Source organism: Hyperolius riggenbachi, chromosome 3 (genome assembly GCF_040937935.1).
Source record: "Hyperolius riggenbachi isolate aHypRig1 chromosome 3, aHypRig1.pri, whole genome shotgun sequence".
Lineage (NCBI taxonomy): Eukaryota > Metazoa > Chordata > Amphibia > Anura > Hyperoliidae > Hyperolius > Hyperolius riggenbachi.
Genome location: NC_090648.1, coordinates 383,107,315 through 383,395,672, shown reverse-complemented (window position 1 = coordinate 383,395,672; position 288,358 = coordinate 383,107,315). Strand labels below are relative to the sequence as shown.

General features: G+C 45.2%; 1 protein-coding gene across 2 annotated transcripts; it reads left to right on the top strand.

The window, feature by feature from the left end:
- Positions 1-57,578: 57,578 nt before the first annotated feature.
- PIK3C2G (phosphatidylinositol-4-phosphate 3-kinase catalytic subunit type 2 gamma) lies at positions 57,579-252,036 on the top strand. 2 transcript variants are annotated; one of them, XM_068277370.1, is made up of 31 exons: positions 57,579-58,056; positions 73,460-74,537; positions 78,882-78,964; positions 84,794-84,948; positions 87,799-88,138; positions 105,707-105,812; positions 109,605-109,675; positions 115,554-115,617; positions 121,048-121,173; positions 125,823-125,850; positions 129,891-130,080; positions 133,230-133,352; positions 137,118-137,249; positions 159,035-159,146; positions 159,432-159,562; positions 160,155-160,343; positions 170,487-170,580; positions 180,731-180,825; positions 182,080-182,260; positions 204,034-204,141; positions 204,266-204,358; positions 206,687-206,816; positions 207,071-207,186; positions 216,332-216,501; positions 221,861-222,017; positions 222,803-222,912; positions 223,246-223,417; positions 239,483-239,543; positions 241,461-241,537; positions 241,692-241,817; positions 249,079-252,036. In XM_068277370.1, exons 2-31 carry the CDS (start codon positions 73,500-73,502, stop codon positions 249,214-249,216), a joined length of 4,716 nt encoding a protein of 1,571 aa, XP_068133471.1. In that variant the 5' UTR covers positions 57,579-58,056; positions 73,460-73,499; the 3' UTR covers positions 249,217-252,036. The 2 variants fall into 2 exon arrangements, with proteins under 2 accessions (XP_068133471.1, XP_068133472.1); XM_068277371.1 differs by lacking the exon at positions 57,579-58,056 and adding an exon at positions 58,593-58,774.
- The last annotated feature ends 36,322 nt before the right edge of the window (positions 252,037-288,358 follow it).

Below are 288,358 nucleotides of genomic sequence, written 5' to 3'. Positions count from 1 at the left end.
CTAACGTACTCCTTGCAGTCAGTTGCCAATGAAGGCCACCAAGCACACCTAGCAACAAGGTCCTGTGTTCTAGTGGCCCCAGGATGTCCAGCATTTTTGTGGAAGTGGAACATCTGCAATATCTGGAGACGAAAAGGCAGTGGTACAAACATCACCCCTTCAGGCTTTCCTTCAGGGACATCCTGCTGGAAGGGACTTAAAGTCTCCATCCAGTCTTTCCAGGTCTCTGTGGCTGCCAATACTATTCTCTGTGGGATAATAGTCTCTGGGTCTGAGGGCTGTGCTGTCTCTGGCTCAAAGCATGATAACACTCTACTCCTAAAATTTTGGAAATCAGATCTGTGACCAGAAAATTTTTCAGGTACAGGCATACGTATGTCTGTGCTAGGAGGGGATCGCACTTCATCCACAGCCGTCTGGAGGGTTTGTACGGATTCAGACAGGGCGTCTATTAACATCTGGTGGCTACCCAGCACTTGGTTGATGTTATCCACCGAAGTGGTAAGTGTGCCCAGACGGCTGAGTGCGTCCATTTGTGTTTGGTCTGGCGTTCTGTAACGATCGGTGTAACACAGAGAGGATCTGATTATCGGTGATCTTCAGTATCACCGAAAATACAGATATATACCTGATCATTGATGATCTGCAGTATCACCGATAATCAGATATATTTCTAACCTCTGGACACCTGAGTAATATGATTGTTTGGTGCAACAGTAATACTTTGAGGAGAGCACCCGTATAGAGGGTGCCAGGCAGTATGAGATACTGCTCAGAGAACAGGTTCCTTCCAATGGTCTGATGCTCCCCAAGGGGCGGAGCCAGGCTGAGAGAGGGAAGGACCAGAGAGTGAGTGACACCAATGGTGAAGTGTCACTGACAGGTCTGTGAACTATCTCCAAACAAGGAAGATAGTTCTCGAGGTCGGACAGGCCAGGTTGGTAACAGACAGACAGATCGGATACAGAGACAGGAGACAGATTCGGAATCTTTAAGACAAGCAGGGTTCAGCAACTGAGTATCAGATATAGCGAAGTACCAAATCAGAGATCAAGAGAGTGGTCAGGAAAGCAGAAAGTCATAACAGATAATAACAATGCTTAGTCTTAGGTGTGAGCTCCGTGATCATCAACACCCTGGAACTAGTCTGATATATAACGGAATGATAATACAGTTCCCTAGTCTTGGGTGTGAGTTCCTTGATCATCAACACCCTGGCACTAGTCTGAAGTATAACAGAATGGTAATACAGTTCCCTAGTCTTGGGTGTGAGTTCCTTGATCATCAACACCCTGGAACTAGTCCGAAGTAATAACAGAATGGTAATACAGTTCCCTAGTCTTGGGTGTGAGTTCCTTGATCATCAACACCCTGGAACTAGTCTGAAGTAATAACAGAATGGTAATACAGTTCCCTAGTCTTGGGTGTGAGTTCCTTGATCATCAACACCCTGGAACTAGTCTGAAGTAATAACAGAATGGTAATACAGTTCCCTAGTCTTGGGTGTGAGTTCCTTGATCATCAACACCCTGGAACTAGCCTGAAGTAATAACACAGAAAATATCACAGATACTGACAAGGTCTGAGTGCTACCACGTAGTGATCGCAACGCCAGATACCAGAGAAATGACCAGCACCCAGTATATATACACAATAGCTCTCCGGCGCCTCCCCTAAGTGCTGGACCAATGAAACCTGATAGAATTGTCAGCTGATCGGCTGGATCAGCTGACACCCTTCTGACTGTCATAAAGGCTCTGCCTCTCAGCGCGCGTGCGCATCCTTCTGAACCTGTGTGGACTATCAGTCCCAGCCACACCAGACATGTGTTGTAATGTATCTGCTGGTTTGAACGCGGGGCCGGCCGCACCGCTGTCAGAGCATGCGGCGGTTTCCCCGCGTTCAGCCATACTGCTAGTGGTAGGCCCATGCGTGCAAACCGCCGCGTCGAACGCGGAATCAGCCGCCTTGTTCACTGGGCATGCGGCGGTCTCTCCGCGCTCCGTCAGGCTAGTGGATGCAGGCCCATGCGCGCAGGCTGCCATGTTGGACGCGGAATTAGCCGCCTTACTCTGAGTGCTCGCGGTGGCTTTTCCGCGTTTTCTCGCACTTGCCCTCTGGTATAACTCTAGATATAAATGTAATCTTTGTTCTCCTAAGCCCCAGAGGTTATCCTTTATTGGACACCCCAACTTCCCCCCAGCCTTTCAGGATAGCTCTTCTTTTGCCTGGTGAATCAGTAATGGTTACACATCATCTAATGGTTTCTGGCTGGGTAGTAAATTTGTTTCTTTTGAGATGCTCAGATTTACTAAAGATATTATTATTATTATTATTATTATTATTTAGTATTTATATAGCGCCGACATATTACGCAGCGCTGTACAATGTATATATATATATATATATATTTTGTCACTAACTGTCCCTCAAAGGAGCTCACAATCTATTCCCTACCATTGCCATATGTCTATATTATGTAGTGTAAGTACTGTAGTCTAGGGCCAATTTTTTAGGGGGAGCCAATTAACTTATCCGTATGTTTTTGGAATGTGGGAGGAAACCGGAGTGCCCGGAGGAAACCCACGCAGACACGGAGAGAACATACAAACTCTTTGCAGATAGTGCCCTGGCTGGGATACGATATACCAAGAACTCAATATTTTACCTATTCACAACTGAGACATTTTTTACCCATGCCTCTAGTTCTGAAGGATTTATGAAAATCTGTACCTTACTTCTACTCAGCTTATTGGGACTATTTCCCGAATTTACTTTCTACTAATCACTCATAATGCTGATTCTAAAACTAAATACATGCAAGACTGGGAAACAGATTTCCAAATTACAATGGATCCTTAAGAGTGGACTAAAATTTGGGAAAATTTACAAACAGCTACTAAAACACAAGCAATCAATGATACCGTTATGAAAGTTGCTACTAGATGGTACAGAACTCCACTTAAACTTCATAAAATGTTCCCCTCTATCTCTCTTGCTTCCGTGCCTGTCAGGTAGAAGGCTTTATGTTACATATATTCTGGAGCTGTCCTATTATTATAAAGGTATGGGATACATTTAAGATGGGTTTCCAATCTCCTTTGTACAAGGATATTAGCTTGACAGCATAACAAGCTTTACTTTTAGCCCCCAACCTGAAAATTCCACGTAAATGGAAAAAGAGTTTACCATGTTTTTATATGTTCTATATTATGGATGATTGCTAAAAACTGGAAAGACTCCTTTCAATAATGTCCTATCTAGAGTTGAGGATATACGTACCATGGATCTTATTCACCACTCTTTGCATAATACCTTTCCTAAATTCCATTCTGACTGGGATGACTGGTCTGTTGCTCGAATGTACAATGATATATAATAAATTATTCTTAACATTTTCCAATGCTGAAGACGTACCCATTTCTTTTGTTCTCTTCTTTTTTTATATACCTTGATTAGTATCTGAAGTCTATCTCTAACAATACTTATCAGTAATTCTCTGATTTATGTACAACTTAGATCTGTATAATTACAGTTTTCTGTACCTCTCCATGTATAATGGCTGTACTGTTATTGATTTTTCTTGCTATTTTAATAAAAACCCTTGTAAAAGAAAAACTGCAAGTCCAATGTAAAAAATTATTTTCACTTGTTCCCATGGAAACACAAAATCCATGTCGTTTGTATCGGCGGGCCGTTCGTAAGTCGGGCGCTCGTAAGTCCGGGACTACCTGTATATCTTTTTTTCACCACCAATTAAGCTTTCTTTGGGTGGTACATTATGCTAAGAATTACCGGTATTTTATTCTAAATGCATTTTAATGGGGAAAAAAATGGGAAAAAAAATCATTATTTCACAGTTATTTGCCATTACAGTTTTAAAATAAAACTTTCTACTGTGGATTAAACCCACACATTTTATTTGTCCCAGTTATGACAATGTTTAAAATAATTCTCTAGTACAATGTATGGAGCCAATATTTTATTTGGAAATAAAGGTGCATTTTTTCAGTTTTGTGTCCATCATTCCAAGCCCGTAATTTAAAAAACATTAATGTACCCTCTTGACATACAAATTAAAAAAATTCAGTCCCTAAGGTAACCATTTATGTATTTTTTTTAATTGTCATTTTATTTGTTTATTTAATGCAAAAGTTTTATTTGGGTAACTATGGGAGAGTGTGGAAGGCAGAGCCGGATTGAGACCACACAGGGCCTCAATACATTTAGGGCCCCCCACCTCAGCCACCCTGAAAAACAAGTGGCCATCATTTCTTTAAGAAATGAAGGTCAGTCAGTTCAATTGTTCTAATAACGGCATCTGCTCAGCCACTGATAACGAATCATACAAAGTTTTGAAGACAAAGATTACTAGACAGTCCCTATTCAGTGTGCAGCAGGCTCTTGTGTGCAGTGCCCTGTCCCCAGCGCCTCTGCCCCTCAAGTGCTGGGTGCTGTAGTGATGCTGAAGTAGTCTGCAGAGCCATTTATGCTCCATCAGAGATGGACAAAGTGAGTGTATTAAGATGAGGCTGGGAACACACTGGTCTGTCAGTTTTCTGTAGGCTTTTCACAAGAGCTAATGTAATTGATATAGAAAATACTTCACTTCTGTCTGTGTATATCTGCATGGGGAAAACACATTCAAGTGTGCACTAGCCAATTAAATAACGTTGGTTCTCAGTTTACCCTTGCATAAAGTAGGGGGGAGGGGGTAGGATGGAAGGTTTAGCGGGAGGGGCCCCATCCAAAGGGGGGCCCAGTGATTTCTAGTTACGCCTCTGCCTGAGGCCATTGTTGTAAGTACATATGTAAGACACTTATGACATATCAGCCCCATGGAACACCTAACAGATGAAACCAGGATACCTGCATAGAGGCGAAACTTACTTAACCACTTGAGGACCACTGTGGTAAACCCCCCGAAAGACCAGGCTGTTATTTTCATAATTGGCCACTGCAGCTTTAAGGTCAAGCTGCAGGGCCGCACAACACAGCACACGAGTGATCCCCCCCCCCTTTTCTCCCCACCAACAGAGCTCTCTGTTGGTGGGGTCTGATCGCCCCCCTTGTGTTTATTTTTTTTAATAAATATTTATGCTCATTTTTTTGTACTGTTTTTTACTAATTCTGTTTTTTTTTTTAAGAAATCCCCTCCCTCCCCCCAGCCGGCCAATCACGCAATAGGCTGTCATAGGCTTCTGCCTATGAGAGCCGATTGCTCTCTTGTCCCCCAGGGGGACAGCCGTGTCACACGGCTGTCCCCAGTACACCGCTGCTGCTGATCGCAGCACTGTACTATGTAAATAGACGGCGACCACGCCGTCTAACAGTCCCCTGAGCGGCAATAGCCACTCAGAGACTGAAGACGGTGGTGCTCCGCCCCCCCGAGAAGGCGATGCATGCGCACCCTGCTCGCAATCTCCTTCAGTAGCTGGCTCCAGGACCTGACGCCAATTGGCGTTAGGCGGTCCTGGGGCTGCTGCCGCAACCACGCCCGTTGGCGTGGAGCGGTCGTAGAGTAGTTAAAGTGGTATTAAACTCCGACATAATGTTCAATTTAAATGTGTTTTCTTACTTTTTATCACCCATACAGTTATCATATTTGCTTTTGTGCACAAGTATTATTATTCATTTAGAAATTACAAGTTCCTGAAGTACAGTTTATTTGCTCTGACAGCCATTGCATTTTATTCTTAACTGATGTATTTACATTGTACTGTACCCTGTAATGATGTCTGAGCTGCTGTCTGTGTTCTGGACACATTAGAAAAAGTTTCTGCACTGGCAGAGAATATTTACATTCTTCACTTGCTAAAATTAAGTAAACACAAGACAAAGTTATCACCAGTTTGGATGCAGCTCTCACTGCAGGAAGCTTTCTATTGAAAAAGTATGTTCTGTGTTCAACTGTTTGGATTATGTAAAAATTGTGGTAATATATTATATACTGTAAATAATCTATTAGAGCAGTGGTAGGGAACCTATGGCTCGGGAGCCAGATGTGGCTCTTTTGATGGCTGCATCTGGCTCACAGACAAATCAGTAGGGGTTGATTCACTAAGCTACACTGCTCAAGCAGAGCAGCTTAGTGTAGCAGCGCAAGTAAAAATTTCAAAGCAGGCACGCTACTGCTGTAGCATGCACTACTAACTTACTCGCACTCCCTAATTGTACAAGCTGTTAGTCTGTATTTCTCCAGTCTGGCTCTCGGGAAAATTGCTGATGTTGCTGAAATCCAAGAAAAGCTGAAGACGTATCTGACACTTCCGCTGCCCAGAGGATCAACTGTATACACATCACCATGGCAACAGGGATGTGAGCCCTCTGCTGCACATGCACACTGTCCCAGTTTGAAACCTACTGTATGGCTCTCAGGGAAATACATTTTAAAATATGTGGCGTTTATGGCTCTCTAAGCCAAAAAGGTTCCTGACCCCTGTTTTAGAGCAAGGAAGAAATGCTGGGTTTCATACCACTTGCATGCATAGTTTGAGCCTAAAACCAAAATAAATACCAGCAGATCTGGAAAGCCTGACATAAAACACATCAGCATCACATCAGCTGAGAACTAGCAAAGCATGTGGCATGAGAATGAAAATCATTTATAGCATAGGTAATGTGCAAACCTAATTTAATACAATAGGGAGGTACATCATATGTTACAGTGGACCCAAACACTTGCACAGAAGACAAGGAAAACACATACCTGTATAGTTGCTTAGAAATTTACTCTGTGTGTGTTTAGAGAGATGAGCCTATCTATCAGCCCTTATCAGCAAGTAATCTGCAAGTATAAATCAGGCCTGTCAGCTGTGCCCACAGTGTGCCATTGTGCTGTGCTAATATGTAAACACAAAGGGTTAACCCTTTATGTGTTCCTAAGAATCACCAGGAAGTAAACACTGCAGGATTTTGTAAGATTGATAAAAGTTGTAATGAAGAAATGTTTTTATTTAAAGCTTATTATGCTGTTGCTTATCTTTTAGAGTAGAGAGGAAGTTCTGAGTTTAGGTCAGTTTTAAATTCCAGACAAATAACTATATGAAACATACAATTCCTGGATGAGTGGACCTGCAAAGCAATTGAAAAATATAGTAATGGTGTAAACTGAACAGCAGATGGCAGCAAAGAACATCATAGGTCAATACAACTAGTACTTTCAGTGAGAACTGAGACGTACAGCAACTAAAGAAGCTGCTGGGTGTCAGGCAGTAAATTATGACAAGAGCCAAACCGTCCCCCTAAAGGTAGCCATACATCTAGCGATGTGCGGGCAGATTCGACCAAGAATCTGCAGGATATGCAGGACAGGTGTTTCTAAAATTATTAGATTAGCTGACAAGATTAGCTGCATGCTTGTTTCTGGTGTTATTCAGACACTACTGCAGCCAAATAGATCAGCAGGGCTGCCAGGCAACTGGTATTGTTTAAAAAAAGGAAATAAATATGGCAACCTCCATATTCTTCTCACTCCAGAAGTCCTTTAAGCACACGACGAAGGGCCAGGGTCTACTGAGAGAGGTCAGGAATAAGAAAAATCTCAGCATCCATAAATATGATAGAATCTTGATTCATGGGATGGGCAGGGCCTGGGTTCTTGGGGTCCAAAGCTCTATGAGCCGATCAATTTCTATCTCGTCAATCATCCTAGTCAGGATTAGATTGAGAGGACGAGTGATATTTTTAGCATTTTTGGCCTGTGATCAGGGGAGACCGAGAGCTGCACCTGTCTCTGCAGCCACAATACCAAGGGGTGGAGGAACCATTGTCAGTGGAGACTGTGGCATTAGCTCTCAGCTGCTTTGGAGTGTGCTCTGTATAGCATTCCCCCTCATGAAAATGGGGCAATGACCTGTCAGAGAGATCACCTGGGTCAGTGTGGGCCGGGGGTTACTTTTGGAGGAAGCCATCAGAGCACGTGAGACATGGGACTGTGGAGAAAGTGATGTCCTCTGTGGACCATGTAAATCATCTACTGACCGTTCTGGAGTGTCAGTCTGCCAAGTATGCTAGTTAGTAGTGACAACATATTGCACAAGAGAAATTAAATAATTATTTTTTTATTAAATCGGGTGCAGCAGTTACAAGCCTCTAAATTAAAGGATTAAATAGTTTTATACAAAAAAAATTGTATCACTTTGGCATCTCTGAGCAACTGTACATTTAACTTCATATTAACTGTTTTTAATCATTTTATCATGTCAGGCAGGTTCAGATATAATTGCTCTCGTACCTATATTCTATTCCCACAACCAAATGTATAGCACAAACAATTCTGTATATTTGTGGATGCACTATCTAAAGCAGGGGTCAGGGGTGTCAAACTCAAATACAAAGTGGGCTGAAATTGAGCATTGGGACCAAATCACAGGCCGACTTCAATGTCTAGTGGCCATCTCTTTCCCTTATAAGGTTCCCTGGTGTCTAATAGCCCCCACTACCTCCCCTATACAGTTCCCGGATCTTTAGTGGTCCTCCCTCCCCCATCTATACAGTTCTCTGATGTTTAGTGGTCCTCTCTCCCCTATACAGTTTCCTGGTGTCTAGTGGCCCCCTCTCCTATACAGTTCCCTGGTGTCTAGTGCTTTCATCCTCCCCATATGGCTTCCCTGGTGATCTAGGGCTTACCCTTCAATATAGTCTCTGTAGGGGTCTAGAGTGGGCCAAACATAATGCAAAGCGGGGAAACCACCTCAGGGCCATGGCTCCGACGGCCAAATTTGGCCCGCAGGACGGAGTTTAACATGAATGATCTAAAGCTTTTTCCTTTCTTGGCTCAGCCCAGCTCTCAAAACTTTTTGTGATTGGCTGGGAAAGTGGATCACTCCCTGTTCTCATGGGCCCTTAAACAATCAGGACAAACAGCTGACATATGATTCTTTTTGTGTTGTGTTACTTATGGCAACTGACAGAGCTATATTTACAGAAGTCAAAGAGAATCTCAACTACCAGCTTGTCTGGATTTTAAAATAAAGATTCCAAAGTGGTTGCACCCTACTGGTGAGCAGTCCGTTTTCTGCATTTTTTTTTGAGGGTTTGGTTTGCCTTGTTTCCCAGAGGATGCTGGTGGCTGAGCGGTGAGTGTCCTGGACTTACTTCCTGCTTGATTTGTTGCATTAAGTGGAATTTATGAACTGGGCTGATGCAAACAAGACAAAGGGTTTTTTTTCTCAATTTCACTTACTTAAAGCGGACCCAAACCAAAAAAATTTTTAATTCAAAATATTTAGTTGCACCACTCTGACACATACAAAGATAAATAAACACTCGTTCAAGCCTATGAACATTTCAGTGCCTGCTTTTCACCCTTCTTTTTTCATAACTATTAGCATAACTATTAGCAATTCCTCCTTTGCTGGACACCATCTACTCCACCAGTTTGCCGGATTCCTTCCCGGCAATATGAAAGGAAGGGAGGAGTTCCTCCAATAAATGTAAAATATGTTATATTTGTCATCATGCAGCTGAAAAAAGGTTGCTATTTATTATTATAATTTAGAAAATAGATTTTATTTCTGAAATCTTGTATTTTTAATTTGGGTCCACTTTAAAGTGTACCCGAGGTGACATGATGAGATAGATGAGATAGATGGTACAGTGCCAAACATACAAATAACTAGGCTGTGTTCTTTTTCTTCTTTTTCTGTCTGAAAGAGTTAAACTTTCAGATATACTAAAGACTGTTTCACTCCAGTCAGCACCTAGTTGGCTTTAACAGTCTTCACTGATAAGGAATTATAAAGCCATAAATCTCTTGCCTGTAAGAAAACAGCTTCTGAGTGTAGTGGATAGATATAAAAAGGCCAACAGTTCATAGAACTTGATTTAGAACTATGTCAGACTGTGAGGAAGACTGGATCAGTCATAATTAACAATACGGCATAAAACATACTTTTTTTTAGCTTTTAAACAGAAAATAGAAATGTGGAATTCTAAGTCATTTTTAGGAGTAGAAGAATAGATACAATTGTTTATCTAAACAGTTTATTTTCACTCCTTTAGGCCTCTTTCACGTTAGAAAATTTTATAACGCAGACTAACGCACAGCAGTACTAAGTCTGTGCGACATTCACAGTGCACACGTTACGTTTGTGTGTAACGTGAGGCATTATTAGAAAGTGCTGCATGCTGTGTGTTTAGCAATGAATCTGCTGCGTTAGTTGTGTTGCACATGCTCAGTAATGTATTTTTTTTCATATGTAACGCATGCGCCGTTTTTGTTCCATGACTGTGCGACGAAAACGGCGCACCAAATGCAGGGCTAAAGAATGCACTATAACGTCCAAGTTATAGTGCACAATGCGTTGTGCGACTTTAACATCGCATCAAACGCAACTTCCTGATGGGAAAGTAGCCTTAATCTGTTTTGTCTCATACTTGGGTTTATTTTTTTCTCATTTGCTAAGTGTATCTTTTTCTACCTTTAATTAGTGGTGTAAAATTAATTTATCCATATGTCCATGCTATGAAGTATAAAGAAGTAATTGAACTGTGCTTCTCTAATATGCCTGAAAATCTTGTGGTTGCAACTCTGCATCATTACATGAGAAGCATGAATATTTTGCTTCAAAAGAATTACAATTAAAGCTGTTCTGCTGATCTGGTGTGTTTCTGGTGAAAAACAAATGGTGGCAAATAACCAGGGAAGACCAGGGGTGGGGCATTTGCAACCCAACTAAATCAATGATTTAACATTCACCAAACTTCGATGCCAAACTGTCTCTGATGAAACAAGGGTGATCCTTGGGAAATCCATCAGGTGGCTGCTTGCATTTTAGCCCTTGGGCTAGAGAGGCCCCAAGGGGCCCTCAGTAGTAGATACTTTGTACGAACATCAGTTACAATGTCTTCAGTTGAATAATATTGCAATTCCACTTGCCCTTGTTCTTGTAAGATGCTTCACATCTATATGCTTGATTGCTTGATTCTCGGATTAACTTGTTCCGTCTAAATGCAATGCATCCTTGGTTAACCTTGGTGTATCCTATGATTATCCTATAATTTGCATATTTCAGCCGTGTTGCACTGGGAGACAAATTGGAGAGCACTCCAATCTGAATTATCACAAACACTTTCTGTCTTAAGAAAGCAAACTTTTGTTTTCCATAGCATTTTAGTAAGAGGGTTTTCTGGCCCATTGTAGCCTCTTACGCACTTCTAGGAGTTCTGGTTCACCATGAGCTTGCTGGGTACTCTGTAGCTCTAGGTGTTTCAAGTCTTACCCAATAGAGCCACATTAATCCATGCCATGCACTGATGAGTATCAATTAATCTGAAACAGTCTGTATGCATGTTGGATTATTGTGGCTCTGTAGTATTAACTAGCTGACACTGCATTGTATTCCAGTGGATCTGGAGGTCTGGCTAGCTTCCCAAACAACAATGGATAATTTGCATATTTCAGCAGTGATGCACTGGGAGACCTCTTGGAGCTCACTCCAACCTGAATTATTGCAAATACTTCTGTTTTAAGAAAGCAAACTTTTGTTTTCCATAGCAATTTAGTAAGTGCATTTTAGAAAGTGGGCTTTTAGGTCCATTGTAGCCCACTACACACTCCTAGGAGTTCTGGTTCACCATGAGCTTGCTGGGTACTCTGTAAGCGTGTTTGCTAACGTTTTGCTCTGGCGATTTTTGGCAATTAAAGCGAAAAGATCGCCATTAACACTTTTTTTTTCATGATCGCGATTTTTTCACGATCACGATTAGCGCTTCTATAGCACTAAACGCGATCGCTGGGAAATAGCCTTAAAATGGTGCAGGATACAAAACGTCCAAGTGAGAACGGGCCCATAGGGTATTATGGCACTAGCACATTAACCTCCTTAGCGGTATGCCCGACACTGTGTCGGGCATACCGCCGGCTGTCCCCAGGAGTCCCCCAGTATAATTTTAAGCGATCGCATACCTGTAATAGTTTCAGCTAGCACTAGGCTAGCTAGTAGTGGTGGCCGGCATCCCCCTGATTACTTCTGATCCCCCGATTGCAGCTAAATACATTACCCCCCCCTGGATCCAGCGATCGCGCAGCCTCCCTGCACATCTCCGGTCCTCTCTATGGGGAGGATCGGGTCTGCGCATGACGTCATGTTCGATCCTCCCCATAGAGAAGAGTGGAGCTGTCCGGGGAGGCTGCGCCGATCGCTGGATCCAGGCAGGGTAATGTATTTAGCGGCGATCGGGGGGATCATAAGTATTTAGGGGGATGCCGGCCACCACTGCTAGCTAGCCTAGTCCTACTGCTAGCTGAAGCTATTAAAGGTATGCGATCGCTTAAAATTATACTAGGGGACTCTCGTCTGCAAACCCTCCGGCGTGCATAACGCTCAGGAGGTTAAAAAGTGATATCGCTTGAGCGTTTTTCCGAAAAACGCTCAGATGTGAACGGGGCGTCAGCCTAATTAGTTCTTGAGTTTCTTGTGCTGCTGCTATATTTGCCTTATATGAAAGTCTGATAGGTGGTTTGCCTCTATTTTCTCTCATTGTACGCCTTGGTTCAGTCTCTGGACTTGTGTGTGCTTCTACATGTGTGATCTTTGATTCAGTGCTTACCTTAATTTTTAGATCTGTAGATGTGCTAGTTAACTGCTCAGAGCCATTGTTTGTTTATGTTCTGGGTTTGGGGGAAATCATCCATTTGTATCCCTTGTAGTTCTCTGCATACAGTCATGGCAGAAATTGTTGGCACCTCAGATTTTTTTCCAGAAAATCAAGTATTTCTTACAGAAAAGTATTGCATTAACACGTTTTGCATGTTTATTCCATTTGTGTGTAATGAAACAGAACAAAAAAAGGGAGGAAAAAAGCAAATGCCACACAAAACTCCAAAAATGGGCTGGACAAAATTTTTGCTTGGCAGTCTTTCAAAATTGTGGATAAATAAGATGGGGTCGGTAACAGGTGTGGGCAATTAAAAAAAGAATACTTTTCTGTGAGAAATCCTTGATTTTCTGGAAAAAAAATTCTGGGGTGCTAACAATTTCTGCCATGACTGTACCATTTCTGGCCTGCTGGGGTGCCTGTCGCTTTAAGTATTCCTTGCTAATGGTCGTTGTTATTATTATACCGACATCTTCCGCAGTGCTGTACAGCAGAGTTCCCCAACCCTGTCCTCAAGGCCCACCAACAGTGCATGTTTTGCAGAAATCCACAGAGGTACGTAATTAGCTCTACTGAGACACTAATTACCTCACCTGTGCATGTTTGTGGTTTTCTGCAAGACATGCACTGTTGGTGGGCCTTGAGGATAGTGTTGGGCGAACATCTAGATGTTCGGGTTCGGGCCGAACAGGCCGAACATGGCCGCGATGTTCGGGTGTTCGACCCGAACTCCGAACATAATGGAAGTCAATGGGGACCCGAACTTTTGTGCTTTGTAAAGCCTCCTTATATGCTACATACCCCAAATTTACAGGGTATGTGCACCTTGGGAGTGGGTACAAGAGGAAAAAAAAATTTAGCAAAAAGAGCTTATAGTTTTTGAGAAAATCGATTTTAAAGTTTCAAAGGGAAAACTGTCTTTTAAATGCGGGAAATGTCTGTTTTCTTTGCACAGGTAACATGCTTTTTGTCGGCATGCAGTCATAAATGTAATACATATAAGAGGTTCCAGGAAAAGGGACCGGTAATGCTAACCCAGCAGCAGCACACGTGATGGAACAGGAGGAGGGTGGCGCAGGAGGAGAAGGCCACGCTTTGAGACACAACAACCCAGGCCTTGCATGAGGACAAGAAGCGTGCGGATAGCATGCTTTGTACCACCATGCAGTCATAAATGTAATAAAGATAAGTGGTTCAATAAACAGGGACCACGCGGCAACGCTAACCCAGCAGCAGCACACGTGATGGAACAGGAGGAGGCGCAGGAGGAGAAGGCCACGCTTTGTGAGACACAACAACCCAGGCCTTGCATGAGGACAAAAAGCGTGCGGATAGCATGCTTTGTACCGCCATGTAGTCATAAATGTAATAAAGATAAGAGGTTCAATAAACAGGGACCACGCGGCAACGCTAACCCAGCAGCAGCAGCAGCAGCAGCACACGTGATGGAACAGGAGGAGGCGCAGGAGGAGAAGGCCACGCTTTGTGAGACACAACAACCCAGGCCTTGCATGAGGACAAAAAGCGTGCGGATAGCATGCTTTGTACCGCCATGTAGTCATAAATGTAATAAAGATAAGAGGTTCAATAAACAGTGACCACGCGGCAACGGTAACCCAGCAGCAGCAGCAGCACACGTGATGGAACAGGAGGAGGCGCAGGAGGAGAAGGCCACGCTTTGTGAGACACAACAACCCAGGCCTTGCATGAGGACAAAAAGCGTGCGGATATAGCAGCAATGCTTTTTGCCGCCATGCAGTCATAAATGTAATACAGATGAGAGGTTCAATAAACAGGGACCGGAAACGCTAAACCATCCCAGATGTTCATCGGTCATGTTACTTGGTTGGGGTCCAGGAGTGTTGCGTAGTCGTTTCCAATCCAGGATTGATTCATTTTAATTTGAGTCAGACGGTCTGCATTTTCTGTGGAGAGGCGGATACGCCGATCTGTGATGATGCCTCCGGCAGCACTGAAACAGCGTTCCGACATAACGCTGGCTGCCGGGCAAGCCAGCACCTCTATTGCGTACATTGCCAGTTCGTGCCAGGTGTCTAGCTTCATGCCCGGTTTCAGGTCCAGCGGTGCCAGCCACAAATCCGTCTGTTCCTTTATTCCCCTCCAAATTTCCTCCCCTGTGTGCTGCTTATCCCCAAGGCAGATCAGCTTCAGCAACGCTTGCTGACGCATGCCAACAGCTGTGCTGCACTGCTTCCACGATCCTACTGCTGCTGGTGCTGGGTTAGCATTTCCGGATGAGGTACAGCTTTGAGATGCGTTGGAGGAGAAGGAGTCAGAGAGGTAGGTGCTGCTGTTGTTATCCAGCTGTTTGCGGCGTGGGCAACACCCGCGCCGTAGCAGGTGAGGAATCGCTGCCAGGCTCCACAAGGTTCACCCAGTGCGCGGTAAGGGAGATGTATCGACCCTGGCCGAACGCACTCGTCCAGGTGTCAGTGGTGAGGTGAACCTTGCAGGCAACGGCATTCTTCAAGCTTCGGGTTATTTAGCTGACCACGTGCTCATGCAACTCAGGCACTGCAGAGCGCGCAAAGTGGTAGCGGCTGGGAACCACGTAACGTGGGATGGCCACTGACATCATGCCCTTGAAGCTGTTTGTCTCCACCACTCGATATGGCAGCATTTCGCAGGCCAGAAGCTTGGCTATGCTGGCTGGCTGTTACTGCCACGGCCCGGGGGTCATTTGCTGGCAATTTCCTCTTGTGCTCAAACATCTCAGAAACAGACAACTCAACCGTAGCGCTGCACACCGAAGGGCTGTTGGTTGTTGTGTTTGATGAACACTGGGAGACCTCAAGAGCACTAGTCCGGAAAGTGACAGTGTCAGCATCGTCTGATGTTTGTGAATGTTGTGAACCACGCAATGGCTGGGCTACTGCTGCTGCTGAGGCGGGTCTGGTGGTGAGTCTGGTGAACCCAAGGGAGGCAGTGTTGCTGGTGGTACCCTGTCCTGCCGCGTTTGCCCACAGAGTGGGATGTTTGGATAGAATGTGGCGGCTCATGCTGGTGGTGGAGAGGTTGTTAATACTTTTCCCCCTGCTCAGGCGGGTCTTGCACACCTTGCAAATCGCCATGGTAACATCCTCAGTGCAGTCTTCAAAGAAAGCCCAGACTTTAACTGGCTGAGGACTCGGACCTCGTGCGTGATGTGCTGGTGCTGCTTAACCCACTGCTGGACGCTTGAGAGGTCATCCAAGTAATTATCTGGTCCTGTTCTTTTGGATCTGTGAGGGTTGTTGTCCTGGACAACATGGGCAGTATTGAGTGGGTTTTCTTGGGTGCTCCCCTGTGGCCTGTACGTGAACCGTCAGGGGAAACACCTCTTCCCTTGCCCCTCCCTCTTTCACCGGATTTCTTCCTCATTTCACTTATCCTTAAAGTACACGCTGACTGGCAGCAGTACAGTGGCAGTACAGAAATGCTATACAGTGGTGGGTGAGCGGTGTACCACTATTGTCAGCAGTGACACAGAGCACAATGCTATACAGTGGCGGGTGAGCGGTGTACTACTGTTCCCAGCAGACACAGAGTGGAAGTAAACACAATGCTATATAGTGTGGCTGAGCCGTGTACACAGAGTGGCATTAAACACAATGCTATATAGTCTGCTATATAGTCACCCCGAACAGGGTGATGTTCTGCAGAACCCGAACAGTGGCAAACACTGTTCGCCCAACACTACTGGGAGGGAACGCAGATTTTAGTACCTAAACACACGATACAACATGTTTTCCGGGGTCGGACTCTGAGGCACATACAGATGGTCCCGATCATCATCCTCATCATACAACTCTTCTCCTGAGTCTGACCCACCCACCACCTCTGCCACCCCAACATCCCCAGACACAGACCCCTCATCGTCCTCAACATTAACTTGGGATGCTGGCCTGAGCCAGACCTCCTCCTCCACATCAGGCCCCATCATCTCCTCAATGGCAGCCCTCATTAATCGCTCTGGCGACGGACTGATGGACACAACGTTCTCCTCCGGGGAGGGCTGCTGCTGACCACTGGCTGCTGGGGTGGATGTTATAGCTTGCGTGGGGCGTTGGCTGTTGCTGTTGTTGGGAGTGCTGCTCACAGCGGAGGTCTCTGGGGAACTCATGTTGAGCTCATATAGTGGTTGACGGTGAGTGGAGTATTACTGATCCCAGCAATATACACACTGACTGGCAGAGTACGCAATGCTATATAGTGTGGCTGAGCGGTGTACACAGAGTGGCAGTAAACACAATGCTATATAGTCTGGCTGAGCGAGCGGTGTACTACTGTTCCCAGCAGAATCAGAGTGGCAGTAAACAATGGTATATAGTCTGGCTGAGCGGTGTACATAGAGTGTCAGTAAACAATGGTATATAGTCTGGCTGAGCGAGCGGTGTACTACTGTTCCCAGCAGAATCAGAGTGGCAGTAAACAATGGTATATAGTCTGGCTGAGCGGTGTACACAGAGTGTCAGTAAACAATGGTATATAGTCTGGCTGAGCGGTGTACACACAATGCTATATAGTCTGCTATATAGTGTCAGTAAACAATGGTATATAGTCTGGCTGAGCGGTGTACACAGAGTGTCAGTAAACAATGGTATATAGTCTGGCTGAGCGAGCGGTGTACTACTGTTCCCAGCAGAATCAGAGTGGCAGTAAACAATGGTATATAGTCTGGCTGAGCGGTGTACACAGAGTGTCAGTAAACAATGGTATATAGTCTGGCTGAGCGGTGTACACACAATGCTATATAGTCTGCTATATAGTGTCAGTAAACAATGGTATATAGTCTGGCTGAGCGAGCGGTGTACTACTGTTCCCAGCAGAATCAGAGTGGCAGTAAACAATGGTATATAGTCTGGCTGAGCGGTGTACACAGAGTGTCAGTAAACAATGGTATATAGTGTGGCTGAGTGGTGTACACAGAGTGTCAGTAAACAATGGTATATAGTCTGGCTGAGCGGTGTACACAGAGTGTCAGTAAACAATGGTATATAGTCTGGCTGAGCGAGCGGTGTACTACTGTTCCCAGCAGAATCAGAGTGGCAGTAAACAATGGTATATAGTCTGGCTGAGCGGTGTACACAGAGTGTCAGTAAACAATGGTATATAGTGTGGCTGAGTGGTGTACACAGAGTGTCAGTAAACAATGGTATATAGTCTGGCTGAGCGGTGTACACAGAGTGGCAGTAAACACAATGCTATATACTCTGGCTGAGCGAGCGGTGTACTACTGTTCCCAGCAGACACAGAACAGTAAACAGAATGCTATATAGTGTGGCTGAGCGAGCGGTGTACCACTATTCCCAGCAGACACAGAACAGTGAACAGAATGCTATATAGTGTGGCTGAGCGAGCGGTGTACCACTATTCCCAGCAGACACAGAACAGTAAACAGAATGCTATATAGTGTGGCTGAGCGAGCGGTGTACCACTATTCCAAGCAGACACAGAACAGTGAACAGAATGCTATATAGTGTGGCTGAGCGAGCGGTGTACCACTATTCCCAGCAGACACAGAGTGGCAGTAAACAGAATGCTATATAGTGTGGCTGAGCGAGGTACACAGAGTGGCAGTAAACAGAATGCTATATAGTGTGGCTGAGCGAGCGGTGTACCACTATTCCCAGCAGACACAGAACAGTGAACAGAATGCTATATAGTGTGGCTGAGCGAGCGGTGTACCACTATTCCCAGCAGACACAGAACAGTGAACAGAATGCTATATAGTGTGGATGAGCGAGCGGTGTACCACTATTCCCAGCAGACACAGAACAGTAAACAGAATGCTATATAGTGTGGCTGAGCGAGCGGTGTACCACTATTCCCAGCAGACACAGAACAGTGAACAGAATGCTATATAGTGTGGCTGAGCGAGCGGTGTACCACTATTCCCAGCAGACACAGAACAGTGAACAGAATGCTATATAGTGTGGCTGAGCGAGCGGTGTACTACTGTTCCCAGCAGACACAGAACAGTACACAGAATGCTATATAGTGTGGCTGAACGAGCGGTGTACTACTGTTCCCAGCAGACACAGAACAGTACACAGAATGCTATATAGTGTGGCTGAACGAGCGGTGTACCACTATTCCAAGCAGACACAGAACAGTGAACAGAATGCTATATAGTGTGGCTGAGCGAGCGGTGTACCACTATTCCCAGCAGACACAGAGTGGCAGTAAACAGAATGCTATATAGTGTGGCTGAGCGAGGTACACAGAGTGGCAGTAAACAGAATGCTATATAGTGTGGCTGTGCAAGCGGTGTACTACTATTCCCAGCAGACACAGAGTGGCAGTAAACAGAATGCTATATAGTGTGGCTGAGCGAGGTACACAGAGTGGCAGTAAACAGAATGCTGAGCGAGCGGTGTACTACTATTCCCAGCAGCGACACACAATGACTGGGGGGGACCCTGGCTAGCGTGGCTGGAGCGCGAACTACCCTGCCTGCCTACCCAAAGCTAAACCCACAGACAAATGGCGGAGATATGACGTGGTTCGGGTATTTATTTACCCGAACCACGTGACAGTTCGGCCAATCAGAGCGCGTTCGGGTCCGAACCACGTGACCCGTTCGGCCAATCACAGCGCTAGCCGAACGTTCGGGGAACGTTCGGCCATGCGCTCTTAGTTCGGCCATATGGCCGAACGGTTTGGCCGAGCACCGTCAGGTGTTCGGCCGAACTCGAACATCACCCGAACAGGGTGATGTTCTGCAGAACCCGAACAGTGGCGAACACTGTTCGCCCAACACTACTTGAGGACAGGGTTGGGAAACTCTGCTGTACAGAATATATTGTCTTGTCACCTAACTGTCCCTCAGAGGAGCTCACAATTTAATCCCTACTATAGTCATATGTCTATATTGTATAGTGTATGTCTAGGTTCAATTTAGGGGGAAGACAATTAACTTAGCTGTATATTTTTGGGATGTGAAAGGAAGCCAGAGTGCTGGGAGGAAACCCACACAAACAACATACAAACTCCGTGCACATAGTGCCAGGGTCGGACTGGGACACTAAGGGTCCACCAGGAAAGTTTCAGCCTGGGGCCCGCCCCCCCCCTTTCACACACTCACACACACACACACACACAACACACACACACACACACACACACACACACACACACACACACACGAGGCACAGGATCGTCCCCCACCATTTTGAGCTCACTCACGCATGTACTACAGAAATTTTACACTATATAAATACATCAGTTGCTAGGAGTCATTAGATTATGGTAGGGAATAGATTGTGAGCACTTCTGAGGACAGTCCATAGCAGGGAGACGGACACATGTGGAGTGCAGCATACACAAAATAAGTAACGGTGCTATTGACAGAGAGTGGATCTGACCAGATACTGTAAACTTTAGATAAATGAATCAAGTAGTTACATGCATCATGATAATTTATGAAGTAGTCAAATGCCGCTAAATAAAAATATTAAGTAGTCACACACCTCTAGATAAAATAATTAAGTAGCCAGGTGCCTTACAATGAACAAAATAAATAGCCGGGTCATCAAAAAAAAATAAAATTCAGTAGCCAAATGGGCCCTGTATACATAAATTAAGTAGCATGCCATCAGATAATTCATCAAGTAATCACATGCCATCAGATAATTCATCAAGCAGTCTCTTGCCATCAGATAATTCATTAGTCGTCGCATGCCATCAGATACTTCATCAAGTAGTCACATGCCATCAGATAATTCATCAAGCAGTCTCATGCCATTAGATAATTAATCAAGGGGGCGTGACCGGAAGCTGATGCAGTCACACGCATAAGCGAGGAGCTTCGGGGAGACGGCTGCTAAAAGCTGTATTTTAGGCTGCGTCTCCACCCTATGAGATGGTGAAAGAGAAGGATAAGCAAGCGAAACAATCTGGGCGGCAGAGAGACGAGTCTCCGGCTCCAGTCCAGCGTGGAATCCCGCAAATTTTCAAGTCCCAGAAAGCTACCCCGGGAATGGGAACAAGAAGCAAGATGGCGGCAGAGAGCGGGCCCCAACTCATGGCGTCGCTTGGCCAGGGATACGCTGCGCAGATGGGACAGAATGCATCCCAACCCACAGTGAAGGTACTAACACTGGCGGACCTCAATGCAGTTGCGGGGGACCTTAAAAATGTTTTTCAATCGGCTGTGGCCTCACTCAGAGGAGACATTCAAGGCCTTACGTCAAAGGTCGAAGCTATCTCCACCTCGGCTAAAATGCAGGCCAAGGAGATTCAATGTTTGAAAGAACGCAACATGAAGCAGGATCGCCAGATGCAGCATGTATTTCGCATTATAGAAGATCTGGACAACCGTGGGAGAAGGAAAAATCTGAGGGTTCGAGGAATGCCGGAAACGATTGCTCCGGCTCAGATCACAGAAGCACTCCAATCACTGTTTAATAATCTCTTGGAAAGAGACGCGGACACCACCATTAAATTTGTTCGTGCTCACAGAGCGCTCAAAGCGTGTAATGGGGATACTGATTTGCCAAGGGATATAATATGCTGTCTCAGCTCCTTTGCTTTAAAAGAGGACATTGCAAAAGCGGGCAAGAGAAAGGGAGAAGATCTTCTTTAACGACGCAGAAGTAATGATCTTCCAGGACCTGTCCCCTATCACCCTACGGCAAAGGAGGGCTCTTAAGCCCTTACTACAGCTACTAAGAGATAAAAGCATGATATATAAATGGCGGTTCCCTTTCGGGCTCAGTGTTACACATCAGGGATCCATGTACACCCTTAAAACCCCTGAAGAGCTGGAGGACTTCTGTGCGGACTTAGGCATATCAGTCCCTAAGCTGATACGGATACTTCAAAACCGCAAAGAGCCAGAGCCAGAAACAGCCAAGGACGCCGTAGAGGCAACAGCAAAACCCCACCCCAAAGGGATGAAGATACCCATAAATCCACCGAGGACTCTAGTGCAGACGCAATGTCCCAAGAAGAGGGCTGAGTATAGATATACGCTGAGATAAGAGCGGGCCCGTGCCGCTGTTTCTGCTATCTGTTAATGTTTGATTATTATTTGCTTTTTGCTACGTGTTATTATGCTGTTCTTAGTAGAGTGGCCACGCTTTGAGACATGGGACAATTAGATATTCCAACAGTGCTGGAGTTTCTATTCTACTCTATTTGAGATCATATACTATTGAACTATGCCGCTAACGCTTTCCCTTTAAAAATGCGTGCATTCTTTACTCTTCCTGTGGATAGGAACAACTGTAGAAGGGAGGTGATATGAGAGACAGTGACAGAATTGTTTTGTTTTAATATACATAGGTCTTATTTGTGGGAATTACTATATAGGTTTGGTCAGGGGGGGGGGGGGGAAGTAGGTCGGTGTTTTACAAACGGGCACCCCTTAAAGGTATCCTGGGAGGTCTGATCATGCCGATATTATTATCAAAACATAAAGTAAACGCAGGACATGTAAGTCTGTTTCCCTCCTCCTATATTGTGTGTTTAGGGAAAACTCAGCCCCCTTTAGATATATACTCCCCACAAGTATATACCACCTCCCCGATAAGGTCATACATATCTTTCTCTCCTTTTATCGCAGGAATAAATGATTAGCTTCAGAACCTGTCTCAAACTGTTTGCTTCAGCACCATCTCGTGGTGAAGACTATCAGCTTTGCTAGAATTTAGATAGCGCCAGTCTCCCCCATATTGTTACCTCGTATCCTATAAATACCGTCTTCTTCTCTATCACTTCAGGTTCTAAGGTAGACTACTCTCTTATCTTAGTTTTTCTAGGAGAAGAAGATTGTGTTGTTTTAATATTGGAAGTGATCTAGCTGTTTCGTGACTTCCTGTCAGAGCCTCCTACCCAAGACATCTCACATCCGCGTGAGTGTCACTCGTTACAGTGCATGCGTAGGAGACAACTTAATCTCCCACTCTGTTTGTTATATCCAGGACACACTCCCCCACCCCCTAACCCATACCCTGTCCTCAGATATTTTTGAGCTTTAAGGCACCCTGTATTATTGGAGTGACTCATATCCATTTACAACTATCCCCTTTCCCTCTCACAGAGTGAAAGTAACTGTAGAAATACATATAGAGGGCAATTATGGAGAACGTTACCTTCATGTCTTTGAATGCACAGGGCTTAAATTCACCATATAAAAGAAAGTGGATCTTTACTGAGGCAAACAGACTTAAGTGCGATATATTACTGATTCAAGAGTCTCACTTCCCTAGGGGCAATATACCCACATTCCAAGATAAGAAATTCCCGCCAGTTTACAATGCCACAGCCCCAACAGGGAAAATAAAAGGGGTCTCTATTCTTATCTCGAGGAAAGTTTCTTGGGTTCTCAAAGATAGCCAGATAGATGAGGAAGGCAGATTCATCTTCCTGAAAGGGATATTGAATAATGTACCGGTTACGATTGGAAATGTGTATGCGCCCAATTCGGGGCAGGCTACCTTTGTGGCGGCTATAACGGATCATCTGCTGACATTTGCACAGGGCACGTTAATCTTAGGGGGGTGGGATCTCAATGTTGTTTTAAACCCATCTCTGGACACGTCCGATGGTAGATCCTCCACACGATATAAAGTGCTGAATAAAATTAAGCATAATTTGGCATTACTTAGACTTATGGATACATGGAGGGCTAGCCACCCCACTGAACAAGATTTCACATTTTGGTCGGCAGTACATGACAAATCAACCAGAATTGACTATTTCTTCCTCACCCAACAAGACCTCCCTAAATTTATGTCAGCCAAAATAGACCTCCGCACAAGATCAGATCATGCGCCTATAACACTCACCCTGGCAATTGGGGAAAGACAAGGAAGGGACTTTATCTGGAGATTTCCAGCCCAAAGGGGTTCAACTTAAACTCAAAGAAGAGTTGGAGGCTTTTTTCACAACTAATAACACCCCAGATGTCAGCAGATCTTCCGTCTGGCTGGCACATAAATGTACCATTAGGGGAATCCTGCTTGGAGAACAAGCTAGGTTAAGAAAAGAAAAAAGGGCCAGAGTAGACACCCTCATGGAGGAATTGCGCCAATTAGAATTGCTTAGTAAAAATAATACCTCGCAAACTCAATTGGACAGACTGAAAGATACTCGGAATCAAATTAATAAGGCTTTAGACAGAAGATTCCAGTCGGAATTCATGCTTAGGACGGCTATCTTTTACAAATCAGGCAATAAACCTGGCAAATACTTGGCGAGGGCTTTGAGAGAGAAACAGATTGGGGGAGACATTAAAGCAATAAGGGATACAAATGGATCAGTGTTACAAAAAACTTCTGAAATTGCTCAGAGGTTTGTGGAATTTTACTATGAGCTATACTCTTTGAAAACTGACACTGAGACTGGGGAGAATACCTCCTCACGTATTCAGAAAATTCGGGAATTTCTCAATAAATCAGGTATGCCCAGAATCAGCCCACAAACGTTGGAGGAACGGGGGGAGGACTTTCATGAGGATGAAATTCTAGCTGCAATCAAATCAGTTAAACCAAATAAGAGTCCAGGCCCGGATGGCTTTTCAGGGGCATACTACAAGGCCTTTAAAAATATATTGGCTCCACAGATGAGTACATTTGAAAAAGTCGCGGTCAAATTTAGGAGCGATTTATCGGGAAAAGAAAAATATCGTAATTTAGAAATATCGATAATTTAACGGTATTTGTAATTGTTAGAACCTGCTTCTATATCACCTTGCTTCGACACCAGTAACTTCTTACAGTTACGTCTCCTAGACTGTGAGATCACTTGACTCTCCACACAGCAAGCAGCAGATAGACTTTCTCAGGCTTCTTCAATGTTTACGTTATTTATTCAAGTAACAGAAATACAGATAGATACAGTTTATCATCTCCTGGCAAAGCAGACTTCCATGTTGCGTTACAGCTGCGTGAGTACCTTCCTGCTGAAGGTACCCAGGTCTTCTTGTATCTACTCTATGTTACATCTAGACTACCTATGTACAGCAGACATTATATCAGATTACAGAAAGGAAGCACATACTTAGAGGTCCCAGTCAGCCTTGCGAGCTATTGCGAAAGTAAAGAGCAGAATGAGCTCCCACAGCTCCCTCCGCCTTTAATGCTGACTAGGAAAGAGTTAAATATGACATCATCTTCGCCACCCCCTAGATCAGACTATTGGTGGACCCCTTCGAGGTGTCATCATACACACCTACTTGATTAATAATCAATGAGGCTTCTGACCTATATGCAGGAATGTGGATATTTACATAACATGGCTTATGTTTATTGTTCTAGTGGCGGTACATGCGCAGGTCAGGGAGACCTGCGGCCTTGTACTAGAACAGTTTCTTGGTATGTTCTAGTTCTGCTGACAGAACTGCAGATTTTCTCTCTCAGAGAAAATCCCCTTAAAGGGCCGATCTGCACTCCAAGCCTTTTTGACTAACTCAGTCCAAATAACTGAGGCCTACTTAAATTATAACAGTAATGTAAAATCGATAATTCTGATTATTATTATTACAGGTATAAAACTGATGTGAGATGAAAACGAAAATATAATAACGTTAAATATCGTAATGTAATTCAACAACGCAGCTTAACCCATCCCTACTCTCACACAGAACCCTCCCGTGGTGGTGCCTAACCCTAACCACCCCCCTGGTGGTGCCTAACCCTAACCTCCCATGGTGGTGGCTAACCCTAAATGTACCTAACCCTACTCAGACACAGAACCCTTCCTGTACCTATCCCTAACCCAGGGGCGTAGCAATAGGGGGTGCAGCGGTTGCGACCGCATCGGGGCCCTTGGGCCAGAGGGGCCCCGTAGGGCCCTCCCTGAACTGCAGTATAAGCTCTCTATTGGTCCTGTGCTCATAATAATCACTTTTATAGATACTTTGAATAGTGGTAATCATTAACAAACAGTTCCCCATCCCTTTCTTGCACCTCTGACACTGTAGTTGCCATTGGCAAGTTTTGGCGCGCTGTATCAATTGTTATGTATAGAGTGCTTGGGGGGGCCCCATGTAAAACTTGCATCGGGGCCCAAAGCTCCTAAGCTACGCCACTGCCCTAACCCCTAGACCCCCCCTATTGGTGCCTAACCCTAACCACCCCCCTGATGGTGCCTGACCCTAAAACTCCTCTGGTGGTGCCTAACCACCGCCCTGATGGTGCCTAACCCTAAAACTCCACTGGTGGTGCCTAACCCTAACCACCCCCCTGGTGGTGTCTAACCCTAAATTATCGTAAATACTTCATATATTATCGTAAATAGAAATGTCAAATATCGGTATTACATCTGTACAGTGAATGTTATATTTTTGTAATTACAAAATTATATGTATTTGGACAGAATTTGCTTACATTCCATCATTAAACATGTTCATTTACAGTTATTACACCAAAAGACTTTTTAAGTTATCGTTATGACTGACATCGTTTTTCTTTATTTAGCGTTATGATATTTGTTCAGATATATTATCATAAACTTTAAATTACCGATATTACTGATTCCACAACACAATTAGGAAAATTACCGAGTTTACTTTATCGATTTACGTAAAATATCGATTTTAGGCACTTGCGCCCAAACATATGCAAAATTGAGTGTAAATTTACAAAAACGATAATTAACATTAGAAATATAGCCGCGCCAAAATCTATTAGCGCTATTTTTAGCTGATTCCCCACAGATTACCTCCATGTTTAATGAAGTATCTGTCGATCATCCATTGCAGAGGGAGGTGCAAACAGCCCACATAACAATTATACCCAAGAAAGGTAAAGACAATACAGTTTGCGCCAACTACAGACCCATTTCTTTGCTTAATGTGGACACCAAGCTTTTTAGCAAGGTGATAGCTAGTGTTGGGCGAACAGTGTTCGCCACTGTTCGGGTTCTGCAGAACATCACCCTGTTCGGGTGATGTTCGAGTTCGGCCGAACACCTGACGGTGCTCGGCCAAACCGTTCGGCCACATGGCCGAACTAAGAGCGCATGGCCGAACGTTCCCCGAACGTTCGGCTAGCGCTGTGATTGGCCGAACGGGTCACGTGGTTCGGGCCCGAACGCGCTCTGATTGGCCGAACGGTCACGTGGTTCGGGTAAATAAATACCCGAACCACGTCATATCTCCGCCATTTGTCTGTGGGTTTAGCTTTGGGTAGGCAGGCAGGGTAGTTCGCTCTCCAGCCACGCTAGCCAGGGTCCCCCCCAGTCATTGTGTGTCGCTGCTGGGAACAGTAGTACACCGCTCGCTCAGCCACACTATATATAGCATTGTTTACTGCCACTGTGTACCTCGCTCAGCCACGCTATATATATAGCATTGTGTTTTCTGACACTCTGTGTACACGGCTTAGCCTGACTAATATAGCATTGTGTGTACTGCCACTGTGCACCTCGCTCAGCCACGCTATATATAGCATTGTGTGTACTGCCACTGTGCACCTCGCTCAGCCACGCTATATATAGCATTGTGTGTACTGCCACTGTGCACCTCGCTTAGCCACGCTATATATATAGCATTGTGTTTTCTGACACTCTGTGTACACGGCTTAGCCTGACTAATATAGCATTGTGTGTACTGCCACTGTGCACCTCGCTCAGCCACGCTATATATAGCATTGTGTGTACTGCCACTGTGCACCTCGCTCAGCCACGCTATATATAGCATTGTGTGTACTGCCACTGTGCACCTCGCTCAGCCACGCTATATATAGCATTGTGTGTACTGCCACTGTGCACCTCGCTCAGCCACGCTATATATATAGCATTGTGTTTTCTGACACTCTGTGTACACGGCTTAGCCTGACTAATATAGCATTGTGTGTACTGCCACTGTGCACCTCGCTCAGCCACGCTATATATAGCATTGTGTGTACTGCCACTGTGCACCTCGCTCAGCCACGCTATATATAGCATTGTGTGTACTGCCACTGTGCACCTCGCTCAGCCACGCTATATATAGCATTGTGTGTACTGCCACTGTGCACCTCGCTCAGCCACGCTATATATATAGCATTGTGTTTTCTGACACTCTGTGTACACGGCTTAGCCTGACTAATATAGCATTGTGTGTACTGCCACTGTGCACCTCGCTCAGCCACGCTATATATAGCATTGTGTGTACTGCCACTGTGCACCTCGCTCAGCCACGCTATATATAGCATTGTGTGTACTGCCACTGTGCACCTCGCTCAGCCACGCTATATATATAGCATTGTGTCTACTGCCACTGTGCACCTCGCTCAGCCACGCTATATATATAGCATTGTGTTTTCTGACACTCTGTGTACACGGCTTAGCCTGACTAATATAGCATTGTGTGTACTGCCACTGTGCACCTCGCTCAGCCACGCTATATATAGCATTGTGTGTACTGCCACTGTGCACCTCGCTCAGCCACGCTGTATATAGCATTGTGTGTACTGCCACTGTGCACCTCGCTCAGCCACGCTATATATAGCATTGTGTTTTCTGACACTCTGTGTACACGGCTTAGCCTGACTAATATAGCATTGTGTGTACTGCCACTGTGCACCTCGCTCAGCCACGCTATATATAGCATTGTGTTTACTGCCACTCTGTGTACACCGCTCAGCCAGACTATATACCGTTGTTTACTGACACTCTGTGTACACCGCTCAGCCAGACTATATACCATTGTTTACTGACACTCTGTGTACACGGCTCAGCCTGACTATAAAGCATTGTGTGTACTGCCACTGTGCACCTCGCTCAGCCACGCTATATATAGCATTGTGTTTTCTGACACTCTGTGTACATGGCTTAGCCTGACTATATAGCATTGTGTGTACTGCCACTGTGCACCTCGCTCAGCCACGCTATATATAGCATTGTGTTTACTGCCACTCTGTGTACACCGCTCAGCCAGACTATATACCGTTGTTTACTGACACTCTGTGTACACCGCTCAGCCAGACTATATACCATTGTTTACTGACACTCTGTGTACACGGCTCAGCCTGACTATAAAGCATTGTGTGTACTGCCACTGTGCACCTCGCTCAGCCACGCTATATATAGCATTGTGTTTTCTGACACTCTGTGTACACGGCTTAGCCTGACTATATAGCATTGTGTGTACTGCCACTGTGCACCTCGCTCAGCCACGCTATATATAGCATTGTGCTTTCTGACACTCTGTGTACACGGCTTAGCCTGACTAATATAGCATTGTGTGTACTGCCACTGTGCACCTCGCTCAGCCACGCTATATATAGCATTGTGTTTTCTGACACTCTGTGTACACGGCTTAGCCAGACTATATAGCATTGTGTGTACTGCCACTCTGTGTACACCGCTCAGCCAGACTATATAGCATTGTGTTTACTTCCACTCTGTGTCTGCTGGGCCTGGGAACAGTAGTACACCGCTCACCCGCCACTGTATAGCATTGTGCTCTGTGTCGCTGCTGGGAATAGTGGTACTGTATAGCATTTTTGTGCTGCCACTGTACTGCTGCCAGTCAGCGTGTACTGTAAGGATAAGTGAAATGAGGAAGAAATCCGGTGAAAGAGGAAGGGGCAAGGGAAGAGGTGTTTCCCCTGACGGTTCACGTACAGGCCACAGGGGAGCACCCAAGAAAACCCACTCAATACCGCCCATGTTGTCCAGGACAACAACCCTCACAAATCCAAAAGAACAGGACCAGATAATTACTTGGATGACCTCTCAAGCGTCCAGCAGTGGGTTAAGCAGCACCAGCACATCACGCACGAGGTCCGAGTCCTCAGCCAGTTACAAGGAGCCAGTGGGCACAAAGCTGACACAACCGGCAGCGACACCACGCACACAACTGCCAGATAACCAGTCCTATGAATTACCTCAGGACACAATGGGGTATTCGCAGGAGCTATTCCCAGCCCAACAAACTTCCACCTATGAAAGGTCAATGGAGGAACAGCCAGAAATGTTGTGCCCGGATTCACAACCATTAACTGTGGGAAATGCACCGCGCACTGAAATACAAGGCGAGTCCGAGGAGGACTCGGAAACCCAAATCCCAGAGCAAGTTGGGCAGGAGGGGTTGCAATTGCAGGAGGTCGGCCGACAAGATCTGGAAGACGACGTTGGAGTGAGCTGCGCAGAGGTTGTTCTGGGGAGCTCTACTCCACGGCGGCGGCCCCCCACAATGACATATGACGAGTTTGAGGAGATGGAAGAGGAGGGTATGGACAATGTGGACAGAGACCCAGATTTTATTTGTGAACGAGAACATCGCCGTCGTAGCAGCAGCACAGATGAGTCTGTTGAAGAACCCACTGCTGCACGAGTTCGCCTTGTGCCACAAGGTAGGCGGCGCGCAATTTCAGGCACCACAAGCGTGGAAGTTAGAGTGAGAGGCAAAAGAGGAGGAAACAGAAATCGCCAGCAAGGAGGCAGGTGCTCCAAAGTCTGGGCTTTCTTTGAAGACTGCACTGAGGATGTTACCATGGCGATTTGCAAGGTGTGCAAGACTCGCCTGAGCAGGGGGAAAAGTATTAACAACCTCTCCACCACCAGCATGAGCCGCCACATGCTATCCAAACATCCCACTCTGTGGGCAAACGCGGCAGGACAGGGTACCAGCAACACTGCCTCCCTTGGGTTCACCAGACTCACCACCAGACCCGCCTCAGCAGCAGCAGTAGCCCAGCCATTGCGTGGTTCACAACATTCACAAACATCAGACGACGCTGACACTGTCACTTTCCGGAGTAGTGCTCTTGAGGTCTCCCAGTGTTCATCAAACACAACAACCAACAGCCCTTCCGTGTGCAGCGCTACGGTTCAGTTGTCTGTGTCGGAGATGTTTGAGCGCAAGAGGAAATTGCCAGCAAATGACCCCCGGGCCGTGGCAGTAACAGCCAGCATAGCCAAGCTTCTGGCCTGCGAAATGCTGCCATATCGAGTGGTGGAGACAAACAGCTTCAAGGGCATGATGTCAGTGGCCATCCCACGTTACGTGGTTCCCAGCCGCTACCACTTTGCGCGCTCTGCAGTGCCTGAGTTGCATGAGCACGTGGTCAGCAAAATAACCCGAAGCTTGAAGAATGCCGTTGCCTGCAAGGTTCACCTCACCACTGACACCTGGACGAGTGCGTTCGGCCAGGGTCGATACATCTCCCTTACCGCGCACTGGGTGAACCTTGTGGAGCCTGGCAGCGATTCCTCACCTGCTACGGCGCGGGTGTTGCCCACGCCGCAAACAGCTGCACCGCCGTCCCTCCCACTGGATAACAACAGCAGCACCTACCTCTCTGACTCCTTCTCCTCCAACGCATCTCAAAGCTGTACCTCTTTCGGAAACGCTAACCCAGCAGCAGTAGGATCGTGGAAGCAGTGCAGCACAGCTGTTGGCATGCGTCAGCAAGCGTTGCTGAAGCTGATCTGCCTTGGGGATAAGCAGCACACAGGGGAGGAAATTTGGAGGGGAATAAAGGAACAGACGGATTTGTGGCTGGCACCGCTGGACCTGAAACCGGGCATGGTTGTGTGTGATAATGGGAGTAATCTCATTCGCGCTTTAAGGTTGGCTAAGCTGACACACATCCCTTGCCTGGCGCACGTGATGAACCTAGTAGTTCAGCGGTTCCTGAGGACATACCCAGGCGTGGCCGATCTTCTGTTGAAGGTGCGTCGAGTGGCCAAACATTGTAGAAATTCCAGTACTGCTTCGGGGGCACTCGCCAAGATGCAGGAGCGCTTCAATCTCCCCCACCATCGCTTGCTGTGTGATGTCCCTACGCGCTGGAATTCTACGCTGCACATGCTAGCACGCTTTTGTGAGCAGAAGAGTGCAGTGGTCCAGTACATGACGGCGCAGTACCGAGGCGCATCCGGACAGCTGCCAAGCTTCTGTGGATCCGATTGGGCCAACATGTTGGACCTCTGCCAAGTCCTCCAAAATTTTGAGCAATCCACGTTGCTTGTGAGCAGTGACAACTCTTCAGTCAGCATTACCATACCACTGCTGTGTTTACTGAAGAGGTCGATGTTAAAAATCAAGGAAACAGCTGTCATGATGCAACTGGGGGAATCTGAAGGAGAAAACGATCAGCGTGATGGTACCAACATCAGGCCATCCGCCTCAGGGAACGCTGGCCCCAGCAGCTATGACGAAGAAGAGGAGGAGGAACAGCTGGAGTTGGAGCAGGAATTTCATGCCACCACTGACGAGGGCCAGAGCGGTGCACGTTGGACTTCCACAATTCAACGCGAATGGTCAGCAGAAGCAGACCAGGAGGAAGGTGACGACTATGATGCATCACAACAACTATCACAACGCTCACAAGAGGATGATGAGGATTCTGGTAGGACTCTGGCACACATGGCTCAATTCATGCTAGACTGCATTGAACGTGACCCACGCATTGTGCGCATTCTGGACAACACCAATTACTGGGTTTATACCCTTCTGGATCCACGGTACAAACACAATGTTCCAAAACTGCTTGAAGAAAGAGTCAGACAGGTCAAAATGGAAGAATACCAGCAGGCCCTTGTGGAGACTTTAGAGAGGAGATTGACATCCTCCCCCTCCTCTAGCCAGTTGTACGCAGACAGACTGACTTCCGCAAACCCAGGACGACCAGGAGGGCAGCAAACAACGCAAGCCGCAGCTAGTACCCAAAAGGGAACGGTATCGGCAGTGTCCTTGGAGTGGGAAAATTTTCTGACACCCATGCAGCAGCAGCCCACTGAACAGCAAGCGTGCAGATCCACCTCCAACACCGATCGCCTGGAGAAGATGGTCAAGGACTACATGTCAGATGACGTAGCTGTGTCGAACAATCCATCTGCACCCTTCAACTATTGGGTATCGAAGCTAGACACCTGGCACGAACTGGCAATGTACGCAATAGAGGTGCTGGCTTGCCCGGCAGCCAGCGTTATGTCGGAACGCTGTTTCAGTGCTGCCGGAGGCATCGTCACAGATCGGCGTATCCGCCTCTCTACAGAAAATGCAGACCGTCTGACTCAAATTAAAATGAATCAATCCTGGATTGGAAATGACTACGCAACACTCCAGGACCCCAACCAAGTAACATGACCAATGAACATCTGGGATGGTGTAGCGTTTCCGGTCCCTGTTTATTGAACCTCTCATCTGTATTACATTTATGACTGCATGGCGGCAAAAAGCATTGCTGCTATATCCGCACGCTTTTTGTCCTCATGCAAGGCCTGGGTTGTTGTGTCTCAAAAACCGTGGCCTTCTCCTCCTGCGCCTGCTCCTGTTCCATCACGTCTGCTGCTGCTGGGTTAGCGTTGCCGCGTGGTCCCTGTTTATTGAACCACTTATCTTTATTACATTTATGACTGCATGGCGGTACAAAGCATGCTATCCGCACGCTTCTTGCCCTCATGCAAGGCCTGGGTTGTTGTGTCTCACAAAGCGTGGCCTTCTCCTCCTGCGCCTCCTCCTGTTCCATCACGTCTGCTGCTGCTGGGTTAGCGTTGCCGCGTGGTCCCTGTTTATTGAACCACTTATCTTTATTACATTTATGACTGCATGGCGGTACAAAGCATGCTATCCGCACGCTTCTTGCCCTCATGCAAGGCCTGGGTTGTTGTGTCTCACAAAGCGTGGCCTTCTCCTCCTGCGCCTCCTCCTGTTCCATCACGTCTGCTGCTGCTGGGTTAGCGTTGCCGCGTGGTCCCTGTTTATTGAACCACTTATCTTTATTACATTTATGACTGCATGGCGGTACAAAGCATGCTATCCGCACGCTTCTTGCCCTCATGCAAGGCCTGGGTTGTTGTGTCTCACAAAGCGTGGCCTTCTCCTCCTGCGCCTCCTCCTGTTCCATCACGTCTGCTGCTGCTGGGTTAGCGTTGCCGCGTGGTCCCTGTTTATTGAACCACTTATCTTTATTACATTTATGACTGCATGGCGGTACAAAGCATGCTATCCGCACGCTTCTTGCCCTCATGCAAGGCCTGGGTTGTTGTGTCTCACAAAGCGTGGCCTTCTCCTCCTGCGCCTCCTCCTGTTCCATCACGTCTGCTGCTGCTGGGTTAGCGTTGCAGCGTGGTCCCTGTTTATTGAACCACTTATCTTTATTACATTTATGACTGCATGGCGGTACAAAGCATGCTATCCGCACGCTTCTTGCCCTCATGCAAGGCCTGGGTTGTTGTGTCTCACAAAGCGTGGCCTTCTCCTCCTGCGCCTCCTCCTGTTCCATCACGTCTGCTGCTGCTGGGTTAGCGTTGCCGCGTGGTCCCTGTTTATTGAACCACTTATCTTTATTACATTTATGACTGCATGGCGGTAAAAAGCATGCTATCCGCACGCTTTTTGTCCTCATGCAAGGCCTGGGTTGTTGTGTCTCACAAAGCGTGGCCTTCTCCTCCTGCGCCTCCTCCTGTTCCATCACGTCTGCTGCTGCTGCTGGGTTAGCGTTGCCGGTCCTTGTTTATGGAACCTCTTATCTTTATTACATTTATGACTGCATGGCGGTACAAAGCATGCTATCCGCACGCTTCTTGCCCTCATGCAAGGCCGGGGTTGTTGTGTCTCACAAAGCGTGGCCTTCTCCTCCTGCGCCTCCTCCTGTTCCATCACGTGTGCTGCTGCTGGGTTAGCGTTACCGGTCCCTTTTCCTGGAACCTCTTATATGTATTACATTTATGACTGCATGCCGACAAAAAACATGTTACCTGTGCAAAGAAAACAGACATTTCCCGCATTTAAAAGACAGTTTTCCCTTTGAAACTTTAAAATCGATTTTCTCAAAAACTATAAGCTCTTTTTGCTAATTTTTTTTTCCTCTTGTACCCACTCCCAAGGTGCACATACCCTGTAAATTTGGGGTATGTAGCATGTAAGGAGGCTTTACAAACCACAAAAGTTCGGGTCCCCATTGACTTCCATTATGTTCGGAGTTCGGGTCGAACACCCGAACATCGCGGCCATGTTCGGCCTGTTCGGCCCGAACCCGAACATCTAGATGTTCGCCCAACACTAGTGATAGCCAATAGATTGGTGCAGGTAATACCCTCGCTGATAGGAAGCGATCAGGCTGGATTTGTGCCTGGCAGAGAGGCCAGGGACAATACCACAAAAGCGATCACCATGATTGAATACATGACAAAGCGAAATGTCGAGGGCCTTCTCCTCTCGGTGGATGCGGAGAAGGCCTTCGACTGAGTAGCATGGGATTACATGGAGGAAGTGTTGTCTTATATCAATGTGGGACCAACTATGCTACATAAAATTCTGGCTCTGTATAATTGTCCGACAGCCCAGATTAAAATCAATGGGTGTCTCTCCCGATCCTTTTCCCTCTGCAATGGCACACGCCAAGGATGCCCACTGTCTCCTTTGGTTTTTATCCTGACCCTGGAACCTTTTATACGCACCATTAATTCACACAAGGGCATTCAGGGGATCCAGGTAGGCAATCTACAGGTAAAAATTGCAGCTTTTGCTTATGATATTTTACTATTTATCTCTAACCCCAAAAGCTCAATGAGGGCTATAATAGATACTTTTAACGAGTATGGATTTCTGTCCAATTTTAAAATGTATCTAACAAAATCCGAAATTCTTAATATTACGCTACCAGCATTGGTAGTTACAGAACTGAAGCAAACTCTACCATTCAATTCGAGTGATGGCGTAATTACCTACCTGGGGGTTAAACTCTCTAAGGATATTGGGATGCTTTTTGGCTTAAATTTCATACCAATACAAAGTACTATCTTCACTGACTTGAAACGCTGGGAAGGCTTGACAATGTCCTGGTTTGGGTGCATTGCAGTAATTAAGATGAATGTGCTGCCTCACATTTTGTATCTGTTCCAGGCAGTACCGGTCCACATCCCCAAACAATATCTCCGGGGCTTACAAAGCAAGATAGGGCAATTTATTTGGAACAACTCAGCTCCCTGAATAAATAAACTTATTCTCTCACTCCCAAAACAAAGAGGAGGTGCGGCTATTCCCGACCTTGAGAGATATCACATGGCATGCATACTTACTAGAATTGTGGACTGGTCGTGCCATGGAAAGGATAAATTGTGGACTAGCTTAGACGAGCAGATCCTAGGTCAACCTGTCAAATGCATTCCATGGATTCCTAATCCAGTTGCAAAACACACCATTCGGGAATTTAGTCTGATACAGAATGCGTTGCGGACATTTCAAAAGGCATGCAAACTCTTTAAAATCTCGTCCACAGTGAGCCCTCTCACCAGTTTGATTTTTAATAATGACTTTGGCCCAGGACTAAAAGGTCCCTTCTTCAAGCTAACTTCTCCCAATGCGGAATTTAAGGCATATCAATTCAGATCTGGGAATAGGTTGGTGAACTCGTATATGGGAGAGAGTATACCTCCGTGGCCCCGTAGACAGATTTGTTCATATCTTTCTAGTGCAAATCTTAAGGTAAACTTAGGCAGAGCCTTGACAGGGTTTGAGGAGATGTGTCAAAATGGCGAACCGGTGCCCCATACTGTTTCCTTAATGTACAAATGCATGGAAAATCTGAAACAGCATTACCTTTTACTGATAGCTGGGAAAAATCGATGGAGCATGAGGGCGAGGAAGTGGACTGGGAAGATATCTTTATACTCACCCATAAATGTTCAGTAAATTCCTCCATTCAAGAAGCAAACTACAAGATACTAACTAGATGGCATAAGACCCCAGAGTCTCTGCATAAAATATTCCCAGAATATCCGGCGAACTGCTGGAGGTGTAATAACACTCTTGCAACATATGATCATATCTGGTGGGATTGCCCTTGCATAGTCTCTTATTGGAAGATGGTCCATAAATGGTCCATAAAAATTTCCTCGTTCTCGGTTCCATTTAACAAGCTGGCCTTGCTTTTACATCACAATGACTTATCGGTCAAAACCTATAAAAATTCTTTGTTGATACATCTCCTCAATGCAGCCAAGGTGCTAATCCCGAGATACTGGAAAACAGCTAGGGTGCCATCCATGAAAGAATGGTTCCAGAAAGTGGACTATATTCACACTATGGAAGAACTCAGAGCGGTGAAACTAGACAGATCCCATACATTTTATATAACGTGGACTCAGTGGATAGATTTTAAAGATACTGAAGAATACAAAACTTTGATGTCTGGGAATTAAGCTGGGCTGGGGGATATGCTAGATAAGGGAGCTATCCCCAAGCAATTTTTTGAACAATTTTTCTTGAGCCCAGGTGATACTGAGATACCCTGGTGGGGAATGCAGACAAATTCATTTTGATTTACTAGGGTGATACCTGACCCTTAGGCTATAATAGGTGGGGAGAGGGCTGGGGGAGTTTTTCGGGGGAAGTGTGTTGTCTGAATACTGACTCTTGATAAAGAGAACTGATATTTTGCTTTTGGTAAGGATAACTTCTGGGGCAATGTGTAGAGTTGAGCCGAAATTTTAGTAATTTCGCATTACTAAAATTACGCATGCGAAATTTGCGATTACGATGCGAAATTACGGTAGCGTAATTGCCATTAAAATCGTAATTGATACCGTAAGCGTAATTTACAACGCGTAATTTCGCGTTTCGTTCATGCCGTAATTTCGCATTAAACGCTACCGTAATTTCGCATTAAACCGTAACGCTCCGTATAATATAAAAAAGCCGCCGACTTTAAGGGTTAATAGCAAAGCCCCCTTAAATGCTAAGAGCCTCAAATTTGGAGAATATATTAAGGAGATCATGAGGAATAAGAGGAAATTTTTTTTTTTCAAAAACACCTTATAGTTTTTGAGAAAATCGATGTTAAAGTTTCAAAGGAAAAATGTAAACATTTAAAAACCCGCCGACTTTAACGGTTAATAGCAAAGCCTGCTTAAAGTTTAGGAACACCAAATTCCCAGGGTATATTAAGGGGATCAGTGGGAATAAGAGGAAAATATTTTTTTTCAAAAAGACCTTATAGTTTTTGAGAAAATCGATTTTTAAGTTTCAAGGGCGAAAATGTCTTTTAAATGCGGAAAATGTCAGTTTTTTTTGCACAGGTAACAATAGTGTATTATTTTCATAGATTCCCCCAAGTGGGAAGAGTTTTACTTACTTCGTTCTGAGTGTGGGAAATATAAAAAAAAAACGACGTGGGGTCCCCCCTCCCAGACCTCTTTAACCCCTTGTCCCCCATGCAGGCTGGGATAGCCAGAATGCGGAGCACCGGCCGCGTGGGGCTCCGCACCCTGACTATACCAGCCCGCATGGTCCATGGATTGGGGGGTCTCGGAAGGGGAGGGGCAGCCAAGCTTTCCCCTCCCCCTCCGAGCCCTTGTCCAATCCAAGGACAAGGGGCTCTTCTCCACCTCCGATGGGCGGTGGAGGTGGAGGCCGCGATTTCCTGGGGGGGAGGTTCATGGTGGAATCTGGGAGTCCCCTTTAAAAAGGGGTCCCCCAGATGCCCACCCCCCCTCCCAGGAGAAATGAGTATAGAGGTACTTGTACCCCTTACCCATTTCCTTTAAGAGTTAAAGTAAATAAACACACAGACACTTAGAAAAAGTATTTTAATTGAACAAAAAACATAACCACGAAAAAAGTCCTTTAATATTCTTAATTAACCATTAATACTTACCTGTCCCTTTAAATAAATGATCCCTCGCAATATCCTCGGAAATGTTCTATCAGTTACTATGTAACAAAGTTATTACAATGTAACAACTTTGTTACATTGTAACTACGCCGCACCCGACGTCACTCACCGCCGCCGCCGCCGCCGCGTCTGTGCTGCAGGACCCGACAGAGCTCTGAGCTATAGCTCAGAGCTCTCTAAGCATCTTTGTATTTGGGCTCCAAGGAGCCCCATTGGTCCTTAGCAGACCAATGGGGTTCCTTCTGATTTAAAGGAACCCCATTGGTCTGCTAAGGACCAATGGGGCTCCTTGGAGCCCAAATACAAAGATGCTTAGAGAGCTCTGAGCTATAGCTCAGAGCTCTGTCGGGTCCTCTGTCGGGACGCGGCGGCGGTGAGTGACGTCGGGTGCGGCGTAGTTACAATGTAACAAAGTTGTTACATTGTAATAACTTTGTTACATTGTAACTGATAGAACATTTCCGAGGATATTGCAAGGGATCATTTATTTAAAGGGACAGGTAAGTATTAATGGTTAATTAAGAATATTAAAGGACTTTTTTCGTGGTTATGTTTTTTGTTCAATTAAAATACTTTTTCTAAGTGTTTGTGTGTTTATTTACTTTAACTCTTAAAGGAAATGGGTAAGGGGTACAAGTACCTCTATACTCATTTCTCCTGGGAGGGGGGGTGGGCATCTGGGGGACCCCTTTTTAAAGGGGACTCCCAGATTCCACCATGAACCTCCCCCCCCAGGAAATCGCGGCCTCCACCTCCACCGCCCATCGGAGGTGGAGAAGAGCCCCTTGTCCTTGGATTGGACAAGGGCTCGGAGGGGGAGGGGAAAGCTTGGCTGCCCCTCCCCTTCCGAGACCCCCCAATCCATGGACCATGCGGGCTGGTATAGTCAGGGTGCGGAGCCCCACGCGGCCGGTGCTCCGCATTCTGGCTATCCCAGCCTGCATGGGGGACAAGGGGTTAAAGAGGTCTGGGAGGGGGGACCCCACGTCGTTTTTTTTTTATATTTCCCACACTCAGAACGAAGTAAGTAAAACTCTTCCCACTTGGGGGAATCTATGAAAATAATACACTATTGTTACCTGTGCAAAAAAAACTGACATTTTCCGCATTTAAAAGACATTTTCGCCCTTGAAACTTAAAAATCGATTTTCTCAAAAACTATAAGGTCTTTTTGCAAAAAAATTTTTCCTCTTATTCCCACTGATCCCCTTAATATACCCTGGGAATTTGGTGTTCCTAAACTTTAAGCAGGCTTTGCTATTAACCGTTAAAGTCGGCGGGTTTTTAAATGTTTACATTTTTCCTTTGAAACTTTAACATCGATTTTCTCAAAAACTATAAGGTGTTTTTGAAAAAAAAAATTTTCCTCTTATTCCTCCTGATCTCCTTAATATATTCTCCAAATTTGAGGCTCTTAGCATTTAAGGGGGCTTTGCTATTAACCCTTAAAGTCGGCGGCTTTTTTACATTATACGGAGCGTTACGGTTTAATGCGAAATTACGGTAGCGTTTAATGCGAAATTACGGCATGATACGACTGTAATGCGAAAATTACGCGAAAATTATGCTTACGCGAAATTTCGCGAAATCCTTCTTCATTACGATTATGTACTTACGGCCATAATCGTAATTACACTAATTACGCGAAATTTCGCGAAATCGTAATTAGGTCATTACGCTCATCTCTAGCAATGTGCGCAAAAATGGTAACAAATATACTTTGTAATATAACAAGCTTTGAAATAACAGATTCTATAAGGTGAAATTTGGATACTTTGTTCTTTTTGCTAGAAGTTGCCTTCATATATAATGTTGTTTGTTTTAGTGGATTATGGAAACTTGAGTGTTCCCTTATCTTACAATTGTATTACTTGTAATGTTTCCTAATTTTCTGCAAATAAAATTATTTGAAAGAAAAAATATGCATCCGAGTGGATGTGTACATGCGGATATTTGGATGCGACCTCTATGCCGCATCAGCATAGGTTAGCGCTGATTGGCCGGCGGCCCTGGCCTCCCAACATCTGATGGGTGACGTCGGCGGCTATTCGCCGCTTACGTCTCCCAAATATCCACCTAGACACGCTGGGACGGCGCTTTGGCGCCGCCCCTGGCGTGACATCACTCATGTTCTCCATCAGGTCCGCCGAGTGCGGGCGGGTGGAGTGGGGGTGACGATGGGCGGACCAAGGAGGTCATGGAGCGTGTAGCCAGGAGAGGCTGAATAGACGGGAAGGTCCAGCTTGTGTGTCCTATCAGGGCAGCCGCATATAAGTTCCCCATCAGGTCCGACAGAGCAGGATCATTATGATTGGTGGTTAGTAATTTGAATTGATTGGCTGCTGTTAACCATGTCTGCTATAAATGTCAGTGTGTGTTTCATATGTTTGTAACTTCCAGCCAAGCTTGACAAAGAGGCGTGCAGCCTTGAAACGTTGCATTATTTACTGGAAATGCTTTGAGAAATAAAAGAGCAGAAGAATTGCAATAAAAAAAAAAAAAAAAAAAGATAATCAATCAAGTCGTCGCATGCCATCAGATAATTCATCAAGCAATCTCATGCCATCAGATAATTCATCAAGTAGTCACATGCTGCCCAATAAAAATAAAGTTGTAACAGTCAATCAGATAAAATAATTAAGTAGCCAGGTGCCTAACAATAAACAAATTACATAGACAGATGCCTCAAGATAAAACAATTTAGTAGCCAAGTCCACCCTAGATACATAAATTAAACAGCCATGTTTACCAAATAAAAGAATTAGATAGCTATGTGCCTATAGATATCAGTATTAGGTAGAAAAATGTGTCCCTAGATATTAGGTAGCCATAGCAGACCCCCAATTGCTGGCTGGGTGCAGGGTGCTTGCTGGGTGCTGGTTAGGGCAGTATGCAGGCTGGTGGCTGGGTGCAAGGACAGGGTGCAGGTTAGGGCAGTGTGCAGGATGGGTGCAGGGACAGGGTGCAGGTTAGGGCAGTGTGCAGGATGGGTGCAGGGACAGGGTGCAGGTTAGGGCAGTGTGCAGGATGGGTGCTGGTTAGGGCAGTGTGCAGGATGGGTGCAGGGAAAGGGTGCTGGTTAGGGCAGTATATGCAGGCTGGTGACTGGGTGCAGGGACAGGGTGCAGGTTAGGGCAGTGTGCAGGATGGGTGCAGTTTAGGGCAGTGTGTAGGATGGGTGCAGGGACAGGGTGCAGGTTAGGGCAGTGTGCAGGATGAATGCAGGGACAGGGTGCTGGTTAAGGCAGTGTGCAGGATGGGTGCAGGGACAGGGTGCTGGTTAGGGCCGTGTGCAGGCTGGTAGCTGGGTGCAGGGACAGGGTGCTGATTAGGGCAGTGTGCAGGCTGGTGGCAGGGACAGGGTGCTGGTTAGGGCACTGTGCAGGCTGGGGCAGGGTGCAGGGACAGGGTGCTGGTTAGGACAGTTCAGGCTGGGCAGGGTGCAGAGACAGGGTGCTGGTGGTTAGGGCAGTCCAGGCTAGTGGCTGGGGCAGGTTGCTGGTTAGGGCAGTTGTGGCCGGGGCAGGGTGCTGGTTGGGGCAGTTGTGGCAGGGACAGGGTGCTGATTAGGGCAGTTGTGGCTGTGGCAGGGTGCAGGGACAGGGTGCTGGTTAGGGCAGTTGTGGCTGGGGCAGGGTGCTGGGCCAAAGTGCAGGGGCAGGGTGCTGGTTAGTGCAGTTGTGGCTGGGGCAGGATGCTGGTTAGGGCAGTTGTGGCTGGGGCAGGGCGCAGAGACAGGGTGCAAGGTGCTGGTTAGGGCAGTTGTGGCTTGGACAGGGTACTGGGGCAAGGTGCAGGGACTGGGTGCTGGGGCAAGGTGCAGGGACAGGGTCAGGGTGCTGGGCAGGGTTCAGGGACAGGGTGCAGGGACAGGGTGCTGGGGCAGGGTTCAGTACAGGGACAGGATGCTGGGTCAGGGTGCAGTGCAGGGACATGGAGCTGGGGCAGGGTGCAGGGACAGGGTGCTGGGGTAGAGACAGTGACATGGTGCTGGGGCAGGGACAGGGTGCTGGGGCAGGGACAGGATGCAGGGGCAGGGTGCTGGGATAGGGTGCAGTACAGGGACAGGGTGCTGGGGCAGGGTGCAATGCAGGGACAGGGTGCTGGGGCAGGGACAGGGTGCTGGGGCATTGTGCAGGGATAGGGTGCTGGGGCAGGGTGCAGTGCAGGAGTGCAGGGACAGGATGCAGTGCAGGGACAGGGTGCAGTGCAGGGACAGGGTGCTGGGGCAGGGTGCAGTGCAGGGACAGGGTGGTGGGGCAGGGTGCAGTGCAGGGACAGGGTGCTGTGACAGGGGCAGTGTATGGACAGGGTGCTGGGGCAGGGTGCAGTGCAGGGACAGGGTGCTGTGGCAGGGTGCAGTGCAGGGACAGGGTGCTGCGGCAGGGTGCAGTGCAGGGACAGGGTGCTGGGGCAAGGTGCAGTACAGGGGCAGGGTGCAGTGCAGGGACAGGGTGCTGGGGCAGGGTGCAGTGCAGGGACAGGGTGCTGGGGCAAGGTGCAGGGACAGGGTGCTGGGGCAGAGTGCAGTGCCGGGACAGGGTGCTGGGGCAGGGTGCAGTGCAGGGACAGGGTGCTGGGGCAAGGTGCAGTGCAGGGACAGGGTGCTGGGGCAGGATGCAGTGCAGGGACAGGGTGCAGTGCAGGGACAGGGTGCTAGGGCAGGGACAGGGTGCTGGGGCAGGGTGCAGTGCAAGGACATGGTGCTGGGGCAGGGTGCTGGGGCAGAGTGCAGTGCCGGGAAAGGGTGCTGGGGCAGGGTGCAGTGACAGGGTGCTGGGGCAGGTGCAGTGCAGGGACAGGGTGCAGTTACAGACCTCAGATCTCGCAGCGACCAGTCCCTGACGCCTGTCCCGGAATCCCTTCTCATAGTGACAGACCTCAGATCGCAGCGATAGCAGAGTCACAAGTCCTGCACGCTATCCGCGCTCAATGTACTACAAATGCGGAAGTGACGTCAGAGGTCAATGACGTCACTTCCGCATTTGGAATATGTTCAGTGCGGATAGCGTGCGCGGCCTGTGACTTTGCTGTCACCACGATCTGAGGTCTGTCACTATAAGAAGGGATTTCAGCTGCATGGAAAGGGGGGTTCCCCCAGGTGAGGGAGGGGGGAGACTACCCTCCTCCCCGCTGCTCCTCCTTCCTGCGCTGTGCCTGTGACCCTCCGACAGTGCTCAGGGCCCCCAGGGTTGAGTAATTAAAGGGTCTACGGGCAAAAAACCTGAGCTCCCACCGGCTCAGTCCGAGCCTGCATAGTGCCCTGGCTGGCATTCAAACCAGGGACCCAGCCCTGCAAGGCAAGAGTGCTAACCATTATGCCACCATACTGCCCGTTATCATTTACTACAGATCTCACTGACTGACTGTTTAGTTTCTTGACAATCTTGTCTTTTGTTCCGCTTTCCATATTGACCAATCTTTTTTAAAGTATGCGACCTTCATGCATTGGAGACATGCATTATTTTCCTTTCTGTGTTCTTTTGTGCCTATAGCTTCCAGTGCAGTTTCAGCATTACTTTCCACAGTTGTCTGCTCTTTTCTGTGCCTGTACTCGTCTATGAGTATGTTTTTAATTCTAGTGTCAGTTCTGCTTCGGGTCTGGTTTCCAGAGAAATAATCAGTGCATTGTATGATTCTGGTAAGCTGCACAGCAATAAGGTTGACACGTGGCTGTCTTTTACATCCTCCCCGATTGCTCTGAGTTGTGCCACTACCTCTAGCATTGCATTTATATGCTCCTGCATTTTTGTCCCTGCACTTAGTCTCATTTGATACAGTTTTCTTAGTAGGAATAGCTTGCTGTTTAAACTGGATCTTTCATGCAGATTTTCATGCAGATTTTTCAATGCATTCCACATGCCTAGCTTTGTCCTGATTCCTTATGTGAATAATTTGGTCATCTTCGACTAGCAGGCTTATGGTTTCCCTGGCTTGTCTGTTTTTCTTATCCCATTTTTGATAGTTTTTATCTGGTCTATCTGTGATAATTGCATCCCACATATCATCTCTAGATGGCAGCATTTCCATTTTAAACTTCCATGATAAGGACATAACCTATTACTGCCCGAAACTTTTAAAGGGACTCCGAGCAGTGCAGAAACTATGGAAAGATGCATATCATTTTAAAGCTCTCTTTCTCCTCTTTCCAATGATATATAAACCACCGCCCTACGCCTTTAAGTTTTAAAATGATATCCATCTTTCCATAGTTACATTGTATTACACAGGGCGACTTTTTCTCAAAGTCAGCAGCTCCATTCAGCAGAAAAAGTCGCCCTGTGAAATACAATGTAACTATGGAAAGATGGATATCATTTTAAAGCTCGTTTTCTCCTCTTTCTGGCGACACCTAAATCGTCGCCCTACACCTTTTAGTTTTCTCTATTTTCGCGATCGAAGTCGTGGTTGCGGCAATTTTGATCGCGAAAATAGCGAAAACTAAAAGGCGTAGGGTGGTGTTTTATATATCATTGGAAAGAGGAGAAAGAGAGCTTTAAAATGATATGCATATTTCCATAGTTTCTGCACTGCTCGGAGTCCCTTTAACCCATAACATTAATGACAGAGTATATCTAAATACAAATACTGTGATGATATATGTGGTGGTGATGATGATATGTACAGTAATATGCAGAACATGGTGGCCGTTTTTGATTAGTATCTAAGGTAGCCTCCATCTTCTTTGTCTACCTCACATGTGTAGGGCTATGTCATAGTTGGTGCCTGGAAATAGTACATTTGCATCTGAAGGTGAACCCTTGTGAACAGTAGGTTTCAGGACATGCTAAATTGGTTTGCTAGCCTCCAGTAAGGAAATGGCTAATTTGGCCAATAGCCAGCCATGTCCTGCTATGAAATACTGTCTCATATGTGTACAGGATCTTCTCAAAAAATTAGCATATTGTGATAAAGTTCATTACTTTCTGTAATGTACTGATAAACATTAGACTTTCATATATTTTAGATTCATTACACACAACTGAAGTAGTTCAAGCCTTTTATTGTTTTTCTTATTGATGATTTTGGCATACAGCTCATGAAAACCCAAATTTCCTATCTCAAAAAAATAGCATATTTCATCCGACCAATAAAAGAAAAGTGTTTTTACAACAAAAAAAGTCAACCTTCAAATAATTATGTTTAGTTATGCACTCAATACTTGGTCGGGAATCCTTTTGCAGAAATGACTGCTTCAATGCGGCGTGGCATGGAGGCAATCACCCTGTGGCACTGCTCAGGAGTTATGGAGGCCCAAGATGCTTCGATAGCGGCCTTAAGCTCATCCAGAGTGTTGGGTCTTGCGTCTCTCAACTTCACAATATCCCACAGATTCTCTATGGGGTTCAGGTCAGGAGAGTTGGCAGGCCAATTGAGCACAGTAATACCATTGTCAGTAAACCATTTACCAGTGGTTTTGGCACTGTGAGCAGGTGCCAGGTCATGCTGATAAATGAAATTTTCATCTCCATAAAGCAAATGGAAGCATGAAGTGCTCCAAAATCTCCTGATAGCTAGCTGCATTGACCCTGCCCTTGATAAAACACGGTGGACCAACACTAGCAGCTGACATGGCACCCCAGACCATCACTTGACACTGCACTTCAGGCATTTGGCATTTTTCAGCACGACCTGGCACCTGCTCACAGTGCCAAAACCACTGGTAAATGGTTTACTGACCATGGTATTACTGTGCTCAATTGGCCTGCCAACTCTCCTGACCTGAACCCCATAGAGAATCTGTGGGATATTGTGAAGAGAAAGTTGAGAGACGCAAGACCCAACACTCTGGATAAGCTTAAGGCCGCTATCGAAGCATCCTGGGCCTCCATAACACCTGAGCAGCGCCACAGGCTGATTGCCTCCATGCCACGCCGCATTGAAGCAGTTTCTGCAAAAGGATTCCCGACCAAGTATTGAGTGCATAACTGAACATAATTATTTGAAGGTTGACTTTTTTTGTTTTAAAAACACTTTTCTTTTATTGGTCGGATGAAATATGCTAATTTTTTGAGATAGGAAATTTGGGTTTTCATGAGCTGTATGCCAAAATCATCAATAAGAAAAACAATAAAAGGCTTGAACTACTTCAGTTGTGTGTAATGAATCTAAAATATATGAAAGTCTAATGTTTATCAGTACATTATAGAAAATAATGAACTTTATCACAATATGCTAATTTTTTGAGAAGATCCTGTATTTTGCTTTGGAGCGATTGTCACCTGTAACTTGTAGTAGGGCAGTCTAGAGTGCCTATAACAAGGAAACGGGTAATTAGATTATTAGCCAGCCATTGTCCAGAATTCACGCCTGGACTGGCTGCAGTGTGCTTTGATGCAGATCAAACCAGGACGGGATCCAGGAATTTACATACATACATACATGGAATGTTAAAGAACTCTAGGCCAGCCAGGAAGTCCTTACTAGGAAGTCTTTTGATGTGTGTGTTAAAATACAATTTTACCTGTGAAAATTAGATCTATGGAAAGATGGGAAATGTCTGGAAATTTAATTAAAACGAGTTCCCCCCCCCCCTACCAAACGGGCTTGCAGCCTCAAGGCATATCTCCCATCATAAAAGGCAGGGGCAGATATCTAAAATCAGTCCGCTCCTGACGGTAGCTGAGCTAGGTGGACTCCTGATCCAATCAGAACTGTGTCCGTCCACAATACCAAGTTTAAGGTTCTTAAGGTATCTTGATTCCCGTTTAGTTTGGTAAGAAAATATCCTTGTGTGTATCTTTGTTTCTTGTACTTTGTAATTTTTACTTTGTTTTTGTAAATTTTTTGTATATATTGTCTTCGGCACTGTTCCACTTTTTTCTGGAATATTAAATATTTATTTAATAAGTTTGACTTCTGCTGTACTAGCCAAAACTCATAATCTGGAGAGATTGCAGTGTAATTTGCGTTACAAGTTCAGTGCCTGATTGTGCCTTGCTATTGTATAATTGTATTGTGTGTGTGTGTGTGTGTGTGTGTGGCATTCTCATGTTCAATCTCAAACACCTCAATACCAGTTGCCGTAACACCCTAACTACCAACGGAGATGACGCCGATAGCCGATTGATTGTCAAAACAACGAAGCGAAGGAAATCAGCTGACAAACTTTTGGATACTTACTTAGGTAACGTTCCATCTTTTCCACCTTCACTGGACTCGTCCCTCTTACCAGAAGCATCTGTGGTACATCCCTTGCCATGACGGAAGCATTTTGCACCAGCATGACTTCCCCCGCAGGATGAGCACTTGTGCTTGAACCGACACGAGCTGCCAAACTTACATGATCCCGCATTGAATTTCCAGAAAACGCCCGGTTTTCTGTTGGCCGGCTGTCCAGAAGTTCCTGAACTGCCGGTCGCACCTTGAAAGGGCTGAGTATTCCTGGTCCCGGGGATCATAAGACTCATCCACAGGTTGATGTCCTTATGATCCCATTGTACCGCAGGGCGGATTGCCTTACTCTGACGAAAGTGTTCATCGTATCAGAAGCCAGGATGTGCCACCATACACTCAAAAAGCCTCTCTGATACAATCCAAGTAACAAAAAAGCGCGGCACAGCATTCCGGCTGTTTTTCCCCCAAAACACTTGCGTAAATCGCAAATGCTTGCAGCCAATTTTAAAAAGGTCCTAGGGATCAAGCAGTACCTTCTATACTCTTCTTCCTCCTTCTTACTCTCATCTGGTTTGGCCCGATCCAAATTGAACTTCACTAATGGCAGCAATGAGAAAATTTCCACATACTCGCCTTTACATATCTTCTTGTGCACTTCTGGTTTGAGATGCGTCACTAGCGGCCCCATAAAACCCAGATATAACCTACCTTTTGCCGAATCTGCCATACGTACCATATCAACTTCCTTTTCGTGCGGGGGCCGCCCTGACCCCGGCTGAAGAAGTTGTCACAACACTATCACTAACCGCCCCCGCAGTGGTCGCTGGTGGCACCACAGCTGGTGCCGCTCCTGTACCTGCTGACCCAGTCCATGTGGTCACAGGCAACTCTGTTTGCGCCCCTGACTGCACCCTACCGGGGCCCTGCAACACATCCCTGATCCCTTGTAGCAGCGAATTCATCAGGGACAAAGCAGATGATGAACTATCCGTTGAAGCAGGCGGGAGCACTGACTGGGCCTGAACAATGGGGCCCACTGCCCCACTACCTCCCACCGTGTTAACCTGCTCCCCCCTCCTAACTGCACGATGACAAGAACAAGAATGACAATGAGAAATACAGTTGGTTATAGGCATTGTCTCATCTGGCTGCACCAGACATGAGCCCCAATCAGCCGATACTCCTGGACTCGCCGGCCGGTCCAAATCATCATCACTCTCTGACCTTCGGGAAGCAGCATCCGCAGGGGATGCGGACCTGCTGTCATCTCTGTATCTGGAACTCTCTCTGTCGTCATGCCCCCTCTTAGACTGCTGGCCTCTGGTCGATTGCTCCTTATGGGTGCTGCAGTGTCCTGAGTCACTGCCATTCCTGTACGTTGAAGAGTGGAGCGGTGGTGAAGAAGATGGATGCCTGCCTTGCCTGGCAGCCGTGTTCCTCTTACTGTTGCCAGTGCTGGTGGGGCCTGACTTGTGAGCCTGTTTCCCCATAGCCGCACCTTGCCCTGTGCTCCCTGTTCTGCGTCCTTTCTCAGCTGTGGCCTGCCTGGATGTGGTGGCAGCTGTCTCACTCTGCTGTGTAGATGCTGGGATTGCGTCTCTGTCCCCTTGCCCTTGTCTGCTCCATCCAGCCTCACTTGTGCCATGATGCTGGTCCCCACCCCTGGCAGGCTGCTTTCCTTTCTTGTTCCCCTGGCCTTTGCAGCCCCTTGCCACCATTTGGTTGCACTCCTGCTTGCCACGTGCCTACTTACCGCCTGCTGGGTTCCCTCTCTTAGCTGGGGGTGCAGGGGTGGCCTGGATCGGTCTTCTGCTCGGCCGCTGACCTCTAGGGGAAGATGCAGGGCTCAATTGCTCTGGCAGCTGAGAGATCCACCCGCTCGTCCGCCGTGCCGGCGCTACTCCCTGCCGGCTCTACTCCCCGCCATCTGCGCCATCCGTTGGGCCACCCATTGGGGTCCCCGCGCTGCCACCTCGCTCTGCACCAGATTCAGTAGACTCTCCGCGTCCTCCATCCCGGTAAAAATGCCGGTCAAAGCAGGCAAGGACGCAGGCTGTTCAAATTTCCCCAGTCCTTAGCCTCTCTGCTCCTGAACTCCTCCCCTTCCCCCTACTCCCTGGACCCATCTCTATACTGGCTAACTCTTCCCTATCCTCCTATCACCCACCAGAAAACACCCCTTTCCAAAAATTAACCCTATCTTGCCCAGGCAGAAGGCTAGCTCTATCATGGGTGGCCTTCCTGAGCTCCCTACGGCCGCCTTTCCAGGCCCTGCTTAACTGATAGTTCATGTTATTCAACTAAGTCACTGCTTGTCCAAGTTCTGGGCTGCTAGCCATGTCTGCTTCTGCTCTTCACTTGGTATCTGTAGCTCACAGAATCTTTGTGAGAGACCCTGTAGCCATTTGCTGAGCTTCACTGAATCACTGTTGGGTGTTTATTTAGGCTGTCCAGAGTTTTGGGATCTGTGTCTCTGGGCATCCGGTGACTGGGCCCATAACCTGATGGGTTAACAAGTTAGAACTCTTTACTGAAGAAAACATGTAGCTATAAATCATACACAACCATTAGATAATGCAGCTTACGTAGAACAGACAGGAACACAGAATGAATATAGAAAATCACAATACCATAGAGACATCACCACACATTGTAGACAATGACATGCTGTGGTTACTTTACTATACTGCTTAAGTAATAATGTTGTTAAATTTAACACCTTCTTTAGGTAGTTAGATGACAGGAGGATGACAACCTGGAAGTTCTGCAGACAAGAATTTCATTTGTGACAGCCAAGTGACTTCAGTCTGGATTTTCAAGAAAGGCTTGTTATGTGTCACAACAAAGCCTAAAAGCTGTATACTGACACAGATGGTTATCTTTGGTTATCTTTGCAAGCAGGAAGGATAATGGTCTGTGATAGCCAGGCAAAAATGCATTGTAAATATATGAATTAAGAAAGTGTTCTAAAGTCTCAAGAGAAATGTTCAATTTCTGTGTCCCTCTCAGGAGACATGAAGTTTCAGAACTGGGGACATCAGTGTTTACTCTGAGATGTAGAGAGGTTAGGGAAACTGTGCATAGTGCCAGAACATTCTTGTATGCTTGTGCAGCTTTTTCAGTCACATATCAATGTTACAGTCTAGATGCATTGCTGAAAAATGCACACAAGCGCGCAAGTGTGCTTAGGCCCTGGGCCCACTAGCGGCACTTTGCAGTTGTTAGTATACACCTCAGTGGGAGTGTCTGAAGACTCTGGGAGGAGGGCAGCTAATGAATACACAATGAGCAAGAGAATGGAGGGAGAAAAACAAGAGTAGGGGGGGTTATGATGTCAGCATTAGCTTGGCAAGATGGTCACTGCCTAGAATAGGATTTGCTGCTTTTCCTTTATAAATTTCACAGGAATCATTATGTAGATAGCACAATACATCTGTTATGTAAGTAGAAGTAGTATTTATCTACTTATATATGTGTTTTTTATTTCTAAGTAAGCATGGGTGTCGCTTGTTCTTTAACAGTGTCACCAACTCCTGATCAGTGAAATCTCTGCCAGGAAACATAAGTTGATAATGTCGTGTCATGTGCTCCTCTAGAAATAGATTCTGGATCACTGCAGAGGCCTTGCGTAATGTGACAACACAGACAGCTGCTTCCTATGTACACTAGTAAATTAGTGCCCCTTTGGCACATCACATGCTGGAGGATAATACAGTACATGGGAAAGTGTGAAGTATATGTCTATGTGTATAATGTGCGTGTGTGGCACATGAGTAAGTGCAATGCATGTGGGTGAGGCAGCACACTTGCCAGTCTTAGGAGCAGCATCGAAGAGGGATTGGAGGGTACGGATTATTCCTCATAAATTTTATTGGTGCAATTTCTCTCTTACATAGTTACATATTTACATAGTTATTTTGGTTGAAAAAAGACATACGTCCATCGAGTTCAACCAGAGAACAAAGTACAACACCAGCCTACAGCCTCACATATCCCTTACAGGCTTGATGACTGGGGACTTCGGTGTGAATTATGTATAGGACATAAAAGAGAATTCTCCTGACTTCTGCTAAAGACAGACCCCATCTGACTACTTTCACACTTTAGTGTTGCAGTCAGTGGCGGACATACGGCCGTGCAGGCCGTGCCGCCGCACGAGGGCCCCTGAAGTTCCGTTTTCTTCAGGGGCCCATGAAGTATTTTTTTTTTTATATTTTTTTATTATTATTTTATTCCCCCGGGGGGCCCCCCGACTCCTATCCTCCCTCCCTCCCTCACCTCGGGGGGCCCCCCTCCCGATATGCGCGACGGGAGAGCGAGCGGCAAATGCAGGAAGTCTTCAGGGCTCTCCAGGCATCCGCTAGAGGCCCAGCCGCTGAGTCTCCAATATGTCTCCAGTTGGAGACATATTGGAGACTCAGCGGCTGGGCCTCTAGCGGATGCCTGGAGAGCCCTGAAGACTTCCTGCATTTGCCGCTCGCTCTCCCGCCGCGCATATCGGGAGGGGGCCCCCCGAGGTGAGGAAGGGAGGGAGGAAGGATAGGAGTCGGGCCCCCCACCCGGATAGCTACCCACCCGGCTACCTAACCACCTACCCACCCGGCTACCTACCTACCCACCCGGCTTCCTACCTACCCACCCGACTACCTAACCACCCACCAGGCTTCCTACCTACCTACCCACCCGGCTACCTACCCACCCACCAGGATTCCTACCTAACCACCCACCCAACTACCTAACCACCCATCCGGCTACCTACCCACCCGGCTACCTACCCACCCACCAGGCTTCCTACCTAACCACCCACCCAACTACCTAACCACCCACCCGGCTACCTACCCACCTACCCACCCGGCTACCTACCTAACCACCCACCCGGGTACCTACCTAACCACCCACCCGGCTACCTACCTAACCACCCACCCGGCTACCTACCGGGCTAGTTACCAACCCACCCACCAGGCTACCTACCCACCCATCCGGCTACCCACCCACCCACCAGGCTACCTACCTACCTACCCACCCGGCTACCTACCTAACCACCCACCCGGCTACCTACCTAACCACCCACCCGGCTACCTACCGGGCTAGTTACCAACCCACCCACCAGGCTACCTACCTACCCACCCACCAGGCTACCTACCCACCCACCAGGCTTCCTACCTACCCACCCGGCTACCTACCTACCCACCCGGCTACCTACCCACCCACCAGGCTTCCTACCTACCCACCCGGCTACCTACCTAACCACCCACCCGGCTACCTACCTACCCACCCACCCGGCTACCCACCTACCAGGCTTCATACCTACCTACCCACCCGGCTACCTACCTAACCACCCACCCGGCTACCTACCGGGCTAGTTACCAACCCACCCACCAGGCTACCTACCCACCCACCCGGCTACCCACGCACCCACCAGGCTACCTACCTAACCACCCACCCGGCTACCTACCTAACCACCCACCCGGCTACCTACCTAACCACCCACCCGGCTACCTACCGGGCTAGTTACCAACCCACCCACCAGGCTACCTACCTAACCACCCACCCGGCTACCTACCGGGCTAGTTACCAACCCACCCACCAGGCTACCTACCTACCCACCCACCAGGCTATCTACCTACCCACCCACCGGGCTACCTACCTACCTATCGGGCTAGTTACCCACCCACCAGGCTACCTACCCACCCACCCACCAGGCTACCTACCCACCAGGCTACCTACCCACCCACCCACCAGGCTACCAACCCACCCACCCACTCACCCACCCACTAGGCTACCTATCCACCCAACCACCCATGGGAGCTGCGCGCCGGATGGAGGCTGGGACAGGAGGTCTGCTGCTGCAGGTGAGTAAATGTTTTTGTTTTATTTATATTAGGTGTATGTTCTGGGCAGGTCTGCCACATGATTGCATGTATTTTCTTCGCAAATCTGCCGACATGATTGCATGTATTTTCTGGGCATATCTGCCGACTTGTTTGCACGTATTTTCTGGGCATATCTGCCGACTTGATTGCATGTATTTTCTGGGCATATCTGCCGACTTGTTTGCACGTATTTTCTGGGCATATCTGCCGACATGATTGCACGTATTTTCTGGGCATATATGTGTATTTTCTTGAGAAAACCTGCACAATTATGTGAATTTTCTGGGGAAAGGGTCACCAAAACTTGGGCCCACTGTCTTTGCGTTGCACTTTTCAAGGGAACCTGAGGTGAGAATAATATTGAGGCTGCCATATTTCTCTCCTTTTAAGCAATACCAGTTGCCTGGCTGCCGTGCTGGTCCTCTGCCTCTTATTCTTTCAACCATAGACCCTGAACAAGCATGCAGCAGGTCAGGGGTTTCTGACAATATTGTCAGAACTGAGAAGATTAGCTGCATGCTTGTTGCTGGTGTAATTCAGTTTATTACTGCAGCCAAATAGATGAGCAGGGCCGCCAGGCAACTAGTATTGTTTAAAAGGAAATAAACCCTCACCCCGGGTTCGCTTTAAGTTACAGTTAGCTCCGCCCTCATCCGGTCATTGCCACGCCCATTTTTTTGCCGCGGCGTTACGCGCCCCAGGTTCTATCCACTATTTTTTGCCGCGCCGCGCTTAGCGCGCCGCAGGTTGTAGCCACGCCCATATTTTGCCGTGGCGCGCTACGCGCGCCGCAGGTCATAGGGGGCCCACAATTACAATTTTGCACAGGGGCCCACTGCTGGCTGTGTCCGCCACTGGTTGCAGTGCATTGGGTCTGACAATATAATCACATGTAATGTAATATAATATAATCGCTTTGCTAATGTGATGCAATTCTATTGTATGCAGTGCAGTACTGCATAAACGTGCACGTTAACAGTTGCAGTGCAGCATCATTTAGGTGTACTGTACGTTTTACACATGCGATGCAACTTTTCACCTCCATTGCGATCCAGTTTTTACACAGGAATTCAATGCAAGCTGCTAAGAAAGTAGCCTTAAGCTAGCCATACACCGTGTGATTTTCATGTCAGATTGAAGATTTTCAGTGATTTGTTAATTGAACTGCACATATAGGGCCTGATTCACAAAGCGGGGATAACCCAGTTAAAGACTTTAGGCGTGATAACCATTTTTATCATGCCTAAACTCAGTTTAGGCATGATAAGTTTAGGCATGATAAGTTTAGGTGTGATAAGTTTAGGCATGATAAGGTTAGATAAGTTTAGATCGCGTGCAAAGTCCTGCACGCAAAGCAGCGCCATTAAACTCTATGCAAAGTGCACCAGACTTTGCTAGCGCAAAACTTTTGATCAGCTGTGCACTGCGGTGCTAACCCAGTTGGTGCTTAAACTTATCACGCCTAAAAACTTATCACACCTAAACTTATCATGTCTAAACTTATCACACCTAAACTTATCACACCAAGGGCTCGATTCACAAAGCGGTGATAACCCAGTTAAAGACTTTAGGCGTGATAACCATTTTTATCATGCCTAAACTCAGTTTAGGCATGATAAGTTTAGGCATGATAAGTTTAGGCATGATAAGTTTAGATAAGTTTAGATCGCGGGCAAAGTCCCGCACGCAAAGCAGCTCCATTAAACTCTATGCAAAGTGCACCAGACTTTGCTAGCGCAAAACTTTTGATCAGCTGTGCATTGCGGTGCTAACCCAGTTGGTGCTTAAACTTATCACGCCTAAAAACTTATCACACCTAAACTTATCATGCCTAAACTGAGTTTAGGCGTGATAAAGGGCTTTTCACTAGCGTGCTAACTGTTAGCACCGCTTTGTGAATCAGGCCCATAGTGTCCAATTGGTCAAAAATGATCAAATTTGGGTAAAATCGAAAAAAGACTGGATGTGGTGGAACATTTCTTTTGATTGTGCATAAATCTAATGCATTCTGTGGGTTTTCAATCAAAAATGACTCGATTACTTTGGAGTATACTCACTGCGTGCCAAGATTTACCCTAGTCGAGGTGAACTTTCAGATGTTGATTCCTGTATATGGGCATCTGACTGATTACAGTTCGATCAACCCTCTCATTTTTGATCGAGAGGAGACAAATCAATACATGTATGGCCAACTTAAAGGATACGTCAGAGGAAAAAAAAAAAAAAACAAGATCTACTTACCCAGGGCTTCATCCAAGCCCCTGACAGCCGATATGTCCCTCGTCGCATATCCAGTGTCCCGGATCCCCTCCGTTGCAAATACCAACCTCGCCAGATCGGCATCTTCTGAATTTACTGTGCCTGTGCAGAATGCTCCCTGCCACTGGAGCGCGATCGGCGTGGCACCCGTTCCAGTAGCCGGGAGCGTTCTGCACAAGCACAATAGTATGGCCAATCACTTGTAGAAGATGCTGATCTGCAACGGAGGGGATCCTGGGACACTGGAGCTGTGGCGAGGGACATATTGGTTACCAGGTGCTGGATGAAGCCCCAGATAAGTAGATCTTGTTTTTTATTTTCCTCCGATATCTTAAGTCGATCTGGACAGATATATCCGTCCAGATAGACTGTGCAGCTGCCGCTGCCTGAAGTGTGCAATCGCGCGCGCTTCCGCTGCCTGCCGTTACCCCCCCCCCCCCCCCATCAGTGAATGGGAATATAATTCTCATTCAACGATCTAAGTCCCCCGCAGAAAAAACGACGTTCTCTAATCAGAGTCCGCGGTATTTCTGCAAAAAAAAAAAAAAAATTTCACAGCCTCCTTGTAGTTCCTGGTAGCGTGATCGTAATGCTCCAGGACTTTTTTGACTGTGGCCATCTTGTGACCAAATAGTAAACTACACCCACATACATTTTTTACATTACATTACATTATTTCACATTTAAAATTATCTGTTTCCCTCCTACACCAAATATTACCCAAATACATTTTTTAATAAAAAAATACATTAAAAAGATTACAATTAAAAAAAACATAAATAGTTACCTAGGGGTCTGAACTTTTTAAATATACATGTCAAGAGAGTATCTTATATATTTTTTTAATTATAAGCTTGTAAATAGTGATGGACGCAAATTGAAAAAATGCACCTTTATTTCTAAATAAAATATCGGCGTTATAAATTGTGATAGGGACACAATTTACACATTGTAATAACCGGAACATATGGGCAAATAAAATACATGAGTTGTAATTACGGTAGCATGTATTAATTTTAAACTATAATGGCCAGAAATAATGAATTTTTCCATTTCTTTCTTAATCTTCCTGTTAAAATGGATTTAGAAAAAAATAATTCTTAACAAAATGTACTACCCAAAGAAAGCCAAATTAGTGGCGGAAAAAACAAGATATAGATCAATTAATTGTGATAAGTAGCGATAAAGTTATTGGCGAATGAATGGGAGGTGAACTTTGCTCGGATGCATACGATTTTCGACACTGTAGGCTGAAGTGTGACTAAAGGTGGCCATACACTTATAGATTTGCAGCAGATTTGACCATCCGATAGATTTGTCAGATGCCTGTCAAGTCGAATCTGACAGGAATCTATCTGATGAGTGCCACACACTAGGAACAGATTTCCAATAGATTTCAGAATGAAATCTATTGAAAATCAATCTAATTGCATTATTGGACCATTAGATCCAATGCAACTCTATGGGCCATCGAACTGCTGCCAGCAGCAGATCGACCCGGATTTTTCATCCTGTCAGGTAGATCAAATTCGGCCACATATCAATCAATAGATTTGATAGATTCCATAGAATCGATCGATGGCTAAAATCGACCAGTGTGTGGGCCCCTATAGAAAGAAATCTCCTTTCTTCTGTAGGACAGAAACCTATTTGAATTCTGCTGATCATGAGAGTTGAAACAACAGTATGTACCTTACGATTGTGCAATTTGTGCTCATTTCAAACTGTAGTCTGCTGTAGCCAGGGACACACACTGTGCACTGTGTGCACAGCGAGTCTCCTTCATGTGTGTCGTCCTAAGATGTGGGTGGGAAAGTGGGGCGTATTTTGGCATCTAAGCTTTGGGTGGCACAGAACATTCTTCCGCGTCAGAGCTTCAACACTTCCCTGCCATAGAAAGCAGCAGTCCATGTCCCGGTGTCGTGGTTTTGCCATCTGCAGGGGCTGATCAAGTTATAAAAACTACTTTAAAATTGTCAGACCACAGGCAGCGTATGAAAGCTGCAGTGTCTAATAGTGTTGTCCGGATCATGAACGATTCGGATCTTTGATCCGAATCTATTTTGTGAGTCGAATCATCCGAATCATCAAAATGAGTGATTTGGATCGAAAAAGGGGCGGGCCAAGGAGCGACACGCCCCCTCTCAGCGTGCAGCGGGCTCCTGGAAGCAGAGCAGAGATGGATCGCTCTGTTGAAGGGGAGGCTGGGGAGCCAGCCTTGCAGGGAGACCGGTAGATGAGAGAGAGGGGACATGGGTGCCCTCTGTCCATCTTCTCCCCTTCTCTGTGTGCCCACCCCCCTCCACTTCTCCTGTCCACAGACCTGTCTTGCTGTTCATTTCACCCCCGAATGCTTCCGTAGTAAAATGATCCGAGATTCGGATCAAAGATCCGGATCTCTTCAATGATCCGATTCGAATCATCCGGATCATTGAAAAGATCCGAACTTCCCATCTCTAGTGTCTAAATGGAACTTCCAGTGAAAGCGAAGACTTCCCTCTGGACTTTCAGCTCCACCTACATAAAACTCATCATAACACGCTGCAGCTGCCTTCTGCCATGATCTGAAGATTTCTATCTCTTAATGAATCATTAATCTTTTCATCACCAGCAATGAATTTCCAGCTCTGTCTAAAAGCCAGGAGGTGAGTGAAACACGGGTAGTTGTGACTCCCTGCAAGCAAAGTTAGGAAGATATGCAATAAAGTTTAATTTGTTTTCTGCACATAGCTGTTTGATATTCATTGCTTTCAGCAGATACTTCCTGGGTATGTATTCCTGCCTGACATATGTTCTGCACAGCACAGTTCAGTCTTTATGTTGCACAGCTCCCTCTATATTGCACAATTTCCAGGGGCAACTCTCTATATGATCAGTAAAACTTCCACAACTGTAATTAAAATCTTCATAAAAGCAGGCATATAAAAAAACACGTATACTTATTGGTACATAAGTAAGCAAGGATGGATATGGACCAGAGGAGTTGGGTCGACCCACCATTAGGGCTCGGCTTTCTGAAGAAGACTGTGTGTGACCCTTCTCCTTCTGATTGCTTATATGTCAGTGACTCCTCTCACATCCAGGTGTCATCAACCAATCCTGACTCTCAAGTCCTAATTTTATATTACCGCTAACTCTACCTCCCATTAGCTACTGCAAACATAACCAGTTCTACCAGGGTACAGAGTCCAATCACAGGGAGGAGGAAAGCACAGGAAGTCCCCACTGAGAGTGACACACTTGTCACACACTGAGAGTGACACACTTGTCACACAGTAACACTGCTGCTGCTATTAGTAATACTACTTCAGTCACACATTGCTCTGCTTTCACTCTGCTGGGATGACACTATACCATGCACTGGTAAGGATACAGCTGTCTTTTTAATAACCATTTGTGTAGGTGCTGCGAGTGCATAGTGTGTGTATGCAGGGCCGGGCCGAGGCAGAGGCTGGAGAGGCTCCAGCCTCAGGGCGCAGTGTAGGAGGGGGCGCACAATTCATTCAGCTGTCATTCCCAATTGTGTTTGAAGCAGAAAGAAATAAGAAAAGGGGATACATGACAGTGACTGCAAGCCAGATAACTAGAGATTAAGGTGTTGGGGGCCCTGGGGCACCTATTAGTCTAATAGCAATCAATGTGTGAAGGCTGGGGTGGGAGGGATGGAGGGGCGCACTTTGCTGTCTCAGCCTTGGGTGCTGAAGGACCTTGTCCCGCCTCTGTGTGTATGTTTGTGTACAAGGTGTGTAAATGTTCACAGTGTAAGTACATACAGTATGTACAGTGTTTACAGTTGATGAGTGTACATCTGTGTTTGCAGCATGTGTAGTTACAGTGTGCACCTAGATGTATGTACTGTACAGTGTGTATATAAGTGTGTGTGTGTGCGCGTGTGTATGTATGTGTGTGCAGCATGTGTATATACAGTGTGTGTGTGTACATATGTTCAGTGTGTAAGTGTTTGTGTGTTTTTATACATTGTGCACTGTGTGTTTGTAAGTACAGTATGTGTGTATTATGTATATGTAGGCTACACAGGCTGCCACTTTGTTATCAGTATGGAGGCAGCCACGGTTGTCACATACAATAGTAGCTTGGGGACACTCTGTGACAGGCTCCACATAATGGCACTTCTTGTCACTGACTCTTGATAGGGAAGTATAATCAGAATTGACGCATATTCTCAGATTATACAAGAGAATGAACAGAGATTGAGTGTTAAAAAGGACACATAGTGATTATCAGCGCCACCATAAGCTGGTAAATCAGGTTTTAGCTGAGGATGAGGAGAAAACTAGAAAGTAGTCTGTGTCATGGGGACTCCCAACGGTTGAGATTTCTGTTCTTCTGTATTCCAAGCTCTACAAACCTGCTGCACTTATTACCAATGACTCTCCAACCTGTGCTGGGGTTGAGATATCTGAACACCTACTGATTTCACTACCAGGGGCATCCCTTCCCTTGCTAGATTTACTAATCGATGCATATCAATGATACAATCTTGATTGTACAATCTTACCACATCTATGCTGTAGCAGGGTAAACTGATTAAATATACTTTGAATCGATAATTTAGTCTCTTTTATTTTACATAGAAATGGAAAGATTGTACAATCAAGATTGAATCATTAAGGGACACATTTAAAGGCCATTACTCCCAAAATTAACATTATAGTAAAGTATTCCCAAGTGTTGAGTGTGAAAATGTTTTTCACTTCAGAGAGCAGTAGAAGCTTCCTTATCTGTGATAACTGGGAAAGGCAATTGTAATCATTGCTGGCTGGTTGAATGTGACTCTGCCCCTCTCTCTCTGCTGAATAGACACATTGCCCTGGCAACAACTGAGTCACTTCAGCAGAAAAGGAGGGGTGCAGAGTGAAGACACATGCCTCAGAGAGCTTCAGTCGATTACATCTGCTGATGAGCCAGAGATAAGCTATCTTGTACTGCTCTCAGTCATGTTTTTAGACAAAGGAATGGCTTGGGAATCCTTTCAAATGTTCTTAATGTAACTAAGAGTAGTTACTGAAATTTTAGCTTTGGGAGTATAATACCACTTTTAGGAAGTCAGACATGATAGCTCTACACAGATGCCACACCAATAACCAGGGAGGCGGGACTGCCCCCTTCTGGGTTCCTGTCTCTTAGAGACTCCAGTGGTGAGATCTCTGCACCTCTGATTTCTTAGCTCTGCACACCTGCTGCACCCATTTGGCCGGGTTTCCACGAATGCCGGGCGAAGGTCTCCGAAACGGACACCGGCAGTTGTGCACTATGAATTTCTGTAGCCATGCCATGCACGGCTATGGCAGTCGGGTGCAGTCAGGGGAGGACTGGCCAGGGGGGAAGGGGGGAGATTTCCCCCCAGGCTGCCTCTCATTTAATGATTTAGGGCTGACAGTGTGCCTGGTGAATTCAGGTTTTTGTGTAAGGCAATGTGAAAAACTAGGCTGAAAGAGGGAAATAAACGCCCAATTACAGAGCAATTGCAGGGCAGGCAAGCTAGTAAATATACACAGCATGATACAGAGCAGAGGCTTGCCTGCAGGGTCCGTGGGAAAAAATCTGTCTGGTCTCTCACCATTGTTAACTGCATGTGCACAGCTACATAACATATTGTCTAAGTTGAAAAGTTTTTGACAGTCCCTAGACTCCAGAAGGGCTGCTTGCAGACAGACTCTAGACTCCAGAAGGGCTGCTTGCAGGACTTGTGTAAGAGATAGAAACCCCGACCGTTTTAACTCAAAATGTATTATGTGCCCCTGGTGCCAGTGCATTTACACTTTACCTGTCATGCTGTCCCTCGAGTGTCCTTGCTGTATTTCCCACGTGACTTCCGGCACATAGCACGTGGGACACGTGTGTGAAGTCATTTGGGCTGGGGCTGCCATGAAAACGGGCCTCTAGTTTGTGTTTTCCCCCCAGGCCAAAAGGTCCCAGTCCTCCCCTGGGTGCAGTGTCCGGAATTCTAAAGCAGTGCTTCATTCTTTTTACAGGCATGCGAGTTTGGAAGCAGCCTTTTTATTTCAATGCGATTCCAGATCTAGATTCACGTGTGTGGGATTGGGCAGAATCACCCCCATAGGAAACTAACCCTTACAAGGGGCTCCCATTCAACAGCTATACTGGATTCCTCTAAATCTCAAAGTATTTGATAGATAGATCTCCCCAGCTCTGCACTCCACCCACAGTCATAGCTCGATGGTCCCTTTCTCCTTCCCCTGATGAATTCTTTTATATCTCAGGCCTGTGGTGCTGAGGCATCTAAGTAACAAGTACCAGGGCACTTCTTTCTCACAGCTGAATGCTTGTGCCTCCCTTGGTTTTAGATGGTGACATCTCAGCCATTATGTGTTCCCAGCTATGCTCACCTCTTGCACTTATTGCCCAGCTCAGCATATATATACATAATGATACAATATATATATATATATATATATATATATATATATATATATATATATATATATATATATATATATATATTACATTTTTAGTTTTATGTATTATGGCAAATATTGTGGAAAATTCAAATATTCATATCAGCCCCACTGGGATTGATTTGCATTTTTGGCCAAATATCTCTATTGGATCAATAATGAATACTGTAGAGAAAGAGAGAACACAAAGTGCAAGAGAGTGAGAGAGACTGCAAGATTATAATAATCCTAACATTTATATAGCCCTTTTCTGCTGTCAGACTCAGAGCGCTTGAGAGCTGCAGCCACTAAAGGCATGCTCAGTAGGCCACCCTGCAGTGTTAAGAGTCTTACCCAAGGACTCTTTACTGAATAAGTGCTTAAAGGACCACTATCGCGAAAAAAAGTAGGCATTTTAAATCTGACAGAACCGACAGATTTTGGGACAATCCATCTCCTCATAGGGTATTTCAAGGGTTTGCTTTGTTTTCAACAGAATTTCCTAAACAGCAGTTTAACTGCCAAATGTAACGGTTGGGTGCCGCAACTCAGACGTCTGATTCTTTGGTGATTTCTGCAGAATCACCAAAGAATACAGACGCTATACCTGATTATGTGTGATCTGCAGAATCACCAATAATACCAGTATAGCAGCACAAGGAGCTGAGTGTGTAGTGCTTGGTGCAACCGTAACTTTAATAGTTTTGCGAGACCTCGCCAGAGGGGCTGGTGAGGTACAATCAGTACACTGACTGCATAATAGCGTTCAAGCCCCAGCAAGCTGGGGATACTGATACTGAGGAGATAGAATCTTCCGAGGAGCGGATGATTCAGACTGTACTGGAGCCTAGTGATCACCTGAGGAGCAAGTAATTAAGACGGTGCTGCAGCCTAGAGGACACCTGAGGAGCAGGTGAAACAAACAGTACTGCAAATAATGATCACCTGAGGAGCGGGTGATTAAGACTGTACTGTAGGTTAGTGAACACTGATTAGTCCTTACCAGAGGAGCTGGCAAGGAACTAGTTAACCAGGTAGCAAGAGAAGCTACGCTAGGCCTTTCCAGTGGAGCTGGAAAGGTAATACAAGTGACTCGGATAGTTTTGGCTAAACCTTCCAGTGGAGCTGGGAAGGTATATAAGTCACTAAGCAACGCCTCACCAGTGGAGCTGGTGAGAATAATGAATAATTAACGAGTGCTCATCAGTGGAGCTGATGAGCCTCAGAAACCAATAAGGCTAGGCCCCTTCAGAGGTGCTGGCTGGCACTAGCTACAAGGCACTGCTAAATACGGCCAGACCTCCGGGGGTTCTGGGAACGTACTAACAGATACGGTAACTGTATAGTTTGGCTAGACCAGCAGAACTGGCAAGGTACTAACAGTTACAGAAACCATATAAATAGGTCAGACCTTACCAGAGGAGCTGGTAAGGTACCATCAGTCACGGCAACTGTGTAGTTTAGCAAAACCTTACCAGAGGAGCTGGTAAGGTACTATCAGTTTAAGTGACAATCTAATTAGCAGAGCTCGTGACCTAATAGTTTAGCTAGACCATACCAGTGGAGCTGGCAAGGTACTATTGGTCACTTTAAGGAAGAGTAGCGATACCGCACCAGAGGAGCTGGTGGGTATATAGCACACCTCACCAGTGGCGAGAGCCACTGGTGAGTAGAATGGTCAGACAGGCAAGGTTTGGCAACAGAGAGGTTGGTTTCAGTACAGAATCGTGAGGCAGAAGAGTAATCGGTAATCAGGCAGAGGTTCAGCAACGTTAGGCAGATAGGCAGAGGTACAGAATCGGTAAGCTTAGAGCAGAGTCAGAGTATAGCCAGAGTCAAACACAGAATATCAATCGCAATATAAATAATATCCTAGTCTAGGTGTGAAGTCCTTGGTTTCAACACCTGGGATCTAGTCTAAGTTCTGAGCGCTAACACAGGATGTATTCACGACAGCAGACGCCGGCTGAATGAAGCCCGGAGGCTTAAGAAGCAGAGGAGACCTCACTGGCACGCCCCCTGCAGCCAGCCAATCCGGGGCGCCGTGAGTCTCCTCTGACGTCAGCTGACCAGCAGGTCAGCTGACGAGCCTCCTTCTAGCATAAAGGTCCTGTCTGTGCGCGCGCCCGCGCGAGACAGCGACCTTATGGGCCCATGACACTTCCGTCCTCGGCGTGCTAAACGCCGGGACGGACGGAGCAGCCAGGGGCACGGAGGCAGCTGCGGTGGCGACGCTGTTCGCCGCAGCTGCCTCCAGACTTGTTACACCAAAATAGCAAGATACCAGCCGGCCTCCCTAATCACTTGCACACTATTATGTCAGTTAGATTTTGCAACTGTTGTTCAGGAAATGCTGTTGAAAACAAAGAAAGCCCTGAGAATCCCCCTTAAAAAGATGGACTGGCCCAAAACCTGTCATCTGTCACATTTTAACTGCCTACTATCCAGCCAATGCCACAGCAAGTGAGCAAGAGCACCAAGTGAAGCATCAAAAAAAAATGTCGAAAGACAGCGCTATGTCTTGGGATAAAGATGGTTCAAACTGTCACAGAGAGAGTGCAAATTATCTTGGGAAGAAAAAGAGACTGCAACCAAGACACAGCACACAAAGTGTTGCCAAGATCTCAAGCTGGCAGAAGGAGAGTGTAAAATAATGGCCAAACAGGGAAAGCTTTAGCAGAGGGAGAGAATCAAAGAGGTGCTAGAAGGAGAGAAAAGACTATTAAAAATAGATACATTGCTGTCAAAGAGAGAGGACAGGATGACATAAGGTGCCTTGGGACTACCAGTTTACTAACGATGGTCTGCTGCGGATATGGAGGAGTCCTCCGGTACTCCAGTTCACAAACTGCCTCCTCCTATTTTATGCTAGGTACACACCATACAATTTTCTGTTATGCTGGGCATACACGGGTCGATCCGGCGGCCGATTAGCCGCCAGATCGACTCCCGTCACGTCCACGTGTGCGCCCGGATCGATTCTCGCTCGTTCCCGCCGGCGCTTCTTATCTTCCACTCGATTTGCCGCTATTGTACGCCCGCGGGTATCGAGCACGGAATCGATCCCTGCGGTCATCGGAAACGTCGGATATTATCAATCGAGCCATCAGTGGCTCGATTGATAAGCCTGCGTCGAGCTGTGTATGCCCAGCATTAACCACTTGAGGACCTAGGGCTTTCTACCCCTTAAGGACCGGCCACTTTTTTTCCATTCAGACCAATGCAGCTTTCACGGTTTATTGCTCGCTCATACAACCTACCACCTAAATGAATTTTGGCTCCTTTTCTTGTCACTAATAAAGCTTTCTTTTGGTGCTATTTGATTGCTCCTGCGATTTTTACTTTTTATTATATTCATCAAAAAAGACATGAATTTTGGCAAAAAAATGATTTTTTTAACTTTCTGTGCTGACATTTTTCAAATAAAGTAAAATTTCTGTATACATGCAGCGCGAAAAATGTGGACAAACATGTTTTTGATAAAAAAAAAAACCCATTCAGTGTATATTTATTGGTTTGGGTAAAAGTTATAGCGTTTACAAACTATGGTGCAAAAAGTGAATTTTCCCATTTTCAAGCATCTCTGACTTTTCTGACCCCCTGTCATGTTTCATGAGGGGCTAGAATTCCAGGATAGTATAAATACCCCCCAAATGACCCCATTTTGGAAAGAAGACATCCCAAAGTATTCACTGAGAGGCATAGTGAGTTCATAGAAGATATTATTTTTTGTCACAAGTAAGCGGAAAATGACACTTTGTGAGAAAAAAAAAAAAAAAAGTTTCCATTTCTTCTAACTTGCGACAAAAAAAAATGAAATCTGCCACGGACTCACCATGCCCCTCTCTGAATACCTTGAAGGGTCTACTTTCCAAAATGGGATCATTTGTGGGGTGTGTTTACTGTCCTGACATTTTGGGGGGTGCTAAATTGTAAGCACCCCTGTAAAGCCTAAAGGTGCTCATTGGACTTTGGACCCCTTAGCGCAGTTAGGCTGCAAAAAAGTGCCACACATGTGGTATTGCCGTACTCAGGAGAAGTAGTATAATGTGTTTTGGGGTGTATTTTTACACATACCCATGCTGGGTGGGAGAAATACCTCTGTAAATGACAATTTGTTAATTTTTTTTACACACAATTGTCCATTTACAGAGATATTTCTCCCACTCAGCATGGGTATGTGTAAAAATACACCACAAAACACATTATACTACTTCTCCTGAGTACGGCAATACCACATGTGTGGCACTTTTTTGCACCCTAACTGCGCTAAAGGGCCCAAAGTCCAATGAGTACCTTTAGGATTTCACAGGTCATTTTGAGAAATTTAGTTTCAAGACTACTCCTCACGGTTTAGGGCCCCTAAAATGCCAGGGCAGTATAGGAACCCCACAAATGACCCCATTTTAGAAAGAAGACACCCCAAGGTATTCCGTTAGGAGTATGGTGAGTTCATAGAAGATTTTATTTTTTGTCAAAAGTTAGCGGAAAATGACACTTTGTGAAAAAACACAATTAAAATCAATTTCCGCTAACTTTTGACAAAAAATAAAATCTTCTATGAACTCACCATACTCCTAACGGAATACCTTGGGGTGTCTTCTTTCTAAAATGGGGTCATTTGTGGGGTTTCTATACTGCCCTGGCATTTTAGGGGCCCTAAACCGTGAGGAGTAGTTTTGAAACGAAATTTCTCAAAATGACCTGTGAAATCCTAAAGGTACTCATTGGACTTTGGGCCCTTTAGCGCAGTTAGGGTGCAAAAAAGTGCCACACATGTGGTATCGCCATACTCGGGAGAAGTAGTACAATGTGTTTTGGGGTGTATTTTTACACATACCCATGCTGGGTGGGAGAAATACCTCTGTAAATGGACAATTGTGTGTAAAAAAATCAAAAGATTGTCATTTACAGAGGTATTTCTCCCACCCAGCATGGGTATGTGTAAAAATACACCCCAAAACACATTGTACTACTTCTCCCGAGTACGGCGATACCACATGTGTGGCACTTTTTTGCACCCTAACTGCACTAAGGGGCCCAAAGTCCAATGAGTACCTTTAGGATTTCACAGGTCATTTTTGTTTCAAGACTACTCCTCACGGTTTAGGGCCCCTAAAATGCAAGGGCAGTATAGGAACCCCACTAATGACCCCATTTTAGAAAGAAGACACCCCAAGGTATTCTGTTAGGAGTATGGTGAGTTCATAGAAGTTTTTATTTTTTTGTCACAAGTTAGCGGAAATTGATTTTAATAGTTTTTTTTCACAAAGTGTCATTTTCCGCTAACTTGTGACAAAAAATAAAATCTTCTATGAACTCACCATACTCCGTACGGAATACCTTTGGGTGTCTTCTTTCTAGAATGGGGTCATTTGTGGGGTTCCTATACTGCCCTGGCATTTTAGGGGCCCTAAACCGTGAGGAGTAGTCTTGAAACCAAATGTCGCAAAATGACCTGTGAAATCCTAAAGGTACTCATTGGACTTTGGGCCCCTTAGCGTACTTAGGGTGTAAAAAAGTGCCACACATGTGGTACCGCTGTACTCAGGAGAAGTAGTATAATGCGTTTTGGGGTGTATTTTTACACATACCCATGCTAAGTGGGAGAAATATCTCTGTAAATGACAATTGTTTGATTTTTTTACACAAAATTGTCCATTTACATAGAAATTTCTCCCACCCAGCATGGGTATGTGTAAAAATACACCCCAAAACACATTATACTACTTTTCCTGAGTACGGCGGTACCACATGTGTGACACTTTTTTGCAGCCTAGGTGCGCTAAGGGGCCCAACGTCCTATTCACAGGTCATTTTGAAGCATTTGTTTTCTAGACTAGTCCTCGCGGTTTAGGGCCCCTAAAATGCCAGGGCAGTATAGGAACCCCACAAGTGACCCCATTTTAGAAAGAAGACACCCCAAGGTATTCCGTTAGGTGTATGGCGAGTTCATAGAAGATTTTATTTTTTGTCACAAGTTAGTGAAAAATGACACTTTGTGAAAAAAAACCAATAAAAATTAATTTCCGCTAACTTTTGACAAAAAATAAAATCTTCTATGAACTCGTCATACACCTAACAGAATACCTTGGGGTGTCTTTTTTTCTAAAATGGGGTCACTTGTGGGGTTCCTATACCGCCCTGGCATTTTACAGGCCCAAAACCGTGAGTAGTCTGGAAACCAAATGTCTCAAAATGACTGTTCAGGGGTATAAGCATCTGCAAATTTTGATGACAGGTGGTCTATGAGGGGGCGAATTTTGTGGAACCGGTCATAAGCAGGGTGGCCTTTTAGATGACAGGTTGTATTGGGCCTGATCTGATGGATAGGAGTGCTAGGGGGGTGACAGGAGGTGATTGATGGGTGTCTCAGGGGGTGGTTAGAGGGGAAAATAGATGCAATCAATGCACTGGGGAGGTGATCGGAAGGGGGTCTGAGGGTTTGGCCGAGTGATCAGGAGCCCACACGGGGCAAATTAGGGCCTGATCTGATGGGTAGGTGTGCTAGGGGGTGACAGGAGGTGATTGATGGATGTCTCAAGGTGTGATTAGAGGGGGGAATAGATGCAAGCAATGCACTGGCGAGGTGATCAGGGCTGGGGTCTGAGGGCATTCTGAGGGTGTGGGCGGGTGATTGAGTGCCCTAGGGGCAGATAGGGGTCTAATCTGATAGGTAGCAGTGACAGGGGGTGATTGATGGGTAATTAGTGGGTGTTTAGGGTAGAGAATAGATGGAAACACTGCGCTTGGGTGGTGATCTGATGTCGGATCTGCGGGCGATCTATTGGTGTGGGTGGGTGATCAGTTTGCCCGCAAGGGGCAGGTTAGGGGCTGATTGATGGGTGGCAGTGACAGCGGGTGATTGATGGGTGGCAGTGACAGGGGGTGATTGATGGGTGGCAGTGACAGGGGGTGATTGATGGGTGATTGATAGGTGATTGACAGGTAATCAGTGGGTTATTACAGGGGAGAACAGATGTAAATATTGCACTGGCGAATTGATAAGGGGGGTCTGAGGGCAATCTGAGCGTGTAGGCGGGCGATTGGGTGCCCGCAAGGGGCAGATTAGGGTCTGATCTGATGGGTAACAGTGACAGGTGGTGATAGGGGGTGATTGATGGGTAATTAGTGGGTGTTTAGAGGAGAGAATAGATGTAAACGCTGCGCTTGGGTGGTGATCTGATGTCGGATCTGCGGGCGATCTATTGGTGTGGGTGGGTGATCAGATTGCCCGCAAGGGGCAGGTTAGGGGCTGATTGTGGGGTGGCAGTGACAGGGGGTGATTGATGGGTGATAGGTGATTGGCAGGTGATTGACAGGTGATCAGTGGGTTATTACAGGGAAGGACAGATGTAATTAATGCACTGGCGAATTGATAAGGGGGGGGGGGTCTGAGGGCAATCTGAGCGTGTGGGCGGGTGATTGGGTGCCCGCAAGGGGCAGATTAGGGTCTGATCTGATAGGTAACAGTGACAGGTGGTGATAGGGGGTGATTGATGGGTGATTGATGGGTAATTAGTGGGTGTTTAGAGAAGATAACAGATGTAAATGATACATTTGGGAGGTAATCTGACGGCGGGTTTGCGGGCGATCTAATGGTGTGGGTGGGTGATCAGATTGCCCGCAAGGGGCAGGTTAGGGGCTGATTGATGGGTGGCAGTGACAGGGGGTGACTGATAGGTGATTGGCAGGTGATTGACAGGTGATCAGTGGGTTATTACAGGGAAGGACAGATGTAATTAATGCACTGGTGAATTGATAAGGGGGGGTCAGAGGGCAATCTGAGCGTGTGGGCGGGTGATTGGGTGCCCGCAAGGGGCAGATTAGGGTCTGATCTGATAGGTAAAAGTGACAGGTGGTGATAGGGGGTGATTGATGGGTGATTGATGGGTAATTAGTGGGTGTTTAGAGGAGAGAATAGATGTAAACAATGGATTTGGGAGGTGATCTGATGTCGGATCTGTGGGCGATCTATTGGTGTGGGGGGGTGATCAGATTGCCCGCAAGGGGCAGGTTAGGGGCTGATTGATGGGTGGCAGTGACAGGGGGTGATTGACGGGTGATTGACGGGTGATTGACAAGTGATTGACAGGTGATCAGGGGGATAGATGCATACAGTAAACAGGGGGGGGTGGTCTGGGGGGGGGGGTCTGGGGAGAATCTGAGGGGTGGGGGGTGATCAGGAGGGAGCAGGGAGCAGGGGGGGGGGATAAAAAAAAATAGCCTTGACAGATAGTAACAGGGAGTGATTGATGGGTGATTAGGGGGGTGATTGGGTGCAAACAGGGGTCTGGGGGGTGGGCAGGGGGGGGTCTGATGGGTGCTGTGGGCGATCTGGGGCAGGGGGGGGGAGAAATCAGTGTGCTTGGGTGCAGACTAGGGTGGCTGCAGCCTGCCCTGGTGGTCCCTCGGACACTGGGACCACCAGGGCAGGAGGCAGCCTGTATAATACACTTTGTAAACATTACAAAGTGTATTATACACTTTGTATGCGGCGATCGCGGGGTTAACATCCCGCCAGCGCTTCCGTATAGCCGGCGGGATGTTGCGGCGAGCGGTGACAGGCGCCGGCGGAGGATCGCGTCACGGATGACGCGATCGCTCCGCCCATGCCCTTAGAAGGACCGCCGCCTCTGTGGGTGAGCCGGTCCTTCAGGGCTCCACTTCCCGGCCGCCTCTGTGCGTTAGGCGGTCGGGAAGTGGTTAAGGCCCATACACACGTCGGATTTTAGCGAACGACCCGTCGTTTGAACGTTCCGTCGTTCGGACGTTTTCGCGTCAAATCCGACGTGTGTACAGACTATCGTTCGGGTGATAAGACTGGTTATCAACGATCCGCCGGGCGGATCGCTGGTAACCAGTCTTATCACCCGAACGATAGTCTGTACACACGTCGGATTTGACACGGAACGTTCAAACGACGGGTCGTTCGCTAAAATCCGACGTGTGTATGGGCCTTTAGGTTTACCTGCCAGATAGATAATTTCAAACATGTTGGAAATGATCTATCTAACCATCTATCTGCCGAGCAATTAGGCATTGTTCTACTCAGTAGGAGATAACCAGAAGACAATGACCAGTCTCTACCAGTACTTTACAGAAAATAATCTAACAGAAAAATCTATCAGAAAATTGTATGGTGTGTACGAGGCATTTCTGCCATCACCACCGCTGTGATTTGTAGGTAACTGTCTCCTGTGTTCTGGCCGTTGCCTTCGGAGCTTGATGGCCAGTCTATGTTGTTACTTATCACCATCTACCAGAAGCGTTGCTATAAGCAACACCTCCACTCAGCAGCCATTACCAACCTGGCACAATGCAACACAAACTATTTTATTAAACACCACCATAACACTAGTACAGTAGAATCCCTTTATAGTAAACTTCACAGGATCTGGCCAAGTAGTTTACTATACCAGAAGTATACTATATCAGAATTTGTGATACATTGTATATGAATACAGGTGCCTTTGCTGGGACCTGGGTAAAGAGTTTAATATAGCCAGAGGTTTAATATATCAGAGTTTAAGTGTAAATTTAACCTTAACATGCAACAGTACTACACATGCAACCTGTTCATGCACAGATGCAAAATTTTCCTGCTCCCATTTTGGGAATGGAACCACTCTGCTTAGTAGGGAGAATGACAAATTGGAGCTGAACCTCCCACATGCCATGTCAGAGAACAAGAGTAAACAATTTTGCTGAATAAAAGTAATTATGAAAAATAATAAACTAAGCATGACTCATATCTTACACCACAAAGAGCATCTAAAGCAACTCTTGTGATTACTGAACAAGTAAAAGGCGTCACATGCACACATAGGGATATATAATACGCATATCTAGCTCTCCATCAGTCAGATGATCCAGGATGAGAGAGCTTCTGCTATAATATATGGAGGACAATTGCTGAAAAAAAAATAATTTCCACCAGAGCACACGTGGTCATGTAATCCAAAGAAACAGGTATGAAAGGTATTAGCAGTCCATGTCACCTTTACATAGCACCAGGTGAGGGGCTTCAAACATTTACAAACCTAACTTTGCTCATTCACACTGGGCAATGCAAGCATGAATGTGATTTTGTGCATGCTTTTCAATGTGCGTCACAACACGCTAAAACGCATATGTCAGAGGCAGCATTCCTTTAAAAAATGCATTAAATGCAGGCATTGTGCGCTAGGATGTTCCCAGCCACGTTATAACGCAGTGCACGGGACGCACACTGTAGTGTGAATGGTAGCATGAAAGTCTATAGACTTTCATGCTAGCTGCATTACGGACACTTTGTCCGGTGCATCGTGACTGACAGCACCGTACATAAGTGTAAATGAGCCCTAAGGCCCGGTTCACATTGGACAAAAAACAGACTAGCGGACCATAACGGAATGTATCCTAATGGAGGTGAATGAATCCTATGTTAATAGGATCTGTTCACATTGCCCTATTCGAAAGGATCTGTTCAGTCCCTTCTGCTGAAACTTTAGGCCTAAAGGCCTTTAGTGATTTTTCCGGATCAACGGATGTGTCGCATTGACCGCACGCTAATGGAACAGAGGTTTACAGATGGAAAACTGATGCCTTTAAAGCAGTTTTTACACGGATCAGTTTTTCATCTGGGCCTTAAGTTTTTTTTCCTGCAGTTAGTATTAACCATAAAGTCTCTGTTCATCCTTCAGGCCACTTCCTTCCATGGAGAGGAGTGTGCATTCTCTCATCACACTGGTCTGTCACGTTGCATCTCTGTATTGTATCTCCCCTTCCCTGCGAACTGCTAGGTGAAATGTGTTATTACTGATCATTTGGGGAGAGCTGGTCCAGCGTCCCCTGGCTTCCTCTAACTTAACTCTCGTTCTGCCTGTAATTCACTCCAGTAACTGCTGTTCTACTATGGAATAGTGCACATATGTATATAATTTTTTTAAATTATCTACAGAAGGAAATAAAATTAGGCACAAACATGTCCATTTACTATGACTGTGACATTCCCAGACAAAACATTGCTGCTATATGCCATTTGTATGTAACTATTTGTTGGCTGTTATGTTGTTTGAGAAAGGAATAACATCCTTTTAACTCTTTAGCAGCCAATTTATTTAGAGGCTTCCAAGTGCTCCTGGCTAATTTATTTTAGCAAATGTTTTTATTTCTTATTTGTTACGTTTGTTTGCTACTAAATAGTAATGCTGTAATGTGTATGTATGTCCAGTTGTCACTAAAGGGAACTGTGAGACAATAATAGAGGACTTCTGCTTACAGTTTCTGTATTTTCTGTGAGCATGGAGAGATCAAAGCATTCCAAGAATCTACAGCACAAGAAGTTCTGACAATTGAGGTCAAAAGCAGTGCACTCACCTCGAATGAGATAACTCTATTGGAGCTGCTAGGCCTATATTTGCATCTTATGCATGGTGATGAGTAAAGATCTAGAAATCCAAGATGTCCCTATAATGACCATTATTATGTATGTTTCTGTGTAGATTTTCCCTTTTGTTCATGGCCTGCAGTGAGTCTAATTTTGAATCTGTCGTTCCACTTGCATGATTAGTTCTACATTTAATATTCCATGGGTGTTATTTGTGCTGGTTTATTAACGGCTGATATTCTCTCCTACCTTTCACAGATCCTGTTACTTCCACGGTAATCTAAATCTTAGATGAAAGATGGATCCTAGATTTTCTGTGGGATTTTCAGGTCAAGTTTTTAATTTCAACCACAGTGGCGATGACCCTCGATTTCCTTCTCCAACATACGAAATGCAGAATAATGGGCAAAGCACAGACATGTATTCCAGGAGTTTTGGAGCTCCATCCATTGGATTTCATCCTCAGTTAACTGATGTGACCAACCCACCAACATCATATCACGTGCCTGGCACATCTGGATCTTTTCCCACGACTGGCACACCATGGTCTCCTTACATGCCTGGCACACCAGGGTTTTCACACATGTCTGGCACACAGGGGTCTTTATATATGAGTGGCACACCAGGGTCTTCAGACATAATTGGTGCACCAGCATCTTCGTACATGACAGACACACCACCAATATCTTCTTACATGGCTGGCACATCAGCAGCATCTTCATTTATGAGTTACACTTCACCAGCATCTTCTTACATGACTGGCACACCACCAGCATCTTCTTACATGACTGGCACACCACCAGCATCTTCTTACATGACTGGCACACCACCAGCATCTTCTTACATGGCTGGCACACCACCAGCATCTTCTTACATGACTGGCACACAACCAGCATCTTCTTACATGACTGGCACAGCAGCATCCGGCACCATGACTGGCCTTCCACCTCCTCCAGTCTCCTATGGATTTATTACAAATAGTTGGATTGAGGAGCAGCAATCATGGTATCCAGAGCCATCTCCTGTCCCCTTTAATGATGGTGCCACTGACACAGTTGTGAACTCAGAGATGCCACACTCTTCCAGTTTTGAGGGGTTTAGGATTGGTTTTGAGAACATTGTGAATTTTAACGACTTTGATCCAACCTTTCATTACCACCAGATTGAGTATCCTGGTGACCCCATCCCTTCACGACCCCTTGTGAGAAGCCAGACTATGAGAGAAGACTCTTGGCACCCCATTGGCGATCTGTCGAATGATGAAAAGTCGCATGCCAGAAGATTCTCTTTGTATGATGTCCATCCCCGGGTTCCTGACTACTTGGGGCAAACTCAGGTAACTCCCTCATGCTCCACTAATAATATACACTTTAGCCTGGTGTCCTGGAGGGGACTTAGGGTGTTTACTGTAATAATAATATAAGTTAAGTGGACTTATAATTTAAATAATATGCTAACCCAACCTCAAATTGTCCCTGATCATTAATACGGTTATAATGCTTAAAGGACAACTGTAGTGAGAGGTATATGGAGGCTGCAATTTTTATTCCTTTTACACAGTGCCAGTTGCCTGGCAGCCCTGCTGGCAGTAGTCTCTGCAGTAGTGTCTGAATCAGACCAGAAACAAGCATGCAGCTAATCTTGTCAGATCTGACAAAAATGTCAGAAACGCCTGATCTGCTGCATGTTTGTTCAGGGTCTATGGCTGAAAGTATTAGAGGCAGAGAATCAGCAGGCTAGCCAGGCAACTAGTATTGTTTAAAAGGAAATAAATATGGCAGCTTCCATATCCCTCTCACTACAGTTCTTTAAGAAAGCCAAGGACCTCCTGACTGCCTGCGATTTTCAAGTGCTTTCACTTTACCAGCAGCCTGTCCATTGAATACAGCAGTGCTGAGCCTTCTTCTTATTGATCTTTAACCTTGTACATTCGTTCAAATACTATTGCCCCCAGAGATCACGACTCAATTCCTCGGGTGACAGTTCAGGGCCAAGTGCTGTACAGCCTAGAGTCTAGTAGCAACACATCTGTTGATATGGAGGGGGAGAAGGAACCTGCGGTGCAAGACAGAGCAGCTACTGAGGAGGAGAACGATGCATCGGGGGTCGTGCATGTCAACTATTTAGATAACATCAGGGGGAAGGGGGGGGGGAGCCTGCACACACACTAGATTATCATAGACAGTCCCCTTAGGTGAGTTTATTCCAACTTGTGTACCTCTATCTCTCCCTCTGCTATCTATATTCCCAGCATTGCTCTGACATCTGTCACGTGCATATCAGCCCAATAAGCTGTTTCTGCAGTCCAACAGTGTTTAATAATCCACACATATACTTCTGGTACATATTAGGTGGGTGTTTGGCTGCATTAAGCAAATGCAATGGTACATATCTGCTAACAGGAAGTTGAATTCATAGCACTGTAAGAAGCTTTATCACATGAGGTGTACACTTATCCATGTACTGTGAGAAGTCTTCATTTCAGGACCCCTTATCTAACCATTCATAGGACGTACACCTCTCTAAAAATCTGCCTTATCACATTTGTTTTTTTTTGCTCCATGTGGAAAATTCTCACTGGAAGATCTGAAAAATGTCATGCTTTACCTCTGCGGTCCTTAAAGCACGCATAAAGTGTGCCAGAACTTTAAATTTAAAAGCCTGGTAGGCCATAGCACTTACATCTGAAAGTCTGCATGCTGCTCGTGGTCTTCAGAGATCTTCTGTTCCTCGTTTTACAAAGCTTTTCCCCCAACCTACCGGAAGTCCACCGTGTGGTGAACAAGCCATTCTGAACTAGGTATAGGTGAGTTCTGCAGTGCACATACCCAGTGAAACAAAACGTTCATGCACTTCTTTAATTTGTGCGCAAGTGCTTTTTTTGACAGGGTTCTGGTCAAACAAAAGCGCTTGTGCATAGCCAAGGGAACTTCCTGTGGAAGGATTTGACTGATGAAACAATCGCATATTAAAAATGCCAAGAACAGGGACCGAGAGGGATCCTGAAGACTACGAGCACCATGAAGACTTCCAGATGTTAGTGCTTTTACACATTATACACCTAATTTAAAAATTGAATTTTGTTTCAGGTGTACTTTATAGTAAACCGCCCTGGGGGGTACATACTTTCGCAGGGAGAAGCCTATGGATTCTAATGATGCCTCTCCCGTCCTCCTCAGGCTACCAGATCCAGCGCTGGCTCCCGTGAGCAGTCTCACACAATAATATTTACAAGAGCTGATGTGCACATGTAGTGGCTTTCCGAGCTGTCTGCGCCTGCACAGTAGAGCAGACCTGATTGTGCTCGGCTATTTCCGCCGGAGCCTGATTGGAGAACTGCTACTGCGCATGCACACACGCCAACAAGTATTGACGAATGTTTGGGAGGTCCAGAGGCTTCCCTCCCCTAAGGTAAGTAACCCCCAGGTGCAAATTACAAATACATACAAATTTACTTAAAAATATTCACAGCATTATACCCATAAACTACCCAATATTCCAGCCATTATAAAATTCCTTACTGGGTCCTATAAAAAGAGCAGGTAGCTATTTATACTAAATTACAATTAACCACTCACTGCACCTGCTGTACACACACCCACAGACACTCTAAACTATTTATAGACAGCCACATAATGTACACTCACCAGCAGTGGCGTAGCTAAGGAGCTATGGTACCCAGTGCAAGTTTTACGTTTTACATTGCCCCCCACACACACACACACACAAGCTTTCTCTACATAACAACTGATATGGCACACCAAAGGATGCCAAGGACAGCCACAGTATTAGAGGTGCAAAAAGGGGATGCAGAACAGTTTGCTATTATCAATACTATACAACACATCTATAGAAGTGATTATTACCAGCACAGGACCAATAGAGAGCTAATACTGTGGTTGAGGGAGGGCCACTCTGGCCCAAGGGCCCCGGTGCGGTTGCAACCTCAGCATCCCCTATTGCTATGCCACTGCTTACCAGTGCCGTACTTAGCACTAGGCAAGCACTAGGCACAAGCCTACACATGTACTGTACACTTATTCACACATCACACACACAGTACACTTACCCATGTCCCACCCGTTTGTTAGACAGCTACACGGCACAGTGAATTACACAAAAATGACAGATATATATGCAACTTTCAGTTGGATTGCTTCCTTCATAAAAAGGTAAGAAACAATACATTAGAAGGCGGCGCTTCACAACTAAAAGTCAAATCCGGCGACTTCGGCTGATTACCAGAGCCGCCAGCAGGAACATGGAAGGGAGCAATAGGATGCCAGGGGGATTTGGCGTGCTATGGGGGGCTGGAGAAAGCTTCAGGTAAGTCCAGATTTTCAATTTAGGCCACTGCTCATTGTCCCTTTAAGTGTCCCAATGCGCATACAGATCTGGCTAGGTCCATCTGTTTGGTAAGCCCCAAACAACCCGGTGTGGTGGGGGTTGAATTAATTTCAGGTGTACTTATTCTTTAGTAAATATTTATGCAAGAGAAGTGTAGGGAACTACACCCGAAGGGCAGGATGCTCCTTGATTCCATTTTGGACCTTTGGTTTGACTTAAAGCTGTGAAGCGCAACCTTCTAATGTATTGACACTTACCCATGTGCTGTAAACATAGACAATGTACACTTTCCCAGGTTGTGTACACCCATACACTATGTACTTACTCATGTGCTGTATGCACACATGCTGTGTACTGTTATTTACCCATGCACTATCCTTTATACACTGTACACACACAATATCTACTTACCTACACACTGTGAATATGCCCTGTACACTTATCCACATGTTGTAAACACATAGTGCTTGATTCACAAAGCCATGCAAACTGGTTAGCACGTAAAGTGCCTTTCGCAGACTTTTGCGCGCGCAAAGTGCCGCGGTTCGCACGATCGCGGCACTTTGCGTGCGCAAAAGTCCGCGAACCGCACTTCACGTGCTAACTGTTTAGCACACCCGTGCTAAACAGTTTGCACGGCTTTGTAAATCAAGCCCATACAGTGTACACTTATACATTGCTCTGTACACTTTTCCTTGCACTGTACACTTACACTTACAGTATATTCTTAGTCAAGTGCTGCGCACATGCCCACTTTCCCACCTGCTGTTCACACACCCATAAGCTTATCCCACAAGTTATCACAAATTACTTACTCACAAATTATCACATAAGGTGTGCACTTATTCAGGTACTGTAAACACATGCCTTGTAAAATCACCCATGTGCTGTATACATATACAATCTATTCAAGGACTGTACACATGAATTGTAGACAACCCCAGGCTCTGTAAATGCTATACTGTACACTTACCTATACAGTGAACACCAATGCTCTCTACATTTACCCACACTCGATACGCCTACTCACCATATACGATAGACTTAATTAGGTTCTGTACACACACACTCACAACTTGCGGTATACTGTACTCACGTACTATAGATCCATGTGCTGAAAATTTACCCACATCATGCTATATATGAGCTTTATGCTTATCCATGTGCTATGAACACAGAGACTGTACTAACCCATGCTCTGTAAAACACTGATAAAAGTTATGGCAGTAAATGTTGTTTTAAATAACCCCAAGAAAAATAGTGTTTAAACATGACGAATGAAATTTAGTGATGTGGTATTTAGTGAAGTAAAAAAAAGTTTCACTCTTTTTAGATTACAGAATATAAAATTCAGCTTCTGGAAACTCCTGTGGAGAGAAGTACAGCATTGACTAAATTCTGCGACGCTGTAAAACTGTGAGTAGAGTAATTCGCTGTCACGTTGAGCCTGAGCTAACATACCCTTCAGATTTGTGGGTTTCTTAGAACATAGTAGTTTCATATTAATAAGTTAATATTCCAAAATGTGGAACTATGCAGCTGAGAAGCACAGCTTAGAAAATGGAACAATTTGCACAATACCTTTTCTCCTGTATATTGAACAGGGATGTTACAGGAGAGACTGAAAAGATAGAGTGACTACCAGTTCCAGCCAATTACATTTTGAGCTGCGCACTTTCAGTAAGAAATAATTTCTTATTGTAAAATGATTATATATTTTTTGTAAAGCATTACAAAGAACTCAAGAACCAAAATTATAGTATCTTGGTAGTACTGCTTTGCACTTATAACCAAATGTAATATTTCCATTGAGCTTGATATGGTCTTCATTAAATATTCCATTCTTGTCCCTTCATTCAGCTGTGATTGGCAGACAGCGATCTTGGCTTAGCGTATAATCTTTCCAGTCTTTGAGGTGTTGATCACATAAATACGAAAAAAAATGATAATAAACATTATTCCTTGCATTCCATCCCCTATAGTTTTGAAATAAACAATGCTACTGAAGAGAAAACCCACACATATATCACAACATTAAAATTATGTTCCTAGTACAATGTATGGGGACAATATACAGTGGTTTGCAAAAGTATTCGTGGTGTACACGTGAGAAGTGGAACGAAAATCATACATGATTCCAAACATTTTTTTTACGAAAAAAAACTGCAAAGTGGGGTGTGCGTAATTATTCAGCCCCCTTTGGTCTGAGTGCAGTCAGTTGCCCATAGACATTGCCCGATGAGTGCTAATGACTAAATAGAGTGCACCTGTGGTTAATCTAATGTCAGTACAAATACACCTGCTCTGTGACTGCCTCAGAGTTTGTCTAAGAGAATATTGGGAGCAACAACACCATGAAGTCCAAAGAACACACAGACAGGTCAGGGATAAAGTTATTGAGAAATTTAAAGCAGGCTTAGGCTACAAAAAGATTTCCAAAGCCTTGAACATACCAGAGCACTGTTAATGCGATCATTTAGAAATGGAAGGAGTATGGCACAACTGTAAACCTACCAAGACAAGGCCATCCACCTAAACTCACAGGCCGAACAAGGAGAGCGCTGATCAGAAATGCAGTCAAGAGGCCCATGGCGACTCTGGACGAGCTGCAGAGATCTACAGCTCAGGTGGGGGAATCTGTCCATAGGACAACTATTAGTCGTGCACTGCACAAAGTTGGCCTTTATGGAAGAGTGTCAAGGAGAAAGCCATTGTTAACAGAAATGCATAAGTCCCGTTTGCAGTTTGCCCCAAGTCATGTGGGGGACACACAGCAAACATGTGGAAGAAGATGCTCTGGTCAGATGAGACCAAAATTGAACTTTTTGGCCAAAATGCAAAACGCTATGTGTGGTGGAAAACTAACACTGCACATCACTCTGCACACCATCCCCACTGTCAAATATGGTGGTGGCAGCCTCATGCTCTGGGGGTGCTTCTCTTCAGCAGGGACAGGGAAGCTGGTCAGAGTTGATGGGAAGATGGATGGAGCCAAATACAGGGCAATCTTGGAAGAAAACCTCTTGGAGTCTGCAAAAGACTTGAGACTGGGGCGGAAATTCACCTTCCAGTAGGACAACAACCCTAAAAATAAAGCCAGGGCAACAATGGAATGGTTTAAAACAAAACATATCCATGTGTTAGAATGGCCCAGTCAAAGTCCAGATCTAAATCCAATCGAAAATTTGTGGCAAGAGCTGAAACTGCTGTTCACAAACACTGTCCATCTAATCTGACTGAGCTGGAGCAGTTTTGCAAAGAAGAATGGACAAGGATTTCAGTTTCTAGATGTGCAAAGCTGGTAGAGACATACCCTAAAAGACTGGCAGCTGTAATTTCAGCAAAAGGTGGTTCTACAAAGTATTGACTCAGGGGGCTAAATAATTATGCACAGCCCACTTTGCAGTTATATTTTTTTTTAAAGGTTTGGAATCATATGATTTTCGATCCACTTCTCACGTGCACACCACTTTGTATTGGTCTTTCACGTGGAATTCCAATACAATTGATTCATGTTTGTGGCAGTAATATGACAAAATGTGGAAAACTTCAAGGGGGCCGAATTATTTTGCAAACCACTGTAAGGTGTATTTTTTCTGTTTGGTGTTTTTTGTATCCTAGCAATAATTACAAGCTTTTGGATTGGCTCAGGGAACATGTGTTTCTGTTCACCACCAATCACGGATATGTTACTCTTAGTGGGTGCGAGCGGCGGGAGCGCAAACGTGTGTACGGCGGCACGAGATTCGAGTGACGCATTATAATGCCCTGTTTGCAGTTAACAGCTGCAAACAAAACATTTTAATGCATCTAGTTGGCAGCAAGCATAACAGCTGTCTGGCAGTCCTCTTCATCTATTTGGATGCACTAGTGTCTGAATCACACACCTGAAACAAGCATACAGCTAATCCAGTCAGACTTCAATCAGAGCACCTGATCTTGCTTGTTCAAGGTCTACGGTTCAAAGTATTAGAGACAGGATCAGCAGGATACCTAGGCAATATGCATTCTTTAAATGGAAATGATTGACAGCCTCCATATTCCTCTCACCTCTGTATTTAAACCTGCTTTTGGCTGTTGTCCACTGCTGTAAATTCATACATTATCAATGTATCATATGCTGTCACTTTGCTTCAGCTTCATAAGTTGTACAGGTCTATGACTTATTAGTTCACTGTATACTGACTTCAGCTTGTCCAATTCCCGAACGCTCCTTGACCTGACTTTGGGTACTGTATTGTCTAAATACTGTCTGACTTGACCTTGGTTCCTCAACCATTTTGCCTGTATGCCACCTGATCTGAATTCTTCTGCACTCTGCCTTACCTGACCTGGGGCTCTCTACGATACCACTACCTCATTGTTCTGTGTAGGTCCTCCCACAGGAATCTCTGCTCTTACTGGTGACCATACGCGGGGAAATTCTAGGGAACATGGCCTAGGAATCCTTGGCAGAAATGCGTCTTGTGCCTGTTAGATTTACTGGCACATCATACATGGCAGGGTGGTCTGGTGAAGTCCAAGGTGTCCTTCATATATCACACCTTGGGTGAGACCACTGCTGGTTGGATCATTATTCTGTACTAAAATAAATGGTTTTGTCACTGTTGTAATCTGGCAAAACAGTTTTGTATGACAAAAATGCTTAAATCTAACCTTAACTTCTGGTCCATGCTAAGCCCTAGCCACCTGTCCTGCCTAACCCCAACCACTCACCCAACTGTGCCTAATCCTAAGCACCCTCTCTTCCAAATCTATCCCTAATCATCTTTATTTTGGCGGTGTGGGGACACAGAGGTATGTCATGAGACAGAGAACATGCCTCTGTGTCCCATCTGCCCCCCCCCCCCAATGTAACCTCCGCAGGTTCTCTTTAATTCATTAATTGTTAAAGGACAACTGTAATGAGAGGGATATGGAGGCTGCCATATTTATTTCCATTTTAAAATACCAATTGCCTGGCAGTTCTGCTGCTTCTCAGCCTCTAATACTTTTAGTCATAGGCCCTAAACAAGCATGCAGCAGATCAGATGTTTCTGACATTATTGTCAGATCTGACAAGATTAGCTGCATGCTTGTTTCTGGTGTTATTCAGACTACTGCAGCAAAATAGACCAATAGGGCTGCCAGGCAACGTGTATTGTTTAAAAGGAAATAAATATAGCAGCCTGTATATCCCTCTCATTACAAATGTCCTAACCTTACCTTGTCCTAACCTAACCTTACAAATGTGCCTAACCTTATCCTGACTTTTCACTTATGCCAGACTTTAACTTGTGTCCTTTAAAGTGACACTGAAGTGAAAAAAGTAAGATATAATGAATTGTATGTGTAGTACGGATATTTAATAGAACATTAGTAGCAAAGAAAAGAGTCTCTTTTTTATTTTCAGGTGTATAGTTTTTTTTAATGTTCATAGCATTGCATCATTCTATCATATTTGCAATTTACAAACCACTCTGTATTTTAAAGTGATCCTTAACTGAAAATAAAAGCAAGAGTTTCACTTTATCTTACCTGGGGATTGGACCAGCCCCCCACAGCCGTCCTGTGCCTGTGGCGTGCTGAACCGATCCTCCATTTCTCTGCCACAGCTTACTTTTGGTCCACTGCACCTGCGAGGCCCTTGCCACACATATCCTCATAAGCATCCACGTCATCAAACGCGTTCTGCGCAGGCGCAGTAAGAGAAAACCTCTTACTGTGCTTGGGCAGGACGCATTTGATGACGTGAAAGCTTATGAGGATACACATGGCAACAGCCGCGCAGGTGCAGTGGACCGCCGACTGCTTTTTACAATACGCTTCCCTGCACTTGTGCATACCCCAAAGCAGGAAGTGACCAGTGGTCACTTCCTGCTAGGTTGGTGGCCAGACAGGGAACGCTGCGTACTACTACGGTGTTCCCTGAAGGCCTGTTTCTGGTGGTGCAATTCTGTGCGGCGAGCGCAATGCACCACATCGCTGCCACCAGTTTGCAGTGTGAAAACAGCCTGAAAATTTCTATACTTGCCTTGGTGTATACAAATAATATGTTCAGACATCCAAATTATCATGCTATCAGAATAAAAATGTAACACTTGCCATGGACAAACGTGAAATTGATTGATTTCAATTATACAAACACATCTACATGACTTACCCAGCCAATCCAGATGAAAGATTACACATACCTTTATAGAGCTTATTCCTGCAAGGGCCCTTTCACACTAAGAAGTTGCGTTTGATGCGACGTTAAGGTCGCACAACGTGCCCCTAACGCAGCGCATGTAGGTTATAAAATTGGACGTTATTTTGTACTACGTTATGTGTCTCTTGGTGCGCTGTTTTCGGCGCATACTGATGGAACAAAAACGGTGCATGCGTTACAATTAAAAAAAAATTAACATTACTGAGTATGTGCAACACACATAACGCAGCAAATGTATTGCTACATGCACAGCATGCAGCACTTTCTAAATATTGGTACATGTTACACACATTGCAACGTGTGCACTGTGAATGTCGCACAGACTTTGCATTGCTGTACGTTAGTCTGCGTTGGAACATTTTCTAACGTGCGACTTTAACGTCGCGTTGTGAAAGAGGCCTAAGGGATTGTAAAAAATAAAGAAATTACTGTATATTCCGGCGTATAAGACAACTGGGCGTATAAGACAACCCCTCAACTTTTCCAGTTAAAATATAGAGTTTGGGAAATACTCGCCGTATCTTCCAACGCACACCAAATACAAATTTAAAAAATCATATACTGGTGCTATGTATGAACAGATACTGGTGTTGTACTGTATATGGTACCCAGTATAAAACATTATACAGGGGATTGACTGGTTGGATTAGTCAACTCTCCCTTAGTGGATTGGACAGCTCTACCTGTCTCCAAGTGGATTGGTCAGCTCTCCTTGTCTACCTGTTTATCAGAGTGGTATGGAAGAATAGATTGCACTGTGCCCATAAAACACGCCTCTTCCACCCTTCTGGCCCACCCTTGTATCCTATTTACCTCCTTCTCTGCCTCTCAGATCTCGCACATGTGCGCCTGCGCCGCTTCACTACAGCCCTCAGCAGCGAGATCTGCGAGTTGGTAACAGGATAGGGCGTATCACCCGGCATCAATGACAAATGGCGTATAAGAAGACCCCTGACTTTTCAGAAAATTTTCAAGGGTTAAAAAGTAGTCTTGTACGCCAGAATATACAGTACCTTACTGGGGGATCATAACATCCATTGTTTTCTCCCTGTCAGCATAAGAAATGGATTCAGCGCCGTGAACATCATCACAAATCCTGGCAGGTTGTGGAGTGTTGCCATTTCCTTTCCGGCTGAGGTGGATGATTCTGAGGTTGAAATGTCCATCTTCATTGAAGATCTTGGGACTCCCCTCCAACTTCTGCTGAGAGGTCAGTCATCCTGCTGGTGGGGGAGGGGGACTTATTCCTATAGGAATATTTGGGTGTTGCATTATACTCAAGGCTGTGGTGCCATTACAAAAATACTCCACCGACTCCTACTCTTCCACTCCACCTTCTCTAAATTAAATTAAATGTAACAATGCATTTTCTATGTTCATGGAAAGTATGGAACATAAAAAGCATTTCATCACTGCCAAAGCTTAGGAAATGTAAAACAATCTTAAGATAGTTATCTGCTTTCGAGAACAATGCAAACATTGTGGCCAGATAGTTGACATACTACCCTGTTGGCCATCCCACATACATAAAAAAGGCGCCTGGAAAAAAGGGCGAAGGAGATTTCTGTTAATAGAATATCGCTAAAATTAACAATACTCTACTGCTGGATTCTGATTTTACTATGGCTAAACGTAACCCTACTCTCATAAAGAACCCTCTATGCCGATGCTCAACTCCCCCCTGGTGGTCCCTAAACCTAAGCCCCCCCCCATGGTGCCTGCCTAAACCTAAGACACCCCCCCAGTGGTACCTACCCAAACCTAGCCCCCCCTGGTGGCGCCTAAGCCTACCCCCCCCCCCCCCCACACACACACACACAAACCTTAACCCCTCCGCAGCTGCAAAGCCGCAAAATATGCAGCAAAGAAGGTACATTTTGGCATCCGCAGGCACCTGATTTGCGGAAAACAAGCTACATTTTTGTGCCTGATAGAATCTTGGGCGGCGGGGGCTTATGGAAATGCATTTTCACAAGCCTCCGGCACCCGCGATTCTATCGGGGGGCTTCGGGCACAGAAATTTAGCTTGTTTACTGCTCAACAAGCTCCTCTGGGCACCAAAATTCACCTTTTTTTTTACCCTTATCGCAGCAATTATAAAAGGTAAATTTAGTCTCCCAGAGGTGCCCGATAATAGGGGCTGTTGTGCGCCTACATTTCTGTTCTTTGTCTTAAATTGTGGCTTTTTTAATGGTCACAACATGCACCCTTTTTTCCTGATTCGGCCATACCAGCATGTCATTCCCAGCAAGAATTAAGAAACTGGTAAAGTTTGGGCCTTACATTTATAGCTATTATTGTCATTGTAGCCTTTTTATTTTGTTTATTTAAAAAGCTAAAAACATTCATTAACCTTGTAAGAAAAGTAAAAAAAAAAAAAAAAACTTGTTTGTTATCAAGTGGCTATAAAGTAATAGTTTATATATAAATCATTAACAATGCTATAGTCAAAAGATATAAACCACTTCCTTTGGTCATTCTAAAACAAGATCAAAGTTAAATTACATAAATTAAAAAAAAACAAAAAAACAATTGGAAAACCTACAACAAGCTATGGTATATTAAAGTGGACCACTGGTGTACGTAAAAACCATAGAGGTATGTAATTCTTAAAGGCTAGTTCACACTGCAAAACACAATCACAACCGCTCAGCAATACTCCTGCACCAAAGCAATTTACAGGAGGGGAGGGGTGATTCTATGGGTTAGCTCTCTCCATGCTGTCCGGTCTTGTACCATTTCTGCTAGTTGCCTTAAAAGATACGTCCAGGCAGAACAAAAAACAAAAATCCGCTTACCTGCAGCTTCCTCCATCCCCTGGAAGCCGTCCTGTGCCTTCGCCGCAGCTCCAGTGGCTCCCGGGCTCCTCCGCTGCAGAAGCCAAACTCGCTAGGTCGGCTTCCGGGTTGGCTTCTTTTGCACTCCACCGCACGAGTCACGTGGTAGCGCTGACGCCTGCGCAGTACAGTCCTGATGGCGGCAGCGCTACCACGTGACCCGCGCGGTGGAATGCAGCAGAAGCCGACCCGGGTCGGATTCTGCAGCAGAGGAGACTGGGAGCCACCGGGGCTGCGGGGAGGGCACAGGACGGTGTCAAGCCAACGTGTTCTCTGGCGGCCTTGCCGCCTTTTGCCACTGATCAGTCCTAGCATTAGGTCTTTCTCTAAGGAATTTGATCGCATCACGTGGCCGAAATATGTGAGTCTGGGGATCTTGCCTTCCATGTCTGGTCTTATACGTTCCAATACTTCTTTGTTCGTCATCCTTGCTGTCCATGGAATGCGAAGCAACCGTCGCCAGTACCACAACTCGAAGGGGTCGATTTTTCTTCTATCTGCTTATCTTAGGGTCCAACTTTCGCAGCCATACGTGGTTATGGGGAAAACTATGGTATGAACCCTTCTACATTTGGTCATACTGCTAATATCTTTGCTTTTCCATACTTGGTTCATGCTTACCATCGCGTTTCTGCGGAGGGTTATGCAACATTTTATTTCATGACTACAATTTCCATTTTGATTGATCTAAGAGCCACGGAAGGTGAATTCCTGCACGCACTTAATCTTTTCATTGTCAACTGCTATCTTGATATTGCCAGCATCTACTGTTGTCATGATCTTGGTCTTTTTGATATTCATGCGGAGGCCGAACTTCCTCCTGAATATCAACTTTCTATCTGCAGGTACTGTATATCCTTCACAGATACTTTGTCTAATTAGTGACAATGGTGACTGTTAGCACCATCCACTATATAAGTATGATGTATTGATCTGCTGGTCTGTTATAAGCATTGTTAACTGTTCTAGTGATTTGTTATGTGCATGATTTATTGTTCTAATCATATATCTTAGATAATAATGATGTACTGATCAATGATGTCTCTGATATAAGAATAGTCTATTACTTTAGTGATCAGTTATAAAGATGATGTTTTGATAAAGTAATCTGTCATAAGAATGGTTTATTGATCTAGTAATCAGTTAAAAAGGATGTTGTACCGATCTGTTATGATGTGTTATATAAATGAGGTAAAGATTGCCATTTGTTATGCTTCTTGCAGATTCAATAATAGTGCAAGACTTAATTGCTGAGATTCTTCGTAGAACACACCAATCAGTTGAAATGTCTCAGCTCTACCCATCTCTACAGATGCCATTTTCTTCCGACTCTGTCACCCCAACCCATCAATACCTGTCGCAGAAGGAAAACAACCGTCCTCAGGTTCTACACTATTCCCAAACACAGTTAGCTCCACAGAATGAAGAACGCACCTCGCTTTACCCCTCTCTACAGGAGTGCCTCCCTGCATTACAACTCCCAGGATCAACACCATATTCCCCGCATCACCACTACACACGCCAGCTGCTCAGGATCTGTGGACGGGATGAGTATCTACAAAGGTGAGACTCTTTCTTGCATCTAAACCAAGGAATGCCTCTTTCTCAGTCTATAAATGTATCAGTCAACCCAGAACTGATATATCTGTTTCAGGTGGTGTCCGGTGAGTAGAGACCGCTGCTTTACTTCTTATATCACTTGTTGACTCTAGCAGTGACCTCTCCCCACGATTTCACTGTGTCTATTTCTGCCAGTCTTAGCTATTGGTTATGCTGCCAACCTTAGGGAATTCATGCATGTCTTGGAGTTTCTCATCCACCTTGAGGTGTCCCTGACCATCATAGGGTGTCCCCCCCCCCCCCCCTTTCTACACAATACAATTCCATGTTATGTAAAATGTATATTAACATAGAATGTGATAATTAGCAAATCATATTAAACCCTATATCTAATTGTAAACAGTACAAAGACTATGGGCTTGATTCACAAAAGAGTGTTAACTAATAGCACGGCAGTGCTATGCAGTTAACACACGAAGTGACGCGCACGCAAAGGTTTACGCCCGTGTGTTGAACAAAGGTTTGTGCGTTCGCACGCAAATGCGCGTGTTATCGCGCGCAAACGTTACTTAGCACGCGGACGTAAGCCTTTACGCACTCAAGGATGCACACGCGTCACCTTGCATGCTAACTGCATAGCATGGCCGTGCTATCAGTTAACACTCTTTTGTGAATTGAGCTCTATATGAGCAATTATAACTGTAGCGGATTAACGCGACCATTAGTATTGTAAATTGCAGTACGCTACTTCCATAACTTACCACGGGTCACGCTAATCATTTAAAGCACCATACACTGCTGGTAGCTGTACCAGTAATATAGCTGAACACTGCCTGTGCTGAGCAAAATTGCCAACGGTAAGTGCATCAACCATCTCCGCCCCCCCCTCCCCCCTTCCCCTTTGAAGAACCCCAGGTGTGTTTTTCAAATCATATTAAGACGCAGAGGCATGTTTTGTGTACAATGACCAGCCTCTGTGTCCTTCTATTGTGCCTCCAGCGCGCCCCCCCCCCCCCCCATCGCTAGCCTGGCGCTTTGTTTAATGGCCCATATTCACGGGCTACAATTGTCGCCGCAACACGCGGCGCCCGCGTGTTGCGGCGACAGGTCGCCCGTGAGTATAAGGCGTTGCACGGGCGCGCACCCTGAACCGTCGCTGATGTCGCCAGCCGATTGGCGCGGTCAATCGCCTGGCGACAGTTGCCGCCGCAACTCCGCCGCAACTGTCGCTAGTCCGCGTGAGTATGCGGACTAGTGAGAGCAACAAGCAGGGAATACCTTGCACTTCTGGCGGGGGGAGGATCAACAGTGACAGCTTCTGCCGCATCAGTTGCCAGGTCCCTCCGCCGTGTGTATGCGGAGGGACCTGGCGACGAGCTGTCGCCGGCCTGTCGCGCACACGCTCCCGTGTACTAGCGACAGGCCAGAAATGTTGCCCGTGAGTATGGGGCATAAGAGGGGACAGCAGAGCCCGGGGGAAGGAGAGGGGGGGGGGTTAGCTTGAGGAACAATAGAAGGACACAGAGGCTGGTCACTGCAAAAAAACATGCCTCTGTGTCCTAATATGATTTGACAAACACGCCTCGGGTTCTCTGTAAGATCAGCTTAGGCAGATATGACAGTTCCATCAGTTGAATATAAGGGCCATTTTTCATTGCATGTACTTTGATACCTTTCAGAGCATTTGCGACACCCTTTGGCACCCTTTCCTCTACTTACTTACAATACAATGCAATTCTTGTGGAATCGTAAATGAACTGTCTGCTGAATTTTTGGTGTGAATGCCATTCAGTACAGTTGAATGGCACTTTCATTTTGCACTAGAATCTAACCAGAAGTCAAAGAGCTTGTGCAGATGGAAAACGATTTCATTTTCCTTTGTGCAGTGGCAATGGAAATGAGCCCTAATGCCTGGTACACGCCATGCAATTTCCATCAGATAAATGGGTCGAACAGATACTGTATTTTTTGGACTATAAGACTCACTTTTTCTCCCCCAAAAGTGGGGAAAAAATCACTGCTTCTTATAGTCCAAATGCAGGGAGTTCCTGACTTGTGAACGCCTGCCAATACAAACCTTCAACCTGCTGCAATGTCAGATACTGTGCTGTACTGTGCCCATGCAGAGGGGGGCACAGGAAGACAAATAGAGGACACAGGGGGACACAAAAGGGGCATAGAGGAGGACACAAGGGGGACACAAAAGGGGCAAAGAGGAGGACAGAGGCGGACACATGGGGGACACAGGAGGACATGGAGACAAAAGAGGTACAAGGGGGCATGAGGTACAAACAGGGCATAATCCTCAAGATGTCCCTTCACCAGGGATGCAGCAGGTTTAGTATATATTTTTTTCCCCCTGGTTTTTGTCCTCTACACCTAGGTGCATCTTATGGTCAGGAGCGTCTTATAGTCCGAAAAATACAGTAATTTCCGACAGGTCCGATCTGACTTCCGATCGTTTTTCTGATCAATTTGCATTTAAGTAATCAGAAAAACGATCAGAAATCCGATCGGATCGATCAGAAATTATTTATCGACCCATCTATCTGATGGGAAATTGCATGGTGTGTACCAGGAATTAGATGTTTATGTAAACTTAGAAGATAATAAGGTGTAATAGGATTAAAGCGGTCCTCTAGTGTGACTTAACGTTAGAGACTGGGACACTATCTTTATATGCTATAATGAATTGGGATAACCGCAATTTTATTTACTCACCTTCCCAACCACTTTATTCCATATAAGTAGAAAGGCACCGCCCCCATACTGGAATAACAGCATGTTTTTTCAACAAATACATTTATTGAAAAAAGCAAAAATTGCATATAATAAATCCAGTGTCAGAAGTTTTGAATGAAATATAAAAGTACATTGCATGCAGTCATATAAATCAGTGCAAAGTTTGATATGCATAAAAATGGGATCCCATCAATAAAACTAACAGGCAAACATGCTACATTTAAACAATAATCAACCACAAATAGAAGGCAAGTAAGTAACAACTCTAAGGCCCAGCCCCACTTTGTGAGGAGTGCCATTCAGCTCATGGGGACCATATTTTAGTGAATTTCTCAGCTGTTATATAAGGAGTAGGTTGTTTTTTTCCAGTAGAAAAATGTCATGCAGTTTATGAGAAAGAGATGCTAGAAGAAGGGATGGGGATTTCCACTCTCTAGCAATCAGTGCCTTAGCCACATTACAACATTGGGTGAGAAGCAGGTTCTGATATTTAGAGAGGGTGGGAGAGGGGTTATGGAACAAGGCCACACAAGGATCAAGAGAGATGTAAACTTCCATAACAGAGGACGCCAACTGAAAGCGTTCAACCCACAGCTGTTGAACAACATGACAAGACCAACCCTCAGGAGGACTAGTCTGCTATATGGCCGCAACTCCTAAAACATTGATCTGAGGGAGCCAAACCCCTGGCATGGAGCAAGGCAGGAGTAATATTCCAGTCTTAAAGGATGTAATTGCCCCTTTCATTAATCGTACAGTTAATAGAAGACTTAGCCAAGCTGAAGGAACATAGTATCCCAGCCCTCTTGAGGCAGTACAGTAACAAACCTATCTTCCCACATGGCCATTTCAGGTGTATAAGAGTCTAGTTTGTACCAAATTTAAGCATACATAATTAAAATTAAGCTGTGCTTGTAAGAGTGCAATATGTACTCAATAGAAGCAGGGCTGAGGTCTAGGCTATCCTCAATGTGATCGTACAAAAAGTGGCCCAACTATAGAAAGCAAAAAAACTCAGAGGACTGCAGATCAATTTTTTTTCTGTAATACTTTCCCATGACAAGAGGAACCATTAGCCAAAAGGTCCAGGCTCCAGCATATGTACGAGCCCTCAAGAAAGCCAAGAACCCCAGCCAGTGCCCCCATGACCCGTGACAAAGTCCTTGTTGAAAAGCACCAACTCCTCCAAACATCTTAACCTACATAGGCCCAACAGCGAGGCTACAAATCTCCAAAACTCGCAGAGACTAAAAGACCACCAACAAAGTGTGGTCTATATTAAGCAATGGGCATTTGGTCCAGAGAAGGGAGCTGATAGGGTAGGGAGCGACCAAGGCTATCTCTAAGTCCCCCATCTAATGGAGCCAGGAAAGGAAGATCATTGGGCCAGCTAAGCCAGTTTGGCAACATAGTAGTATTGTAGTAACTTTAGGTCCCCCAGCCCACCCCTGGTCTTGTCCCTTTCAAGGTATTTATAACGGATTCTGGGCTGCGTCCCACCCCACACAAAGGAGATAAAGAGGGACTTTGATTTTTGAATGTCTACCAGGGAGATCCTAATTGGTAGGGGTACCTGAAGAGGTAAAGTATTTTAGGGAGAGTCGTCATTTTAAGAGTGTTATTCATCATATACATCAACCAAAAAGAGGTTGCTTAGCTGTCAGGCCAAAGCGATATATGTCATAGAAATAAGCACTTCCACTCTCAAATAAAGTGAAAATTCAATACGAAGTTTATTAGGGACATATCCCTTAAAAACAATTAAAACACAATACAATAAAATCCCTCACAACCACCTGCCTGTTAGCAGATTCCCTGCAGCATTTATGATAACAATGATATCAAACAATACAATAATTATGCAAACCGGGTAGGTCAATAATCCAAAGTGCTATGTGCTATAAATAGTGCAAAAAACTGCCAAGTGTCGTAAACTGTAACAACAATGAACCTAGTGAGTGCAAAGTGATAGTGTCCTAGCTGAAAAAGTGTCTAGTTGATGATTGGCCAAAGCGGCTAAAGTGTCATGTGCAAACTACAACTAAAAAGATGTATGAAATTACATCGCACAATGAATTGATACAGTGGGTGCATTGTAGCAAGGACTTACCCGTGTCGGTGTGCTGCAGGGAAGATAGGGCGGGTATAATTTGCTGAGTAGAGGAGATCAACAGGAAGGATAATTATGACTTCTAGGTATTTCATTCCCTTTTGCTTCAATTTAAAATGGAAGGATGAGGCCAGGGATTCTTGCTGGAGAGGAGACATACCAAAGGCTGTAGCGTCTGATTTAGATTTGTTTACCTTAAAGCCAGATATGTCATAAAATCTGTCTAACAATTGAAAAAGGGTGGAAAAAGAAGTTTGGAAAGGGTAAACACTGTGTTGTCTACAAACATGGTGACTTTAAATTCCTCTCTGCCAACCTTAATGCCTGAAATGTCCTGTGAACCACACACTGAGGTGTCACTAACAGACAGGTAGAGCTTTCTTAATACCCCACCCCTTAGTTTCAACTGAGCATACCCAGTATGACTAAATGAGTTCTGGGCATCTATGAAAAACATATCTTCAGGTTTCTTTTACATTGTATAGTAAATCTCAATTCCAATTTTGTGATTCCAATTCACGATTTTCACTGGATGCTACCAACACAAAAAGGAAAAACGCAGCATGCTAGACTTTTCTTAAAGAGACATTGAAGCGAAAAAAAAATTATGATATTATGATTTGTATGTGTAGTACAGCTAAGAAATAAAACATTAAGATCAGATACATCAGTCTAATTGTTTCCAGTACAGGAAGAGTTGAGAAACTCCAGTTGTTATCTCTATGCAAACAAGCCATTAAGCTTTCCAACTAAGTTAGTCGTGGAGAGGGCTGTTATCTGACTTTTATTATCTCAACTGTTCCTGGACTATTTACTTTTCCTCTGCCAGAGGAGATGTCATTACTTCACAGACTGCTCTGAAAGAATCATTTTGAATGCTGAGTGTTGTGTAATCTGCACATATTATAGAATAATGCAGTGTTAGAAAAAACACTATATACCTGAAAATAAAAGTATGAGAATATTTTCTTTGCTGCTAATCTTCTAGTAATTATTCATAGTACACAACCAATTCATTATATCATATATTTTTTTTCGCTTCAGTGTCTCTTTAATTGCATCAAAAATTAGAATTGCATGTAAAATCGCATCAAAATTGGAAATCGGAATTGGATGTAGTGTAAATGAGCCCTGAATCTCACAATGGCCTGTTCCCAGGGGAAGATGGCCACCTATTCTTGGACTCCTTTTTCTGTTTTGTTTTTTTTTGCAAAAAAACCCTACCTTCCAGACAGGCCCTGATTGACATCACAGAAGCCTATAGGCACAGAAGTCCTGGCATCCTAGACTTCACCCTCCATGAACATACAAGCGCCTGCCGAACCTGACTGCAAGTGTTCTGGCTGGCCCAGATGTCACTTCTCCCTTAGTTTCCTTGCCTGTCATAGGTAGCCACAGGTGCCCTTTAGTATAGGTAGCCAGAGCTATCCTCAATATTAAGTAGCTAGAAATGGCCCCAAGTATTAGGTAGCTAGAGGTGCCCCCGACTGAAAAGAGATCTTGTCAGTGGAATACCCGGATGAGCAACCTCTCATTTACACTCCGCTTGGGACTCGGAATAGGTAAGGCAGGAGGGAGGCATTTGGGGAGGGAAGTGAGGCACGTTTCCATTATCAGGTGCCTGTAGGCACATGCCTACAGTGCCTTATGGTAAATCCGTCCGTTTCCAGAGCAAAGTTGTCAAATCATATAAGTTTTCGTGTGAAACTTGCTATTATTCTCACTGTGCGAGCAAGTATGGTAAAAAAAAAATGGATGGATGGAAAAAATATACAATTGTTACAAAGAATAAATTCACTTCTAAGGGTGTGAGCCCACTGATGCAGTTGTGTCCGCTTTTCACTTACACATCAATGTTGCTGAAAAGCGGACAAAAGCGGATACAACTGCGTCAGTGGGCTCAGGCCCTAACAGAAGTTATGAACTGAGAAGTTAAATGTCTCCTTTATATCCCCAATGGGTTTATTTTACAATGCAAGTAAATATTTTATCAATTTACCTAGATGTTATACCTATGAGTAAAATGACAGCTAACACAAACCTTCAGACAGGTATTGAAACAAATACTATCTGCATGATGAGTGCCAATTAGCTAGTTTTATTTTTCTGTACTGTGAATACCCATAAGTTTGCAATGGTAATGTACTGTACAAGTATGTTGGTGTAATATTTCATGTTTTCCAGCAGAGGGAGATGTTGGTCCAGAAATATATTTTTGTAATACATAAGGTTGTCAGTAAGGATAGCTATTGACCTGAAATGTTAGTGTTGAACCTGAAGTACAGTTTTCAGAAGCACAAGGGCTTGTTATCAGAGGACAGAGCAGCACCCTGGGGAGATTTGTACTTGAACAGTAATCAGCAGCTATTAGATTGTCAGAGAGCTGCTGATTGTCCCCCACTGGTTACAGGACAGACCTGAAGATCCCCAAAACAAAGTAAGGAGGTGGGGGGTTGGAGTGTCCTGAGTAATATCAGGTGCTTTGCAACTCCAAGTCGTCTCAATATGCTCATCACATGGTAAAAATACAGATATGCCTATTCTGACATCTCCACAAATCTACATCTACTCCACAGATTCCTACAACTGTTTCCCTTATGTCCATCGGGGTGAAAATAATCCACTAATAAATACACCCCCCCCCCTTCCCCATGGTGACCCAAATAACCAGGAGAGCCATCTAATATGAACTGTATAGTAAAGCCACCAAGTCCTCCCTCCTCCAACAGTGCTAGCATCATGACCTCACCCATAAGACAACACAAATAACATTTATATTGCACTTTCCTCCTATCAGACTCAAAGCTACTGCAGGTTCAGTAGGCAATAGCAGTCTAGCCCAAGGACTCCTCACTGATATGTGTGTGGCTTACTGAACAGGAAAATCCAAGATTGAAACCCAGGTCACCTTTGTCAGAGCCCTTATCCTTTCTACTATCCAGCCACCATAACCAGTGTGCTGCAATAGTGCCAGCTCTGGTGAGAGGCCATGTATCGGGGGAGAGTAATATACTAAGGCCTCCCACCCCTTGAAGAAGTCTGTTTTGGTTGACAGATCTGTTGCCAGTAGTCTTCCTCCCTCACTGCTTGCGAGTTGTAATATGAAACTGTCAGTAATAGCAGCTCTGACTATGGACTAAATGCAGAAAACAGGTGATCTTACTGAGCATTTTGTCAAATGTGAATTCACCAAGGCTATTACCGCATTGAAAAGTAAAATTACTGACTAATGAGGTAAATTACCGACATGTGTGCATGCCTGTTTCTAGGGTCAGATGTAAAGAGTGAACAGCAGGAGTGGACAATAACTCACCTAGCCAGCATCATAGTATCAAGGTGAGAGGGAACACCTCTCCTGAATATTTTCAATCCGTGCTGCGGTCCGGTCTGTCCGACATCGATAGGGCACCTCAAATTCGGAATACGTAGATTGACCAGCACTGGAAGACTTGGCATTAAATCCTTATTCACCTTAATCCAGGGCTGTGGAGTCGGTACACAAATTCACCAACTTCGACTCTGTGTTCTTTCAACAACTCCTCAGGTTAGGACTCCACCGTCTCCGACTCCTCGAGTCCGACTCATCTAATTTGCATATTACCATTTTGTTGATTGAAAATATGTAACATGAAATGCATCTCTTAACTGCCAATGCTTAGGATTTTTAACTACTTTAGGATCAAGCTAATCTGCTCCCTGTTTTGGTGGTTACCTGGCTGGCAGGGCGTAGATTTCAATTAGTCACCGCTGCGCGCATCTGCCGTTTCCGCCGATCTCGCCGCTTTATCCCCGCAGCTCACTAGCTCTGCCTGTCTTTATGACGGCAGAGTCCTATGAGCGGGTCAGGAGCCAATTTCATTGACTCCTGTCCCTGTCTATCAACGTAAGCCGCTCCCATTGGCTTACATTGATAGTCAGGGTCAGGAGTCAATGAAAGCGGCTCCTAACCGGCTCACAGGAACTCTGCCGCCATAGAGATGGCAGAGTGAGTGGCCCAGGTTCCCAATGTACGGTGGTTGCAGCGGGTAAGTGCGTTGATTCGTCGTTTTCTGTCGGGATTCCGCCATTTCTGTACCGGCGGTCTCTGGTACTTAAAGAGAGTCTGAAGCGAGAATAAAGCGTTTCAGACCTCATATATAGCAGGGGCACGAGTGCCCCTGCTAAAACGCCGCTATCCCGCGGCTTAACGGGGGTCCCTGTCCCCCCAAATCCCCTCCGTAATGCGGGGTAGCGCTTCCGCATTGGGGCAGGGCTAACCGCCGCAGCCCTGCCCCACGCGCGTCTGTCAGCGCGTATCTCTGCCTCTCTCCCGCCCCTCTCAGTCTTCCTTCACTGAGAGGGGTGGGGGAGAGGCGGCGATGCGCGTCTGATAGACGTGCTGGGAGGCAGGGCTGCAGCCGTTAGCCCTTGCCTCCAGGAAGCCGAATCAGGTTTGCGGGGGGTGGGTTGGGGGGGTCAGGGACCCTCGTGCAGCCGCGGGATAGCGGCGTTTTAGCAGGGGCACACATGCCCCTGCTATATATGAGAGCTGAAGCGAGATTTAGTCTCGCTTCAGTGTCTCTTTAAGGGGGCAGAGACCACTGGTACTAGTGGTTAAAATACAACTGAAGTGAGAGGGATATGGAGGCTGCCATATTTATTCCCTTTTAAATAATACCAGTTACCTGGCCAGCTGGCTGATCTTCTGCCTCTAATACTTTTAATCATAGACTAAAACTAGTCCTTGGTAAGAGTACTTGTAGAGGACAGGAACAAAGAACATCTATCAGGCCCTAGGCAATGTCACTGTGGGTACATGTAAGAGTGGTGTGCAGGTACTCTGCAGGGGAATGAGGAGATTCTTTCTCTAATACACATTCTTCATGCACAATCTGAACCAGGTTTATGGGTGATAGACAACACCTCTGTGTTCAATGTGCACAACATTCTCAGTGGATTCCCCGCAGCTCTGTGGGGAGTACATATGTAGAGTATAGTAATACTGTGTTACTTAAAGTAAACCTTAGACAGATGAAAGTTTTATACATACCTGGGGCTTCCTCCAGCCCCCATCAGGCTAATCAGTCCCTCGCTCTCCTTCTCCGCCAACTGGATCTTCTGCTATGGGTCCAGGTACTTGAGCCAGTCGGGCGTAGTGCGCATGCACACACTCCACCGATGGTAGCGTACTGCACCTGCGCAAGCACTATTGCGCAGGTGCAGAATGTTCCTGGCTGTGGGAGCGGCATGTGGCCTGACTGCGCTGACTGGCTGAATTATAGGGACTCATAGCAGAAGATCTAGGTGGCGGAGGTGGACAGCGACTGGATTAGCCTGAAGGGGGCTGGAGGAAGCCCCAGGTATGTATAAAACTTTTATTTTCATCTGTCTCAGGTACCCTTTAATTCGTAGTCACCAAACCAAACTTTAACAACATCAAAAAATTTTATTTCATGAGCAAAGGGAGTGCATACATTTGCATAAACCAGCATGAACGCAGAATTATTTTCATCTCATTGACCATCTCTATTAGTGACACAGCTACACATCAAGCTTTATTATTACAGCATAGATGTTGTTTAGTATATATACAAAAAGATTCTTGTGTACACATCATATATACTGTACAGTCACAATCAGATATGTATATCTGACTTTAAAAATACGGGTACTGCTTTATTGAAGCAGCACAAGTAACATATTTTTTTTAAAATTTTAAGATTTTCGCAACAGTTTCTCTTTAACCACTTGAGGACTGCAGTGTTAAACCCCCATAAAGACCAGGCAATTTTTCTTGAAATTGGCCACTGCAGCTTTAAGGCCAAGCTGCAGGGCCGCACAACTCAGCACACAAGTAATTCCCCTCCCTCCCTCCCCCCGCCAGCCAATTATTATTATTATTATTATTTATTGTATTTATAAAGCGCCAACATATTACGCAGCGCTGCACAATAGATAAATGGGTTAACATACAGGTAGAACATACGGAAACTCACAACAAAACAAGATCATGCAAATGATTTGATAACAATACAGTGTCATAGGTCAAGATAGAGACTGTTCGAGTCTACAAGAAGGGTGGTTGTGAGTAAGATTGCATAATCAAGATGGATACATTAGGGAGGATGGCCCTGCCAGAGGCTTACAATCTAAAGGGTGGGGTGGAGACAATAGGTGCGTCTTTTGAGAGGGGGTCTAACAGAACATATTATGATACTGGTGTAGGGGGGTATGCGAGCGTGAAGAGGTGAGTCTTGAGAGCTTGTTTGAAGGTATTAAAGGTGGGGGCGAGTCTGACGGCTGGTGGGAGAGAGTTCCAGAGAGTAGGGGCAGCCCTGGTGAAGTCCTGCAATCGTGCGTGTGACTGAGTTATGCGTGGTGCGACTAGGCGCAGGTCATTGGAGGATCGGAGGGGGCGGGCTGGTATGTGCCTGTGGACCAGATCAGAGATGTAGGTCGGGCAGGTCTTGTGCACTGATTTGTAGGCCAAGCACAGGATTTTGAAATTGATCCTAAAGCTGATGGGGAGCCAGTGTAGTGCTTTACAGAGCGGAGTTGTAGAGGCACTGCGGTGAGAAGAATGTATCAGTCTGGCTGCCGCATTCATTACCAATTTAAGTGGGTCAGTACGGTTAGAGGGGAGGCCAGATAGAAGAGAATTGCAGTAGTCTAGGCGGGAGATGACAAGGGCATGGATAAGTAGTTTAGTGGTGTCAAGTGACAGGTAAGAGCGGATCTTGGAGATGTTGCGGAGGTGGAAGTTGCAGGATCTGACAATACCTTGGATGTGGGCTGTAAAGGAAAGTTCAGAGTCCAGAGTAACGCCTAGACAGCGGGCTTGGGAGGTAGGGTGGATAGTAGTATTTTCAATAATGACGTGCAGATCTGGGAGGGGTGCAGCTGTGCGGGGTGGGAATATTAGAAGCTCAGTCTTGTCCAAATTAAGCTTCAGGTACCTGGCAGCCATCCAGGAGGAAATGGATGTGAGGCAGGCAGAGACTTTGTCCATGGTAGAGGAGGAGATATCTGGGGTGTGGAGATATATCTGGGTGTCGTCGGCATACAGGTGATAATTGAAACCCATGGAGGAGATGATTTTACCAATTGAGGCAGTATAGAGTGAGAACAGGAGTGGTCCTAGGACGGAACCTTGAGGAACACCAACTGAGAGGGGTGTAGGAGTGGATGAGGAGCCATTGAAAAATGTTGTGAAGGAGCGGTTGGAGAGGTAGGAGGAGATCCAGGCTAAGGCTAGGTCCTGAATGCCCATTAGCTGCAGGGAGTGGAGGAGGAGGGAGTGGTCGACAGTGTCAAATGCCGAGGAGAGGTCCAGGAGAAGCAGGATGGAGTATTTACCTTCGGCTTTGGCAAGGGCAAGGTCGTTTACCACTTTGGTGAGGGCTGTTTCTGTAGAATGGGCTGTGCGAAAACCAGACTGCAGGGGATCGAGAAGGGAGTTGGAGTTAAGGAAGTTGGTCAGGCGTTGTTGGGCCAGGCGTTCAAGAATTTTTGAGGCAAAAGGGAGGAGAGAGATTGGGCGGTAGTTGGATGGCAGAGCAGGGTCAAGTGAAGATTTCTTTAGCAGGGGAAGCACAGTGGCCTGTTTGAATATAGAGGGGAAGATGCCGGTGGAGAAGGAGAGGTTGAACAGATGGGTGAGGACAGGGGCCAGATCAGAAAAATGTGGGCACAGAGAATCAGATGGGACCGGATCTAGGGGGCAGGAAGTGGCAGGTGAAGTTGCCAGCAGCTGGTTGACTTCCTCCACCGTGACAGGATTGAAGGAGGTAAGGGAGGAGAAAGAGGCAGGAGTCGGATGTGGTGGGGAGGCAGGGGCGATAGAGTGGAGGAGAGAAATATCCCTCCGGATTGTTGTAATTTTGTTGATAAAGTAGTTTGATAGGTCAGTGGCTGAGAGGGTGGAGGTTGGGGGGGGAGGTGTGGGGTTAAGTAGGGCATTGAAGGTGGCAAAAAGACGACGTGGGTTGGAGGCTTGGGTAGCGATCAAGTGAGTGAAGTATATCTGTTTACTATCAGCGAGGGCAGTATGGTACGTCTGCAACTTGGTCTTGTATCCCAGGAAATCATTGTTGTGGCGGGATTTCCTCCATTTGCGTTCTGCAGCTCGTCTCTCATTTTGTAGTTTTTTTGTGAGGGCAGTGTGCCAAGGTTGGGGGTTGGGGCGACTGTTGGTACGAAAGGTCAGGGGAGCCGCATGGTCTAAGGCTGCGGAGAGGTTACTGTTGTATTGAGCTGCTGCTTCGTTGGGGCAGGTTAGGCTGGGGAGGGAGGAGGAGAGAGAGTGGAGGGGTGTGGCTAGTACATTGGGGTCAAGGTTGCGTAGATCTCTCTGCCAACGTCCAGTTTGGGGAGGGAGACAGGGGGTGCTGGATGGAGTGAGGGTGAAGGTGATGAGGTGGTGGTCGGAGATGGGGAATGGTGTAATGTCCAGGTTGGTAAGTGCGATGGCTTTGGAGAAAATTAGGTCCAAAGTATTACCAGCACTGTGGGTTGTGGCATTAATATGCTGAGTGAGGCCAAGGGAGTTGGTGAGTGAGAGAAGCTGAGTGGCAGCAGAGGTGGTAGGCTCATCAATTGGAATGTTAAAGTCTCCGAGGATGATTGTTGGGAGGTCGGAGGACAGGATGTGTGGGAGCCAGGAGGCAAGGTTTTCTAGGAAGTGCGATATTGTACTGGAGGGGGGGCGGTATAGGACTGCAATAATGGCTGGGAGGGGATGATAGAGGCGGATAACATGGGCCTCAAAGGAGGTAAAGTAAAGAGACGGGGGAGGGGTAAGGACACGGAAGGTGCAGGATGGGGAGAGGAGTAGACCCACCCCTCCCCCAGGCCTGTTATCTGGTCTTGGGGTATGGCTGAGGTGTAGACCCCCGTACGATAGGGCTGCAGCTGCAGGCAGGTCAGAGGGGGTGAGCCAGGTCTCGGTAAGGGCAAGAAAGGTGAGGGTTTTTGAGATAAAGAGGTCATGGATAGTTGTAAGCTTGTTGCGGATAGATCTGGCATTCCAGAGAGCGCCAGATAGCGGAAGAGATTGTCTGAGTATGGGGCGGATGGGAATGAGATTGGGGCGAGAATGTTCGTGGGTATGGGGAGGATGGGAGGTGCGGCGGGGAGAGGGGCTTGGTGGGTGAATTTGGTTGTGGTGGGTGAGGGAGGAAGTATGAGGAGGGGAATGGGGGGGCTGGGAGACCGGAGTGGGCCTGGGGTTAGGATGTGTGGTGAGCAGTGGACAAGGGACCAGGGGGAGGAGCAGATGGAGCCAGAACATGAGGCACCAATAGGGCGGGTGATCAAGGGAAAGAGGTGGTATGAGGGGGGTCCGCATAATGATGTGTTGGGGATACATACTGTTGCAATGGGAGTGGTGGTGAAAATAGGTAGGGAAAATGGTGTAGCAGAGGTTGGAGGATATACTTGGTGGTGGGCTTACCTAGGGCAATGGAGCAGTGTTTAGTCGTTATCAGTACAGTTTGTGTTTTTTTGGTGGGGTGGCTTGTAGGCTGTGCAGTTCAGAATCAAAGGCAGAGATAATCTAGATAGACAGCAATAGTGTGCAGCAATATAAGCAAGTTAAAAAAAAGTTAATGTTACCTTGATGTGGTGCTCGGCTGTCATAGGCTTCAGGTGTCAGTTAGTGTGGATCATTTCTGCACTAACAGAGGGGACAGCCGTGTCACACGGCTGTCCCCAGTACAGCGCTGCTGCAGATCGCAGAGCTGTATAGCATAATTAGACTGCAGTTTCGCCATCTAACAGTCTCCGAGCAGCGATCGCCGCAGGGAGACTGAAGGCGAGCAGCCTGCACGCAATCTCCTGCTAGCCCCATAGAGAGCCGTTCACGTCACTCAGCATGGAGCATTCCTGGGGCTGCTGCCGCCCGCATTCACACCAATTGGCGTGGAGCGGTCGGCAAGTAGTTGAGATTTAAAGCACTGTTGATGTAATGTAAGGGTATTTTTGTATTTGGTCTTTCCAGATTAGGTAAACAAGCAAAGAAGTTCTTAAGCTTTATAGTCCTAAAAAAACCTAGTTAGATCCAGATCCAATTCAAAGAAATCCGGTGAGTATGTGGAGCAAAACAATAGTCCTTTACTCAACACCGCATTTCCTTCCTGCTCCTAGCCAAGGCATCAAGTCACGCTGATGACAGCGCCCCTTGTGATGTCTTCATAGGATGTGCTGTCGCCAGTGCAACAGGATGCCTAGGCTAGGAGCAGGAAGCAGAGGCGGCGCCCGTGGATCTCAGCTATATAGATGATTTATCCGGTCCCACTGCGCACTTTGCTTCTGCTCTCCCCCCTCCCCCATGGCTAAACAAGGGTAGGGCTCTATAACTCAATTGGGGCTCTCTGGCTAAACCGGATGGGGGGCCTATGACTAAATGGGGTCTCTCTGGATATATGGGGGCTTTCTGGCTATATGGGGGCCTCTGTGGCTAAGCGGTGGGTGTCTCTCTGCCTATGTGAAGGGCTCTCTGGCTATATGGAGGCATCTCTGGCTAAATTAGGAGCACTTTGGCTATATAGGGGCCTCTTTGGCTAAAAGGGGGGGCTTTCTGGTTAAAAGTGGCCTCTGTGGCTATATGGCGTGCCCTCTGGCTAAATGGGGCCCTCTCTGACTATATGGAATCCTCTCTGGCTATATAGGGGCCTCTCTGGTTAAATAGGGGTCTCTATGGCTACGTGGGGAAATCTCTGGCTAAATGGTTGGGCACTGGTTATTTCGGTTTCTGCTATCTGGTTAAACAGGGGCTCTCTGGCTATTTTGGGTGCTCTCTGGCTATATTGGGTTTCTCTGGCTAAATAAGGCCCTCTCTGGCTAAACAGGGGCTCTCTTACTAAATGGGGGTCTCTTTGGCTACATGAAGGGCTCTCTGTCTACCTAAGTGGGGTGCTCTCTGGCTATATGAGGGGTTCTCTAGCTACTTACATGGCGGGCTCCCTGAATACCTATATAGGGGGGGGGGGCTTTCTGGCTATCTATACTTGGGGGGCTGCATCTGTCTACCTATTTTGGGGCTCTTCTGGCTACCTGTGCTGGGGACTGCACCTGGCTAATTAATACAAAGGGCTCCTCTGGCTACCTATAAAGGGTGGGGGGCTACCACTGGCTAACTAATACTGGGGGCCACATCTGGCAAGCTATATTGGGGGCTACCTAATACTGGATGCATCTCTTACTACCGTATCGCAATACTGTGTCTGAGTCTACTGGGGGGGGGGGGGGGGGCACAAATTGTACACCCTTGCCCTGGGAGATCTGTAGCCTAGAAACTGTCCTGCTTGTGCGGTAAATAGCTCAATAAATGTTAATTCACTAAGATTAGAGCAATTGGTAAAACAAGTGAGATGTTTGGTATTTTACCTCCAGCCTGGAGCTGTCAGTAACTAACAATTAGTCATTCGGTATAACGGACAGGCAAAGGAAGAGCCATCCTGTACAATATCTGCAATATACCTGCAGAAATTGTTTAGGAGTATGCGAATAAATCATTGTATCTACAATCAACAGCATCGTGTCTGTTTTTGGGTGCTGCAGGTCCACCACCGCCACCTGAATACTTTTTAAACTTTTTAACGAATTTTACTCTTCTGGCGCCTCTCTATCTTCGTATATCAAGCCATCCACCCTTGGTGGAAGGGTGATAAACCCTTTTTCCTCTATCTACAGAGAGCGACATCTTAGTCCTGAGTGGGGACAGGCCTAATCTCCCCACCTGCGTATATAGTGGTTACCTGACGTATTTAAAAAATTCAGACCCTTAGGTAACTATTTATGTTGTGGTTTTTTTTTTTATTGTAATTTTTTTTTTTTTAATAAAAAAATGTATTTGGGTAAGTTTTAGTGTGGGAAGTAAACAGCTAATTTTAAATGTAATTATTTAATAAAAAAGTTATGTTGGTGTAGTTTACTATTTGGCCACAAGATGGCCACAGTCAAAAAAGTCCTGGAAGCGTACGATCACGCTTCCAGGACATAGAAAGAAGACGGGAAACTTTTTTTGCAGAAAGACCGCGGCCTCTGATAAGAGACCGTCAGTTTTTCTGTGGGGGACTTAGATCGGTGAATGGGAACTATATTTCCATTCACTGATCGGGGGGCTAACGGCAGGCGGTGGGAGCGCACATGGGACAAATAAGACGTACGTTTTTTTCCAGAGTAAAATGAGCCATAAATTAATTTTCTCCTATGTTGCTGTCACTTACAGTAGGTAGTATAAATGACAGGTGACGGTGACAGGTTTTGGACTAGTCCATCTCTTTATAGGGGATTCTCAGCAAGGCTTTTATTTTTTAAATAAAAATATTCCCTAAAAAGGATTTAAACAATGATGCTGGTCAGCTTCCCTGCTCGCTACACAGTTTTTTGGCAGTTGGACAGAGCAACTACCATTCACTAAGTGCATTTTGAAAATAAGGAAATCCCTGTGAACCCCCCATTTGGAGATGGGTTAGTCGAAAACCTGTCGGTTCTGTCAGATTTCTACTACCTACTGTAAGGACAGCAACATAGGAGAAAAGTAATTTATGGCTCATTTACTCTGGAATAAACATAGTTCTTATTTGTTTGTGTTTGCAAATATTTTCAATTTTAAAAATTTTCGCCATAGTGCCCCTTTAAATAGGAACCACAAAAATGTGTGCTAACAGATCTGGGCAAAGCAATGGGAAAGGTACTATCCATATCCAGATGACAAGTTCTTGTCTCCTCTCTTGCAGCGGATTCAGTTTGCGAAGTCACTTGAGTCTCCAGAGATTGTCACGGATTCACCTACGGCTCCACAAAGAGGGGGATGTCATGCCCTACCCCTCTCTCGCCCGAACTGTAAGTGTCCACATGGGAGGGAAGAAGCTCCCTGGTGGTTTTATTTTTGTCTACTGAAGGAGATAAATATCTACAAATAGGTCCACAGTCATTCAGATTCACCTGCAGCTCCGCAATGGGGGGTGGGGGGTATCAAACTTAGTCCAGTGCATTAGTCAATATAGGAGTGGAAGAAGATCTTTAGAAGTTTTATTTCTGCCTTGTGCAGAAGTATCTTTTTTCTAATGTCCTCTCCAGACTGAAGGGAGGTAAATATCTGTAAAGCTACATACACACATTAGATAAAGATCACTCTAAATCCTATTAAATCGACCGATTAATGAGTTTATGACCAATTTTAGGTAAACAACTGTGACTGCAACAACCGATATCGGGAGTCAGTCCTCATCCATCCTGTTGAACTTTTTCAACCGACGATCGTTCATTGCAGGGAATGTGTACAGTTGATTAAACTACAGACATGCCTTGTAAAGTGCATTCGGGAACAAACGGGTTGGTAACTCCTATGTTAGCTCTATCCTCGATCGGGAGAGCGGTACTGAGCCGGTGCACTCCTTCAAGCAGGTACACCACTCGTGCTCCACACAGTGATCACTTAATAGATATAGAAGGAGACGCTACACAGGCAGGAACTTGCGTTCACATTTAATAGCAGTGCCAGTACACTCCATGTTATGGGCTCCGCCCTTCATTAGGTGTGAAGATCTTGTAAAACGCATGAACTTTATGAACCACTTTTTTAATTGCTTGCTCATAATCGTTGATGTGCATACTACTATTGATCATTGAAGTTAATAGCACCTCATACATCACTTCTGCCTTATCTGTTCAATCCTTCATCCTTTAATCGTTCAGGTGTGTATACAGGTCAGTCGTTTATGATCATTTCGACCGTTTTTGCCTGGTGTGTGTATGTACTATAACAGGGACCCAGTATGTCATAAAAAAATTATTTTTGGTGAATATGCAAGACGTAGAATTTCATATGTGGTGACATCCTCTAGACTTACATTAAAGCTACTGCTGTTACAAACATAAAATGTGTGGGACAAAAAGGACTTCTTACAAACTCCTTTTTAAGTACAAGTAGAATAATTTTTATATTAAAAGTATGTAGTGTTTTTAAGGGGTTTATATTATGAATGAATAGGTCATTGATTTATATATATATATATATATATATACATATATATACATATATATATATATATATATATATATATATATATATATATATATATATATATATATTTTTTTTTTTTTTTTTTTTTTTTTTTTTTTGCTTGCTCATAATCAGTTGGCTGGTGGTGTAATGGTTAAGGGCTCTGCCTCTGACACAGGAGACCAGGGTTCGAATCTCGGCTCTGCCTGTTCAGTAAGCCAGCACTAATTCAGTAGGAGACCTTTGGCAAGTCTCCCTTACACTGCTACTGCCAATAGAGCGCGCCCTAGTGGCTGCTGCTCTGCTCTGGCGCTTTGAGTCCGCAAGGAGAAAAGCGCAATATAACTGTTATTTGTCTTGTCTTGTCTTGTATATATATATATATATATATATTTACATGCAGTAATTTGTTTGTGGGTTCTTTTTCCCTTGACTTGTGGACTTTTTCATTGATTTATATTATGATTCATAGAGAGCGAATTGTAGAAGGGAATGATGCTAATGCACATTAGAACAACCCATATATGTTGCTGTTCCCCTTATGAGCAATTTGTTGATTGGAGAATATATCAGGTTCTCTGCCACAGGTGAGGGTTACTCAACTCGCCCTGAGATGTATAGAACAGTAAACACCCCTAATCAACTACAATGTTTATCTGTAATGCTGGGGGGGTCATACTTTCTGACCACCCAGCGCAACAAGGCTAAGAGCTGGATAATGGAAGAGGTTACACAGGCTGCCCAGAGCAACTGCAGCTCTGGGCTTCCGATATCGCTACAAATAAAACACAATGGCAGCGCAGTGCGATGTTGCGCTGCCTTAGTTCGCACTGTGCTGCCTTAGCGATAGCAAGCATTCAGACAGGTACAAGACAGGACTATAGATTGGAGCGTAACTAGTAGCAACCGCAGCTCACAGTCACGTCCACAGAATCAGAGCAAGCAGGCTAACAACAGTCGGAAGCAAGCATCCACCCAGGCAAGACTACAGGATAGAACGTAACTAATAGCAACTGCAGCCTATAGTTACGTTCCCAGAAACTAGAGTAGCAGGAATACTACCAGTCACCAACGTGGTGATGGCAGAATCCAAGCTATCTGGATAATGGTCTTCACTGACCCACCGCGGATGCAGCGAACGTCCATCGAGCATGGAACTAGGCAATACACAATAATAAGAAAAATAACAAATGGCTCAACTAACGGATAAATATATATTAGCAAGTCTGCATATATATTTATCAAGAACTAGCAAAAGCACAAGTAATAAGGTCGCATAGAACTACAACAGAACTATACATAGTAACAAGGTGCCCAGCAGATCAGCGCACTGACCACTATGACGGGCGGGGTATGAAATGGGAGGCAGACTTTTATGCTGGCATCAGCCAATGGATGCAGGTATGCAAATCTCCACACAGCTGAATGGTAATCACTCAATCCTGAGCTGGCTTGATTACCATTTGCTAGCTGACTGTGAATGCAAAGGACTTCCATAAGAAATACATGCAGTATTATGTAACAACATGCATGCAGGGAATCCAGGGCTATCTGGCCGCAGCTCAGCTGCAACAAGCAATTGGTGGAATGATGACAGCATCCTGAGCTGCCAGAACTGCAGCGCAATTGAAAATGACAATGAGACCGATTGCAAATGCACAACCGAATGCAAGCAGATAAGCCAGAACTGTCCATTTGCAGCTCCATTGCAACAGACAGAATACTCTATAGGAGGGATACTTACATTATCAAGATTATGAGATTATTCTCAATCATATGCACAAGCTGATTGTACAACTGTCCTATGGCCAACACCTTTTTTGGGAAAACATACCAGCATTACTGTATATTTACAGTATACAACATTGGTAACATTGCTAATTTTAACTGGTTTTTACTGTAAAATACAAGCCAGCAGCCCTGTGAGAGTCACACGCACCCATAGTGTGGCATTCTGATCACCTCAAATACAGTGCTGATTGTAGAACCAACATACATGCAGAGCTGGTTGTGTAACTATACTCTCCCATCTCCTGACACACCTTATTGTACAACCAAAGCAGTCACCAAGATCAGCCCCTTTCCAAGTTCTTTTTTCACACACACTTGGTTGTACAACCATCCTAATCACTGTACACACAGGGCTTGTTCTACAACTATACTGGTCACCCAACGCTAAAGGTGGTCGCATACAATACAATAAAAACATCCAATTTTACTACAGTTCGAAAAAAAAATCGGTTGTACATAAAATCGAAAGGGTGTGGGTGTTTTTTTTATTTAACTGAGAAATGTGAACTAATTTCCTTTTTTTTTTTTTTTTTTTTTATAAAACAGAATCAGGAGTGGTGGACATTTCTGTTTAAACTTTCAGAAGATTGACTGGTGTAGGATAGGTTGTCAGTTTCTTAATTTATAGATCCAAGCAATGTTTTTCATAGTTGGGGAAACACGTGTGTGATACATTGGTCAGCTTTTTCAAATGCTTCTATCAAGCAGAAAAATTAATTGTACTTCTTGAATTGAAAATATAAAAATTTGTTTTGTGTCTGTCCATCTTTACAGAGCTGTGGTAGCGCACAGGTTAGTTTCCATCTTATTTTACACTTTCTCTTCTGCTATACCTTTAGATAGAAGATGACCAGAAGCCACTGGAGCTCAGTAACCGGTTGGAACATCAACAGTACTGGGTGCAGTTCAGGTAAGCAGATAAAATCAGGGAAAAGTCATCTGAAGGAACATTGTAAATACAATATGTAGGCGGCCATTTTTATTGCCTTAGAGCAGGGTCGTCAAACTCAACACACAAAGTGGGCCGAAATGAAATGCTTTAACCAATGTCTAGTGACCACCTCCCTCCCTTATATAGTTTTCTGATGTCTTATAGCCCCTTCTCCCTCTTTTATACAGTTCCCAGATGTCTAGTGGACCCCTCTCCTATGCAGTTCCCTGGTATCTAGTGTTTTCCCCCTTACTCCCTATATGGCTAACATGGTGATCTAGGGCTTTGCCTTCAATATAGCTTCCCTGATGGTCTAGATTGGGCCAAACATAATGCAAAGTGGAGAAACCAAATTTGATGGCTCTGTGGCAGTGGCTGTTATTCTGATCTCTTGGCTAAATAAGTGTCTGGAAAAGTCATGCAGCTGCTTGATCTGCAAACGTATTCTCGGTTAATGTCACTTGATCTGCAAACTTATTCTGTGTTAATGACTAAATGTATTAAAGGCACAGGGTCAGCCAGGAATGTAGCAGCAATGGTAACGTCTGTATCCCCTTTACCTTAACCACTTGACGACCACAGTGTTAACTCCCACCTAAAGACCAGGCCATTTTTTGCAGTACTGGGCTTTTCAGCCTCCTGCACAGCCATGCTATGGAGCCCAGCGATCGGACTCACCTCCTTTTTTTGTCCCTAAGGGGACATACCGCCGGAGGGGTCCAATCGCTGCGGCAGTTTGTTTATATTTTTTTTCCCAGTCTCTATGAGGCTCTCTCTCCCTCCCTCCCCTTCCCTCCTCCCCTCCGTCATCAGAATTGGAACAGGGCGGCGATCCGTCCTGTTCCGCCTCTCGTAGGCATCAGCCTATTAGAGGACGGTGCTCCCCAGTCTCGTACAGCGCTGGCGGGGACCGCAGCGCTGTACAGTTGTAAACAAAGCAGATTTCTTTCCCCTTACGTTTACAAACAGCCGGTTGGCCACGATCAGCGGCTAGCAGGCTACTCACAGAACTCCCTTCCATGAAGGGAGAGGGAACGATTACGCATGCGCGCGGCCGTTCCCTGTGAAACTGCAGCCCCAGGACTTGACGCCAATTGGCGTTAGGCGGTCCTGGGGCTGCCGCCACGGTCACGCCCATTGGCGTGAGGCGGTCTTCAAGTAGTTAAAGTGGCAATTTTTTTTTGCTGTAATAGATTATTTACAGCATGAATTCTACTATCCCTCTATGAAAAAATTGTAGCAGAACAGCATTCACACAGGCCAAATCTCACCTGCAGAGCCATCAAATTTACCCTGCGAGTTGTTTCTCCACTTTGCATTATGTTTGACACACTCTAGACCACCAGGGAAGCTATATTGGAGGTAAAGCCCTAGATCACCAGGGAAGCCATATGGGAAAGAAAAGAGGAAGCACTGGACACCAGGGAACTGTATAGGGCAGGGAGAGAGTCACTAGACACCAGGAAACTCTATAGGGGAAGGAGGGGGCCACTAGACACCAGGGACCTGTATGAGGGAGGAAGGACCACTAAGAACCAGGGAACTGTCAAAGGGAGGGAGGATCACGAGGCACCAGAGAACTGTTTAGGGGAGGAAGGAGGGCCACTAGATACCAGGGAACTGTATAGTGGATGAAGGGGGTGGGGCATTAGACACCAGGGAATTGTATTCGGGAGGGATGGGGGGGCAACTAGACACCAGGGTACTTTACAAGAGGGAGGGGGCATTAGACATCAGGGAACTTTATAAGGGAGGGTGGTGGACACTTAACATTGAGGTTGTCCAGCAACTTGGTCCCAGTGTTCAATTTCGGCCCACTTTGTATTTGAGTTTGACACCCTTGACTTAGGCCTCGATTCATAAAGCATTTCCGCATTCGGAAATGCTGAAAACGGCTCACTTTACCGACCACACAGCCAAATCTGTATTCATAAAGGCTTTTTCCGCATGAAAAGCCGACATCCACGAGCAGAGTGATAAATCACCGCCTTGCGCGGTGATTATCACAGCAAAAGTAACAAATGTCAATTCATAAAGATTAGAGGTAGCAGTATGCGGACGGGTATTACCGCTACCTCTGATGTGGCGAGAAGCGTGCGGAATCCGTTGCAGTGAATGGGACAGACCTCCCAAGCAGCTGCAGAGAGAACACCGCACGGAGGGATTCCGCCTGCTTCCCCTGTTTCCGCATGTCTCCCGACAGCCTAACGCCTGCCTACAGCGGAGTATCTCCGCACGCCTGTCACAACTAGCTAAATTTTTATGAATTACCACCCTGAAGGCGGAAATACCGACAGCGGTGTTTCCCCGCTCGACTTTCCCCGCTCGCAGGCACTTTTATGAATCGAGGCCTTAGAGTATGTACTGTGGCAGCCCCACATGGCCTAAAGGTTCACCATGCTGGATCTTTAGTGACACCCAAGCAATCCCTGAGCACATTGCTCTCCCCACTCACCCTACCTGCATGTTTGTATGTTAACAACTCGGCTGAAGCGGCTGATAACAACTGCCTCTGGCAAGAATCTAGTATGTTTACAGCAGCCCCCGAAGCCTTGACCAGCAAGGAGCCAAGCGCTCAGCCCTCTTGTACCCCCCCCCCCCATAGTGACAGAACGGCAGGCTAGCAACACCTCTGTACAGCCACGGCCGTGCAATGTCACCCGAGCTATTGAATCCCAATCCTTGCCGACATGCCTTGTATGTGTGTACAAGGCTTAAAGTGTACCAGAGCTTTAAAGGGAACCTAAACTGACAAGGATATGGATTTTTTCTTTTAAAATAATACCAATTGCCTGACTCCCCTGCTGATCCTGTGTCTCTAATACTTTTAGCCACAGCCCCTGAAAAAGCATGCAGATCAGGTGCTCTGACTGAAATCAGACTGGATTAGTTGCATGCTTATTTCAGGTGTGTGACTCAGCCTCTACTGTAGCTAAAGAGATCAGTAGGGCTGCCAAGCAACTGGTATTGTTTAAAAGGAAAAATCCACATCCCTTTCAGTTTAGGTTCCCTTTAAGATTAAAAAGATTTTATACATATATGGCGTAGTGGTTAGCTCTCTCGCCTTGCAGCGCTGGGTCCCGGGTTCGAATCCCAGCCAGGGCACTATCTGCAAAGAGTTTGTATGTTCTCTCCGTGTCTGCGTGGGTTTCCTCCGGGCACTCCGGTTTCCTCCCACATTCCAAAAACATACAGATAAGTTAATTGGCTCCCTCTAAAATTGGCCCTAGACTACAGTACTTACACTTCATAATATAGACATATGGCAATGGTAGGGATTAGATTGTGAGCTCCTTTGAGGGACAGTTAGTGACAAGATATATATATACACTGTACAGCGCTGCGTAATATGTCGGCGCTATATAAATACTAAATAATAATAATAATACCTAGAGCTTCCTCCAGCTCGATCCACTCCGATCACTCCCACGCCACCGTCCTCCGCTGCCCACAGCTTCGGGAACCGGGTCACTGCACTTCTGTCAGTCGGAGACAGTCTGGCATAAGAGAAGTGTGCTCTCTACGCTCTGCAGCTGCTGGAGAAATACGCAAAGAGCGCACTTCGCCTGCGTAGCTGGCAGCGACTGACGTCAGTGACGAGACCCAGTTCTCGAAGCTGTGGGCGGCGTGGGAGCGATCGGAGCAGATGGGGCTGGAGGAAGCCCCAGTTATGTATAAAATCTTTTTAATTTTAGAGCTCTGAGTCCCTTTAAGTCTTAAAGGGGAACTTCATCCTAAACAAACATACTGTCATCAAGTTACATTAGTTATGTTAATTAGAATAGATAGGTAATATAATCTCTCACCCACCCTGTTTTGAAAGAACAGGCAAATGTATGTGATTCATGGGGGCTGCCATCTTTGTCATGGGGGCAGCCATCTTTTTGGTTGAAAGGAGGAGACAAGGAGCAGGAAACACAGTTCCAACTATCCTGTGTCCTGATTACCCCTCCCAGCTGCACACGCTAGGTTTCAAATGTCAAATGTAAGAAAAAAAAAATTTGCACCAAAACAGCAGAACGAGAACAACAGAATCAGAAATCCCATCATGCTTTGCACAGCATCAGGGGAAAAAAGCCCAGGCAGTTTTCTTCTGTGCAGCTAAAAATGAGGCTTGTATAAGAGAAACAAAGTTCTGATGCTGTGAAACTGTTAACCTCCTGGGTGATAATCCCGAGCTGAGCTCGGGTTATATCGTGCAGGAGGATTTCTCAGGCCCTAATGGGCCGATTTGCATATTTTTTTTATTGTTACACGCAGCTAGCACTTTGCTAGCTGCTTGTAACTTCCAATCGCCGCCGATCCGCCGCTACCCGCCGTGCCGCGCAGCCCGTTCTGAACGGGATTTCCTGCTTACTCTGATCGCCGAAGGCGATCGGAGTGGGTGGGGGAATGCCGCTGCGCAGCGGCTATCATGTAGCGAGCCCAGGGCTCGCTACATGATTTAAAAAAAAAATAAAAAAAATAAAAAGTGCTGCGCCCCCTCCTGGGCGATGTAATTGTATTGCCCAGAGGGTTAAAGAAACACAAAGCCTTTTCAGTGCTGCTGAGTCGATTTTTAGTCTGGAGCTTAACTTTAAACAACATAATGAACCGTAGTATAGCACAGTAGCTGCTGATTAATTGGCTGGCAGCTGGTTAAATAATCAGTTTGACTATTTTCAGTGAAATAGTCAGCAGAACTCTTTTCATACTCCCCAATTTTAGGCATAGACAAACTAGGCAAAGGGCTAGGGTGACACCTACAGAACAGGACACTTATAGAGCTATTCTAAGTACATTGTCCTTTATGGAATTCTTATACAGTACACAGCTGCTAGTTCCATTTAGAGAGGGATTGATAGTAATTTTAACACCTAAATGGCACAAAGGGGCCCTGAATAGCAAAACAAGTACATGGCAGCTGCTAATATGTAATAATCTGCCAGTTGCCTTGTATTGATTGTTGCACCTCTTCTGGAACTTCACCACCATACTGTATTCTGTACAGTACAGACCTTAATATTAACAGTATGTGCCTACATATTTGGCTTGGTAATAATTTCTGTACGCATCATTTATAGACTTATGTTGAGAAACAACATAATTGCAGTATATAATATATCAATTTGTTATTAATGCCTGCAAAACTAAATGTAGACTATGATCTTCCTATTTAAAAGACTTGGGGAGACAGAGGGTGCCTTGCCTGGGGCACCAAAACAGCCAGAAACTGCCTTGCTCCCCAAGCATTGTGGAAGCTATGCAGTATGGCTACAGATCAATTCTAAAACGTGTCCAGCAGTTTAATAAACAGCATAAGTGAAGTGCCAAGCTGTTTTTGAGTAAAAAGCAGTACTGGTATACAGTATGTCTGTGAATATGCTATGTACACTAGGGGCTTGATTCACAAAGCGGTGCTAACTGTTAGCACGCCTATGAAAACCCCCTTAGCACGTCTAAACAAGCTTTTCGCGTATAAAACTTTATGCGCATAAAACTTTACGCGCATAAAACTTTACGCGCGCACTGCACACAGCGCAGGGCGCTCCGCGCGAAGTGCCCATTAAAGCCTATGGGACTTAGCGCGCATAAAACTTTGCGCGCGTAAAACTTTGTGCGCGCAAAGTTAGCGCGCGATCTGATTGAGAAATCCGGTGCTAACCTACTTAGCACCCTGGTTAGCACGTCTAAAGACTTTAGACGTGCTAAGTAGGTTAGCACCGCTTTGTGAATCAAGCCCTATGTGTTTTTGTTTGTGCATGTGTGATTGCTGAAATAACTGAATTTGACAGAACATAGCACAGTAAATAGTACCAACATCCTGGAGTCTCACTGCAGTTGCATTACAGTTATTAATCTGTTTTCCCCCATCCAGGAAACGACTATTCATTGCTGTGTCTCACTACGAAGAGCAAGCCCAATATTTCCTCTATAACCAGGTGATATGTCTTCCTTCCTCCAACACCATCACACACTCTTCAACAAATATACTCTACAAGACACACCATAAAATATACTGACACATACATTGTGACACATACACACAAATCATCCACCAACAGACACTATGGGCCTGATGCACAAAAGGCCGATAATTTTACTGTATGCTGCCTTTCCACGTCAGTTTTACAGGTCCTAACACCAGTGGAGCACCACCCGTATACTCTATTAGAATCAGAATTTCTTTTGCCAAGTACAACAAGGTTTGTACCCGGAATTATTTTTGGCACATACAGGGTTGGATATGGTACAGTAAGTAAGCATACAGTAAGCATGTGAGAGTAGTAGGCATATAACATACAGTAGAATAAACCTAGAGTAAGCATACGAGTGTAGGCATATAACATAGGCCCAGTGCACACCGAGCGGTTTTTGGAGCGATCCGCCGGCCGCATCCGCCTCTAAAAACGCTTGTCTAATGTATTGCAATGGGATGGTGCACACCGGCGGTTTGCGGTTTTTGCCAAGCCGCAAACGCGCCTCCTGCTGCGCGTTTGCGGTTTTCGGAAGCGTTTTGTCCTCAATGTAAAGTATAGGAAAAACGCAAACCGCTCTGAAAAACGCTAGTTCAGAGTGGTTTGCCAGGCATTTTTGTTACAGTAGCTGTTCAGTAACAGCTTTTACTGTAACAATATGTGTAATCTGCTACACAAAAACGCACGCAAAACCGCTAGGTATGTTTAGAAAACCTCTCTAAACATACCTAGAATCGCTGTGAAATCAGCTCCCAAAACCGCTAGCGTATTGCGTATCTGCTAGCGGTTTTGGTGTGCACTGGGCCATAGTGTCCACTGGGTCCAGTCAAAAATGGCGCATATGAAAAATTGCGCACGACGATGCCGCTGTTTTTTTTTGCCGCTTATAGTTATTTAACTATAAGCTATAAACATTATTTAACGTTTAGCTATGAAACGTTGTCAGCCAAATGACAGAGGCTACAAATATAAATACCAGGGCTCTGCCACTGCCACTGAAAGTACTTTCTTACCCTATGCATGATGCTCCAGGCTGGTGGCTGGTTGGCAGTGCCTGCTGTCTAGTGGTGCTGGAAGTGGTCAGGCAGCCGATCCCGTGTGGGTGACCCAGCACACTGCTGCCTGCGTGGCATTCCGGCTCCTACTGCTGCACTCTCCTCCTGCCAGCATTATCCTTGCGCTGTGCCAACCATCCTCACCCAAGGGTCTGATTTTCCTAGACAGCAGAGGTGGCAGGGCTAACTAACGTGTCTGCTCTCCACCCGTCCACTCCTCTCTCTTCCCTCCTGCTGCTTATTTTGAAACTTGAGAAGCCGCCACATACGAGGTAATTGTGTCAGTGAATGAGCCAGCAGCCGAAGAAACCCTGCTCAAGGTGGGTTAATTAATGTTAAATACAGTACAATGATAATTAGTGATATGCCGCTTAACAATTTAACCTTTCAATTAGTTTTTCGTCTGTGCGCCATAGTTAAACATGGATATTGCTAAATAACGTTAAGGCTATGTTTTCAATGCGGCGCCATTTTTAAACATCGTCACTATGCGCCATTTTTCTCTGACCCCGCACAATAGAGTATACATAGGCTAGGCATAGACACAACACATAGAAAAAGTGGAGAAGGACTAGAGGGGCCGTCTGGGTGCTATGTGAGCGGAGCTGCCACACTTATTTGCAGCGCTCAACTGTTCTGCAGCGATTCAGATGCCCCGCTGTATCTTCTTGGGAGGGGGAAGTGCAGAGAATGAGAGGAAAGAGGAAGAAAAGAAAAGAAGGAGCTGGTGGCTTAGTTAAGTGGCCTGGCCGGAAGTACCACTGTGGCCCTTCTTAAAAATTTAGCCCTCGCCTTGCGGCCTAGTCCGGTGCAGTGGGTCAGGTGGCCTGGAACCAGATGAACAGTGGCTGGAGACTGAGGAGACCCGGGGTGGAGGAGGACAACTGTATTTCCAAGGGATACAGGGATGCGGTGCAGACTGGCGGGTCTGCGAAGTTGACTCAGGGCTGTGCCGTAAAGCAAGGCCGGCAGCAAGTTGTCGGTGAGCTCATCAGCTACATGTGGAGCCAGGGCAGCAGTGGCAGCAAGAGACACATGTACTGTAACCCCAGGAAGGAGGGTGGCAGATGGAGTATGAAAAGCCCTTCATCATGCCTAAACTCAGTTTAGGCGTGATAAAATGAAACTCGCGCGAAATTCCCGCGCGCAAAGTTTTGTGCACGCAATCGTGCGGCGCGCGGTGCAGTGCGCGCAATGCGCCCATTAAACCCTATGGGCGCTGCGCGTGGAATTACTTTGCGCACGATAAAAAGCACAAAGCCGTGCTAACTCAGCGGTGCAAAGGTTATCACACCTAAAGTCTTTTAGGCATGATAACTGAGTTATCACCGCTTTGTGAATCAGGCCCATAGTGTCTCTGGCTGTGGCGCCACACGTTTTTTCTGCCAGCGGGATGAGGGTGGGGCCTCATTCTCGTGGGCAGCGCCACGGGGTGATAAGCAGCAGTAGATGGACCTGCATCTGAATTTTCCATGTCCAGAGACATTGGCCACTATGGGGTGATCTGTCGAATAGCTGGTGGTTTCCTGGCTGTAGTAAGGCCTGTGAGCTACATATAAAGGGGGGGAGGGGGGGGAGAGAGAAGAAACCGGAGCCCTGTGGCCATGGCCACTGTCACGGCACCATCTTATTAGTACTGCCTACTCAATTACTGTGGTAACACACATGTTTCTATGGTAATATTACCATAGTGCATATGACAAGGCTCTAATAGAATAACGGGGGTTCTCCCCTGGCCTTAGGACTGGTAAAATTGCTGTGCAATACTACATGGCTAAACTGCACACGCTGCATCATATACACACTGACACATAGAGCACAATTCATGGATAGAGAGACACAGTACCACCTTGCTGTGCCTTAATTGGGCATTCAGGGCTGTTTCACACCAAGAATGCCTTTGAAGAGCTTTTCTTATCGCCAGTGTTTTGAAAAGTGCTTGGACAATTCAATTTTATGGGCTATTTCACATCAGACAAAATCGTTTTTTTTTTTTATTAAAAGCACATTAAAAAAGCACTTCATGTAACATTTTTGGAGCGATTGTGATTCTGAATCAAGCATAGAAATGCAAAAGCGCTTTGAAAATTGCTTGAAAAAAATTGCTTTAAAACGGTCCAAAACCTTTAACCCTTTTTGGTGTGAAACACCCCGTGGCTGATGTTCTCAGGCTGGTGTACGCATTGGTGAGATAATATTTTTGCTTTCTCAAATATAATACAGTGGGTGTTTTTGTTTACTAAGGAAAGCACTTTAAGGGCTTAAAGGACCAATGTCGCTAAACACTGTTTTTAAGCACCCTAATACATACAGATAAATGATTTTTTTTACTATCCATGTGAGCCCTGTATGCTGGCTCTATGACGGACTCTGGGAGCTATCTAAATAAACAAACAGTCTTTTTTTTTTTTCCATCACTATCCGTAACTGTGGCAATTGGACTTCAGTGAGGCTAATGGCCCATACTCACGAGGGACTTTTGTCGCCTCAACACGCGGCGCGCGCGTGTTGCGGCGACAGGTCGCCCGTGAGTATGGGCCGTTGCACGCGCGCGCACCCCGAACTGTCGCCCGTCGCTCATGTCGCCATGCGATTGAAAGTTTCATTCGCATGGCAACAGTCGCCGCCGCACCTCCGCCGCAACTGTCGCTAGTCCGCGTGAGTACGCGGACTAGCGACAGCAACATGATAGTAAATAAACGGCGCTTCCGGCGGGGGGAGGGACAACGGCGACAGCTTCCGTCGCATCAGTTGCCAGGTCCCTCCGCCGTGTGTATGCGGAGGGACCTGGCTGCTAGCTGTCGCCAGCATGTCGCAAGCACGCTCCCGTGTGCTTGCGACATGCAAAAAAGTTGCCCGTGAGTATGGGCCATAACACAGCAGAAAGTTGCCCTGGTGATTGCGAAGGGAAGTGCGAGGGTCTTTTGATGTCTGTGAGAGCCATAGGAGAAACAACACAAGTGTTCCCAATGATTTATATAATGGAAGGTGAGGGGAAAAAAAAGACTCTGCATTGAGCCAGCATACAGGGCTCACATGATTGTTAAAAAACCCCACTAACAATTAAAAGGACGTACACAGTGATTCTTCTATATGTATGCAGTAACTACTATGGGAGTACTTAAAAATGAAGTGTTTCGTGATAGTGGTCCTTTGAGGGCTCAAACCCTCTAGCAGCCTTTTCTAAGCGCTAGTGATTTGAAAAAGCTCTTGCTAATGCAATGCTATGGGGGATTTCTATAAAATCACATCGCTGGGATCACACCCATAGCATTACATTAGCAAGAGCTGTTCAAATCACAGCGTGCTCAGAAAAGCGCACCTGGTGGATTCCAGGCCTGAAGGTTAGTTCACAGTGCTCAGCTGGGTTGCAGAATAATTCTGCATGTCAACTCACTGCATGTACGATTCTATGGGCCTGTTCACAGTTCTGCGTTGTAACTGACTGCATCCAGTCTCCATTGCAATTCACACTCACTATACTGTGTGCGTTATGCAACTTATCACTGTAAATCCAGCCTAAAGGATATTTTTTCCTTTTGTGCAAGAAGGCTATGTCCTCTGTTTGATGGAGCTAGTTGGTGGAGGCGTTACTATAGCACGGAGAAGCAATGTAACTGGATAGCAAGGCTGCTTTAAGCCTGGTACATGCATCCAATTGTGATTGGCCAACTACATCCATGTAGTACAAGAGCTTACCTACTCAATCTGTATATAGTATTCAAAATCTGTTGGCCCTCATGCTAACTGGAGGTGGTAAAATTGGCAAGTGATTGGCCAATCAAAATTGGAAGTGTGCTCCAGGCTTTAGATCCTGTTTCCACTGCATGTGATCCGATCCACTTTTTGAGTTGGGAAATCGCAATCGCATGGGCTTTTTCATAAAAAGTGTTTGTTGTTGTTCCCCCCTTTTTTTTGCAATTGCCAGTTATCTTTTTTGTGAACCTCATTTAATTGTGGGAAATAACGTCTGTTTCCACCTGCCAAACAACCAGTATCTCTCTCTGTGCATGTGTATATCTATAAAAAACAAACAAAAACTTTTAGCCTATCGCATAGTTAGTGGATGTGGTTATAGATAATGGAAACTGGTACTGTCTACTAGTAAATATGATGACTAGCAGACTCATTGTGAATCAAACAACATTAACAAATTACATGGCGAATATCAATAATTTTTTGATCTCTCTTCTATTTTTTAATTTCTCACTTTGCAATTGTATTGATTTCTTTTTTGCCCACAACTACTATATTTTAGGTAAAGTTCCTCTTAAAGAATTGATTTAGGCAATATTGCCTATCCTATGTTGACAACATTTTCTTGTCCTATATTTTCCAGCATGCTGGAATCAGTCTTTTGCTGGAAGCTGTGAAGGAAATTTGTTACCTCCTTCGCTCTGTGGAGACTAAAATGATCAGTGACGCCATCCTAAAAGTTCGCAGTGCCTGTTACCAGCCAACCCAGGTATGTCTGTGTGCCCGAGGCACAGGCGAGAGAGGCAACAACTATCATTCCCCTATTATATGTGAAGCATAGAGAAATAAGAAAAGGGGTACATGGCAATGATGAGATGAAGGTGCTGGGGGCCCTGGGGCGCCTCATAGATTAATAGCAATCAGTGTGTGACGGCTGGGGGGGAGGGATGAAGGGGCGCACTTTGCTGTTTCAGCCTTGGGACCTTGTCCCGGCTCTTTCTATGGGCTTGAATCACAAAGCGGTGCTAACCTACTTAGCACGTCTAAAGTCTTTAGGCACGCTAACCAGGGTGCTAAGTAGGCTAGCACCGGTATTCTTAATCAGATCACGCCCTAAGTACCGCGCGCAAAGTTTTGCGCGCGCAAAGTCCTATGCGAGCGCTAAGTCCCATAGGCTTTAATGGGCACTTCGAGCGAAGCGCCCTGCGCTCTGTGCAGTGCGCGCGTAAAGTTTTGCGCGCGTAAAGTTTTGCGCGCGAAAAGCTCGTTTAGATGTGCTAAGGGGGTTTTCACAGGCATGCTAACAGTTAGCACCGCTTTGTGAATCAAGCCCAATGTGTTTAAAGTGGGGGTGCCTGTTACCGACCATTCAAGTCTGTGTTAATGGGCGAGAGAAGTTACCCGTTAGCAGCAGGTTCATCCGTGTGTGTAGGTGAGTGGGACACCTTGTATTGGCTATCCCAGGTATGTCTGTGAATTGTGGGGTGCCCGTTACTGTACTATAGAATTAGTCAAGGATATGCACATTTCTCTGCCTTCCATGCAATGTTTATGAGAATTACTATTTATAATTTTTATTTATATGGCGCTGTACATAGTACATAGCAGACAATAATGGGGAGCTTAGATACATGAGTAGTTCAACACATTGTACGAGCAGGAAAACCATTAAGGGCTCGTTTCCACTGCAATGCAAAGCCGCGCAGCTCTGCAGTGCGCGTCTCTAGCAGGGGGCAGAGCTTGCGATCCCATTCATTACACTGAATGGGATTATGGGCACAATTGCCCCGACATGCAGGAAACCATGCGCTGTGATTCAAAAGTGAATTGCAGCGCATGAATTGAAACAGTAGACAGTGCAGTCTATGCACGGTCTGCTGTCCCTGAGATCACGTTTCCTTAAGCGCGCTATATGGAAACGAGGCCTAACACAAGTACAAATAAATACAATTAATGTGTAATTTGACATTACCAATACTATTACATTTGATAAAATACAACAGGAAACACTAAGGGGCAGGTCCCTGCCCTTGAAGTTGTACAATCTAGAGCAGTGATGGCTAACCTTGGCACTCCAGCTGTGACAAAACTACTACCATCATGCCTCTGCCTCCCTGCGTTATGCTTAGAGCTGTCAGAGTATTGCAAAGCCTCATGGGACTTGTAGTTCCACCACAGTTGGAGTGCCAAGGTTAGCCATCATTGATCTAGAGGGTGTAGACATTAGGGGAAGAGACAAGGGTTTAGGAGATGAGGCAGTGAGCTTTCAAATTCTAGCTATAACAAATTATATTCTTGTCTGAAGGGGTGTGGTTTAAGATGCCCATTCATATTTCCAGTCAGATGTTTCTAAAACGTGTTGCATGAAAATAGAGAAGCTGGTGGGTCCAATCAATCCTGACCGATTGAATTAGCAATCATTTTCATAGATATAATCGCAACTAGGAGAATTGAAGAAAGAATGAAAGTGGAAATATGACAATTTCCATTTTATTCATGTTAAAGTTAAGGAAAAGGGAATGCAGAAGCAGCAGGTAGACAGTCAGGGACTTGAGATATAAATAATAGATAAGTCAGCAGCTGAGAAATAGATTTGGGTGTTATCAGCATAGAGATGATACTGAAATTGTATACAGCATGAAACTGAGGCAATCGATATTTGGCAGGTATTTCATTTGACTGATTTGATTCCAAATTGCATATCATTTGCATTCAATCTGTATGCAAGACAGAACAATTATCTTGTTGATCATATCTATGCCAGCCCAGGCATGTTTGTGTGCATTTGGAACAGCTGGAGATTTAAAAAAGTGCATGTTACCAGCTTGCCGAGGTCTGTGTGCACCAGAGTATGGGGGGAGGGGAGCTTGAATTAGCCAGTTAGGAAATTCTGAAACATTGAAGAGGTTCTCTAAGCAAAACATAAATTCCAGTTTAGCATACCTTTCTAGTGTAATGTCTGTAATGACTTCCTTCTTGAACTTCAGACAACATTGCAACTTTTACAGATCATGCACTTTCATCAGCAGACTTCTCAACTGAACACACATGGTTTGCATAATCTCAGTGCAGGCACTGTTGCAGGTCTTACAAATGATAATTATTCATGAACACCACCTGAGAGGAAATTGGTGAAGCTCATGATAGATGAATTCAAAACTCTAGTCATCCTCTCTCCCTTTATTCTTGTAATCAGAGTGTCTCTCTGGAGTAGGTGGAAGAAGCAGCAGAATCGCAGCCATTGAATACTGAATTTTAATAATTTGCCGCAGGCCATTATCCTCCACTCGGGACCAGAACACAGTCTGAGCTGAGCAGCATTTCCTAGAGTTCACGGTCAGTTCAATGTGTTCTCTTGGCAGAGAGTTTCTGGCCTGTAATTCCAGAATGCTGGAGAGCTGATGGGTTCTTTCTTCAAGTTTCTCTGATAACATTAGAAGGCCTTGCCAACAAATTTGATGGGCATCAGCTGGACAACTCGCAGGTTTTCGATCTAGCAGAATGGCTGCACATTAGACAGCCTTACCACCTTAGGTGTACTGTCTGCTGTCACAAAACTTCCTACCAAAAAAGTTTATGAAGCACCAAAAATAGATCAACACATTTTGTGGGATAATCATGAGTGTCTCTCATGAAATCATGAGTACTTCAGACAAATCAGCAGACTTGTATGGTGGTGGTGGGGGACTTACCATACCTTTGTAGTTAAAGGTCTCTGCATGATCCAGCAGAAAAAAAGCACTGAGTGATGTACAGCAGTTCAATCACTTTTGACTAAATAAATGCAACTTTCCCAAACTCTGCAATATCCTATACAGAATATACCACAATATGTATTGTTACCACTATATTTCCATTTCCACTATAAGTACAGGTAGAATTCAAATATACTCTGTTAGTGAGGGCAAAACGATGTGCTCAGAGATGTGTTTGTGCTTGGGGAATTGTCTGAGGAAGGAAGAGACTCTAGTGGGTACCCTGTCAGTCCTGGGAGAAATTACCCAGCTTAGGGGCTCCCTATATGACAGTCTTGTGTTGACTAAGAAGAACAGAAAAAGCAGATGTGCACCGACCTCATGTTGGGTTGCTTTATTATTAATTATGAAATAAAAAAAAAACAGGTCATCAAGCTACAAACCAGTGAGGACAGTAGGGTCTATGGAGCTAATAGCTGTCTTGCGTGTATGGACTCTTGTTCCCAGCCAATGTATGGTACATTACAGACAAGACGCAAGTGGCCATTAAAAGCAGTAAGGCACATCATGTGCAGTATGCTCGCTTATGTTTTCAGCACTGAAAAGGCTTGGTGTTTTTGTTACAGTTTCACAGCATTTTTCTTACCAAAGCATCATTTTTAGCTGCATTTTTACCTAAGCTCCACCCATCAAAGAAAAAAAGCCCGGGCTTTTTTTCCCTGATGCTGTGCAGAGCATGATGGGATTTCCTATGTTGTTGTTCACGTTGCCTAGCAACTGGGAGAGGTGCTCAGGACACAGAACAGTTGGAACTGTGTCTCATGCTCCCTGTCACCTCCTTTCAACCAAAAAGATGGCTGCCATCATGAAATCAAACATTTGCCTGTTCTTTTAAAACAGTGTGGGTAAGAGATTATATTACCTATCTATTTTAATTAACATAACTAATGTAACTTAATGACAGTATGTTTGTTTAGGCTGGAGTTCCTCTTTAATAATAGCTATGATTAAAGGGAACCTAAACTGAGAGGGATATGGATGTTTCCTTTTAAACAATACCAGTTGCCTGGCAGTCCTGCTGATCTTTTTGGCTGCAGTAGTGGCAGAATCAGAGACCTGAAACAAGCATGCAGCTAATCCAGTCTGACTTCAGTCAGAGCACCTGATCTGTATGCTTGTGCAGGGGCTGTGGCTGAAAGTATTAGAGACACAGGGTCAGCAGGAGAGTCAGGCAACTGGTATTATTTTAAAAGGAAAAATCCATATCCTTCTCAGTTAAGGTTCCCTTTGAGGAGCCATCTCTGCTCCGATACGCGTGAGCCTTTCATCTGTATGCTGTGATGTTGGACTGAAGAATAAAGATTTTCATATGTTTTCACCTTACCATCTGGTGCAGCAGGATTTTTCTAGATCACTGTTTACCTGAGGCCATGATTTCCCTGCTCCCATTTGCTGGGTGAGTGTGAGTGTAGCAGCCCTACCTACTTGCTTTTCTATTGACTGTGCTCCTCACTCTCTTCGACTAGTCAGTCAGGTACTGGAGACCAAAGTGGGAGGAGGACCAGGGGTGGCACAAGATGATGACCAGGGGTGGCACAGGGACAATCTCCATATAATTCAGCTATATTACTTGTATAGTGACAGTAAAGTAAGCAAATAAAAATAGGATGGGCATGAAGATGTTATGTTGTGTGACACCTTTTTCCCATCACTCTCTTCACAGAACTGGACGAACACAGCACAACTGAATAGTAAGTGACGTCACAACTGACTTCTTATACAGTAGACAGATTAAATCAAAACCCCCCCCCCCCCCCCCCCCCCACACACACACACACACACACACACACACGTCCACTGCCTTTATCATGTAGTGATTTCCTCCACAAGTGTTCTATTAGTGTCGTGAGTGCCAGAATGTAAGGACAATAGACAAATTCCAAACATGTGCAGGTATCTGTATGCCATTACAATCTGTCTGTTATTGCTAATGATAGGCAGTTATCAATGACATGCAGACATGCAGACATTAGACATAATAGGCAGATATCAATGACATGCAGATATTACCAAAAATAGGCATATATGCATGATGTGTGGCTATTACAGATGATAGGCAGACATCAATGATATTACAAACGATAGACAAATATTAATAACATGAAGATATCAGCAATAAAGCAGGATTTAACTTATGACAAAAGGCTATATCAGTCACAAGCAAGGAATATCAGTGAGAGGAAGATACAGTTGTGTTCAAAATTATTCAACCCCCAATGAACCAAAGGGTTTTAGGGAATTTAGTGAATTTAGTGTACATTTGTAATTGTGTTCATAATGAAATCTTACAAGGACTTTTTAAAGAACCAAATGCAACTAAAATTACATCAATTGTTTTTGTAATACAGTATTAAATGTTTTTTTTTGTGTGATTTCTTCATTGACACAATTATTCAACCCCTTAAAGACTACTGCTCTTAAGAACAGAGGTTCAATCAAGTGTATTGAAAACACCTGTGGATGTTAACGAGCAGCAATCAAGCATAATAAGCACCAATTAGGCAGATTTAAAATGACTGTGATACTCAGCTCCTTCTAGACATTTACTGGTGTGTTTACAAACATGGTGAAGTCAAGAGAATGATCCAGGAAGACAAGAGAAGAGGTGATTTCTCTTCACAGGAAGGGCAATGGCTATAAATAGATTGCAAAGATGTTAAACATACCAAGAGACACCATAGGAATCATCATTTGCAAATTCAAGGCAAAGGGCACTGTTGAAACGCTACCTGGTCGTGGCAGAAAGAAGATGATGACTTTGACTGCTGTGCGCTACCTGAAGCGCAGTGTGACTGCTGAGGAACTGAAAAAAGATTTGTCAGATGCGGGTACTGAAATTTCAGCTCAGACAATAAGGCGCACACTGCGTAATGAAGGCCTCCGTGCCAGAACTCCCAGGCTTACCTCCTTGCTGTCTCCAAAGAATAAGAAGAGTCGACTGCAGTATGCCAAAAGTCATGTGGACAAACCACAAAAGTTTTGGGATAGTGTTCTGTGGACTGATGAAACAAAATTAGAACTGTTTGGGCCGATGGATCAACGCTATGTTTGGAGGAGGAAGAGCAAGGTCTATGAAGAAAAGAACACCTTGCCTACTGTGAAACATGGCGGGGGGGGGGGGGGGGGGCAATCATGCTTTGGGGCTATTTTGCTTCTGCAGGTACAGGGAAGCTTCAGCGTGTGCAAGGTACCATGAATTCTCTTCAGTACCAGGAGATATTGGAAGAAAATGTGATGCAGTCCGTCACAAACCTGAGGCTTGGGAGACGTTGGACCTTTCAACAGGACAATGATCCCAAGCATACCTCCAAGTCCACTAGCGCATGGTTGCAGATTAAAGGCTGGAACATTTTGGAGTGGCCATCGCAGTCACCAGACTAAAATCCAATTGAGAACCTCTGGTGGGACTTAAAGAAAGCAGTTGCAGCATGCAAGCCTAAAAATGTGACTGAACTGGAGGCTTTTGCCCATGAAGAATGGGCTAAGATACCCGTAGATCGCTGCAGGACACTTGTGTCAAGCTATGCTTCACGTTTAAAAGCTGTTATAACTGGAAAAGGAAGTTGTACTAAGTACTAAGAATGAATGTCACTTGGGGGTTGAATAAAACTGATAATGATGTGAGCACACAAAATACATTTGTGGTTACTTCATTATAAATGTTATGTTATATTTGTCTGACTTACAAGTACCTCTTTGATTTAATTGTAAAGAAGATGACTGAAATGATCAAAATCAATGTCAAACTGGCCAAAACACTCAATTTCAGTGGGGGTTGAATAATTTTGAACACAACTGTAGTATTAGGTAGTAGATTCTCATGGTAGCAGGTAGTGATCGGTATTGTTTATGGCTGAAATGAAGTATCTTAACCTCCTTGGTGGTAACCCCGTGTGTGACACGGGGTAAGCCGCCGGAGGGTGCCGCTCAGGCCCTGCTGGGCCGATTTACATAATTTTTTTTTTGCTGGACGCAGCTAGCACTTTGCTAGCTGCGCCAGCACCCCGATCGCCGCCGCCGCGCGCCCGATCGCCGCTATCCGGTGCGGCGTGCGCCCCCCCCCCAGACCCCGAGCGCTGCCTGGCCAATCAGTGCCAGGCAGCGCCGAGGGGTGGATCGGGTCTCCCAATGACGTCCCGACGTCGCTGACGTCGGTGACGTCATCCCGCCCCGTCGCCATGGCGACGGGGGAAGCCCTCCAGGAAATCCCGTTCTTTGAACGGGATTTCCTGATCGGTGATCGCCGAAGGCGATCGAAGCGGGCGGGGGGATGCCGCTGAGCAGCGGCTATCATGTAGCGAGCCCTCGGCTCGCTACATGATTAAAAAAAAAAAATAAAAAAAAAAAACTGCTGCGCTTCCCCCTGGCGGTATTTTTCATACCGCCAAAGGGGTTAAAGGTGTCCCCCTTTCTCACTTCAAAAAGTTGGGAAGTATGAGTAAAACAAGTTATTTCGGTGCACGGCGCTCAGCGCCAAGCGCCGAAACTAGGTGCCACTATAGCAGCAATGCTATAGTACAAGGGGCGTGTAAGGGTAATTCGGAACCCCGGCGAACCCCAAATTACATCTGCCTCAGAGTTGCGACGACTCAGAGGGGAAATAGTATTTAACACCACCGGGGATTTGAGCAGCAGCAGGGTAAGCCGTCATTTGGCTCACCCTGCGCCCAGCTCACCGATGGCATACTAATACATACGTGATCTGGCAAAAAAAAAAAAATAACCATGATCTAAAGGTGGCCACACACCATACAATTTTTTAAATATCATCTGTTCAATTTAAGAATTGCAATCAATTTTTCTGACTGATTGTAACAAATTAAAAAATATGACCAATGTACCACACACCTATGTAAAATTTTTCTCCCATTATGATAAAAATGATTGGAAACTCTGAGAAAATTGCTAGGGTGTGTATATTAATAAACTTACAATCCAACACACACCATACAATCTTTAGAGAAATTGAACAGAAATATCTGGCATTCCGGATCGATTTAAATCGAAAAAAATGGGAATTCCGATCGGATTTTTCAGTCGAATGAAAAAAAAGCTTTCGATTTTTTCGAGAGATACGATCGTTTTCATCTAATTGCTGTAAAATCAGATCATTTTATTGTATCGTGTGTGGCCACCTTTAAGTAGGTAACACTAGATTTAATTTGGGGAACTTTATCCAATTAAAGTCTGCTTCACATCAATAGCAAAACAAATGTGAGCAGCAATAGGCATATGATGTGTGTATACTGTCTACACAGTTTCTTCAATTCACACACAAAAAATCAGGTCAGTAAAATACTGCATTCGGTATTTTGATTATTTGGTATATTTAGGCATTTGGTAGACCTTTTTTTCCAAATTCACGAAGATTTTCACAGGTGCGGTAGAAGTTTGGTAATTTACCAAAAAACAAGGCTTCAGTTCACTAAGACCTGTTCGATAAACAATAGAACGATAGTGGAGTGGGTCTCTGTTCAGTTGGTGATGTTCTCCCACTTCTGTACAGTGACAGCATTACAATAGTAAGAGGCATCTCCAGCATCCCTTTAGATCTACATGTTCCCCTCTAGTCTCTCTGAAGCTATGAGTCTTTTTTAATATTTTATTTAATGGCCAGAGTTAGATGAACTTTCAGTAAACAAAAGACACAGGATGCTTGGATAATGTCACCAGTTTCTCCTGTATAATAACACTCAGATACTCCATAAATTACATTATCTTTTCCATTCAGATGTGGCGCAGGAGACAGTGGTCACACTCTCCCACTCCCTTTCCCATCTCATCAACATCTACAGCCTCAGTTTCCATACAGACTTTCAGGCGGTGGTCCTCGGTGAGGTGCAGCGGCCAATCATGGCTCAAGAATTCCTGACCTTCCACTTATATGCAGCACACAACCTGCCAGACAAGTGGGCAAACAGGTAAGAGATGCTACATGCCATTATCCACCTTTCACCTCTCTGCACACCAATACATATCGACCACAGCCAGCCTAATCCTCTACATACAGCTCTGCTTCTACAGTCTATAACAGGACCCGGAATATTGACATATCACACTCATGACCAATATATTTGATACATACCTAACACTGCCTGTCTGTCTGAAGCCTCCTCTCGTAACACTGAAACTATTGAGCTTCCTATTGAGCTTTCTTGGCCCAGGAGGAATTTGCCGTAATTTGTGTAAGTCAGCCTGCTGTGCTTGTGATCTTGTCTTACTTCAGCTACTGTGAATCAAAATGTAAAAAGTAGTTTTTCATCCTGAAAATATTAATGAAAAATGATGATATTCACTATAACATGAAGATTTCAGCAGTAGATTCCACCCATCCACTAATCAGCATTGCGGAAATGACAGCAGAGAACACACTCAGGGTGCGTAAATATAAATCATAGATATGTACAATTGTGTAGATTTGGCACTTACATAAACAGCCATAAATGAAAAGTGAGCATTCCTTGTGAATTCCACTTTGTAGAGATAGCCCGAAGCCTCACTGTGAGCATATATTTGAGTTAAAACATTAAGGGTAGGAACACACTAGTCAGAATCGCATATGCGTTTTCCACTATGTGCTAAGGAAAATGCATATGCAATTCTGCCTAGTGTGTTCCTACCCTAAAGGTCGAACAGTGCTCACAGGAGATAAGTGACCCTAAGGGCCCTTTTCCACTAGCAGTCGCTAGCGTTCACGCTGAACGCTAGCGACTGCTGAATCGCAAAAAGTAAAAAACTACCGGCGATTCCCCGACGTTTGCGGGCGCGATTTTGCTATGCTATGCACTGCATAGCAAAATCGCGGCAAATATCGCTCCGCGCCGCGAACGCGTTTCAGGCAAAAACGAATCGCGGTAGTGGAAATACCCTACCGCGATTCCTATGTTATTTAGCAAACCCTAGCGATTGTAAAATCGCTAGCGGTTTGCGATTTTGCGATTCCGCTAGCGCAAACGCGCTAGTGGAAAAGGGCCCTAATACTCAGTAACTCCATGGACCTCCAATATGCAGTATCACCAGAGATCCCCAAATAACTTCAGGCACCACAGTATTCAGCACCAAACCCCAAAAAACCTGTTGATCCCAAATATCCAGTGACAATAAAATCTTCCTATACCCTCCGATTCCTGAAGATCCCTGATGTTAATGACACCAGTGGCACTTCAAAATTCACGGAATTCCCATTAATGTTCAATGTCCACTGAGATTTTAAAAGTTAGTGACATCCATAATCCATGTTTGTATTCAAACCCTGACCTATCGCCATTCCAGTGCTGTTGCATTGCCCACACAGCCGCAGCTTGTGTCCACGCCATCCCTTGTCTGCTACTGTGTGTCCTGCCTGTCAGTCAGATCTTCACGTCAGTCAGTCAGTTTTGTTTTGGCATCCAAGTCTGCCTCCCTGCTTGTCCCTTGCCGGTTTGTCTGTCCTTTCCATTCTGCCTGTCAACCCATCACTCGTCAGTCTACCCTGTCACTACATGTCTGCCCTGTTTAACCACTCTGTCCTGTCACCCTAGTCTGATCCATCAGACTGCTTGTCAGTACAGCCCTGTCCCAGTCCTGTACTTCGGTACTTATTCAGCTAGTCCCTGTTCAGCCAATTCCATCCAGCCTGTCCCGTCCAATTTATCCAGTCTGTCCCATTCAGCCCATCCTGTCCAGTCCATCCCATTCAGTCAGTCCTGTCCAGTTAGTTTGACCTGTTCTGTTAGTTTTCATCACGCAGTCCTGTTTAGTACTCCTTCCCTGTAGCCAAGGTATCCCTTCTGTTCTTCTTGTCTCTGGTGGGATATTGCTAGGGGTCGTGATCATATAAGCACCAGGCAGCAAAAGTAGTCCACCACCCAATAGGGGGGAGGGCCCATCATCCCTTGAAGGGTGCGCTGGTGAAGACCTGTGCTTGCTTAGACTCCACGTCCTGGGACTGTCCGTATCTATCAGCAGTCCCGAGATCAATAAAACCCTGATATCCTCTCCCTCTAAAGGAACACTATCAAACCAAGTGTTCTAAAATGACAAATGTACAAATAATGTCTAGGTAGCTGTGTAAACATTTTCCTACTTTTCATGTTAATTATCAGAGGCAAAAGCTTTAATTAATTGTGTGTAGATTTTAGCTACATTTGGAATATCTTATTTGCAAAGGTGAATCTCTGCAGTCTGATATGCTAAGAACAGTGTAATATTGAAGCAGAGTTATATGAAATGCCTCTGGTGTCAGATTTCACACACTATTACAAATGTTTATGTTGCACATAAGTTACATTTCCTCTGCTTTCTGCAGACAGCTCTGTTAGAGACACAGGACACAGGCAGCTGCGGAGAGCTTTCTTACACACAGGATTAACAGATGTAGTGTGAGAGATTCCCCTCCCCTCATAGTTTAATGGTCAGTCAGAATTGGCAAAACTGAAGTGTGAAAGTAATTTGATTTGATAACAGTACACAAAGAGAGATATGCATTGAAATGTATACATCAGTACGTAAAGAGACTCAGAGATGAGTCTCACTGCAGTTTTTTACTTACCTGGGGCTTCCTCTAGCCCCATAAGCATGGATGTGTCCCTCGCAGTCCTCCTCTGCACTGCTGTTCTCCCGCAGTCAACCTCCGGTAAGTGGCTCAGTCGGACTCAGTCTGACTGAGTGACATCAGCCAGGGCCTTCTGTGCTTGCGCAGAAGGTCCAGACATGCGCAGAAGGTCCGCCGCTGACGTCACTGAGCCGCTTACCGGGGCTCACTGCGGCTGAACGGGACATTGTAGGAGGACGGCGAGGGGCACATCCATGCTTATGGGGCTGGAGGAAGCCCTGGGTAAGTAAACAAACTGTAGTGAGACTCATCTCTGAGTATCTGTAAAAGCAGTTCCCAAACAATTCTTATCTCAATTGAAAAAAACCATGTTAATCGATGGTGTTCCTTTAACACAACCTAGTTCTTTTTCCACAATATTTTCTGTTTATGTCTCTCTCATTCCTCCTTCTCTTCACTTTTCTAAGGTCAGGTGTTTATTCTATAAGGTGATACAGTAAAAAAAAAAAACTCAGTCACTATTTTCTGTGTTCTCAGTCAGAACATCTTCTACATGTCCTGCTCGGTGATTTACAGTGGGAGGAAGATCTGCCCTGAAGTGAAATCCAGGAACATAGCTTCAAGCCAGTCCCTCTTCTCCAGACTTGTGTGGAATGAAAAGTAAGCTTTTCTGTTTAATTCTAAATGTTAGAGGTGACTAAACCTCTTGGCTCTGCATAGTGGTGCGTGCTGCTTAGCATTAATATACTGTGGACTCGCGGTCCTTTAAATTGCTATATGCAAAATTTGCATCACTGCACCTCAATACACAACCAGTCTATACAATAGGTAATATAAGTAGTAGTGGTCTCACATGTATTTTATCAAAATATATCAAAATCTTTATTTACTGAGTTGTCAAAATACTAAAATGATGGGGATAAGGTAAGAGGGGGGATGTGGGTAGGATAAAAACAATAAACACGTTGCGGAGCTAAATGATCCACTTTGCTGGCCAGCTTCTAAATTAATGGATCCATTCGTACATTCATACCCACAGACATGCCAACATACGACAAACTTGATCTAGGGTGGTACCTCCAAACTGTCCAATGCACTATATGGCAGTGTATTAGTTGACTGATCAATTTTGGTAGTCCTAGGCTGTTTGTATAGTCAAACTGCTGAATCCCAGAAGCATCGTTAAAGTCCTAATCAGTTTGCAGTTATAAGCAGGTAGGCAGATGTTTATGCAAATTTTAGTACAGACTCAGCGTTCAAGCTGGGAGTGAAAAGCAGTTAGATAGACATAGCAGCTAATGGCAGTCCCGTATTGTTACCAAGTGGCAACGGACAGTTGTCTCACCACTCCCTCCGGTTTCAGTTCGTCTCAAACGGCTGTCTGAAGGCTGTGGCTGGCTGGGGGGTTCACGCTGAGCGGCGGTGTGCGGACCCTATGGCGGCTGCGTCCAGCCTGCTTGTTCATCGGGTCTCCGCTGACACCTTTCCTCCTCGCTTCAGCGTCTTCCGCATCCCAGACGTCTTGTGCAGTACGTGGAGTCTCCAATCCTGGCCAGACGTGGTATAGCTCCGCCCACCGACGCGTTTCACGCCACTAGGGGCGTTTCCTCAGGGTGTGACGTCACCCCGCTCTGTGTTTCTCTTATAGTCAGTGTCGTCTCCTCCCATCTCCATTCTGATAGGGCAAGGGAAATGTCACTTTTAAGGCAACGAGCTTTTTTCACAAGAGTGAGCATTATTCAGAGCCATCGCTAGATGGCTCTTTAGCAATAGAAGAAGTCTGCAAAAATCACCAAATGGCTTTTGATCTTTACAGCAGAACGACATTTTTTCCTTTTTAGGTTCATTTTAATTTTAATTTTCATGTAGCCAACATCTTCACTATAATCTGATATATGAGAGGGACCCCCTAGCAAGCACCACATGTCAATCAACACCATACATGCATACCTTGCAACTCATATCCAGTAGTACAAAGGTATCTATTTGTATGCTTCCAAACGCAGGAATGCCCTCAGATCCAGATCTTTATTGAGGCCATGCGGATACAAAGTCTTCAACTTATATATCCACATGGCCTCCTTGCAGTAAAGCAAATCATCAAAATCACCTCTACGGGCCGACACATTTAGCCTATAGAGCCCCTTAACCACCGTACCCTCCAGACTACTTCCATGTACTTCAGCATAATGCGCTGCCAGCTGGCTTTTTTCCTCATCACCGTCCTCAATGTGGCGTAGATGCTCCAGCACCCTCTCTTTTAGCATTCTTTTAGTTTTTCCTACATATTTAAGTTTGCAGGGACATTCAATCATATAGATTACTTTTTTAGTTTGGCAACTTATATGGGATCTTATTTCATAGGTTTTTGTTTCAGAGCTATTAGTGAAGGTTTTGTTGTCATGTCTACTAATGAATGGACACAGTCTACACTTCCCACATTTATAGGTCCCATTGGGAATCATCTTGTTTAACCAAGTGGTATTATCCCTAACGTATTCACTATGGACCAGCTTGTCCTTTAAATTTTGTGCCCGTCGTGCGGTCAATAATGGTCTAGGACCTATAATTTGTGCTATTTCTGGGGATGAGGTAAGGATCCCCCAGTTTTTTGTCAATATTTCTCTGAAGTCTTCCCAATGCGACCCATATCTAGACACCATCCTAATGAACTGATCAGTCTCATCTTGATCTTTTTTCACTGGTGGACGTTGAATCAGGGAATGTCTATTCAAATTCCAAGCTCTTTTAAGGGCCCTTCGGAGTATTCTGTGAGAATATCCCCTTTCACGGAACCTTTGATACAGGTCACGTGCTTCACTCCTAAACAGTTCATCTGTTGAACAATTACGACGTAACCGTACGAATTGTCCGTAAGGTATACCTTTAATTAGAGAAGGAGGATGGTGGCTAGAGGCATGTAGTAGGCTGTTTCCTGCAGTCGGTTTCCTGTAAGTTGAAGTCACTAGCCTGCTGTTTTGCATTGTCACCTTTAGGTCTAGAAAGGTCAGGGATTGATCACTAACTGTATAGGTCAATTTAATATTTTTGACATTTTTATTTAATCGTTCGAGGAATTCTGTCAATTCCTCCTCCGTACCCGTCCAGACCAGGAGCACGTCATCTATATAGCGAAGCCAGAGGGCGGCGTGCGCTCGGTAGCCCTCATCCCTATAGACCTCTTGATGTTCCCATAGGCCCAGATGGAGACAGGCGTACGCTGGAGCACACGCCGCCCCCATAGACGTGCCCCTGGTCTGTCTGTAATAGCCATCATCAAAGGAAAAGCAATTGTAGTTAAGTATCAGTTCCATGGCATCAATCACAAATTGATTGGTCAAATCGGCTTCCGGATGGAATGCCTCAAGAAAGAAACTGACTGCCCTGAGTCCCTCCCCATGGGGAATCGACGTGTTTAGTTTAGTCTTATTGCAATGATAGTACTATGGTTGTCATAATGTTGAGTCTCCCATAAAGCTAAGTGACATCTTAGGTTGCCATACACTGGTCGATTTGCCATCAGATCGACCAACAGATAGATCCCTCTTTGATCGAATCTGATCAGAGAGGGATCGTATGGCTGCCTTTACTGCAAAAAGATTGTGAATCGATTTCAGCATAATACCGATCACAGTCTGTGGAGCTGCGCCGCGCCCCCCCCCCCCCATACATTACCTGATCCGGCCGGCGCGAGTCCCCGGTCTCCGCTGTCTTCTTCTCCGCTCTGGGCTCCAGTTTCACTGAACTTCCTGTCCGGGGAAGTTTAAAGAGTAGGGGGCGCTCTACTGTTTAAACTTCCTGCTGGGACAGGAAGTAGTGAAGCCTGCCGGACTCGGAGCCCAGCGGAGAAGGAGCAGCGGTGACTGTGGGGATATACGGGCCGGCGGAACAGGTAATGTATTGCCGCTGTATTGCGTCGGTCATCGGGCATTCGAATGCCGCTATCGACGCACTCCCGACCCGCCGGCGATCGAGCAAAATCTTCTGCACGGACAGGAGCGACGGGAATAAACGGGAACGATCGATTTCGGTCGGAAATCGATAGTTTGGTCAACGTTTGCGGAACGATTTCACAGCAGATTCGATCACAGTGATCGAATCTGCTGTATATCGGCGGGAAAATCGTTAGGTGTATGGGCCCCTTAATTATTGTGCTCCATTCACCCCTGCTGAGTATTGTACTGAACAGTACATGATGTCACTACGTAGGGCTGACCCTTGGCTAGTATTGTGTTGAGAAGAAGATGATATCACTTTGTGTAATCATGTGCAGGTATTGTGGTGAGCAGCAAATTTGATCACTTCCAGTGCTTAAGACTGGATGGGTATCGTGTTAATCAGTACATGATGTCATTTCTGATGCCTGACCCAGGGCTAATATTTTGCTAAGCCGCTGTTGATAGCAGATGGTGTTTTTTATTTCAGGATAACATTCCACCTTCCTCTGGCTGTTCTTCCATATGAGACAATGCTGGTGCTGAGACTGTGTTCTGTGACTGACAACACTCCCCAAAGTTCCTTCCTGGCCTGGTCGTGTCTGCCACTCTACCCCGATCAGTAAGTTCTAATAATGGAGTACCTGCGGCACTCATAACTATACAACAGCTCATTATAGAGGAGCGAGTTTTGTATTTTTTCTGATTCTGGAATGTTTGCTCCATCCACAACTGCACAGCAGCACATCCACCCATACCAGAAAGTTCTGTATTTATATACAGTATTCTAAAGGAGTATCAGGTCCATGAAATACTGCACAGCAGCCACTTTGCCCTGATCAGTAAGCTCTTTGTGTATCACAATACAGCATACAGCAGTTGCTTGACCAAAATATACAGTATAACATAATCCAAGCAGCCATCCTATCCATAACAGGACAGCAACCAATGGGTTGACTTTATAAAGCAGCAGCCACTGGCAGTGGCGTTGCTAAGGAGCTTTGGGCCCCAGTGCAGGTTTTACATTGCCCCCCCCCCCCAAGCACTCTATACATAACAATTGGTATGGTGCACCAAAACCTTCCAAGGACCACCACAGTATTAGAGGGGCAAGCAGGCAATGGCCAACAGTTTGTTAATTATTACCAATATTCAAAGTGTCTATAGAAGTTATTATTATCAGCACAGGACCAATAAAGAGCTAATACTGTGGTTGAAAGAGGGCCCCTCTGGCCAAAGGGCTCCAGTGCGGTGGCAAACTCTTCATCCCCTATTGCAACACCACTGGCCACTGCATCAGTCTGAGCCTAGGGGACACCTTTACCACTTTGACCTCTAACAGTTGGCGTGTTGCATGGATGATTGGAAAAAACCTCTTACATTCTGTCCTTGTAATGGTGATCAAAACAAACATGCCAATGCTGATGGCTCTTCATTTGTTTGCTAAAGGTGTCTCGCTGTAGACATATTGAAGGGATGACATGTTCACATTTTGCAGACTATCCATGCTTTCACATTATTCTACCTCTTCTGTCTACTCACGGCTTTATCAACCCTGCATTGTAGATTCAGTTGGAATGCATGGCTGTGTGCCCTCTGCCTGTTCTCTCTCCCCAGCTGACCAAAACCCACCTGAACATCATTTTATTCCTTCACTAGTATCTCCTCTTCTTTCTTTTTTTATTTTACTTTTTATTAGTAAATAAAGGCAAGAAAATAAAATAAATAAAATCAAACCATTATCGACAGATACTAGAGAAGTGCATAAGAAACATGTCCACTAAAATGCATCAACATCAGGGCCAAAACAGATGGCCCGAGCATACTAAACAAATTAGCAGTACTGACCAGTAGACCAACACATCTAACATCCATGGCAGATAATATGTAATCATCTGATGTGAATACATCTGCAACATGATTCCTGCACTTCTAGCATCAAAAAGAGAAGGCAGACTTAGAAAGAGTAGTATAGACAAAACAAGAGAAAATATGATATAGAATAGAAGAGGAGAAAAAGAAAAGAGAAGGAAAAATAAAGGAGAGAAAGGAAAGAGAAGAAAGGGTAAAGGGTAGTCAGCCATTGGTTAAAAACTCACAAAGAAAAGGTATATGGAAAGTGAGAGGAATACCTAAAATTAGATTGAACCCCAGACTCTATCCAAAATATGTACTCTGTTTTGCAAGCTGGCTGTGTTCCAATTTAAAAATATACATTATCTTATTATGCAATTGTGACATTGTAGGAGTATTAATGTCTTTCCGATGTTTGGAGATCAAACAGCGGGTGTCTGTCAAATAATGATTCAACAGTCTCTGAGATGAAGCCTTCAGTTTGGGCTCAGGTTTGGCAAGCAGACAGAACCATGAGTCTTTAAGGACCTCAATATCTGTATGTAACTTTAATTAATGCAGAACATCGTCCCAAAATGTTTGTATCCCAGGACAAGTCCAGAACAAATGGTGTCACATGCCTAGTTGTGCCAGCATGGCGGGGGGATAGATGGTGACCACTTATGCAGTCTCACTGGAGTTTTATACTAGAGCATTAATATTTTGTAAATGTTTTCCTTTGTCTGGACACAAATCGAAGTCTTAGCTGCATTCTGCCATACTTTAGACTAAGACTCGTGAAGTAGTGGTTTTAAAAGCTTGGTCCCAATAAGCCATGTACTTGTGCTGATAGTTGGTATTAAACCTGGCCGGATCATTAAACCAAGTATAAAGCATGGAAAAAGGGCCTTTCTAAGTGGGTCCCCCACCCCATACAGCTTCCAAATCAAATATTCTTGGAAAATCAAGACTCGTTGAAATAGTACTAATGAAGTGATCTGAAGATATTGCAGGTAATGGGAATCCTGGAGACCTATACGGTCTTTGAGGTCCTCGAAAGAGTATAATTTACCTGTAATGAGTTCAGTAAATCCTTAATAGATCGTATGATCAATGCAGAGGCTGTGGAGAGAGTTTCCAGCCTCAAATTTTTGGGAGTCACCATCGCAGAGAACCTGTCCTGGGCTGACAATGCTTTAGCTCTAACTGGCAAAGCACAACAATGCCTCTACTTTCTGAGGAAACTAAGGAGCGCTAACCTCCCACAGAAGCTGCTGGTTAATTTCTACAGATGCACTATAGAAAGCGTTCTGACCAATTGCATGACGGCCTGGTACAACAGCTGCACGAAGGCTACTAGAGAAGCCCTGCAGCGAGTTGTTAAAACAGCAGAAGCCATTATTGGCACTAAACTACCATCACTGGAACTTTTGTATAATACTCGCAGCTTGAGAAGGGCCAAAAACATTATCAAAGACAACACTCACCCTGGAAATGCCTTGTTTGAGCTCCTTCCATCAGGTACACGTTTTAGATCAACCCGCACACACACAAACAGACTGAAAGACAGCTTTTTCCCATCCGCCATAAACTTGATAAACTCTGAATCCTCTCTGAAATAATTAACACTGTGTACAAATTGTTTAAACATCTGTAATACCTGGCATACTTGTATAATTTCTTCTCTTCCTTGTTACTATCACTATGTCCCCTATATGCGCCGCGGGGTTGTCTTGAAAAGTTATTTCGTTGTGTTACACAATGACAATAAAGTGAATTGAATTGAATTGAATATATGCCACTGCTGCCAAATTGAAGATGCGGTAAATGTGAGCCCTGGATGAAAAGCTGGGTTACCAAAAATAGGTTGAAAGCTTGAGGATTGCAAAAATAAGGACATGCGCTTACCCAAAGAACACCACAATTGAATATTGGAGCATAGAGGAATACACCTGAAAAGAAGAAATGTTATTCAGACCCAAGTTCCACAATAAAGCACTAGGATATAAAGGTTTAACTGCAAAAAACTCAATTTGTGCCCACCTAGCATGGGGGCCCCTTTCATGCCAGGCAATCATTTGTCTAACCTGACTTGTTACATAGTAGTTATATAAATTCAGGGCGGACAATACACCTACATGCTTTTGAAGAGTCAAGATAGAACAAGAAATACGCGGGGTCGCCCATGCCAAATAAACTTGAGCATCGCTCGTTGCAATATGGTCAAAGAGGAATGAGGAAGCCAAATTGGCAGGACTGAAAACACATAAACCAGTTTCGGCAATGCACTCATCTTAGAAGCGGTCATCTGGCCAAACCATGAGCTATGGTAATCCTCCCACATCAGTTATTACACGTGCAAACAGAGGGGAAACATTATAATGTACTTATTGGGATGTAGATTTGGTAAATATTTTAAATTATGCTATTGCCCTCTATATGAGAAATTAGATTTCAGGGATTCTAAAAGGGAGGGCGACAAGTGAAATGGTAGGATCTCAAACTTGTTATCATTAATCTTGTAATTAGATACCCTAACATACATGGAGAGCTCTGCATGTAGATTTGGAAGAGGGATCAAGGTATTGGCGACAAAAGCACATCATCCGCAAATAGTGAGATCTTGAAATGTGATCTGCCAATTTCAATTCCCGAGATATCAGCACTGTCCCTTATCCTTGCCGCCAAGGGCTCGATTGAGAGAGCAGAGGGGAAAAGGGACAGCCCTCTCTCGTCCCATTTGCTATGGTAAAGTAATCATGTGGGTTTGTATATGGTATCTTTAGGGCTACCTGGGGATTTGTGTACAGTTTCTCGATCACGGACAGAAATGTACCAGTGATGCCCATAGCCCTAAGAGTCTGAAAAACAAAGGTCCAATTAAGCCTGTCAAAGGCCTTTTCTGCGTCCAGACTCAAAAATAAAGTGGGAATTTTATGGTAATATGATCTACCAAGTTAACCGCTCTGCGAATGTTATCTCCAATTCGTTATAAATCCAACCTGGTCAGTATTTATCAGATATGGCATCATAGTGTAAAGCAAATTTGTTAAGACTTTTGTGAATATTTTAAGGTCCGTATTCAAGAGTGAAATGGGTCTAAAATTAGATGCTTCCAGGAGGTCTCTATCAGGTTTCGGTATTAGGACCATATGAGATTGTAACATAGTAGCAGGGATTGAACCTAGAAAATGATTATACAGAGCAGTCAATTTAGAGATCAAAAAATCTCTTGGAGGCCTTATGAGGCTGTAAAGACTTTAGGACTTCAAATACTTCCTCGGTGTCTACCTTTTGGTTAAGAGAATTAAACTGTGTTAATAACAAGCTAGAAAGCTGGCAAGAATGCAGATATAATTTTATTTCACTAAGTCCTTCAATGGGCTGAATATTGTAGATAGAGGAAAAGTACTCTTTAAAAATAGTGGAAATTTTGCGTAGGTCGTACTGAACCGTACCATGTTTATCTCTCGGAGCAAATATAGCATTCCTCACTTTGATTTTTCGCAGCTTTCTAGCTAATTTCCTTTTTTGTTAAAGAGTTGTGTTGTAAAAAATAGAGACCACACTACCCAGGTATATTGTAGGTCTACTAATTCCTTGCGTAAAGATTCAAGGTGAGCTAACATTAGCATAGAGGGGTGTTTTTTGTGCTATTCCTCCATGTTGGCTATGTTATCTAATAGTGTAGTAGTTTGAATTTTCTGTTCTCTTTTACGTTTGCTTGTGATTGCAATCAGCTTACCATGGATAAAGGATTTGTGCGCCTCCCAAACCGTCAAAAAAAGGAAGCCACCAATACCTCATTAGCGTCAAAGTAAAATTTTAGGCTTTCTTCAATGTCATGTTCTATAGTTTCATCTAACAGGAGACCATCATTTAGCTTCCAAACTGTAGGAAGTCGAGGGCTATGGGCTGAATTAAGCTCCAGATCTAAGGGAGCGTGGTCAGTAGAGATGTCGCGAACCTTCGATTTTCGGTTCGCGAACCGTGTTCGCGAACTTCCGCGGAAGGTTCGGTTCGCGGAAAAGTTCGCGAACCGCAATAGACTTCAATGGGGATGCGAACTTTCAAAAATAGAAAAAATTATGCTGGCCACAAAAGTGATGGAAAGGATGTTTCAAGGGGTTTAACACCTGGAGGGGGGCATGGCGGAGTGGGCTACATGCACAAAGTCCCGGGGAAAAATCTGGATTTGACGCAAAGCAGCATTTTAAGGGCAGAAATCACATTGAATGCTAAATTGCAGGCCTAAAGTGCTTTAAAACGTCTTGCATGGGTATACATCAATCAGGGAGTGTAATTAGAGTTCTGCTACACACTGACACACCAAACTCACTGTGTAACGCAGCGCAAACAGCTGTTTGCGTAGTGACGGCCGTACTGGACTGGTGTGCACCGTGGCCAGAGTGTAGGCCGTGGCGTTTTTCAAGCCCATATGGTCGCCGGGCTGTGGTAGCTCAATGATAGAACAGTGACTGTCCAGCTGATCAAATTTGGTCTGACCACAATGAAGCAACGACCTTATTATCTTTTGTGTGCCACCCCCACCCGAGACACTCAAATAGCCGGCGGTCATTGCTTCATTGTGATGCGCAAGCCCCTTCACCGCGGCAAGGTAATGATCATGAAGGGGGATGGGCACATGTACATGCCTTTTGTTTTGTTGTTGCAGCCGCCCGCAGGGCAGCCAGAAAAATTAGGCAGGCATGTACACGCACCAGAAAAATTAGTGTAGCGGCCGCTGCTAGCAGCGGCCTTAAAAATTCAGGAATCCGGCTAGAGTCCTGGACCCTGTTGGTGGTGGCGGAGAACGCAGTCAAGCGGCCTGCAGGCAGAGATGCTGTGTGTGGGGACTGACTTAGTCTTCGGTCGTGCAGTAGCCCTCCGGGATCCATTCCTCATTCATCTTGATAAAGGTCAGGTACTGAACACTGTCGTGACTTAGGCGACTTCTCTTCTCAGTAACTATGCCTCCAGCTGCACTGAAGGTCCTTTCTGACAGGACGCTTGCGGCAGGGCAAGAGAGAAGTTGTATGGCAAATTGGGACAGCTCTGGCCACAGGTCAAGCCTGCGCAACCAGTAGTTCAAGGGTTCATCGTCGCTTTTCGCAGAGTCTACATCCACACTCAAGGCCAGGTAGTCGGCTACCTGCCGGTCCAGGCGTTGGTGGAGGGTGGATCCGGAAGGACTATGGCGAGGAGTTGGACTAAAGAACGTCCGCATGTCCGACATCACCCTGAGATCGCTGGAGCGTCCTGTTCTTGCCTGCGTGGACTTGGGAGGAGGAGGGTTACTGCCTGTGGTACCTTGATTGCGTTTTGCAGCCACATTACCCTTAAATGCATTGTAAAGCATCATCGACAGCTTGTTCTGCAAGTGCTGCATTCTTTCCACCTTTTGTTGAGTTGCTAAGAGGTCCGCCACTTTGTGCCTGTACCGAGGGTCTAGTAGCGTGGCCACCTAATACAGGTCATTCATCTTGAGTTTTTTGATACGGGGGTCCCTCAACAGGCTGGACAACATGAAAGAGGACATCTGCACAAAGCTGGATGCAGACGTACTCTCTATCTCCTCTTGCTCTTCCTCAGTGACGGGACGCAACTCCTCTTCCTCCCCCCAGCCACGAACAATACCACGGGAACGTGGAGCAGCAGAAGCCCCCTGTGACGGCTGCCGCGGTTGTTCTTCTTCCGCCGCCTCTTCCTCCTCCACAGAAACACCTTCCTCATCATCACCATCATCAGAGTCTGACTCCTCTCCTTCCCCACACGACTCCTCTTCTTCCTCCTCCTCCTCCTCCCCCCTCTGGGCTGCCGCAGGTGTTGTGGGAACATCGGGTTCGTGTGTAAATGGCTCCCACGACTCCTGCTGCCGTAACTCTTCTCGTTCACGCTCCTCCACAGCTGTATCTACCACTCTACGCACAGCACGCTCCAGGAAGTAGGCGTAGGGGATCAAGTTGCTGATGGTGCCCTCATCGCGACTCACCAGTTTGGTCACCTCCTCAAAGTGCTCCATGACCCTGCATGCATTTCGCATCAGTGTCCAGTTGTTGGGCCACAACATCCCCATCCTCCCAGATTGTGTCCTTGTACTGTAATGATACAGGTAGTGGGTGACAGCTTTCTCCTGGTCTAGCAGGCGAGAGAACATCAGCAGGGTGGAATTCCAGCGAGTCGGGCTATCGCAAATCAGGCGTCTCACCGGCAAGTCGTTTCTACGCTGAATCTCCGCAAAGCGTGCCATGGCCTTGTAAGAGCGCCTGAAATGCCCACACAACTTCCTGGCCTGCTTCAGGACGTCCTCTAAGCCTGGGTACTTGGACACAAATCTTTGCACGACCAGATTCAGCACATGTGCCATGCAGGGTATGTGTGTCAGCTTTCCCAAATTCAACGCAGCAATCAGATTGCTGCCGTTATCACACACCACGTTGCCGATCTCAAGCTTGTGCGGGGTCAGCCATTGCTCCACCTGTTTGTTAAGAGCAGCCAGGAGAGCTGCTCCAGTGTGACTCTCCGCTTTCAGGCAAGACATGTCTAACACTGCGTGACACCGTCGTACCTGGCATGCAGCATAGGCCCTGGGGTGCTGGGGCTGTGTAGCTGGAGAGGAGAACGTGGCACCAGCCAAGGAGGAGGAGGAGGATGACGACAGCGAAGCGGTGGTAGCAGGTGGAGAGGAGGTGGCTGGAGGCCTGCCAGCAAGCCGTGGAGGTGTGACAAGTCGGTCTGCTGCGCAGCCACGTACTCCCTGCTTGCTGCCATCGGTCACCAGGTTGACCCAATGGGCTGTGTATGTAATGTAGTGGCCCTGCCCGTGCTTGGCAGACCAGGCATCCGTGGTCAGGTGGACCCTTGACCCAACGCTGTGTGCCAGAGATGACACCACTTGCCTCTCAACTGCATGGTAGAGTTTGGGTATGGCCTTTTGTGAAAAATAATTGCGGCCTGGTATCTTCCACTGCGGTGTACCAATGGCCACAAACTTACGGAAAGCCTCCGACTCCACCAGCTTGTATGGTAATAGCTGGCGAGCTAATAGTTCCGCCACTCCAGCTGTCAGACGCCGGGCAAGAGGGTGACTGGCAGACATTTGCTTCTTCCGCTCAAATACTTCCTTCATGGACAGCTGGGTACTGCTGTGGGCAGAGGAGAAGGAACCGCTGAAGGGAAGAGGCGGTGTGGAGGAGGGTGTGTGATGATTTGCTCAGCTGCCTGTGCAGGCAGCCAGCCTTTTGACCATTGTGTAGGTTTGCATGCTGCAGGACTCTGGAAAGAAGAGCTTCTGTCAGTTTTGCAGCTTGTGCTTGCAGAGGAATTTGCATACGTTGTCATGCAAATTGCCTGGCCACATTCATTGGAGGCGTGTACTATAAGTACTATGTCTTTCCCACAATGCTTCGCTGTTCATAAGGATTTCGTCCTATGTAACACTCCTGGTGGGGTGTCAGCCTTGCTCTCTGTTTGAACATCAGCTTAGAGTAATTCCTGAATCTGCGCTAGGCAGATTTCCCTAGTGCAGTTAGGATTGTATTATCTGTATTGCCTGTTCTGTCTTGTCTTGCCTGTTGCCATTGTCCGGTCCCTACGGTGGTCGACAGGAAATGGTTCTGATCTCTGTTCTTGGAGTATAGCTGGTGCAGTGGTTGCTACCAGCTATCTCTTCTGTTCTGTCTCCTGGGATCGCGCGAACTACTTTTCGCTAGCGCTGGGGATCCTTCTGTTCTGTCTCCTGGGATCGCGCTAGCTACTTTTCGCTAGCGCTGGGGATCCTTCTGTTCTGTCTTCTGGGATCGCGCTGGCCACTTTTCGCTAGTGCTGTGGATCCTATCTCTCGCTTGTCCCTGTTTTCGTGTGTCTGTCTTGTCCGCTACGCTTGCATGGAGGCTCGGTGAGGTAACCGTTAAGCAAGCGCTCGCGTCCTCTGTTTCATGTTTGTCTGTTAATGGTTAGTTAGGCGTGCTTGTCTCTATTGTGCTTATCACGTGGAGATCGCGCATAACCGCGTGCACTGTTGCGAATGAGTGCGGTGTTCGCGGTTAGCTAGCGCTTGTTATTTTCCGTATCTCCTTATTGTATTATTTGCTGTGCCTTTGCTACCCTCGTATTCTGTCCTGATCTGCCTTGTGTCTCGTCTGGCGATCGCACCTCTCGCGATCGCGTTCCTATTTCATATCTGCTGTTGTGTGTGTGCGGTCGCGGGGTGGTACTGGATTGGCGCACACACATACAACCTGTTCCTTTGCTCATTCTCATTCGCAATCGCCTCTGTTGCGATTGCGTTCTGCGTTTCGTACAATTCCTGTCTGGCATTTGTGGAGGTACAGAGAATTGGTTCCTCTGCACTCCCCAGCGCCATCTGCCGACAGGAATTTTCCATCTACACTGTGGTTTTGGGTTGGGCTGTTCATACTGTAACGATTGTGGAACTTTCCCCGTGATCAGCGCACAACGCGTGCGCTGACACGGCGGAAATCCTCCACAAGCGTATAATTTGCAGGAACCCAGCAAATGGTGCTACGCACCCGTAGAGGGAAAATTCCTGTCGGCAGATGGCGCTGGGGAGTGCAGAGGAACCAATCCTCTGTACCTCCACAAATGCCAGACAGGAATTGTACGAAATGCAGAACGCAATCGCAACAGAGGCGATTGCGAATGAGAATGAGCAAAGGGACAGGTTGTATGTGTGTGGCTTCAGTCATGTGTAGTCAATGATGATATTGCAGTTACAGAAATTTCCGAATTTGAATCCGAGTCTTCTTTTGAAAGTCCAGTGCTTGAGACCAATGCTTGTGATGATTCTCTGCCCGGTCCTGGTTTTGGTTTCCTCGTGCTGGACTCTGAGGTTGGCAGTTCCCCGACATGTCCTGAGGTTTCTCCTGTGCTGGTGTACCCCAGTGTGCTCTGTGACCTAGAAAGCCCAAGTGTGCCTCGGTTACCAGCATACTCAGATGCTTCCTCGGTGGAGACATGTTCTGATTTAGCCTGCCTGCTTGCATGCCCAGAAGTGGTCCTTGAAAGTCTTGATCTTGATGGGTGTCCTCGTAATTCTGAATCCGGAATTGTCATTGGTTCCATGGGGGTTCTTGGTAATTCTCCATGTGAGCCTGGTGATTGTTCTGCCCTCTTGGGATTTCTGTGGAGCTTCAAAAAGTTCTGGGAGATTCCGGGAGAAATTTTGCTTGGTCCCCTGGATAAGATCAACGGTGGCTTTTGTGTTGTAAGGGACACTTCGAACAGGTATTGTGGCAGGTTTGGTATTTTCGGACGCTCCTTGGAAGGTGGTGGGTATTGTCTGGAGGGTGTCGATGGCTTCTTCTCTGGCGTTCACAGTCCTGATGGGTGTTATACTGAGACTGGTAGTACTGATGGGCATGTTTCGGTGGCTTCTGTTTCCGATGAGGTCGGTTTCGGGTGGACTGACTCTGGAATTAGACCTTGTCAGGCTGCCCCGACCTTCATGAGTCTTCAGTTTGAGTCTGTTGCTAATAGCAGTTTTGAGGGTCGTCTGGAATTCGACCCTGGAGGGGGGGGGGGTACTGTGATGATTTGCTCAGCTGCCTGTGCAGGCAGCCAGCCTTTTGACCATTGTGTAGGTTTGCATGCTGCAGGACTCTGGAAAGAAGAGCTTCTGTCAGTTTTGCAGCTTGTGCTTGCAGAGGAATTTGCATACGCTGTCATGCAAATTGCCTGGCCACATTCATTGGAGGCGTGTACTATAAGTACTATGTCTTTCCCACAATGCTTCGCTGTTCATAAGGATTTCGTCCTATGTAACACTCCTGGTGGGGTGTCAGCCTTGCTCTCTGTTTGAACATCAGCTTAGAGTAATTCCTGAATCTGCGCTAGGCAGATTTCCCTAGTGCAGTAAGGATTGTATTATCTGTATTGCCTGTTCTGTCTTGTCTTGCCTGTTGCCATTGTCCGGTCCCTACGGTGGTCGACAGGAAATGGTTCTGATCTCTGTTCTTGGAGTATAGCTGGTGCAGCGGTTGCTACCAGCTATCTCTTTTGTTCTGTCTCCTGGGATCGCGCTAACTACTTTTCGCTAGCGCTGGGGATCCTTCTGTTCTGTCTCCTGGGATCGCGCTAGCTACTTTTCGCTAGCGCTGGGGATCCTTCTGTTCTGTCTCCTGGGATCGCGCTAGCTACTTTTCGCTAGCGCTGGGGATCCTTCTGTTCTGCTACTCTGTACTTGGATCGCGCTAGCCACTTTTCGCTAGTGCTGTGGATCCTATCTCTCGCTTGTCCCTGTTTTCGTGTGTCTGTCTTGTCCGCTACGCTTGCATGGAGGCTCGGTGAGGTAACCGTTAAGCAAGCGCTCGCGTCCTCTGTTTCATGTTTGTCTGTTAATGGTTAGTTAGGCGTGCTTGTCTCTATTGTGCTTATCACGTGGAGATCGCGCATAACCGCGTGCACTGTTGCGAATGAGTGCGGTGTTCGCGGTTAGCTAGCGTTTGTTATTTTCCATATCTCCTTATTGTATTATTTGCTGTGCCTTTGCTACCCTCGTATTCTGTCCTGATCTGCCTTGTGTCTCGTCTGGCGATCGCACCTCTCGCAATCGCGTTCCTATTTCATATCTGCTGTTGTGTGTGTGCGGTCGCGGGGTGGTACTGGATTGGCGCACACACATACAACCTGTCCCTTTGCTCATTCTCATTCGCAATCGCCTCTGTTGCGATTGCGTTCTGCGTTTCGTACAATTCCTGTCTGGCATTTGTGGAGGTACAGAGGATTGGTTCCTCTGCACTCCCCAGCGCCATCTGCCGACAGGAATTTTCCCTCTACGGGTGCGTAGCACCTTTTGCTGGGTTCCTGCAAATTATACGCTTGTGGAGGATTTCCGGCGTGTCAGCGCACGCGTTGTGCGCTGATCACGGGGAAAGTTCCACAATCGTTACAGGGTGGCTGTGAAGGTGCAAGGGAGAAAGTGGATGAAGACGATGCACCTGAAGGAGGAAGAGGAGAAGGAGGGTGGCTTGTCTTTTGAGGGGTGCTGCTTTTCCTCAGGTGTTCTTGCCATAGCTGTTTGTGCCTTCTCTCCAGGTGCCTTCGTAAGGCACTTGTCCCTACGTGAGAGTTGGCCTTTCCACGGCTCAATTTTTGCTGGCAGAGACAACAGATGGCTTTGCTCCGATCTGAGACACACACGTGAAAAAATGTCCAAACCGCTGAGCCCCCCTGGGCTGATGGCGCTACGGTGGCATCAGCAGCTGACGTTGAAGGGCATGTGTGCTGGCTGGCCATAGCTGGCGATACATGGCGCCGGACACTGCCCCCAGCTGTTTCTGAGGACGAGCTCCCTCTGCTTCTATCATGGAGTCGTCTCCTCTCTTCCTCTCTGACTCCTCCTCTGAACTGTCCCCCTGGTCATCTCCTCTACCGGGAACATATGTGGTATCCGTATAATCGTTATCATAATCCTCCTGGCCAGCTGTGCTTTCTTCAGACACCTCCTCAAGTGCACCAACTTCAGGTGGTCCACCATCATCCCCATCCACACACGTTACATCCATATTATCGCCACCTAACTCAGACGTATGAGGTGGTGTACCTGTGCCTTCTTGTTGTTGTGGCAGTAGTGGCTGGGAATCAGTGATTTCACCACCACCACCAAATAACTCCTGCGAAGTGTCAAATGCAGCGGATGTGGTGCTTGTTGTAGCGCTGGTGGCTGCGGGAGATGAGGTGTTCTGTGTTAAAAACTCAATCACCTCCTCACGATTTTGGGAAGTGATGGCACGTGCCTTCTTCTGAGCACTGTATTTTGGGGCAGGTCCGCACGAAATCAGAGAAACACTACCTCGCACAGACCTGCCGGTGCCTGGTGGCCTTCCTCTGGGCCTGCCTCTACCTCTTCCTCTACCTGGTTTGTCCATTTTGTCCATCTCAGGGGGATGCTAGCTATATGCAGTGAGGTGGGTTCTCACTCAACACAACCGGTAGTTAGATGCAGTGAGGTGGCCAGGTGGGTTCTCACTCAACACAACAGGTATTTAGATGCAGTGAGCTGGGTTCACTCAACACAACGCTACGCTAGGTATATGCAGTGATGAGGTGGGTTAAGTATACACAACAGGTACTGGGTAGTTAGATGCAGTGAGCTGGGTTCACTGAACAGTGAAGGTACTTAAGATGCAGTGAGGTGGGTTCTCACTCAACACAACCAGTAGTTAGATGCAGTGAGGTGGCCAGGTGGGTTCTCACCCAACACAACAGGTATTTAGATGCAGTGAGCTGGGTTCACTCAACACAACGCTAGGTATATGCAGTGATGAGGTGGGTTAAGTATACACAACAGGTACTGGGTAGTTAGATGCAGTGAGCTGGGTTCACTCAACACAACGCTAGGTATATGCAATGATGAGGTGGGTTAAGTATACACAACAGGTACTGGGTAGTTAGATGCAGTGAGCTGGGTTCACTGAACAGTGAAGGTACTTAAGATGCAGTGAGGTGGGTTCTCACTCAACACAACCGGTAGTTAGATGCAGTGAGGTGGCCAGGTTGGTTCTCACTCAACACAACAGGTATTTAGATGCAGTGAGCTGGGTTCACTCAACACAAAGCTAGGTATATGCAGTGATGAGGTGGGTTAAGTATACACAACAGGTACTGGGTATATGCAGTACTGGGTAGTACAATGTGCAGCTCCCTGTCACACACACAGGTAGTCTCTGAATGTACTGGGCTGCTGGCAGTGGCACACACACTATCAATTAGCAATGCTGTGCATGCAACAAAAGTGTCAGTTTGACACACAGAAAAAAAAAAAGTACAGGATGAGCTCTGACAAGAGCTGTTGCTGGGTGCTATAAAAGCAATAACAATCAGCCAGGAGCAAGCTAAGCAGCCAAGAACCTAACTAATCTGTCCCTAGAAGAACAAGTCTGCAGCAGCTCTCCCTAGTCTGTCTAATAGCAGGCAGACGAGTGACTGTAATGGCCGCCGGACCCTGCCTTATATAAGGGGGGGTGGGGCTCCAGGGCTTAGTGTAGCCTGAATGGCTACAATGTGCCTGCTGACTGTGATGCAGAGTTGACCCTCATAGTGCATTATGGGGCGAATCGAACTTCCGCAAAAGTTCGCCTGGTGCAGGCGAACGCGAACCCCCGAAGTTCGCCTGGAACCGTTCGCCGGCGAACCGTTCGCTACACCTCTAGTGGTCAGATCACTTGATCAGTCCTATGGAGGTAGAGATTAAAGGACAACCGAGGCAAAAAAATAAAAACTGATATAAACAATTGTATCTGTCCTCCTCCTTCTAAAAATGACTTTTAAAGTTATCCCACAGTTTTATTTTATATTTAAATCAACTTTATAAGCTTTTACTGTTTCATGGCCTTTTCTCAATGACACATTCATTGAAGTATGCCAGAGCTAAAATATATGAACTTTATATTCATATATTGACCTTTTTTATCTCCTTCCTGCTCTTAGAAGCCATTTACTGCCACAAAAGTGTTTTATGGCTGCAATTCCTCATCAGTGAGGGTTACGCTAGAGTCCGACCCGGTCCCGACCCGGACAGGAACTGCCACTTACATACCTGATATTTAACTCTTTCAGGCAGAGAAAGAAAAAAAGGAACAAAGCCTAGTTATTTGTATACTAGGCACTGTACATACACATGTCTATCTCATCATGTCACATGTCACCTCCTGAATCTTTTTAGGAAAATAATAGAGATAGGGAAATAAAAAAATAATCTATCCTTGTATATGTAGAGGATATGTCAGAAAAAAAGTGTAATCAAGATCCGATGGGTGCAGAACTCTCTAGGCATCTAGATAACCAAAGTGCTTCAAAAGAGATCTAAACTGACGAGAGGTATTGCATAGAGACATGAGGCGGAGCGGGTGAACATCCGATTTTCGATCACATGTCAGGTAACTAATTAACCACTTTACCCCCACGCGTACGTATTTCTCCGCCCCTTTTTCCATCCTTTAAAAACCAGGGACGGAGAAACACGTACTTTCCGCGTTCCCGACGCTGTCCGCGCTCCCGCTCCTAAACACGCCGCCCGCCGCTAGTAAAACCGCCGCCGCCCGCTCGCCCGGAGATCAATGAACGGGAAAATCCATTCCCGTTCGTTGATCTAAGCCCCACAATGACCCGCTGCTCTCCTATGGGCAGCGCGATCATTGTGAGAAGAAACTCACGTGTCCAGCCTCCTTATTCTTCCTCCAAGCTTCCGGAAGGAGGCTTGGAGGTCGCAATAAAGCAAAAAGTTACTGTGGCCATCTTGTGGCCAAATAGTAAACTACACCCTACACATTTTTCACATACAAATAAATGACTTTTACACAAAAAATTAACTCATTACCTCCCACACTCCCCATTTTTTTTTTTTTTTGTAATTAAAAAAAAATTCAAAAATTTACAATTAAAAAAAATACATAATTAGTTACCTTAGGGACTGAACTTTTTAAATATTTAAGTCAAGAGGGTATAACACTGTTACTTTATAAACTATGGGCTTGTAATTAGGGATGGACGCAAAACTGAAAAAAATGCACCTTTATTTCCAAATGAAATATTGGCGCCAAACATTGTGATAGGGACATAATTTAAACGGTTTTATAACCGGGACAAAAGGGCACATAAATTTCATGGGTTTTAATTACAGTAGCATGCATTATTTAAAAACTATAATGGCCGAAAACTGAAAAATAATTTTTTTTTTCCCCACATTTTTCCTATTTTCCCATTAAAACACATTTAGAAAAAAATAATTCTTGGCATAATGTCCCACCTAAAGAAAGCCTAATTGGTGGCGGAAAAAACAAGATATAGTTCATTTCATTGCGATAAGTAATGATAAAGTTATAGACGAATGAATGGAAGGAGCGCTGAAAGGTGAAAATTGCTCTGGTGGTCAGGGGGTAAAACCCCTCAGTGGTGAAGTGGTTAAATTGAAATCACCCCTAATATAACATTAGGGCATCCAATTTTTTTCAATCCTCTGAAGCGCTTTGTTTATAAACTGCAACTGGTGGTCATTAGGAGCATATATTGATGCTAGGGCCAGACTCACGCCTTGCATAGAGCCCTGAACAATTAAATAGCGCCCCTTGGGATCACTGCATACTTTAGAAACAAGAAAGGGAAATTTGTGATGTACCAAGAGAGCTACCCCGCTTTTTTAACTGTAGCGCTAGTCAAATAAGCAGTAGGAAAGATTTTACTTTTCAAATACCCTGGCTTAGTGGAAGAAAATCTGGTTTCCTGAAGGAAAACAAAATCTACTTTAGTCCATTCTAGATCCCTCAGTGCTAAATATCGTTTACATACAGTATTGAATTCCTTAGTGTCTATGGTGAACAGTTTCACCATAATGACATAATATAGAAAAGCAAGTGTAGTAGGTCTGGATCCCAAGGAGTGCCACAACACCTGTAAATAACCAAGTTTGATAAGTTAAATATTCCATGGTTGACCAGAAAGAGAAATAGAAACAGAAAAGAACAAAATGGGAGAACTCTCCGGGGAACTCGTTCCCCAACCACTTCCTTAGACGCAACATAATTTCCGCTGAAAAACCTGTGGAAGTAAAATAAGTAGTTATAATGAATATGCGGAATATGACTATATTGAACAAAGTATGCAAGGGCACCAAGGCACCTTGTCTGGGTGTAACTCACTTCGCACCACTCGAGGGGTAACATGAGGATGGTACCATGAGAGAGTGGCGGCCATGCCAGCTACGGCACAGCAAAAGGATATAGCGCACCTACCAGTGGTGCATCGATAAACGCTCCAAAGCGGGCTAAAGTCCACAATATAGCTGACGTATTGGCCTCAATTCACTAAGCAGTTTAGACTAGTCTACAGATGGTTTTTAGTCTACTGATGGTTTGGTGTAATGTTTTAGACCTGTTTTTAGACCTGGTCTAACATTCAGTAGTTACACAATTCACCAAGGTCAAACAAGGAGTAACCACGCTCACTTTTTCTGACAGAGATTAGACCAGCTGATTGCTTGTCGGTAAAGTTATTCTGTGCGGTATTTTAGATGTGAGGATGAAACCTTTTTAATTAATTATGCAGGAGTTTAAAGGGAAGGTCCAAGCAAAATAAAAAAATGAGTTTCACTTACCTGGGGCTTCTACCAGCCCCATGCAGCCATCCTGTGCCCTCGTAGTCACTCACTGCTGCTCCAGTCCCCTGCTGGCAGCTTGCCGACCTCAGAGGTCGGCGGGCCGCATTGCGTACATTTTTATGCATTCCCGCTAGTGCAGGAACATTAACACATACATTTTTACGCATTACTGGTTCAATGCGTAAATTTTTACGCATTGAACCAGTAATGCGTAAAAATGTATGTGTTAATGTTCCTGCACTAGCGGGAATACATAAAAATGTACGCAATGCGGCCCGCCGACCCCCGAGGTCGGCAAGTTGCCAGCGGGGGCCTGGAGCAGCAGTGAGTGACTACGAGGGCACAGGATGGCTGCATGGGGCTGGTAGAAGCCCCAGGTAAGTGAAACTCATTTTTTTATTTTGCTTGGACCTTCCCTTTAATAGTATGCAGAAGAGAGCTCATCAAAGGAGAAGGATGTCAGTCATAGCTACTTGTTTGTGAATTGCATCTTTTGATCATTTCCCTTGCTTTACCCACCTAATTACCAAATGGTTTAGACCAGGTCTAAAAACAGGTCTAAAACATTTGGTAATAGTGAATTCCCCTTTGATGCAACTGACCAAACCATCAGTAGACTAAAAACCATCAGTAGACTAGTCTAAACTGCTTAGTGAATTTAGGCCATTGTTCCAAGGATAAAGTCCTATCACACAGTTGGTTGTATAGGGGATAAACTTGGGGTGATTTTGTGAATCCAGCCCCAGTACGTTTAAGCGGAGATTCCTTTGTTGCCTTCGGCATGCTAAGACCTAGGCCTTTCAGTAGATCCATTGCGTCGTCTGGGTCAGAAATGGCATGGGGAGTTCCATGCTTTATCGCGATCAACTTAAAGGGGTGGCCCCATCGATATTGCACACCATTCTGGACGTAACTTAGTTTTTCGCCAGAGTAAAGGGAGAAATGTTGTTAAATATTTGGAGGTCCTTAAAGGGATATGATGTTATGTTGCGCATTGCAAAAGACACCGCCTCCTTGGCTTCATAATAGTGAAAGCATGCCACAATGTCTCTCAGTAATAGCGCCCAGTAGATCTAGGTCCAATTGCTCTATGAGCTCGGTCAAAGCGCCACATGGCTTGTGAGATGTCAGGAAAAATAGTACTTGTAATGATCTGCTCAGCTGTCTGCACGGGCAGACAGCTGTTTGTCCATTCTTTAGGTCTGAGTGCTGCAGGTCTCTGGAAAAGAGACCTGTCTTCACTTTGCAAGTTTCAGAGTTGCTCTGCTAGTCAGGCATTTGCATACACTTGTCATGCAAATTGCCTAGCTGCCTCCTTTGATGGCTTGCAGTATAATTGTGCTCCCAGAATTCCTTGCTGGTCATGATGGTTTGTTCCTGCTAACTCACCTGGAATATCAGCCTTTGATATTGTTTGCTAAGATTAGTTTAGAGTAATTCTTTGGGACTGCACTAGGCATCCCTTTTAGTGTAGTTAGGTTGTACTTATCTGTATTGCCTTGTACTGTCTATCTCTTGCGATCGTCTTGTCACCAGCGGCGGTCGACAGGAAATTGTGCTGTCTATTAGGATCGCATTCGCCATAGCGGTAGTGGCGGTGGTTCCCTCTGTCTGGGAGTGTAGGCCAGAGCTGCGGTTGCTACTGGCTACTCCTTCTGTCTGTCTTGTCTGATACGAACGCTTGCTGTAGGCTCGGTGAGGTAACCGTTTAGCAAGCGTTCGCGTTCTCTATTTCGTGTTTGTGTTACTTTGGTTAGTTAGGGTGGCACGCTTATCACTGGGCGCCTAACGCGTGGTGATCGTGTCTTAAACGCGTTCGCTGTTGCGAATGAGTGCGGTGTTTGCGTTTAGCTAGCGTTTGTTATTTTCCTTGACGTTCTCATCATTGTTATTTGCTGTGTCTTTCTTGCTACACTTGTGCGCTGTCTAATTCGGTCTTGTGTCACTATTTGGCAATCACGACTCTTGCGATTGCGTTCCCAGTTCGTTTCCGCTGTTGTGTGTTCACAGTCACTGGGTGGCGACTAGATTGGTGGACACACATACATTCTGTCTCTGTGCTCTCTCTCTTTAAGGGCTATCTTGCTCTGCATTGCTTCAACTCGTACAATTCCCAACTTGCATCTGTGGCAGTGCAGAGGCTGTGTTCGTCTGCACTCCACAGCTCCATCTGCCGGTGGGAATTTCCCTCTACAGGTGCATTGCACCATAGCTGGGTTTTGTCAAATTACACGCTTGTGGAGGATTTCCGCAGTGTCAGCGCGCATCCTGTGCGCTGACCACGGAAATAATTCCCCAATCGTTACAGTACTGCATAGCTCAATCAGATAACGCTTAATGTCAGGAGGATTAATTGTATTGGACTCGTATGTTGGACCTGTAGCCACGGTTCTTATGGTCCTCAATAGATGGCTGCATATCTGACAACATGTCTGTGAGTTTACCATTCTCCTCTTCAAGGTATGTGCAGCATTGTTGGAGGGAATCCACTGCTTGTTCCAGGTCTGTTGTGCGGGGGAGGATGGTAGTCAAATCAGAGCAGAGGTTGACGAGCGCAGAAGAGACAGCCTCCTTTACAATCTACAACATCTGGCCCTTGAGGGTACTGATTCACAAAGCAGTGCTAACTGTTAGCACGCCTGTGAAAACTCCCTTAGCATGTCTAAACGAGCTTTTTGCGCGCAAAACTTTCCGCGCGCAAAACTTTATGCGTGTAAAACTTTAAGCGCAGGGCGCTCCGTGCGAAGTGCCCATTAAAGCCTATGAGACTTAGCGTGCACACAGGACTTTGCGCGCGGTACTTAGCGCGCGATCTGATTGAGAAAACCGGTGCTAACCTACTTAGCACCCTGGTTAGTGCGCCTAAAGACTTTAGATGTGCTAAGTAGGTTAGCACCGCATAGTGAATCAAGCCCGAAGTCTGCTAAGCATGTCTCAAGGACCTGCTTGGTGATATAATCTGGCGCGGTGTCCCAGCATGGTGCCTTAGCCGCCATCTTAGCCTGCGTGGTCTGTGCAGCCGAGGTACTAGGCCGCAGGAAGTAAGAGTCAAGTTTCTAATTCTTCAGAGTACTGATTCTCCCAGATGGGTGCATGAACGGAATCACTGAATTTTCCGGTGCTGAACGATGCTGCAAGAGCTGTTAAATAGTATCAGGAGTTGCGGGAAATGAGCATAATTGTCAGACCGAGCTGCAGAGCTCCTAGCCCTAGCGCCCCCATATATCATTTTCTATCGTTTCCAGGGGTACAGATTAAACTATTGGGATTCTCTCGGTTATATGTCTGCGCATTCTTTTGCTCAGAGCCTTCTGCCTTTCCCATGTCAGTCAGACCACAGAGGGTACTGTCAAGCATGAAGATGAGTGATGACATAATTTTTTCCAGCCAGGTCTTGGCAGGCAAGTTTTTAGTTACCTGCTATGACACTGCCTCACTATCCATATGTCGGGTAATTCTTTCATAAGAGACACTAAGTCTGGAATATGGCATATAGGACCCTCCTAAGATGTGTCTATCACTAAATATGTATTTTTTTGGAGTATCTATATTTAAACTGATATATGTTACCCTCCAATGTAGAAAGAGAATAGTAGCTCTTGCAGCCAGGATGCCCCTGTCACCGCATATGTATAGACTGGTATAATGTGTGTGGCTAGGATCCTATACATATTTCATCTCCAAGAGTGCCTCTGTCACCATATATGTATGAGGAAGAGATGACACCCACTGAATCATAGTCCACTGTAAAAAAGCAGTGGAAATCCCATCACCAAGATACCCAGGATACACAGAGGGCCAGTGGTGCTGTCAAGTTTCAACCCTCTGCTACATGGTAAAATAGAAAGGTCCCCTAAAGGTCATTTTTGAGGAGTTAAGATACCAAGGATGCCTCCATAAGTTAACATGTATGGACTGGAATATGTTGGCCAGATGGTTTCACTGAGATGAGCTTACATAATGTGATAAGTAGAGTATTGGTAATGCAATTTCTGATACTTTGCTGTTTATTGTTTGTAATGGGATTTATATTTGTTTGTTGCGTCTACCCAATGATTGTCTAACCCTAACCTATACCCGGATGTTAACTCTTCCCTCCCTGACCTGTAAACATTCTAATGGTAACAGGTAATGCTTTCCTCTCCTCTACTTTATCCCTTAACATGATCTTATCTAATCTGATGCCTAACTTAACACGGCACCCAGGAGTAGGGGGTGATGTGTCCTCACATGCAGCTGAGACCAATCACACACTTTCCATCACCATCATCGATGTCACCTGCAGTTCCATGCATGGGGAAATGTAGACATTTTGTGATAAATTCAGGCCAGGTGTGCAGTATCCCTTATGTTCTCCAGTGACCTCTGTCTGGTAGGTTGAAAGGTTTCATTTTAGTGGATAGTGAGGCTAAACGACTAGAAATCTGTTCTGCATCTGATCTTTCATCCTTCCCTTCCAGGCAAATGGTACAGGGGGATCTGCTGCTTAATATGATCTCCCATGCTGAGCCCCCACCCATCATCACTCCGAGCTCCTTCAATGTTAACCTGCCAACCCTCATTACCGCCCAGGTGAGATCTGGAGAGCTATTATATAATGTGCTATAATATTCTTACTGGTTAGTTCCCATGTGTTACAGTATAAGGCACGTCCTCTTCTTCTACACATATGGTATATATTGTATCATATTTAGCCCTCTATATAGGGTAAAACAAATATACCGTACAATAACCAATGTTTATGTATGTCCTGCTGAAATGTATAGTTACGCTGTACTTATTATACGTTAGATACTGTACTTGCATTGTATTAACATGACAGGTCCCCCAATACTGACATATTTCTGTTCTGTGTAGGTGGAATTCCCAGAGACGCATCACACATATCAGAAACCTTCCCCATTGGAGAATTCCTACACTGACCAGGTGGCCCCTGTGGATTCCAAACGGCAGCTGGAGTTCCTTGCTCAGCGAGATTCAGTGCTTCTGTATGTTTCACCATTATAATAATCAGTGATTATTCTTGGGTTTACTCCAGCAGAATAGGGATTCTCTCTATCAGATTGTTTCTCCTCCCATGATAGAAACATCAGCCTCTCCCTGCTGGAAATAATTATAGTTTTGCATTATGGAGTATCCACTGGGGGGAGGGAGGGGTGGCCATCATTTGGCGTCACAGCAATTTCAGTGGTTGGGCAGAGCTGGAAATTCCACAGGGAGTTTTACTCTCTGGAAGTGGAGAGAAATAAAGAAAGGCAGTGATTGGAATCAATTTTAATTTGAGTGCAGGTGGTTTCTGTAGATGGATCCGGTGTCTCCTGGATGTTAACAATCGTCACTGGAAGGATTAAAGATAAATGGCTGTGTGGCGTGATCTGGTTGCGTCTGAACTAGGAATGTTCAATGAGATACAAATTGTGCAAATGTATGCAGCTTGAAAATGGACTAATCATATTTCACCTCAGCAGCATTTAAGTATCTATTTTCAAGTTGTATAAATTTGAATACAAAATTTGAATAATCCTACATAAACTCATGTGTGACCATCACTGACCCTCTGATCTCTTTTTCCTGCTTCAGGCTCTCTGAGGTGGACAAACAGTGTCTGTGGCATTGCCGAAACTGCACCAATAAGCCCCCCAACATCCTCCCTCTTCTGCTGGGCAGTGCTCCGGGCTGGGATCCCCAATCTGTATCCTGTGTGTATCGCCTTTTGCAAGAATGGACTTTCTCCCACCCACTGGAGGGACTGGGATTACTAAACCCCTGGTAAGGACCCATAATTGCATACGTGTTAGCGTGCCATCGGTGAGTTGGGTGCCGGGAGAGCCAAATGATGGCTCTCCCTGCTGCTGCTAAATTCCCCTGCGGCGTTAAATACTATTCCCCCTCCGACTCGTCATAACTCAGAGGGAGGTGTAATTTGGGGTCCAGCAATCTGTTATGTTACATTCTGGTCCCATACCATCTATACTGTCCTCTCTCTCACCACTACATTCTGGCCCCATGCCATCTATGCTGTACTCTCTCACCACTACATTCTGGTCCCATGCCATCTATAATGTCCTATCTCACCACTACATTCTCGACCCATGCCATCTATACTGTCCTCTATCACCACAAAATTTTGGTCCCATGCCATTTATACTATCCTCTCTCATCACTACATTCTCGTCCCATACCGTCTATAGTATCCTATCTCACCACTACATTCTCGTCCCATACCATCTTTACTACTCCCTTTTACCACTACATTCTGGCCCCATGCCATCTATACTGTCCTCTCTCATCACTACATTCTGGTCCCATGCCATCTATACTGTCCTCTCTCACCACTACATTCTGGTCCCATGCCATCTATACTGTCCTCTCTCACCACTAAATTCTGGCCCCATGCCATCTATACTGTCCTCTCTCATCACTACATTCTGGTCCCATACCATCTATACTATCCTCTCTCACCACTGCATTCTGGTCCCATACCATCTTTACTACTCTATTTTACTACTACATTCTGGTCCCATGCCATCTATACTGTCCTCTCTCACCACTGCATTCAAGTCCCATACCATCTATATTGTCCTCTCTTACTGCGTTTAGGCCCTACATAACCTCCCCATTTACTCTCACTTGCTGGTTAGTCTGTGCCTCTCGGTGTTACAAGCCCTACTGCATAGAGCCAAATTAATCCATGCCATGCACTGATGAGGATCAAACAAACCAAAACAGTCTGTATGCATGTTGGATTATTATGGCTCTGTACAAATTAACAAGCTGACACATCATTGCATTCCAGCGGTTCTGGAGGTGTGTCTAGCTTCTAAGGGTACAATGGTTAATTTGCATATATTCAGCAGTGTTGCACTGGGAGACATCTCAAGCTCACTCCAACCTGAATTATCGCAAATTCTTTCTGTTTTAAGAAAGCAAACTTTTGTTTTTCATTTACTCTCACCACTGGTTTATGGCATTATACAATATATGCTTTGTTCTCTTACCATTTTATTGTGGCCCTATACAGTTATAACTATTCTCTTCCTCCTCTTTATTTGACTATATTCAAGCTGTCATGTTCTTTCTCACCACTCCATTCTGGCTGTATGCAGACTAAACTGTCCTATTTGGCTGTGTACAATCTTCACTTTTTCTATCATCACTTACAGTAATTCTGTCCCTTTATCTGCTGTATATTTTGCTCTCTTTGTATGTACGGTATTTAGGTTCTTTACAAACTATTTTATTCTCTGTCACCACACCATATTGACCCTATACAATCTTTACTGTTAAAGGACCACTATTGCGAAAAAAGTAGGCAGTTGGACTGGCCCAAAACCTGTTGGTTCTGTCACATTCGATTGCCTCATGGGGGGATTCTCAGGGTTTTCTTTGTTTTCAACAGCATTTTCTGAACAGCAGTTGCAAAGTCTGACAAAATAGTGTGTAAGGGCCCTTTTCCACTAGTGATCGCAATCACAAATGCCAGCGATTGCGATTTTTCATTAATTTTGTTATGCGATTTTCATTTGCATTGCATTATCCCTCTGACAATCGCTCCAGAAAGCGATTGCGATTTGCGATTTACAAATCGAATCACTATAGTGGAAGATATTTCTCATCAGTGGCGTAGCTAAGGAGTTCTGGGCCCCGATGCAAGTTTTACAATGGGGCCCCCCAAGCACTCTATACATAGCAATTGATACGGCGCACCAAAACCTGCCAATGGCAACTACAGTGTTTGAGCCCCAAAAGAACAGGCAGGGAAGGCTGCGCTCCACAACACTTGACAAGATTATGAATATATAAAGCACCAAATGTCACCAGTATAGGGGATCCGCAGACTTTAACAGAGTACACACTCTCCAATCACGATTTTTTGTCCACAAAAAAAGTTGCGATCACAATCCTGACCTCTTAACGTGGCATAGGATTTCCCTGCAAAAGATCAAAATATAGTGCAATATTGCTTCCAATGAACCACCCAGTGATTCACTTCATACGATTATGTGAAAGCATCCTCCACCAGTATATCAAGGAAACACGGGGGAATATTTTCACCCCCTTAGTGAGTTCCACTCACCAGATACTTTCTTGTTTTTCAAGCATATAAACCCTCCAGCCTGGGCAATCACAATTCAGGACCTTTTAAAACATATAGATCGAACCTCGCATAGTGTAAAAACGTTTATCATTTATTGCTAAAATGCATAAAAACATGCCCCTGATGAGTCAAATGACGAAACGCGTAGGGCGGAGCTAAGGAGTCACGTGGGACGGAAGGAGGAAGCTAAGCGGGGACTGTGGTGTGCAGCGGGGATCCGACCGCGGCGGTGCTGACACGCTCATAGAAACGCTTATGCATTGGAATCCAGTACGCATGTTTTTATGCATTTTAGCAATAAATGATAAACGTTTTTACACTATGCGAGGTTCGATCTATATGTTTTAAAAGGTATAGTAAACGACTGAACTCGGCTCATCGGCTCAATCCTAAGCAGGGAGAGCTAGTGCCGGTGCACTCCTCCATGCAGGTACACCACCCCTGCACCACAAAGTGATACTTGTATTCAGGAAGAAGGAGGCACTCCACAGGCTTGAACTTGCGTTCGGTTTATTGCATGTCGTTACACATGTTTTAAAAGGTCCTGAATTGTGATTGCCCAGGCTGGAGGGTTTATATGCTTGAAAAACAAGAAAGTATCTGGTGAGTGGAACTCACTAAGGGGGTAAAAATATTCCCCCGTGTTTCCTTGATATACTGGTGGAGGATGCTTTCACATAATCGTATGGAGTGAATCACTGGGTGGTTCATTGGAAGCAATATTGCACTATATTTTGATCTTTTGCAGGGAAATCCTATGCCACGTTAAGAGGTCAGGATTGTGATCGCAACTTTTTTTGTGGACAAAAAAACTACAGTGTTTGAGGTGCAAGAAGGGGACGGGGAATAGTTTGTTAATAATTACCACTATTCAAAGTATCTATAAAAGTGATTATTATGAGCACAGGACCAATAGAGAGCTAGTACTTTAGTGGAGGGAGGGCCCTTCTGGGCCCCTCTGGAACAAGGGCCCCAAAGTGGTCGCAACTTCTGTAGCATACAGTCAAAAATGGCGCAGAGTAAAAAATGGTGCACCGTTCTGCCGATCATAAAACGCTATTTACCGTTTTAATGTAAATACAAAACGGTAAATAGCGTTTTATAAAACAGCAGAACAGTGCGCCATTGAAAAATTCAGGGAGCTAGTTAGAGGAGGTCGGGCTGGAGGAGAGGCAGCGGGCTGGCAGCGGGTGTCGGGCTGGAGGAGAGGCAGCGGGCTGGCAGCGGGGGTCGGGGTGGAGGACAGGCAGCGGGCAGTGGGCTGGCAGCGTGGGTCGGCCTGGAGTAGAAGCAGCAGGCAGTGGGCTGGCAGCGTGGGTCGGCCTGGAGTAGAAGCAGCAGGCAGTGGGCTGGCAGCGGGGGTCGGCCTGGAGAGGCAGCAGGGTGGAGGGAGTAGAATTAGGTAGCATGTGTATACATTACAATGTCCCGGCCGGCGATCGCTGGACCTTCACTTCACAGCTTGCACGAGTCCTGCATCCAGCCAATCACCATGCGGCTTCAGTTTCCGCATGGTGATTGGCTGGATGCAGGACTCGTGCAAGCTGTGAAGTGAAGGTCCAGCGATCGCCGGCCGGGACAATGTAATGTATACACATGCTATCTAATTCTACTCCCTCCACCCCGCTGCCTCTCCAGGCCGACCCCCGCTGCCAGCCCACTGCCCGCTGCTTCTACCCCAGGCCGACCCCCGCTGCCAGCCCACTGCCCGCTGCCTCTCCTCCAGCCCGACCCCCGCTGCCAGCCCACTGCCCGCTGCCTCTCCTCCAGCCCGATCCCTGCAAAAAAAAAAAAAACATATAAAACGATAAATATCGTTTTAAGTGCAGCGCCATTCTGACACTATTGGTGCTGTGCACCATTTTTGCCTGTCCCCACTTCTGTAACCCCCATTGCTATGCCCCTGCTTCTCATGATTTCTATGATAAAGTAGCAATCCTAGCGATTTAAAAATCACTAGCGATTTGTGATTTTGCGTTTCAGCTGTGTAGTGGAAAAGGGCCCTACGTGACCTGGGAGGCTGGCTGGTATCTTATTATTGTGGCATTTAAACTGCTGTCCACGAAATGCTGTTGAAAACAGACAGCCCTGAGAATCCACTCCATTCTCATCCTATTCAATCTGTCGTTTCTGACCTCCTCATACTGGCTCTATATACTGGCTCTATAAACACTTCACAGTCTATCCAGTGTCACTGCTACATCCAGATCTAATGTGATATATGTAACCTGTACTGTCCTTTCCCACCACTCCATTGAGGAACTATAAATCTATTCCATCCTCTCTCAACTCTCCATTCTGTCCCTGATGGCTGGATGGTGTAATGGTTAAGGGCTCTGCCTCTGACACAGTAGACCGTGGTTTGAATCTCGGCTCTGCCTGTTCAGTGAGCCAGCACCTATTCAGTAGCAGACCTTAGGCAAGTCTACCTAACACTGCTACTGCCTATAGAGCGCGCCCTAGTGGCTGCAGCTCTGGCGCTTTGAGTCCGCCAGGAGAAAAGTGTAATATAAATGTTATTTGTCTTGTCTTTATAGTCTACTGTATACCGTCCTTTCCTACCATTCTGCACTGTCTCTATACAGCCTATATTGTCATCACTCCATTTCAGCCCTACACTGCTAAAGTATACTTTACTCTCTCACTACTCCACTCTAGCTCTATGTAATTTTTACTCTTTTATTTATTCATTCCATTTATTCCCAGTAGAAACTACACTGTCTTCTTTCTTTTTTCTTTTTGAGTTCTAATTGTATACAATCTACTGTATGTTGTGCTTTCTTACCACTCCATTCTGACCCTATAGTCTATATTATTCTCTCTCATAACTCCACTATACATGCGCGCGCGCGCGCACACACACACACACACGCACGCACGCACACACACACACACACACACACACAGTTTTTTACATAGTTACACACACAGTTTTTAGCTTGGCTTAACAGGGACATAAATCTGTCAAGTTCAACCAGAAAAAAAGTTATATAGTTACAACACTGTCCTGCACACCAGCATATTCCAGTTAATCCATTAGAGGGCAAAACATTTTTACCAAGCTATGGCCAAATAGCCTTTAAAGGGGAAAAATAAACTTTCTCCACTCCAGATGACAATCAGATAAAATCCCTGGACCAACACTGTTGGGAATTATCTTGTAATCAAAATAATTTGCCATAACTACAGTACTACATGAGGTACGATATATAGTTACATAGTTATTTGGGTTGAAAAAAGACATACGTCCATCGAGTTCAACCAAAAAACAAAGTACAACACCAGCCTGCTCCCTCACATATCCCTGTTGATCCAGAGGAAGGCGAAAAACCCTTACAAGGCATAGTCCAATTAACCCCAAAAGGGAAAAAATTCCTTCCCGACTCCAGATGGCAATCAGATAAAATCCCTGGATCAACACCACTGGGCATTACCTAGTAATTATAGCCATGGATGTCTTTCATCGCAAGGAAAGCAGCTAAGCCTCCTTTAAATGCATTTCACATCTTAATCACTCTTACTTTAAAGAACCCTTTCCTAAATAAATGGCTAAAACCTTTTTCCTCCATGCACAGATCATGTCCTTGTTTGTGAAGGCCTAGGGACAAAAAGCTCCTCCGTCAAGCTTTTATATTGTCCTCTGATGTATTTATACATGTTAATTAGATCCCCTCTAAGGTGTATTTTCTCTAGACTAAATAAACCCAGTTTATCTAACCTTTCTTGGGCTTGTTGCCCATCTCTGCACCTGCTCTAAAATTGCAATATCCTTCCTGTAATGTGGTGCCCAGAACTGAATACCATATTCCAGAATTGGCCTCACTAGAGGTTAAACAGGGGCAATATTATGCTAGCGTCTCAAGTTTTTATTTCCCTTTTAATACATCCCGAAATTGTATTAGCTTTAGCTGCAGTGGCTTGGCATTGAATACGATTATTTAACTTGTTGTCGATGAGTACTCCTAAGTCCTAATCCAAGTTTCATGTCCCCATCTGTATCCCATTTATTTTGTATGGTGCTAGACCATTGGTACGACCAAAATGCATGACTTTACATTTTTCAACATAGAATTTCATCTGCCATTTATGTGCCCATATAACCATCCTATACAGATCCTGTTGCAACATGTCACTATCTTCCTGAGAGTTGATGATTCTGCACAATGTTGTATCATCTGCAAAAATAGCAACATTGCTTTCTACTCCATCTTCTAGATCATTAATAAATAAATTGAAGAGCACTGGACCCAGTACAGACCCCTGTGGGACCCCACTGCTAACAGTCACCCATTTTGAATATGATCCATTGACCACAACTCTTTGTTTGCTGTCCATTAGCCAGTCCCCTATCCATGCACACAGACTTTTCCCCCATCTTGCATCCTCAACTTTTGCACCAGACTTTTGTGGGGAACAGTGTCGAAGGTTTTTGCAAAGTCTAAGTATATCACATCTACAGCATTCCCAATATCCACATTAGCATTCACTACCTCATAAAAGCTGAGCATGTTAGTCAAACAGGACCTGTCTTTAGTAAACCCATGCTGATGCTGAGAAATAAGATTATTTTCTACTATGAAGTCTTGTATAGTATCTCTTAGTAACCCCTCAAATAGTTTGCACACAACTGATGTTAAGCTTACAGGTCTATAATTTCCTAAATCTGATTTTTTGCCCTTCTGAAATAATGGGAAAACTTTGGCTGTACGCCAATCTACTGGCACTCTGCCAGTTGAAAGAGAGTCACAAAAGATAAGATAAAGGGGTTTATTGATAACTGAACTTAATTGTCTTAGGACCCGAGGATGCATGCCGTCCGGGCCAGGTGCCTTGTCTATTTTTAATTTATTTACCGTATATACTCGCATACAAGCCGAATTTTTGACCCCCAAAAAGGGGGCCAAAAGTTGGGGGGTCGGCTTGTATGCGAGTCGTGGGTGGTGGTCTGCGCCCCCCGCCCGCCCGCCCGCTTGCTCGCCCCCTCCCTCCGCGGCCGCTGCTGCTGCTGCTATTACCTGCTTCAGCGGCCGCTTCCTAATCCGGGTTCCCCTCTTCATCCTGCGGACTCCGTAAGTGTATCACAGCAGCGCGCCCGGCGCTGCTGCTGTGACGATGCAGGGGGCAGGAAAGAGCGGTTCCCCTGGTAACGGCGCATCGCCGTTACCAGGGGAACCGCTCTTTCCTGGCCCCTGCATCGTCACAGCAGCAGCGCCGGGCGCGCTGCTGTGATACACTTACGGAGTCCGCAGGATGAAGAGGGGAACCCGGATTAGGAAGCGGCCGCTGAAGCAGGTAATAGCAGCAGCAGCAGCGGCCGCGGAGGGAGGGAGGGAGCGTGTGGGGCAGTGCGGGGCAGGGCACTATACTAGCTATACTGAGCACTATACTAGCTAAACTGGGGCACTATACTAGCTAAACTGGGGCACTATACTAGCTAAACTGAGCACTATACTAGCTATACTGGGCACTATACTAGCTATACTGAGCACTATACTAGCTATACTGAGCACTATACTAGCTAAACTGGGGCACTATACTAGCTAAACTGGGGCACTATACTAGCTAAACTGAGCACTATACTAGCTATACTGGGCACTATACTAGCTATACTGAGCACTATACTAGCTATACTGAGCACTATACTAGCTATACTGAGCACTATACTAGCTATACTGAGCACTATACTAGCTAAACTGGGGCACTATACTAGCTAAACTGGGGCACTATACTAGCTAAACTGAGCACTATACTAGCTATACTGAGCACTATACTAGGCACTATACTAGCTATCCTGAGCACTATACTAGCTATACTGAGCACTATACTAGCTATACTGGGCACTATACTAGCTATACTGGGGCACTACCTACCCATACTGGGCACTTTACTAGCTATACTGGGACACACTAGGGGAATAAGGCGGCCAGCATTTCCTACCCCCGGCTTATATGGGGGTCAATCATTTTCCCCTGTTTTTTCAGGTAAAAGTTGGGGGGTCGGCTTATATGCGGGTCGGCTTATATGCGAGTATATACGGTAGTCTTGCCTTTACTAAGTATTTAATATTACAATTGAAAGATTGAGACTCTTCTCCATCTGTAATTTTCAACCGTGATGTTTCCCTTGTGAAGACAGAAGCAAAGAATGCATTTAATAACTCTGCTTTACCTTGGTCATCCACCATTGATATGCCACAATTAACTGTAAAGAACCCCTTTCTAAATGGATAACAAAACTTTTTTCTTCCATAAGCAGATTGTGTCCCCTTGCCCATTCATGTTTTACATTTTCAACAGTATTTCAAAAATCAGTGAACATATGAAAGTACATTCACACCCCTTGCCCTCCCTAAGAGCCTAATGACAAATGACCTTATAGAATATATAGATTGTATAAGACCACTATGGTGCAGTTAAACTGGAAAGTATAGCCTGGCTCACTGTTATCTTCTGGTCCCATATACAGTCTATACTGTCTTCCTATTGCTTTGTAACCTTCCTATATAGTGTAAACTGCTCTATATCTTTGTTATTTGCTTTCACGAAAGTTAGAAACAATTCACCCAGGGGAAAGGTGTTGGGGGGGGGGGGGGGTGAGGAAAGAGTTTGGTTTGAAGCAAGGCTGTTATGCTGGGAATACACGGCTCGATTCTGAGTAATGTCGATGGCTCGATAGATAATTTCTGACACGTCCGATCTCCCGCCCAATCGTTTCGTGGCTGCATTGAGGACAATGGAAAAAGATAAGAAAAACGAGCAGAAGATAAGAGAATCACCTGCAGAATCGTGTGGTACAATAGATCGAGAGGAAAAATCGAGCGGCAAAATCGAGCCGTTTATGCCCAGCATTAGATTGTTATTATCTTACTTTTAATCTGGCATGCTTTTGTGTAGCCGCCTTGTAATTCCCACGTGATTGTAAGATTCCCCCCAAACTATTCTATGAAGTGAGGTAGATGCAATTAATGAAGTACAGTTTGCACATTGGCTGGTGACTGTGCCAAATAACCATAAACACAACTACACACAAATCCCTGCTACTGGTTATACGTTTTGTACCTGTCTTATAGTAGCTATGATAGCCTCCACACACTGCCACTAATCTGCATGTTGGCAGATTGGCCAGGTTTTCCTCTGTCATTCACCCTCTGCCAAATTACCGAGAATGTGCAGCCACATAAAGCAAACTCACACAGGTTGGCAGTGAATTAGAACTGAGATTACAGACAATGCTAATGCAGTATAATTATACACACACACCGGTGGCATTTCAGTCTCTCTAGTATTGTATACTTAATATTCTAAAAAATGTGAACAGTGCAATAATATGCATCGATGTAATAATTGCAAAGAAGAAAATTACTTATGTGGACATTGGCTGTTTGCTAGAAAAATTTAAATGGAAGAAAAAAAGAACTAAGCTTTATAATTTATGCAGCATTACATTATTTACGCATTCCTAATATCCACACTAGCATTCACCATCTCATAAAAGCTGAGCATGTTAGCCAAACAAGACCTGTCCTAAGTAAACCCATGCTGATGCTGAGAAATAAGATTATTCTCTGCTGATGTTAAGCTTGCCGGTCTATAATTTCCTGGATCTGATTATTTTTTTGCCCTGCTTATTACGACCATCACTATTCCTATCTTGGTATTTGTACCTTTCCCATTTTTACTGCATCCTGATATGTACAGTACATCCTTCTAATAGTTGCCCACACCTTGATGTGTTTCAAATCCTGATATCCACTCCCTACTACCCAGTCTTCGGATTGATGTCACATTGAAGAGACACTATTATTTTCTTGACAGCTTCTCAGATGAAAATATCCGGGATGCGGCAGTCCAGCAGTTGGGGAAATTGTCAGATGATGAATTAATAGGATTCCTCCCTCAGCTGGTTCAGGTAAGAGTGACAATGCCTCCTATACTGAACAGCAGTGATAAGCAACATCAGAGTGGGGAAGTAGGGCCTTAATTCAGTGATGGTTTTTTGTGAGTGGGTTTGGAGAAAGGTAGGAGATCCTGAATGATAAGAAAAGGAAGTACCATGTTCATTGTAAACATCTATTCAAATGTTGGGAATGAAAAAGAGGAGTTTCTTTGCACTTGGATGGATGTTTGCAATGAACAATGATGGTCAAATGTGTTTAGTTCAGGACAAGGGTTTTCTGAAATTAATGAAGATGGACTATCAAGCCACAGCCATTCTACATGTCACTGCATTCACAGTCTTTTATTTAGTTGGTATGAGGCTTCATCAGTAAACAAAGTATTTGACTGGCCACCTCATTGTTGACTCTTTAATTTGGACAAGGAGCCTGCAGTTGCCACCTTAATTAATGGAGGTAACCTCAGATTTAGCAGGTGTTGGGTTGGGAGGGGGCTCATATTAGACAAACAAAGACAACATTTATATCGCGCTTTTCTCCTGGCGGACTCAAAGCGCCATAGCTGCAGCCACTAAGACACGCTCTATAGGCAGTAGCAGTGTTAGGGAGACTTGCCTAAGGTCTCCTACTGAATAGGTGCTGGCTTACTGAACAGGCAGTGCCGAGATTCGAACCCTGGTCTCCTGCGTCAGAGACAGAGCCCTTAACCATTACACAATCCAGCCATATTAGGGATCCTAGCAATCATATTGGTGAAATCAGTCCTTGGAAAAAGAGTTATCAGCAGGGTGGTGGCAGTGACCCTCATTGTACAGGATGTGTCATGGAACATTTCCAGAAAATATGTTGTAGTACCCTTATTTCATAGGATATGTTGAGCAATCATTATTAACATGTATATTAAAAACTTTTATTTAAAAAAAAATATTTTATTTAGTGTTTTTTTTTTTTTAAACTCTTAACCGTTTGAGGGAATAGTTAAGGGGTAATGTACCCCAATGCACCCTTGTACCAATTCCCTGGTAAGGGGAAAAGATATCTGTCGGTCTCCTTATTAACGATGGCTTCTACATTCCATCACGTTACCCCCAGGACCTGCCTCCTACATGCGTAGGATAATTAAATCCACCTCCTTCTGAGCACCAGAAGTAGTGGTAAGCCCCTTATCCCAACATTTGACAAGGATACTTTGTACAGGAGGAGAATTTGTCATATAAGGCTCCCACTGTGTGGGGGCAGAGCCATGGGTTCCCTGAGCTCTGAACTCCCCGAAGAATAAGGGATTAGCAAATCCTGGGAGGAGTGACCTCATGCTGAACTTTTTTGTTTACTTTTTTGAGCCTAGGAACACAGTACTTCTTACCCATTCCCAAATAAGCATTACATTTGTAACAAAAACGCCATGAGAAAATGTACTTGTAGGGCATTTTACCTTAATTTGAGAGTAAGGCCTATTGCCAGTAGATAAAAGGGCAGCCAGGGATAAATGTCAAAATCAAAGATGGTGCTGGCTGTACTCTTATCCTGGGGAAACCTTTGTAAGTAAAGTAAGCCTCTAAGTGGCCATAGATGAGATGACAATGAGGCAGTCAGAGGTTTTATTTACCTCTGAAGGCTCACGATTATGCTGGACTGAATGTGGCATCATAAGTTTTGCACATGTTCTCATCAGTAGAACTCATATTTAGGATATTCACACTTTCACATCTTGGCCTTGGGTGCTAGAGGACCTTATCCCAGCCCTGGAGGTAATATTAGGTTGTAGGGAACAATAATAGGAGGTGTAGAGTGGTGAGGGAGGAGAAAACACAGACAAATCTGGGAGCCCAATCTGGTGCAATATTGTTAGTGGATCGGGGTAAAATCAAAAGCAGTAGAGATTATACTCACAAAAGTGAGTTGCAACAGAGGCAACCACTCGTAGTCGTAGGTGGGGAGAAACCGTCCCCACCCGGCCTTTATGTTCCTAGGTGGTCGCTGCTCCGAAAAAAAGATTTGTCAGCCAAGAACCCTCGACTCAATCGACCTTATTACATAAGGGGTATCAACTAGGTTTAAGATCGGTAGGAGGAGCCCGGCCTAGGATTGTAGCGACAGCTATATTACTAGCATAAATTATATATCAGTTTCTATGTGATGAGGTTAAATAATAGCAAGGTAAAGTCGTCCTACCTTGTAGATGATTGACACGGTATGGACACAAGTAGAAGTTCAAGTTTAAGAAATCAATTTTATTGGTGCACTAGACAGCGCGTTTCACGACCGATAGCCGCTTCCTCAGGTCAGTAAAAGTGCCTTTAGGAACAAATGGCAACTCTCAGATATCGGTAAAAATATACACATACATATACAGTGGTGTGAAAAACTATTTGCCCCCTTCCTGATTTCTTATTCTTTTGCATGTTTGTCACACTTAAATGTTTCTGCTCATCAAAAAACGTTAACTATTAGTCAAAGATAACATAATTGAACACAAAATGTAGTTTTAAATGATGGTTTTTATTATTTAGTGAGAAAAAAAACTCAAAACCTACATGGCCCTGTGTGAAAAAGAAATTGCCCCCTGAACCTAATAACTGGTTGGGCCACCCTTAGCAGCAATAACTGCAATCAAGTGTTTGCGATAACTTGCAACGAGTCTTTTACAGTGCTCTGGAGGAATTTTGGCCCACTCATCTTTGCAGAATTGTTGTAATTCAGCTTTATTTGAGGGTTTTCTAGCATGAACCGCCTTTTTAAGGTCATGCCACAACATCTCAATAGGATTCAGGTCAGGACTTTGACTAGGCCACTCCAAAGTCTTCATTTTGTCTTTCTTCAGCCATTCAGAGGTGGATTTGCTGGTGTGCGTTGGGTCATTGTCCTGCTGCAGCACCCAAGATCGCTTCAGCTTGAGTTGACAAACAGATGGCCGGACATTCTCCTTCAGGATTTTTTGGTAGACAGTAGAATTCATGGTTCCATCTATCACAGCAAGCCTTCCAGGTCCTGAAGCAGCAAAACAACCCCAGACCATCACACTACAACAACCATATTTTACTTTTGGTATGATGTTCTTTTGCTGAAATGCTGTGTTACTTCTACGCCAGATGTAACAGGACACGCACCCTCCAAAAAGTTCAACTTTTGCCTCGTCGGTCCACAAGGTGTTTTCCCAAAAGTCTTGGCAATCATTGAGATGTTTTTTTAGCAAAATTGAGATGAGCCTTAATGTTCTTTTTGCTTAAAAGTGGTTTGCGCCTTGGATATCTGCCATGCAGGCCGTTTTTGCCCAGTCTCTTTCTTATGGTGGAGTCGTGAACACTGACCTTATTTGAGGCAAGTGAGGCCTGCAGTTCTTTAGATGTTGTCCTGGGGTCTTTTGTGGCCTCTCGGATGAGTTTTCTCTGCGCTCTTGGGGTAATTTTGGTCGGCCGGCCACTCCTGGGAAGGTTCATCACTGTTCCATGTTTTTGCCATTTGTGGATAATGGCTCTCACTGTGGTTCGCTGGAGTCCCAAAGCTTTAGAAATGGCTTTATAACCTTTACCAGACTGATAGATCTCAATTACAGTACTTTTGTTCTCATTTGTTCCTGAATTTCTTTGGATCTTGGCATGATGTCTAGCTTTTGAGGTGCTTTTGGTCTACTTCTCTGTGTCAGATAGCTCCTATTTAAGTGATTTCTTGATTGAAACAGGTGTGGCAGTAATCAGGCCTGGGGGTGACTACAGAAATTGAACTCAGGTGTGATAAACCACAGTTAAGTTATTTTTAAACAAGGGGGGCAATCACTTTTTCACACTGGACCATGTAGATTTGGAGTTTTTTTCTCACCAAATAATAAAAACCATCATTTAAAACTGCATTTTGTGTTCAATTATGTTATCTTTGACTAATAGTTAACAGTTTTTGATGAGCAGAAACATTTAAGTGTGACAAACATGCAAAAAAATAAGAAATCAGGAAGGGGGCAAATACGGTAGTTTTTCACACCACTGTATATACATATGACAGCCAGGGCTGCTCAAATCCGGAACCGGGAACAGTTGACAGTTATAAGTGCCCACAGTATAGGTACCCTGGTAAAAGTGCCCCCAATATGGGTAACCAGGTATAGGTGCCCCAGTATAGGTAGCATGGTATAGTTGCCCCCATTATAGGTAGCCTGGTATAGGTGCCCTCAGCATAGGTAGCCTGGTATTGGTGCCTCCAGTATAGGAAGCCAGCTATAGGTGCCCCCAGTATAGGTAGCGAGGTAGAGGTTTCCCCAGTATAGGTAGCCAGATATAGATGCCCCCAGTATAGGTTAGATTTAGGAAAGGGTTCTTTACAGCAAGAGTGATTCAGATGTGGAATGCATTGCCACAGGAAGTGCTTATGGCAAATTCTATACCTGCATTTAAAGGGGGCTTAGATGCTTTCCTTGCGTTGAAAGACATCCAATTACTAGGTAATGCCCATTGATGTTGATCCAGGGATTTTATCTGATTGCATTCTGGAATCTGAAGGAATTTTTTCCCTTTTGGGGCTACTTGGACCATGCCTTGTAAGGGTTTTTTGCCTTCCTCTGGATCAACAGGGATATGTGAGGAAGCAGGCTGGTGTTGTACTTTGTTCTCTGGTTGAACTCGATGGACGTATGTCTTTTTTCATCCCAAATAGCTATGTAACTATAGGTATAGATGACTCCAGTATAGGTAGCCAGGTGTAGGTGCCCCCAGTAGAAGTAGCCAAGTATAGGTGCCCCCAATATAGGTAGCCAGGTATAGGTGCCCCCAGTATAAGCCAGGTATAGGTGCCCCAGTATAAGTGGTAGTCAGGTATAGGTTACCCAGGCATAGGTTCCCCCAATATAGTTAGCCAGGTGCGGAAACGCAAAGAGGAAGCGCACAGGTCTGGCTCCTCAGAGGACTTCAGAGAGGCCAGGCTCGCCCTGAAAAGAGAACTGCGAGCGGCAAAGAGGGCCTACGCCGAAAAGTTGGGGCTCTGCCTTCAGTCCACCAATACACGGGAGGTATGGAAGGGCCTGAGAGCAGCCACAGACTTCAAACCAGCATCCCATATGGCGACCCCGAGCCTGAGAGAGGGGTCACGGGAGATCATGGTGGCCCTCTTCCTCAACCTAGAGGAGTGGAGGAGATCAAGAGGTGGAAGGGGAGACCCGATGATTCTCTCTGCATCAGCTATGACTCTCTGCAGTTTGGGCCACCATGATCTCCCGTGACCCCTCTCACCCTGGCAGCCACTACTTCAAGCTCCTCCCATTGGGCCGCCGATACAGGGCTATACCATCCAAAACCACCAGGCGGAAGAACATCTTCTTCCCCCAAGCTGTTCGGGCACTGAACTCTGACCTTTCCCGGTCCGGCCTGCAGTTCTAACTGCCAGGTCGGTCAGCTGGCCCCCGTCGCGGTCGGTCTGGGTTCCCATCCGGAAGGGGGGGACTTTACCAGCATCTCTATCAGACTATCTGACTACTGTATTCAACTGTATGTGTTGTATGTCTATACTCTGTCTATGCCATGTGTACCACAAACAATTCCGAGTATGGCTCTGCCGTACCTGGCGAAATAAAACTGATTCTGATTCTGATTCTATAGGTAGCCAAGTATAGGTGCCTCCAGTATAGGTAGCCTGTTATAGGTGCTCCCAGTATAGGTTGACAGGTATAAGTGCCCCCAGTATAGGTACCCTGGTATAGGTGCCCCCAATATGGGTAACCAGGTATATGTGCCCCCAGTATACGTAGCCTGGTATAGTTGCCCCCAGTATAGATAGCCTGGAGAGGGAGCAGCAGGTACACACAGCCGCTGGGTGGGGGCCCCAACTTCCCCTCCCTCACATTGGGCCTCCTTCAGCACTCCCCCCTCCAGAATTTAGAGCAGCAGGCAGTTGCATGTGCTGGAGCGCTCCATGCTTCGTTGGTCTTCTCTGTCTCCAACACCACTCACAGTGCTGCTATGACAGCATTGGAGACAGAGAAGACCAGCGCATGGCACTCTGAAGAAGTGAGTCTCCCTGCCCGTTGCTCTAATTTCTGGAGGGAGGAGCACTGAAGGGGGGCCCAAGGTGAGGGAGGACGGAGTCAGGCCCCCCTCCCCGCGGCTGTGTGTGCCCGCTGCTCCCCCCTCCTGCGCTGCACCCCGCCCACCCCTAAAAACGTCCCAGAGCCAATGCCACTCCCCAAGCTTCTCCCCCCTCTCTGCAGTTGCATCCACTGGAGGGGTGATTGTTAAACCCTTGTGGAGTGATATTACAGAATATTATGGGAGAGGGGTGAAGCAGCCTGTTAGCAGAGCAGGGACAAGGTCCTCCAGCACCCAAGGCTGAGACACCAAAGAGCGCCCCTCCATCCCTCCTACCCCAGCTGTCACACATGGATTGCTATTAGACTAAGAGGGCCACAGGGCCCACAACCTCCCCAACACCTTAATATCTAGTTATCTGGCTTGCAGTCACTGCTATGTATCCCCTTTTCTTATTTCTTTCTGCTTCATACACAATTAGGAATGACAGCTGAATGAATTGTGCGCCCCCTCCTACACTGCGCCCTGAGGCTGGAGCCTCTCCAGGCTATGCCTCGGCCCGGCCCTGCCTGTTAGACATCCAAAAAGTTGAGCAGTGCTATAGAGCCATTGCATTTTATTGGCAATATACAGCTCCTCGGCACAAGCTGGCATGTTTGGGTGCTGATGTTCTGTTATCATAAATTATTATAATATTTGACTATAGAATGCTATATACCTAAGCTGATATCCAGCACTAAGCTGTGCAATAACCAAGCACAAGCTTCTAAATGTTCCATGGGCTGATGAAGACAGCAGAAGGTGAGTTTTGGTTATGTTACTGGTAAGTAACCAGTAACATAACCAGTAACTTTGCAAAGGCCTTCCCCACAAAAGTCTGGTGCAAAAGTTGAGGATGCAAGGACTGGGGAAGAGTCTGTGTTCATGGATAGGGAACTGGCTAATGGACAGAAAACAAAGAGCTGTGGTCAATGGATCGTACTCAAAATGGGAGACTGTTAGCAGTGGGGTCCCACAGGGGTCTGTTCTGGGTCCAGTGCTCTTCAATTTATTTATTAATGACCTAGTAGATGCAGTAGTGAGCAATGTTGCTATTTTTGCAGATGATACAAAATTGTGCCGAATCATCAACTCTCAGGAAGATAGGGTCATATTGCAACAGGATCTGGATAGGATGGCTATATGGGCACATACATGGCAGATGAAATTCAATGTTGACAAATGTAAAGTCATGCATTTTGGACGTACTAATGGTCTAGCACCATACCAAATAAATGGGATACAGTTGGGGACATCAAACTTGGAGAAGGACTTAGGAGTACTCATTGACAACAAGTTAAATAATCGTACTCAATTCCAAGCAGCTGCAGCTAAAGCTAACAAAACTTTGGGATGCATTAAAAGGGAAATAAAAACTCGAGATGCTAGCATAATATTGCCCCTGTTTAACTCTCTAGTAAGGCCACATCTGGAATATGGAATTCCGTTCTGGGCACCACATTACAAAAAAGATATTGCAGTTTTAGAGCAGGTGCAGAGACGAGCAACAAAATTGATACGTGGGATGGAAGGTCTCACTTACCAAGAAAGGTTAGATAAACTGGGTTTATTTAGTCTAGAGAAAAGACGCCTTAGAGGGGATCTAATTAACATATATAAATACATCAGAGGGCAATATAAAAGCTTGGCAGATAAGCTTCTCAAAGGACTAGAGGACATGATCTGCGCATGCAGGAAAAACGTTTTAGCCATTTATTTAGGAAAGGGTTCTTTACAGTAAGAGTGATTAAGATGTGGAATGCATTGCCACAGGAAGTCGTTATGGCAAACTCTATACCTGCACTTAAAGGGGGCTTAGATGCTTTCCTTGTGTTGAAAGACATCCATGGCTACAATTACTAGGTAAAGCCTAATGATGTTGGTCCAGGGATTTTATCTGATTGCCATCTGGAGTCGGGAAGGAATTTTTCCCTTTAGGGGCTAATTGGACCATGCCTTGTAACCTTGTAAGGGTTTTTTGCCTTCCTCTGGATCAACAGGGATATGTGAGGGAGCAGGCTGGTGTTGTACTTTATACTGGTTGAACTCGATGGACGTATGTCTTTTTTCAACCAAAATAACTATGTAACTATGTAAGTTAGGAGCTATTTTACAAGACATGGAACATTTATATTGTGCTTTTCTCCTGGAAGACTCAAAGTGTTTCAGGGCTGCAGCCACTTAGGGCGCACTTCACAGTCAACCAGGGTCATTCGGTAGCCTTGCCCAAAGACCCCTTACTGTTTTTTATGTACTGGTTTGAAATGGGATTCAAAACCCTGGTCAAAGGCTCATTCCTTTAGATTGTAAGTTTGCTGGGGCAGGGCTCTCTCGCCCTTTTGTGTCTCTGAATTTGTTACACATTTATTCATATTCATTTTGTCACTGTATTTACAATTTTTGTACCAACTCTGTATTTTGTATATTGGTGTATACCACTGTCTGTATTACTGTATTTTTTACCCCATGTTTGTTTCTTACTTTGTACAGCACCACGAAATATGTTGGCGCTTTATAAATCAATAATTACATAGTTACATAGTTATTTTGGTTGAAAAAAGACATACGTCCATCTAGTTCAACCAGAGAACAAAGTACAACACCAGCCTTCTTCCTCACATATCCCTGTTGACATAGTAATAAAATCCCACATTAAACACAGTAGCCTTACCAGTACGCTGTCCAGCTGAGGGAAGAGGGAGTTTTAATTAATGATTAGGGTTAGAAGGTTAGTGTTATGTGTCTGGAAGTACTGTACATTGGGAGAGAAGTTAAAGTGGATCGAGATGAATTTTTATTAATTGCATAATTGTGTTCCTTACATATAGTTTATAGGGCATTCCTCAAGCCAAATCCTTTTTTTTTTTTTTTAATACTCTAATTCCCTATAAACTAAACAAGCCTTGCCTACAGCTTCTCCAAAACGCCAAGGCACTCAGACCCATGTAGCAAGGGCTTATGGGAGCTCAGTCTGGGCAGGAGGAGGAGGAGGTTACTAGCCAGAGATTTCAGAGGGGAGAGGGGAGTGCATTTTTCACAGGTTGAGGGGTGGAGATGCAGTTGCAGATTACCTGTGTATTGATGACAAACAGAACATGGCTGCTCTCATTGTTTCACAGGAATAAATCATCATAAACTATTGAAGCTGTATGCAGCCAGATTTGCTGTGTAAACTATCTAAACTTTAGATAAGATATATAGACAAGTTACTTGTTATAGTTAGTTTTTCATCTCAGATCCGCTTTAAGGTTATCAATCAGGAAGGATTTAAAGTGAATGGGAACCCATATTTAAATAAAAAAGTCAGATACTCACCTAAGGAGAGGGAGGCTCTGGGTCCCATAGAGCATTCCGTCTCCTCTCCCGGTCCCCTCTCTTGCGCTGCTGCCCCATAGCGGTATTCGACCGTTTCGGTCAAATACCGCTGTTTCCCAGCCGAAGGGAGGCTTCGGAAATGCTTTGGGAGCCCGAGTGCTCCCGTAGGCGGGCCGCTCTACACTGCGCACGCGTAAGCGCCCTTTATGAAGCACTTGTGCAGTATGGAGCTGCCTGTCTTTGGAAGGACTTGGCTCCCGAAGACTTCCGAAGTCCCCCCGGCGGAGGATTTGAACAGGGGAGCCAGCTTAGCACCGAGGGCACCGGGAGAGGAGAGGGAAGGCTCATTAGGACCCGAGCCTTCCCTCTCCTTAGGTGAATTTTTGACTTTTTTTATTTAAATAGGGATTCCCATTGGCCTTAACGTTAGTAGGGAATGTCAGAGTTAGGTATTAGGAAGGAGAAGGGATTGTTAAGATGGAGATTTTGATGGGGAGAAGTGTCAAAACCCAAATGAAAGTAATGTTGCAAAGTCGATAATAGAATACTGGTAATAACATAAAGTTTTATTCAATATTCTACTGGCCTCAGCCAGAGCCCAACAGAACCAGCACTCCCATTGTACACCTGGTAAATGGGTATGATTACATTGGGGTAATGGAGATTTTAAAGGAGAGGACTATTTTATGGGGTGGTATGCAAGGGGAAGAGATATTAGTGGTGTCCCATTTGGAAATGCTGAAAAGATTAGCAGTTCTAGTTTTGGTGTTTCATTGTGTTTTGCTGGTGATTTCTTTGGCAGGCAGTGAAGTTTGATTGGCATTTGCATAGTACTCTGGTGAAGCTCCTCCTCCGGCGATCTCTGCAGTCCATCCAGATTGCTCACAGATTATTCTGGTGAGTTTATGTCTCCAATTTCTTCTCTTCTCCAAGATGAGAATCTTTGATAGTGGTCATCTAATATGCATGATGGCATTATGGGCTAGATTTGGTTGCACACACCACAAGCCCTAAACATGGTTGTATGGAACTCACATATACAGAAGCATCAGATCCAGATAAAATGAGTGCACATGCTAGGTATAGTTTGCCTTTTCTTTAAGAGCTAAATATAATTGTCTGTTTTAGTCGAACAAGATGTACAGTATTTAAACACAAGGTCCACTATGGGACTATTAGGCCCTATGGGGTACAAATAAATACAAACTTTACTATTTAAAGCTCAGAAAAAGGTGTAAGTGTATCGTATTATAGCAGTCATTCAGTAGCGCTATGCGATCCACATCTATTAGCTACTATTATTGGGCAGCACGGTGGCGTAGTGGTTAGCTCTCTTGCCTTGCAGCGCTGGGTCCCTGGTTCGAATCCCAGCCGGGGCACTATCTGCAAAGAGTTTGTATGTTATCTTCGTGTCTGTGTGGGTTTCCTCCGGGCACTCTGGTTTCCTCCCACATTCCAAAAACATACGGATAAGTTAATTGGCTCCCCCCTAAGAAATTGTCCCTAGACTACAGTACTTACACTACATAATATAGACATATGGCAATGGTAGGGATTAGATTGTGAGCTCCTTTGAGGGACAGTTAGCGACAAGACAATATATATATATATATATATATATATATATACACACACACACTGTACAGCGCTGCGTAATATGTCGGCGCTATATAAATACTAAATAATAATAATAATATTCAGTTATTCCACCTTCAGAGATATACATAAAATAAAATGGAAAAGGGAGTCTCTCAGTGGAAAATTCACGAAGACAATTTTATTTGATCATATGGTTACAGATATGCAGTAAAAACACTCACATTCAGAGGGTCCTACTCCAGTAGAGACCCTCTTGGCAAATACACTTCCCACCCAATGTGGTACTATATCAGAGTTACTTGCGATCAGACGTGCTGTATTGCCCGCTCTCGTCCCGACTAGTTTCGGCCTTCCGCCGAATCTTGAACATTCAAAAGTTTACAAGCTTTCAAGCACTGCTGCAAGAGGAATCTACATGTTTTGCCTTATACTGCAGCAGTTTTAGGCTCAGAGTCACTCTGAGCCCAAAAGTTTTATTATCGATATATGAGCAGCAGCAAAAACACTTTTCTGTGAAGTACGGTAAACATTAATTTTGCTCTCTTCCTGCAGGTTGATAACAGATGCTACAAATGAATCTCATTATAGAGGCTTCTATCAAACTCTGCAGGATGCCCTCCAGCTCTGTGTAGGGAGTGCCCTGAACGAGGAGTTCTCCAGGCAGGCAAAACTCATGAAAATCCTGCAGAACATCGGCCAGAAAGTGAAGAATGCCCCAGAGGATAAGAGACAGGTTCTCACCTGCCCTATTTTTCTATCCATCATTACTATTATGCATCTGAAATATTCCACACCACTATGCAGAGATTAAAGGGAACCTAAACTGAGAGGGATATGGATTTTTCTTTTAAAACAATACCAGTTGCTTGGCAGCCCTGCTGATCTCTTCGTGCAGTAGTGGTTGAATCACACACCTGAAACAAGCATGCAGCTAATCCAGTCTGACTTCAGTCAGAGCACCTGATCTGCATGCTTGTTCAGGGGGTGTGGCTGAAAGTATTAGAGACACAGGATCAGCAGGACTGCCAGGCAACTGGTATTATTTTAAAAGGAAAAATCCATATCTTTAGGTTCCCTTTAAGGATTCATTCCTAACGGTCTCTGCACCAGAGAAGGTCTGCACTGGATGTCGTTAGGTTGCACCTGTGTTTAAAGCTCTGTGCCTGATGCAGGAGCTTCAAAGCTTACCTATTTCAGAAATCTTGGCACCTCTTCTGGTCTTCTTCCATAATGCTTTGGTCCATAAATGAGCAGGGGAATCTGGGAAGATTGTCAACTATAATAACAGGGACAGGTTTATTGTAAGGTATTGTATGCTTTGATCACCTGGTATTTTTTATTTTTTTTTTGCTTTCCTGACTCCTGCTGTAAGACAGCAGGAGACCTGAACTCTGGCTTGAAGGAGTTATCAGGCAAAATAAAAAAATAATAAAAAAAAACCTTTACTCACCTGGAGCTTCCTCCAGCCCCTTGCAGCTGACTGTCCCACGCCGACTGCTCCGCTCTCTGCCGCCATCCCGGGCTCCCCACACGGTGCAGAGGCCGACACCGAGGTCCTCCTTACTGCGCCCGCGTGAAGCGCCGCTGTCAATCATGGCCACATCACCCATGGCGCCTGCGCAGTATGCTGCGGGTGACGTGGCCATGATTGACAGCGGAGCTTCACGCAAACGCAGTAAGGACGACCTCGGGGTCGGCCTCTGCACCGTGCGGGGAGCCTGGGACGGCGGCAGAGAGCGGAGCAGTCGGCGTGGGACAGTCGGCTGCAAGGGGCTGGAGAAAGCCCCAGGTGAGCAAAGCTTTTTTTTTTTTAATTTTGCCTGATAACTTCTTGACATGACTGGAAAAATGTCGATGCATTGTACACCGCCACGAAACCAGGCATACAGTACCCTCTAGGTCCTTCACAAAGGGAAGGAACCCCTAAGCTTCTCCACCCTCTGAGCTCAGAGGGTTGGAGAGCCCTTCTCCCCTTGCCAGAGGCTCGGGGTGGCTTGCGCCCTCTCCTGCCTAAAGGCACGAGAGGACCCCCCTGCCCCAGTTGTTACCAACTGGGTTCATGAAACTAAGGGTCTTCGAGGAGGGAAATGCCCAAAGCGTAGCCTAAAGCAAGTACCTCTGGCCCCACAATGTGCGTCTCCCTGCCAGCTTTTTAATCACAGATCCTTGGCTCTGGCCCGGAGGAGAACCTCTGGGCCCAAGTCTCAAGGAGCTCCACTTCAATCTCTCTGTGGCTCTTTGTCCGATGTGCGGTGCACAGCAAGTGCCATGATCCGCACATCCTCCAAAGTACCACAGTTTAACGCATACTTACCATTCAACAAAGCAACAGGAGGGGAGGGGGTAGGTTAAGGGTAGGTGAAAGACAACCCTGCGGCTTTATTGAAGCACAACACACAGTTAGTGAGGGAAGGGGGGGAAGACGAGACAAACCTGAGCTGATCAGTCGTCGTCGTCCTCTGACTCCTCCAGGGAGTCCATGATGTTGTAGTCCTGAAGCAGGCTGTGGATCAGTCTGTGGCAGTCCTCCGTGGACATCCTTTCCATCCGGTACACCATTCTTTCCCTGGCACACCACACAGCATCCTTAAAGCAACACATAAGGCGCCAAGTGTCCAGGATTTTCTACTCCGAATGGATGCTTTTGAAGAGACCATACATCACCGAACAGTGGGTAATAATTGCTCTCCTCGTCATAAGTCCTGAAAGTTCCAAGTCTCAGTGCGTCCAGAAGCTCCTGTGCATACTGGCAGTCCCAGAAGTGCCAAGATGTTTCCTCACTGTAGATGCACAAGGGGCAGTGGCTGAATTGGCAGTCTCCTGGCATGCATGAAGGACCTTAGGGCAGCCCCCCTTGGATGGACATCCAGGAGAGATCATTATGCTTGTAGGTAAGCTTCCTGTTTGCCACATTCTTCCATGCATACCTGGCGAAGCTGTCTGGCAGGCCTGGGACGGACTCCAAATCGTCTCTGTCTCTGATGATCTTGTAGATCACCTTCGGCTTCCACAGGTCCGGATTAACTCTCTCAAGCTGCAGCTCCTTGATGAACTTGAAGGCTTCCAAGTAGAACCAAGGGGTACCCCAGTTGTGGGGAGTGGAGCTGTCTTATATGTCCTACCCTAAGGATCTTCAGAGGGGGTGAAGGAAGAAATGGTACATGGAGTTTCCTGCCGAGCCCTTGGCGTAGTCTGCAATTGTCCTGCGGATGTAGTTGCATGCAAAGAAGACCTGGAGCATGGTGGAGAAGTCGGGCACGCCCTTACCTCCCTTGTCGGGCTCCTTGTTCATGACTGCCCGCTTGACTCTGTCCATCTTGGATCCCCAGATGAAGTGGATGGTCTTGGTGGCCATACTTGGGCTAGGTACAGCAGTACCCGAAGGATTCTGTTGCACAGAACCAGGGATTTCCCTTCGATGCTAAGCTTCCTGAGGCTCCAGAGTCCAAACTTCTGCCTCATCTTTGAGAGTCTCTATTCCCGTGACTTCAGGGCAGCACCTTCTGCCCCAAACCAGACTTCAAGAATTTTGATGAAATCTGGCTTGATGCTAAAGGAGACAGGTGCAGATGTAGACAGATGTCATTCTCCGAAGAGGAGGGCATCCGACTTACTGCAGTTGACCTTTGCTCCTGAAGCCCGGCCAAAGTCCTCACACGTCTGGACGACCGATGCGATGGACTGCTGATCTGTGCAGAACACCGTCACATCATACATGTAGAGTGAGCACTTGGCCACCCATCTCTCTGGTCCCGGTGCAGTGATCCCTCTGATCTCTGGGTCCTGTCTGATGCATTCGGCGAATAGCTCTATACAACAAACAAAAAGAAAAGGGGACAGAGAGCAGCCTTGTCTGACCTCAGAGAGAACCGGGAAGGGGTCAGTTTTCCAGCACCATGCTTTCAATACCTGTGTAAAGAAAGTTAACATAGGAACAAAACATTTCTCCCAAATCAAACCTGTTGAGCAACTTGCAGAGGTTCTCGTGGGATACCCGGTCGAATTGCTTCTCCTGGTCAATACTCACCAGTGCCGCACGGACATTGCGGTCTTTGATGTATTGGATCGTGTTTCTTACGAGAGCCAGACTGTCCGCGATCCTGCGGCCAAAGATTCCGCAAGTCTGATCCGGGTTGATGATCTGACCGATGACCCTCTTTAGCCGTTTGGCTAGCACCTTGGTCAGGATCTTGTAGTCCACATTAAGGAGGGAGATGGGCCTCCAATTTTTCAGGTCACACCTCTCTTCTGTTTACAGTATATTCCTTCCCTGAGAGAAGGGGAGAGAAGGGGGAAGCTTACCTTCCGCCACCATCTCTTTGTATAGCTCCAGCAGGTCCGTACCTATCAGATCCCACATTGCCACATAGAACTCTGCAGTGAGGCTGTCACTGCCTGGGGTCTTACCTGAGCTGAAAGATCTGGATGCGGTGTGAATTTCCTCCAATGTCAGGGATGCATTAGCTGAAGCCTTACCTTCTTCATCTACGGTTTTAATGATTCCCGACAGGAATCTCTTGGTAGCCTCGCTGTCCGTGGTTTTTGGGGAGTAGAGGCTGGAGTAGTAGTCAGTGACCACTTTCATCACAGCTTCCTTCCCCTTCTGCAAAGCCCCAGTCTCATCTCATAGCTCGACCAGGGTTGTGTGGCCTGAGTGGAGTTTCCTGAAAGAGAATGAATTACATTTCTCACATTTCTCCAGATTATCCACCTTGGAACGGAAGATTATGCACCTGGAATCATCCTCGAAATGCCTTTTCAGGCATTTCTTGGTTTCCTCCAGCTCTTGCCTTACATCTCAACCACAATGGTAGAGGTCCTGCAGTGACTGCAGCTCTCACTGCAGCCTCCTGAGTTCTCTCTTACGCTTACCTCCCTGTTGTCAGCCCTTCTCCTGGAAGAAAAAGCGGAACCTCACCTTAGTGAACTTCCATCATTGTCCCACGTTGTCAAAACTGTCCTTTTCATCCCGCCAGGAGACATTGGCCTCTCTCAGCTCCACCATGATCTGCTCATTTTCCCACAGAGTGCAGTTCAGCTTCCAGGAGCCTGGGCCGGGGGGGAACCTGTCACTCAGGACTGCCTGTAAGTTCACAGCTCTGTGGTCAGAGAAGAAACAGGGGACAATGGAGTGGTTGCTGTGCCTCACTGCCTGGGAGGTGAAGATGAAGTCAATCATTGAGCGCACTGATGAGCCATCTGGACAGGACCATGAATAGTTTACGGCCCCCGGACCGATGCTGCCCACCGCGTCTCTCAGAGAGGCCTCCGCTACCATCCGTCTAAGCAGCTGGGATGTAATGCCCAGCTTGGCTGCTGAGCCAAAGCTGCGACCCCCCTCTTCCACCGGGCAGTTGAAATCGCCGGCCAACACTACCGACCTGGAGGCGGCGAGATGAGGCCTCAGGGTCTGGAAAAGTTCCAAACGCTCGTTCTTCCCAGGGGAGACGTACACATTGATGAGCCGGAGAAAAGCGATACCATTAGGTAGGCGGGTCAGTGTCCCTTAGTTCCCTATCCTGTCGGGTTGTTCCTCTTCCATCACCAGGCCTTCTATGGGTGAAAGATCCCCAAGGAGCTCATCGAAGATGTCTCTCTCTCCAGCTAGGACACCATTCAGGTCTGCGAGGTACCGGTCTAGCACCTCAAAATTAGTGACTTGAATGGTCTCCTCTGGTTCTTCATCCATCCCCGTTGCTTCAATGGCCTTGGTATTTTGCCACACCTAGGCCCTATAAAAGGAACTGGGGGAAGCAGACCTTAATGCACTAGCATAGTACAATTTTCTGCAGGCAGGGACTGACTCTGTGCTAGGCAGGAACTGTAGAATGTATAACAAGGTTGCTCACTCTCTACAGGCTGTCTAAATGTTGGGTTGGTGTGGCTGTGTAATATCTAAAGCTATAGGCTTGCTATACACCAGTGGTTCTGGATGCTAGCCTTGCTTACAGGGGCGAAAAGGGATAATTTGCATATTCAGTAGTGGTGCATTGTGGGTAACCACAAATGTTCACTTATAGCTGAATTATTGCAAATTTTCTTCTGTTTTAAGAAGGCAAATTTCACCAAACATCGCTTATTAGTAGAAGGGCTTTTCGGTCTCTCTTTTGTCCCCTTATACATTCCTAGTGGTTTGGGTCACCCTGAGCTGCCTTGTTACTCTGTCTCCACAACTAGTGATAGATATTTTTAGTTACATACATTCCACCACCCACTTACACAGGGGTGTCTGAGCTTTACTCAATGTTGGCCTTTTAAGTTACTGTTCAGTGAACTTAGTAAAAAAAAACAAAAGTGTTAGTTCAGTTAGTGCTCTTATAGTTATGGTTACATTTCACCATAGTACCCACGGACTGTTCAACATGAATACTGTCACACTCTTAAAGTAGAAAAGAAAAATTGTTTAATCTGCCTGACATTTCTTAAAAAAAAATGGGTGTGTCATTAGGGGTTGGGGGTTCTGGGTCTATTGTGAGTCTCAGAACAGACCCTGCTAGTTCACACTGGGCGATTTTTGAGCTATTTGCTGATCACTGGTGATCAGCAAAATGCTGCTGCTAATGCAAATCAATGGTAGTGTTCACACTGTAGCGATCGCCAGTGATTACTGATTTGCTGGTAGTGCATGCAGCATTTTTGGAGCAATTTTGGAGCGATTGCATTTCATTGTTATAGAATCACAAAATGCAATCACTCCTAAATCGCTTTCCTGTACAGTGAAAAAACAGCTTTTTGCTGATCTCCGGCGATCAGCAAAACACTACCAAAGTGCCCAGTGTGAACCAGCCCTTAGTGATTCCATGAGAGTGGGCAGAACAAAATGCGATCGCACAACATCAAATAGCCCCAACCCGCAGCTATATTTATTTTCCCCTTTTTAAAATAGCAACATTTTCCTCAGACATTTGGCAAGATTCCTGTGACATTATGTGACATATTTGGAGGCTCTACTTACTCTCCAGACACTAGAACACAGCACCAGAATTTTTTTTCCAATAAAGGTCAGATTTGAGACTAGCAGAATTCTGAATTTCGGGAGGAAAGTTTTGCACTATTTAACCTCCTTAGCGGTAACCCCGTGTGTGACACGGGGTAAGCCGCCGGAGGGTGCCGCTCAGGCCCTGCTGGGCTGATTTAAATAATTTTTATTTGCTGGACGCAGCTAGCACTTTGCTAGCTGCGCCAGCACCCCGATCGCCGCCGCCGCGCGCCCGATCGCGCCCCCCCCCCCCCCCCAGACCCCTGCGCTGCCTGGCCAATCAGTGCCAGGCAGCGCCAAGGGGTGGATCAGGTCTCCCAATGACGTCCCGACGTCGCTGATGTCGGTGACGTCATCCCGCCCCGTCGCCATGGCGACGGGGGAAGCCCTCCAGGAAATCCCGTTCTTTGAACGGGATTTCCTGATCGCCTATCGCCGGAGGCGATCGGCGGGGCTGGGGGGATGCCGCTGAGCAGCGGCTATCATGTAGCGAGCCCTGGGCTCGCTACATGATTTAAAAAAAAAAAAATTTAAAAAAAACTGCTGCGCTGCCCCCTGGCGGTATTTTTCAAGGGGTTAAGCAACACTATTCACAAGACATTTGCAATCTATGCAATCTTTTTTACCACAGCTTCTGTCAAAACTATTGTCACCTGCAATGTCTGAGCTCAGCACTGTAAAACAATCAGAGCAAAAAAATGCATAGTTAACCCCATGAAGATCCACCGCCCAGATCAGAGGAGGGCTTTCCTGGTCAAGGAGGTGGTTTAGTGATTGTACTTGCAGAAAATGCCATACAGGTTCTTGCCCACCATGCTGTAAATCGGAAAGGGCTTTTGTGCACCTGGAGAGTTTGTGAATAATAGACACAACTGCCAGTCCACATGCACAGTAGACCTCTTGACCTTTACGAAAATAAACCAGGCTTGAATCTCAGATTACTAACACACACTCTTAGGTATTCCATTTATTAGGTGAAATTACAATGTGCCTTTGTCTATGATGGAGCATATATTTAAAAAATGAGAGTACACACTTTGTCCTCTAGGTTGTGCTGCAGTTACTGTTGCCTCCTTATTATTCTTCTTTTAGCTTATTAGCTTATCAGTCATACTGTTGACTAATGTATTCATTGTGCAGAGCTGGCCAGAAATCCCCATGCCAACCTCCTGAAATCGTTCTCTGCTCAACCCACTTTATAATATTCTCATTTTTCCATAATTTAAGTTGATCTTATCTTCCACTACTGCTGAAATAGGCCATTTTGTTTCAATAATTAACCAGTCTATGTACAGTACATATGAATCCTCCTGGCTGGATTTAATATAGCATGGGGGCTTCATGCCTACAGGCCTTCATGCCTACAGGCACTACTGTTTCCAGGCCAGCTATTCTTAGATGCTCCCTGCTTCCAAAACAGGGCTCTCTCAATGCCACTGCACCATATTGTCCCTGTAAGCAGTTACTCTTGTTAATGGTCTGCAAAACAAAACCCAGCAAACATAGTGTGAAGGTGGCAGATCCAGCCAGCCCAGTGTGCTAGTGGCGTCTGGCTTCCTTTGCACTCTATGTCATGTTATCATGCCACACAATGTACAGCACAAGATAAGCTGAATGCAACTTTGTTACAGTGCACTTCTATCAAGTGCAAAGGGAAAGCTGAATGTCTCCTCTATGCAGATCTCTGTGAATGTCTGGAATGATTTGCAGAGCAGTGACAGTTATCCAAACTATGGAATGATTTGCAGAGCAGTGACAGTTATCCAAACTACGATGTGGTGATGAGGTGATGAGCAGGAGGTTAGTTTAAACAGAAAGAAAATTAAGTCTAGATTGAAGTGGCCAATGGAGACTGGGAGGTTGATACAGTTTAATGAGGTGTGAACAGGAGACACATGGAATGGGAGACACATGGAATGAGAGCAGGGTGAATAGGAGCGAAAACGGCTATTTAGCCGCGCAATGAAATGGACGCGCCTGTTCATCCCGTTCATTTTTCTATACCGCTATTCTCAGCATGAAAGATCGACGTCGTTTCGCTTTTGATTACGGCTATGACTATTTTGCTCTTGTCGTGTCTTGCCGCAAAGCGGTTCATCCCGTGCTGTCTTCTATACCGCTATTAGCTGCCTGAAACATCGACACCGTATGGCTTTTTATAACGGCTATGAATCATTTCCGCTGGTGTGATGCACCGTGCCTTGCCGCAAAGCTATTGTTTAACGGCAGAACGGCTGTTAGCCGGCTCATAGCCGTATCCGTTAGCCGGCTCATAGCCGTATTTAGTTATGCGAACATTAACGTTGAGAACATTAGCCGCTATGCGTATACTGCATCCGCTTATGTATTTTACTTTTACAGTTTTAGTATAGCCATTATATCGGCAATGTATCGCTTATACAGCTATACCAATTAATTGTACAGTAATAGTTAATTAACTATGTGTAAGTGTATTGCAATTATTGTTAGTATATATGTATATGTATGTCAGTATATATATATATCTATATATCTGTCTATCTATCTATCTGTCTATCTATCTATCTATCTATCTATCTATATATATATATATATATATATCTCTATGTATATCTATCTATATTTCTAGATATATATAGATATAGATAGATAAATATAGATAGATAGAGAGAGAGAGAGAGAGAGAGAGAGAGGTAGATAGATAGATAGATAGATATATATATATATATATATATATATATGTATTTATTTATAGATAGAGATACAGATAGATAGAGATAGATAGAGATATATACATATAGATATATATATATATATAGATAGATAGATAGATAGATAGATAGATAGATAGATAGAGATATATATATATAGATACATATAGATAGATATAGATATATATATATATATATATATATATATATAAATATATAGATACATATAGATATAGATATATATACCTCTTCTGTTCAGTGGACCCGCTACTGTATACCTGTTCTGTTCAGTGGACTTACTGTATACCTGTTCTGTTCAGTGAACCCGCCACTGTATATCTGTTCTGTTCAGTGGACCCGCTACTGTATACCTGTTCTGTTCAGTGAACCCACCACTGTATACCTGTTCTGTTCAGTGAACCCGCCACTGCATACCTGTTGTGTTCAGTGGATCCGCCACTGTATACCTGTTCTGTTCAGTGGACCCGCTACTGTATACCTGTTCTGTTCACTGAACCCGCCACTGTATACCTGTTTTGTTCAGTGGACCCGCTACTGTATACCGGTTCTGTTCAGTGAACCCGCCACTGTATACCTGTTCTGTTCAGTGAACCCGCCACTGCATACCTGTTGTGTTCAGTGAACCCGTCACTGTATACCTGTACTGTTCAGTGAACCCGCCACTGCATACCTGTTCTGTTCAGTGAACCTGCCACTGCATACCTGTTCTGTGAACCCGCCACTGTATACCTGTTCTGTTCAGTGTTCCCACCGCATCAGTGCGCATACCTGTGCAGTTAAGTGAACCCACCTACCTACGTGAGTGCACGCAGTGTGATATACCACTCCGTGCATACCCGATATGGACAAAACAGGTAGAGGAAGAGGTAGTGCCAGAGCCAGAGGAAGGCCACCCAGCAGGTCTGCGCGAGGTCGTGTAAATGTAATTTCGTGTGGACCTGGCCCACAGTACAGTGCTCGGAAGAAGGCACGTCCCATCACCTCCCAAGATTGTCAGGACGTGGTTGAGTATTTAGCGACACAGAACACTTCATCTTGCTCAGCCACCAGCGCTACTACTAGCACCACTTCCGCTGCATTTGACACTTCGCAAGAATTATTTAGTGTTGAGATCACTGATGCACAGCCATTGTTGTTACAGCCAGATGAATGTTCACCAGCTCATATGTCTGAGTTACGCGGCAACACTATGGATGTAACGTGTAAGGAGGATGAAGGACCTACTGATGGAGCATGTTTGGATTTGTCTGAGGCAAGCGAAGCTGGGCAGGATGATTACGATGGTGACGATGATAGGGATCCTCTGTATGTTCCCAATAGAGGAGATGAAGAGGGGGACAGTTCAGAGGGGAAGTCAGAGAGTAGTAGGAGGAGAGAAGTTGCTGAAAGAAGCTGGGGCAGCTCTTCGTCAGAAACAGCTGGTGGCAGTGTCCGGCACCATGCATTGCCACCTATGTACAGCCAGCCAACTTGCCCTTCTGCATCAGCTGCTGAGGTCCCCATAGTGCCCACATCCCAGGGTGGCTCAGCGGTGTGGAAATTTTTTAATGTGTGTGCCTCAGATCGGACCAAAGCCATCTGTTCGCTCTGCCAACAAAAATTGAGCCGTGGAAAGGCCAACACTCAAGTAGGGACAAGTGCCTTACGAAGGCACCTGGAGAGAAGGCACAAACAGCTATGGTAAGAACACCTGAGGAAAAGCAGCACACCTCAAAAGATACGCCGCGGAGAACAACCGCAGCAGCCGTCACAGGGGGCTTCTGCTGCTCCACGTTCACATGGTATTGTTCGTGGCTGGGGGGAAGAAGAATGGCTACACTTTTAAACTATTTAAAAATACAACCATCTACACTTTCAAAAAAATTAAAAATACAACCATCTACACTTTCAAAAAATTTACACATACAACCATCTACATTTTCTAACAATTTAAAAAAAGTGCTAAAAAACTTGCCCTCTGACAAACATTCCTGGCAAATGGATTCTACTTGGTTAGACTTCGGCTGCCTCAAGGCTCCATCTGACCACAGATGCCTGGTCTGCAAAGCACGGTCAGGACAGCTACAACATGGGTCTCAGCAGGCTCCCACTTTGGGCCGCGATCCAACCTTCAGTCCCCGCGGTGACAATGGCTGACTTGCCCTCCATAACAGATTCCCGTTAAAGGATTTCAAGTTAATTCATTTAAAATACACAGCAGGGCCTCGAAAGTACACCTCCTGTATTGTTATTTGTGGTCACTACCTCGGGGCGGGCGTGCATGCCTGCCTGCTGCACTCCTTCCTTGGATGTGTATTGATAGCCGTTGCTCAGGCTACACACCGGATTCAAACCCCTCACTCCCCAGCCATTACCCAGGGTCACAATGGCAGACATGACCGCCTCCACGGGATTCTCATTGTAGCGGTATTGAACAAGTACACAGCAAGTAGAAAATATAATTTAAAAACAAAACGTAACCTTTGTAACAATGCCATGGAAAGTTGAGAAGGAAATCACACATTAACTGACATCACTGAGTAAGGAAGAGCAATCTAGCCATGTTGCGCAGTAGTCCAGCATGGCCATCACTACACAAACAGCTGTTTGCGGTGCGTAGCACAGTGAGTTTGGTGTTTCAGTGTGAAGCAGTACTCTAATTACACTCCCCGATTGATGTATACACATGCAAGATGTTTTAAAGCACTTTAGGCCTCCAATTTAGCATGCAATGTGATTTCTGCCCTTAAAACGCTGCTTTGCGTCACATCCAGATTTTTCAACTGGACTTTTGCCATGTATCCCACTCCGCCATGCCCCCCTCCAGGTGCTAGACCCCTTGAAACCTGTTTTCCATCACTTTTGTGGCCAGCATAATTTTTTCAATTTATCAAAGTTCAACTACCCATTGAAGTCAACTGCAGTTCGCAAACTTTTACACGAACCAAAACTTCCACCGAAGTTCACAAACCCGGTTTAATACATTTAATACATTAATACATTTAATATAATAAGATAGTAAGATAGATCACACGTCTACATATATACACATCGATCTCTCTCTCTCTCTCTCTCTCTCTCTCTCCCTCTCTCTCCCTCTCTCTCTCTCTCTATATATATATATATATATATACTCTCTCTCTCTCTCTCTCTCTCTCTCTCTCTCTCTCTCTCTCTCTCTCTCTCTCTCTCTCTCTCTCTCTCTCTCTCTCTCTCTCTATATATATATATATATATATATATAAATTTTAATAAATAATTTATTAATTACTTTTTATACACACATTATTTTACAACTATATATTTTATGATAATTATACATTTCAATTAATTATATACATATATATATCTATATACCTATATATATATATATGTATATATATATATATATATATATATATATATATATTTTAATTAATAATTTACTAATTACTTTTTATACAAACATTTTTTTACAACTATATATATTTTATGATAATTATACATTTCAATTGATTATATACATATATATATCTATATACCTACATATATATATATATATATATATATATATATATATATATATATATATTATATATATATATATAATATATATATATATATATATATATATATATATATATATATATATATATATATATAAATATATATATATATATATATATAAAAACAAAGAACCGAGAGCCCAATATAGTGTAGTATGTACTGGAATTGGTGAGTTAAATGAGAAAGTATAAGTGCTATACTCACAAACCAGGGTTACCACCAAGGTAACCACTGTAGAGGCAGGTGGGGAGAACAAGCCTGTCCCCACTCAGGATTAAAACGTCGCTCTCTGTAGACAGACGGAAAGATAGGGTATATCACCCTTCCACCAAGGGTGGATTCTTGATGAGTAAAAAGAACAGAGGCGCCAGTAGGATAAAATACACTAAAATGTTTAAAAATTTCGGGAAGCGGTGGTGGACCAGCAGATCCCAAAAACCAGACAATGGTACTGTCAATTCAGGTCAAAAATAATTTAATCACATACTCCTAGTACAGGTTGCAACGCGTTTCGCGGGCGAAATCCCGCTTCATCAGGCAATAAATCACCGGAGCAAACAACTGAAAAACGACAGAGATACAAAGCGATAATCAGAACAACGTGTGTGGCAATACAGAGATATAAAGCGGAAATCAGAACAACGTGTGTGGCAAAAATCATTGTCTTACAAATGGTATTTATAACATGATCATAAACCTATGTATATAGTGTGTATGTATGGTACATATTCATTAGCACCACCCCTTAACAATACCCATACATACACACTATATACATAGGTTTAAGATAATGTTATAAATACCATTTGTAAGACAATGATTTTTGCCACACACGTTGTTCTGATTTCCGCTTTATATCTCTGTATTGCCACACACGTTGTTCTGATTATCGCTTTGTATCTCTGTCGTTTTTCAGTTGTTTGCTCCGGTGATTTATTGCCTGATGAAGCGGGATTTCGCCCGCGAAACGCGTTGCAACCTGTACTAGGAGTATGTGATTAAATTATTTTTTACCTGAATTGACAGTACCATTGTCTGGTTTTTGGGATCTGCTGGTCCACCACCGCTTCCCGAAATTTTTAAACATTTTAGTGTATTTTATCCTACTGGCGCCTCTGTTCTTTTTTGTTCTTTTTACTCATATATATATATATATATATATATATATATATATATACACACACACAAATATATAATTTTTTTTAGGAATTAAATACATATAGAAAAATCTATATATATATATATATATATATATATATATATATATATATATATATATGTATATATATATATATATATATATATATATATATATATATATATATATATATATATATATACAAAATATCTATATAACTCTATATATATCTCTCTCTCTATATATATAGATATATACACAGATAGATAGATATATATCGATAAATTGATATCTAGATATATCTAGATAGAAAAAGATAAATAAATATAAAGAAATATATATCTATATCTATCTATCTATCTATATATATATATATATATATATATATATATATATATATATATATATATATATATATATTTATTTATATATATATCTAAATATATATATATATATATATATATAGATATATATATATATATATATATAGAGAGAGAGAGAGAGAGAGAGAGAGAGAGAGAGAGTTAGTTTTTGTAATAATTATTTTACAATTTATTGATAGCCGCTACTAATTACAACCAATATTTTACAATTTATTGATAGCCGCTACTAATAACAACCAAACGGATGTATAATCGCTACATTGCCGATATACCGGCTAAATACCGGCTATACTAAAACATTACAAACATTACAAAGCTGTTACAGTACAATAGATAAGCGGCTGCACTATACGCATACCGGCTAAGGTTCTCCTCGTTAATTTTTGCTAAAGTAAATACGGCAATGAGCCGGCTAACAACCGTTCAACTGTTACCGTAAGTAAATACGGCAATGAGCCGGCTAACAGCCTTTCAACTGTTGCCGTTACACGATAGCTTTGCATAAAACCACGGCCCATGAGAAAAAAAAATAAATAAATATCATAACCAATACGGCACGGATTACTCATATGGAGAATAACGGGATTGAAATTATAACAGAAGTGAACGGTATAGAAGACAGAGTTCGGGCTGACGAATCATAGCCGTTATAGCAACGAAACATTTGGGCACAGCGCCTGCGCGTCCATTTCTTCTTGCGGACAGGAGAATAACGGGATTGAAATTATAACAGAAGTGAACGGTATAGAAGACAGAGTTCGAGCTGACGAATAATAGCCGTTATAGCAACAAAACATTTGGGCACAGCGCCTGCGCGTCCATTTCTTCTTGCGGACAGTTTTCTCGTACCGGAATAGGAGACACATGGAATGGGAGACACGTAGAATGGGAGACACATCGAATGAGACCAATGTGAACAGGAGTCACATGGAATGTGAGTCACATGGAATGGGAGACAAATGGAAAGGGAGGCACATGGAATGAGAGCAGTGTGAACAGGAGTCACAAGGGAAACGCATGTGATGGGAGATGCATGAAATGGGAGACATGTGGAATGAGAGCAGGGTGAATAGGAGACACATGGAATGAGAGCAGTTTTAACAGGAGTCACAAGGGAGAAACATGAAATGGGAAACACATGGAATGAGAGCAGTGTGAATAAGAGACACGTGGGATGGGAGACACATGAAATGGGAGACACATGGAATGAGAGCAGTGTGAATAAGAGACACGTGGGATGGGAGACACATGTAATGGGAGACACATGGAATGAGAGCAGTGTGAATAAGAGACACGTGGGATGGGAGACACATGTAATGAAAGACACATGGAATGAGAGCAGTGTGAACAGGAGTCACAAGGGACACACATGAAATGGGAGACTCATGGAATGAGAGCAGTGTGAATAGGAGACAAATGGGAGACACATGGAATGAGAGCAGTGTGAACAGGAGTCACATTGAATGAGACAAGTGGAACAGGTGAGGTGACAACGTGGAATGGAAGTACACAGAGTAGAAAGAAAGGTACATAGTGGGAGCAGAATGAGAAGAAAGCATTGTGTTCTATACAACACAATAAGAATATGCGCTGACATATTTTTTTTTTCAGTAACCTCCAGGACAGGTCCACAATGAGACAACATAGGCTCCTCTCAAGAACAGGAAATGTCCAAATAGAGTACTCTATAAATTTTAACTGACACCTCCACTCACAAGTCAAGGGGAGATTTATCAACGCATTGCCGACAGTTTTTTCTTTTTAATCTGTTCTAACCAGCAGGGAGAACAGTTCTGAATGATAACAAGAACGTTCTTAAATCCTAGTAATAGTGGCAGTTTAGCGTGGATTTCTAGAGCTGCACTACAGTTAAGAGAAGTGCAAATCCATCCCTAAACTGGCGCAGATTAAGAAGTGCTTGAAAGCAGTTCTACAGCTGTAGAACTGCAGGCTAGACATGATTGCAGAGTGCAGGCTAGACATGATTTGCGATGTGCCCCTCCCACCTGCTGAATTCCTCCTCAGAGCCTGCTGCTCTGAGGAGGAGAAACCTTCGTAGCTCCTCCTATTATACAACAGTTTTAGAAGGAATCTGTACTATGTAATGATTTCTTAGGATGTCTGAGACAGTTCTGCAAGGATTTCTAAAAGCCTACTAATATTTTGTCTCAGTCTCTTGATAAATCTGGCCCTCAGCATCTTCTCAAGACATTACAGGGTGAATCTGATGTCTGCAAGACAACAATGTCCTGTCCTGGAGGTTACTAAAAATGGTGTTACCAGGTAACAATGTCAACCAAATGACTGACCAGTCGCACCCCCCACCCCATTGTTGTGGACTGGGCAGGAGAAAGTTAATCCAGCGGCCTGCCCACAGATTAACACCACCCCACCTCCCACCCAACACATAACAATTTTTATTTTAGTCACAGAAAATCATGGGTGTGAATTGTTTCTGTGTAATTGTCCGCCTTTTCTCCCCATTATCATATCTATATTGAAATTTGGTTTCAGCAGGGTCCCCTGGAACATACAGTTCATTTTCTATGCAGAAAATGTTTAACTTAATATGAAACTTATACTGCTTACACCTAAGTGCAGTATAGTACACATAGTCACACTGTACTGGCTCACATACAGCATACATACACAAACACATATGCACTGTACAAATATAGTTACATTTACACACATATACACTGAAAACACACACATCACACATATACATACACACTGTACATATATAAGCACGCACATAAATACACACTATATACACTCAAACAAGGTACACACATAGAATGTATGCTCACATATAACATATTAAAAAACATACAACACATGTACATGCGCTCACTGTTTATACGCAAAATGTAATCATACACTGTACATACACACGACCATTAAACTGAAATTTCCAGTATCTCTATATAATGTGTTTTTGTTGCTTTTACAGATAAAGGGGAACTCTGCAGTCCTAAGCAGCAGATCCATAAATCCCTCTAATCCTTCTTATGTCTAGCTTTGTGTTTTCTACTCCAGAAGAGCCATGAATTATTCACAGCATAAAATCCTCTCCGCTCTGGCAGCCCTTTTATCTCAGCGAGTTTATAGAAACCTAGAAAAGTGCAGCAAGTTTACATTATTTACTGAGTACCAATATCAAACCACACTTCATAAACCTTGAGCTCTCCAACCCCCAATCCCTGTCCTGATATGACTGAGTTCCTCAGAACACCAAGTAATGCCTTACTGCAGCCATCTGTGTGCACACATGCTAACAAGAGTCACTTTACAGAAGCTGGAATCTGTACAGATCCCAAGTGCAAAACAGCATTAGGCCTCTTGCACACTGCAAGCAAATCAGATTCAGATTCAGATTTTTAATCTGTTTTTACATCCGATTCCGATTCAGATTTTTAATCTTAACTGCATGCTGCGTTTTTTGATCCGTTTTTCTGTTGAATGTATTCAAGGAAAATCGGAAACGGAATCGGAATCGGAAACGGAATCGGAATCGGAAAACGGATTTGCAGTGTGCAGGGAGCCTAACAAATATTATGTGACCCAACTCTGTATGAGTTACAGGGTGTTATTTGAAATGGGGCGACGGAAGAGTAACTCGCAGAGAAAAGTCAGAATTCAGCTCCATATTTATTTCATCATTCCGACAGCTGTACTGGTGGAATATTTTTTCCCATTTATACTGTCTGTAGTTGTTATTGGTTTCCAGTTCAATGGCAGGCTCCACCTATCATGCTTACATTGGCTACTATCATGTTGAGTTTTCATGTTATTTTGCGTGTGTTTAAGCGCTTGTGCTGGTTGAAAGGGGGGGGGGGGAGGCATTAGAGGAAGACTGGTGGACACTGTTGGCATAGCACTAGGAGCAGGAGGTAGCAGAAAGTGAGGGAAGGTAGAGATTGTTTGCTGCAGCTAGAATAACATCATGGACGTGCAATGTGAAACGTTCCTAGCTAGTATTTATCCATCTTTATCTCCATCTTTCCATGGGGACTAGACTAGAAGAGATCTGTAGTTCTCCCCTCATTCACATCAGACCCCCATAATTTCTGCCTGCCCTGACTTGGACCCCCAGAAATAATTCCAGGAAAATATCATATGAGCTGCCCTAATAAATTTATGTACACATTTTGAATTACTGTCGTCCTTAAAGTGGATCCGAGATGAACTTTTACTCATTGCATAATTGTGTTTCTTTCCTATTGTTTATAGGGCATTCCTCAAGCCAAATACTTTGTTGTTTTTGTTTTAATACTCTAATTCCCTGTAAACTAAACAAGCCTCGCCCACAGCTTTTCAGAGAGCCTTGGCATTTTCAGACAGTAACAAGGGCTCATGGGAGCTCAATCTGGGCAGGAGGAGTGAGAGGTATTACTAACCAGAGATTTCAGAGGTAGAGGGGAGGAGGAGGGGGGATTAGGTTTTTTTCACAGGCTGAGTGCTGAAGATGCAGATAAGCTTGCCTGTGTGTAATGTTTACAAACAACATGGCTGCTGTCATTGTATCACAGGATGAAATAATCATATTCTATTGAAGCTGTTTGCAGCTAAATTTGCTGTGTAAACTATCTAAACTTTAGGTAAGCTATATAGACAAGTTTGTTTTTCATCTCAAATCCGCTTTAACAATTGTAAAGCAAACAGTTCTGAGATTGAGCACTGTACAGAGAGTCTTTTCAGCTATAGCAAATTATTGTGTGCTGTTCAATGGTGGGGAAGGAGGCATGACAGGCGGTTGATGGGTGAGAAGCATCTTGTTGCATGGGGAGAAAAGAAGACAATGCTGTCATTTGCTGCTTATCATTTAGCCATTCGCTGTGGTGCAGCTGTACACAAGGTAGAGTCTCATTCAGAGTGGCCCAGAATAATTGTCTTGGCCTAATATTATCTAGCATGGATACAAGGCTTTAGAATCACTTAGCATTGATCCACACCTTCCAAAATACATGAATCAAAATTCCAGCAATTATTCCACTGAAGGAATATGATAACCAGAGTATCATATGAGACCAGGGCCGGATTACCGACCAGGCAACAAAAGCAGTCGCTTGAGGCCCCCATTCAGAGTCAAAGGGGCCCCATCAGCACATAAACCAGCCCTCGCCATCCTGTCAGCGGTGGCTGAATGGTATAATGGTTAAAGGGACTCTGAGCAGTGCAGTAACTATGGAAAGATGCATATCACGTTAAAGCTCTCTTTCTCCTCTTTCCAATGATATATAAACCGCCGACCTATGCCTTTTAGTTTTCGCTATTTTTGCAATCGAAATCGTGGCCCACGGCAATTTTGATCGCAAAAATAGCGAAAACTAAAAGGCGTAGGGTGGTTATCTATCATTGGAAAGAGGAGAAAGAGAGCTTCAGAATGATATGCATCTTTCCATAGTTACATTGTATTACACAGGACGACTTTTCTCCAAAGTCGTCAGCTCGATTCAGCACAATGCAATGAAATATAAGAAACCCAGGGGGATATAATTACAAACATCATGCTTGTAGGTGTGAGGATGTAATTAATTAGTTGTGGGTATGCTTAAAGGCATACACACAGGCACTGATCGGAGTCCCTTTAAGGGCTCTGACACAGGAGACCAGGGTTCGAATCTCGGCTCTGCCTGTTCAGTAAGCCAGCACCTATTCAGTAGGAGACCTTAGGCAAGTCTCTCTAACACTGCTACTGCCTATAGGGCGCGTCCTAGTGGCTGCAGCTCTGGCGCTTTGAGTCCGCCAGGAGAAAAACGCGATATAAATGTTATTTGTCTTGTCTTGTCAAATGATGCCGTGCGCTGCTGATTGTCTTCAGAGCCAGGCTCTCCTCCTAGGTCCCCCTCCTGCTACTGTGCGCTCTGCCGCTGCCCACTCCTCCCTCCCTTCCCACAGAGAACCACAGCTGCAACAAGAATGATAGCAGCAGATGGCAAACGCTCACTCACCTATCCATGATCCAAGCGATAGAGATCCCGTCATCTGAAACCCATCTGTCTCTTCTACAGTGCAGCCGCTCGCTCTGAACTTCCTGATTCTCAGATCAGACAGGAAGTAGGAAGTAGTAATAGTAGTAGTAAGAGAGCGGCAGCACTCTAGAGGAGACAGATGGGCTCCGGATGAAGGAACCTCTATTGCTTGGATCGCAATAGGTGAATGTGAGTTATCTGATGGTGTCGTTCTCCCCCGCTGCGGCTGCCTTCTCTGCTGGACTATCGTATTCACTGGGTTGGAGACTGCATGGTGGCTGTCTAGTTTGGGAGGAAATCGGTTGTTCGGTGGTGGGGGTGGTTATGTAATTCTGTTTGGGGAACGGCTTCCGGTTTGCAGTGTCCAGAGCTTTCTGCTATTGCCAGGCTGGAGATGCAGGGGGAAAAGTGCTGCTTCTGTGATATCTGGTGCCCTCTTCACAGGGGTGCCCCAGCCCCTGAGTGCAAATGTCCCAGCCATTCATCTCTCACTCTGCATTTTGCCGCTGCTATTCCCTGCATTGTGCACCCACAGAGGAAAGCGGGCTGTTGCCCATAGCAACCAGTAGCTCGGCTGTCCCGGTGTGTGCGGCATGTTGCTGTGCAGCTGCATCTTCTGATTCTATTACAACATGATGGGGGGGCCCAAATCAGTTACTTTGCTTAGGGCCCCATTTAGCCTTAATCCGGCTTTGTATGAGACAGTCACTTTTAGTGTGTCTTCCTTACCTCACTGCCATGTAACTGTAATTTCCCTCAATATGATACATGCAATGCTTTCATATGGTAAAGAAACTCTCGCTTTTTAAACTTTTCATGAAACTCACCCATCATCAGTCTCCCTCACATTTACTACTCTCTCCTTTACACCCACCCACCCTTTCCACTGATTAAATTACAAGTGTCAAAAACTTGCTGAATGGGAGCTTGCTATTACCCCTGCATTACATACAGTTTACTAAGTAGTTCCTGAGGACAAGCGCATCCCTACTAGGTATGTATGACATTCACACCCTGTTCCCCTGTGGTGTGCACTAAGGCCAGGATGCCAATCTATCAGTAATTGTATGACCCTGATCCCTAAAATATAACATACCGAATGTTAGTGTTTGTTATAAATATGGCAAAAATTGATAAAATGGCAATTGGTGCTGTCTATTTTATGTCTGCTAGTAGTAAAGATGATGACTAGCAGGCTCATTGTGGATCAAACAACTTGAAAAAAAATTACATGGCGAATATCAATCATTCTTGATCTTTTTTTTATTTTTTAACTTCTGTATTCACACATTTCCAGGCGGAATGTTTCCATTGTGCTAGATTGTTATTTTAATTGATCTGTGTAGATATTTATACACTTCACTACTGAACAGTAGTTGTGAATTAATGATATGGTCACAGATTTCCAGTCAGACTTTTAGTGGTTGTTTGAGACGGTTCAGTTTTTACTGATGGCATAAAACGTTGGAAAGTTTAGCTGGCCTTTATTTCTCTATCTCCATCACCTAACCCTCCCCTTTCACTCCCTCTTTTTTTCCAACCCCTCCCCCCAACCTACAGCTTTGCGCCACTTCACCTTACATTTCTCCTTTCTCTCTCTTTTTCTCTTTATCCACCTCTTTCCTTACAACCCCATCCCTCTCCGCCCCAACCCTCCTCTTGCTCTCTTTTATATCTTTCCATCTCCTTTCCTCCCACCCCTTCCATCTCTCTCCTACCCTGTCGCCACCTTGTATTGCTCCTTTTCTCCACCTCCACATCCTTTCATAAGTCTCTTCTTTGTATAATCCTATAGGAGTCTTTGAAGTCAGGCCTGGACGAATTGGTTAACTTCTTTGCAGAGGTGAAATGTTGTCGGCTTCCGCTGGACCCAGCAATCATTGTGAGAGGAATTGCCAGAGATGTGAGTGTCTCAGAATCTTCATGGATTGTTCTGGGTAGTAAGGGACAGATGTGGTCGACATTAACAGAGAACTGATTATAGAGAAGATGTAAAATATGATAATTATGTTGTGCTTCTCCTCAAGCTCTGCTCATTCTTCAAATCCAATGCCAAACCTCTGAAGATCACATTTTTAAATGCCGACCCCCAAGGGCCCAACATTCATGTTATATACAAGGTAAGTGTCTGTGCTGACCCCAGTGGACCCAGTTTTAATATTATATACAAGGTAAATGTCTGTAGTCACACCTAGGGACCCACATTATACAAGGTATTACACAAGGTAGGTGTCTCTGATGCTCGAGTGCATGTATGCAAATACAAGATAGGTGATTGCTAGGCACATCAGCTGAGAAAGGAAGTAAGTTATTAAATAAGAGATCAGTTAGTGTTCCAGGTAAGTGTGGCACAGCATCGTCTTCTCTGTTGTCTAAACCCAAGAGCGAATCCCTGATTTACAGCATGGAAAACATGCACATAACCTTCTTATATGTTCTTATATTGGTATTTAGAGGTCACAGAATCTGTAAGATCATAGTGGTTGATGTAGACCCCAGGGCTTATGGGGACACCATAGTGGTCTCTGGGGATTTCTTATAATTAAAGGGACTCCGAGCAGTGCAGAAACTATGGAAAGATGCATATCATTTTAAAGCTCTCTTTCTCCTCTTTCCAATTATATATAAATTGCCGCCCTACGTCTTTTAGTTTTCGCTATTTTTGCGATTGAAATTGCCGCGGCTGCGATTTCAATCGCGAAAATAAAGAAAACTAAAAGGAGTAGAGCAACGATTTAGGTGTCACCAGAAAGAGGAGAAAGAGAGCTTTAAAATGATATCCATCTTTCCATAGTTACATTGTATTACACAGGACGACACTTTCCCCAGTGTCAGCAGCTCCATTCAGCAGAAAAAGTCGGCCTGTGTAATACATTGTAACTATGGAAAGATGGATATCATTTTAAAGCTCTCTTTCTCCTCTTTCTGGCGACACCTAAATCGTTGCTCTACGCCTTTTAGTTTTCTTTATTTCCGCGATTGAAATCGCAGCCGTGGCAATTTCAATCGCGAAAATAGCGAAAACTAAAAGGCGTAGGGTGGTGGTTTATATATCATTGGAAAGAGGAGAAAGAGAGCTTTAAAATGATATGCATCTTTCCATAGTTTCTGCACTGCTCGGAGTCCCTTTAAAGAAACAATTAATTCATTTTAGACACTCTCTTGAGTTTTCTCCTAGGAGATATTTTTAGAATTTTTATTTAAAATAACTTTCCAGCATTTTGCATTTGATGCAATTGAAAAAGTACTAAAAAGTAAATAAAAAAGTACTGTCAAAATTATTTTGAGCATTTTCTCACATGCTGGTGGTTTAAAAGTCATTTTATTGAAAATGTGTGAAAATATAACCTAGGAGAAAACTTAGAAGAAAAAGTTAATTGCATATGGGCTACTGTATCTTCTGTATATTTTGCAACATAATCACCTCCTATATTTAAGCATTTATCATAACCTTTTAAAAGGCTTGCAATCCCTTTGTTGTAGTAGCATCATACTCCTCACCTATAACTTGGAGGGATAGTGGGAGGGTTTCATTAATGCTGCTGATCAAACAGTCATGTGACAAGTGGTACAAGGAGAGAAGAACTTAACCTGTAAGATGCGAGTTAAATTACACTGAAAGAATAAGTTGTGTTGCAGGTAAAAGCAAATGGCTAGTACTTTCTGGATTACCCTCATACATAGGGGTATGCAGCTGGGACTTCCTCATGGCAGAGGTGGTAGGCATGAGTATATATGACAGAGTTGTCTCTCCAGCTTCCAGGGTTTCTATCTATATGATTTAGATATTGGATTTATTTCAATCACAATGGGCAAATTTGTTTGCATTGCTGTTGAGAAATATTATAACAATGACTCAATTGATGAAGTTGATGTGAGAAGTTCATTCAAATAATTTCTGCATGTTACATATTTAAAGTAGTGTTTATTGTTAATTTGCAAATTAATTCCCCCTAAGCCACACCCAGAATATTTGGTAACTGGGTCCACCCTGCTAGCTGATCACTGGTCAGCAGTAGGAGGTGGGGCTAAGTATTCCACCCCCATCATTAGATCTTTAGGAATGACACATGTAGCACAGGGTGGAAGACTGCTATTTGTTGAGGTGAACAGGGCTCTGCCCGTTCTTTCTTAATTCAAAAACTGTTGCTGTCACAAGTGTAGGAGTAGTAGAGGCCTCACACAGCTCTTGATTCTTTCAGTTTTAAAAGTTGGCTGACTGTTAAAGGGAAAGGGTTTTTTTTTTCTAATATGACATTAGAGCAGCATTATGTGGCCCATACAGGTGTGTAGCAATTTTGTGAGGACTTGTTTTTCAGCCTCTCCAGTGACAATATTTTAATAAAACTTCTAAAGATCTGGGTAATGGTTTTATATGTATCAGTGTTCCTGCCAGTCTCTGCCTTTCTGGCAACACATGTTAGTGAGTAATGTATATGATCTTACAGGCAGGGGACGACATCCGACAGGACATGCTGATCCTCCAGATAATTCGCTTCATGGACAGGATTTGGTTGCATGAAGGGCTAGATCTGCGAATGGTCACCTACAACTGCCTCTCTACTGGCCATAAACAGGGTGAGTACAGACAGTTGTGGCATATGTGCCTGGATGACTGAGAAGCAGAGTGGATGTTGCTGTCACAGTGGTTGGCTGATTAATAGGGATAATCCCTTTCTGGCCATGCAACAAAAATTACTGAGGGCATTCATTCATTCATTCAGTCTGCATCTTCTCTAGTCTTTCAGATGGAGGCACAGACTGTAATCTCTAACAGCATGACGCCTCCTAGTGGCATCATATAATACAGTTATTCATCATTCCTCTTTCAGGGCTGATCGAGATGGTTCCGGACTCCACAACTCTTGCTAAGATCCAGAATTCCGGGGGCCTGTTTGGTCCATTGAAGGACACATCAATACAGAAATGGTTTGGGAGCAACAAGACGGTACAAATCATTTACTCTCAGCTTGACAGTGCAGGTGGAAAAAGTATGTGAACCCTTGGATTTACTAACTGGTTGAACTTCCTTTGGCAGCAATAACTTTAACCAAATGTTTCCTGTAGTTGCAGATCAGAGGTGCACAACGGTCAGGAGTAATTTTTGACCATTCCTCTTTACAGAACTGTTTCAAATTCAGCATTATTCTTGGTATGTCTGCTGTAAATCGCTTTCTTGAGGTCATGTCATAACATCTCAATCGGGATGAGTTCAGGACTCTGACTGGGCCACTTCAGAAGGCGTATTTTCTTCTGTTTAAGCCATTTTGTTGTTGACTTACTTCTGTGCTTTGGGTCGTTGTCCTGTTGCAACACCTATCTTCTACTGAGCATCAGCTGGTGGACAGGTGGCCTTAAGTTCTCCTGAAAGATGTCTTGATAAACTTGGGAATTCATTTTTCCTTCAATGATAGAAATCCATCCAGGCCCTGACGCATCAAAGCAGCCCCAAACCATGATGCCCTTACATACTTAGAGTCCCCAATAGTAAAAAGAGTGGCACTCACTTCCAAGGGAAACCGTGCCCAAGCCTCAATGGACCTCCGCACCACTCAACCCACGTAGTAGGTAAGTATTGGAAGGAGGCTGGCACTGCAGTAATAAACAAGCTCTTTTACTGAAAATACAATAAAATCAAACAGCCCGCTGTTTCTGGTCTCAAGCCCTTTTTCAAGCCGAGAAGCCCATACACATGTATCACACACTACCCCTTTAAATAGTATTCATGTGATCAATCCACCAATAAAATTAATTACTACTTTTTAATTACTACTATTATTACTGCAGTGCCAGCCTCCTGCCCTTACATACTTCACAGTTGGGATGAGGTTTTGATGTTGGTGTGCTGTGCCTCGTTTTCTCCTCACATAGTGTTGTGTGTTTCTTCCAAACAACTCAACTTTTGTTTCATCTGTTTACAGAATATTTTGCCAGTACTGCTGTGGAACATCCATGTACTCTTTTGCAAACTTTAAATGTGCAGCAATGTTTTTTTGGACAGCAGTGGCTTACTCTGTGGTATCCGCCCATGAACTCCATTCTTGTTTAGTGTTTTACGTATCATAGATTCTCTAACGGAGATGTCATCATATGCCAAAGACTTTCGTAAGTCTTTAGCTGACACTCTAGGATTCTTCTTCACCTCATTGAGCATTTTGTGCTGTGCTCTTGCAGTCATCTTTACAGGAAGGCCACTCCTAGGGAGAGTAGCAGCAGTGCTGAACTTTATCCATTTATAGATAATTTGTCTTACTGTGGACTGATGAACAGCAAGGCTTTTGGAGATACTTTTATAACCCTTTCCAGCTTTATGCAAGTCAACAATTTGTAGGTCTTCTGAGAGCTCTTTTGTGTGAGGCATCATTCACATCAGACAATGCTTCTTGGGAAAAGCAAACCCAAAACTGGTGTGTGTGTGTGTTTATAGGGCAGGACAGCTATAACCAAAACCTCCAATCTCATCTCATTGATTGGACTCCTAGCTGGCTAAAACTTCACTCCAATTAGCTCTTGCAGATGTCATTAGTCTAGGGCAAGTATGTCAAACCGGTCCTACGAGGGCCAAGATCCTCACACATTTTTTATACAGCTCAAATGAATTGATGGGTCTGAATCAGGAAAAGTGTGGTCCATCAGGTAGAACACATTCCTTTCTTTCTCAGTCCATCCTAAACACTGGCATGGATCTGGCCCTCCAGGCCTGGAGTTCGACAGATGTGGTCTAGGGGTTCACATACTTTTTCCACCTGCACTGTGAATGTTTACATGGTGTGTTCAATAAAAACATGGAAACATTTAATTATTTGTGTGGTATTAGTTTAAGCCGACTGTGATTGTCTATTTTTGTGACTTAGATGAAGATCAGATCACATTTTATGACCAATTTGTTCAGAAATCCATATCAATCCATATCATTTTTACTGCTACTGTATATCCCTCTCCAATCCCATAGCCTATTACCTTCTTCAGATACCCCATTATAATATATCTCCTTACCCCTCCCATATCTACTTCCCTGTCGCATCTCACCTTATTCACCACATAACCACCTTCCCAAATCTCCCACCTCATCTTAACTCCCCTGATTCTATTTTTCTTTCCCTTGTCCATTTTCCAATCACCTGCAGATCTGTCCAACCAGCACAATTTACATATGCTCAGCTGTGCAGGAGGAATGTGCCTTTTGGCATACTCTTAGTAAATGTTGTTGGTTTGAAAGATGTAATCTAAAACAAAATCTTACTGTGTGTGTTCAGAATAAGTTCTTTTAAAGTCTACACTTACCTTCTTTGGAACATGTGGGGACATTCTGAGAATGTACAGTCTGCTGCTCTTGGCTTTACTCTTTACCCCATATCTAGCCATTGCCAGGTTCTGTTAGTTGCCTTGCATTACTCTCCACCCTCTCTCTAGTTACCCTTAGGTACGACATCTGTTGGACATCTTATTCTCCGTCCTCTGCCCTGATCACTCTAAAGGCGGCCACTAACGGTCCAATTTCTAGCGAAAAATTGTTAGAGCGGTCAGAAATTCTGATTGGATTGGTTGCAAATATTCTCAGTTGATGGGCAAAATCAATTAAGAACGATTATAAAATTAGTCGTCCAATTGTATTTTCGTCGAACCAAAATTTGGATTTTCTTGTTGGTTGTGATAGATAGGAAGCAAAGATTAGTTTGTTGATGGTGTAGTGAACAATTTTTTTTTTCCGATCAGAATTATCTGATCGCTCAAATGATTTTTCGCTAGAAAATGGATCGTTAATGGCCACCTTCAGGATGGCTGTTGGTTGTGTTTCATTTTCCAACCTCTGTTCTATTATCCTCAGGCTGCCTGCTAGTTGCCTTGAATTACTCATCACTCTTTGTCCACTCACTCCCAGGTTGTCTGTTAACTGCCTTAAAGGGGAACTGAAGATAGAGGTATATGGAGGCTGTCCTGTTTATTTCCTTTTAATCAATACCAGTTGCCTGGCAGCCCTGCTGGTCTATTTCTCTGCAGTAGTATCTGATTAAAACCAGACCACTTATAAGTCTGAACCACTGAAACACCTGATCTGCTGCATGCTTGTTCAGGGGCTATGGCTAATAGTATTAGAGGCAGAGGATCAGCAGGGCTGCCAGGCAACTGGTATTGTCTAAAAGGAAATAAACATGACAGCCTCCATATACCTCTCTCTTCAGTTCCCCTTTAAGGTGGCCACTGATGATCCAATCTTTTTCAACCAATTTTACCAAATCTATGTAGTAGAAGGGTAAATTGAGTGAATATGTTGAATGGGTAATTCAGGCAGTTCCCATATATTACATAGAAATGGCAAGATTGGATGAAAATAATTGGATCATTAGTGGCCACCATTATATCGAGATAAAAAATTGGCAGCTGAAATTCAATGTTGAAAAATGTAAAGTCATGCATCTTGGTCATGGTAATGGTCTAGCATTATACAGAATAAAGGGAATACAGATGGGGACATCAAATTTGTAGAGGGACTTAGGAGTACTTGTTGACAACAAGTTAAACAATCATATTCAATGCTACGCAGCTGCAACTAAAGCAAATAACATTTGGGAAGCATTGAAAGGGAAATAAAAACTCAGGATGCTAGAATAATACTGTCACTGTTTAGCTCTCTAGTAAGGCTGCTTCTGGAATATGGAATGCATTACAGGAGGGACATTGCAGTTTTAGAGCAATTGAAGAGACTGATGGGGGGAGTTACCGTAATGGTTTGTCCTATGACAAAATCTGTTTCTTGGGCAACACTATGGGCCCTTTTCCACTAGCAATCGCAATCACAAATCACAAACGCCAGCGACTGCGATTGCGATTTTTCATTAATTCTGTTATGCGATTTGTGATTTTCATTTGCATTGCATTATCATTGTAAAAATCGCTCCAGCAAGCGATTGCGATTTGCGATTAGCGATTTCCAAATCGAATCACTGTAGTGGAAAATACTTCTCGTGATTTCTATGATAAAGTAACAACTCTAGCGATTTCAAAATCACTAGCGATTTGCGATTTTGCGATTCAGCAATCACAATCGCTCTAGTGGAAAAGGGCCCTTAAGTTGCCTTAAAGCAGCAGAGGATACAGCTATATCTTGAGGTTTACTGGTATGTTAATTGCTTATGTGTTTGATTTTGCTCAGAGGTGGAGGTGCACTGTAAATACACACACACACTCACACACCCGCCACGGCCAAAATTGAATAGAGGACATCAGGTCAGGTCTTTATCATACCCTTTTCTGTCATCCTAAACCAATGGGGATTCCAGTTTTAATGCAGCATTGACTGGTATATAAAAACTAGGAAGTGCTAAAAAAATGTATATCCTAACCAGGGTCGTTTTTTGGGGCTGGTGACTGCCCGTGGCCCAGTGCAGCAAGTAGGAGAAGGGGGCACCAACAGAAGGACGGGATCGGTAAGGTGCAGCCGGAGAACACCTGAAAGACCAGCGACACCGACAATCATCTGTCCTGACTCCTCCTGAGTGCACTGTTTCCTTGGCTGCTGGACGTCAAAGTCATCACCACGTGACCACTGTGTGATGACACTGACATCCTGGAGTGGTACTGCAGCAGCCATCAGAATCAGGGCACCCATGTAGGAGTTGGCTTGCCGCTTGTGTATCTTCCGAGTTCCTGGTTTCCTCCTGGATCAGTGCATCGGTAGTGTTGATGTGAGCGAGTTGTAGTGTATGTATGTGTGTTGTCATCTGAGTATACTGGGATTTGTGTGTGGGGGGGGATATGGGCGTCCACAGAAAATTTTCCAGGGGAGGGGCAAAAGGGGGAGGAGAGAAGTGGGGCAAAAATTTGGGGTACGTTGTGTGACGCCGAAAAATGTGGTTACGTCGTGTAGCGCGCTAAGTGCGCCGTGCCGTAAAATGGGTGTGATCATAGACCAGAATGTGGGTGTGGTTACGGGCAGAGACAAATTTACATGAACTTAGCAATGGTGGGACATTAGATTAGGACATCGGTGGCAAACCTTTTGGAGGTCGAGTGCCCAAACTGCAACCCAAAAGTCACTTATCTATCGCAAAGTGCCAACAGCAATTTAAACTAAATACAAACGTTTTAACTCATACATGAACATTATGGAAAATCCAAGTTGAAAATAAACTGTAAAGATAAACAATTTCATCCACCCTACTCCTAAAAAATGTAGAACCTCCCAGTTTTATTTTCTGTTTTAAAAAGCTAAAAAAAAAAAAGGTATTAATGTTTAATGCTATTGGCTTTTTCCATAGTCTCGCAGTTAGCAATCATGTGACCCCCAAAAGACAAATTCAGCAATCATGAGGCCTCCCATCAAGACAAATTCAGCAATCATGAGGCCCCCAACAAGACAAATTCAGCAATCATGAGGCCCAAACTAGACAAATTCAGCAGTCACATGAGGCACATAAATAGACAGCATTTCACATAAATAGGCAGAATGCCCCTTTAACCTTCCTGGCGGTAAGCCCGAGCTGAGCTCGGGCTATGCCCTGCAGGAAGATATCTCAGCCCCTGGTGGAGCGATTTGCTCCATTTAAAATGCTGTACGCGCAGCTAGCACTTTGCTAGCCGCGCGTACAGCTCGATCGCCGCCGCTCTGCGGCGATCGCCCGTACGCAGCGGCGCAAGAGGGCCCCCCCCCCCGCCAGAGCCCTGCGCTGCCCGGACCAATGAGTTCCGGGCAGCGCTATGGGCTGGATCGGAGGTGTCTGACGTCAGGACGTCGGCTGACGTCCATGACGCCATTCCGATCGTCGCCATGGCGACAGGAGAAGCCAAACAGGGGAGCGCGTTATATACGCGTTCCCCTGTTTGCTATTGATGCCGGCGACGATCGCACTAGAGGGACACATGCGCCCTCTAGTGGTGTTTCATGTAGCTACCACTCTGGTAGCTTTACATGAAACACAAAAAAAATAATAAAAAAAAAACGGATTTTTGCCAATCTGGCAAAAAAAAAATAACCGCCAGGAGGGTTAATATGGTAAGACACCTCTCACCTGGTTTCTGAATTCTCCTCTACTGGCTGCTGTGCCTCCCTGGCCTGGCAATACTGTTTTTGGCTGGATTGAGGATGATGTGTGGGCTGAAAGGCCTGGCAGTGATGCTGTGGCTGGGCTGGCGGTGATGCTGTGGCCTTTTTGACAGGGATTTTGGGCTGGATGGCTGGTGGTGATGGTGGGCTGGCTGGCCTGGATGGTTTAGGTAGTGACAGGTGCCCCCTAGTTTAGGTAGTGCCAGGAGCCTCCCAGTTTAAGTAGTGACAGGGCCCCCCAGTTTAGGTAGCGACAGGAGTCCCCCAGTGTATGTAGTGACAGGTGCCCCCCAGTTTAGGTAGTGACAGGGATCCCCAGTGTATGTAGTGACAGGTGCCCCACAATTCAGGTAGTGACAGGGACCCCCAAGTGTATGTAGTGACAGGAGCCCCTAGTTTAGGTAGTGACAGGGCCCCCCAGTTCAGGTAGTGGCAGGTGCCCCAGTTCAGGTAGTGACAGGAGCCCCTAGTTTAGGTAGTGACAGGTGCCCCCCAGTTCAGGTAGTGACAGGAGCCCCTAGTTTAGGTAGTGACAGGGCCCCCCAGTTCAGATAGTGACAGGTGCCCCCCAGTTCAAGTAGTGACAGGAGCCCCTAGTTTAGGTAGTGACAGGGCCCCCAGTTCAGGTAGTGACAGGGACCCCCCAGTGTATGTAATGACAGGAGCCCCTAGTTTAGGTAGTGACAGGTACCCGCCAGTTCAGGTAGTGACAGGTGCCCCAGTTCAGGTAGTGACAGGAGCCCCTAGTTTAGGTAGTGACAGGGTCCCCCAGTTCAGGTAGTGACAGGTGCCCCCCAGTTTAGATCTATAGGTGTCCCCAGCAGCAGCGGAAACACCTATTACTCGGCGCGAGTGACTCTCTGTATCTGTGCGCCGCTGATCTGGTCTAGTCCAGACCAGAGCAGCGGCACACTGAGAGAGAGTCACTCGCGCCGGGTAATAGAGTAAGTGTCCCGCTGCTGCCGCCCGCACCGCTGATTTTTAAAGGGGGGAGCGAGAGAGGTGGGGAGCCCCAAGGTGAGGAAAGGGGGGGCAGACGTCCCTCCTTCATCGCTTTCCACACGCTTCCTTTTCCTCTCTCGGCTGCCACCCCATGGTGGGTGGGCCGTCCACATCCGGGTTCGGGTGGCTGGGGGGGGCAGTAGTTGGCCAGGAGAGTGTGCATGCCCTATTTTGCCCAACGTAGGGACGCCCATGGGGGGGGGATGGGTCACCCTGCCTGGTCTGAGTCTAAGGGGATTTTTTTTTTTTTTGGGGGGGGGGCTATCTGCCTGATCTGAGTCTAAGGGGATTTTTTTTTAATTGAGGGGGGGGGGGACCAGTTTAAAGGGGCGTAGGGACGCCCATGGGCGGGGGGGGGGAATGGGTCTGAGTCTAAGGGGATTTTTTTTGGGGGGGGGAGGGGTGGCTATCTGCCTGATCTGAGTCTAAGGGGATTTTTTTGAGGGGGGGGACCAGTTTTTGACACTCACCCTGGGAGCAGTTTAAAGGGAATCTGAAGTGAAAATAAACTTGATATAGTGATTTGTATGTGTAGTACTAATAAGAAATAAAACACTACATCATTATATCATGAGGTGGTTTTTTTTTTTGCTTCAGTGTCACTTTAACCTAGAAACTGCACATATCCTAGCCTCTAAGCTCTAGTTCAGGCTATTTAGTGTAGCTTTGAAACTAGGACTACCTGCAAAGACCTTGTAGTAGCTTTATATAGGCTGCAGTGTTGTTGTGTCCAATGTGAAGGCTAAGAGGTGTATAAATACGTCAGAGGGCAATACAACAGACGTGATCTGCGTATGGAGGAAAAAAAGGTTTTGCCATCTATTTAGGAAGGGGTTCTTTACAGTTATTAAAATGTGGAATATTTTACCACAGGAAGTCTTTATGACAAATCCTATATCTGCATTTAAAAGATGCTGTCTATGCATTGAAGGACATAGTTAAAGGGGCACTACAGCGAAAAACTGTAACATTTAAAATATGTGCAAACATATACAAATAAAAAGTACATTTTTTTGCAGAGTAAAATGAGCCATAAATTACTTCTCTACTATGTTGCTGTCACTTACAGTAGGTTGTAGAAATCTTACAGAAGTGACAGGTTTTGGACTAGTCCATCTCTTTATAGGGGATACTCAGGGATATATTTATTTTCAAAAGCACTTAGTGAATGGCAGTTGCTCTGTCCAACTGCCCAAAAAAACTGTGTAGGGAGCAGGGAAGCCAGCCAGCATCTTTGTATAAATCTTTTTTAGGGAATATCTTTATAAAGAATAAAAGCCTTGCTGAGAATCCCCTATGAAGAGATAGACTAGTCCAAAACCTGTCACTTCTGTCAGATTTCTACTGCCTACTGTAAGTGACAGCAACATAGGAGTAAAGTAATTTATGACTCATTTTACTCTGGAAAAAACGTACTTCTTCTTTGTATATGTTTGCACATATTTTCAATTTTACAATTTTTCGCCGTAGTGCCCCTTTAAGGTACATACACACGTCTGATTTTTCCAAACGATTGGTCGTTCGGACCGGTCGTTTGGACGTCAAATCGTGCGTGTGTACAAACGATCATTCGGCTGATAAGGCTGGTTTTGATCAGCCTTATCAGCCGAACGATCGTTTGTACACACACACGATTTGACGTTCAAACGATCGGTCCAAATGACCGGTCGTTTGAAAAAATCAGACGTGTGTATGTACCTTTACTAGTTAATTCAAAGCAAAGTTGATCCAGGGATTTTATCTGACCAGAATCGGGAAGGCATTTTTCCCTCTTAAAGGTTAATTGGCCCAAGCCTTGTAAAGTTTTTTTTTTTGTTTGATTGTTTTTTGCCTTCCTCTGGATCAACTTTGATATGTGAGGGTACATGAGAGAGAGGTTAATAATGTTTACTTATTTCTTTATTTTTTTCTGGTTGGACTTGATGGAACAATATCTTTTTTTTCAACCAGAACTCTGTAACTATGTGACCCCACTTGTAGCTAATTGCACATGCCTCATGTACAGATTATACATTATAATTTATAGTCACTCAGCTGTGTTCCCTAGGCTTCAGACAACTTCCTGTATTCCTGTGCTGGCTGGTGTGTTGCTACTTTCATCCTAGGAATCTGTGACCGCCACAACGACAACATCATGCTGACAGACTCAGGTCACATGTTTCATATTGATTTTGGGAAGATTCTGGGTAATGCACAGATGTTTGGGAGCCTAAAGAGGTGAGTCCCTGTCCTCCTTGTTGAAAATATTGTAAAATTCTTACCCTGATTCAGAAATTTTTTTGCAGGAGAGTTTTATAGCAGCTTATATGCAAAATTCCTTTTCAGTACCTTGCAAGTAAAAAAGGAGGGAGTCGCGGCAGCGAGGCATACTTGCATGACTGCCACTTGCTTCGGCACATCATGCTGCGCTTTATTCTTACTACACTTCCTCCTTCACAGCAGGAGGCTCCCTCCCCTCCTTGAGCATGTTCTTTCATGTCACCTGTCAGTTCAGGTACCCTTTGAGTTAATTTGGGACAACATATTTTGAGTACTTTTTTGCTTCCAGGGGAATTAAAAATGAATTTTCTAGACCAAGGTATGAAGATATATTTTGTGAGAAGTTGCAAGACTAAGTTTATTAATCATGGAGTGAAATGAGTGGAAAGCTTACAGCATGGTTAGTGGGTGGGACAGGTCAGAGAAGTTTCTAGGCTAAAATGCACCCAGGGCGAGGGTGTAAAATTCCTCCCCCGGCGGTGCCTGCAGTAGGTTAGCCAGGTCTAGTTGCACTCAGTATAGGTAGCCAGCTATAGGTCCACCTAGTATAGGTAGCCAGGCATAGGTACCCCAGTATAGGTAGTTAGCTATAGGTCCCCCCAGTATAGGTTGCCAGGCATAGGTGCCCCAGTATAGTTGCCCCCAGTATAGGTTAACCAGGTAGGTGCCTCCAGTATAGGTAGCCGGTATAGTTGCCCCCAGTATAGGTTAGATAGGCAGGTGCCCCCGGTATAGGTTAGATAGGTGCCCCCAGTACAGGTTAGCTAGGTGGGTGCCTCTAATAGAGAGCCAGAATAGTGGCCCCAGTATAGGTTAGTTAGGGAGGTGCCTCCAATATAGGTAGCCAGTATAGTTGCCACCGGTATAGGCTAGCTAGGTAGGTAGGTGCACCCAATACAGGTTAGATAAGTAGGTGCCCCCAGTATAGTTTAGATAGGTAGGTGCCCCCAGTATAGATTAGATAGGAAGGTGCCTCCAGTATAGGTTAGATAGGTAGCTGCCCCCAATATAGGTTAGATTGGTAGCTGCCCCCCAGTATAGGTTAGATAGGAAGCTTCCCCCCAGTATAGGTTAGAGAGGTAGCTGTCCCCCAGTATAGTTTAGATTGGTAGCTGCCCCCAGTATAGGTTAGATTAGGTAGGTGCCCCCCAGTATAGGTTAGATTAAGTAGCTGCCCTCCAGTATAGGTTAGATAGGTAGCTGCCCCCAGTATAGGTTAGATTAGGTAGCTGCCCCCCAGTATAGGTTAGATTAGGTAGGTGCCCCCCAGTATAGGTAAGATTAGGTAGGTGCCCCCAGTATAGGTTAGATAGGTAGCTGCCCCCAGGGTAGGTAGGTAGGTACACCCCCCCCATAATGGAAGGGGGAGTCAGCTACGGGGAGGGCAGCCCGACCTCTCCCTCCCTTCCTCTCCAGGGCCGTCCTCCGTGCTCCCCCCTCCGATGCAGAGTAAAGCGCAGCAGGAAGCGCTGTAATAGTCACAACTCACCTGCCTGCGTTCCAATCACCGCTCACTAGCCGCTGGTTCTCTCCTCTGCATACACGCTGATACACACGCTGCTTCCAGCTAAACAGGTAGCAGCGTGTGTATCAGCGTCTATGCAGAGAGGAGACTAGCGGCAAGTTAGCGGCAATTGGAACCAGGGAGGTGAGTGACTATTTCCAGCACTTCCTGCTGCGCTTTACTCTGCATCGGAGGGGGGAGCACTGAGGGCGGCAATGGAGAGGAAGGGAGGGAGAGGTCGTGCTGCCCTCTCTGCGGCTCCATTACAGCGCCGCCATTCCTTCAGCGCTCAGGGCGCCCGCACAGGCCGCACGGCCCTAGAAACGGGCCTTGGACAGGTGAGCGGTTACTGGACATGAAAGGTATTGAAGTAGGTAGAGCGATGTGTAATGCTGAATACTCACCTGAAGACGCAGGAAGATGAATCACAACAACGTCACCTGACGCCGAGCGTTCCCCCGATCCATCTCCTTGCCCGCGGGAATAGGCAACGGCACACCATGAGTTCAAATGCCTCAAATACTTTTAGTCATAGACTAAAACTAGTCCTTGGTAAGAGTACTTGTAGAAGACAGGAACAAAGAATATCTATCAGGCCCTAGGCAATGTAAGTGTGGGTACATGTAAGAGTGATGTGCAGGTACTCTGCAGGGGAATGAGGGGATTCTTCCTCTATTACACATCCTTCATGTACAATCCCCCCCATTCCCCCTCTGCTCCCCCGGGCCCTGAAAATATATTAGTACTAGAGTGAGAGAGAAACGGCGTGCCTCAAAGTGCAGCCGCTGCCCGCCAGCTCACACGCTGGGACTGAGGTAATTATTGCTACTAATATACTTTCAGGGCCCCGGGGAGCAGTGCGAGCCGGGGAAGCAGGCAGCCAGGGTCGGAGCCTCAGCAGAGGTCGGGCCCTTTGCCTCTATGGTAGCGCTGGCCCTGGGTGATAGACAACACCTCTGTGTTCAATGTGCACAACATTCTCAGTGGATTCCCTGCAGATCTGTGGGGAGTGCATATGTATAGCACTACTGTGTAACAAAGTAAACAGATGAAATTAAAGTTTTATACATACCTGGGGCTTCCTCCAGCCCCCTTCAGGCTAATCAGTCCCTCGCTGTCCTCCTCCGCCACCTGGATCTTCTGTTATGGGTACAGGTACTTGAGCCAGTCGGGCGTAGTGCGCATGCACACACTCCGCCGCCGGGAGTGTACTACACCTGGGCAGCACTATTGCGCAGGTGCAGAATGCTCCTGGCTGTGGGAGCGTCACGCGTCCGGACTGCGCTGACTGGCTGAATTACCGGGACTCATAGCAGAAGATCCGGGTGGTGGAGGACAGTGAGGGACTGATTAGCCTGAAGGGGGCTGGAGGAAGCCCCAGGTATGTATAAAACTTGTCTTTTCATCCGTCTCAGGTACCCTTTAATTCGTAGTCATCAAACCAAATTTTAACAAGATATCAAATTATTTGATTTCATGAGCAAAGGGATTGCATAAATTTGCATGCATCAGCACAAAATTATTTCCATCTCATTGACCATCTCTATTAGTGACACAGCTACACATCAGGCTTTATTCTTATAGCATAGATGCTATTTAGTATATATAAGAGATTCCTGTGTACACATCATGTATACAGTCACAATCAGATATGTGTATCTGACTTTAAAAATACGGGGACTGCTTTATTGAAGCAGCACAAGTAACTATTTTTGATTGGCTTATTTCATTTTTGTGGACTAAGCACAGCTGTTACTGTATATATAACTTATTTATGACTATTATCTGAGAAATAGAACATTTTATCATATTTGCTATTTTAATTACAGTTTAAATTCATTAGGATTTGGAGTAGGTGCTTTTTATCCCAACTCAGACTCCGACTCCAAGTACCCAAGTTCCTCGCGCCCCCCTCCAGATTTGAGCATCTGGCAGCGGGTGGCATCAGAGCACTTCCTATTCCTGGCGGGAAGGAGATCTGTGCTCTGCTACTCTGGTGACGTCACTGACTAGACCAGAGTAGCGGGCATAGGAAGTGTTCTGCCGCCGCTCACTGCCAGCCACTCAAATCTGGAGGGGGGAGCGAGGAAGGAGGAGCCCCAGGTGAGGGAAGGGGGAGATGTCCCCCCTTGCCCACCGCTCCCTCTTTTCTGCACTGCCACCCCTCCGAGGGACATCTATACACCTGGCTATACTGGGGACACGGTAAGTCCTGGCTACCTATACTGGGGACATCTATAGACCTGGCTACATATACTGGGGATAGCTATACACATATACTGGAGACACCTATACACCTGGATACATATACTGGGGACAGCTATACACATGGCTACATATACTGGGGACAGCTATACACCTGGCTACATATACTGGGGACACCTATACACCTGGCTACATATACTGGGGACACCTATAGACCTGGCTACATATACTGGGGACACCGGCTGTCTGTCATTGTCTCTTATGTGCATTTACTGGTGAAACACTGTCTCTCATTACATGCATTTACTGGTGAAAGGCTGTCTGCCATTATGTGCATTTACTGGTGAAACGCTGTCTCTCATTCCATGCATTTACTGGTGAAAGGCTGTCTGTCATTATGTGCATGTACTTCAATTTTGTTTTATGTAACTACATTAGCTGGTATAACTACATTACAGTTAGCCCCGCCCACATGCCATCATGACCACTCCCATTTTTTGCCGCAGCCGCACAACCATGTCTAGAAAAAATGTGCTCAAAAACATGATGCCCCCTTCACATTTCTGACTGCCCCCTCATGTGTACCTGTCTAGAACCGGCCCTGGTTCCCTCTTGGTCCCCTCATTCCAGCACTTTCCCCCCGTGAAGTTACGCTGTCTCCGGGAGCCCTTGAAAGGCTTCAGGAGCACTTGCGGCGAGTGCGGGCTTGCACATGCACTGTACAGAGCTGCAATCTTCTGGAGTACTTGGAAACACAACTGCTCCTGAAGGCGTATTTGACCAGTTGGTCGAAATCGAATACATACAACGGGGGTAAGATCGGTGGAATGAGAGAACCGGGAAGACTCAATAGGATCAAGAGCCTTTTTTTCTCCATAGGTAAGTATCAGACTTTTTTTTTTAATCTCTTCAGGCAGGGAGCACACTTGTCTTTCATTTTTCTGCGCGTGTTTTCCTGCATACTTTTTCTGCACACCAAGTGTGTTTCTATGCAGGAAAACACGCGCGTTTTTTCACAGCAGCTGATGTAATTGATAGAGAAAACTGACAAAATGTGCAGAATCATGATGCAAAATGTCAGTTTTTTTTATGCGCGCGAACAACATATTAAGTGTGTACTAGCCCATTGATTAACATGAGTACTCAGTTTTTCTGTGCAGAAAACGCGCACGAAAACAAGTGTGTTCCCTGCCTCAGTCTTACTTTTAGAAAACTGCATATGTGGAAAATGGCAGAAGAGCAAACTTGTTAGGTTCCATTAATGCTTGTTTTAGATCCCTGCTGCTGCATTTGATTGACCCATTTCTAAGCTGCATACATTTGCATAATACTGGAAATGTTAGCAACTTGCTGACCTTCACTTCTAGTCACCAGTGTCCAAGTTGCACTGCGGAAAACACAGCACACTCTGCTGGCAACTTCATTGCATTAAAATTCAAAATGACTTTCCATCATTAGGAGTGCCTCGGCTGGGAATTTTCCAGTGCCTATGGAGTGAAAGACCATAATGTTACTCTTATCCAAAATCCTCAGTGGCTTTGTGTTGTAAAGTAGATTGCTCTGTCTACTACCCCATATAGTGTGCTGTTATTGGTCTGTGTTTTCCAGGGACCGTGCCCCCTTCATCTTCACCAGTGAAATGGAAAATTTCATCACCCAGGAGGGCAGAAGTCCACAGCGCGCTCAGGAGTTTGTAGATCTTTGTTGCTGTGCCTACAATATCATCCGCAAACACAGCTACCTGGTCATCAACTTGCTGGAGCTGGTGAGAGATGCGCAAAACTTACATTCTACTCTGTATTAGAAACTGGCACAAAGACACACCCCCTCTGCTCTGTGCAGGCAGGGACTGCCAGCAAAACGCAGTCTCTGTACTTCACCCTTTATCCGATTATATGATGTCAATGATGACAACATTTTCTGTACATTTGACATCTACTCAGAATTGCTTCCCCTGTCGGTGGGTCCTGTGTATTTGATGCTGTTTTTATTATTATTATTATTATTATTCTAATAACAACCACAATGACAGCAGATGACAAAAAAAAATCATACTTTACATATTATACTTATACAGTACTATTATCCCAATACCATTAAAACTGAACAAAAAAAAATCAATTTTCCCCAGTTCTTTCTATTGTTTTCTTTGCTGAAAAGCAATTTCAGAATGTCCACATAAGTGTTAATTTCGCATAGAAATGATGGTACTATCAAAATTATATGAACACCTGTATTCTCAAATGTTTAGATTGCAGATTGTGTTCAAAAATAAATTCAGTTTCTGTCGAGCACAAGTGTTTTCATAACTTAGAATGATCTTTCAATTTCAGTTTTCAATAGACTAATAATTTCCAAAACTGATATCAAGTTCAAACTACACCTCTATGCAATTAAGGCACAACACTTTTTTTTTTACTCTACTATACAGACTTACCAGGATTTTTTATTTTGCTGCTTGATAATTACACACTACACAGTGCAAGAGCATGTGTTACCTATGGTAATGTATTGATTAATCTGGCAGTGAGTGTCTATTTCTTCATATAGATGCTGCAGGCCGGTCTCCCCGAGTTGTCCGGGATTCATGATCTGAAGTTTGTCCATGAAAACATGCGACCACACGACTCTGACCTTCAGGCCACCAGTTATTTCACCAGGTAAGGAGGACACAGAGAATGAAATGCTTTTGATGGGAACAGATGCAGGGCCATATCAGTATGCGGATGTGTGGCTCATTGCTATGTCTCTATTCGGGTGCTCACCGACAGGGTCACATAGGGAATTCAACAACTCATCGACTTATAACCAACCAGTTGAGATGCATGTAGTAGGAGCCAGCCAATGCACTGTATGATTCATTCAGTTGCAAACATAATAGATTGCCCATGCCACATATATCTCTTGTGCTGGTTAGAAGTTGATAAGCTGCAGCCGTTTCTCAAGCCTCACAGTCCTTCCAGGAAGATTTTTTTCTCTCTGTCTTTCTGCAGTAAGATCACAGAGAGTCTACAGTGCATATCGGTAAAGCTAAACTTCCTGATCCACGCCTTTGCCACCATGAACCCCGGTGATGCTACCAAATGGGCTGGACCAACCAACTCATCTCTGCCGAAGCTTCTCCGGAAAACAGCAGCAAAAAGCTTCAAGGTGATCAATAGAATGGTAAGTAAAATACTGATTCCCCCACTGGCTGTATGTTGTGGAAGTATAACACTGGTCTCCTGAATTTATTTCTCCCCAGAGCCTATGTGACTTTTGTGTGGTCTCCCTATGTTTGTGTGGATTCCCATTCACAATCCAAATTTATCCAGACTAGTCATTGACCATCCACCAAAAATTGAATTTAAGGCTTTGCCAAACTGACTTGTGAAGATTAAGGTGGAGGCTTTCCTGGGCCACAATCAAATTGGTACACATAGTATTCCAGTACTGTAGCTATGCTGTGACACTCAGAATTTAATCTTGAATTGGAGACTCCAAAGAGAGTTTGTGAAGGGGACTCTTATGTATTCTGATGGTTCTCCATTCTTTCAGTGTATGGAGTCTATATAATGTTCTGCACTTCTCACTATGTCTGTAGTGTGTGAATGACCCCAACTGGCTTCTAATATAATACTATGATCAGGGGCGTCGCTAGCCCTATTTTGGGGTGGCACGTGCCCCCAATCTGTCCTGGGGTGCCACGGATCTCCGCCCGGCCGCCGCTCACCCCCTCTGCCAGCAGCTCCCTCCAGGCGCCGCCGCGTCACTCAGACCTCGATCAGGCGGCGACCAATCGTGCGGGCGCTAGGACCCAGCGCCCGCACTGATATGCGGAAGTGACATCACTTCCGCATATAGAGCGGGTGCGTCCGGCGCCCGCTCGTACTGATCCTGAGGTCTGCAGACTGCGAGGTAAGGGGGGGAGCGGTGGCGGCTCCCTGTCACTCACTCACTACCTAATGGGCTCCCTGTCACTCACTCACTCCCTAATGGGGCTCCCTGTCACTCACTCACTCCCTAATGGGGCTCCCTGTCACTCACTCACTTCCTAAAGGGGCTCCCTGGCACTCACTCACTACCTAAAGGGACTCTCTGTCACTCACTCACTACCTAAAGGGACTCCCTGTCACTCATTCACTGCCTAAAGGGGCTCCCTGTCACTCACTCACTGCCTAAAGGGGCTCCCTGTTACTCACTCACTGCCTAAAGGGGCTCCCTGTCACTCACTCACTGCCTAATAGGGCTCCTTGTCACTCACTCACTTCCTAAAGGGGCTCCCTGGCACTCATTCATTACCTAAAGGGGCTCCCTGTCACTCAATCACTGCCTAAAGGGGCTCCCTGTCACTCACTGCCTAAAGGGGCTCCCTGTCACTCACTCACTACCTAATGGGCTCCCTGTCACTCACTCACTCCCTAATGGGGCTCCCTGTCACTCACTCACTTCCTAAAGGGGCTCCCTGGCACTCACTCACTAACTAAAGGGGCTCCCTGTCACTCACTCACTGCCTAAAGGGGCTCCCTGTCACTCACTCACTGCCTAAAGGGGCTCCCTGTCACTCACTCACTGCCTAAAGGGGCTCCCTGTCACTCACTCACTGCCTAAAGGGGCTCCCTGGCACTCACTCACTAAATAAAGGGGCTCCCTGTCACTCACTCACTGCCTACAGTAGCTCCCTGGCACTCACTCACTGCCTAAAGAGGCTCCCTGTCACTCACTCACTATCTAAAGGGGCTCCCTGTCACTCACTCACTGCCTAAAGGGGCTCCCTGGCACTCACTCACTGCCTAAAGGGCCTCCCTGTCACTCACTCACTACCTAAAGGAGCTCCCTGGCACTCACTCACTGCCTAAAGGGGCTCCTTGGCACTTACTACCTAAAGGGGCTCCCTGTCACTCACTCACTGCCTAAAGGGGCTCCCTGGCACTCACTCACTACCTAAAGGGGCTCTCTGTCACTCACTCACTGCCTAAAGGGGCTCCCTGTCACTTACTCACTGCCTAAAGGGGCTCCCTGGCACTCACTCACTGCCTAAAGGGGCTCCCTGGCACTCACTCACTGCCTAAAGGGCCTCCCTGTCACTCACTCACTACCTAAAGGGCCTCCCTGTCACTCACTCACTGTCTAAAGGGGCTCCCTGTCACTCACTCACTGCCTAAAGGGGCTCCCTGTCACTCACTCACTGCCTAAAGGGGCTCCCTGTCACTCACTCACTACCTAATGGGCTCCCTGTCACTCACTCACTCCCTAATGGGGCTCCCTGTCACTCACTCACTTCCTAAAGGAGCTCCCTGGCACTCACTCACTACCTAAAGGGACTCCCTGTCACTCACTCACTACTTAAAGGGACTCCCTGTCACTCACTCACTGCCTAAAGGGGCTCCCTGTCACTCACTCACTGCCTAAAGGGGCTCCCTGGCACTCACTCACTGCCTGAAGGGGCTCCCTGGCACTCACTCACTGCCTGAAGGGGCTCCCTGGCAGTCACTCACTGCCTGAAGGGGCTCCCTGGCACTCACTCAATGCCTAAATGGGCTCCCTGGCACTCACTCACTACCTAAAGGGGCTCCCTGTCACTCACTATCGGGGTCCCTGTCACTCACTACCTAACTGGAGGCGCCTGTCACTCACTAGCTAACCTGGGGGTCCCTGTCACTCACTACCTAACTTGGGGGGCTACCATATTAAGGGGGCATTCTGCCTATTTATGTGAAATGCTGTCTATTTATGTGCCTCATGACTGCTGAATTTGTCTTGTTGGGAGCCTTCTGATTTGTTGGGGGCCTCAAAATTGCTGAATTTGTCTTGTTGGGGGCCTCATGATTTGTTGGAGGCCTCATGATAGCTGAATTTGTCTTGTTGGGGGTCTCATGATTTGTTGGAGGCCTCATGATTGCTGAATTTGTCTTGTTGGGGGCCTCATGATTTGTTGGGGGTCACATGATTGCTAACTGCGAGACTATGGGAAAAGCTGAATCCTTATCATATGAGACAATAGCATTAAACCTACTTTTTTAGCTTTTTAAAACAGAAAATAAAACTGGGAGGTTCTAAAAAATTGAATACATTTTTCAGGAGTAGGATGGATGAAATTGTTTATCTTCACAGTTTATTTTCAACTTGGATTTTCCATAATGTTCATGTATGAGTTAAAACGTTTGTACAGTATTTAGTTTAAATTGCTGTTGCCACTTTGCGATAGATAAGTGACTTTTGGGTTGCAGTTTGGGCACTCGGCCTCCAAAAGGTTCGCCACCACTGTCATAATCTAATGTCCCACCATTGCTAGGTTCATGTAAATTTGTCTCCACCCGTTACCACACCTATATTCTGGTCCATGGCCCACCCATTTTTCGGTGCGGCGCGGTAAGCACGCCGCACAATGTGATCCTCATATTTTTGGCACGCTAGCTGCAGTGTGCTGAATTCTGCTGCCTACAGTATGTACAGTATACGCTGTTCTCTAGTGCCTGCACTGTGTGCTGATTTACCTCCAGTGTGTACAGTGTAAGGTGTTACTCTGTGCCTTTACTGATTGTAAACCAGCTATATTGTATGCTGATCCCTGCTACTTTCAGTATGTACAGTATTAGCTGAAAAGCCTGGTACACACATACAATTTTGATTAGCCAATTTTAGCTCTGTTCATAAAATTCATTGTCTGTTGGCCCACTTACTGCACGGGGGTGGTAAAATTGGGGGTCAGTGATTGACCAATCAAAATTGTATGTGCGTATACATCTTTGATCTATGCCTATACTGATTGTAAATTATCTAAATAAAGGACAGGGGCTCCATCCAATATTTCGATGGGCAGGCCCGTCATCTGTAGCTTACACCGCTGCTAAGTTCATGTACATTTGGCCCCACCCATGGCCATGCCCACTCACCTCATGGCCACACCCATTTTTTTTGCCGCGGCGCGCACACCTCCCCACCTGGTGCCCACAGGTGCACCCGATCTCCAAGGACCCTAGAAACGCCCCTGACTATGATATGTGAAGTCTGTATAATGTGCTGTGCTTTTTGCGATGGTCGCAGTTTGTGAATGTCCCCCACAGTCATTATGCTTGAAACCTGTACAATGTCCTGTGCTATGTGTTGTTGCTGTGGGGTGTGAATGATCTCAGATGATCATTATTTGTGGAGTGGCACCCTTCACCCCACCCATGTTGGTACCATTCTGCCACCCAAAGTGGAACCTACCACCCACCCATGTTGGCACCCTACTCTTCCCCCCCCAGAGTGGCACCCTACCACTTTCCCATGTTGGCACCCTCCTCTCCCCCCACAATGGCACCCTCCTACCTACCCACCCAGAGTGGTGCCCTCCTCTCCCCCAGAGTGACACCCTTCACCCCACCCATGTTGGCACCCTTCTCCCACCCTATGTGGCACCCTACCACCTACCTATGTTGGCACCCTCCTCTTCCCCCCAGAGTGGCATCCTCCTCCCACCCAAAGTGGCACCCTACCAACCACCCATGTTGGCACCCTCCTCTCCCCCCACAATGGCACCCTCCTACCACCCACTCCAACCCACCCAGAGTGGCACCCTCCTCTCCCGCCATAGTGGCACCCTTCTCCCACACAAAGTGGCACCCTACCATCCACCCATGTTGGCACACTCCTCTCCCCCCTGAGTGGCACCCTCCTCCCACCCAAAGTGGCACCCTCCTCCCACCTAAAGTGGCACCCTATCACCCACCCATGTTGGCACCCTCCTCTCCCCCCACAATGGCACCCTCCTACCCACCCAGAGTGGCACCCTCCTTCCTCCTCTCCCCCCAGAGTGGCACCCTTCTTTTGTGGGCAAACGCATGCACAGTAGTGTACGGCTTGCCAAAAGAGACGTTTCAGGAATCCCCCTCTTGAAAATCCTGGGTTTGCCCCTGAAGAGGGCGTACAGTACCTGCGGGCGCACAGCACTTCAGATGCGGAAGTGACGTAATTGGTCACTTTTCGCATGTGAATTGTGCCGTGTGGGTACTGTGCACCCTCTCTGCGATCAAGTCTGATCTGAAGTCTGTGTGTAACACAGAAGACTGCCACCAATGCAATGCTCTAACGCAGGAAGCAGTAAAAAAGGGAGCATATGTCTAATGGACAAAAAGGGCGCTGCCATAGACTGCAATGCAAAATATCGGCTATTGGGCGCCCGACAGGAAATTTGAGTGCCCAAGAAATAGCGGTTGCAGGGATCGTGTTAACAAACATTTTCGTTTGCAGTATAAAGTTTATTAGAATTAGGTGTTAAAAGGGGGGAAGGTTAGTGTTAGAATAGAGTACAAAGAGGGAATACTGAAAAGTAATTTAAGTGTTTGCAAAAGCCGCTATAGTACTCAGATATGCCACTGGGTAGATCCAAACATTATCAAAAATATAAGGGTATGGGAATCTAGGTTACATTCTCTAGGCACTATTTTAATGTAGTACATTAAAATATATATTTTAATGTATAGGTATATTTTCTAACTATTCATTATGTCTCATTATTAGTCATGTCTCATACATGACTGGGCCACAACCAACTATCACTATTCCTCATGCAGCAGTGTCACATATATTCCTGAGAAAAATAACTTGTAAAAATGTAAATGGTAAAGAAAAAACTACAGTAGTAGTAGTAGTAGTAGCAGCAGCAGCAGCAGCAGCAGCAGCAGCAGCAGTCTTTATCTTTATAGAATTCAAATCCTTCAGGCTGCTTTCACAGTGGGACGTTAAAGTCCCACGTTACAGCAGCCTGTAACGCAGCCCAACTCACAGCACTGAAAAATCAATGTGCTGTTTACAGTGCACAGGTTGCGTTAGAGTATAATGCTGCACGTTTAATTAAAGTGCAGCATGCTGTGCGTTATACTCATACTTTGCTGCATTACACTGCTTGCACATGCTCAGTAATGTCTGTTTTTTTTGTTTTGTTTTTTCGAAGCATGCGCCGTTTTCGTTGTATTTGCTATTGAGATTTTGATTATATATAGCTGACATGGCTCTGTGTCCTCCGCCGGCCCTATGCTGTGATATTCAGTGCAGGAGAGGAGGAGGGGAGAGTCCGCTATTGTGACTAGCCACATGGCTAATTAATATTCACTGCACTGTGCTGACGTAACGTGTTTACTTCCTGGAGCGACCGCTTTGTGCGACGATTGGCTGGGGGGACCACGTGATGCGGAGTGTTCCAATCACGTGGTCTCCACAGTCTTTTGATGCATGCGCCGTTTTCGTTCTATCAGTATAGAACAAAAACAGCACACCAAGAGCCGCATAACGCGGCTCAATCTGACGTCCAACTTCAACACCCCCATGCGTTGCATTAGGGGCACGTTATGTGACCTTAACGCCCCCTAAAACGCAACGTCTTGGTGTGAAAGAGCCCTCGTAGTGCTATTTACAGAGTACTGTCATGTTAATGGTGTCCTCAGGAACTTTCAATCTAATCCCTACCATACACACGGTCTAATGTATATTTATCATATTATTATTGTGTATTTGTATAGTGCTGCAGCAGGCTCAACCCACCAGCACAAACCACCGGCAGTACTCACAGTGGTGAAAGCCAACTGTCTTAGGCTGTTTGTGGGCTCTGCTGGGCTTAAAAAGAACGCTCAGCACCCCGGATCAGGTAGCTTACTTTTTTTTACATTTTTGAGCCCACCTCGGCTCTCTTTAAAGACTGGGTTCCACGATTCCCTTAAAGGGCTTACGAGGCGAATAAGGTAAAAAAAAAGTTAAATACCTATTCTGTTTTATGACCCTTAGGGGACGCCATCCGCATCCCCCCTTTCATTTCGCGGCGTTTCTATTTCAGTGTCCAGGCTCGGGGGGAGGAGGGTCTGCGCAGTTCTCATAGCTGCAAGTGCGGCTGCGGAGCTTTACGTCCTCCCCGAGATCCAACCTCTTTACCGGCATTCTCGCGTACGTAAAACACGCGAGACTGCCGGTAAAGAGGTCGGAGCTGGGGGAGGACGTAGAGCTGCGCAGCCACACTTGCGGCTATGAGAGCTGCACAACCGCGGCCGGACCTGGCGGCCATCTTTAGTGGGGAAGCTAAGGACAACCCGAGTGATCGGGTCGGGACACCCCCCCCCCCTCCTCCCAGACAGAATAGGTATTTAACTTTTTTTACCTTATTCGCCTCATAAGTCCTTTAAGGTTAACATACTTTACATTACTGTATTTTTAAGTTGAATGCAGAATTAATGGTATGTACAGTATATAGTATGGGGTATAGTGATGTATTAGCTACTAGGCCTATTTTTAACATTGAGTGTCAAGCAACCAGAAAGCACACTTATCCGTCATCAGCCAATCCCCTTCCACGCCAGATAACCGGGACCCTACTGTAGTTATGAGAGACAGCTACGTGGGGGGAAAATTGAGTGAGGGCAAAGCCCTATTCCTGGAACCCTGGGAGGCCGCCTTCTGCGTACTCCGTGGCCTGCGGAGAACGTGGTCCGGATGGAAAGGACAGGAGGTGGCTAACCCTGGGGAGTGGTGCGTGCTGGCAGTGGTGCGTGCTGGCAGCGTCACAACGCGTTTCGGCGAATCCTCGCCTTCATCACCTGAAGGCGGCCTCCCAGGGTTCCAGGAATAGGGCTTCGCCCTCACTCGATATGCTTTTATGCATCTACTTTCTAGTAAGTGCAATTGTTGTATGCGCATTTTAACCTATTAAATCAGTTTTACACTATGGAGCGCTCCTCCGTTTTTCCATTTCTTCTGTTTTTATCCAAGAATGCCTTTCAGCCGGGCATGAAGGAGCTGCCCTCTGTGTGAAACCACCATCCACCGGTTTGCCCTTACACTCACGGTGCCCAGAAGCGCAAGATTTCCCTTCGTTGTTTTCTGAGGTGTATAGGTCTCCCCAGTATATGCAGCCAGGTGTATAGGTCTCCCCAGTATATGTAGCCAGGTGTATAGGTGTCCCCAGTATATGCAGCCAGGTGTATAGGTGTCCCCAGTATATGCAGCCAGGTGTATGGGTGTCCCCAGTATATGTAGCCAGGTGTATAGGTGTCCCCAGTATATGTAGCCAGGTGTATAGGTCTCCCCAGTATATGTAGCCAGCTGTATAGGTGTCCCCAGTATATGTAGCCAGGGGTATATGTGCCCAGTATATGTAGCCAGAGGTATATGTCCCCAGTATATGTAGCCAGGTGTATATGTGCCCAGTATATGTAGCCAGGTGTATAGGTGCCCCCAGTATATGTAGCCAGGTGTATAGGTGCCCCCAGTATATGTAGCCAGGTGTATAGGTCTCCTCAGTATAGCCAGGTGTATAGGTGCCCCCAGGAAGGGAGGCAGCCAGTGAAAGGGAGCTGGAGGCAAAGTGGCAGAGAAGGGGGGGAAGTCTCTCCCCCCCCCCCCCCTTACCTCACCTTGGGGCTCCCTTTCCTGGCTCTCCCTTCTGGATTTATGCGTCTCCTCCGATGGCGCAGCGGCTGACAGCGGGCGGGGAGGACTTACCGCTGTTACGCAGCCGCCGGAGAGAGCTGTGATCTGTGCATCGCTAGTCTGGTCTTGAGTAGACCAGAGTTGCGGCGCACAGATCACAGCTCTCTCCGGCGGCTGCATAACAGCGGTAAGTCCTCCCCGCCCGCTGTCAGCCGCTGCGCCATCGGAGGAGACGCATAAATCCGGAAGGGAGAGCCAGGAAAGGGAGTCCCAAGGTGAGGGAAGGGGGGGAGACTTCCCACCTTCTCCGCCACTTTGCCTCCAGCTCCCTTTCACTGGCTGCCTCCCTTCCTGCGCAAACAGTCCGACCCCTGCATCTGACCCCCAGCCAGCCAGGACACTGGGGGGTCATAGCGGGATAGCCCTCCCAAATCGGGTCAGTCCCGACGAAAACGGGACGGTTGGGACTATGATGTAGCTGCACAGCCTGCACGGGCCTATGTATGCTTCTGGCTGTGACCCATGTGCAAGTAATCCTCAAAGTGCAGGACCAGGGATGCTCAAATTCGGATTCGGAAGATAAACGGATAGTTAGATTAGAGCAGCTTCTCTCTTATCTTTTACAAGCTGGATTAATCGTCCTCTGAGCTGGCTGGGCTTTCACATACTGAGGAATTACAAACAAGGGCAAAGCTGTTTGCAGGAAGAAAAGAGCAGCCTGAAACTTCAGTGCATGGGGGAAAGAAACACACAAATGATCTCTTGAGATTCAAAAGGAATGCTGTATACAGCCTGCTTGTGTATGGATGTATTTTTCTATGTGTGGACATACTGTACATCAACCTACTTCCTGTTTTGGTGGCCATTTTGTTTGTTTACAAACAAACTTTTTAAAACTGTTTTTAACCACTTTTAATGCGGCGAGGAGCGGCGAAATTGTGACAGAGGGTAATAGGAGATGTCCCCTAACGCACTGGTATGTTTACTTTTGAGCGATTTTAACAATACAGATTCTCTTTAAGCCCTGCTTTGCTGCCGTTTGAAAATATGTCTGCCCGCCGAAACCGTTTCATAGCAAAGCGACTTTTTCGTGGTTATGTTTTTATTTCATTTAACCCTTTGTGGAAATGGGTAAAGGGTACTTTGTACCCCTATACTCATTTCTCCTGGGAGGGGGGGCGGGCATCTGGGGTCCCCTTCTTAAAGGGGTCTCACAGATGCCACCATGAACCCCCCCAGGGAGTCATCGCCCCTAAGTCCTCCTGGGGCACCGGAGGTGGGGAAGAGCCCCTTGTCCATAGATTGGACAAGGGCTCCAGGGGGGAAAGCGAAGGATTGGCCGCCACTCCCCCCTGGAGCCCCCCCATACCATGGACCATGCGGGCTGATATAGCTCAGGGAGCGAAGCTCCAGTCGGCCGGAGCTCAGCATTCTGGCTATCCCAGCCTGCATGGGAGACAAGGGGTTACAGAGGCTCGGGAGGGGGGACCTCACGCCATTTAAAAAAAAAATTCCCCGATTTCGATTTTCTCAAAAAATGGTCTTTTTGGAAAAATGTGGTGTTTCTAGCTTTTAAGGGGGCTTTGCTATTAAACGTTATTTTTAAATGGCAGCAAAGCAGGGCTTAAAACGATAAATAGCGTTCAGGCAAGACAAAAAAAGCAGGATTTAAAACGATAAATAACGTTCACAGGGTCTTTGCCATTTTTAATGTTTAAAACGATAAATATCATTTGATAATGTAAGTGAATAGGGCACCATTTTTATCACTCATTATCATTATCACTCATTCGCCATTTTTCACTGCTCCCCTGTTTAGTGCTTTGTTTTATGGCTGCTGTGTGTAAATGTGTAGCGTTGCTGTTTAGATCTTGATGAAAACTGACAACATCACTCATAGTATGAACAAGCTTCAAGTAATCCTGAATTGCTGTTGATATAACCTGGAGTTAGGTAAGTTATACTGTGGTTTTTTTAAAAAACAGGTTATCAACAATTATGGCTGGGGGGCAGGGAGCAAGGGGTGTTCCTAAGGATGACTGAGGAGGATAACTGCCACTTCCTCCCTGGCCGTATTCGACGTTCTACTCTAAAGAAATAAATAATTTTTGTTAAAAGTTAAAGTATATATAATATAATCTATTACTTTGAAATACATTTAAAGAGAATCTGTATTGTTAAAATCGCACAAAAGTAAACATACCAGTGTGTTAGGGGATATCTCCTATTACCCTCAGTCACAATTTTGCCGCTCCTTGCCGCATTAAAAGTGGTTAAAAACAGTTTTAAAAAGTTTGTTTATAAACAAACAAAATGGCCACCAAAACAGGAAGTAGATTGATGTACAGTATGTCCACACATAGAAAATACATCCATACACAAGCAGGCTGTATACAGCCTTCCTTTTGAATCTCAAGAGATCATTTGTGTGTTTCTTTCCCCCTGCAGCTATCTTCCACTGAAGTGTCAGGCTGTTTCTTCCAGCAGAGTGCAGACAGCTCTGCCTGTATGTAATTTCTCTGTATGTGAAAGCCCAGCCAGCTCAGAGGAGGATTTATCCAGCTTGTAAAAGATAAGAGAGAAGCTGCTCTAATCCTAAATAATACACAGGCAGTGTGCATACAGGGGCCTGGAAGGGGGAGTTCATAGCAGAACCACAACACTGAAGAACTTGGCAGCCTTCCAGACACAGGCTGACAAGTCTGACAAGAGAGAGATAAGTTGATTTATTACAGAGATGGTGATAGTAGAACGTGCTGCAGTAAGCCAGAACACATTAGAATAGCTTTTGGAACTTGGAGGATGATAAAAAACAGGATGCAATTTTTGTTACAGAGTCTCTTTAAATGCTGGATTTGGCCAGTAAAGGTTTCAAAACACTTTAGATGTGTTCCACATGGATGTTTGGGTTAGGAGGTGTTATCAAAAATTCTGGAATGTCAATAGAACTTTACAAGGTTTTATCTATTGTCCCGAATTTAAGACAATTATGCCACCTGGCGGCTTCATAGTCTTATAATTAATATTATTAATACTGCTTGTTATTTACATGATGAAATGCTGACATCTGCCGGTGGAAAGAACATGATTTTATATTATTACATTTTAATGTGCAATTATATCTTATATGATTAATTGTTTTAAGAAGAATTATATAATAAGCTTTATATTTAAATAAGTATATTAGAAGCCCTATATGTTTCAACAAGCCTTATATTGCTGAAGATTCTTACAGGTCTGTATAACAGTGTCAACCTGACCAGTTTTATGTCTGGGAAAGGACAGACACATTCCAAACTAATTAGCAGAAGGACACATTATCAGAAATGTGTCATAAATTACATTGTTTAATGTTTGAAAGTCCAAATGTCTGGGGCAAATAAGTCAACCAGCAGACAAGATGGCTGGTGACGTCCATTTTTAATTAACTGCGTCAAATATGACCTGATATCAAATGTCAGAATTTGTAAACATTCCAAATGACGTTAATTCTCACAAGATAAGGTAATAAGGAATGTATAAACAATAATATTATGACTTAGGTATTCAAAACATGATAAAGCATTGACGCACGAAAGTTTCAGCCAATCTGAACCTGGGATTTAGGGAAATTTCAGATTAGGCAGCCATATTGCATCCAATCACTATAAAAGTAGGAGCTGAAAGCTCATAAGTTTGCACTAGCCTACCAATCTCCTGAGAAGACACACGAGGCAGAAGCTACCTTCCCAGATGCTGAAGAGATGAAAGAGAAGGGGTAATATGCTTAATATTCTGGTGATTTACTGTATTCATTTTTCAGCATTAAGTTCTGTTAAGATTTTAGCAAGAAGTTTTTTTAGAAGCTATGCTATTTATGCTATTTCTTTAAGAAGTTTACTACAAGTTTTACACAGCTACTGTATACACAGCTATTGATACAGATGAGACTATTTTTGATCTTATTCTATATAACACAAGTATTATATACTTTTTTGAAAGTGCTTAGAAGATTGATGATCGCTTGGCTATAAAGCCTTGATGAGATGGAATACTGTTAGAAGGAAACACTACTTGGAACTGTTCATATTTTGTATATACGCTGTATGATAAGCAAATACAATTTTTATATAAAATCATATACTGAGTGCTCTGATTCATTTCAAGGTATACCGTCAATCTATAATTACTGTTATAGAGGGTTCAGACCCCACTTGGCCAGATTTATATGATAGCAATGCTTTAAAGGCTGGTCCTTTACTGATTTAGCAATCATGAAAAAGGCAAGAACCACTCAGGTTTTTGATACTGTGGGGTAATTAAAAATGAAGTGATTCACGATAGTGGTCCTTTAATCTATGTTCACACTATATCCATTGCATTGCAGAATAATTCTGCATGTCAACTCACTGTCTGTCTGTACAATTCTATGGGCCTATTGACATGCCTGAGTTGTAACAGGTCACGGTATTCTAACTTGCTGCATGCAGGCTTTCAATTATCATGTGCACTATAATGTGCACAGCATCCATTGCAGTGCACACACATTCACGGATGACACTACCATTGTTGGCGTCATCACCAACAGCGACGAGGAGGCATACCGTCACCAGGTCAAAAGTATCTGTAACTGGTGTAGGGTGAATGGGCTGGTCCTCAACACCGGGAAAACTGTTGAGCTGATCATAGACTTTAGGCAGCGCACTCCCACCACACCCCCAATCCATATAGGAGGCACAGAAGTCACACAAGTCCCGTGCGCTCGTCTCCTGGGTACAAGCATCTCCAACAACCGGAGGTGGAAGGCCAACACCACCTCCACCCAGAGGAAAGCCCAGTAGAGACTATTCTTCCTCCGCCAGCTGAAGAAGTTCGGTATGGACCAGAAACTTCTGACATGCTTCTACTCAGCCACAATAGAATCTGTCAGAATCGGTCTGGTACACTGACTCTTCTGCCTGTGATAGACACAAGCTACAGAGGGTCATCAGATCAGCGGAGAAAATCATTGGAAAACCTCTCTCCCCCCCTCTAGACCTCCTCTACACCACCAGATTGAGCTCCAGAGCACTGAGGATCACCAACGATCTCTCACACCCATGCTCCTGCTTCTTCAGTCGACTCCGTTCGGGTCAGAGGTATCGGTCCATCTACATCAGGACCTCAAGACACAGGAAGAGCTTTTTCCCCTCAGCGGTCAAATCACTGAACTCTCTGGACTCACTCCCATCGCTCTCTCCTTAGGCTGTTCTTCCTCAACTAGCCAGTGCCGTCCTTTAAAGAGACTCTGAAGCGAGAATAAATCTCGCTTCAGAGCTCATAGTTAGCAGGGGCATGTGTGCCCCTGCTAAAACGCCGCTATCACGCGGCTAAACGGGGGTCCCTTACCTTCAAAATCCCCTCCGTGCAGCGGGGGAGCGCTTCCGCATTGGGGCAGGGCTAACCGCCGCAGCCCTGTCCCACGCGCGTCTGTCAGCGCGTATCCTCGCCTCTCCCCCGCCCCTCTCAGTCTTCCTTCACTGAGAGGGGCGGGGGAGAGGCGGCAATACGCCGCTGATAGACGCGTTGTGAGGTAGGGCTGCAGTCGTTAGCCCTGCCTGCAGCAGCAGCAAAATCTACGACCAATTTGGTCGTTGATTTTGCAGGGGGGGGGGGGGTTGGGGGTGAAGGAACCCCCGTTTAGCCGCGGGATAGCGGCGTTTTAGCAGGGGCACACGTGCCCCTGCTGAATATAAGCACTGAAGCGAGATTTATTCTCGCTTCAGTGTCTCTTTAAGCATGTCTGCATAGCAGAACTTCATATTTACTGTGAACAAGGTTTTCCTCTGTTATGTACTACTGTATTGCATTTGTTTGATGTATGCTACCATGTTATCTCTGTTGTCTGTCTTTTCCTGTACCATCTTTGTGCCAAGCCCTATTCCGGGCATGACCAAGTCGTGCTTGGCGAATAATAAAATGATTCTGATTGTGATTATAATGCATGCATAATGAAATGAGCATAGTGTGAATCCACCATTATATTATGCTCTATTCACCTGATGTGTAGGGCAGCGTTACAATTGTTTAGCAACTGTTCATACAGCGTGAGTAGCTGTGCAGACAAATTAGGTAATTTCGGCGCATCGCTTTGGGCGCCACCATAGTCCGAACTATGGCCATAGCGGTGCTCAGTTACTAATTTCGGCAATCACCGGACCTCAAATAAGAAAAAAAGAGGTACCGGTAATTTGGCCACTGGGAATAGAAAGTGCCTAAATGAAGTATTCCCCTCGAGTTGCAACAACTCAGAGGTGAATGAATATTAACTCCGTTGCCACCAAGGAGTTTGCCTGCAGCAGGGTGAGCCATCTTTCTGCTTCACCCTGCACCAAAATTTTGCTTCAGGCTGACTAAAGTTAGAACAAAATGGTAATTTGTTCCAGAGATAAATTGATACAGATTAGTTGGTTCCATCAGATTTATTATACACCCGTTAGAATCTCTAAATTCGATAAAGGTAATAGTGATGCTTGTTGGAGATGTGGATGTAGTCCTGGATCCTTTAAGCATATGGCTTGAGACTGTCCTCTTATTCAGGGAATGAAGTTTTTACATTTTTGGTTGATAATTTGGGGTGTCCTCATACAAGTCATGCCTTTTGGGTATGGTTGATGACTTACATACGGGCTGTAATAAAAAGTTATTGGTTCGGCAATTTTTTTTTTATGCTAAAAAGACTGTTGCATTGGAATAGCAGAATGCCTCACATCCCCCGCAGACTCTGTGGTTAAGATTAGTAAATTCTTCCCTTCCTTTGTATCAGCTTACTTTCCTGGCAAGAGGAGCAGGTGCTAAAATCTCTAAAGATTTGGGGACATGTGGACCCTGTTTTTTTCTTGTTTAAAATAATTTGTCAGCCATACTGACTCTCCATTTTATAATATTAAATCTGACTGCATGTCATCTTTATATTGATCGCCATGTACTTACATATGTTCTTTTCATATGATGTATCTCTACACTGTCAGTTGATCAAGTGTTTGTTTTTCATTGTGTTTTTCTTGCTAAAAATTAATAAAACCATTTTGAAAAAGTCACCTGTGCAGAGTCCACACAGTTAAATGTTTGATGATTTGTGATTTGAGTGGAGAGATTTGTAATAATTCTTATGAGTCAGCAGCTCACAAGTCTGCATTTTACCATTGGTAAATTGATTAGAATATTTAATCACACAAACGCTGAGATTAATGGAAGTGGCCACAGCCAAATAATTGTATAAATTACAGCAAACACCACAAAATGAATACTAATTCCAACGCAATCAATACCCCAATCTGTGAGCAGAAACTATCAATAGATTGAAAATTCTGCAGACTGAGAGGTGACAAGCTAAAGAGCTGCAAGGTTTAAGGGCCCTTTTCCACTATACCTAGGTGAAGTTGCATAGGAAAAAACGTGTATGCGAATTCGCCTGCGTAGACATTTTTTCATGCGAATTCACATGTGTACGCATTTTTTTTTATGTGATTTTACTGTCGCCATTCATTACTATTGACTTCCACATGCATAAACGCATACGCGTAAACTCGTATGCGAAAATGCATACATGTTAATGTGAAACGGCTTAAACCACGTGGAAAATTCCAACAGAGGTGGACAGTTTTTTTTTTTCATCTGCGGGGGTAAGCGAATTTTGCCTTATATATGTCATGCGAATCTGCATGCAGAAAATGCATGCAGATTCGCGTTAGTGTAAAAGGGCCCTTGGCATTGGGAACAGGAAGATCTGAAAATGGCTAAAGAATAATAAAGTTTTCATGCATTGTACCAAGCTGATGATGGTAATAACACAAGGTTTTCTCATCTGAAATGTTTTTTTATTTCCTCTAGAGTGAAAAAATCATGACGGAACTCGGATCACCCAGAGACACCCTGCCAGCCGCTATGGGGGGTGAGTATCTCTCAGGACTGCCAGTAATTTTTGTCTTCTATTTTAGAGTCTTTATTCGCTGAAAAAGGGTGGAAGAGAGAAGGAAAGGAAAATTTAAATCAATGCATTAAATATTTATTACATAGAGTTTTTTCTCTAGATTGGACACACCCCTCTCTGGTGTTAGATGTGTCTCTGGTCACTCACGTCCCCACCCAGCCAGTGCTGTGTATACCCCAATGGATTAGTCACTTGGGCATTTCAGAGGGTAGGCCATTTCCAGCACCATGTTTACCTCACTTTACTATCAAGACAATGCTATGTGCAGCCTAGGTGGTCAGTTGCTTCCCACCCAGCTTGGCCACACCCCCATTTTGTAGCAGCCATTCCTTCCCAGTGATCTTTGGATTCTTCCAGGCTAACTTTTCCCAGTTTCCTGATTGTTCACCTAAAAAATGCATTGAAAATCAAATCACATAGTTACATAGTTATTTTGGTTGAAAAAAGACATACGTCCATCGAGTTCAACCAGTACAACACCAGCCTGCTCCCTCACATATCCCTGTTGATCCAGAGGAAGGCGAAAAAACCCTTACAAGGCATGGTCCAATTAGCCCCTAAAATTGCAATGCAATTTTTTTCCATGCATTTTTTCAAACACTGCGCTTAAAAAGCACAGCAGTCACTGCCATTGCATTTTTCTAAAAACGCATTGCACTAGTATGTACACGTTATCACAACCTTGTATTTAAAAAAACACATGCAATTTTAAAAACGCAGCAGTGTGTACAGGCCTCAAGATGGCCTAAAATGATCTTCGTGGCCATGGCTTGTACAGCATGTGTATGAGGCTTTAGGCCCAGGTCAGATTAGATCAGGGGTGCCAAACTTAAATACAAAGTGGGCCTAAATTGAACACTGGGACCAAGTTGCGGGCCAACTTCAATGTCTACTGGCCAACTTCCTCCCTTATAAAGTTCCCTGGTGTGTAATGGCTCTGCTCCAATGCCTATACCGTTCCCTGTTGTCTAGTGGTTCTTCCTCCCCATACAGTTCTCTAGTGTCTAGTGGGCCCCACCCTTCCGTATACAGTTCCCTAGCGTTTAGTGCTTTCCCCCCACCTCCCCCATATGGCTTCTCTGGTGTTCTAGGGCTTCAACTCCAATATAGCTTTCTTGGTGGTCTAGAGTGGGCCAAACATAATGCAAAGTGGTGAAACCACTTGGGGCCAAATTTAATGGCTCTGAGAGCCAGATTTTGCCCGCGGGCCAGAGTTTGACATGTATGCATTAGAGTAAAAAAAACAGTCTGTTCCCGGATCCGAAGGGAACGGATTGTTATGGATAGGAATGGATCCAATGTTAACCTATGGATCCATTCACTTCAATCCATTCAAACAGATCCATTCTGCACGATACTCCGAACGGACTGCAACTTTGGTTCTGCAGCAATTTTTCCAGACCGCTGAGCCCAGCGGAACTGAAGCTGAAGCGCTGCATTGGGGGCACTGAGAAAATGGAACGTTTCTTCACACTAGTGAAGAAATGGACCATTCTAAAAAGATAAATAAACTTTGGGGTGGGGGGATGTGGGGAAACGGAATGGAAGCAGTGGGACGGAAACTGAGTGAAAACGGATCCGATTGACTGATGATCAGATCTATTTTCACTGATCTGTTTGCCACCTTAACGCAAGTGTGAACCGGCCCTAACTCTTTCAGATTTAGTTTAAAACAGAGTTTGACGAGTAAACTGTTTGAGTCTTTTCAGATAATTGTTATTCGTATTGTCATTAATGTTGGGTTGTTTTCACAGTAGGCCACATTTCCCTCCCCTATTTGATATACTTTTTTAACAGTACATTTTGTTTGTTATGTCTGACCTGTTTACATAACTTTATTCTGTGACTACACTGACAGCTGTCCCTTTGTTGTTACAGGTGAGCATGGAATTCAGGTGCATTTCTCCTTCTCTGCCCCTATATTCTCCGTCCTCCTCAAACACCTCCGAAATATTGTAAGTTCCTTGTTTCCAATAAGAAATATATGTGCCTGTTATAAATTTGTCCTTACGGATTGTGGATATTCTACACATTTGTTTTCATGTGTTTGGAATTGGTGCTGTGGTTCAGGGATGGTAAATAAACTCATGCATTTCTCTATGTTTCCAGTATTTTCCGGATGGTTCAGTCCCCAGTGCAAGTGTCACCATCTCCCTCCATTACCATAACCGAGAAATTTCTCGACAGAAGCTTAAGTCACAGGTCAGATCTCCAGCACCAACCTTCAACAAACTGGTGAGTGTGGTAAGAGGTGACATTTGTGTATGAAAAAAGACATGGCTGTATGAGGGGTGGCATCACTGTGTAAGCAGTAACACCACTGTGTAAGGGGTGACAGGTCACTACGCAGCATGTCTGTAATACCTGTGTCCCTGGGTATTCCAATGACATTTGTAATAATGTTTGCATGTACATTCTTGCTCAAGACTTTGTGGCCTTGACTAATGTCCTGTGCATATTGTATTCGATATTTTAATATAATATACTGAACAAATATTGCTTCTATTCACTAAGCCCTGCTCGGCAATGTAGAAGTCTCAGCAGTGGAGTAGGTCTCTGCAGCATGCTGTGATTCTTCTTCTACAAGTGTCTGCATGAGCCGTTCCTGTGTGCTGTGACAATTTATTAGACAGTAAAAGGCTTCCTGCATCCCATAAGATGTGCATGCATGCCACTAGAGGTCTCTCTTGTGTATCGCCTACTCTGTGGTTCTCATGTTCCACCCGGCAGAGCATCAGATCATATGACAGTGTTCTCCCCAGGCTCTTTTAAACGGTTGCTCCACCCGGCTAGTTTTGGTGAGCACCTGGCTGTCTTAGGCTCACCTCCTCCTCTGCTGTTTGCAGAGTTGTGCAGAGAAGCGCCGGCCTTCCATTCTCTCATCTCGCCCCACCCGGCTAATTTTTCATGCCACCCGGCTTTAGTCTGTCAATGCTAGTTACCAACAGGTCAGAGCTGGTCTTAAAGAGACTCTGAAGTGAGTTTAAAATGGCTTTTTACTTTATATTCAACGTGGGCAAGAGATAAAAACAGGGAACACCAAGAGCCCCAATAGTGTAATTCGTACTAGACAAGGTGGCAATAAGTTTGTATTGCTAAATACTCACAAGTCAGGGTCACCAGCAGGCAACCACTGTAAAGGCAGGTGGGGAGACTGTCCTGACCCCACTCAGGATTAAGAAGTCGCTCTCTGTAGACAAGAAGAAAGGGTAGCAACCCTCCACCAAGGGTGGACTCAAAATTGTATACAATGAACAGAGGTGCCAAAAGTATAAGATTAGATTAAATGAGCTTAAAAACCAACTTAAATGGCAAAATTACATAGTTACTATGTAACTATGTAACTATGTAATGTTGCTATTTAAGTTGGTTTTTAAGCTCATTTAATCTAATCTTATACTTTTGGCACCTCTGTTCATTGTATACAATGTTTGCCCCTGCTAAAACGCCACTATCCTGCGCCAGAACGAGGGGTCTTTACCCCCCAAATCCCCTCCGTGGTGCCTGGGGAGCGCTTCCTGTTGAGGCAGAGCTAATGGCTGTAGCTCTGCCTCTCAGCGCGTCTATCAGCGCGTATCACTGCCTCTCCCCACCCCTCTCAGTCTTCCTTCACTGAGAGGGGCGGGGGAGAGGCGGAGATCCGCCGCTGATAGATGGGCATGGAGGCAGAGCTGCGGCTCATAGCTCTGCCTCCGACAGCACCAAAATCCATGACCAAGAAAGTCGTGGATCTTGCAGGGGGGATTTGGGGGGTAAAGACCCCTCGTTCTGCCGCGGGATAGCGGTGTTTTAACAGGGGCAAACATGTCCCTGTTGAATATAAGGTAAAAAGCCATTTTTAAACTCAATTCAGAGTCTCTTTAAATACCAAACATTTTACTTGTTTTACCGCATGCTCTAATCTTTGTTAATTTACATTTATTGAGGAATTTACTGCATAAGTCTGTAATTTACCTCACTAGTCAGTAATTTTACATTTCAATGTGGTTAAAGTCTTGGTGAATTGTTGTTTAGCAAGATGTTTTCTGTATTACCGAATGCGGTAATGCATAGTGAAAATAAGCTAATGTCTCTCAGTGCACTGCTGCTGCCGAAACAACATTTCGGGGCCTTAGAAGGGGAAAAGAGCAGTTAAGAATATTTCTGACTTCCAAAGATGAGGCTTCAATTATGCCATCCTAAACTGGCTAGAAGTGTAGCGAACGAGCGAGAGGGGAAGTTTACCTTCCGCTGCTCGCCATGACTTCCTGCAATGCTGCCCTCTAGTGGGCGGCATTACAGGAAGTCACGGCAAGCAGAGGAAGTATAAAGTAATTTCTTCCCTGCGACCCCCCTCCCCGCCAGTGTGCACCAGCTCCCCATCCTGGCTGCTACCCCCTCAGGCTACCTGGGTGGACACCTATAGGGGGAAGGAGCAGGCAGAAGGCAGTGCGGATCTCCCTCCGTTTTGTGCGCAAAGTTCTCTGTGTAGAGGGAGATCCGTTTTTGCATTGCCTGCCTCTACCCCTCCGTGTATCAGGAATCAATCCGGGTGCGTGAAGTCCCAACAAATCCAGACCCTGCGTTCAGTTTTTCAAAACGGATCCCCCGGAACGCACACTGATCTGTTTTGAAAGTGAGTGAAGACTGTTGCTATTTTTAACATTATTATCCATGGCTCCGGTTTTGGTCCGGCCCCCAAAACGGAGCCATGGATACGTTCCCGGACCTAATGTGAGCCTGCCCTAAGGGCCTGTTTCCACTACTCACAGATTCTGTATGCAGGAAAAGTGACTTCAATGAATGCCTGTGGGCCTGTTTCCACTTTTTCTGTATCATGCATCCGTTTCCCCATGCAATGAAAACGTTAGTGGAAACAGGCCCATAGGCATTCATAGGAGTTATTTTTTCTGCATCCAGAGTCTGTGTGCAGTGAAAACTGGCCCTAAGTATAAGGGGTTCTGACCTGAATAGCTCAGACTTTGTGTGTAGCTTTGGTGTACTGATTGATGGGGAATTACATTTTATGAATCAAATCTCCGTTGCAGAAATTAAGCACCCCATACCTCCAGAAAATCTTGCAGGAGTACTGCAATGCTCTCTATGCAGGCCTTCCAAGTAAAGATCTGCACCAATTGCAATTAGTATAAAATTCTGCTGCAAGGCTGTGAGCAAACACCAGCCCTTCACTTACTCCACTGACTACCCATAAAATGGAGGATCCTATTCAAGATTAGCCTATTAACATTGAAATGGCTACACAATTTGGGCACTGGATACCTGAAACATTTGTTGCAACTGCATCACCCACCGCCCACAATCTTAGATTAAAAGGATCTAATAACTTAATCGCCCTAGAGTTCACCTCAAAACCTCTGGAGTCAGAGCGTTCTGTCATGCTGCCCCTACACTTTGTAACTCCTTTCCACACCCAATCAGGACATCTCCATTCTTAGTGGAAAGCCACATGTTTAGTCTGGTATTTACATATTCTTGACTATTTCTTGTGTAACACAGTCCATCCTGCAACTTCATATTGATCTGAGACCTATCTATGCACTTTGAGTCCTATGGGAGAAAAACGCTTTACAAATGTTATTGTATTGTATTGTATATTGGATGTTTATCTGCCATGTCTCCCTCACTTAACGAACACCTATGCCCGCCCCTTTGTAGCCACCAAGATTAGAGTTCTGCCAAGCTTTTTGCATTACTTGAGACACTTAGTTCTTCCCCCAGCCAACATCTTAGTACTGTAGAATGCCCCATCTCAAGACACACCATACTTACATGCTATTTGTTTTTTTTTTGTTTTTTTGTTTTGGGGGGGGGGGGGGGGGGGGTGTTGCCTAGGCTATTTTCCTTATAGCTATCTTAGGGCTCCCAAAAGGTTTTTTTCATTACAGGTTTTCTTTAAGAAGGGCCCCTCTGGTCCACGGGCCCCAGTGCGGTCGCAACCTCTGCATCCCTTATTGCTATGCCACTGATTTTAAAGCACTATATAAAACAACTTGTAGATAGATATTTTTGCTTTTGCCTTTTTGGTCAATATCAGTCGCCCAAGAGAGAACCTGGGTGCAAAGAACTGAAACACTGCCACATAAATGAGCTTGGGCTCACCTCTATGCCCTTCTCAATGGTAAGGAACATTCAGAAGCTTTTTGCCTCAGAGCTGGGCTTTCAGAATGGTCAGGAGACTTGCTTTGAGTACTCCAATACCAAAAGGAATGGAGATGTGTTTAAAAACAAAACAAAAAACCCACTGCATTACAGACCTGGTGGCAGTTATCCCTTTAAAGGGACCCTGAGCACTTATTAAAAATGAAATAGTAACTTACCTGGGTCTTCCTCCAACCCACCATAGGCCGCAAGGTGCCCTGGCATCCTCCTGGCTCCTCTCCCGGTCCCGGCTGGCGGCTCCGTTATGGGACGACTTGGTGCTCAGGGTCCCTGTAAGATATGGAGATCTAAAACCACTAATATTTTAAAGTGGGCTAAAAATAATTTTAAAAACTATACCAAGTCAAGTTTTGCCTTCCTTAAAAAGAAGTTGCTACAAAGTATTTAGCTTTAAATTAGCAAAATGTTACATCCATAAGGCATCACTTCAAGGCAGTAAGTGAATATGTAAATCTTTGAACTCTGGAAAAAATACTAGTGGCACTGGTACTCCATGACAGAGAGAGGAGGAAACCTCCAACAATTAAGGACTAGTCAAGAGTCAGTATGGTATAGTACCGTTTGTTTAATATAAGTCAAACTAGGAAATTTGATATACAGTATAATCTCGTTATAGTAAACTCCAAGGGACCAGGAAAATTGGTTTGCCACATCATACATTGTCCTAGAAATGGCCCAGCGTGCCCTGGTACATTCTCTGCTGCAAAGGACCAACTCTGTCCTCCCATTAGAGGTACAGTAGAAGCACTTGCACATTTGGGGCTTGATTCACAAAGCGGTGCTAACTGTTAGCACGCCTGTGAAAACCCCCTTAGCACGTCTAAACAAGCTTTTCGCGCATAAAACTTTATGCGCACAAAACTTTATGCGCGTAAAACTTTACGCGCGTACTGCACAGAGCGCAGGGCGCTCCGCGCGAAGTGCCCATTAAAGCCTATGGGACTTAGCGCGCGTAAAACTTTGCGCGCATAAAACTTTGCACACGCAAAGTTAGCGCACGATCTGATTGAGAAATCCGGTGCTAACCTACTTAGCACCCTGGTTAGCGCGTCTAAAGACTTTAGACATGCTAAGTAGGTTAGCACCGCTTTGTGAATCAAGCCCTTGGTGGACTACAAGGTAAGTATACCTTAGGGCAGGGCTTTTCAACCTGTGGTACGTGTACCACCAGTGGTACTTTGGCGTTGGCCAGGTGGTACATTCCAAGTTTGCCTGCTACTTAATTGCCCATCTGCCACTTGTCCTGGTCCCGTCTTGCCTCCACAAACGACGGCTACCCCTCGCTGTGCTGCCCTGTCGTCAGTGTGGACCGCTCGTCTTGCTGTCTCTTTACTGCGGCCGGGTTACCAATGATCTAAGGTCTGAACTATTACGTGGGACAGCACAGAGAGGAGCAAGTAAGGGGGAACCGAACTTTGTAGCAAGTCACTGCCCAGCTCTACGGTGGTGGGTGAGGCTACCTATATTGAAGTGGTACCTATAGTGGCAATCTACCTACAGACTGCTAATAATGGCAGTCTGTAAGCTCGCAATCTAATTTTAATATTTTTCCCCCTACCAATTTATCCTGCTATTCCCCTCCCATATGCCCCCCCCCCCCCCTTTCTTAAAGTGTACCTGTAAGAAAAAAGTTCCCCGTGGGAGAAACCCTCTGGATCCTAAAGAAGGCTTTCCCATTCCTCCTCAGTAGAGGGGATCCAGCACTGGAACCCCTGGAAGATCTCCTTGTTGGTATGAGTGCATGTGCATTTGCGACTCTCCGTTGGAAAAGGCCGAGCTTGATCGGGTCAGATCTATTGTGCTGGCACACTGGTGGTACTTGACATTTTTCAGGTGAAAAAAGTGGTACAATGAGTGAAAAGGTGGAAAAGCCCTGCCTTAGGGCTCCATAGCCAAGCTGGTCAAATAACTAGTACAGTATCCAAGGCTCCTTAAAACTTGCAGCCGTCACTGACTAGAGGCAGCTACTCGCTTCCCGTGGCTCCAATACCGCCACGGGCGGGACTTGTAGCACCTGTCCTGCAAAATTTTCTGCTCACACTTGAGCCAATCATAAAGTATCTCTTCAAAATGCAGCCAATCTTAATAAGCCACTCGCATCTGTAAAGGCTCTGATACCTCAGTGGGCAGGCCTTAGCAATCTGCACTCTACTCTCCTTAGTTTTGCAGCGAATAAGCAACCTGTACTGCGCTCCACACACTACCAGAAGCGTCATCACTAACAAAGGAAGAGATACCCGAGAATGCGTACAATCCCGTAGATGGACTGTGAGGATACTTTTATTAGTGATTGCAAAGTGGAAGTGGTAACACTGCATCCTCTTTTGTTTACCTTCACATTATCCCTCATTTTCCCCAGGTTGCTTATTTGTACATTACTGTATATCCAGTGCCGGTGCCATTCTTCTTGCCTTACAAATGTTATAAGGCATCAACTCACTTGCAACCAGCCTGAAGAGAGCAGCCGACCATGGGTTTCACACTAACATATGATGCATGCACCACCCACTATTTACTATATCCAAAGTCAGTGTCACTAAAGGTGCGTACACACGCACTACAGCAGCCAACGTCGGGTCCGTCGGTACCTCCCGCTGGACGGGTTTTCAGTAGACTGTAGTGCGTGTGTATGCACTGTCGGCAGACTAATAAGGCTGTTCCTGAACGATCAGCCCGTCATTGGCTGCTGTAGTGTGTGTGTACGCACCTTTAGGGGCCAAAAAACGTTTACTATAACAGAAGTTGTATTATATCAGAGTTTCTATACCAGGCGTTGCTCCCATAGACTTATAAGTGGCTGGATAGTGTAATGGTTAAGGGCTCTGCCTCTGACACAGGAGACCTGGGTTCAAATCTCGGCTCTGCCTGTTCAGTAAGCCAGCACCTATTCAGTAAGGAGTTTCTTGGGCAAGTCTCCTTAACACTGCTACTGCCTACTGAGTGCGCTCTAGTGGCTGCCTCGCAAGCGCTTTGAGTCCGACAGGAGAAAGGCGCTATACAAATACTGCCATTATTATAATGGAGATTGGCTGGGACCTGGAGAGGTAGTTTACTATACCCAAATGTTTACTATATCAGAGTTTATTATAACGAGATTATACTGTAGTCACAGAGATGTGTCACCACTCAGGCTACCCCACATGGAGTGTGCAATGCTAGAAACTATAAACTGTAGGAAGCACCCAATAAGAATAAAATAATTAAAATCAGTCAGTTAAATGGATTTAAGGCAACGACTTAACTCCAAAACTATGAGCCAGACAATAGTCCACAGACAATTTATTACTAGATACAGGTACACATATTCTTGCTTATTGTATATGTTGTTGTGATTTAGGTGCAGTTCTCGGTGAAACAGCTGGATGGATACATCATGAAATTCCTGGTAAGCAGTAAGGGATCTTCTCTGGGGGGACTCAGCCTACACCTCAGCAGTGTCCAATTGAACAAGGATATCTGGTATCGCCTGGGATGAATCTGTGTTCCTGTAAAAAGCCGTAGTTTCTGGAATACAGGAAATGCAATAGGAGATTGTTGGGACATACGATAATTACCAACTCCTCATACAGGACTACCTCTGTCTGCAAAATGATGTCTCACACTCTGAGGATTGAGGAACAATAACAGCATAAGGACATCACATGATGATTCTCACTTTATGACGACATCTGTTGGCAGCAGCTGAGGCAGCAGCAAATTAACCACTTTTATTGGAGAGTTAGATCTGGAGTGGAGATTTTTCAGTCTTTACTTACTACACCACTTTTGCATTATGTTTTTTCTTCTATGTTTTTTCTCCCTGTGTATCATCTGCTGAAATCTATAATTGCAGCTATACTTACCTGATGCACAGCAACAACCCCATCCCAATCCTTCTTTGCAGAAAGTCTATGGCGATGTCCCCCCCAACACATACATACCCAAACTGCAGAGTAGCACAGAAGAGTTGTAGCTGTAACTATATTACCTACCTGTGCTTCTGTGCAGCCGCCTGCCATCTTCCATCTTGGCCTTCTTGCCTGGCATGTGAAGTCATGTGACAAGCAGGAAGACTCAGGACCAAGGTGGCGTGAGTGAGCGTGAGTGGCTGCATGGTAGAGAAGCTCATCTGAGGCTGGAGCAGATAATACAATTATGGTTCCACAATACTACACTGCAACTGCAATTAAGATGGTGACCACATATTTGGTGAATAGAAATGACAGCAGCACTGATGTGGGGGAGTAATGGAGGCAACATTTGTTACTTGACTGGAATAGTGGAGGCATTACTTGCTATTTGCGGTTGCTCTTGGGGGGGGGACCGTAGTTCTATTTATGAAGGGGGAAGGGAACAGAAGCAGCACTTGTCAATGAGGAAGGGGAGGTGGGAATTGTGTCCACACGTTGGAGAGAAGGGGGTTCGTTACTTGTTATGTAAGAAGTGTGGGGAATGTTGGTTCCAAGTTTATTATGGATGGTGGCATCTTTTGTTGGGGTGGGGGAAGCAAGTGTCATGGGGGGAAGGGATTGTAGCCACATTTGTTACTGAGGGTAAATAAAGGTTACCATTGGTAGGAGGGGGTTTAGCGTAGGTAGGAGGGGCCTCATAAAGGTTTCAGTGGGCCCTATGATCTGTAGTTATCCTCCTGTTCTTAACCCTTACCTCACCAGTGTGCTGTGTTACACCACCCATCAGATACTCCTTTTCCTGCATACGTAATAAAAGGGCACCTGGAAATTTGGGCGCCTAGGAAAACCAATAGAATATTGGTAAATGTTCTAAAAGTTTAAAGAAAAGTATAGTAAGATTAGTATTAAATACCGATATTTTACTATAAATGGCCAGTGCAAAAAGTTGTGCTCCTCAGCCCCAGGTATTATAGATACAGTTCCACCTCAATAGCACTATTTCAATAAGCGCCTATAGTGGTGTCCAAATTTCCTGCTTCCCTTTTTCCTACTCTTTTCCAGTATATCAGCAGTTTGCAGTGCCATGCTACCACCATCAAATACTCAATCCTACTCCTTTTATGTATATTAGACATTTGCAGTGCGACGCTACCCCTATCAAATCAGCAGTCTCTAGTGCCAAGTCAAATAACATTTATATTGCCCTTTTTACCTGACGGACTCAAAGCCCCAGAGCTGCAGCCACTCGGACGCGCTTTATAGTCAGTAGCAGTGTTAGGGAGTCTTGCCTAAGGTCTCCTACTGAATAGGTACTGGCTTACTGAACAGGAAGAGGCGATAATCTAACGCAGGTCTCCTGTGTCGGAGGCAGAGCCCTTAACCATTACACTATCTACCAAATACGTCTCCTACCCCTTTCCTGTGTATCAGCAGTCTGTAGTACCATGCAGAACAGGATTATTCACCAGGCAACTGAGGCAGGTTCTTGGGGCCTAGTGTGTGTCAAGGGGCCCACCTGCCACCTTCTTTTACCTCTCTACACTTCAGCTTACCAAAAGGACCACACAGGGGCCCCAAATCTACCTTGCCTAGGGCTCCATTGCATCTTAATCCATCTCTGGTGCCATGCTACCCCCACCAAATACCCATCATACTCTTTTCCTGTGCATCAGCAGTCTGCAGTGCCACACCACCCCATCTGCATAAACCATATCTTTCCCTTTTCCTCCACCTTGACAGTCTGCAGCATCTCACAATCCCTACATGCACTTTTTCCCTCTTACCACCTTTTACTAATAGGCTTTAGGGCCTGAGTCCACTAACTCAGTTGTGTCAGCTTTTCAGAAACGCATCAATGTTTAGATGCTGAAAAGCGGACAGAAGTAGACTGCGTTTGTGGGCTCAGGCCCTAAAAATTGGAATGAACACAGACATTCTAGATACATCTGATAGAGTCTAGCAAGGGCATCTGAATTGTCAGGCAAATTTCCATTCTGTACAATAGAACTTAGAGAAAAAATAAATGGCAAAGCAGCAAAATGTAATGGAACCCCTTTATATGTCAATTATTATAAGGCTGGATAATTTGCCTGCCAAATCATGGTGGGAGCTCCATCCTTTACCATGGAATTATGGAGGGGGAGGGTACATCCTGAGTTGCATCTAGGGCTACTCAGTATAAGCAGCTGATTTTGTGCCTCAGCACAGGAGACTGTGCACAATACAGTACGGGAGCTTCACCACTATGCCTTATGTGTATTCATATAATGTAAATATTATGCCTCATGTGTATTCATATAATGTAAATATTATGCTTGGTGTAATTTTCATGTAGGATGGTCTAACATTTCTTTGTGTGATTTTATTATCTGTAGATTTGAAAAAATACATTATTTTGTCAGTAACTTACTGTATATTGGTGATTGTGTCTCTGATAGGATTTATTACAGATTCCTGGACAATTTTACCAGTCACACTGACCGTGCTATTCACCAATGTCATGTGTCACCCACTGGCTTATATTTCTAGTGATAATATTTCCCACCCTGGCTTTGTTCTCAATAGTTTGAGATGTTAGGATGCACAGTCCTTTAGAGATGAAAGAATTCAGCAGGGTAGCACGCCCCTAGTAATGGGCATGGCAGATAAATGAACTCAGGAGTACAGAGACCTCGCAGCCAGAGTTCTGGAAAGATAGAAGAATTCAGAAGGAATAGGGGAACACCTAGTAATGGACACGGCAGGTGTACTGACCTAAGAACTCAGGAAGACAGAGAAGTCAGAGTCCCTTGGAGATAGAAAACTCCCACAGTGGGATGTTGAGCCCCTTGTAATCGACATGACAGGTGTGTAGATCTGGGAATTTAGGAGTACAGAAATCTCAACCCGAGTCACTGAGAGATAACATCATTTAGCAGATGGAGCCCCTAGTAATGGACATGTTAGTTGTACAAACCTGGAAATCGGACAGCCCTCACTGCTGGAATCTCTGAGAGACAGAAGAAGAATATTAGAGGTAGGGAAACCCCTAGTGATGAGCACGGTCGGTGTGCAGACTTGAAAAATTAGGAGTACAGAGATCTCCCTGCTTGAGTCCCTAATGCCTGGTACACACCATGCAATTTCTCATCAGATAGATGTGTCAAAACTATTATTTCCTACAGGTGCAATCTGATTGCTGATTTCTTTTTTCTGGTCGATTTTCTGATCACTTCCATAGAAAATTGTTCAGGAAAAAAACTATCGGAAATCAGATCGGACATGTTGGAAATAATCAGTTTGACCCATCTATCCGACGGGAAATTGCATGGTGTGTACCAGGCATAAGAGATCGATTAATTCATTGGGGAGTTGGGTTCCTTGGTTATGGGTGCATAAAGTCTGCAGAAGAGGGGACTGAATAGAGTAGAAATCCCACCTCTTGAGCCCCCAAGACCAAGAGACAGATGAATCTAGTGGGGCTAGGCAGTGGCGTAGCTAAGGAGCTGTGGGCCCCGATGCAAGTTTTACAATGGGGCCCCCCCAAGCATTCTATACATAGCAATTGATACGGTGCACCAAAACCTGCCAATGGCAACTACAGTGTCAGAGGTGCAAGAAGGGGATGGGAAATAGTTTGTTAATGATCACCACTATTCAAAGTATCTAAAGAAGTGTTATTATGAGCACAGGCCCAATAGAGAGCTAATACTGTAGTTGAGGGAGGGCCCTTCGGGGCCCCTCTGGTCCAAGGGCCCCGATGCGGTCGCTACCGCTGCACCCCCTATTGCTACGCCCCTGGGGCTAGGGTAGTGATCTGCAAACTTGGCTCTCCATCTGATAAGGAACTACAAGTCCCACAATGCATTGCGGGAGTCTGACAGCCACGGTCATTATTCATAAAGGCAAATGCATTGTGGGACTTGTAGTTCCTTAACAGTTGGAGAGCAAAGTTTGCAGATCACTGGGCTAGGGGGAGCACATGGTATTGGATGCAGCAAATGTGGAGAGCTGGAAACTAAAGTAGTGGAAATCTCCACACAGTATAGTCCAAGAGATTGAAGAAGTCAGCAAGAGAAGGTGAGCAGAGCTGTAATTTAGTGCTTGCAATCAATGTTAAAATCCTGAAGGTGTATCTGAAGCAGAGAGTCACATGTCCACTATCCAGCATGTAATATTCAGTCTTCCAGCAGCCTTCTCCATTTTTGTTCAGTCTGTTTGGTATATTGCTTACCTCTGTATTCTGATAGTTGTATACATCTAGCCTGATGATACATGGGCTCAGATTTTACAAACTATTAGACATCTATTTGTTTTGTCCTGATATCACTCCGTGGAATTCATCACAAGATAATTTAGTGGACTCTATTTTCACAAAGTCTTAAAACAAATATTCACAGGGAGGAGTTTTAACATGTTAATGAAAATAAAATTCTGGATCTGGGGAGTACATTTTTAAGCTAGCAATGCATTAATCCCACAGAATACCATATATCACAGGTGGCAAACACAAGACCTGCGGGTTGAATGCCTTCCTTGCCATTTTATGTGGCCGCAAGAGCTTCAAATATGCATCACTGATAGCCGTAAAGGAGCAACAGTACACTGCCATTCCAACCAGATGATGACAGTGTTTCCGGTAAAACATTGTCTTTTTCAGCTTGGGTGCAGCAGCATGATATGGGCCACACCCCCCCCCCCCACACACACACACACACACACACACATACAAAATTAGCATGTGACCCCCTCCTTGGATTGACCTTTCCCCCCCCCCCCCCCCCCCCCATGTGGCTTATTAAAAGCACACACACACACACACCTTTCCCCCCGGTACCCTCTCCGGACATTGCAGAGTAGCACAGCATTGAGAACTGCACTACTTCCTGCACTAGATGTAGCACCCCTTCCTGTCCCATGGACAATGTGTCTCCACGCTTTCTACATACAGCCTGCAGTGAGTGAATGTGCAAAGCAGCAGGGTGAGTAGAGAGAATGATTGCTGTGCTACAACTGGGGCATTAGCATGGAGAGTTGGCAGGATGTGTTTAGTGCTTCAGAAGTTTCCTGTCATTAGTAGCACTGCCTGCTGTAATACCAGAGTGCCCTAGACTATTGATTACTTATCCTGATCAGAGTAATTAATCAATAATGCAGGGCAGTCTGGTGTTGCAGAAGCCAGTGATACAAGTGCTAACAGCATACTTCTATAGTAAACAGAGAAGCAAGCTCCAGCGCAATTTAGATTAGCTTGATTGCAGGTAATCTTATCTCTTTTCCCAGCATCCCCCTCCCACTCTGTTGTCTTCCGGCATGACCCTTTCCTCTTTTCAGATTTTAGTGACTTCTTTTAACAGCATGTCTCTGCCAAACAGCACAGGTGATGTCTGCAGGCCTGGTGAGAGATCTTCCTGCCATTTCTCCTCTCCCACCAGGCTCTCTGTCTTGTGCCTCTATCTCTGTATCCTCCTCCTATGCATCCCCCTCTTTTGCATGTCCCCCTTTTCTGACTGTCCTCAGAGGAGCTCACAATCTAATTGTGCAGACATCTTCTGCAGCACTGTATAGAGTGCAGAGTTTCATAACTGCTAGCTCAGTCTACATCCTGATGACTCCTATTCCCCCAAAATCCCCCCAAATTTGCAGGGACACGCTCGGCGCCCCAGACCATCAACCTTCCCATCAAAAAAATTGATTTTGTTTTTTTTTGGGGGGAGTGGTGTAAATAATCAGCACCGGGTGTCAAATTCCCTAGGTACGCTACTGACTGTCCCATAAGTGTTAAGTCTTAATTAAAAATTTGGCCCGTGGCTTTGACTATGTTTTAGATTTTGTCCCCTTACGCGATTGTGGTTCGATTCCTGATGTCATTTGATGTCACATGACATTGAGAACCGAACCAATGCTGATATGTGCTACCCAGTGCTAGCAGAGATGAGGACATGGCGCCCAGCGCAGGATTTTGTGAGTGGCTTCCTGCAACTCAGAGCGAGCACTGCATTACACGGAAGGGGAAAGGGGAATAGAGAGTAGGTGGGAGGGGACCCGCAGCATACCAATACACATGGAGGGACACCATGCAGCTGAAAGTGCACTTCTTACCCGGCTACAAGTCAGAAATTTAGGCCTCACTCGCATATAAGGCGACTCCCATACTTTTATATATTGAGTGAAACCTACATTTCTAGACTTATAGCCAAGTATATATGAACTATATATGAAGTAACTCTGAAGCTTCCTTTAGCCAGAAAAGTTGATAATAATGAGAAGTAGGCTTATCAAATGAACATACGTAAGATAGAAAACATTGGAGATCTCTTTACTGACACATTTCTGTCACATTCACTACAAATTACATCAGAAGTGGATAGAAAGCTGCTAGCTTAGCTAGCTGTTGTGTCCACAGTGTGTGTGTTGTCTGCGATATATCCTGTCTGCAGAACACAACAGACGGCCGCCTCCACGTTGGGCTTCTGGAAAGCACTGCAATAAGCCATGAGGAATTATTGCGACATATAAACTAATTAGTCCTAATTAAGGCCGAGAAGGATTTGTCTGCAGCGTGAATGAGCATCCTGGCACAGGAAGCCGCTGACATATTGTAAAGCAACTGCCTGACCTTAATTAAACTTATCATTAGATAGAAAATGCCACCTCAGCCATTACTGCAGACGCTTCAATAAACCCAACTCACTGGAAAGTGTCCCACTAATAAATGAAATGAATGGAGGGGAAAGAAATGATGGGTAACCACACCTCATCTGAACTAGTAAAATAATGCAATGGCAACAAAAGGCAATAACATCTCATCTCACCTTCAAGGAATGGAGGAAAAAGCAAAGAATTAAGTAGTACTTGCACCTCATCGGACACAGACCACATGTAATAGAGGAGGGAGAACAATTTTAAATAATTGCGACTCATCTGACAAAAACCACAAAGAGATGAATGGAGGAGACAAAAAAAGATGGGCAATAACTACTATCTGACACAGAACACCAGGGAATGAAAACAGGAGAAAGCAGAAAAATGGTGGGTTATCACACTTTATCTGACACAGAATGCCAGAAAATAATGGGAGGTGAGCAGAGAAATGATGGAAACTCCCACCTCATCCAACAAAGACTGCAAGGTAATGAGTGGAGGAAAGAGGCATCGTAGCCAATTACATGTCTTCTGAGACAGACCACCAGGAAGTGAAAGGGGGAGAGACACAAAAATAAATGGAGGAGAGAGCAGCGGGATGATTGGTAATCACACACCATATGAGGCAACTGGGAGGGAGAAGGCGCCCCAAAAAAATAGGTGGTGGTCCATGAACGGTATATCTATATTATGTGACTAAAAATAGCAAAAAATATAAATAATAAAAATGCCTTACCTCCAATTTCAAACAAAAGGTTTATTATTCATCAGACACTATCAATGATCAATTGTTATTTTCACTACAGTTCCTCTTTAAAGTGAACCTGTGGTGCGAAGGATATGGAAACTACCATATTTATTTCCTTGCAAACAATACCAGTTGCCTGGCAGTCCTCCTGATCCTGTATCTCTAATACTTTTGGCCATAGACCTGAACAAGCATGCAGCAGTCAGGTTCTCTGACTCAGGTTTTACTGTATCAGCCATATGGTTATTCCAGGGTTTGATTTAGACACTACTTATCCCAGAAGATCAGCAGAGCTGCCAGGCAACTGGAATTGTTAAGAAGGAAATAAATATGGCAGCCTCCATATCCCTTTTACCTCGGGTTCCCTTTAAGTAAATTGGCATTATGAGAGCTGCAAGAAACCTTGTCACTTGTCATTATCACTCAACTGCTAATTCATGCTAAATCTCTAGAAAACTGGAGAAGTGTACAGAAGTGAATGTAACATTCTGATACACAGAGGTTGGACAAAATAATGGAAACACCTAACATTTTGGCATCATAATCTTTGAACAAGCAATCAAAACTTGACATATGTTAATTTTTTTTTGTTTATTATTTTCATTATTTCATATGTTTAATTAAAATAATTACTTTTTACAGATATTTAAACCAAAGTTGGTTATAATTTATAAAAATGGCAGATCTCTCAGACTTTCAAAGAGGCCAAATTGTTGGTGCTCGTATGGCAGGTGCTACTGTAACAAAAACTGCCCGAATGCTTGGCTTTTCAAGAGGTACTGTCTCAAAAGTAATGACTGCCTTTGAAAGAGAAGGAAAAATGTCCTCAGCAAGGCACAGTTGTGTCTGAAAGTCAAAGTTGTCTGAGAGAGAAAGTCGGACTCTAAATCGAATTGTTAGAAAAGTTTGCAAGCCCACGGCTCCTAAAATCACTGCAGAGCTGAATGAACACCTACAGAACCCAGTTTCCACAAAAACTGTTCATCGGGAGCTGTACAAATCTGGATTCCACAGAAGAACTGCAATTAGATGACCTCTGCTCTGAAAGACATATGTTTCAAAGCATTTAGAGTGGTGTGGAAACCACCAGAATTAGTCCCTCGAGCAGTGGGAAAATTAGATTTTCTCTGACGAATCATCGCTTACCTTATTTCCAAACTCCAGCCGAGCGTACATTTGGAGACAGCCGAAAGAAGAATTTCATCCAGACTGCCTTCTTCAAACCATAAACATGGTGGGGGTTCTGTGATGATCTGGGGTGATATTTCTTGGAAATCCACCAGGCCAATAATTTCCCTCCATGGAAGAATTAACAGCCAAGACTATTAAGGAATATTGGGTGACCAAGTTCATCCTACGATTCAAGAACTGTTTCTGGAGGGGAATGCCATCTTTCAAGATTATAATGCCCCCATCCATACAGCTAGAATTGTTAAATAATGGCACAAGGAACATTCTAATGAAGTTGAGCATCTCATCTGGCCACCACAATCCCCAGACCTCAACATTATTGAGCATTTATGGTCGTTATTAGAGTTTCAAGTAAGAAGTCGATTTCCATCGCCATCGTCTCTAAAAGAACTGGAGGGTGTTTTAACTGAAGAATGGGCTAAAATTCCTTTGGAAACAATTCACAATTTGTATGAATCAATACCTAGGAGAATTGAGGCTGTAATTGCCGCAAAAGGTGGACCTACACTATAATAAAATATATTTTGTTGATTTTCAAGGTGTTTCCATTTTTTTGTCCAACCCCTGCAGTTCTGTATCATGTATATATAAAAGGTATTGCCCGATTCATCTTTTGTTGGTTTTGATATTGACAGATCTATATTAACTTTCATATTTTAATCTCATCACTTCCTTATTTCAGATATTCAAATTTTCTTGCAGCATATTTACTATTTACAAAGTGATCTGCAAATGCCTCCAAAGGTACGGTATGTAGTGATTGCAGTCTATGGTATTCCAAAATCATTTTACTTTCTCTGGGTATGACAATGTTTACTACAGCATGGCTCCCTTTATTGATGGACACCTCTCACTGTTCTAAGATTAATAATTGCTTATCTGGAAATAATTTTCAGTTTGGGTAAAATCTTTTAATACTGTATCTTGTTTTAAGCTACTTCCAGCATGTCTGTCTTCTAGGATCTGCCACAACTCGCTCCTTCCTTGGGATTCTTTTGAAGGCTTTTTCAAGGTCAATGTAAAACAAATTTGTAGTTCTTCACTATATTTCATTACTTTTGCAGCTACTTGCCACGAGATAAAAATATGGAGTTGAGTACTCCTGCTGGGCCTAAACCCACACGCCTGAATCAATAGCTAATGATATGTATGCTGTGACAGCGCTCCTCTTTCTTTACAGTACACCCTGCAGGATTAAAACCTCAACATAGTGCATTACTGTTGGATTAAACGTTTTCACACAAACACCCAGTGCAAATCGTGTATCACTCGTGTTTCATTCTTTGTGCAATTAATCATGCGACCCTTTTAAAATACAGGCTCACCAGATATTAGCCACCTCAATTTCCAGGTGGGTCTTGCGCATAATTCAATGTTAACACTCAGGCAGTTGTAAATTTCCAATGGCTTTAATCCGACTTTTCCACTTAAAAAATCATAATAAAACACACATAGTGTAAAACCGTAAAACAATTGCCAGTGCCCTGCGCTATATTGCACTCACATCGGTAAATGGTTAAAAAGCATATCAGGCTCAGAGAGCCTTGCGGTGTCACCTCCACTGTGGTTCCGGCGTCCCGTCTTCACTACGGCGCATTCGCTGTATACAACACTCCCGGCCGGCTCTCGTGTCTCCGTCTGCCACCAGTGACGTCAGGCGCTCCAAGCTCCGCCTTACGCGTTTCGTCCCTCTGATGAGTCCCGAGGGACGAAACGTGTAAGGCGGAGCTTGGAGTGCCTGACGTCACTGGTGGCAGACGGAGACACGAGAGCCGGCCGGGAGTGTTGTATACAGCGGATGCGCCGTAGTGGAGACGGGACGCCGGAACCACAGTGGGGGTGACACCGCAAGGCTCTCTGAGCCTGATATGCTTTTTAACCATTTACCGATGTGAGTGCAATATAGCGCAGGGCACCGGCAATTGTTTTACGGTTTTACACTATGTGTGTTTTATTATGATTTTTTAAGTGGAAAAGTCGGATTAAAGCCATTGGAAATTTACAACTGCCTGAGTGTTAACATTGAATTATGCGCAAGACCCACCTGGAAATTGAGGTGGCTAATATCTGGTGAGCCTGTATTTTAAAAGTGTCGCATAATTAATTGCACAAAGAATGAAACACGAGTGATACACGATTTGCACTGGGTGTTTGTGTGAAAACGTTTAATCCAACAGTAATGCACTATGTTGAGGTTTTAATCCTGCAGGGTGTACTGTAAAGAAAGAGGAGCGCTGTCACAGCATACATATCTTCTAAAGACAATCTGGTGGATTTTTTTGATAGCGAACACTCTGGACTTGGCTGATAAAGGACGTTTGGAAGGGCTTAGTGGTTGTTGTTTTACGGTGGGCGCATTCTGTATCATTATAAAATAGCTAATGATAGCCTAATGCGTGCAAAAGTTTTTTGACCTGTTCAAAAGTAGGTTCGCCTGCCCAGGATGAAAGAAAAAATTGTTAACAAGGAGTTACAGTCTTCTAAATGATCAGATTTTTTTTCTTGATGCAGTTATTGCTTTCAAATGTGGGAGGCATATATTAAAGAAAACCTGAACTGAAAATTAAAAGTCAAAATAAGCATACACAAGTCATACTTACCTTCTATGTAGTCTACTCCTCAGTGTCTTTCTCCTGTCCCACGTCTTGTTTGTTCATTGTGATCAAGGGAATTTTCCGTTCTCCATTTTGAAAATGGCCATTACACCATAACAGCTTTCTGGTCAGCACACAGTTAAACTGTAACATCGCCCACTTGAGCCATGGGGAAACATGGACATTACCTGGTACATCAGTTTTCCTCTCAGCTATAACTGACACCAACTGATATATAACTGTCAGCAACTGATATATTTCAGATCTGACAAAATGTTGTCAGAACTGGAAGGGATTATTGTCAGAAGAAAATGGTGAGCTTCTGAGAGGGACTGATGGCAAGGTAACTATGTAATGTTCATTTGAAGTTACCTCATGTGTTTATTTTAAATAATTTTACTCAGTATAGGTTCTCTTTAACATCAAAAATTACATCTGGATGGAGTCTCCAGTTAAGTGTGTGAGCGTGTTTTATTTTAACCATTCCTGCCACCTGGACCTGATTGTCATGTCCAGGCGGCTGCTGCTGGGCTGCTACTCGCGCGCCCGCACACTCCTGTGCCGCCCCCATTAGCTCTGAGATCAATGAATGGGAATATAGTACCGATTCATCGATCTAAGTCCCTGGCAGAAAAAATGACGGTTCTTATCTGAGGCTGCAGTCTTTCAAAAAAAAAAAAGTTTCCCATCCTCCTCTCACTTTAGTCCTGGAGCTCTCACTTTCAGGACTAAAAAAAAAAAATCTTACTTTGGCCATCTTGTGGCCAAATAGTAAAACTACATCTACATACATTTTTGTATAAAATAAACCCACATTATTACATTTAAAATTAACTGTTTAACTCCCACATCAAAAATGACCCAACTATATTTTTTTATGGAAAAAAAATACAATTAAAAAAAAATAAAACATAAATAGTTACCTAAGGGTCTGAACTTTTTAAATATGCATATGAAGAGGGTATATTACAAACATTTGTTAAATTATAAGCTTGTAAATAGTGCGCCATACATTGTGATAGGGACAAAGTTTAAATGGTGTAATAACCGAGACAAATGGGCATATAAAATACATAGGCTTTAATTACGGTAGCATGTATCATTTTAAAGCTATAATAGCCAAAAACTGAGAAATAATGAATTTTTTAATTTTTTTCTTAATATTCCTGTTGAAATGCATCTATAAAAAAATAATTCTTAGCAAAATGTACTGCCCAAAGAAAGCCTAATTGGTGGTGGAAAAAACAAGATATACAGTGGGTTGCAAAAGTATTCGGCCCCCTTGAAGTTTTCCACATATTGTCATATTACTGCCACAAACATATCAATTTTATTGGAATTCCACATGAAAGACCAACACAAAGTGGTGTACACATGAGAAGTGGAACGAAAATCATACATGATTCCAAACATTTTTTACAAATAAATAACTGCAAAGTGGTGTGTGCATAATTATTCGGCCCCATTTGATCTGAGTGCAGTCAGTTGCCTCTAGACCTTGCCTGATGAGTGCTAATGACTAAATAGAGTGCACCTGTGTGTAATCTAATGTCAGTAAAAATACAGCTGCTCTGTGAGGGAGGCCCTCACGTATTAGAGGTTGTCTAAGAGAATATTGGGAGCAACAACACCGTGAAGTCCAAAGAACACACAAGACAGGTCAAGTTATTGAGAAATTTAAAGCTTTAAAGCAGTCTTAGGCTACAAATAGATTTCCAAAGCCTTGAACATCCCACGGAGCACTGTTCAAGCGATCATTCAGAAATGGAAGGAGTATGGCACAACTGTAAACCTACTGTAACATCCCCTGTGATGGCGGTTGCAGGTACGCAGGAGGTCTCTGCAGCCGCCTTTGTTCTCGGTTCTGAGGCCTCACCCGTTCCGCTGGCGTCTAGCACGCCAGGGACAGGACTGTCAGTTGTTCAGAGGGTCACTGTCTCGCGCAGACAGGACCTTTATGCTGAGGGAAGGAGCGTCAGCTGACCTGCCGGTCGGCTGACGTCGGGAGAGACTCACAGCGTCCGGATTGGCTGATTGGCAGGGGCGTGGCTGTGGGCTCTCCTCGCTGCTTCATAAGCCTTCTCCGCTCACTTGCAAACTGTCTGCTGTTGCGAATATGTCAGTTTTAGCGCTCAGACCTTAGACTAGTTCCGGTGTGTTTTGATCTGTGAGGAAACCAGGGATTTCACACAAGACTAGGATTATTGCCTTATTGTATTATTGATATTCTGTGTACGACTCTAGCTTATCTCTGACTCTGATTCTGCTCAATGTTTCTGTACTTCTGCCCATCTGATCTAGTTACCGAACCTCTGCCTGAATCATTACTATTCTCTTGCATTCTGATTTTGTACTGTACCTGCCTCTCTGTTGCTGAACCTCGCCTGTCTGACCTTTCTACTCTCCAGTGAGCCCTTGTCACTGGAGAGGTGCTCTAATAGTACCCACCAGCTCCTCTGGTGAGGTCTAGTTTAACTGTCCAGTTACTGTTAGCACTCACCAGCCCCTCTGGTGTGGGCTCCTAGCTACTCAGCTTCCATTGTGGTTAGTACCCTCCAGCTCCTCTGGTGGGGCCTAGCATAGGTTGTGTGCAGATAGTACCCACCAGCTCCTCTAGTGAGGTTTAGTCAAATTATCTGCCAATTCCACTGGTAGCTCTCTCCAGCTCCTCTGGTGAGATCTACTATCTACTGTTACACCAAACACCATTGTCAATACCGCTCTGTCTTCTATACTTGCATTATTGGTGATACTGCAGATCACCACATAATCAGGTATAGAGTCTGTATTATTGGTGATTCTGCAGATCACACAATAATCAGACGTCTGTGTCGCTACACCAATACGTTTTACAATCGTTAAACCTACCAAGACAAGGCCATCCATCTAAACTCACAGGCCGAACAAGGAGAGCGCTGATCAGAAATGCAGTCAAGAGGCTCATGGTGACTCTGGACGAGCTGCAGAGATCTACAGGTCAGGTGGGAGACTCTGTCCATAGGACAACTATTAGTCATGCACTGTACAAAGTTCGCCTTTATGGAAGAGTGGCAAGAAGAAAGGCATTGTTAACAGAAAGCATAAGAAGTCCCGTTTGCAGTTTGCCGCAAGCCATGTGGGGGACACAGCAACCATGTGGAAGAAAGTGCTCTGGTCAGATGAGACCAAAATTGAACTTTTTGGCCAAAACGCTATGTGTGGCGGAAAACTAATTTGTAAAAAATGTTTGGAATGATGTATGATTTTCGATCCACTTCTCACATGTACACCACTTTGTATTGGTCTTTCACGTGAAATTACAATAAAATTGATGCATGTTTGTGGCAGTAATGTGACAAAATGTGGAAACCGTCAAAAGGGCCGTATACTTTTGCAACCCACTGTAGATCAATTCATTGTGATAATTAGTGATAAAGTTATTGGCGAATGAATGGGAGTTGAAAATTGCTCTGCTGCATAAAGTGAAAAATCCCCGTGGGCTGAAATGGTTAATGGCTCTTTCATTTTGTAAAAATATATATTTTTTTTCATATCACTAAAAAATAAAAAACACAGTGGTAACCCGACTTAGCCTTATTAGACCCTTGACATCCATTTACTGTGGTCATTGCCAACCTGTCTTGACCGATCCGAGGTACGATCGGAATTGGTTCCCGATTGTATTTAACCGGGTGCATGTGGCTCACTTACCATGCAGGTAACCTCCTTGCTCTCCCCACCGTCTGCTCCATCAAGCCTTCCAATGGAAAGGGCTCCTGAATCCCAAGGTGTTCCATTGGGTTCTGGTGGTTTGCTCGTGCTTTCCCAATAATGGCGCCAAAAGGAATTATCTTCCAAGTGAGGTCCCACAAGTATCGCTGACTGTGGTTCCAGATTGCCACTGTGCTGGCCGGCCCCGCTGCTCTCTGAATCGGGTGCCATACTGCTGGTATCCTGAGTCCTGTCTGCTGTGTCCATGCTAGCATCCGCCTAATATGGCGTCTCACCGTCACAGCTAATAACTGGAAGTTTATTTTCGCGCCAGGAGATGAATGCCAGAAATTCCGAACGCCCGCCCAATAATGATGATGCTGCTCTTGGGGGATGGCTTGGGAGCAGGCCTGCAAAACACCTATTTCTTGGCCAAATGATTGGATGCACTATTGATCGTGCATCCACACGATGCGAAAGTTTGCATCGAGAGTGATTATTTCCAACATGTTCGATCACGTTTCAATCGAGAACACATTCGATAGTACCTCCAAAATCGATCACGTGCGCTCAAAAGTGAACAAAAATTTAGCCCGATCTGATCTAATTTATCGATCGTTCCCAGAATCGGACCTGAAAATTGTATGGTGTGTTCCCAGCATTAACCAGTTAAAGGGAAGGTTCAGGGAGGGTGCCTAAAAATAAAAATCAATTTCCACTTACCTGGGGCTTCCTCCAGCCCGTGGCAGGCAGGAGGTGCCCTCGCCGCCGCTCCGCAGGCTCCCGGTGGTCTCCGGTGGCCGACCCGACCTGGCCAGGCCGGCTGCCAAGTCGGGCTCTTCTGCGCTCCAAGGCCCGGCACTTCTGCGTCCCACGCCAGCGCGCTGACATCATCGGACGTCCGCCGGGCTGTACTGCGCAGGCGCAGTAGTTCTGCGCCTGCGCAGTACAGTGCGGCGGACGTCCGATGACGTCAGCGCGCCGGCGTGGGACGCAAAAGTGCCGGGCCTTGGAGCGCAGAAGAGCCCGACCTGGCAGCCGGCCTGGCCAGGTCGGGTCGGCCACCGGAGACCACCGGGAGCCTGCGGAGCGGTGGCGAGGGCACCTCCTGCCTGCCACGGGCTGGAGGAAGCCCCAGGTAAGTGGAAATTGATTTTTATTTTTTAGGCACCCTCCCTGAACCTTCCCTTTAAAGAGAATCTGTATTGTTAAAATCGCACAAAAGTAAACATACCAGTGAGTTAGGGGACATCTCCTATTACCCTCTGTCACAATTTCGCCGCTCCTCGCCGCATTAAAAGTGGTTAAAAACAGTTTTAAAAAGTTTGTTTATAAACAAACAAAATGGCCACCAAAACAGGAAGTAGGTTGATGTACAGTATGTCCACACATAGAAAATACATCCATACACAAGCAGGCTGTATACACCCTTCCTTTTGAATCTCAAGAGATCATTTGTGTGTTTCTTTCCCCCTGCATCTCTCATGCACTGAAGTTTCAGGCTGCTCTTTTCTTCCTGCAAACAGCTTTGCCCTTGTCTGAATTTCCTCAGTATGTGAAAGCCCAGCCAGCTCAGAGGACGATTTATCCAGCTTGTAAGAGAGAAGAGAGAAGCTGCTCTAATCCTAAATAACACACAGGCAGTGTGCAGAGAGGGGCCTGGAAGGGGGAGTTCGTAGCAGAACCACAACACTGAAGAACTTGGCAGCCTTCCAGACACAGGCCGACAAGTGTGACAGGGGAAAGATACATTGATTTATTACAGAGACTGTGATAGCAGAAAGTGCTGCAGTAAGCCAGAACACATTAGAATAGCTTTTGGAACTTGTAGGATGATAAAAATCAGGATGCAATTTTTGTTACGGAGTATCTTTAAGGACTGCAGTCATAAAACCCCTTAAGGACCAGACACTTTTTTTCCATTCAGACCACTGCAGCTTTAACAGTTTATTGCTCGGGCATACAACCTACTATCTAAATGAATTTTACCTCCTTTTCTTGTCACTAATATAGCTTTCTTTTGGTGCCATTTCATTGCTGCTGTGATTTTTAGCTTTTATTATATCATCAAAAAAGACATGAATTTTGTAAAAAAAAATGTTTTTTTAACTTTCTGTGCTGACATTTTTCAAATAAAGTAAAATTTATATATACATTTGTGTCCAAATTTATTCTGCTACATGTCTTTGATAAAAAAAAAACAATACGTGTATATTTACGGTATTTGTTTTACGTAAAAGTTATAGTATTTACAAACTATGGTGCAAAAAGTGAATTTTCACATTTTGAAGCATCTCTGACTTTTCTGAGCACTTGTCATGTTTCATGAGGTGCTAGAATTCCAGGATAGTATAAATACCCCCCAAATGACCCCATTTTTGTAAAGAAGACATCTGGGGAGGGTGCAGCTGCATTGGGGGAGAAGATGGCTAAACGGTTGGAGGAGATTTTAAACTAGGATCTGGGGGGAGGCGGGAGGATAAAGTCTTAATATGTAGACAAGATAAGGTAAAAAGACAGTGGGAGCCTAACATTATGGGGGGTGGAGAGGGGGGTGGGGACAGTGTAAAGATTAAGAAGGTTGGTAAAACTTCAAGTAGCCCATTTCATGTAAACAAAATTGGTAAATGTGGTGGTAAAAATATAAAGTGCATGGTAACCAATGCTCGGAGCCTTGCAAATAAAATAGACGAACTAGAGTTCATTCTGAATGACAAAGGCTATGACATTGTGGGAATAACCGAGACATGGATGGATGAAAGCCATGACTGGATAGCTAATTTAAAAGGATACAATGTGTTTAGGAGGGATAGAACAGGGAAAAAAGGTGGAGGGATTTGTCTCTTTGTTAAGAATTCTTTTACAGCTGTCCTCAGCGATGAGATGGAAGAAGATTGCGAAGATGTGGAGTCCGTTTGGGTAAATATTCATGGTGGAAATAAAAGTTGCCAATTGCTTATTGGGGTATGCTACAGACCACCTCATATTAATGAAGCTGCAGAACTGCGATTACTACAGCAGATTGAAAAAGCTGCAAGTAAAAATGAGGTCATAATTATGGGCGACTTCAACTTTCCAGACGGTAACTTAACGAACCTCTACCACACATGGGAAAATATTGATGAATTAGCACAGTGAAGTGTAAAATACCGAATGCGGTATTTTAAGGACTGGGGTTTTGTTATCGAACACCCTTTGATGAATTGAAGCCATTTTGAGGCTACCCATTCTGGTAAAAGCAGCAGATTTCTGGCAGCACTACAGGACAATTACTTGACTCAAATGGTAACGGAACCAACTAGGGGGAATGCGTTACTGGATCTGATCATTTCTAATAGACCAGATAATGTATCAAATGTGCAGGTTCAAGAACATTTGGGAAATACTGATCACAACATGATAACGTTTGATCTGGTGACTGATAGGCCACGGGGCAGCGGGACCACTAAAACTATGAATTTTAGAAAAGCAAAGTTCAATCAAATTAGGCAGGCACTAAGTTTGGTGAACTGGGATAATGTACTACAAGGGGAGGACACTGAAGGGAAATGGCAAGCTTTTAAACTTATTCTCAATCAATATTGTAGTATGTATATCCCATATGGAAACAAAATGTCTAGGAATAAAAAAAGGCCTCTATGGATGAATAGAAAGGTTAGGGATAAAGAGGAAAAGGAATGCCTATAAGGTCCTAAAACAGGAGGGGACCGAGGCTGCACTAAGCAATTATAAGGAGTGCAATAAAAATTGTAAAAAAGAAATTAGGCTGGCAAAGATCGAAGCTGAAAATCAAATCGCTAGGGATATCAAATCTAACCCAAAAAAGTTTTACAAGTACCTCAACTCTAAAAAAAGAAAGGTTGACTGTATAGGACTCCTAAAGGATGAGGGTGGGAACTCAATGGTGGATGACCAAGGTAAGGCAGAGTTATTAAATGCTTTCTTTGCTTCTGTCTTCACAAAGGAAACAGCACTGTTGCAAATTACAGAGGCAGAAGAGTCTCAATCTTCTAACTGTAATATTAAATACTTAACGCAGGAAGAAGTAAAGGCAAGACTAAATAAATTAAAAATAGACAAGGCACCTGGCCCAGATGGCATGCATCCTCGGGTCCTAAGGGAATTAAGTTCAGTTATAGCTAAGCCCCTTTATCTTATCTTTTGTGACTCTCTTGCAACTGGCAGAGCCCCAGTGGATTGGCGTACAGCCTACGTTTTCACATTATTTAACCACTTCCCGACCGCCGTATAGACAAATGGCGGCCGGGAAGTGGACCCCGCAAGGACCGCCGTATAGACAAATGGCGGCGGTCCTTGTAGGGGCATGGGCGCAGCAATCGCGTCATCAGTGACGCGATCCTCCGCCTCCGCCTGGCGCCGCTCACCCGCCGCAACATCCCGCCGGCCATACGGAAGCACCGGCGGGATGTTAACCCGATGATCGCCGCATACAAAGTGTATAATACACTTTGTAATGTTTACAAAGTGTATTATACAGGCTGCCTCCTGCCCTGATGGTCCCAGTGTCCGAGGGACCACCAGGGCAGGCTGCATTCACCCTAGTCTGCACCAAGCACACTGATCTCCCCCCCCCTGCCCCAGATCGCCCACAGCACCCATCAGACCCCCCCCCCTGCCCACCCCCCAGACCCCGTTTGCACCCAATCACCCCCCTAATCACCCATCAATCACTCCCTGTCACTATCTGTCAACGCTATTTTTTTTTATCCCCCCCCTGCCCTCTGCTCCCTCCTGATCACCCCCCACCCCATGTACTGTATGCATCTATCCCCCCTGATCACCTGTCAATCACCCATCAACCACCCCCTGTCACTGCCACCCATCAATCAGCCCCTAACCTGCCCCTTGCGGGCAATCTGATCACCCACCCACACCAATAGATCGCCCGCAGATCCGACATCAGATCACCACCCAAGCGCAGCGTTTACATCTATTCTCTCCTCTAAACACCCACTAATTACCCATCAATCACCCCCTATCACCACCTGTCACTGTTACCCATCAGATCAGACCCTAATCTGCCCCTTGCGGGCACCCAATCACCCGCCTACATGCTCAGATTGCCCTCAGACCCCCCCTTATCAATTCGCCAGGGCATTATTTACATCTGTCCTTCCCTGTAATAACCCACTGATCACCTGTCAATCACCCATCAATCACCCCCTGTCACTGCCACCCATCAATCACCCCCTGTCACTGCCACCCATCAATCAGCCCCTAACCTGCCCCTTGCTGGCAATCTGATCACCCACCCACACCAATAGATCGCCCGCAGATCCGACATCAGATCACCACCTAAGCGCAGTGTTTACATCTATTCTCTCCTCTAAACACCCACTAATTACCCATCAATCACCCATCAATCACCCCCTATCACCACCTGTCACTGTTACCCATCAGATCAGACCCTAATCTGCCCCTTGCGGGCACCCAATCACCCGCCTACACGCTCAGATTGCCCACAGACCCCCCCTTATCAATTCGCCAGGGCATTATTTACATCTGTCCTTCCCTGTAATAACCCACTGATCACCTGTCAACCACCCATCAATCACCCCCTGTCACTGCCACCCATCAATCAGCCCCTAACCTGCCCCTTGCGGGCAATCTGATCACCCACCCACACCAATAGATCGCCCACAGATCCGACATCAGATCACCACCTAAGCGCAGTGTTTACATCTATTCTCTCCTCTAAACACCCACTAATTACCCATCAATCACCCATCAATCACCCCCTATCACCACCTGTCACTGTTACCCATCAGATCAGACCCTAATCTGCCCCTTGCGGGCATCCAATCACCCGCCTACACGCTCAGATTGCCCTCAGACCCCCCCTTTATCAATTCGCCAGGGCATTATTTACATCTGTCCTTACCTGTAATAACCCACTGATCACCTGTCAATCACCTGTCAATCACCCATCAATCACCCCCCGTCACTGCCACCCATCAATCACCCCCTGTCACTGCCACCCATCAATCAGCCCCTAACCTGCCCCTTGCGGGCAATCTGATCACCCACCCACACCAATAGATCGCCCGCAGATCCGACATCAGATCACCACCCAAGCGCAGTGTTTACATCTATTCTCTCCTCTAAACACCCACTAATTACCCATCAATCACCCCCTATCACCACCTGTCACTGTTACCCATCAGATCAGACCCTAATCTGCCCCTTGCGGGCACCCAATCACCCGCCTACACACTCAGATTGCCCTCAGACCCCCCCTTATCAATTCGCCAGGGCATTATTTATATCTGTCCTTCCCTGTAATAACCCACTGATCACCTGTCAATCACCCATCAATCACCCCCTGTCACTGCCACCCATCAATCACCCCCTTTCACTGCCACCCATCAATCAGCCCCTAACCTGCCCCTTGCGGGCAATCTGATCACCCACCCACACCAATAGATCGCCCGCAGATCCGACATCAGATCACCACCCAAGCGCAGTGTTTACTATTCTCTCCTCTAAACACCCACTAATTACCCATCAATCACCCCCTATCACCCATCACCCATCAATCACCCCCTGTCACTGCCACCCATCAATCACCCCCTGTCACTGCCACCCATCAATCACCCGCTGTCACTGCCACCCATCAATCAGCCCCTAACCTGCCCCTTGCGGGCAATTTGATCACCCACCCACACCAATAGATCGCCCGCAGATCCGACGTCCGATCACCTCCCAAGTGCAGTGTTTACATCTGTTCTCTACCCTAAACACCCACTAATTACCCATCAATCACCCCCTGTCACTGCTACCTATCAGATTAGACCCCTATCTGCCCCTAGGGCACTCAATCACCCGCCCACACCCTCAGAATGCTCTCAGACCCCAGCCCTGATCACCTCGCCAGTGCATTGCTTGCATCTATTCCCCCCTCTAATCACACCTTGAGACACCCATCAATCACCTCATGTCACCCCCTAACACACCTACCCATCAGATCAGGCCCTAATTTGCCCCGTGTGGGCTCCTGATCACTCGGCCAAACCCTCAGACCCCCTTCCGATCACCTCCCCAGTGCATTGATTGCATCTATTTTCCCCTCTAACCACCCCCTGAGACACCCATCAATCACCTCTTGTCACCCCCCTAGCACTCCTATCCATCAGATCAGGCCCAATACAACCTGTCATCTAAAAGGCCACCCTGCTTATGACCGGTTCCACAAAATTCGCCCCCTCATAGACCACCTGTCATCAAAATTTGCAGATGCTTATACCCCTGAACAGTTATTTTGAGACATTTGGTTTCCAGACCACTCACGGTTTTGGGCCCGTAAAATGCCAGGGCGGTATAGGAACCCCACAAGTGACCCCATTTTAGAAAAAAAGACACCCCAAGGTATTCTGTTAGGTGTATGACTAGTTCATAGAAGATTTTATTTTTTGTCAAAAGTTAGCGGAAATTGATTTTTATTGGTTTTTTTTCACAAAGTGTCATTTTTCACTAACTTGTGACAAAAAATAAAATCTTCTATGAACTCGCCATACACCTAACGGAATACCTTGGGGTGTCTTCTTTCTAAAATGGGGTCACTTGTGGGGTTCCTATACTGCCCTGGCATTTTAGGGGCCCTAAACCGCGAGGAGTAGTCTAGAAAACAAATGCCTCAAAATGACCTGTGAATAGGACGTTGGGCCCCTTAGCGCACCTAAGCTGCAAAAAAGTGTCACACATGTGGTACCGCCGTACTCAGGAAAAGTAGTATAATGTGTTTTGGGGTGTATTTTTACACATACCCATGCTGGGTGGGAGAAATTTCTATGTAAATGGACAATTGTGTGTTAAAAACATCAAACAATTGTCATTTACAGAGATATTTCTCCCACTTAGCATGGGTATGTGTAAAAATACACCCCAAAACACATTATACTACTTCTCCTGAGTACGGCGGTACCACATGTGTGGCACTTTTTTACACCCTAAGTACGCTAAGGGGCCCAAAGTCCAATGAGTACCTTTAGGATTTCACAGGTCATTTTGCAACATTTGGTTTCAAGACTACTCCTCACGGTTTAGGGCCCCTAAAATGCCAGGGCAGTATAGGAACCCCACAAATGACCCCATTCTAGAAAGAAGACACCCAAAGGTATTCCGTTAGGAGTATGGTGAGTTCATAGAAGATTTTATTTTTTGTCACAAGTTAGCGGAAAATGACACTTTGTGAAAAAAAACAATTAATATCAATTTCCGCTAACTTGTGACAAAAAAATAAAAACTTCTATGAACTCACCATACTCCTAACGGAATACCTTGGGGTGTCTTCTTTCTAAAATGGGGTCATTAGTGGGGTTCCTATACTGCCCTGGCATTTTAGGGGCCCTAAACCGTGAGGAGTAGTCTTGAAACAAAAATGACCTGTGAAATCCTAAAGGTACTCATTGGACTTTGGGCCCCTTAGTGCAGTTAGGGTGCAAAAAAGTGCCACACATGTGGTATCGCCGTACTCGGGAGAAGTAGTACAATGTGTTTGGGGTGTATTTTTACACATACCCATGCTGGGTGGGAGAAATACCGCTGTAAATGGACAATTGTGTGTAAAAAAATCAAAAGATTGTCATTTACAGAGGTATTTCTCCCACCCAGCATGGGTATGTGTAAAAATACACCCCAAAACACATTGTACTACTTCTCCCAAGTACGGCGATACCACATGTGTGGCACTTTTTTGCACCCTAACTGCGCTAAAGGGCCCAAAGTCCAATGAGTACCTTTAGGATTTCACAGGTCATTTTGAGAAATTTCGTTTCAAGACTACTCGTCACGGTTTAGGGCCCCTAAAATGCCAGGGCAGTATAGGAACCCCACAAATGACCCCATTTTAGAAAGAAGACACCCCAAGGTATTCCGTTAGTAGTATGGCGAGTTCATAGAAGATTTTATTTTTTGTCACAAGTTAGCGGAAATTGATTTTAATTGTGTTTTTTCACAAAGTGTCATTTTCCGCTAACTTGTGACAAAAAATAAAATCTTCTATGAACTCACCATACTCATAACGGAATACCTTGGGGTGTCTTCTTTCTAAAATGGGGTCATTTGTGGGGTTCCTATACTGCCCTGGCATTTTAGGGGCCCTAAACCGTGAGGAGTAGTCTTGAAACGAAATTTCTCAAAATGACCTGTGAAATCCTAAAGGTACTCATTGCACTTTGGGCCCTTTAGCGCAGTTAGGGTGCAAAAAAGTGCCACACATGTGGTATCGCCGTATTCAGGAGAAGTAGTATAATGTGTTTTGGGTTGTATTTGTACACATACCCATGCTGAGTGGGAGAAAGATCTCTGTAAATGGACAATTGTGTGTAAAAAAAAATTAACAAATTGTCATTTACAGAGATATTTCTCCCACCCAGCATGGGTATGTGTAAAAATACACCCCAAAACACATTATACTACTTCTCCTGAGTACGGCAATACCACAAGTGTGGCACTTTTTTGCAGCCTAACTGCGCTAAGGGGTCCAAAGTCCAATGAGCACCTTTAGGCTTTACAGGGGTGCTTACAATTTAGCACCCCCCCCCAAAATGTCAGGACAGTAAACACACCCTACAAATGACCCCATTTTGGAAAGTAGACCCTTTAAGGTATTCAGAGAGGGGCATGGTGAGTCCGTGGCAGATTTCATTTTTTTTTTTGTCGCAAGTTAGAAGAAATGGAAACTTTTTTTTTTTTGTCACAAAGTGTCATTTTCCGCTTACTTGTGACAAAAAATAATATCTTCTATGAACTCACTATGCCTCTCAGTGAATACTTTGGGATGTCTTCTTTCCAAAATGGGGTCATTTGGGGGGTATTTATACTATCCTGGAATTCTAGCCCCTCATGAAACATGACAGGGGGTCAGAAAAGTCATAGATGCTTGAAAATGGGAAAATTCACTTTTTGCACCATAGTTTGTAAACGCTATAACTTTTACCCAAACCAATAAATATACACTGAATGGGTTTTTTTTTTTTATCAAAAACATGTTTGTCCACATTTTTCGCGCTGCATGTATACAGAAATTTTACTTTATTTGAAAAATGTCAGCACAGAAAGTTAAAAAAATCATTTTTTTGCCAAAATTAATGTCTTTTTTGATGAATATAATAAAAAGTAAAAATCGCAGGAGCAATCAAATAGCACCAAAAGAAAGCTTTATTAGTGACAAGAAAAGCAGCCAAAATTCATTTAGGTGGTAGGTTGTATGAGCGAGCAATAAACCGTGAAAGCTGCAGTGGTCTGAATGGAAAAAAAGTGGCCGGTCCTTAAAGCGGACCCAAACCAAACATTTTTTTAATTAAAAATATTTAGTTGCACCACTCTGACACATACAAAGATAAGTAAACACTCCTTTAAACCTATGAGCATTTCAGTGCATGCTTTTCACCCTTCTCTTTTCATAGCTAGGGTTATACTGGGGGCAGCCATTAGTAATTCCTCCATTGCCAGACACCATCTAATCCACCAGTTTGCCGGAAAATCCCGGCAATTTGAAAGGAAGGGAGGGGTTCCTCCAATAAATGTAAAGTATTTTATATTTGTCATCATGCAGCTGAAAAAAGGCTGCTATTTATTATTATAATTTAGAAAATAGATTTTATTTCTGAAATCTTGTATTTTTAATTTGGGTCCACTTTAAGGGGTAGAAAGCCCTAGGTCCTCAAGTGGTTAAGAAGGGCAAAAAATCTGATCCAGGAAATTATAGACCTGTAAGCTTAACATCAGTTGTATGCAAACTATTTGAGGGGTACTAAGAGATACTATACATGACTTCATAGTAGAAAATAATCTTATTTCTCAGCATCAACATGGGTTTACTAAAGACAGGTCCTGTTTGACTAACATGCTCAGCTTTTATGAGGTAGTGAATGCTAATATGGATATTGGGAATGCTGTAGATGTGATATACTTGGACTTTGCAAAGGCCTTCGACACTGTTCCCCACAGAAGTCTGGTGCAAAAGTTGTGGATGCAAGGACTGGGGAAGAGTTTGTGTGCATGGATAGGGAACTGGCTAATGGACAGAAAACAAAGAGTTGTGGTCAGTGGATCGTACTCAAAATGGGAGACTGTTAGCAGTGGGGTCCCACAGGGGTCTGTACTGGGTCCAGTGCTCTTCAATTTATTTATTAATGACCTAGTAGATGCAGTAGTGAGCAATGTTGCTATTTTTGCAGATGATACAAAATTGTGCAGAATCATCAACTCTCAGAAAGATAGTGTCATATTGCAACAGGATCTGGATAGGATGGCTATATGGGCACATACATGGCAGATGAAGTTCAATGTTGACAAATGTAAAGTCATGCATTTTGGTCGTACCAATGGTCTAGCACCATACAAAATAAATGGGATACAGTTGGGGACATCAAACTTGGAGAAGGACTTAGGAGTACTCATCGACAACAAGTTAAATAATCGTACTCAATGCCAAGCCGCTGCAGCTAAAGCAAACAAAATTTTGGGATGCATTAAAAGGGAAATAAAAACTCGAGATGCTAGCATAATATTGCCTCTGTTTAACTCTCTAGTAAGGCCACATCTGGAATATGGAATTCAGTTCTGGGCACCACATTACAAAAAAGATATTGCAGTTTTAGAGCAGGTGCAGAGACGAGCTACAAAATTGATACGTGGGATGGAAGGTCTCGCTTACCAAGAAAAGTTAGATAAACTGGGTTTATTTAGTCTAGAGAAAAGACGCCTTAGAGGGGATCTAATTAATATGTATAAATACATCAGAGGGCAATATAATAGCTTGGCGGATGAGCTTTTTGTCCCTAGGCCTTCTCAAAGGACTAGAGGACATGATCTGCGCATGGAGGAAAAACGTTTTAGCCATTTATTTAGGAAAGGGTTCTTTACAGTAAGAGTGATTAAGATGTGGAATGCATTGCCACAGGAAGTCGTTATGGCAAACTCTATACCTGCATTTAAAGGGGGCTTAGATGCTTTCCTTGCGTTGAAAGACATCCATGGCTACAATTATTAGGTTATGCCTAATGATGTTGATCCAGGGATTTTATCTGATTGCCATCTGGAGTTAGGAAGGAATTTTTCCCTTTTGGGGCTAATTGGACCATGCCTTGTGGGTTTTTTTTCACCTTCCTCTGGATCAACAGGGGTATGTGGGGGGCGGCCTGGTGTTGTACTTTGTACTGGTTGAACTCGATGGACGTATGTCTTTTTTCAACCAAAATAACTATGTAACTATGTAACTAAGTATTCACTAAGAGGCATGGTGAGTTCATAGAAGGTTTTATTTTTTGTCACAAGTTAGCGGAAAATTACACTTTGTGACATAAAAAAAAGTTTCCATTTCTGCTAACTTTTGACCAAAAAAAAATGAAATCTGCCATGGACTCACCATGCCCTTCTCTGAATACTTTGGGATGTCTACTTTACAAAATGGAGTCATTTGTGGGGTGTGTTTACTGTCCTGGCATTTTGGGGGGTGCTAAATTGTAAGTACCCCTGTAAAGCCTAAAGGTGCTCATAGGATCTTTGGGCCCTTAGCGCACCTAGGCTGCAAAAAAGTGTCACACATGTGGTATCAACGTACTCAGGAGAAGTAATATATATGTTTATATAAGTAATATGTTTTGGGGTATATTTTAACACATACCCATGCTGGGTGGGAGAAATATCTCTGTAAATGAGATTTTTTTGATTTTTTTTTTACACACAATTGTCCATTTACAGAGATATTTCTCCCACCCAGCATGGGTATGTGTAAAAATACACCCCAAAACACATTATACTACTTCTTCCGAGTACGGCGATACCACATGTGTGGCACTTTTTTGCACCCTAACTGCACTAAGGGGCCCAAAGTCCAATGAGTACCTTTAGGATTTCACAGGTCATTTTTGTTTCAAGACTACTCCTCACGGTTTAGGGCCCCTAAAATGCCAGGGCAGTATAGGAACCCCACAAGTGACCCCATTTTAGAAAGAATACACTCCAAGGTATTCCGTTAGGTGTATGGTGAGTTCATAGAAGATTTTATTTTTTTGACCCCATTTTTTGTCACAAGTTAGTGGAAAATGAAACTTTATGAAAAAAAAAACAATAAAAATAAATTTCTGCTAACTTTTGACAAAAAATAAAATCTTCTATGAACTTATCATACACCTAACGGAATACCTTGGGCTGTCCTAAACCGCGAGGAGTAGTCTGGAAACCAAATGCCTCAAAATGACTGTTCAGGGGTATAAGCATCTGCAAATTTTGATGACAGGTGGACTATGAGGGGCCGAATTTTTTGGAACCGGTCATAAGCAGGGTGGCCTCTTAGATGACAGGTTGTATTGGCACTGAAGTGCAGGAAGCGCAGGATGTTCTCAAATTGTGACCTGGACATGGCAGCAGAGAACATGGGCATGTGATGTATTGGGTGCTTAGACCAATAAGACCGCAATACATTCTTTTTGACTAGACACATGTTAAGGAGAAGGCCCCAAAAAATGTTACGTTTGGAAAATTGGAGTGGCTTCCACCGAAAAGGCTGGGCATAGTAGCTTCTTGGATTGGTGGTTGCGTATTGTGTGGCATAACGGTTGGTCTCAGCCACAATTAAGTCGTACCAGCAGTGATCAAAAAAAAATTCTGTCACTGCGGTGGGGCGGGTGAGGGTTTGGTCAGGTGATCAGAAGCCTGCAGGGGGCAGATTAGGGCCTGATCTGATGGATAGGAGTGCTAGGGGGTGACAGGTGGTGTCAGGAGGTGATTGATGGGTGTCTCAGGGGGTGATTAGAGGGGAGAATAGATACAATCAATGCACTGGGGAGGTGATCGGAAGGGGGTCTGAGGGGGATCTGAGTATTTGGCTGAGTGATCAGGAGCCCACACGGGGCAAATTAGGGCCTGATCTGATGGGTAGGTGTGCTAGGGGGTGACAGGTGGTGACAGGAGGTGATTGATTGGTGTCTCAGGGTGGGAATAGAGTGGGGAATAGATGCAAGCAATGCACTGGGGAGGTGATCGGAAGGGGGTCTGAGGGCGATCTGAGGGTGTGGGCGGGTCATTGGGTGCCCGCAAGGGGCAGATGAGGGTCTGATCTCATGGGTATGATGGGTAACAGTGACAGGTGGTGACAGGGGGTGATTGATGGGTGATCAGTGGTTGATTAGAGGGGAGAACAGATGTAAATAATGCACAGGGGAGGTGATCAGAGGGGGTCTGGGGGGCAATCTGAGGGTGTGAGCGGGTGAATGGGTGCCCGCAAGGGGCAGATTAGGGTCTGATCTGATGGGTAGCAGTGACAGGTGGTGACAGGGGGTGACGGGGTGATTGATGGGTGATCAGTAAGTGATTACAGGGGAGACTATAGGCAAGCAATGCACTGGCGAGTTGATCAGAGGGGTCTGGGGGGCTATCTGAGGGTGTGGGCGGGTGATTGGTTGCCCGCAAGGGGCAGATTAGGGTCTGATCTGATGGGTAGCAGTGACAGGTGGTGACGGGGTGGTTGATAGGTGATCAGTAGGTGATTACAGAGCATCCATCTAAAAATGGCGCCTGTGAATAATGGCGCACAGTGTTGCCGCTAATCCATTTGCCGCTTATCGCTATTTAACGTTAAAGCCTTATTGTTATTTAGCATTAAAGCCTTATCGTTATTTAGCGTTAACACACAGAACCCTCTCTGTACCTATCCCTAACCCCTAAACCCCCCCCCCCCCCGGTGGTGACTAACCCAAACCACCCCCCTGGTGGTGCCTAACCCTAAGACCCCCCCTGGTTGTTCCTAACCCTAAGACCACCTGGTGGTGTATATTGTACTGTAACTATACCTAACCCTACTCTCACACAGAACCCTCACTGTACCTATCCCTAACCCCTAGACCCCCTGGTGGTGCCTAAGCCTAAGACCCCCTTGGTGGTGCCTAATCCTAAGACCCCCTTGGTGGTGCCTAACCCTAAGACCCCCCCCCAGTGGTGCTTAACCCTAAGACCCCCCTGGTGGTGCCTAACCCTAACCACCCCCTGGTGGTGCCTAACCCTAAGACCCCCTGTTGGTGCCTAACCCTAAGACCCCCCCTGCTGGTGCCTAACACTAAGACCCCCTGGTGGTTCCTAACCCTAAGACCCCCTGTTGGTGCCTAACCCTAAGACCCCCCCTGGTGGTGCCTAACACTAAGACCCCCTGTTGGTGCCTAACCCTAAGACCTACCCTGGTGGTGCCTAACACTAAGACCCCCCCCCCTGGTGGTTCCTAACCCTAAGATCTCCCTGGTGGTGCCTAACCCTAACCTTGACAGTGTTACATTAAATTCATTCACCGTTTTGAAGTTAAATAACGTCTGCAGTTTGGCTTATGTAGGGCGCTATTGATAAATAACGTTAGTGTGTGCCACTATTGATAAATAACGTTAGTGTGTGCCACTATTGATAAATAACGTTAGTGTGTGCCGTTTTTCTTCTTTTTTCCCTGTGCGCCATTATTATGCAGTACTAACGATAAATAGCGATAAGCGTTTCTTTTAAATGCGGCGCCATTTTTATGCATAGGCGCTGTGCGCCATTATTCACTGATCCCGATTACAGAGAAGAATATATGCAAGCAATGCGCTGGCGAGTTGATCAGAGGGGGTCTGGGGGGCTATCTGAGGCTGTGGGTGGGTGATTGGGTGTCCGCAAAGGGGCAGAGTAGGGCCTGATCTGATGGGTAGCAGTGACAGGGGGTGATGGAGTGATTGATAGGTGATCAGTAGGTGATTACAGGGGAGAATATATGCAAGCAATGCTCTGGCTAGTTGATCAGAGGGGGTCTTGGGGGCTATCTGAGGGTGTGGGCGGGTGATTGGTTGCCCACAAGGGTCAGATTAGGGTCTGATCTGATGGGTAGCAGTGACAGGGGGTGACGGGGTGATTGATAGGTGATCAGTAGGTGATTACAGGGGAGTATACATGCAAGCAGTGCACTGGCAAGTTGATCAGAGGGGTTCTGTGGGGGGCTATTTGAGGGTGTGGCGGGTGATTGGGTGCCCGCAAGGGGCAGATTAGGGTCTGATCTGATGGGTAGCAGTGACAGGTGGTGACGGGGTGTTTGATGGGTGATTGATGGGTGATCACTGGATGATTAGAGGGGAGAGCAGATGTAAACAATGCACTTTCGGAGGTGATCTGAGGGTGGGACTGCGGGCAATTTGAGGGTGTGGGCGGGTGATCAGTTGCTCACAAGGGGCAGGTTAGGGTCTGAACTGATGGGTGGCAGTGACAGGTGGTGACAGGGGGTGATTTATGGGTGATTGACAGGTGATCAGTGGGTGATTACAGGGGAGAATAGATGTATACAGTACACAGGGGGGGGGGGGTCTGGGGAGAATCTGAGGGTGTGGGGGGGGGGTGATTAGCAGCCCCCAGGAGGCAGTTTAGGACCTAATCTACAAAATAGCGTTGACAGATAGTGACAGGGAGTGATTGATGGGTGATTAGGGGGGTGATTGGGTGCAAACAGGGGTCTGGGGGGTGGGCAGGGGGGTCTGACTCTGAGGGGTGCTGTGGGCGATCAGGGGGCAGGGGGGCAGGATCAGTGTGTTTGGGTGCAGACTAGGGTGGCTGCAGCCTGCCCTGGTGGTCCCTCGATCACTGGGACCACCAGGGCAGGAGGCAGCCTGTATAATACGCTTTGTATACATTACAAAGCGTATTATACGCTTTCCATGCGGCGATCGAGGGGTTAACAACCTGCCGGCGCTTCCGAATGGCCGGCGGGTTGACGTCGTGGGTGGGCGGAGCCTATTGCCGGTGGATGCGCGCACATCACAGCGCGCGATCCCCGGCCAGCTAGTGTCCCAGGACCCGACGCCAATTGGCGTTATGTGGTCCTGGGCGTGCCACTTTGCCACCGCACTTTGGCTATGTGCGGTCGGCAAGTGTTTAAATATGGGTTCCCATTAGCTTAAACAGAGTATAGGTGGATACGGCAAACCACATCTCTTGGTACATTAGGGCCTAATGTACTCTAATGATTTTGCTTACCAGGACCGAAGGCTCTGTGGGCTCTATGAGTGGGTGCAAGTAAACTTACAGGGTGGAGGGGTGCGGTCTCCCCTTGAGCCGTAGGCCTCGGGATGAGATGGTGTAATGGCGTCCATGTCCTCCGTCTGTCTGCTCGAGCGGGAACCCATGCGGCGGAAGTATAAGCCAATTTGTGAGCTGGAGTGCTCTCCGGTCCTTTTCTCCTTCTTGCCTTTACCACCCATAGCGGCTGGGACTCGCTATTGAGTGCTGGAGAGAGGGATATAGAGGTGGCGGGAACGGAGCTCCTCTTACATGCGACCAGCCGCAGCCATCGCCAAGCCACGCCCCAGATATAGATTTCATTGTGATAAATATTGATAAAGTTATTGGCGAATGAATGTAAGGAACGCTAAAAGGTGAAAATTACTCTAGTCCATAAGGGGAAAAAACCCACAGTGGTGAACTGGTTAATTAGTGCATCCTTTATAGATGTATTCTGAGAAGCAACATAATTTCTGTATATAAACAATCAATGTATTATTGGTATCTTTAATCCCAGTTACTGTAGGCTAAGATGTCCCCATTCACAAAATTGGAGGATGCAAAAGGTGTGGGGTGCCAAAATGGCCAGAAACAGCTCTGTTATGGTCACAACAAAATACTAGAAAAATGTGTAGCTGAGCTTAGTGAATATATATGGATGCAGTATTACAGCACTCTGTGTAAACAAGAATAATAAGAGGTTCTCTGTAGAGGTGAAATGTAATCACACACCCAGGAGCCATATTAGACCAGCAGTGCCACCGGCAGTCTGTAATAATTACTGCCACTCTTCTAACATGTTCAGACAGAAAATACTGAGAGCAAATCACATTTCTATTTATCACATCAGTTTGATATCAGCATAAATAGTGTCTCTGAATATCCAGCCTCATTAGATGGATTTAAACCCCCTCCCCGTCACAGACAGTAATAAGGCAATGCGTGCGCACTGGAATAATAAATAAAAAGAATGTAAGTGTCACCTCTACTTAGCGGCAGGGTGTACTGTCCCAGTAACTCATTAGGGATCAGTGTCATGTGGTTTTCCACCAGGAACCGAACCAGTAATAACTCTGGGACCAAGGTGAAGAATGCAAAATTCTCATTCCACACAGGGTTGAATGTTGCACAGACAGAACACAGGATATCATTATTACAAAAGTACAGTTGTATAGCTCTCACATATTCCTCTGCGCTGTTCAGAATATTGTACATGCCTTAAATATTGCACCTTCTTGTTTAATGTTAACTTGAAATTATTTCATGTAAGTGCTAGCGATGGAGTCTACGGTGTCAAATTAGGAACATAGTGCTGGAAATCTGGGATGATATCGGTACCGTACCAAATGAATATAAAATCAAAGCCCAGTGGCTACTATGGAGTGTACATAGCCTTCACTGTGTGCCCTGTGGCTGTATACAGAGGATTCAATAAGCTTGTAGATTTGACCTTATTGGCCACTTGCTATTTCTGTACCTCTTTTAGGTGCTCTTGTATAACAATTATAATGAAGTCAGTGCATGTCCTGACCATCTCCACTTCTGAGCTGCAGGTTATCAGCCATGTCCTGGATTTCCATCAGTGTTAAAACATTGAATATTTATTTTTTACACTTGCAGAGTCACTCAGAAAGTCAGTGGGGACTTACCTACTGATCTACCATGTGTAGCCTCAGACAGTTATCAATTGACAATTATCACTGATCAACTTTCACTTTGCTGACCACCCTATACCGAGATTTGGGATTGTGACTTGCTGAACATTACAAAGGGGCGTAACTAGAAATCACTGGGTCCCCCTGCAAAACTTTGGGTGCCCCCCTCTTGCGTCTTGCACAGGTAAACTGAGAACCAATGCTATTCAATTGGCTAGTGCACACTTGAATGTGTTTTCCCCATGTAGATAAAAACTGAGAGCAGTGAAGCACTGAACACATTTTCTCTATCAATTACATTAGCTTCTGTGATAAAACGTGCATATTTTCACACATACAGACACACTTGGGCCCATATGCAATAAACTTTTTCTCCTTAGTTTTCTCCTAGCAAATATGTTTAAACTTAATAAAACTGCCAGCAAGCACAAAAATACTCAAAATAATTTTGATAGTATTTTTTCACTTACTTGTTGGTACTTTTTCAATTTCAGAGTCCTGAAAAGTTATTTTAAATAAAACATGAAAAATGATCTTCTAGGAGAAACCTCAGGAGAAAAAGTTAATTGCATATGGGCCCTGGTGTGCAGAAGATGCATATAGAAAACCAGACAGATTAGTTCGTTCCAAGCCTCAGCTTATTGCACTCACTCTGTCCACCTCTGATGGAGCAGAACTGCGTACAGTTAAAAAAACGGCGCCGGGTGAAAAATTACGCATAGTTCCGCTGATAAATGTATCATAAAATGCTATTTACCGTTTTAATGTTTAATACATTAAAACAATAAATGCGTTTTATAATACATTTATCGGCGAACGATGTGCCATTGAAAACTGCAGGGCTGCTTCAGGCAAACACACATCTCTGCCCGAGATGTTTCATGTTCTCCCCGGCATAATTAATTACCCTCCCCAGCCCACTCACCTGCAAAGAGGATCCCGTCCTCGATAGGTACGCAGCGGACACAGAAGGGCCGGGCGAGACACACATCTCTGCCAGAAATGTTTGATGTACTCCCAGGCATAATTAGTTACCCTCCCCAGGCCACCTGCACAGAGGATCCTGTCCTCGCTGGGCATGCAGCGAGAAGCAGTGGAGGGTGACACACAGCTGGGCATGGAGCTAGAGCACGCATCGGGCACAGGAGGGCCGGGCAAGAATCAGTGATGTATACAGGAGAGAGGATTATAACGCTATTTAGCGCTATAAATGTATGTCACACTGCATGCGCCATTTTTTAACACTTATAACGCTAAATAGCGTTATATTATGCAAGTCAATGGGGCACCATTTCTATACACTCGGCGCCGTGCGCCATTTTTATCTGCTTCGAGCAGAACTGACTCCTCCAGCATCACTACAGTACACAGCACTTAGGGAGTGGTAGAGAGGTTGGGGGCTTGGCGCTGTGTAGAAGAGCCTGCTGCACACTGAGTAGGGACTGTCTACAAAACTTTTTGTGATTCCGTATCAGTGGCTGAGCAGATGCAGTCATTAGAACAATTGCGCAGAAAACAGAAAGTTTTTCTCTCCATGCCCAGACTCCTCAAGCATCACTACAGTCAAGGCCAGATTTAGGTCAAGGCCGCCTAGGCCATGGCCTAGGGCACCACAGGAGGAAGGGCACCAAAGCAGCAAGCTAGACTGGTGCAGGATTTGCAAGCTTGCAAATGCTGCAATTCAGGGAGATCAGGCGAGCGCCTGACCTCGGTACTTTGCTGCTAGCTGTCTTTGCCACAGCCACCTTACTCCCTGTGCACGTTTGCATTGTGGCTGGTGGCTATTGACTTGGGCAGTATAGGAGATGGAAAGGAAGAGGAAGCTTCTGCACTGGAGACAAGCGGAGAAATGAGTGACACAAATGGCTGCTGTGGTGTGAAGGCGAGCTGGCTACTTATACTATAAGGAAGGGGGGGAGGGGAGGAGTCATCTGGTTACGTATAGAGGGAAAGGGGGAGGGGTCATCTGGCTACCTATACTGGAGGGAAAGGGGGGAGGAGTCATCTGGCTGCCTATACTAGAGGGAAGGGAGGAGGGTCATCTTGCTACCTATACTGAAGGGGGCCGGCTAGTGACAAAACTTTGTATGATTCCTTAACAGTGGCTGAACAGATGCAGTCATTAGAACAATTGTGCAGAGAGCATAAAGTTTTTTTTCTATCCATCCCCTTAGTTGTTGGTCTCTTAGGACAGGGAGAAGAAACTTCTCCCCCACGGGCCCCCTGCAGCTTCTGGGCCCTCCTGTAGGTGCATCCCTTGCAGGGTCTACTATATCGTCCCTGACATTACACATCACCGCTGTCCATTTTTGCAGGGCAGTCCCATGCAGTTTTGATATTTTGAAGAGGGACAGTTGGGAGCTATGGATTTGCTCCTCCTCTGCACTGCATGAAAGCCTTACTTGGCCGGTCGGCTCCTGTCAGGTCATGTTCTGGCCAGTTAAGGTCCAAAAGAAGTGCTTCGTGCACTGGCCGAATCAGTCAGCCATTTTGCACAGGTGCCATACAGATTGCGAAGTGCAACCCTGGGATTTGGCCGTAAAATATATATATATATATATATATATATAAGCTAATTTGGGTGGGAACCCGGCTGTCATCAACTCGCCTCCTCATCTTCCTCCTATGCTATAAGCTGAGTTGCACTGGCCCTACATTCCCCCCTCACACCCCACCGGATGACTTTTTCAAGCCACTCACCTGGAAGATATTTATGGGGAGAACACTGGATAGATAGAGGTATATACATAGATATATACATAGGTAGATAAAATGATAAACAGCGTCTTACAATTATTCTTAGTCCACATGATCAGACCTCACAAGACCTCCACATGATCAGACCTCACAAGACCAGAAACTGCTGACCGTAAGCTACATGACTATATAGTGATGCTGCCCAAACACTTCTGATGGCAAGAAGGTAGACCATTGGGTGTATAACACCCTCTGACTGTCATTCTCCTCTCCAACCACCACTCTACCCTTTTTACATTCCCCTCTTTATCCATCATTCTATCCCTCTTCCTATCCCCACTTAATCCACCACTCTGTTCTTCTATCATCCACCTTCCCTTCCAGCACTCCTAACTCTTTGTAACGATCGGTGTCAGCACACAGAGAGAATCTGATTATTAATGATCTGCAGAATCACCAATAATACAGATATAGCTAACCTCTGGACACCTATGTAATGTGAGTGTTTGGTGCAACAGTAATGACTTTGAGTGGGACCACCCGAGGAGCAGGTGGTCTTTGGCCGTATGGGAGTTACCTCCCTCAGATAAGTGCAGAGACCTTTCAGCAGCCTGAGACGTCCAAAGGGGTGAAGCCCCAGGCTGAATAGCAGAAAGACCCTGAGGCTAAGTGACACCTAAAAGGTGGGCGTCACAAGCAGGACTGGAGACTAATCTCTCAATGGAGAGGGATAGCTCTCAAGGTCGGGCAGGCCAGGTCGGCAACACACGGGCAGATAAGGTACAGAGACAGAAGGCTGATTCGGAAACCAGGGGCAGGCAGGATTGGCAACAGGATATCAGATATGCGTAGGTACTGAATCAGAAAGCAGAGGGATAGTCAAGAATGCAGTAGGTCATAACAGATATCAAACAATGCCTAGTCTTGGGTGTGAGGTCCGTGGTCTCTACACCCTGGAACTAGTCTGAAGTATAATATGATGGTCACACAGAATCCCTAGTCTTTGGTGTGAGGTCCGTGGTCTCAACACCCTGGAACTAGTCTGAAGTATAACACAATGATAACACAGAATCCCTAGTCTTGGGTGGGAGGTCCGTGGTCTCAACACCCTGGAACTAGTCTGAAGTGTAACACGATGATAACACAGAATCCCTAGTCTTGGGTGTGAGGTCCGTGGTCTCGACACCCTGGAACTAGTCTGAAGTATAACACAATGATAACACAGAATCCCTAGTCTTGGGTGGGAGGTCCGTGGTCTCAACACCCTGGAACTAGTCTGAAGTGTAACACGATGATAACACAGAATCCCTAGTCTTGGGTGTGAGGTCCGTAGTCTCAACACCCTGGAACTAGTCTGAAGTATAACACAATGATAACACAGAATCCCTAGTCTTGGGTGTGAGGTCCGTGGTCTCAACACCCTGGAACTAGTCTGAAGTATAACACAATGATAGTAATCTGGCTCAGTGTGAATTCCCAGGTCCTCCTGGTTCAAACACACTGTGGGATCTGACTATGGTCTGAGTGCTTTCACGTAAGTGTTCGCAACGGCAGACAACTTGAGACTGACCAGCAATAGGTATATATAGAGCGGCGCTCTCCGGTGCCACCCACCGCTGATCAACCAATGGCCACTAGTTCTGGGATCAGCTGACCAACCTGGTCAGCTGATCCCTCCTCGTTTGGCATAAAAGTTCTGCCTCTCAGCGCGCGCATGAGTATTCCTCAGTCTGTGTGCACTAACAGGCCCAGCCACCTCAGACGCACGCTGCTGCGTGCAAACCGCCGCGCTGGACGCGGAATCAGCCGCCTCGCCGTAAGTCTGCACGGCGGCTTCTCCGCAATCTCTTACAGTACCCCCCCTGAGGGGTGGACTCCGGAAACTTCCCACCAGGCTTTCCAGGATGCAAGTCATGGAATTCCTTTTTCAATTCATCTGCGTGCATACGACAATCTGGCACCCAAGTTCTCGCCTCTATGCCATATCCCTTCCAGTGAACCAGGTACTGCACGGAGATCTGCACAAGCCGGGAGTCCAGAATCTTTTCTATCTCATACTCAGGTTGGTCATCATTCAACACAGGGGGGGGGGGGAGTGGAATCCACGTGCACCGCCGGCTTGAGCAAGGACACATGGAATGATCTCACACCTCGCATGCACGGGCGTAGGGCCCGAGGTCGCAGCGGTCGCACCCGCGACTGGCAGCCTGAGGGGAGGGGCTCGGGGCCATACTGGCAGCGGCAGCACTTAATTAACCTGGCCGGCTCCGGCGGGCTCCATTTGCGGCTCAAGGACACACAGTGCGTGCAGACACATCCACGCACTGTCTGCCTGCCTGGTCTCCCCACCCTCGCTCTCAGTCTCCTCAGACAGCAGCAGCCACTTCAGTGTGTGTGTGACTGTTATACGTCACACACACACACACACACGCACACGCACACACAAACACACACACACACACAACAAAGTCACGCTGTCTGGGCTGGCTCTGATCTC

Bases quoted from the DNA above. Each gene is read 5' to 3' on its own strand.
- PIK3C2G (XM_068277370.1), top strand. From the start codon at position 73,500: ATGGATCCTAGATTTTCTGTGGGATTTTCAGGTCAAGTTTTTAATTTC. The intron at 130,081-133,229 runs GTAAGAGATGCT...CTGTGTTCTCAG, and splicing joins CCAGACAAGTGGGCAAACAG to TCAGAACATCTTCTACATGT. The intron at 204,142-204,265 runs GTGAGTGTCTCA...CTTCTCCTCAAG, and splicing joins TGAGAGGAATTGCCAGAGAT to CTCTGCTCATTCTTCAAATC.